This window comes from Haliotis cracherodii, unplaced genomic scaffold (genome assembly GCF_022045235.1).
Source record: "Haliotis cracherodii isolate W230 unplaced genomic scaffold, xgHalCrac1.p SCAF_17, whole genome shotgun sequence".
Taxonomy (NCBI): domain Eukaryota; kingdom Metazoa; phylum Mollusca; class Gastropoda; order Lepetellida; family Haliotidae; genus Haliotis; species Haliotis cracherodii.
Genome location: NW_027266272.1, coordinates 4,984,286 through 5,246,416, shown reverse-complemented (window position 1 = coordinate 5,246,416; position 262,131 = coordinate 4,984,286). Strand labels below are relative to the sequence as shown.

General features: G+C 40.9%; 6 protein-coding genes and 1 pseudogene across 18 annotated transcripts; 2 read left to right on the top strand and 5 right to left on the bottom strand.

The window, feature by feature from the left end:
* Positions 1-15,469: 15,469 nt before the first annotated feature.
* On the bottom strand, positions 15,470-31,357 carry LOC139465129 (sodium- and chloride-dependent GABA transporter 3-like). The gene is made up of 13 exons (XM_071246818.1): positions 31,243-31,357; positions 30,709-30,840; positions 30,032-30,311; positions 28,297-28,429; positions 27,082-27,216; positions 21,939-22,042; positions 21,234-21,358; positions 20,598-20,710; positions 19,589-19,717; positions 18,640-18,739; positions 18,154-18,254; positions 16,230-16,400; positions 15,470-15,595 (listed from the first exon to the last, which is right to left on the bottom strand). Exons 1-13 carry the CDS (start codon positions 31,355-31,357, stop codon positions 15,470-15,472), a joined length of 1,764 nt encoding a protein of 587 aa, XP_071102919.1.
* LOC139464790 (uncharacterized) lies at positions 23,268-24,321 on the bottom strand (annotated as a pseudogene).
* Positions 31,358-52,293: 20,936 nt separating the features above from the next.
* Positions 52,294-62,659, top strand: LOC139464850 (4-trimethylaminobutyraldehyde dehydrogenase-like). Of its 2 annotated transcripts, none has more exons than XM_071246401.1 (10): positions 52,294-52,332; positions 53,454-53,632; positions 54,136-54,281; positions 54,745-54,874; positions 55,875-56,119; positions 59,759-59,866; positions 60,462-60,581; positions 61,256-61,444; positions 61,931-62,160; positions 62,321-62,659. In XM_071246401.1, the coding sequence occupies exons 2-10, from the start codon at positions 53,461-53,463 to the stop codon at positions 62,526-62,528; spliced, it is 1,548 nt and encodes a 515-aa protein (XP_071102502.1). In that variant the 5' UTR covers positions 52,294-52,332; positions 53,454-53,460; the 3' UTR covers positions 62,529-62,659. The 2 variants fall into 2 exon arrangements, with proteins under 2 accessions (XP_071102502.1, XP_071102503.1); XM_071246402.1 differs by lacking the exon at positions 52,294-52,332 and adding an exon at positions 52,825-52,890.
* A 14,455-nt stretch (positions 62,660-77,114) lies between these two features.
* Positions 77,115-163,021, bottom strand: LOC139464849 (formin-like protein). Of its 12 annotated transcripts, none has more exons than XM_071246388.1 (31): positions 162,819-163,021; positions 152,954-153,119; positions 139,013-139,096; positions 114,477-114,563; positions 113,111-113,167; positions 107,149-107,169; positions 99,710-99,789; positions 99,059-99,142; positions 97,384-97,582; positions 96,500-96,576; positions 94,978-95,071; positions 94,106-94,183; positions 93,547-93,657; positions 92,589-92,738; positions 92,249-92,297; positions 91,878-91,930; positions 91,207-91,345; positions 90,663-90,958; positions 89,945-90,095; positions 89,355-89,412; positions 87,804-87,873; positions 87,101-87,178; positions 86,150-86,236; positions 85,874-85,942; positions 84,989-85,069; positions 84,712-84,841; positions 83,203-83,375; positions 82,508-82,609; positions 81,833-81,937; positions 78,759-78,864; positions 77,115-78,498 (listed from the first exon to the last, which is right to left on the bottom strand). In XM_071246388.1, exons 1-31 carry the CDS (start codon positions 162,881-162,883, stop codon positions 78,392-78,394), a joined length of 3,207 nt encoding a protein of 1,068 aa, XP_071102489.1. In that variant the 5' UTR covers positions 162,884-163,021; the 3' UTR covers positions 77,115-78,391. The 12 variants fall into 12 exon arrangements, with proteins under 12 accessions (XP_071102489.1, XP_071102490.1, XP_071102491.1 ...); XM_071246389.1 differs by having other exon boundaries at positions 99,710-99,786; positions 162,819-163,020; XM_071246390.1 differs by lacking the exon at positions 162,819-163,021 and adding an exon at positions 155,622-155,954.
* An 11,440-nt stretch (positions 163,022-174,461) lies between these two features.
* Positions 174,462-177,362, top strand: LOC139465128 (uncharacterized). Its single transcript, XM_071246817.1, has 2 exons — positions 174,462-174,596; positions 176,118-177,362. Exons 1-2 carry the CDS (start codon positions 174,462-174,464, stop codon positions 177,360-177,362), a joined length of 1,380 nt encoding a protein of 459 aa, XP_071102918.1.
* A 2,425-nt stretch (positions 177,363-179,787) lies between these two features.
* On the bottom strand, positions 179,788-199,122 carry LOC139464266 (lanC-like protein 2). The gene is made up of 9 exons (XM_071245789.1): positions 199,033-199,122; positions 196,780-196,888; positions 193,724-193,940; positions 191,458-191,602; positions 191,018-191,158; positions 187,829-188,014; positions 186,980-187,156; positions 184,678-184,750; positions 179,788-182,521 (listed from the first exon to the last, which is right to left on the bottom strand). Exons 1-9 carry the CDS (start codon positions 199,102-199,104, stop codon positions 182,445-182,447), a joined length of 1,197 nt encoding a protein of 398 aa, XP_071101890.1. The 5' UTR covers positions 199,105-199,122; the 3' UTR covers positions 179,788-182,444.
* A 36,404-nt stretch (positions 199,123-235,526) lies between these two features.
* Positions 235,527-241,692, bottom strand: LOC139464282 (uncharacterized). Its single transcript, XM_071245803.1, has 3 exons — positions 241,623-241,692; positions 237,167-237,601; positions 235,527-236,254 (listed from the first exon to the last, which is right to left on the bottom strand). Exons 1-3 carry the CDS (start codon positions 241,690-241,692, stop codon positions 235,527-235,529), a joined length of 1,233 nt encoding a protein of 410 aa, XP_071101904.1.
* Positions 241,693-262,131: the final 20,439 nt, after the last annotated feature.

The following is a 262,131-nucleotide window of genomic DNA, read 5'->3' as shown; positions in this document are numbered from 1 at the left end:
ATAATCAATCATAGCATGCTAATTGGACTTGTCACAAAAGTCACAGAGGCTGGAAAAACATTTTATTATAACATATAGTAGTACCAAGGAATTCCGTCTGTCCGTCCACCTTCCGAGGACATTTGTGCGACCTACAATTTGAAAACAACGACATATTGTATACCAATAGGAGAGGTGTTGTGCGAAGTTTTATTTCAATATTTGGATTTCTGAAAGCATACAGTTATTACTACATGTATTTTTTTTTACATAGAATTACTTCTAACCTAAAGCCTATAACTTGAAAACAACTCCATGGATTTTTTCAAATATAGGGAAAAGTTTTCAAATCAATAGAAGAGGTGCAGTGCAAAGTTTATTTTCTGAAAAAAATATGCTTTTCATGTTTTTAACTTTGATATCTTTTTTAATTCAACATTTGTGCGACCTGTAACTTCGTCCTCTAATTTAACGACTTTTGGTAAGACGCGGCCAGGGATCGAACCCACGACATTCCGCTCTCCGGGCAGACACTCTATCCACTAGACCACGGAGGCGGTCGCGACACGAGAGAGATCCTATATGAGTATACAACGTATAAGAACAACGAAACCGTCTGCATAACGACCAGCATTATTTATATAATGATATAATGTATGTATACATCGTCGATTTTGATATTTTACGAGCGCTTCACCATTTGTCCATTTCACAGTTTTGCGATCGTTCTAAAATAATTTTCTTAACCTGTCAGGACGGTTTTACTTGTTTGTTGTTCAACGCTGCATTCATAAATATGACGGTGGCCTGTAAATAATCGAGTATCAACCAGACAATGAGATGACTAATATTGTCAGCAACGACCGACGCCGTCGGGGTACAATGCCACGCTATCAGCCATGTCACCGAGCCTGACTACCCCATCCATTTGGCCGCCTCTTACGACCGGCATAGCTTGCTGGAGACTTATTCTTGCGCTAAAACTCTTAAGAAGGAGTCCCCGTGCTGATTCCGGATGAGGAACTTCGTCCACAGTTGTGGTCAATACACATTACACGGTGACCGGTGGCCACAATGTTTGGGTCAGTGTACCGGTTCCTAGGTTGCTGGAGAAATATTCTAACCTGGTATCACCAAGAGGGATCGTGACAGTGACAGGTCATATATAATTTGATTATATGTTTCAGGGCCGTTGTCACACGGCGTTGATACACTTTTAAAATGTATCGATCGTGGTATCAATTACTGGACTATTTCCTAATATACAATGTCCACAGCTTTGATGAAAGTGGAGTTGTAAATGACCGTAGGTGAGTAGTATGTGAATGTTGTTTACCGCCGCATTCAGCATTATTCCGTCTATATCATGGCGACCTGGAAATAATCAGACCACCTCCGTGGTCCAGTGGATAGAGCGTCTGCCCGGAGAGCATGGTATCTCGGTAAACCCGACATTATATTTTGTCCGGACCAGTACAAGCAGCCACAGACGCGCGTGCATATCAGACATCTTTCAGTCCTTGTTTTAGCCCACTAGTGCCGAGCACAAGGCAGGTTAATAAGAAGTACTATCTTTCAACGTCTCTTCGTGGGACGCGACCTGGGACGGATCCTTTTTTCACACAGTATGACATGTCACTGCCCTACATGTGCCGGCGTGTTTAACACAGCATGACATATCATGCCCTACATGTGCCGGCGTGTTTAACACAGCATGACATGTCACTGCCCTACAAGTGCCGGCGTGTTTAACACAAGATGACATGTCACTGCCCTACATGTGTCGGCGTGTTTAACACAAGATGACATGTCACTGCCCTACAAGTGCCGGCGTGTTTAACACAAGATGACATGTCACTGCCCTACAAGTGCCGGCGTGTTTAACACAATATGACATGTCACTGCCCTACATGTGCCGGCGTGTTTAACACAATATGACATGTCACTGCCCTACATGTGCCGGCGTGTTTAACACAGTATGACATGTCACTGCCCTGCATGTGCCGGCGTGTTTAACACAGTATGACATGTCACTGCCCTACATGTGCCGGCGTGTTTAACACAGCATGACATGTCAATGCCCTACATGTGCCGGCGTGTTTAACACAGTATGACATGTCACTGCCCTACAAGTGCCGGCGTGTTTAACACAGTATGACATGTCACTGCCCTACATGTGCCGGCGTGTTTAACACAGCATGACATGTCACTGCCCTACATGTGCCGGCGTGTTTAACACAGCATGACATGTCACTGCCCTACATGTGCCGGCGTGTTTAACACAATATGACATGTCACTGCCGTAAAGACCAAATTAAATATATATTTATGTAGACATTTTAAGGTTGTGATTCACATTTTGCATATGCATGTTCATGCATGGAGCACAATTTGGATGTTTGTGTGTTTGCAGGGAGCATGATACTCAGACACGAGATGTTTTAATGTGAACACCACACAATGATTGTTTAGCTATCAGGTGCTCATAAAAACCTACCATCAAATGTCTCACATGACTTCACTAGACATTTGATAGTGAACCCAGAAGAACGGATGAAGTTGATGTCTTCTAAGTGCATAGAACTTCGTCTAATTTTCTGAAAAGTATATTTTTGAAAACTGGCGTGACTTCCTGAATCGTTAAGAGATTAGCTGAAGCATTGATGAATAGAATGTGAAACCTTCCCAGGAATAACATTGTGATTGATCAATTTACAGGTCTTACATGTGGCGTCATTTATTTCCCTTAAAAACACCGAAATGAGTCTTAGCTTCTTTTCAAGAAAGACACTTTACCGAAATTTTGAATCTATCAGATATAGATGGAATTATATGTGATCAATAAATGGACAATCAATTCACAGGGCCAAACAACTTTGCATTTGTGCATGGCTTCCTGGTATAATACATATCAAGATAGAACAGTGTTCTATGGTAATATTGGTCCAAAGGTTGCTTATTTGGACTAACTTTGCTCGCCATGAAATTATGAATAAAAGCAATAATTTTTATGTGTATCAAAACATAAGATGATCGTAACCACAAATTGTATACAAAACAAATTATTTTACAGTATAAAATTGATCTAAACACATCATATATCTGTTCTCCTAACACTAATACCATACTATCTTTGGTGTAGCGAAATGAACAAAAGATGGAAGGAGAGATAACTGTGTGAATACCTGTCATCCATCAGACACTTCAAGGTGTCATAGGTACCCATAATGGTTGTTCATACTACAGATAACTTTATGTGCTACGTCAGTTAAAGTGTTTCCTGGAGTCCGCCAAACTGCCCAGATGAAGAGGGCAGGCAAGGGAACAATGGAGGCACAGGATATCATCCAGCCGACGGCAGTGTTTGTTTGTTGTTTAACGCCGCACTCAGCAATATTCCAGCTACATGACGGCGGTCTGTAAATAATAGAGACTGGATAAGACAATCCAGTGATTAATGTCATGAGCATCGATCCAAGCAATTGGGATCGATGACATGCATCAACCAAGTCAGCGAACCAGACCACCCGATCCCGTTAGTCGCCTTTTACGACAAGCATAGTCACCTTTTACGGCAAGCATGGGTTGCTGAAGACCTATTCTATCCCGGAATATTCACGGCTCGACTGAACATGGGGAAAGCATCCAATTTGTGATAGATTTCACAGGATAACATTCAACGGGGGGGGGGGGGGGGGGGGGGGGGTGTTGTGTGGCTAGAAAGGGGGGGTGTGTGCTTTCTCACACGCCTTAGGGACGCAACAAACGACAGGGCCAACAGTGATCACCTCCTTTAGGACAGCCTTACTGCATTAGGATTTGCAGCAATGTATTGTTACGTGTTGATTCCCAAAATAAAACACAGGTTAATCCAGAATTCGGGTGGAACCAACAAAGTTGTAACCACACCATGGTCGGTTTTATTTTACCCCCCGTTTTATTTCGAAAAAATTCTTGATTTCTGTATGAATTACCACCAAAGACAATAAATAGATCTTAATTGTGCATACAATATCAATGAACAACCAACTGATTATATTGAAAGGGACAGGATGAGGTTTACAACCACACAACTGGATCAAGTTTTCTCCAAAATACTTATACAGTACGAGCGCTTCAATCAGTTTGCTTACAATCAACACTACACTAGAGGAGACATCTGGAATCGATGATGATGAGGCCAGGAGAAATGACCCACGAGCTTTTCAAAGATTTGACAAGTTGTTTATTGACAGATGTGTGTACACCTATGATATTGACAAGGGCGAGGTTGTTATTTTAAATCAGGCTGTCAACGGGCCAGGAACTTCACGTGCAGACTCACAACCCCATGTCAATTTCAACGCCAGTCAACACAGACAGGAGTGCGGCCCGGCCTTGCGTGAAAATGAAATTGACAACTGTCTGTCATGTGTTGGAACGTGAAAGGTTTGAAAAATAAGCTAAATAATGAGAGTTTCAAGTATTATTGCACGGATCACAGTATTTTTGGTCTTGTAGAGGTATGGAACAACAGCACCAAGGAAAGTATAGAGACTATGTTCCCCGTGTACAGTGTCAACACGAACTACAGAGAGTATAACTACCGAGGGGGGCGTGTCTGTGTGTGTTCACACTTGGTCTGAACCAAGTGGTCTGCGCCGTGTTATTACTGACTACACAGACATGATATTTCTATTAATTGATAAGAGCATATTTAATCTCAAACGTAATTTACTTATTGGTTTTGTAGAAGAAGAAGAAGAAGAAGAAGAAGAAGAAGAATATTTTATTATAGTGTCACCCGCTGTACATATAAAATGACAAGGCAAGAATGTAAAAATTCAGCGGCCGGCCAAAATGGCCTACGAGACACTAAAAGACTCATAAAAACACTATTTTATATATGTACACACCACATTTAATAGCAGTTATGAAAATAACATTCATAATATTATCCCCCATACAAACATCCTATATACACACAACCACATCCATTCCCACATCCAGGTCTTCACTCACAGCAGCTTACGCAAACCACGCAAACACACCCGCACATTCAGACACACCCAAACCCTCATTGACATCACTTCAATCACATCCGAACCCTCGCTCGAACCCTCACCGTCACACATCACTCTCACACACACCCTATTTCTTAAACACACCCTCACCTGTATCCGTTCCCGCATCCACACCAACTCCCTCATCCGCACCCATCAACCACGTCCTCACTCGCATCCACATCCCTCCCCGTCTCCACAAAAAAGAAGCACCAACCACGCACAAAGACACCAACAAAGTAACAATCTACCGCCGCATACACACACTCCCTCCCAACGACCCCCCCCCCCCCACACACACACACACACCCACACCCACACCCACACCCGCGACAACATGAAACAAGCACCCATCACAACCCCTCGGGCCAGCCACCCATCACAACCCCTCGGGCCAGCCACCCATCACAACCCCTCGGGCCAGCCACCCATCACAACCCACAGCACCCCCACACATCAACCCTACAACACAGCAAAACATGATAGATGATAAGAATTATCACACGCACACAACTACCCAGTTTATTGTTTTATATATTTTCTTCTCCGATACATTGTGAAGATTAATGCAGCAAGTGGTTTAACCAGTTCGTCGCACTTTATTGCCTGTAGTATGGCCAGTGTCATTCCAAACTCCACGCAACCAGTTTTCTCTGTCAAGTTCTATCAGTTTTGATTTCAAAATTTGGAAATCTATATTACCAATATTATAGAGATCCAAAAATGGTAGATCAAAAGAACCAAACATTCTTACAACTCTGCTGTCCCAGGACTTTCGGTATGACAGAGACCAATTTCTGATACGAGCTATAATTCTCTGCGGGGGAGCTGAATTCAACTTCTTCCAGAAACGCACAACTTCGATTTTATGTTTAGTGATAATCGATGACCAACCCATCTCCCCTCTTACAGCCAAATTAGGAGTAGTTTTTCCTACACCCAAGAAAAAGCGACACGCTCTATTTTGGATGGCATTTATGCAACTAAATTCTCTGGTTCCCCAAATTGCTGCACCATACGTTAAGATAGGTTGTACAAGATTGTCATACAAAGTACTGAAAACATCATAGGTCATTCCTCCAACTAATTTAAATTTACTAATAATTACACTGAGGGCTCTTCCGGCAGATTTAGCAATTTGTTTAGCTGTGAAATTTAAATCTAGGTGTTCCTGGAGCCAAAGTCCCAAATATTTATATGCATTACAAATTTCAATATTCTCTCCTCCACAGTGAAAACTGACACTGGAACGCGTAACAGACTGCTGTCTATAATGGACAATTTTAGTTTTTTTGGTATTAATTTGAAGACGCCATCGTCTGCACCAATTATCAACGCAATTTAACATTCGTTGTAATGAGTGCTCGTCGCCGGCTATAAGAGCAATATCATCGGCGTATAAGAGTAAACTAAGCATAGAATCATCGCCGAAGTCAACACCACAGTGCAGGTCATTAATTTCCTCAACCAAGTCGTTAATGAACACGGAAAAAAGTGTCGGTGATAACACACAGCCCTGCTTCACTCCACTGTACACAGGGAAATCCTCTGTCAAGTATCCGTTAAGGGACACACAGGATCGAGTGCCATCATATAACGACTTCACTGCAGAAAAATATTTTCCGTTAACACCAAGTTTAAGTAATTTGTACCAGAGACAATCCCTGTTTACTCTGTCAAACGCCTTCATTGCGTCTATATAGCATACAAATGTAGAGCGTTTTTGAGATTTCCTATTATTAATAACAGAATATAAAGAGTATATATGTTCTACAGTGTTCCGCTTTCTACGGAATCCATTCTGCTCATCGGCCAAAATAGTATTACGTTCAAGCCACTTTGTAAACCGTGTGTTTAAAATGTCAGAATAGACTTTACAAGGTACTGATATTAAGGAGATCCCACGGTATCCAAGTGGGTCTCGGGGATCGGCATCTGGTTTCAGGATTGGTGAAATAATACTATGGCGCCAAACATCAGGACAGGTATTATATTCAAAACAAAAAGTAAAAAGCCTCAGTAAAATGTCCACACAGGAACTATTTTTGAGCGCTTCTGCAGGTATAAGATCGGATCCCGCCGCTTTGCCGCATTTAACACGGGCGAGTGCATTTACAACCTCTTCACGAGATATTGGTACATTTAGGTGACTAGCATCGAAGGGGGGATATTCTACTGTGTCACTGTTAATTTCAGATTTAATTTTCTGAAAATGAGCATCATCAAAGGTATTTAATGGATCAGCATTATATAAACTGCTGTACTTTAAATTCCAAATATTAAGAACATCCTCCTTGTTTGTGATCACACTTCCGTCACGAATTACCTCCCATGGGATAGAGTTTCGCCTATCACTAGCAATACCTATTTTGCCAATAACTTTCCAAAATTCGCGGCTATCATGATGTTTATATTTGTCAAGCAAGCGCTGTTGTTCTTGTAACTGGTACGAGCGTTTATAGTTACGATGCAGTTTATCAAAATCTTTCCGTTCAGACACAAACTTCTGTTTTAACATTTTCTTTCTTAAAGAAGATTTACTTTTCAACCAATCCTGCTCGGATAAACAAACAGAATCCCATTTGGATTGGAGGGCCTCACACCAATAAGGTTTATACATGGATTTAACTTTTGTTTTACTGATATTGCTGTGAGAGACAACATCAACATTCCTGTCCAGTTCAGAATATAAGCATGACAAAAACTCAGTAAAAGCAGCATTTACATCCCGCTGAACAGACAACTGTGTCTCTATCTTATGTATTGTCTCTGTTACCATGGCTAAAGCCTCCTCACTCTGGAGAAAATAACTGGTAATGTCACGTTGTTTATAACGTTTATGTTTGGGGGCTCCAATCACACAGCCAGAATCATCCGTATGGCTAACTAGTCTGGGAGCTAATATATCACATACAAGCACGGAGTGGTCGGGGATGGCGTCTGGTGCATTATAACCATTCACAAGAGATGACATTTTGATCACATTAAAATCTTTAAAGCAAGATAAGTTTTCATGTGTTGTTACAATATAATCTACCACTGAACAGCCGTTTTTGATGTAAGTAAAGTCATGATGCCCCACACGGCCGTTCAACATACACATATATATCCATCCTGTAAATACTCCAGTAATGACAGACACTAGATTCCATAAGGGTATAGAGTACTTAGATAAAAGCTTGTCTGCTGTGTTATATGAACATCCAGATTGCGAAATTATTCTTCCTGGTGACTATAATGCACTGTGTGGTAATCTGAAAGATTTTATTATCGACGACAACAACATATTTATTACATGTTTAGAAGACACGGAGTATGTATCGGACGTATTTGACGTTCTCCGCTGTACCAGAGATGATGTGTGTAATACATACAGAAGGGATGTGGTAGACTTTTGTTGTACGTTTTCTGTCCATATTATTAATGGACGATTTGCTGGGGATAAGGACGGATCATATACTTGTTTTAAGGAGGGTGGCGCTAGTTTGGATGATTATATACTATGCTCAACTACTTTGTTTGACAACATTTCCGACTTAAGCATACATACTCGCTGTGAATCAGATCACTTTCCTATCATACTTACCCTCCGTTGATGTGATAGACAGGTCGATGATGTTAATGAAATACATGTAAATAATATTCCAAGATATACATGGAGAAATGAAATATGTGATACCTTTAAACATAATATTTCCGAGTCATTGTCTGCACTTCACATGGATGAGTGTATGTATTTAATGTCTTTTAATAATGATTTAGCTGTTGAAGCTTTGACCAGTGATGTACATAATGGCTCTATTTCATGCGGATTACTTTCCAGAGCTGGAAAATCAAAACGTACATCTGGAGATAAATGGTACGATAAAGACTGAGGATATGAAGACCAAAAGGTTTAATGTATTGGATAAGTTTAAAGTTACTGGTGATAAGGAGATTCTTTCTAAATATTCTACATTAAGGAATAGTTACAGGTCTTTATGCAGGAAGAAAAGATTAGAATACGAAGAGACTTGTGTTCGTGAACTTGTAGACAGGAGTGGAGATAGTAAACATTCTGGAAAAAGATAAGTGCATTGACAAACACGACAAGTTGTAGTACTGTTTCCAACAAGATTTGCCAAGAAGATTGGTTTGATTATTTTAAGAACATTTTAAACCATACTGATGTACTTGTGGACTCGGATATTATTGAGCAGGTAGATTATGTTATAAATAACTATAATGAACAATTGTGTGATTTCTGTACTGATGATGATGTAAATAATATTCTTAATGGTGATATTACACAGGAGGAGATCGAATAAATAAAATAAAAGATCTGAAGCTGGGTAAAGCTGCAGGACCAGATGGTATTAAGGCTGAGATGATCCAATGTTGCAGTTCTGTTTTAATTCCATATTTGTTAGTTATGTATAATAATATTTTGCCAACGGGCAATTTTCCATCCGAATGGGCTAAGAGTGTTATTGTACCACCCCATAAAAAAGGAAGCTTTGACTGTGTTAATAATGATAGAGGCATATCTTTGATGGATATTTTTGGGAGATTATTCTCATCTATTCTAAATTCGCGTCTTAAACATTTTTTTCTGATCACTTTAACAGTATACCTGAGGCCCAGGCAGGATTTAGGAAAGGTTATTGCACAACGGATAATATTTTCACTTTGCAATGTCTCGTACAAAAGTAATTTTCTAAAAGTGGCGGAAGTATTTACTGTATTTATGAAGACTTCAAGAAAGAATTTGATGCTGTTAATAGGAAATTACTTTTGTATTCAATAATGAATAATGGCGTTATGTTAAAATATTCTCTGTACTGACAAATATGTATTCAAATATATAAGCAGCTGTAAGAGTATCCAACACTACTATTAATGATTATTTTGATAGTTTAAGTGTGGAGTCAGACAAGGTTGTGTTGTCAGCCCGATGTTACTTGCAATGTTAATTTCAGAAAATCAATCCATGAATGAAGATGCAGATATGAGAGGTATATTCATAGGTGTAGAATATTTGGAACTACTGTTATTATTGTATGCTGATGATTTATGTATTTTTGATGGCAGTGTTTTTGGTTTGCAAAGAAAGATTGACATTTTATGTAAATATTGTAAATCATTGGGCTTACAGATAAATATGGATAAGACAGAAATATTAGTTTTTCGAAATGGTGGTTATTTGCGACATGATAAGAAGTGGCTATTTTGATGAAGAGCTACTAAAGACATAACTTATTTTAATTATTTAGGTATTATGTTTTCTACTAGGTTGTCATGGACAATGTGTACAAAAACTCTTGTTTCAAAAGCAATTAAGCAATTACAGGATAAATACCCAAATATTCCCGAAATATGTTATTTAAGTTGTTTGATTGTGAAATAAAACCTATTTTGTTATATTGGGCGGATGTGTGGGGCTTCCATGAAAGAGTTGTTATTGAAAGATTTCATAATTATTTTTGTAAATATGCATTGGGTGTTGGTAAACATGTATCGAGTAGTGCAGCTTTAGGCGACTGCAGCAGACATGGACTTTATATACATTACTACCAAAAATGTGTAAAATACTGGTGTAAATTGTAAAGCATATCGGATGATTGTTATCCCAGACAAAGTTAGATTCAGCAGGAAGGAAGACATGGACATCCTGTATAAGGTTGTTGTTATACACGTATGGGTTCGGATATGCATATCTCAAGATATTGGAGATATTTCATATTTTGTGTCGATGTTCAGACAGAGATCAAAAGATTGTGTAGTATTATCAATGATTCAAAACGACTTGCACATTATAAGAATATTAAGTCATTGCTGACTGTTAAATATTATGTTACAAACATCAATGTTAGGGAATTAAGAAGATATATATGTTTGATGAGATTGCATGAACTGCCGCTGCGTTGTAATATCAGATGTAAAGAAGCTATAACTGTTAACCGAATTTGTAGGATGTGTAATACTAATGACATTGAAGATGAACTACATTTCATATTTGTTTGCGAGGCATATGTATTATTGAGAAATACGTACATATGGAATATTTCATCAAACATTTGTAAATTTCATACATTTCTGACTTCTAATGATGTGTCAATCCTTAACAAATGTGCTAAGTTCGTTAAAGAAGCTCTAAAATGTAAATATGCTCTTGATAGTAAGTATATTGTCCATCTACCGCCCAATTGCCATATATATATATATATATGTATGTATGTATGTATGTATGTATGTATGTATGTATGTATGTATACTTATATGATATTGTTGCATCAACTGTGTGCATGGGCCAATGGCCTACCAATAGGAAACAGGCATGAAATACTCATATCTCCCGCCAATATGACTTGTGCGGTTGTGTGCAATGCATTAGCTCCTGTGAACTATGTTCACTAGACCTTTTTGTTAATGGCCTAATTGTAGCACTAAAAAAGTTATTACTGGTGTTGTTTTGCCATTTGCAGTTTATGAAAGAATATGTAACTGTATTTGTAATGAGTAAGGATGAGACATACATGTATAGACGAACAGCTTCTTTATTACAATTAGGAGCGATGGTTTCGGTGTAGGGTCTAACACCGTTATCAATTAAGTACAGAGTATGGTTGACAAGAATATATACGTGATAGGAGGCAGTGTTTATACAGTTGAGTAGTTTTAAGATCAGTTACACTGTTGTATTTGTAATGAGTTGTGTTATTACTTAAATAAAAATTAGATAAGTAAGGGAGTTCTTACTTTACTTAGAGATCATTGAGAGCAGGGGTCACAATGAGGTGTACTGAGAAGTACGGCACCTGAAGTTTCTGCATGAAGTTAGTCAGTGAATCTAACAACCGTGTCCATGACACTTTTGGAGGAACATACACACAAGCAATGCAGAACTTGACAACAAGAAAGGAAATGACATTATATGCCAAGTTTGGTGAAGAAATATGGTACGTTTTTCAAGATCTGCTCCGGAAACGAGGACTACTGCCATTTTCAGTCTAAATCAAAGTCGTTGCCATGGAAACTCGAAAAATATATACTTTTTAAATCCCAAACTATCAAAAGGCACCAGTTCCCCACTAGACCTATCTATGTGCCAAGATTGGTTAAGATATCTCTCATGGTTTTTGAGTTCTGCTCCGGAAACGAAATGTGACGGACGGACGGATGGACGGAAAGACGGACGGACGTCGCCCATTCCTTCCACTTCGTGGCGGGGGATAATAAACTTACTAAACCTGAAAGTGGATCCCTGAAAAGAAAGAAGGATAATTTCTGATTTCATCACGTGATCTTACTTATGCCACAAGTGGCAATTATGGAGGACAGGAGGCAAAAACCATGACCTTAGATTTTATGTTTATGACAGAATATTCAAAACACAATGTATTTCTCTGAAAGAAGAAGCCAAACTTTTTGTACCCACAACACTTTATTTTTCAGTAAATCAGTGATTGATTAATGTGTTTGGTTGAACAAATTATTGTTTCATGCATTTTGTAGAACCAAAAATCAGACAGAATTCAAGATGCGTAAATACAGGTGAGATGAGGTGAAATTGGGTTTAACGTCGCGTCAAAGATCATTGCACTTATACAGTGACGTGCATGCACGTGTGTGTGTGGCTACTTGTTCTTGTCCGGACTGATGCCGATTTAAAGTGCTAGCCCAATGAGATGCCATGCCGCAGTTTAACATGAATACCCCACTCAGACACAGTATACTGACTCCGAGCCGACTAGTCCTTGCTTTAGCCCCTTAATGCCAGACAGGGTAACAACAAGTACCATATTTTAACGTCTTTTGGTATGACGCGGCCGGGGGGCGTAAATACACTTTAAGCTAACACAAAGACCATTTTCATGTCTTTCCAAGTCATTTCATGATTGAATTAGGATGTAGGTTTCAACACCCGGACACTATTAGTAATGTCATTGATAAGGCAATGAAATAATGCCAGGAGTATTCTCGAAGCATGGCATCACTTTGAACTAATACCGTCACGATGGGCCACGTCAGAACGACCTTTCATCATGATTTTAATGAGATTGACAGTGTCATTGTCCAAGTGTTTGACTTCAGTGAGTTGCAAAATATCATCAGTTTAGCGAAACAGATATAGAACTTTATATATTTCCCCTTTGTTTAAATGAAGAAATATAATGAAGATATTAAACCCAAATCACTAATGCTATATATACACCGTGTGCTCCCTACTACGAAGATAAGGAGTTCGTGTTTCACGCACTTGTTGAGTTTGAGATACATCATGAAGGGATGAGGAAGACAAGCGGAGTGGATATCATTAGCAAAAGTAAGTGAGTGAGTAAGTTAAAATTAAGCCACAGTAGCAGGTTGGAGGTAAACACTTGTCGAGAGAAAGGACAGTAAAATAAGAAACAACAACAAAACCAACGTACATGTATGTTGCAACAGAACAATATATTGATGTCCTTGAAACATGAATTCATCATGACAGAGACAACACAACGTCACCTCTGGCTGAAAGTGGCGTGTGACCAATTGTTAAGAGAACATTCCTGGTAAAATCTTCTTGGCTGCTACCCCACGTAGGGTTTGATAAATTTATATGATGACTTTTTGTTTATATACTAACGGAAATAATTAACTGTGCTTCATATTAAGTTCAATAAAAATATATATATTCTGAGATTAAATAATGCATATATGATCATGAGGACATCTTCTCGACTTACAGGTCTTGATTCAAAATTTGCACATGCATGTTAATGCATGGCGCACAATTTGGATGTCTGTGTGTTTCGTGGGTGCATGTACTCACATACGTAGTTCTTCAATGTGAACAAAATACAAAGAATGTTCAGCTGTCAGATGTTTATAACACCACTTTTGTCTGACCATAAATATCGTTTGGGCAATGCCACGGCTTGCTGAAAATACATGTGTGTGCATTGTCGGTATTCTGCGAACAGAAATGGCCCAAAACAAAGTTGCGAGACATTTTAATGTTCATCAAAACACAATATCGTCTCTTTGGAGACTTTATCTCCATCAGGGCGTATGACTTGTCACGGGGCTGGTCGTCCACGTATGACGTCACGTCAGCAAGACAACCATATTCGGTTTTGTGCATCAGCGGAATCGATACCAAACTGCCACATTAACAGCTCGGACGATTCCTGGGTTGAGACCAACCAGTGGCAGTAATGTATGCAATCAGTTGCGGGACACATCCTCTGGCTCCGACGTCTAACAATAGGTGCAATTTTGCTTCCACTTCACCGTCAGGCAAAACTAGTTTCGTGTACACAGCATCTGAGGTTCAGAAGACAAGACTTGGACAGTATACGGTTCACAGATGAGTCCAGGTTTCATCTGGACAGCTCCGATGGTTAATGGCAATTAGAATGGCGTACGCTCCCGGAACTGTTGTACCCTTTGTGCAAATGCAGGGACGTAACGTCATGTTTACATAGAACATGTCTGGAATGACCGACGCCTACGACAGGAGTAATTCAGTTGGCCCAATCATTCTGGATGACATTTGGAACACCATCCGCCAGGCTTCAATCACCTGACGTCTTCAATACGCTGCACTTGCCTCGCCTGCAGCAATGAAAATGCTGGTCACAGCCAGTATTTACAATGTTCAGTCAGTTGTTACACCAAACCTCTTTTACCGCGTGTCTCGTATTACCAGGATACAACATTGATCAGACGAATGACTAAATAATAGGTTGTTATTTTCATTAACATTTACTTCACGTCATATAAAGCACAGTTACATTTTTCGGTTAATATACAAAACTCTTGCAAAATATGGATTTAATGCCAACTTTATTGATGTTTTCTCTAATGTGTATGATGTATGGTTACATCAGGTGATTAGGGTATCATTTAAGGATTTTAATATCATACAGAAAAGGAGATAGTCGTCACGTTTTTACAACTTTGCGTGCATTTGCGTATTCATCAGGATCTGATGGTATGCTATCGAAAGAAAATTATTTTTATAACTGTCAAAACGTCTTAAACCAAGAACAGAAATGCTACTATCAGTTAATGTTCTCTGAGCCACCAAACTAACAATTCTGAATAAACATACTCGTCTTTCTGGCTGGCTGTGCTGAATTGTGCATACACATACTGCATGGAAATTAAAAACGTCAATGCCAGAGAATTATTGGTCTTAAATAGTTGCTGAAACAAATTTGCGTAGAAGACAAAAGAGCAATAAGTCTTTTATGAATGGATCGATGAAATTCAGTGAGACGCCCAGATAAGCATGTTCTCCTCTTTTGGCAGCACCCTTATTCGCACAATTGTGATTCAAATAAGTGCCATTGAGTAAGAAGGTCTAAAGGTCATAGCATTGGACATCAAGCAATTGGAGAAGCAATGTGCCACATTTAATATATTCCTCTGAATGTCGACCATTATATGTCTGGCATGACTTCACTCGGTCTTTGATGAATCTATAGACCTTTTGTTATTCGGATGGATGAAGTTGATGTCTTCAAAGTGCATGGAACTTCTTCGGCCGTTTCATCTAGAGCTTGCTTTCCCCATTGTTTATTTGGTTGCAGCGACTGTCTGATTTTCTGAAAAGTATAGTTTGTAAAAACTAGCATGACTTTCTGAACCGTCAAGAGATTAATTGAAGCATCATAAAATGATATGTAAAACATTCCCAGGAATAACACTGTGATTAATCAATTAACAGCTCTTGAATGTGATATGTTTTACTGTAAAACACTGAAATTTCTCTAAGCTTCTTTTGATCAAGAATAGCACAGTGTTCCATCGTAATATTTCGACAAAGTGTGCTCACCATGAAGCTATGAATAAAAAGTATAATTTGGAAATGTATCAAAACATAAGACTATCATAACCATGAATTGTGCACGTAACAAATTGATCTGAATGCATAATTATATCTGCTCTCCAAATAATAAACTAAAAAATGGTTGTGTATTTAATATTCTATAACAACAAACAAAGGTTGGCACAACCAATCCTGATGGTTGAGTTTAAAACTTTGAGCCAACACTGTGAGGTACATTTACAACCACTCACCACAGCCGGTGCAGCTTTGCCATACTACCTTTGGTGTAGCGAAATGAACAAAATACGGAAGGAGAGCTAACCGTGTGAATGCTTGTCATCCATCTGACACTTCAGGGTGTCATAGGTACCTATAATGGTTGTTCATACTACCGATGCTGTATGTGTTACCTCAGTGACAGTGTTTCCTGGAGTCCGCCAAACTGCCCAGATGAAGAGGGCAGGCAAGGGAGCAATGGAGGCACAGGATATCATCCAGCCGACGGCAGTGGCCCAGGCAGGATAGATGTAGTCCTCGTACTTAGGAGGTCGGTAGGAGTAGAGGGAGTAGCCGAAGGTGATCTGGATGAAAAGACGACAAGGACCCTGGGGTGTGCCATTCTTTGCATTTCGTATTCTTGAGAGGAGAGACAGAGATATATTCCTAATAATAATGTGAGTGTTGGAGGGAATGCCGAATTGAAGCAGTTCTCAGACGTTTACCACTTTGGTGCAACGCACGAGAACGGGTATGGTGTTTTACATTCTGTGGCATGGCGAGTGAGTGAGTGAATGCTGTTTAACGATAGTCAGCAATAGTCCAGTTATCAGTTGGACCTGTAAGTAATGCAACCGGAACCAGAAAAGCCAGTGACTGTGACCAGCGCATTTATCTATACTCCATTGAGAAACGGACACGATCCCAGATATGTGCCACTCTGATGAAACCATGAGCATTTTGCTGACAAAGGTAGAATTATAATCAGTGTGAATGTGGGATCGAGAAAGGGACACACAGAGACTGATACCTTAGACAGCTGGGTCTCACGTGCCTCCTCTTGATCCCGTGATCATAAGATTCTGGTACGACTAAGGGAAGGACAGAGACTGATACCTTAGACAGATGGATGGGAGACAGCAAAAAGAATGAATTGCAAAAACAATTTAAATATTCATTTTTGAGACAGGGAATTTGCAGAGACCAATGTTGCCCTTTATTACCTATTCCTTTAGTCACTCAACGAAATTGACTAAATTTGCTCAAATTGATATCGTGCTATATTCTATGATGACTTTCCTGGTCATGCCACGAAAATGGTTGAAAGTGTTCCTCTGGTGTTATGTGTGGATCCCCCATTTGTTTTGTTGTAGCACTGTTGATGTTATTAAGTATCACTTACCCTTATATTTAACCTACAAGGAAAAACTAAATGTTTAAAAAACAATTTCGGGAGAAAATAAATAAAACCTAAATTTTAAACACCATCTAATGAACATGAATCCTTAAACAAAGTAATTATAGCGTTGGGACATTCAATCTGCCAGATAAACTGCATTCTTAAATAAAGAGACAAAACCCTTTCCATAATCCTTGGTCCAGGAGGTTAATGTAGAGTACAAATATTGTCGCCCTGTGTGACACATAATCCTATCATAATCGATGTTACTATCATCAACCAGTGTTTTCAAGCTAACTCATTGCTGACAAGTATTATGCACAACCACCAGTAGCTTAAGTAATGACCTAAATCCTGCTGGGGTAACATGCAGTAAGCCGAGGTACTGTAAGTCCCCTAGATTTGGTTACTGGTGGCCTATAGCCCGTGTTTTATGACTGTATTATATTGTTATGCTCAAATATGTTTAAAAAATTGTTTTTAACTATAATATGCATGCTCAAGTGTGTTTCATGTATTGGTTTTAAAGATTACTTTGCATAAATGACTCAATTGTTAACATATTAAACTTGGTTTCGTCGCTATATGGCTGAAATAATGCCGATGTGACTTTAAATCTTAACTCACTCACTCACTCACTCACTCACTCACTCACCCATAATCCTTGGTGCAATGCACATAACACATAACATTATCAAACCAAAACATTAAAAGATTCCTAAGATATTATAGATTTTAAGAAGTCTTCTCACTGCTTGAATTCAAACACAAAACAAAGAATGTGCAATGAAAGAAATGTTCTTTTCTTTTTAGGTGTGGAGGTGATCAATTGCCGTGAAATGCCTTATAATATCAGATGAATTATGGTGTCTTGGATATAAATAATAACATTGATAGAAGAATCAGTTGAATCAAATTGGAAGTTAAAACTGTCCTACCACAAGGAGTAATGGAGATGCAAACTTGATTAACATGATGAAAAGCTTAGGGATCCTCTTCCCCCACATCAACTGGACGTCCGCTTGAAGTCTCGTTGTGCCTTAACGGTATAACCATTGCAATGACCACCTGAGTTCAATATACAGTGAACATAGTTCTTAATATTAACTCTCTTGTGTTTGTCCTGACTGGACTATCAAAGTACGAAGACTTAAGCCCCACAAAACACAACAGATTGTAACTTCATTTTGGGTAGGAACATGCACGCACAATAGACGGTGATGAATGAGCATACCCTCTGTGACACCAGCCTTCCTTTTTTTACGATGATGTAATACTCTTCAAACATAAAATGTATAAAAGGTTCTCTACAATAAGATATTTATCATTAAGATCTGAAACAATATGAAGGCAAAATGACGTTATGGAGGTGAATTAAATGTAATATGCAATATAAGTGTTGCAGCATCAGTCAGGCTTCTTACCGTAGAGCCACCCCATCACCATGCATTCCGACAAGGCAAAGAGCGCTGTGGAAGGGAAATAAGCGTACCATTCCACTAGTGTCAGCATGTATATCCCACCCTGGAAATGGACATTAATAGTAAGGTGAGGTGAAATGGGGATTAACGTCGCGGTTTAACGATTACTGCATTTATATAGCGACGTGCATGTACTCGTGTGTGTTTGTGTGGCTGCTTGTCCGGACTGTTGCCGATTTATACTGCTAGGTCACTGAGATACCACGCCGCAGTTTAACATGAATACCCCACTCAGACACAGTATACTGGCTCCGAGCTGAGCTGAGCTGAGCTGAGCTGACTCCAGTCCTTGTTTTAGTCCCTTTATGCCGAGCGCCAGACAGGGTAACAACAAGTACCATCTTTTAACGTCTTTTGGTGTGACGTGGCCGCGGATCGAACCCCGGACCTTCCACTCTCCGGGCGGACGCTCTACCACTAGACCACGTAGGCGGTGATTTATTCCCACCACTTAATTTGAATGGGATTTATCGGGGCGACAATATTAAAGGCCTAGGTGAAACTTTCAAAGTGTATTTTGTAGACGTGTGATGAACATTGGTAAATTTCTTCTTAGGTGAGCAATTGACTTCCCTTTGTATGTATTTGTGACGGTGCCATCACCTTTTTGCAAACACCTGGTATCATCACTGTTTTATAATGCCTTTTGCCACAAATACATGCTTATTATACAGCCGCATTCGTACTATGGGCTCTGCTTATGGCAGATATTTTAAGGGTTATAAAAATGGTTCAGTCACTATTATTTATATAAGTATATCTGTTTTGGGCTTCAGTCAGTTCTATCTGGACCATGACAGTCAGTAGGAAAGAGGTAGTCCTGTCAAAAATACATTCATTAGTCACTGAGATAATTTTTTGAGAGTATATTTTGAACCAAAAACGTTTTTACCTGTAAAAGATAGATGATGGCAAAAGGGAAACTGCTTAAGAGGATCACAGCTGTTGGAAGCCACCGTCGCTTCCGTAGACTTGGGAACATATCTTCAAATGCTGATGATATGACTTCAATGGCTGGCAACTGTAAAATGTAAGATTAAATGTCAGCATGAAAGCACATGTTACTTGCAGCAAGAGACAGCTCACTGGACAAGTTCCCACACATCGGTTTCTTTCTGACAGTGTTCTTGTAACTAGAAATGGGGCCTAACGAGTGTAGCTGTTTCATTACTCTCGTAAACGTCTCACGTGTTGCTGTATGACTTAGCAATTATTTTGATAACATTAACAAAGCAAATATAACCGACAAAAGGTAGCTGATGGATTGGTGGTGAAACTTAATATGCAGTTTTACGGCCTCCTGCTGCAAGACACAGTATGTCATCAACTAACATTTTTACATTTAAATAGGTGTTGATGTCATCTCTAAAGAACAAACCTGTATTCGTCTGGTTTAGAATATCTGTTGATTCATTGGCACATGCTCCTGTTATCATCAGAACCGTACAACGGACTAGTTTGTTTTAGCAGAGATGACTTATAAACATGAAAATACCGTAATTTGTCGCGTTTATGTAATAAGGTGGTTTTTCGTCACACACAATGAATTTTCTAAATGGAAGCTTATTTAAGGGTCACCGTGAATGAGTACAGTGAATTTCACATCACAGGGGATGCACTATGGAGGGCTTCTGCTTTCATATGATATCCGTCAGAATCACGAATGTGACAATGCAATGAATGCTACATAGCATGTCTATATTGTCAACCAAAGTAAGTATAACCAATGTTTGGTTTAAAGTCAGGGGTGTCTGTTCAGTTCGTTCCACCTCTTGTGCGTCAAAAATATTGCTACTGGCAAATCATCATCTCAAATTAATTTTAGTTTTCTTGAACATTTTATACAGGGAGTGTTACCTTATGACACACTCATTAACACCTATTCTTCTTTTATATACTACCTGACAATCTATTTCCAGCGTCATCAGCATGATAAATGTCAAAGTTGACCATAACTGTGGCAGGGGCAGATAAGTCAGGACTTGCGGATACACAATAAATGCAAGGTTGAAGCCTGAAAGAGACGATGGTCAAGGTATAAAAGTCAAATAAATTAAAAACATCCATATGGCTTGGGATGCCACATCACAGACAGAAACACACTAACAACCATCGAGCGAAACCAAAACACTGGAAGACTTTATGTAACACGGGACCTAAATATGCCACAATGGGGTTTTCGATCTGCACAGAACACCAATGTTTTAACCACAACACATATGTGCAGAAAAGACATAGTGATGATAAATACAATATCATAATGTACGTATTTCTCGACCTGCCAGCTTGATGTGGGAGGAAATCCCGAAGTACTCCAACCCAAGATCCTAGTTTTCTGGCACGATTACAATAACGAAGGAATACATACCCGAATATTTGCAAATCATTTAGACTCTTGTGTATGTATGTCAGTAAGTAATGTATGTAAGGCGGTTCTTGGGCCACCTTGGTACTGTTGTACCAGCCTCAGTATTAACCTCCCGTCATTAGAGTCACCGAGCTACATGCACTCCATGACTAAAGCAGCGCTAACTAACCCGATGACGCAAAAGCCTCCACTGTCACTCCACGTTGGTAGGCAACGTGACCGATGATTGAAAAGAAGGAAAATCCAACCAAGATAGTAGCAAGCATATCCACGATACAAACCCAAACTGCGTCTCTAAAATGGAAATGGATATTCACTGAAATCGAGATAGATCTGTTCATAGTAATGGATGATGGTATTCTTATAGGGTATGCAAGTTGATGATGTTATACCTTCCATGACAGGTGATGTTGTTATAATTACCATTGAAGGTGATGGTGTTACAATTACATTTACAGTCGATGGTGTTATACGTTCTATTACAGATAAGTATGTGATAATTACCATTGTAGGCGATAATGTAACAATTACCATTGCTGGTAGTGTAACAATTACCTTTGCAGGTCAATATGTTTTAATAACTATTGACAGTGATGATGTTACAGTAACCATTTCAGGTGATGATACATTTACCATTGACAGTGATGATGTTGTGATTACCATTGCGGGCCATGATGTCAAAACTACCATTATATGTGATGACGTTTAAAAAGTAATAATGTTACAATTGCATGTCTTGATGTTATAAATACAGATAATTACATATCACAACACAATTGATGTAGTAGAGTTTAAAATTATATGTTTGGTTTCATTTCAAAATGCAAATTGTTTTCCAATCTGGTAGCATGGTCATTGTGACAAAGATACCTACCTTAAACAGTTATTGTTGACCTTGTTGTATCTCGACAAGGTTAAATTAAATCCCATGCCAACATTCAAGGAAAATAAAGCGTAACCGCATGCTTCAATCCATATCTGGTGAAAAACAATGACTCTTGTCTGCAGTTGTAAATAAACAGAGGATGAACATATACATACCTCTAAGTTGATATTTATAATGTTCAATTTCCAATTCAAAATATCTTAAGTTACACTATATTTAAAACATGAACTGCACTGGCGCTAAGTCAGCATTTTAAAACTTTGACAACTTTTTAAACATTTTTTCGTATCACAAACAACTGCTATCGGGTATCTGAGACAATGTACCGCAGATTTACAACATTTCAAATACCTGGTTGAAAATTCATTCCTTACCCCAGGATTCATTGAACCAATTTATGTTTATGTTTATGTTTGTGCAAACTGTTGCAGGAATCGGTGATGGTTAACTTGACATAATCAAATTTAACAACAGTTGTTTCATTTTTCGACTACATAAAATCAAACTCGGTGTTCTTCCCGTTGCCCTACCTTGTAGCCTGTGAGATTACCGGGAATACAGAGATTTAAGCCCTACCTTGTAGCCTCTGAGATTACCGGGAATACAGAGATTTAAGCCCTACCTTGTAGCCTGTGGGATTACTGGGAATACAGAGATTTAAGCCCTGCCTTGTAGCCTGTGAGATTACCGGGAATACAGAGATTTAAGCCCTGCCTTGTAGCCTGTGGGATTACCGGGAATACAGTGATTTAAGCCCTACCTTGTAGCCTGTGAGATTACCGGGAATACAGTGATTTAAGCCCTACCTTGTAGCCTGTGAGATTACCGGGAATACAGTGATTTAAGCCCTACCTTGTAGCCTGTGAGATTACCGGGAATACAGTGATTTAAGCCCTACCTTGTAGCCTGTGGGATTACCGGGAATACAGAGATTTAAGCCCTGCCTTGTAGCCTGTGAGATTACCGGGAATACAGTGATTTAAGCCCTACCTTGTAGCCTGTGAGATTACCGGGAATACAGTGATTTAAGCCCTGCCTTGTAGCCTGTAGGATTACCGGGAATACAGTGATTTAAGCCCTACCTTGTAGCCTGTGAGATTACCGGGAATACAGATATTTAAGCCCTACCTTGTAGCCTGTGGGATTACCGGGAATACAGATATTTAAGCCCTGCCTTGTAGCCTGTGGGATTACCAGGAATACAGTGATTTAAGCCCTACCTTGTGAATGAATGAATGATGTTTATTCTCGTAAATCACGCCAGTGATACAGAGACGTAATTAGATACAGGAATTAGATACAATAGGAGAAAACACGTCAGTGGAACATTTCCATACATGATCTTATATAACTTGCCAGTTTTAAAAGTATTGGCTTATAAGTAATGGACATCAAATGAGAGAATTTTACGGCAGAAGGATACATTCAGTAGTATTGAGGCAAAAACCTGTTTCTAATTTCTGAGAGTTTTGGACGTTCTTATAAAAAGTGCATTTCATCACATATCAAATTTTTACACAATGAACATTTTCTTTCCTCTCTCACAATGTTATACCATCTTCCTGTTTCAATGGGTAATCTATGATTTACTCTTCTAATACGAGCAGGAGGTGATTGGTAGTTCTAGTAAATAAGGTTCTAGGGATGGTAACACTTTAAACATGTTATAATAGTAACCTTTAGATGAATTTTCCTTTGATTCTCGCCATCTTTGCAAAAAATTATCAATGAGAACATGTTTCACATTTTGTTTCAACCATGCGGCACAAATAAAGGTTTGAGACAACCAAATGTAATTAAAGCCTATATTTTGAAAAATGCATTTTACTTCTTTTAATAGTGGGAAATGGTAATCTGGATTTGCAATGGACATTTGAAACATAAGTTTATATACTATACTAGAAAGGCTAGTTTGTGATGATGTTAGCTTGCACCAATTTGAAATCATTCTTATCTTGATGAAAATGCTGAGAGGATACCTCCCTAGTTCACCAAACACCATGTAATCGGGTACTGACTGTTTTAACTTGAGAATATATTTACAAAATTTAAGATGTACACGTTCAATGACAACAGCATTTTCAAAACCCCACATCTCAGATCCATATAACAATACTGGCTGAACAAGTTGATCAAATAATTTCAATTGACAGTCAATAGGAATTTCTAATATTCTAATTTTACGAAATACAGTGTACATTGCTCTAGATGCCTGATCTGTCACTCGTTTTAGTGCCTTACAAAATCAACCAGTGTTTGTAAATAAAATACCAAGGTAAACATATTCTTTAACAACATGAAGAATCGAGCCATTTAACATAAAACTGAAGACTCTATTTGTGGAGCGCTTGGCAAAAATAACAACTTTCGTTTTGTCAACATTGACTTTAAGTTTCCAGATAGTACAATATTCTTCAAATATAGTGAGACACTTTCTTAAATCTTCCGGGCTTTCGGCCATTAAAACAGTATCATCGGCATACAAATGAGAAAAAGTTTTATGTACAGTTCAAGTGAATCTATTAAAAGGTTATTTACATTATACAGTCCTTCAAAGTCATTTTCAGATAAAAATTGTTCAAGGTCATAAAGGTACAAAGCAAACAGGAAAGGTGACAAATTTTCACCTGGTCTTACACCAATTTGACATGGGAAGAAACCTGACACCTTGTTATTATGTGAAACACAAGATTTGATATTTTGATACTTATATATGACATTAAAACATTTTCCTTTGATATTAGACTTTATCATTTTTGTCCACAGACCACACCTCCATACTGTATGGAAAGCTTTGCTAAAATCGACGAAAACACAATACAACTTCTTATTAAGATTTCTATAGATATCAATGAGATCTTTAAGAATAAACTTATTGTCAATTGTTGAGTACTTTTTTCTAAATCCTGCTTGCGCTTCGCTTTTAGATTAGTCTGAACTGAGTAAGCTTGTAAACGATTATTCAATAGTGTAGTGAACAATTTACCTAAACAGCTTAGGATAGAAATACCTCTGTAATTGTCTGGGTCAGCTTGGTTTCCTTTGTCTTTGTGGATTGGTTTTATTTTGCCAACAAGCCAAGCTTCAGGTAAACCTCCAGTGTCAAAAACTAGGTTAAAAAGCTTTACGTAAACCGGCACCATAAAATGAATAGAGCTTTTAATGTACTCATTGTAAATACCATCCAACCCACAAGCCTTATCGTTCTTCAATGTACGGACCGCTGACATAATTTCTTCTTCTGTAATCCTACAACCTAAGATATCATCATGATTATCATAATTTGTTATTGGCAAAAACATCGTCATTATCATCAGAACTTTGATTAAGATCTTTAAAAAAATTTAAAAAATTGTCCATACTGATTTTTTCTGCTGTTTTCTTTGGTTCAAATGATTTTAAAATTTCCCACAAAATCTTAGGGTTACTATCCTTACATTCCCTCAGTTGTTGGACACATTTGTTTTGATATGTCTTAAATGCCTTCTATAGGGTTTTACTATAAGCTCTATTTGCTGAATTGTACATAGCTTTGCTATTACTATTATTGTAACCTGTGGGATTACCGGCGGGAATACAGTGATTTAAGCCCTGCCTTGTAGCCTGTGGGATTACCACAGACGGATAAAATGTTTCAAGCCCATGGCTTATATTGAATTAGAATATTGGGTGACCGGATATGTTCCAATACGAATAATAACAGTTTAGTTAATAATTTAGTATAAACTAGCCTTTTGAAAAAAAATGTATATTGAGTTAATTTTCAGATAAAACAAAACTGATGTACCCATATTGCGTATTGATTTTGCAAATGTTCACGGTGAGAAATCGAAAGTATAAGCACACTGTCAAATAGAAAATGTTCCAAATAATATATAGTGTAGCTTCAAGCGTCACATGCCACTGACAAATCTATAAAACACGCTTTTGCTTTTGAAAACTAAATCATGAAGGTAGATTTCCTTCAGAAATACAAGTGCCTTTTAATCTGATTAAAAAGATGCAAGGAGGCCCCATTGTAATATTTACAAAAGGAATGTCTCACCTTTTCGCGAGCAACTGGTGCCATCACTATTTAATAGTGATTTATAAACACAGGCTCATGTTATGGTCAGAATCGTGCAATGGACTCCTCTTTCAGCAGAGACTTCTTATGAATATGGAATGAATATTTTCTAAGTGTGAAATGTAGGATAGTGGTATCCAATCAAATTAAATTAGGTGCCTTTCTAGGACTGCAAATATTCAAGCACTTCTTTGGAGTTTTGGGAATTCACATGGTATTTATTTCATTTTTCTCTCAGATACTTTCTCTGAATATAAAGATAATGCTGTTTTGATTGTATTAAACATAATGGTTGTGACAAGGATTTGGTGGCACATTTGCTGGAGCCCTCAATATTTCACTCTTTGTACGGATTCCGAAGGAGCTTTGGAAGCCAGTACAACAAAGGAATGAATATGTCTTCTGGTTTTAGGTTCAGGGTGAGGTGAGGTGAAATGGTGTTTATCGTCGCGTTCAAGGATATTGCACTTATATAACGACGTACATGCACGTGTGTGACGCTGCTTGTACTAGTTGGGTATAATGCCGATTTTATTGAGCTAGCGCACTTAGATACCATGCCACAGTTTAACGTGCATTTCCCACTCTGACATTGTATACTGACTACGAGCCGACCAGTCCTTGTTTTAGCCAATTAATCCCGAGCACCAGGCAGGGTAACAACAAGTACCATTTTTTCACGTGTTTTAGTATGACGCGCCCGGGGATCGAACCCCCGACCTTCTGTTCTCTGTGCAGACGCTCTACCTCTGGATCAAAGAGGCAGTCTTTAGAGTCAAGACAAAAGTTGATGCTCCTGATCTTTGGGTTTGGCTGTTTTTTTCTAGTTAGCATATTTTTATATTTTACTTATACCAGGTTCTTTGCTTAGTTATGCTTACATATAATGGTTATGTTGTTTAAGTCCTTGTCAGTGGTTCTTAGTTCTTTCATATACTATTTTCAGAATGACCCCTAGATGAATGAAATATAATCAAGCTTAGAGAGAACACAGTATCTAACCACAAACATTATATGTAGAGCAGTTAGACTTTGGACGGCAGCGGTCAACACATGTGTACCTACCCCTGGTTCTGTAAGCCTATCGAAGTTGGGTTTGATGAAATAATACATTCCTTCTGCGGACCCCGGCAGTAGACATCCCCTGACGAGGAAGACGATGATCAGGACAAACGGAACGCCAACAGTGACGTACACAAGCTGCAACAGGCATCACAGTTACCTTAGGCGTACGACATGGAAACAAACAACAACGATATCAGTAAGGCAATCGTATTTATTACATACTTTAATGTGAAACGCTGGGGTTTCCGAAGTTGAGAAAAGTGATATTATCATTGCAGTGAACATAGGATATACCATGTGTCGAGTGAAATATCATATTCAAATGTATATTTTCACGAGTGGCGTAGCCACGTCAACATTTATGAAATAAATATTAAATCAATCGACATGATATCGAAGGAAACATGTGATATGACAAACAAAAATATCTGATGATTGCACAATCAATATTTGGAATACGATTGACACAGTATTTTAGTAAGGTTTCATATCTAGAGTAAGGATCTCAGCACCAAGGTGGAGCTTACATTTAACAAAAGTAGCTCAGATCAAGTACAATAAAGGGTCAAAAGTGAAATGAAGATCAGACTATGTATAGATGGTTGGCACCACAAGGTACAACACAGCAGTTAACATGGTTGGATCCTTTTCAACCGATTAAGGCTTGCATGTCAAATTTCCGCTTCTTTTGTCTTGTAGATTCAGAAGAGAATATTTCATCACTTACAGACCAGGAGGATGTGACACATGGCGAATGAGTACAATTTCTTCTGATAAATTCATTGGACTCATTAGGACAACTTAGAGTTCAAAGATTTTTTATAACATGACCAAAATACCATCACTAGCACTGCATATATTCAAAAGCATTACAATATTTGAATGATATTTGAAGCAACTTGTATCAATATTTTGTGTTTGAAAACTTGATTTGGAGTAATCTATGTGAATAATATAAAGTATTTCTGCGACAAGTCAATCCCTGCATATTTGACTCTACCATCACAGTTAATACACCAATTATTGACTTGCCTTTGCATGTGTTTGTGACGGGTGCCACCAGTGGGGATAGATACGATAACCTTTCCGCGAACACCTGGCACCATCATTATTTGATAGTGATTCACAGACACATGCTCATGACATGACAGAATCGTACAATCGACTCGGTGATATTTTTTATGAATATCGAAAGTGTTTTTCCCTTTTATTTACCTTTCCAGTCACCTTGATTCCTCGACACTGGCAAACAAACAAAATCAAGTATGTTATGGCCAGACACAGAACCAGAGGCCACCTTACTCCACCCATGTCATGTAAACCATCAGTCAACTGCAACACCTGCAATCTGACATTATTCCAATTGTCAGCTTCATGTGGGAGGAATGATCACATCTTATCGTCACTGAGTTTCAGTGATCCATTCATATCATTGTCACCTTCACTGTACCGTTTACGCCAAATGGAACCTGTTTAAGTGGATAATCGAGACTGGTTGATGCTGAGCCAGTTAGCAACTACTTGTTAATCAATGTTAAATCTTGTATGAATCTATGCTCGTTCATGTGTGGAGAATTCTGTGTAGTTTACAGGGGCCCATGAATTTCCAAGGCTGAACGCTTTTATATACCCCATAGTTAAACCGTCGGGCAAAAGAAAGTATACACTTGAAAATTGGAAGTGACCCAAAAATTACAAAGGTTATCAGAAACTTACTAAGCTAAAATCAGTCGCTGAAACACTGCAAACGTTATGTCCAAAACACAACCATTATGCCCGTATCAAATACATCACTACTGAATAAACATGTCTTGTTTGTTTCCATTTTAGCCACCATCAAACACGGGTGTATACGTTCTCTTGCCCGGCAGTGTATTTCTGACTGCCTCCGGCTTGGGTCAAGGCCCAGTTTCACCATGATCCTTCATCAAGTTCTGTCAGCAGCATTCTGCACAATGTAGTTTCCCCAAGAGGGGAAACGTCACAAAGCGTCTCCCCGGTGTGAGGAAGCGCGGGGTTACGATCCCCGACCGCGTCTAACAAAAGATGTTATAAGATGGTACTTATTGTTACCCTGCCTGGCGCTCGGCATTTAACAAGGCCTTTGGTTCTAAGTCTATATACTGTGTCCGAGTGGGGTGTCCATGTTAAGCTGCGGCACTGTGTCTCAGTGGGCTAGCATAATAAAGCCGACATTTGTCCAGACTAGTACAAGGACAGGTTACATACAACCCATTTCACCTCACCTGTCCCGTCCAACATTATGCTATGATAATACTGATCCTGAAATACTCGTATATTCTAGCTATTCTAGCTATATTACGGCGGTCTTTAAATAATCGGGACCAGACAATCCAGTGATTGACTTCCCGAGCATCGATCTACGCAGTTCGGATACGATAACATGCATGAAGCAAGCCACTGAGCCTGATCACACCATCCAGTTAGTCGCCTCATACGGGAAGCAATCCTAACCCGAATCTTCACGGTTTGCTTCTCTCCGCTGACATTATGCCATAATATAACTGAATTACTCCTCCAATCGTCATTAACTCGCTCAGAACTCATATATTACGGGGCCTGTCAATCAGGACACTGTACCTGACTTTTTTTCGTTAACACGTGCTGTCGTAACTAAATTTCATTCATATAATTTCCTTCTTTCTCCCTATGGAATTTGTTCTGAAAGATATTCGAGACTGGTTATTCTCTGTTTCATGTAGAGTAGAAACATTTAATAACGGATCATAAAGTGTGGTGACTGATAGGAATGAAAATATATTCTCTGTAAATGATAGTTGGTTGTTTCATCGATTGGATCTGATAACAAATGAATTCGAAAACAAAGCACATTCTTCAGAAGGATAAACCTACGAGCCATGCCTTTGCTCTAAAACTGGAAACTGTAAAACAAAGTTCTTTTCATGGGATGAAATCAACGCTTACGTACCTCCAAAACTCCTCTGCAGCTGTTCTACAAGCATACGCTCCTCCAGTGACGTTTACCTGATGACTGTAGGCGGTGCAGTTTGTAACTTCCGTGTGGTTCATAAACGTCTTATTGATGCCACTGTCAGATATACACGTGGGGGTGTTCCAGTCGTTGTCGCAATTGGCCCAGGGTAGGGTGGACGAAAACGAGTAGTAGAAGAAGTAGGCAAACCAGGAAAATATGGCATTGTAAAGTGACAAGACCATCCACAGCAGAATCAAGATCCCAACACCAATTCCTGAAAAAGTAAGTATAATAAGGTCATCAAACATTTCAAAGTCCATGCATACACATCCGTGTGATAGCGAATATAAACAACTCACAAGAAGTTAAAGAACTTCCGAATATTTCATATTATTATAGTTAATATGTCATGCGATGGCAATCACGAAAATGTGAATGCAAGGACATTGAAATGTTAAGGAAACCTTATCCAAATTTATTCCCGCGACCATGCACATCTGGTCACTCTTCTGGGTCAGTAATATTTATATTTACGCACGAGAACACTGAACCAAATAATGAAAGGTACTGCCTACACAAATCTTGATTGAACACAAAAAATCAGTTTTCTTCAGTGACTTTTTAAAAATGTTTTACAACCAAAGAATGGCGACAATATAAGCATACTGTACCTTTGAAAGGTGGACACATATTCCAGGCGTTGATTGGTCCACTCTGGGAGAACTGACCAATCACCATATCCAGGAACACACAAGGTATGACGGCGATTATGGTGAACAGTGCGAAAGGTATCAGAAACGCCCCTGGACGATAATGAAATAAACATTGGAAAACCCTTAGCTGAACTAGGATTAATTGGAATTCAAACCTGTATGTATAGCAAGGCATGTTTGCACGTTATGCAGTTAGAGAACAGAAAAAAAGGAGACAGCCACACGAGGATATGACAAAAACGTGGGTGCAATAATCTCATATGATATATGACATATATATGCGTTTGCACAGCAGTTATTTCGTGTTGCATGATACATTGTTGGCCCGAGGTACTCTGGCGTTGCATGGTGCGTTTTTACATGTAATACAAACACTTTTCAGAACGTTTTGTGCGTTTTTTCCAGCAATCGCTGTATGAAAGACCAAGTGAAATGTGCTTCTTAAGGTTTGAGGATGTGCTGTACATAAATGTTGTAGTAACAAAGTCTCACCTCCACCGTTACGCATACACAAATATGGGAACTTTATAAATGCCCCTGATCCAATACTGGAACCCAACAGGGTGATGATGTAGTCCATATGATGCCGCCATCTTTCTCCTGCCATGCCTGTGTTACAAACAGATACATGTTCGAGTTTAACCTTCAACAAAATTCATATCTATAATACTGCAGCATTAAAAACGTCATTTAGTCAAATAAGGCTAGTAAATTATACAATAGCACTGTAAGTTATTTAATCATATATGCGCATATAGAATGGTCTGAATATAGGTGCTTATTATTTGTACTCCGAGCAAGAGGTAGGCTTAATATACACCCCAGTGTCACCCAGCGGGTATGGAGACTATTGTTGTATGTTACCTATTTCATTATGTTGGACGCATGTTACTCCATTATATGCATGAAATATGTCAGAGCATTTATCCCAACTTGTGGGAAGGGCGATTTCAATCTCATTAAAATCAGATCCTAGTTCTCGCTATCGCTAAACAAAGATCTGAGGACACCCCACATGTCCTCAGATCTTTGTTTAGCGGCAGCGAGAACTTAGATCTGATTTTAATGAGATTGGGACGATTTATGCATATGCATAATGTTTGTACTTATTTCCAGTCGCTTGTAACACATGCTTTTAAATTTTCAAATTTCTGACAGCTGATGAGATTGGTGGTCAAGGTTATTATACTAAAAAGACGTATACCATTCTTATTGGGGTAGCTGAGGCATGTTTTATAGTTGCATTTAATTTTACATGTTACAGTACGGGTCACGTCAGGATGACCTTTCATCCGACCAATCAAAGCGTCGCTTACCAGATCATGAAAGTGTTTTCTAATCATGCAGCCTCGAAAACGTTAACACGGGGTATTCCGAACGACAGTTACAAAATTTAATCGAGAACTGTGTCAACATATTTTTCAAGCGTAGTCTGAAATGGAAGTCGCCAGGTTGAAACGAGTGTTGTAAAGCTCGTGAAAACTGCTTTTCTTGTAACAGTGGTCGGTCAAAGTTCGCGAACGGTCTTCTGACGTGACCCGTAATGCGATGTCTTTGTTTAGCGGCAGCGAGAACTTAGATCAGATTTTAATTAGATTGGGGCGATTTATGCATATGCATTATGTTTGTACTTGTACGTGGTTTTAAATTTTCAAATTTCTGACAGCTGATGGTGAGATTGGTGGTCAATGTTATTAGACTGAAAAGACGTATATCATTCTTATTGGGGCAGCTGAGGCATAACTTTCTGTTTTATAGTTGTATTTAATTTTACATGTACTTTTCCTGGACCCGCTGTATTCGTTCCCCCCGATACATATGGTATCGGCTACAAACACAGGCACCGGCGGGTTGAACAAACAAGGGAACATATCGTCATTGTGAAAAAAGGCAATTGCATCGGTCATTACATGGATCAGGAATGCGTCCAATTCAACCATGAATTTTGAAATTACTCGATTCTGATTGGTCTGTCAGGGGTTATCAAACAACAATATACACTTTTGAATGAAATAGCCGATTTGACGGAAGCTAATATTCATAGAATAGACCTACGTTTTAAGTCATTGTAGCAGGCATGTTTAAATGCCTCTATGCCCAATTATAGTTTGTGGTAACTACAATATTTTGAGCAAAAAACACGATAGAAATATCAAAATAAAATTATTGCAAGTTTGGAGGACAACAAGGAGCATGACATCTGGCTTTTCTTTAAGAATGTGACGTCATACCTTTTGCGTCACAATGAGCGATATGAAATCATTTTGGGGGTTCCACTTCATGTTTGCTTTTGGAGTTGTGCTGCATGATTTCAATGCATGGCATATGTTCTACGGTGTTTTACGGTGTAAAAAAAAAATGTTGTCAGTGATTCCGTAATTCAGATCGAAAACCCACTCATAACATTGGCCTTAACGTATGTCGCTTCACTCAAAGTATTTGCTGACACCACAGAATTCACGTTATATTTAGTCATGGCAGTATAGAGATAAACATACTGTTGTCAATGGAGAGATAGAATACATTTCGTTTTAACTGCGCCAAATGTACCATTTAGAACCTCACGCTGTGCGTTCGCTTAAGCTGCTGAATTGTTTTGAAGTTTCTTACCCTTGTCTGCTGGATTAATTAAGGCGCTGTAAAGAGGGTGGGTGATTTCAAAGAGTCCATGCTTTATTAACCATGGTACGAATGAATAAATATTTCACACATTATTCCTGATAGAAAAACACATTTACGTATACTTTATCCTGACATTTTCAAACATACAGAGGTTAAGACCAAAGCGGACATAAAATTGTAAAAACAAATTAACTTACCGAAATTATTTTAATGAAGGTAGAATGCGTTTCATGTCAACCTGTTTAGACCGTTACTTTTGTGCAAATTTATTTCATGAATCATATGTCCGAAATGATTATTTTAACTGAGTATAAATACGCATTTTCGGATCGGCAAACAACAGCGCGACGGTAAATTATGAGTTATTTCAGTCTATATATTATGCAAAAGTTAGAGAGAAAAGAATAATTTTCGCAGTCTTCATGTCAGTTTATTATTCAAATTTACATGATACAATTTGCGACTTTTATATATTCACCAATCCTTATTTCAAGTGTTGTTTTTTTAAATATTTTCTACATACTAAAATACAAATCACGTGTCGTAATACTATCAGACCTCTCTTGACTTCAGTGTAACTTATTGCTATTGTCACAAGTAGTTAAGGGCCGTACTCTGGTATCCGGAAGTGGTTCTGCGTATACGCGAAAAGGGCATGCTGGGTAAAACGTGCGCATCCAAGATGGTGGCACTTCTGGTTCCGAGAGGCGTGCGCCTACAAGAGGGCGTCATATCCGGTTCCGATGAGGAGGACACAAGAAGCGCTCATAAATGAAAAAAAAAATGAAAAAAGAAGGGCGGGAGGATGAGAGGAGGAGGGGTGTTTTTGTGGTTGTGGTTGGTAGGTAAAGCAATGATGAAAGCGTTCTTTCGGGAGAGTTGGGTGGCCCTGAAAAGGGCCGTTGGAAACAAACTGGAAACTGGAAACGTACATCATTAGTATAGGTGCCACGTGAACCATCACCAGAGTCTGTTAGTAACGTGCATCACTGGTCTAGATGCCACGTGAACCATGTACACCCATGTAAGACTGACTGTGCATCCCTTAAGACTGTCTATACACCCATATAAGACTAACTGTACAGCCCCTTTAGAGTGATTGTACACCCATATAAGACTGACTGTGCATCCCTTAAGACTGACTGTACAACCATGTGAGGCTGACTGTACACCCATGTAAGACTGTCTGTACACCCATATAAGACTGACTGTACATCTCTTTAGAGTGATTGTACACCCATATAAGACTGACTGTGCATACCCGTATGGCTGACTGTACACCCATGTAAGGCTGTCTGTACACCCAAATAAGACTGTACACATCTTAAGACTGACTGTACACCCCTTAAGACTCTCTGTACAACCCTGTAGGCCTGACTGTACAGCTCTGTAAGACTGACTGTACACCCTTGTAAGACTGACTGTACAACCCTTAAGACTGAATTACATCCCTGTTTGTACACCCCTGTAAGGCTAGCTGTACACCCATATAAGACTGACTGTACACACCCCTGTAAGACTGACTGTACACCCATATAAGACTGACTTAGATCCCTGTAAGGCTGACTGTACACCCATGTAAGGGTGACTGTACACCCATGTAAGATTGACTGTACAACTCTTAAGACTGACTTACATCCCTTTTTCCCTTTTTTAAAAAAGGGGAGGATTTTCGGTGCGCTTCTGTTCCTTTTTTTTCATTTACGAGCGCTTCTTATGTCCTCCTCGGAACCGGAAGTGCCGCCATATTGGATGTGCGCGCCTCTCGGAACCGGAAGTGACGCCATCTTGGATGCGCACGCCCTCTCGGAACCGGACGCATTACCCAGCATGCCCTCTTCGCGCATGTGCAGAACAACTTCCGAATACCAGGGTACGGCCCTTAACACTGTCACAGTTTTACGACACAGCTAATATTTGTTCTCGGAGATGTCAAACATGCAGTTTTACGATGCACCAAATTGCTGTCCCAGAAGATGTCACACATGCAGTTTTACGATGCATCTATAAGCTGTCCCAGAGGATGTCACATGCAGTTTTAAGATGCACCTATTAGCTGTCCCAGAAGATGTCAAACATGCACTTTAAAGATGCACCTATTAGCTGTCCCAGAAGATGTGACACATGCAGTTTTACGATGCACCTATTAGCTGTCCCAGAGGATGTTACACATGCAGTTTTAAGATGCACCTATTAGCTGTCCCAGAGGATGTTACACATGCAGTTTTAAGATGCACCTATTAGCTGTCCCAGAGGATGTCACACATGCAGTTTTACGATGCACCTAATAGCTGTCCCAGAGGATGTTACACATGCAGTTTTAAGATGCACCTATTAGCTGTCCCAGAAGATGTCACACATGCAGTTTTACGATGCACCTAATAGCTGTCCCAGAGGATGTTACACATGCAGTTTTACGATGCACCTATTAGCTGTCCTAAAGGATGTCACACATGCAGTTTTACGATGCACCTATTAGCTGTCCCAGAAGATGTCAAACATGCAGTTTTACGATGCACCTATTAGCTGTCCCAGAGGATGTCACACATGCAGTTTTACGATGCACCTATTAGCTGTCCCAGAGGATGTCACACATGCATTTTTACAATGCACCTATAAGCTGTCCCAGAGGGTGTCACACATGCAGTTTTACGATGCGCCTATTAGCTGTCCCAGAAGATGTTACACATGCAGTTTTACGATGCGCCTATAAGCTGTCCCAGAGGGTGTCACACATGCAGTTTTACAATGCACCTATAAGCTGTCCCAGAAGATGTCACACATGCAGTTTTACGATGCACCTATTAGCTGTCCCAGAAGATGTTACACATGCAGTTTTACGATGCGCCTATTAGCTGTCCCAGAAGATGTTACACATGCAGTTTTACGATGCGCCTATTAGCTGTCCCAGAAGATGTTACACATGCAGTTTTACGATGCACCTATTAGCTGTCCCAGAAGATGTTACACATGCAGTTTTACGATGCGCCTATTAGCTGTCCCAGAAGATGTTACACATGCAGTTTTACGATGCACCTATTAGCTGTCCCAGAGGATGTCAAACATGCAGTTTTACGATGCACCTTATAGCTGTCCCAGAGGATGTCACACATGCAGTTTTACGATGCACCTTATAGCTGTCCCAGAGGATGTTACACGTGCAGTTTTACGACAAAGATAATAGTTGTCCCATAAGTTGTGGAACACACAGCTTGACGATGGAACTGATAATTGTCCTAGAAGATGTGGAGTTTTAATATACACCTAATAGTTATCCAAGAATACTATGGGGAACATAGTCATCGCCTCTGTACACCATTCCACACCGAGACCTGTGATCCTTAAACCCGAATCAGCGCCCTTCCGCATCGCCCTCCCGTTCATAGGAAAAGCCTCCCACGTCATCAGCCGCCTCCTCAAACAGCAAGCCAACATCGATACCCACTTCACCAGCTCCAACTCACTCCCTCAACACTCTTCCAAGTCTTCCAAATTTATGTAATTTTATAATGTCATGTTATAAACACCTCTCCCATGTGTTGAAATGATAGAACTAACTCGCGTGACAACACGTGGAACCTGTTCAATCTCATTTCAGTATATATCATTTGAAATTCCTGATTTTGATATCATAGAAGTTAGATCAACATCTTGAAGTTTGTGGTGAAGATAGCAAATGTTATTATTCAATCAAATTTATATCAGCCCAATATACATCATGGAATTCAACAGTCCAAGCTCTGGCGTTTCCATGATTTTCAATTGCTCGGTTAAAAGGCGTTCATACTTCAGTAAACCACCAACATGTGAAATTGTTTCTTAATCATAATGCAGAGGCAGGGCTTATCGCATTAATTTCTTGACATTTTTAGGAAAGTGGTTGACTCTTGCATTAAACAACTAAGATTAAACTGATGTATGAAGAAGGCATAAAACTTAATTACATTTGCTGTTTAAATATCAAAGTTTGCGGCCCATTTCTAGTATCATGCTTATCACAATATCATGCTTTGTACAATATCATGCTTGGTACAATATCATGCTTGGTACAATATCATGCTTGGTACAATATCATGCCTGGTACAATATCATGCCTGGTACAATATCATGCTTGGTACAATATCATGCTTGGTACAATATCATGCCTGGTACAATATCATGCTTTGTACAATATCATGCCTGGTACAATATCATGCTTTGTACAATATCATGCTTGGTACAATATCATGCTTGGTACAATATCATGCTTTGTACAATATCATGCTTGGTTCAATATCATGCCTGGTACAATATCATGCCTGGTACAATATCATGCCTGGTACAATATCATGCTTGGTACAATATCATGCTTGGTACAATATCATGCCTGGTACAATATCATGCTTTGTACAATGTCATGCCTGTTCAATATCATGCTTGGTACAATATCATGCTTGGTACAATATCATGCTTGGTACAATATCATGCCTGGTACAGTATCATGCTTTGTACAATATCATGCTTTGTACAATATCATGCTTGGTACAATATCATGCTTTGTACAATATCATGCCTGGTACAATATCATGCCTGGTACAATATCATGCCTGGTACAATATCATGCTTGGTACAATATCATGCTTTGTACAATATCATGCTTGGTACAATATCATGCTTTGTACAATATCATGCTTTGTACAATATCATGCTTTGTACAATATCATGTTTTGTACAACATCATGCCTGGTACAATATCATGCTTTGTACAATATCATGCTTTGTACAATATCATGCTTGGTACAATATCATGCTTGGTACAATATCATGCCTGGTCAATATCATGCTTGGTACAATATCATGCTTTGTACAATATCATGCTTGGTACAATATCATGTTTGGTACAATATCATGCTTGGTACAATATCATGCCTGGTCAATATCATGCTTGGTACAATATCATGCTTGATACAATATCATGCCTGGTACAATATCAGGCATGGTACAAAATCATGCCTGGTACAATATCATGCTTGGTACAATATCATGCTTGGTACAATATCGTGCTTGGTACAATATCATGCCTGGTACAATATCATGCTTGGTACAATATCATGCTTGGTACAATATCATGCCTGGTACAATAGAGCTGGTGAGAGACGACCTTCCCTTAAGTATATGGCGTTTTGTAGAGACAGGTTTAGCACGGATGGTTGGAGAACAGCAGGGTCGTAACTCCGGCGATTTTATCTTGCACGGTTCAAAGCGTTCATTCTCCAGTAAACCACATTCATTTGACATTCTTTTCTTATACATTTTTTGAAGTCTAAGGGATGCCATTTAAGGTTATGTACATTTTAGATGATTTATACTACCGGCGACATTGGAATGCAGTAACCAATTCGCGGATGTATTCTTCAAACTTACACAAAACAAAGTAGTTCCAATTCCAAAAAATAAAAAAACCGCAACTATATTGTTAATCAACGAGAGTTACTTTTATTTGAAAAATACGTGATGTAATAGCCTAATAGGACTGGGCGTCTCATAACCGGCATACGTGAACGTGATTTTGTAAACTCTGTCCAATATGACGGAAAGCGCCGTGAATGGTGATTTAGCAATGTGTCAAAAAATAGTTTTACGATTTAGATGATACGATGTTCCTAATTTCTAGAGGTCATTTTCAGTAATTGTCCTTTGCCAAATGAGATTGGATGATATCACAGAACAGGGGATTACCCATGGGATTGAAAACCTTAGAGCACTTGTGTGCGTCGTGTATTTTGAATATTGTACGATGCAACTGGTAGGTGTCCCAGAAGATGTTACACATGCAGTTTTACGATACACCTATTAGTTGTCCTATAAGGTGTGGTACATACATTTCCAATGTACATTTTATAGTTTTCCACGAAGATGTGCTACATACAGAATTGTGTTTGGATGAGTTGGTCCAGAAAATACTGGTAGTTGTGGTTCATTGTGGTTTAATCATGTGCTTTAGTATTTGTCATTGTATTCACTTTAAGAACGATGCACACTGACAATAAATATATTAATTAACACAGTTAATTTATCACATTAAAAGAAACTGGAGAAGTGATAACGAAATTTTGAAATCTCACCTATAACAGTTTTCCTTGGTTTGTCTTGGCACTTCAAATGGTAAAGGTCAATCCCTGATATCAAACAGCAGGCATCTGGAGCAAGTGTGGGCTGACACTAAATTGAGCTGAAAAGGAGACGAGTACAAGCGCTGAACGATGTCGTTTAGTGGGAAATTCGCTGTTACACCTATGAGAAATATAGTGGCCCGCACTGCGTAACGAATTCGCGTAAGATGCAATTACCTGTTTTTGTCTATTTTGAGTAGACCTAGGAGTTGTGTCGTTGACGATGGCCCTGACCGTCAACTTCAGTGGTTGTGCAAGCAGGCATAACTACATATCGAGATTGTCGCCTGGGTTCATATCTTTTGTAAATAACGCTGTCAGCCTGAACAACTTTTTTGGCAGGGATGGATAGCGACGAGTAAGGGACGTAAGTAAATCTCATCGAGGTTGAAGTTCGGGGTGAAAGTCAGTCAGTCGTAACATGTATAACTGTTGAGGAATTATTTCAAACCAACTGCTACATAAGTACAAAATAACTAAAATAACTAAAATCCGGTATTTGATAAAGTTTCACTATTTCTACAAACAGTGCAAATGTGCAACAGGTTGCGATAAAATTGAAAAATGTATCTTTGGAGGATTATTTGACTGTTTCTTTTGTGGTTGAACTTGTCAAGACTGTGAATATTTTAATCTTGAACTTTGGTAACATTTGTGACATTTATAACTACCTGTGACCCCTTTCAGGAAAGTTCGATGATAGCAGACCTTTGAACCATTACCGGTTCCTAGACGACACCGTTTTCAAAGCGCTTTTGCCGTCATGGTAGAATAGCGGTATCTAATCTACCGCTGATCTGATCACTGAAAAGGGATGGAGACCCCAGGTGTTCGTCAAAATATTACAGTCAACAGAAGGACAATATCATCAACGTGTATGTCTAAATACAATTAATAAATGGCCATTTGAGAAATGTTCAAATAAATAAAGCGACAAAACCCTTTCCATATCCAATAGAAATATCTCCATAAAGCAGAGTCAATTGCACAATTGCGACTATAAAATGAGGATGTGTTTATGAATCACTATCAAATAGTTATGGTACCAGGTGTTCGCGAAAAGGGGAGCGTATCCTGCCCCACCGGTGGCACCCGTCAAAAACACATGCAAAGACAAGTCAATTGTACGCCTGAAAAAATATGGGAATATAGGGTATAAGTCAAAATAGGGAATTCCATCGGACCTCCATTTTTCACCGATGCGTCAGATTTGGAAATGTCCTGCACAAGTCTCCCATAAAACCTTTTTGAAAGCTTACTGAGGCCTTGAATGTTGTAACCTTGATCAAACAACTTCTGAGCAAGAGTCGTATGACGCTCTTTGAAATATTGATAGAAAGAGCATGTTTGATTGTATCTCAAAAGTTGCGAAATGTAAACACCAAAGGCTGGAATATTGCTCGACATAAAAGGAAAGTTGACTATCGGAAAGTTGAAGTCATCCCTCTTATCATACAGTCTTGTGGAGATAGGTTTAGTCACTCTGGCTCTTTAGGCATAGATCTAAATTTGAAACAGGTGAGGCGGCCTCACTGGTCTCCTTTATTTCTAGTTCAGGTAGGTAAATCAGTGAAAGGGAATTGGCTAATTGATTGTTATTGAACGATATTCGATAATCGATATACCTGAAGCTTAAGTTAAACTTCTTGGCCAAATTACCTTGTTTTTGATTTTGAACAGAAATTCCGATCCATATGCATAAAGAAACAGACCCGCATGCAGGGAAGCTCAATCGGTGCCCATGGGGATGCCTACTTTTTGCCTAAACGTCTTACCCCCAAATTTTACGTAGATGTTATCAATGAAGAAGTCTAGCATTTCACATATTTCCTCAGTAACCTTCAGATGGCATTTGCTTTCTTTTTTTACAAGACCGCCTCCGTGGTCTAGTGCTAGAGCGTCCGCCCGGAGAGCGGAAGGTCTGGGGTTCGATCACCGACCGCGTCATACCCAAAGACGTTAAAAGATGGTACTTGTTGTGACCCTGTCTGGCGCTCAGCATTAAGGGGCTAAAACAAGGACTGGTCGGCTCGGAGTCAGTATACTGTGTCTGAGTGGGGTATTCATGTTAAACTGCGGCATGGTATCTCAGTGAGCTAGCACTATAAATCGGCATCAGTCAGGACTAGTACAAGCAGCCACACACACACACGTACATGCACGTCGCTATATAAGTGCAATAATCTTTGACGCGACATTAAACCCCATTTCACCTCACCTCACCTTTTTTCACAAATTGCCCTGAGCCTCTGAATATAGATACGTAACTGTGTCTGTGTACACCACGTTTGTAACAAAAGCCCAGTGATCAAGGAATGAAGTTTTCCCTTAAGTTTGACATGTGGGATAGTGGTGTACAAAGTTTAAAAATCAAATATTTTGACAGAATGGAAATTGGTTCTTTTCTGAGTTTTTGAGAATCTAAATGGCATTTGTTCCATGTGTCTCAAATACTAAAGCAAACATAGATTATTCTAATCATTCTGGAAATGAAAGGCTTCCACTGGAAAAGAAATGTCATTTCTCTGCATTTAACTTGGATCTTGATGTTTGCTTCTACTGTGTGAGGATATTTATTCTTTGATGTGGTGAATGTATTTACATTATGGCGTCACACTAGGTTACCTCTGTAGGCAAAATATTAGACAATGATCTGTATATGCAGAAAACACATTTAAGCACGTGACGGTGTATTAGTTTTTTTGTGACCCCTTTTTTACTGCATCGGGTGTGTTACTAGCAAAACCGCTGTGACACCTTGTACAATGTATCTGTTGTACCATAGATACGTTACTATGGATACTGGGAAAGGATTATCTGGTTGTACTTGGACGTTCTGTTAACTCAAATACGACAATGTAGTGTGAAACAGGCATATCGGGTAACTTCATTGGATTGTCTGGTCCAGACTCGACTATTTACAGAGAGCCGTCATATATGAATACACAATGCCATTTAGAAAGTGGTCAAATGTAACTAATGTTATATTTGGGATAACACTTTCTTAGTAAAGTACAGATTCTAGTACTTTTTTGGGTTGAGTCCCGTCCGGGATTCGAACCCACACATGCCAGGGTGAGGCACCTAATCGCCAGCACACAAAGTCAGCGATCTAACCCACTCAGCCACCGAGGCTTCCGAGAATCTGTACTTTACTAAGAAAGTGTTATCCCAAATATAACATTAGTTACAGACGTCATATAGCTGGAATATTGCTGAATGCGGAGTTAACAAGAAACACACAAACAAACATAATTAAGGTATTGCTGTTATCAACATACAACAATCAGTGTATCCTATAGGAGGGTGTAACAGAAGCATCTCTATTGCTGTTATCAACATACAACAATCAGTGTATCCTATAGGAGGGTGTAACAGAAGCATCTCTATTGCTGTTATCAACATACAACAATCAGTGTATCCTATAGGAGGGTGTAACAGAAGCATCTCTATTGCTGTTATCAACATACAACAATCAGTGTATCCTATAGGAGGGTGTAACAGAAGCATCTCTATTGCTGTTATCAACATACAACAATCAGTGTATCCTAAAGGAGGGTGTAACAGAAGCATCTCTATTGCTGTTATCAACATACAACAATCAGTGTATCCTAAAGGAGGGTGTAACAGAAGCATCTCTATTGCTGTTATCAACATACAACAATCAGTGTATCCTAAAGGAGGGTGTAACAGAAGCATCTCTATTGCTGTTATCAACATACAACAATCAGTGTATCCTAAAGGAGGGTGTAACAGAAGCATCTCTATTGCTGTTATCAACATACAACAATCAGTGTATCCTAAAGGAGGGTGTAACAGAAGCATCTCTATTGCTGTTATCAACATACAACAATCAGTGTATCCTAAAGGAGGGTGTAACAGAAGCATCTCTATTGTTGTTATCAACATACAACAATCAGTGTATCCTAAAGGAGGGTGTAACAGAAGCATCTCTATTGCTGTTATCAACATACAACAATCAGTGTATCCTAAAGGAGGGTGTAACAGAAGCATCTCTATTGTTGTTATCAACATACAACAATCAGTGTATCCTAAAGGAGGGTGTAACAGAAGCATCTCTATTGCTGTTATCAACATACAACAATCAGTGTATCCTAAAGGAGGGTGTAACAGAAGCATCTCTATTGCTGTTTTCAACATACAACAATCAGTGTATCCTAAAGGAGGGTGTAACAGAAGCATCTCTATTGCTGTTATCAACATACAACAATCAGTGTATCCTAAAGGAGGGTGTAACAGAAGCATCTCTATTGCTGTTATCAACATACAACAATCAGTGTATCCTAAAGGAGGGTGTAACAGAAGCATCTCTATTGCTGTTATCAACATACAACAATCAGTGTATCCTAAAGGAGGGTGTAACAGAAGCATCTCTATTGCTGTTTTCAACATACAACAATCAGTGTATCCTAAAGGAGGGTGTAACAGAAGCATCTCTATTGCTGTTATCAACATACAACAATCAGTGTATCCTAAAGGAGGGTGTAACAGAAGCATCTCTATTGCTGTTATCAACATACAACAATCAGTGTATCCTAAAGGAGGGTGTAACAGAAGCATCTCTATTGCTGTTATCAACATACAACAATCAGTGTATCCTAAAGGAGGGTGTAACAGAAGCATCTCTATTGCTGTTATCAACATACAACAATCAGTGTATCCTAAAGGAGGGTGTAACAGAAGCATCTCTATTGCTGTTATCAACATACAACAATCAGTGTATCCTAAAGGAGGGTGTAACAGAAGCATCTCTATTGCTGTTATCAACATACAACAATCAGTGTATCCTAAAGGAGGGTGTAACAGAAGCATCTCTATTGCTGTTATCAACATACAACAATCAGTGTATCCTAAAGGAGGGTGTAACAGAAGCATCTCGTTAAACACACATTCGTTTATTTTAATGTCAAATCCACGTTCGGCGGGTGAATATGAAATATTAACTTTGCAGATGCTTCCAGGTCAGTCGAAATGTTTATCGGAAGCGTTAAAAGATGCACCCGAAAGTAGAAAGTACGGGTATCTTATCATAGGTCCCTCGGCATACTCTACCCTGTGTCTGGATATATTGTGTGACAATGACGTGCCATATTGCGTTAAACACGTGACTAGATGTGTGGCAATGACACGCCATATTGCGTGAAACACGTGACCACATGTATGACAATGACACGCCATATTGCGTTAAACACGTGACTAGATGTGTGGCAATGACACGCCATATTGCGTGAAACACGTGACCACATGTATGACAATGACACGCCATATTGCGTTAAACACGTGACTAGATGTGTGACAATGACTAGCCATATTGCGTTAAACACGTGACCATATATGTGGCAATGACTAGCCATATTGCGTTAAACACGTGACCACATGTATGACAATGACATGCCATATCGCGTTGAACACGTGACTATATGTGTGGCAATGACTAGCCATATTGCGTTAAACACGTGGCCACATATATGACAAGGACACGCCATATTGCGTTAAACATGCAATAGGTGGGTACCATGTACATTTGACATCAATCCACTGCGCATGCGTATGAATGCGTTGGTGTCTGTTGCTCACATAGTTGTTCTTGAACATTCACAAACCATAACTTTGAACTTCTACAACATGAACAGGTCTCTAGTCTGATAAAATCTTTGGTCCTTAGCTAATGTTGAGTGGTATATATTACGTGGAAAAATACCTTTGTCACGCTACGTTAAAAAGCGTTCGCATCGCTACCAATTTGTCTTTCGTGCTCCCGTTCGTTCGTTCGTTCGTTCGTCTGTCCGTCCGTTCGCTAGCTCTCTCGTCCGTTCGTTCGTTCGTCCGTCCCTTCCTTCCTTCCTTCCTTCGTCCGTCCGTCTGTCCGTCCGTTCGTTCGTTCGTTCGTTCGCTAGCTCTCTCGTTCGTTCGTTCGTCCGTTCCTTCCTTCCTTCGTCCGTCCGTTCGTTCGTTCGCTAGCTCTCTCGTTCGTCCGTTCGTTCGTCCGTTCGTTCGTTGGTCCGTCCGTCCGTTCGTTCCTTCGTTCGTTCCTTCGTTCGCTTGTTCGAGCTTGTGCCCGGAGAGCGGATGGTCGGTTGTTTGATTCCCTGTCGCGTCATACTAAGAGACGTTGAAAGATGTTTCTTGTTGCCTTGCACTGAGATACACTGCTGCAGTTTAACATGGATACCCCATTCAAGCAAATTATACTGACTCCGAGCCGGCCAATGCTTGTTTTATCCCTTTTAATGTCGAGCGCCAGGCAGAGATACAATATAAGTTGTAGCAGGATCACGAGCAGTACATGGGGTTTTACGCGTCAAGCGTGAGGTTTTATACCACGAGCCAGAGACTTGTGCTATGTCACGTGACTTTCATTGACTCATTTATTCGCCCGCCCGCCCGCGGGATAAATCGTATTTTATCAAGGTCACGTGAATCAATCAGATCATGGAGGTATGTTGACGTCTTTTAGTATAATGCTTTGTTTGTTTCGTGTTTAACGCCGTATTCAGCAATGGTCCAGCAAAATGACGGCGGTCTGAAAATAATCGAGTCTGGACCAGAGAATCCAGTGATTGAAATAATGAGCATCGATCAACGCCATTGGGATACGATGACATGCATCAACCATGTCAAGACCGCCTCCGTGGTCCAGTGGTAGAGCGTCCGCCCGGAGAGCGGAAGGTCCGGAGTTTGATCCCCGGCCGCGTCATACCAAAAGACGTTAAAAGATGTTACTTGTTGTTACCCTGTCTGGCGCTCGGCTTTAAGGGGCTAAAACAAGGACTGGTCGGCTCGGAGTCAGTAGACTGTGTCTGAGTGGGGTATTCATGTTAAACTGCGGCATGGTATCTCAGTGAGCTAGCACTATAAATCGGCATCAGTCCGGCCTAGTACAAGCAGCCACAAACATACATACACGTGCATGCACGTCGCTATATAAGTGCAATAACCTTGGACGCGACGTTAAACCCCATTTCACCTCACCTCAACTCAACCACCCGATCCCGTTAGTCGCATCTTACCAGAAGTGAGCATGGGTTGCTGAATAACTATTCTTGTCCGGTTTGGTATAATGCGGGTTGGAGTCGAGCCACCTATGCTCTCCGGGCAGACGCTCTATCCACTGGACCATGGAGGCAGTCTGATTATTTCCAGGCTGCCATGACATAGACGGAATAATGCTGAATGCGGCGGTAAACAACATGCATACGACTCCACTTTCATCAACATGGTAGAATAATGTGGAGTCAACTATTGGAAAACCGGTCAATGATCGATAGCAAGATCGATACATTATAAAAATCAATCAACGCCGAGTGGCAATAAAGTGTCCCTATTATACATCATTAAACATTATATCACTTGAACAAGGGAGAGTTCTATGTATATACAACTTCTTAATGACAATGACAGCGACATTTTTGGTGTAGATACTAGCACTGTTATCAAGCAAGCGTTGTTGTTGTTTGTTGATTTGTTGTTTAACGCCGCATACATCAATATTCCAGCTATATGACGGCGGTCTGTAAATAATGGAGTCTGGACCAGACAATCCAGTAATTGATATCATGAACATCGATCTACGCCATTGGGATACGATGACATGCATTAACCAAGACAGCGAGTCTGACCACCCGATCCCATTAGTCGCCTCTTATGACAAGTAGAGTCGCCTCTTACGGCAAGCATGGGTTGCTGAAGACCTATTCTATCCCGGATCTTCACCGGTATCAAGCAAGTTATGTGGAAGGTTATGTACGTGTGTTTAATTGATGTTTATACAAGGTTGAATGACGAGCCATTATTAATCTAATTTCCATTGTCCATTATATATTTATCGCACTCCTTCTCGAATTAATACTGGCTATATGACGGCGGTGTGTCGAATCTGGACCAGGCAATCCTGTGATTGACATCATGAGAATCGATCTACGCAATTGGGATACGATGACATGCATCAACCAAGTCAGCGAGCCTGACCACCCGATCCCGTTAGTCGACTCTTACAAGAATTGTCGTCTTTAACAAGATGAAGACCTAGTTTAACGGGACGATCCCCGTAGTAATTTTGAGGATTAGAATACTGGTATTGCGTGGTCAGGTTAGGTGACTTGATTGATATCGTGTCATCGCTGTTCACAAAATATGTCACTTAATTGTTTTGTTCATACTCGATTATTTACAGACTACCGTCATATTTTAGGGGTGCATCGTTGAAAAACAAACAAAAAGATAAAAACCGAACTATCCCGACAATAAATTCATTCTGGAACAAGCGCAAAACTGTGAGGCACAAATGGCGAAGCGCTCACAAAATATCAATATGAGGGTCATCATGTACAACGCTGCCTTGTATTCTCTTATACGATGAATGGATAGCCGGTTAGGGTAAGAATTCTCAGTGGTGAGTTTAAGTGGGTCTCTGGTCTGTCTCTGTGTTCCTTCGTGTCTGTCGGAGACTCGTTCGTGTCACTACTGACCTAAGGATGGTGAAAATGGTAACGGCGTTTGAACGTAAATTTCAGAAATATCGTACGAGTTCATGATGTGTCCTTGAGAGTCTGTGATGAGTCTGTGTGAAACAGTTGTGTTAACGAGCCTATGACGCGACGATGAGTCTCTCTCTCTCTCTCTCTCTCTCTCTCTCTCTCTCTCTCTCTCTCTCTCTCTCTCTCTCTCTCTCTCTCTCTCTGTGCGTGCATGCGTGCGTGCGAGCGTGCGAGCGCGTATGAAGAGAAGGCCATATCCCGGCAGTGATTTTGCTGGAATATTGCCAAAAGCAGCATCAAAGCATACTCACTCACACACTACGCATTGTGTGAGGAGGGTCCCGTCTCATTTCGTATAATGAGACAAGGTCGTTTTGTTACCCGGAGTTTAATAAAGTATTATACATGTTAGTTCTTAACAGTTTTACAGATATACTAACATAAAAAATGGTACATAAATTTCTGAAGATTGGCGCCAAGCAAATTCAGTGCTTAACTGTGTTACTGAAACTAGCCGCTTCCACATCAGCGTGACAGGTACTGTTCTATTTTTTATTATGTTTAATGTTGCTATGATGTGAACCACTTGGTATATTCTAACCTGTAACAAACCAGGACACTACTTTATTGTGAGGTGCAAACGGAAATTCTTTTCCTTTGAAATAACGTATACTAAATTAATGGAGTCAAATCCATTTATATCATTGTCTCGTGAAGGATGGATACTAAATGTATACAAAACAGCCTGGTTACGAAACGACCTACTGGATACAAGACCAGCAGGTCCCGTGTTATTCCGGGACAAGCCGAGTTACGGAAAGGGTCGAGTGGTGACGAGTGGAATCATCAGGTTACGAAATGGCAAAAGGGATACGAATCATCCATTCGTGACCAACTCGTGTTATTCCGGGACAAGCCGAGTTACGGAAAGGGGCGAGTGGTGACGAATGGAATCATCAGGTTACGAAATGGCAAAAGGAATACGAAACTACTGGGTCACGAAACTCTCGAGGCACGAAATAACATTGGTAAAAATAGAGCTGAGGCAATCTAGACTATCGGGAACAAGTTTGTTTTTTTTTGTTTTTTTTGTTTTTTTTTTACATGTGGATGACAGTGCCAGTGTGCCTTCTTAATTCATTTTTGTGTTTCTCATCTCCCGCCGCTTGCAAAAATCCTCCCGATGAAAGATTTTTTTTTTTAATCCTGAATTATCCACCGTTTATCTGTACTTGTATGCGGCTTCTTGAAAAAAAGTATCACGTTTCAAAATGAAAACGTTTTTTTGAAAAGCACGGTCGTACATAGAAATGACAGTAAGCGTTCTTACCGTAAACTGTTGAAACTTGGAATAGAAGCAACTCTTGGTTACTGATATTTCTATGTTGCATATAGGATTCACCTCCGCTGTAGTTCATATATAAAGCGGGCGCTGTATTAATGTTTGAGAAAGTACATGGCAGGAAGACCTGCAACAATGGCAATCACACAGACTTAAGCCAACTGGAATCTATTTCTGCGTGTAATCAAGACTGTTTTTTCTCTTGCATTGACGTTTTATATTTACGCTTCAAGTTGGGAATCAATAGGTTACATTACATCCCCGCGAACCCTCATACTGTAAGGATCTTATAGAGGAGGGGTCACCGCCTGACGTCACTTAGGCGCACCAGAAACCTCTCCCGTTGGTTGGAATCCTGGTTCTCCCTGATTATGTTTCTAGGTTTGTTAGCATTATACCTATGCTAATGCGTTTCACCGAAATGCTCAATGTTTAAGACATGTATCATTTCGGGCTTTCATTCCTTGACCTGGAAATCAAAGCAATGTTAAACCCGTGAAGATCCGGGGTAGAATAGGTCTTCAAAGACCCATGCTTGCTGTAAAAGGCGTCTATGTTTGTCGTAAAAGGCCAATAACGGGATCGGGTGGTCAGTCTCTCTGGCCTGGTTGGTGCATGTCGTCGTATCCCAATTGCGTGGATCGATGCGCATGACGTCAATCACTGGATTGGCTGGTCCAGACTCGATTATTTACTGACCGCCGTCACATAGCTGGAATATTGCTGAGTGCGGCGTTAAACAACAAACAAACAAATAAACTCAACTCACTCTCTCTCTTTGTGGAGTGGTACTAATAACTCTGAAACCTTATACAGTTACCCTGTAAATCAAATGATCATTGTCAAAAGTAAGTGTTAACATGAGTTGGTTTACTAATGCAGACGGAACACACCCATCAATATCTGGGCGTGAAGTGCATATGTTAAAACAACATACTTTCTTCAAAGGATCAGCCGATAATACGTTGATTGATTGTTCATTGTTATCTAACATTATGGTTTTTTTAGAGAACCGTGGACATTATGAAAATAGTTGTCACGTAGGCTTTCTCAGCTGACCTTTGGGGGGTTATACATGAAACAAACGAAGTGATCTGTTGAGAAACGAACACAGGTTATAATATCCCGAAACGCTATATATATTTTAAAATGTTTGATTGTTACAGAGACGAATAAGCTTCTTTGTACAGCTGCAGACGTATATCTGTGGATATTCTCGGATACATTCCTCGAACAAGGTAGCTGTCTAAATGTATACATGTAACTTTGGTAGAATGTAATTATGATAATTGCATTTTGTTTTTATTCATTTGATGTTGCATTGAATAGAATAGTTCTTGTTCCTCTACGTTTTAGTTGGGAATTTATTCGGTGCGAGACAGACGTTGTTTTCACAAGCCTTTTCGTTTGTAGGGGGTATATGTTACAGTCAATGTGTAAAATGTGATTCACTCAGGCAATTTATAAAATGGCTAAATATTTCAGTAATGTACAAATTGATTGAAATATCTGTCTATTTATTTAACAGATTGACTAATAATTAATAAGAGGTTCATAAGGATTTAAAACATCACAATAGACGAATTATGCTAAAATTAGAAGCCAAAACTATAGAAATGTATTTTGAAGATTCGTTTTCTTTTAATCCTATCATTTTCAGTCACTGGGTGCTGAAATTAAAGCATAAACGTGTTTTGAATTCGTTATCATAATAACATAAATGGACAGATGTCTCAGTCTATTTGTAAAATAACTGAATATTTAGGCGTATAATAAATTGCCTAAATGAAAATGATCCACATTTTGACTATAAAATATACACATGATAACATAAGCAATGCTCAGGTGAAATATAAACTTAAAAGGTAACTTATCAAAACATCTTCATCATTACCGATGCCAAGATACCTGCATTTCCTTATTGTTTTCAAGACTAAAATGTATTTCAGTTAGGTCTTTGAAAGTCATTTAGAAGTGATACACATAAGGAAGAGAATTTATGGCTGTCAACTTCTTTGTTATGAGGAACACAATGTTTCGGAGTACATGCTTACTCCTTCATCGGGTGAATGAATGCCAGGAGGCAGAGAGCATATATATATATATATATACATGTAAGTGAGTGAGTGAGTTTTACGCCGCTTTTAGCAATATTCCAGCAATATCACGGCGGGGGACACCAGAAATGGGCTTCACACATTGTACCCATGTCGGGATTCGAACCCGGGTCTTCGGCGTGACGAGCGAACGCTTTAACCACTAGGCTACCCGACCGTCCTATACATGTAAGAACAACATACTTAATAAAATAACAAAAGTGGAAACTAACAAGGGAAGCCAACAGATAATTGGCGCTGATAGGTGATTAGCAACAGACAATGGAAGCCAACACTTTACAGTAATTAGCGCTGATAGTATGGAAGCCAGTACTTAAGTTATCATAGATTTATCCCCATAATAAAGAATTTGACATCCATAAAATTCTCTACTTTATGTGTTTCAGCTGTTGATCAATGTGACCATACCCCCTTACAATATCAATAAAAGCGACACATGCGCTTACGAATGGAACAGCACAGGTCGCGAACTCGTCAAGATTTCTGCTATATCATCCGGGTACTAACGTAGGAAAAACAATAACAAAGGCAACAGCCAGTCCCTGTAGATCAGTGCCCCTTTCAGCTGACACGCCGTTACATAACTGAGTAAAAGAAGCGCACATAAAATGGATTTCGCGTCCGTTATCTGATTCACGTTGACACTGATTGCTGCAAGTTATCTCCAAATAACAAGAAGATATAACGCTTTCGCGTACAACCATAATAAATTTTCGAGGACAGTTCGCGGATGAGGAAAATGGTATTGTTTTAGCGGTACGGAAGACAATACATGTTTATCATTACCTCCCTTTAAAAGTTGTCTGCTTTGGTCGGCGCTACTCTGCACGCTTAGGTTGCGTGTGTGTCAGGTTCGTGGATTTTGTTCAAGTTAAAATATTACTTATTGGGTTTTTTTGCCTGTCAATATTTTCGATTTTTGCAAAGCACCTGATATTTAAGCTCAGTACCAGCCTGACAATCGAGAACTGCCGTCAGGTCGTTACGTAAATAGTTTGTTTCGTAGTCCTGGGTCAATTTGGCCTAGAATCCCCTTTTCTTCAAGAGACAATATTGACAGTTATAAATGCATATGGCGTCATGTATTTAGTTCAAGGCTCTTTTCAAGAATACGAAGTTCCGTTAGCACGACCCGAGAGCCACGATAGGGTCTTGGCGGTAGAACCCCATCTCTACGCGGCTCTCGGCTACGTTAGCACCTGATAATACATTTTGACCTGGTTGGTAGCACAACGATAGAAACTGACAGTTTTAGTCCACTTGTCCTTATAATGATTCATACAGCAAAATCCTTATATAGGCCAATGTTCTACTAGTCCTTATGATACCTTTACTATTGGCAGTTTGGCAAGGACTACAGAACTAGTGCCAACTTCAAATGCCGAAGCAGTTTTCGTAGAATATACCAAGTAGGTCACGTAATATATGACAGTGCCTATCATGCCAAATTGCCAATGTTAAAGTGGATACTTTTAGTGACATACTTTAACACTTAACATTGGCTCCAGTCATAATAAATTTATATGTCATTTTTATTTAACTATGTCTGCAAAATTGTTAAAAACAAATATATTAGAAATCTGGGTAAAGAAGTAGAGAGTCAGAAAGTCATGAAATTACTGGTATATAAAACAAATAAGATATGAAATGACATGGAATCCCGTCCGGGATTCAAACCCACACTGCCAGAGTGAGGCACCTAATCGCCAGCACACAAAGTCAGCGATCTAACCCGGCTTAGACACCGAGGCTTCCGCAAAAATGAAAGTCCGACAACTGGTAATCTAGATCACATACTTTGTGTACCCCTCTGTCATGTGTAAACTGGCATGGCTCCCATGACCGAAAGCTATGAACACGAGTACGAGAATCTGTACTTTACTCAGAAAGTGTTATCCCAAATGTAACATTTGTTACATTTGACCACTTTCTAAATGGCATTGTGTGTTCACAATTATGTTTTTGTTATCAGATTCACCATGAGACTGAGAGTAAGTGCCCAGCTATGTACATGTTTGAGACGCAGATACACCACAGTCACAGGCACAGCCACACAGGTACAGCAGCCACTCAACTACGTCAATGGTCAGAGAAATCAACCTCCGGGACAAGACCCAGCCAACAGATTTGATCTCATAAATCCTGCAACAGGTGAAATTTTGCAATATGCAAGGTGTACCCTTACTTTGTAGATTGTGTATATAAAGTTTCTAATATACATAATATGGGGACAGGGGTTGAGATAAATTTTTTATTGACATTAACTGATTGTCATCCAAAATGTTGTAAAGATATGTTTCATGTTGGTAATGATATATAAGAATGTCAGACAAATTGCAAAAGTGTCAGAATGCAATTTTGCTACTCTTTGCGGTATGGCTGGTACTCATATCTTTACTTGCTACTGTGTAGAGATTATTAGCTGACTATGTTTTTGTATCATTAATATTATGTATTACTATTAGGAATAAATATGTATGATGGGAGACTTTTTGATACGCAAGCACACAAGTACACAATGAAGGAACGTCTTGACGTCGCTTGAGTTAGCTGCAATATTATTTGAATCTTGGGACCCCCCAAATCTTCAACTTTTGGGTCTCTGGGGTTATGATATGGACTCCTTGACTTTCTAAACATTGACATGTTCACAGGTGAAGTTCTGCGTCAGATACAGAACTCTGGAGTGGAGGAAGTAGATGGCGCTATCGATGTTGCTCTGCGGGCGTTTCCAGCCTGGTCTCAAAAGGCAGGGTTCGACAGGGGTCAGGTCCTAAGGAAAGCAGCCCAGCTGATCAGGGTACATACACTGGGGGTGTGGGTGGGCGTTGGTCCAAGGTAGAACTAACCACCGTGGTAAGCAGTAGCTAACATAGAAAAAGTCAATTCTATAAAACCTCTCAGTTAATATAGGTTGATTCTGTGGTGCAGCACATTTAGGACTAGTGGTTATGTAAAATAACTAAATATGGGATTAATACAACTAGCCCATCTAGATTGTTACTAGCCTTAGACTAACAGACTAGTGGCTGTGTCTATCACTGATGTATACTCAGGGACAGTATGTACACACATCAACTGTCTACATATTAGTTTTGTTGTTATGAAAACTTTGAAGTCCTGTAAAGATATTGGACTTTGAGTTAAATTTTAACGACACAATGACAATGAAAAGGTTAATTGTTGTGGTTTAGGGTAGAAATAGTGGGAATCTCTCCAAAGATGTGCCGGTACCAGTAATGCCATTTAAACCATGGTTACAGGAGAGGTGTGAAGAACTGGCCCGTACAGAGGTCCTAGACACAGGGAAGCCGATCTGGGAGGCTCGCTACGACATTCAGGGATGTGCCGACACCATCGACTACTATGGTGGCCTTGCAGCAGCAATAACAGGTATCATTATATCATGCAAAGATTTCCACCATATTCACTGGCCGAGAAGCGGTCACGTCATTTGACATTTAAGGGAAATATGCGTATTGACTCCCATGTCAGGTCTGATAATTTTGCAGTATTGACTTGACATGTATGAATTAATAATAAGAGAATGGAATTACCCAGAAGTGGTATCCCCAAACCAATCAGATGTCTCAGTTGGTTGGAACTCTCTTGTGTTATTGTAGTGAGTGAGTGAGTGAGTATGGTTTTACGCCGCTTTTAGCAATATTCCAGCAATATCACGGCGGGGGACACCAGAAATGGGCTTCACACATTGTACCCATGTCGGGAATCGAACCCAGGTCTTCGGCGTGACAAGCGAATGCTTTAACCACTAGGCTACCCGACCGCCCCTGTGGTATTGTAGCTCACATGGTTTGATCTGCTGAATCTGCTTTTGTCTCATCATTATATAATAGAACAAATATGGACTGCATCCTCAGTCAATGTTTCTTTTTTTTATCATAAAACAGGTCTATAACTGTATACTCATGTGCAAATCTGGGGGCTGTTGGTTGGCCCAGTGGTTAAAGCATTCGCTCATCACACGGGAGACCCGGGTTCGGTTCCCAACATGGGTACGATGTGTAAAGCCCATTTCTGGTGTCCCATGCTGTGATACTGCTGGAATATTGCTAAAAGCAGCGTAAAATCCAACTCACGTCATCTAGACCAGCAGTTCATTTTGCATCACTTTCCTTCAACATGGGGCATGTTTGGTCTTGTGGTATGTGGCGCCTCAATCCACTGTCAAAAGTAACATCCAAGTTATGATCCGATTTGGGAATTTTTACTGACAATTGTTGCAGACTTGGGTCTGAATACTAGCCTCTAAACAAGGTCTAGATAACATGTCTTCAGGGAACTCCACGATAGCATAGCAAGGGTAAAGCTTTACGTTGGCACAGGTTATGCACTTCTGTGTTTATAAGTAGTTACTGACTGATTCTTCCAGGCGACTTCACTCAGCTGGCAGGGGGGTCGTTTGCCTATACGATCCGGGAAGCCCTGGGTGTTGTTGGGGCAATAGGGGCGTGGAACTACCCCTTCCAGATGGCGGCCTGGAAGTCCTCACCTGCATTAGCATGCGGCAACACCATCGTTTTCAAGCCCTCACCCCTCACTCCGCTAACAGCCGTCATGTTAGGAGAGATATATACTGAAGCAGGGCTGCCGGACGGATGTTACAATGTTATTCAGGTGAGACATAGGGGCACCTGGTGGATGTTACAATGTTATTCAGGTGAGACATAGGGGCACCTGATAAATGTTACAATGTTATTCAGGTGAGACATAAGGGCACCTGGTGGATGTTACAATGTTATTCGGGCGAGACATAGGGGCACCTGGCGGATGTTCCATTATTCAGGTGAGACATAGGGGCACCTGGCGGATGTTCCATTATTCAGGTGAGACATAGGGGCACCTGGCGGATGTTTCATTATTCAGGTGAGACATAGGAGCACCTGATAGATGTTACAATGTTATTCAGGTGAGACATAGGGGCACCTGATAGATGTTTCAATGTTATTCAGGTGAGACATAGGGGCACCTGGTGGATGTTACATTATTCAGGTGAGACACAGGGGCACCTGGCGGATGCTACAATGTTATTCAGGTGAGACATAGGGGCACCTGATAGATGTTACAATGTTATTCAGGTGAGACATAGGGGCACCTGATAGATGTTTCAATGTTATTCAGGTGAGACATAGGGGCACCTGGTGGATGTTACATTATTCAGGTGAGACACAGGGGCACCTGGCGGATGTTACAATGTTATTCAGGTGAGACATAGGGGCACCTGGCGGATGTTACAATGTTATTCGGGCGAGACACAGGGGCACCTGGTGGATGCTACAATGTTATTCAGGTGAGACATAGGGGCACCTGGCGGATGTTACAATGTTATTCGGGGGAGACACAGGGGCACCTGGTGGATGTTACAATGTTATTCAGTTGAGACATAGGGGCACCTGATAAATGTTACAATGTTATTCAGGTGAGACATAAGGGCACCTGGTCGATGTTACAATGTTATTCGGGCGAGACATAGGGGCACCTGGCGGATGTTCCATTATTCAGGTGAGACATAGGGGCACCTGGTGGATGCTACAATGTTATTCAGGTGAGACATAGGGACACCTGATAGATGTTTCAATGTTACTCAGGTGAGACACAGGGGCACCTGGTGGATGTTACATTATTCAGAAGAGACATAGGGGCACCTGATAGATGTTACAATGGTATTCAGGTGAGACATAGGGGCACCTGACAGATGTTACAATGTTATTCAGGTGAGACACAGGGGCACCTGATGGATGTTACAATGTTATTCAGGTGAGACATAGGAGCACCTGGCGGATGTTACAATGTTATTCAGGTGAGACATAGGGGCACCTGATAGATGTTACAATGTTATTCAGGTGAGACATAGGGGCACCTGATAGATGTTTCAATGTTATTCAGGTGAGACACAGGGGCACCTGATGGATGTTACAATGTTATTCAGGCGAGACATAGGAGCACCTGGCGGATGTTACAATGTTATTCAGGTGAGACATAGGGGCACCTGATAGATGTTACAATGTTATTCAGGTGAGACATAGGGGCACCTGATAGATGTTTCAATGTTATTCAGGTGAGACACAGGGGCACCTGATAGATGTTACAATGTTATTCAGGTGAGACACAGGGGCACCTGATGGATGTTACAATGTTATTCAGGCGAGACATAGGAGCACCTGGCGGATGTTACAATGTTATTCAGGTGAGACATAGGGGCACCTGATAGATGTTACAATGTTATTCAGGTGAGACATAGGGGCACCTGATAGATGTTTCAATGTTATTCAGGTGAGACACAGGGGCACCTGGTGGATGCTACAATGTTATTCAGGTGAGACATAGGGGCACCTGATAGATGTTACGATGTTATTCAGGTGAGACATAGGGGCACCTGATAGATGTTACAATGTTATTCAGGTGAGACACAGGGGCACCTGATAGATGTTACAATGTTATTCAGGTGAGACACAGGGGCACCTGATGGATGTTACAATGTTATTCAGGTGAGATATAGGGGCACCTGGTGGATGCTACAATGTTATTCAGGTGAGACATAGGGGCACCTGATAGATGTTTCAATGTTATTCAGGTGAGACACAGGGGCACCTGGTGGATGTTACATTATTCAGGTGAGACATAGGGGCACCTGATAGATGTTACAATGTTATTCAGGTGAGACATAGGGGCACCTGATAGATGTTACAATGTTATTCAGGTGAGACACAGGGGCACCTGATGGATGTTACAATGTTATTCAGGTGAGACAAAGGGGCACCTGATGGATGTTACAATGTTATTCAGGTGAGACATAGGGGCACCTGATAGATGTTACAATGTTATTCAGGTGAGACATAGGGGCACCTGATAGATGTTTCAATGTTATTCAGGTGAGACACGGGGGCACCTGGTGGATGTTACAATGTTATTCAGGTGAGACATAGGGGCACCTGATAGATGTTACAATGTTATTCAGGTGAGACATAGGGGCACCTGATAAATGTTACAATGTTATTCAGGTGAGACATAGGGGCACCTGGGGGATGTTACAATGTTATTCAGGTGAGACATAGGGGCACCTGGCGGATGTTCCATTATTCAGGTGAGACATAGGGGCAACTGGCGGATGTTACAATGTTATTCGGGCGAGACATAGGGGTATCTGGTGGATGTTACATTATTCAGGTGAGACATAGGGGCACCTGGTGGATGTTCCATTATTCAAGGGAGACATAGGAGCACCTGGCGGATGTTACAATGTTATTCGGGCGAGACATAGGGGCACCTGGTGGATGTTACAATGTTATTCAGGTGAGACATAGGGGCACCTGATAGATGTTACAGTGTTATTCAGGTGAGACATAGGGGCACCTGATAGATGTTACAATGTTATTCAGGTGAGATATAGGGGCACCTGGCGGATGTTACAATGTTATTCAGGTGAGAGATAGGGGCACCTGGGGAATGTTATGTTATTTAGGTGAGACATAGGGGCACCTGAGGAATGTTACGTTATTTAGGTGAGACATAGGGGCACCTGGGGAGTGTTATGTTATTTAGGTGAGACATAGGGGCACCTGAGGAATGTTACGTTATTCAGGTGAGACATAGGGGCACCTGGGGAATGTTACATTATTCAGGTGAGACATAGGGGCACCTGGGGAATGTTACGTTATTCAGGTGAGACATAGAGGCACCTGGGGAATGTTACGTTATTCAGGTGAGACATAGGGGCACCTGGGGAATGTTACGTTATTTAGGTGAGACATAGAGGCACCTGGGGAATGTTACGTTATTCAGGTGAGACATAGAGGCACCTGGGGAATGTTACGTTATTCAGGTGAGACATAGGGGCACCTGGGGAATGTTACGTTATTCAGGTGAGACATAGGGGCACCTGGGGAATGTTACGTTATTCAGGTGAAACATAGGGGCACCTGGGGAATGTTACGTTATTCAGGTGAGACATAGGGGAACCTGGGGAATGTTACGTTATTCAGGTGAGACATAGGGGCACCTGGGGAATGTTACGTTATTTAGGTGAGACATAGGGGCACCTGGGGAATGTTACGTTATTTAGGTGAGACATAGCAGGACCTGGGGAATGTTATATTATTCAGGTGAGACATAGCAGCACCTGGGGAATGTTACGTTATTCAGATGAGCTGTTGGACCACCTGCTGGATGCTAGGAGCAGATTTTGATTTAACTCACTCACTCTGATGCAGCAATCCTTTAGTGCCTCATCACCCTTGTTATGCTTCGTGGTTGCAGGGCGAGGGGGAGACGGGGCAGTTGTTGTCTCGACACCCTGGAGTGGCTAAGATGTCCTTTACAGGGAGTGTCCCAACGGGGGCCCGCATTATGGAAGCATGTGCCCAGGTCAGTATCCATGGTAACCAAGTGAATCCCTAATCGGGGAGCGGTGGTCAGCCTCACTGACTTTGTTGATGCATGTCATCGTATCCCAATCACTGGTTTGTCTGGTCACATTGCATTATTTACAGACCCCTGTCATACAGATGAAATGTTGCTGAGTACAGCATTAAACAACAAACAAACAAAAAAATATCAGGGTTTTACCTTGACTTACAAAAGTAGGGGTCCAGAGGACCCCAAATAATGATTTTTAAGGTTCCTTGCAGGCTATATGAGGGTTCTGTAAAGTAATGAAATGGTGTGGTGTACTGTACATTCAGATAATTACTTAAGAGCCTAGAATGAATTAAGGATCATATGGATAGATTCTTTTCTTTTTCTGCTTCCATTCTCTACATTTGTACCTTCTGGACACACATTTGTGCATCGTGTAAACCAGGATATAATTAATTGACATGTATTAGCCATAAGTAGTATTCACATTCACATACACAGAAAATAGAAGTTTGTGCATGATTATTTGTTTTAAAATATTTGTTCGTTGAGAGTAGCAAGAAACCAGATTCCTTTGTTGCAATGATAATGAATGTTTTGCCAGGACATTAAGCACGTCACTCTGGAGCTGGGAGGCAAGTCACCACTCATCATATTCTCTGATGCGGACATGGACAACGCTGTGAAAGGGGCAATGTTAGCCAACTTCAGCAACCAAGGACAGGTACAGTGTTGCAGTGTTGGTCGATATTTACAGGTTTTGGTACAAACAGGCCATCAGACCAGAATGTAGTGATTCCTTCATTATCATCTCACTTCCTGCCTCACACACTTTATTGGGGGCGGTCGGGTAGCCTAGTGGTTAAAGCGTTCGCTCGTCACGCCGAAGACCCGGGTTCGATTCCCGACAATGGGTACAATGTGTGAAGCCCATTTCTGGTGTCCTCCGCCGTGATATTGCTGGAATATTGCTTAAAGCGGTGTAAATCTATACTCACTCACTCACTCACATACTTTATTGTCCCCAAAAGTACCTACAGATGTACTACAGATCGATTAATTGGGACCCCCTAAACCTTAGATGGTGAAGATCTGGGTTAGAAGAGGTCCTCAGTAACCCATGCTTGGCGTAAATGGTGACTATGCTTGTCGTAAGAGGGATCGGGTTCAGGTGGTCATGCTCGCTGACTTGATTGATGCATGTCATCATATCCCATTTGCGTGGATCAATCTAGATATTGATCATGATATCAGTCATGGGATTGTCTGGTTCAGATTCAATTATGTACAGACCGCCATCATATATTTGGAATATTAAGAGTGCAGCGTTCAAGAAATAAATCTGTGTGTTAGGCAGTCTTACTATCACACACTGAGGCTTTGGCTTCTATCACCCAGGTGTGCTCGAACGGAACACGAGTGTTTGTCCAGAAGGATGTGGTGAAAGAGTTCCTTAAGAAGCTCGTAGAGCGCACGCAAAAGATGAAGATTGGGGATCCGAATGTTGAAGACACAACTGTCGGTGCTACAATCAGCAGCAGCCAGGCAGACAAGGTGCTGGCATATGTTCAAAGGGCTAAGAAAGAGGTAAAATTTTGCTTTTTTTTTTTTTTGAAATATGTTCTACCTAAAATCTGGAGAGAAAAAAATTATATTACCTTTTCTTCAAATCTGAGGCTTGATACCTGTAAATTTCATTAGAAACTGTGAGGTTTCAGAGCTGAAACACATGCAGGTGTCATATCAGAACCTCTATATTAATATTTTCTTTTGTGGTCATCAACAAAATCATGGTCCAATATAGATTTGATACTGCTTGTGAACCAACTAGACGGTAGGATTCTTAAAGGTCTTGATAGAATTATCACTTCTCGTAATACTCGAAAAATCCTTTCTTTCCAAAAGACATTTTCTTTGGTACACACGTACTCAGGACTTTTCAGCTTTCAGCCACAGGGTAGAAAGTGTGAACATGTAATAATAAAAAAGTGACCACCAAAATTCAAATGCTGAAAAAGTCCAAAAGATCCTCTTCAATGTGAATGTTGAGAGTTTGCCTGTTTGTTTGTTCAGGGTGCTACTGTGGTGTATGGTGGAGAGAGGGTGTCTCAATCTGACCCCCGGCTCGCACACGGGCATTATCTGTCTCCCTGCATACTGGCAGACTGCCACGACCACATGACCGTTGTACGAGAGGAAGTGTTTGGTAGTGTCATGTCGGTGTTGACCTTTGACACGGAAGAGGAAGTGTTGAGGCGTGCCAACGAGACAGAGTTTGGCCTTGCAGGAGGTGTCTTTACCAGGTGAGGAGAGATCAGTTTCCAGGTGTTTCTCGCTGTCCAAAAGCCTCACACACTCACTCCATGATGTAACATAGAAACAATGATATGACAGGAATCTGCTTCCACTCATTATTTAGAGAGTATTGAAATTCCACATCACTCTTGGGATGATCACTTTCAGAGATCTGTGTCGGGCGCACCGTGTCGCAGCGGGGATGGAGGCAGGGTCACTCTATGTCAACAACTACAACATCTACCCTGTCGGGGTCCCCTTCGGGGGCTACAAGAAATCAGGAATCGGACGGGAAAATGGCAGGGACACCCTGGACTACTACAGTCAGATCAAGTCGGTGTATGTGGAGATGAATGATGTGGATTGTCCATACTGAGTATGTGGCCGGTTGGTCTTGAGGTCTAGCTGGTTGGTCTTGAGGTCTAGCTGGTTGGTCTTGAGGCCTAGCTGGTTGGACTTGAGATCTAGCTTGTTGGTCTTGAGGTCTAGTTGGTTGGTCTTGAGATCTAGGCTGTTGGTCTTGAGGTCTAGCTGGTTGGTCTTGAGGTCTAGCTGGTTGGTCTTCAGGGCTAGCCAGTGGGTCTTGAGGTCTAGTTGGTTGGTCTTGAGATCTAGGCTGTTGGTCTTGAGGTTTAGCTGGTTGGTCTTGAGGTCGAGCTGGCTGGTCTTGAGGTCTAGCTGGTTGGTCTTGAGATCTAGGCTGTTGGTCTTAATGTTGGTATTAAGCACTAATTCTCCATACATTGTTTTCTACAGTCTTTCTGATCTTATCACATAATATGTCTATGAAGGACTTTGTGTTCCCATTAGTGTGGAGCCTTTGAAGAAGTGTTGACAGGATCTATCTTGAGACAGATGTCTTCCTCACCAGGCCATGCAGGGCTTCAGTACACAAAATATTTGCATCCTACATGAAGGTTGCGAATGGATGCAAATAATTTGCACTACAAAAAAAGTCCCATGCAGATATACTACTCAAAAAAAGTTAAGGATCACCCAATTCTTTCATATTGGTAATGTTAATCTGTCATGGCATGAGAGATTAACTATTGTAATATGGAAGAATCAGGTGATCCTTAACTTCTTTTGAGTAGTATATTTTGTAATTCTGATGCATGTAGTGGTTTTATCATATGATACGTAGGACAGGTGGTGACATTCCTAGGACATCAGTGGCAGGTTACTGTGATCTGCTTTCAGTAACAAGTATGTGCCATTTGTTTTGGTTACTTTGAAGTCCACAGAGTTGTTTCATTGAATTCCACAAAGGGACATCATATTTGATTGTATTCTAGATAGCCCTTCCGAATGTTCTTGAAAAGCTGGTCAGTGATTCAAAGGTCAAATCTACTCTCAAGGTCATATACAAAAAACTGTGGTTATAACGAACTCAAAGGGACAACTAATTTTTGTTTGTTATAACCTTAGTTCATTATTAGCATATAGACAGGATATATATACAGCAAATACCCAGGACCAAAAAACAGTATGTTATAATTGTCAGTTCGCTATAAGCGTGTTAGTTATAAACGTAGTTTACTGTATTAAAACATGTACTGGTATGTGTGTGATAACTCAAGCAGTGTTCACCTTATTAGGATGAACTTTGGTACACGTCATCCTAAGGATGGCGCAATGAATTGGTATCTTTGAGTGACCTTCAAGGGTCAAGGTGGCTGGAATGATCATCAGGAAGTTCTGCTTCTTTGTGAACTGAACCAACCCTAAGTGTTTGTATGACATGTAAGAGCAAATTGAAATTGAGAGTCAAGGTAATTAAATCAAAAGTGCACAGGTCTTATAAAATTGTCTTGCATTAGTCATGACACTAAATGAGGTCATAAAGCCGGAAGTGGATATGATTTTTTTTATTAATGTTGTTACAGGCATAGGACTTTGTATTGCAGTTGTTTTGCATTCATAATAGGGCTTTGCTACCCGGGTACCCCACCCGCTATTGCTCCACCCTAACCGGGTACCCCATCCAGTATAGCTTGAGCGGGGTTGTTCAAACTAGTATGTAACCAAATAAACAGTTGTGTACAATCAACCAGGGAAAGGGCCTCCCTACATAAATGTATTCCTTGATGAATAAAACACTGGAATACAGTATTTGACTACCTTTGGACTTGGAATAATTAAGGACTTTTTAAAAAAAATTCAAATGGAAATAAAAATGAAATGTGTGGCAAACTTCATGATGATGCGGGCGGTGCCTGAGAACCAAGACTATTATTTTTTTAAGCCTTATACATGTTATTGAGGTAGCTAGAGGCACATCTTCAAGGCAGTCAGGAGAAGGTGGGGATGTGGCTGCTTCTATTCTGTTATGTTGTGCCAACAGCTTTCCAGTTGTTTATGAATTATTATTCAATTAAATAGAACCCCTCGAATATGAGGTATCATGGTTGAGAACATGTGTTACTTGTGTGCTGCTAATGTATGTGTGGTGAGTGGGATATGTTTAGAGACTGCAGAATATGTATGAATGACAATATATATTCAGACATTGTTGGAGATGCACTGGATGAGGATTACCATGATTTACATTTTATACAAATTATGTTTTTTTTATGTTCAGTTTTTGATTAGTTTAGTTCTGTCACAATTACACGGACATTATTAACATGTACACTGAACATTGGGAGTTCAGGTTCCAGAAAGGGTAAAGGGGACAGTTGGTAAAGATTGGCACCCTCTTTTTTGAGGGTTTGCAAAATGATCATTCCTTGTCAGGCTTTTTGTTCATACTTTAGAGGACAAGTGTCTCCTCATGTGAGAGACAGTATTTTCACACACACACCTTGGTTTAGAGAGGGATGGAATAATTTCAATAATTTGTAGAGGGAATTCTCAAAGTGTTTCAAGGGTTGCATGCAGCCGGCTGCTCTAAACCTGCAGCTAAGAAGTGCTTACCATTTTATCATGCCGAAAATGTTGAGCACATACTTTATATATCTTTATGAATGAATGTACATCTCTACACTGTAATAAAGTTGTTTTCAACATTACTTTTCGTGATCAATTTTTACATTACATCAGATGAGGAGAAATTGGTTTTATGTCACATTCAAGATGATTGCATATACATACCGACATTCGTGTGTGTGTCTGTGTGCTTGTACTAGTCCTGACCTGGGCCGGTCTTCTAGTGCTAGCTCACTAAGATACCATGCCACAGGTTCAAATGGATACCCCGCTCAGACACAGTATACAGACTCCAGGCCGACCCGTCCTTGTTTTAGCCGAGCACCAGTCAGGGTAGCAACGTCTCTTAACATCTTTTCGTATGATGCGGTCAGGGATCGAACCCCCACCTCCAGGCAGACGCTCTTTCCACTAGACCCCGGCAGCGGACACATTACATCAGCAATATTTTAGCATCATTTATACTTTGACAACTGAGGAAAACCAAGGGTGCACATTAAGTATATTAATACACTGTATACTACACAGGTTTTGATAATGATGTTCATCTTCCACGATCGACCTTAACATACTTACAAACCGCCTCTGTGGTCTAGTGGTAGAGCGTCCGCCCCAAGCGTGGAAGGTCCGGGGTTCGATCCCCGACTGTGTCATACCAAAAGGTGTTAAAAGATGGTACTTGATGTTACCCTGTCTGGCGCTCGGCATTAAGGGGCTAAAACAAGGACTGGTCGGCTCGGAGTCAGTATACTGAGGCTGAGTGGGGTATCCATGTTAAACCGCGGCATGGTATCTCAGTGAGCTAGCACTATAAATCGGCATCAGTCCCGACGAGAACAACCAGCCACACACACACATACACGTATGAGCACATCGCTATATAAGTGCAATAATCTTGGACGCGACGTTAAACCCAGTTTCACCTCACCTCACCTAATATACTTACAGGATACTAAACAAGCTTCCCATTTTATTTCGAATTTATATCCTGAGTGGAATATTATACTTGTCCCGAGCTTTAGTGAGGGTAGTGAAAAATTATTCACAATTTGAACTGACAACATATCCCAGTGATCTCTAGTACTGTGGCACTGTGTTTACTGTCACATATATTATACATCACATATTTACGAACGCAAAAAAACCCAATGAATAGGTGTTTGTTGGTGACACACAAGCTATGGTCGCGGTAACCATTGTAGCTTTCAAACTGTGCCTTCACTGTACCTCTCTATGCTGATGAGTCCCTGTAGTTTTGTTTAATGATGATATCCACAATATTCCAGCAATATAACAGCTTTGGTTGGTTGGTTGGTTTTACGCCGCACTCAGCAATATTCCAGCTATATGACGGCGGTCTGTAAATAATCGAGTCTGAACCAGATAATTCAGTGATTAATATCATGAGCATCAATCCACGCAATTGGGATCAATGACAAGTATCAACCAAGTCAGCGAGCCAGACCACCCAATCCCGTTAGTTGCCTTTTACGACAAGCATAGTCACCTTTTACGGCAAGAATGGGTTGCTGAAGACCTATTCTACCCCGGAATCTTCATGGGTCCAAATTAACATCAGGTGAAGAAACACCCACGTCTCCAGCAGGGCGACCCAACCCTTCGGTGCTACCCCACCACCCTCAAGCAGTGAGAGTGAGTTGGTGTAATGACGCTTGGCTTGATGTGGGCGACTGAATTGGATTTTACTCCGCGTTTAGCAATATTCCAGCATTATCATGTTGGGGGACACCAGAAATGGGCTTCACACATTGTACCCATGTAGGGAACGAAACCCAGGCCTTTGGCGGGATGAGTGAACACTTTAACCACCTTTTGAACCACTGATAAATACTTTATGTTCATGTCAATCCCTGTATCACTCTATAGGCTTCAGCACATACAACACACAGCTGCACTTATTGCAATGAGAACCTCAAAATAGACACCCAAAACTCCTGCTATGATGTCCCTGCATTAGTTGCCTCTCAAAGCTAAAACTGATTTTATACTGTTGACATTAGCCTACAAATGCTTCAGTGAATCAGCCCCACTGTATCTGATGAACTTTTAGCCTAAACATAAGCCATCTCAACAGCTCTGTTCTGAAAGAGAAGTTCCAGAAACCCGCTTGAAGACTTTTGATCATGGATCTTTCAAATACTGTGTTACAACACTTTGGAACAATCTACCAACAGAACCATCACTCCCATCATTCAAGGCACATCTGAAAACCTACCTTCTCAAGCAGCACTATTCAGTCTAACTTCCCTCACTCCCAGGACCGACTTGGCTCTTGCTGTAGCTTTAGCTGCTACAAGATGTAGCACCATGAGCATTAACCTCGTGAACTGAATCTGTCACATTATTAATGGACATATTATTATATTAGTGATATAAATATTTAGACTGTCTGGTCCACACTCGATTATTTACAGATGCTGTAATATAGTTTGTTTAATACCGCACTCAGCAATGTTCAAACTGATGAAACTAGAAACACAAAAACAACAATACAACACCATGATTTATAATGTTTAAGTATTTATTAATGATTTCAATGGCACATGTGGCTGTTAAAATCCAGTCCAGAGTTGATGAGCTATAATGTATATATTGTACAATATGATAGATCATTTTGACCCACATAGATTATTTCATATTGTCATAACAATTATTTCTGACAATGCAGTGTATGCAGTCATGCAATGACTGATCCTGAAAATCCTTTCATAACAGAAAACCTTACAATCCTACAGTATGTATTGTAAAATGACAGATCCAGTTGTGTCTCTGATATACTGATGGGAACAGAAAAGGGAACAGGAAGTCACGTGTCCTGTGTTTTGTGCTTCCTGTCGTCCAAATAGTGATTGGGTAGGGTTTTACGTTACTTCAAGCAAAATCATGTGGAAATCAAAACCGTGTCTTCAGCATGAAGCAACCACCTTAACCACAAGGCTACCCCACCACCCTTTATGGAAATAAGTCACTGTGACAACTGCCAACTTTCCTATTAAATTACAATTGATTTGTCGGGACACCAACATGACCAAAGCACTGCAATTATGCAAGACTACAGCACTTCTGATGACACTATCGGAGTGTCTCATTTGAACAGAGGCAACACCTGTAAGGTGAGTGTCTGACTGGTTTCATGCCACATTTAGCAGTATTCCAGCAATAACACAGCAGGGAACACCAGAAATGGGTTTCACACATTGAACCAGTGCAACGAATCGAACCCAACTCTTTGGCATGACGAGCAAATGCTTGAACCACAAGACTACCCCACCATTCCCATAATGTAAGGCTAAGGCTAAATAATGACATTCTCTTTCCAGGGAGACCCGTGAAGATTTCGGGGTAGAATAGGTCTTCAGCAATCCATGCTTGCCGTAAAAGGTGACTATGCTTGTCGTAAAAGGCGACTAACGGGATCGGGTGGTCAGGCTCGATGACTTGGTTGATGCATGTCATCGATCCCAATTGCGTGGATCAATGATCATGATATCAATCACTGGATTGTCTGGTCCAGACTTGATTATTTACAGACCGCCGTCATATAGCTGGAATATTGCTGAGTGCGGCGTTAAACAACAAACCAACCAACCAAACCAATCTTTCCAGGGATCTAGGACAATTTAGTCCTGGTGATATTTTTCGGAAGGTTGGCATACTCTTCGCATGAATTAAGGAAGAAATATTGTTCGTATCTTGGCTGCAAATTCATAACAAATATGAAAAATTCAGGACAGTTGGCAGCTATGACAAGTGACTTGAAATTTTAAAAACATGTGCATCCCCTGGCCATTCTTCTTGTTTTCCATCTGTATAGCATGACATGTGATGTCCATGCATGGTGCAATATTTCCCTCAAGCGTACACCAGTATTTAAAGCAAAAATGTCAGGTACTGTACAGTAATGTTTCTGCAAATAATTTCTGTTATTTTGCCTATTGTTTGGATTGTCAATGAAAAAGAGCAAGTCACCAATCAAAGATGGAAAGAATTCTGTTTCTATAAGCATTGTAACACGCAATGTCACACACTACATCTTCCTAAGAATGTGAAGAATTTCAGGCTGGAATCTGGTTGTAGAAATGTATGTAGTTTTGAAGCCACAGTGAGATGCTATTTCACAGTCTCACTGATATTATAGAGGCCACTGCTCCAAAGTATATCTGCTCACAAGTCTCTGTACAGCCTAGCATAAAACAGCATTCATAAAGTTCATCAATTCAAATAACAATCACATGAATCTAATTGAATAAAATAACCAAAGCACGTATAATTACAGTCAATTTACATGTGTAAAAAGAATCAGAGATTTCAACTCAAACTTGACTTTTCCACACATAACAGAACCCTGGCAACAACAACCACAGACTACAAAGTAACAATGTGAATCACTAGCCGTGTCTAGTCACAGGGAAAATGTGCCAGCCCTACAATCAAAAATATTTTGCCTGTTAACCTGGAAACAGTTTCTTACAAAATCACTTCAAAGTGAGCCCCAAAAGGCTCCTCAAACTCCACATTTATGTAACATCACCGCAGCGCTTGCAGAGTTAAGCTTTCTAAATCCAACACAACCCTTGTCTGTGCCAAAAAGGTTTGAGTCATCTGTCCCGAACAAGGCTCCAAGCATCATTTTCAGTAGAGTTTACAGTTATCATATGGACTATTATTAGCTGAGCTTACTAGACCAAACACAGGGATTTACCTAGTCCTACTCAGAGAATGATATTCACCGCCACGTCTGCGGCAAATAATAGTAAAAATTCCCAATTTGAATTGAATTGAAAAATAATCAAGTTTTGATGAATATCATGAAATTTTTTCCCAATTTTATTTGCCAAGAGTGCTAAGTTTGAAGTTCTAGATAAATCCCTGAAACAGAAGTGTACTGGACTCTGGCTTCGAACAAGTGGCTAAAGTTGCAGACTCAGCACAGATAATGTGGCAGAAGGTCTGAACATTTTCCCTGGTAACAAGCACTCTGAGTGTGGTCAGCTAGAAAACAACAAAATGGGGGAAAAACAGTGACAAAGGTCTTGACCAATAAGATATATAAAAAATCCACATAAAACTTTGCATCCTCTGACAACACAACAACATGAGTCTTTCTAGCTGCTCTTTTACAGTCTCAACGGCTACCTACTACAGCCTAGTCACAGGAAGCAAAGGCAAAGTCAGGCAAAGTCAAGCAAGCATCAGCTACCCAAATATCTTTACAATCAGCACAGGGAGGAGGGGATTAGACAAATCGCGGCAGTCAGGACGTCCTGGGACGTTCACATGCATCATATACCCAGGCCCCGTTCCACAAAGTGATCTTAGCGCTATGATCCTCTTAAGTCAATGTCAAAGTATGAGAGTAACCATCGTCTTAGTGCTACAATCGCTTTGTGGAACAGCACCCTGGGCTCACTTGCACCAAGCGATCTTAGCGCTAAGACTATTGTAAGCCTATGTTAAAGTATGGGAGTTACGATCATCTTAGCGCTAAGATCGCTTTGTGCAAGTGGGCCTTGGACCTTTGAACTGAAGCAATTGGAAGATCAGTAATTTGTAGCTTGATATTAATGGATTAATGTGCAAACGATAAAAAATTCTCATATTTTGGTAGAATAAAATAATGTCTGAACCCTTCCTCCTTCGATAAATACAAACACTCAGCAGTTGAACAGCAACTGAAGCAAGACTCGGTCTCATTCTGTGAGTTCTAAAGCTCACCCGACTCAGCGGCAACAGACATTAAGGATAACCCTATACAGATCTCAGTGTTCCGTTGAATCAGATTCTTGGGGTCCATAGATTGATTACTTTGCTTCGGCTGAGGGCCTTTAAGACCCAGGACCCCTGTAATTATCTATCACTTCTTAGTCTCGTTTCAGACAAATTGTGATGGAGGCCTATTAACTTGACCCTTCCTTTAGGATGCATCAAGGGTTTGAGGTATGTGGAATATCTATCTTAATGACATACTAATGTCTTTACTTGTTTAATTTCATCTTCACATGACCCCTTTCCAAGTAACAAGCATCATGTTATGTGTGAAAAAATTCAACAACCTTCACCTGTTCAAGTCTGAATTTTAAGATCACTAACTCACTAGCATTGTGATAAAGCTGCAGATTGATGTCCTTAAACCGAGTCTATCAATCAGATCGTTGAAGCAATGCTTGCAAAATCTATGGTTTCAAAAAAGGGAATTTCCTGGATAGAACATGTGGCTTGGAATTAACGAAAAGGTCATTTCTTTCAAGAACCATCCTAAAACCTTGCCAGTGAATGCCCTGGATGCCAGCCAGCGTCCACCACACTCACTCGGTGGCGGAATACAACTCAGTATTCATCACACAGATAAACTGGACAAGTTTGGATTTCTTTGAATGGTCTGTGAGAAATGTTCAGATCACTTCCCAACGGAAGCAATATTTACGAATGGATCCTGGGTATTTATATTTTTATGATATGATTTCAATTCATATCAGGTAAAGTAAAAATACACTGAACGACAACGGAAGCAGCCTATGTATATTCTAAACCAGGACAAAGTAACCTTACTTTTCCCTAGGGCACAAGAGACCTGCACAGCATGCTCTCTCAAAGCACTTAAAAAGTTTGTCACAAAAAACCTTGGCATCCCGTGTGTTCCCAAGCTGCTTCGCTATCCCCCACTTAAAGCATGTACCCCAAGAATTGGATCACTGAGAAGGCAAAATTCAAGCTAGTGTTTCCAACCTTTAAGACAGTAATGAAATATTATCTTCATGAATATTAGAGACAATTGTCTGATATGGAAGACTTAGTCATCAACTCAATTCAAAATATTTCTTTTAATATTTGATTACAAAAAGGTTACAAAACTAGCATCCCTACTTGCGACTACATCAAGGCATTACTTCCTGTAGATGTGCTTCGCGAAATGTACATCATTTAGCCTACTATACTGGTAACAGTCTCAAAATGAAATACTCTTGTTTTGGCAGTGCTTAAGTATCACACAGTAGAGTTGGACTTGCCCTTTGCAAACCTGCCCCTCACACAAGCAAAGAGGGGCCATCAGTGAGAATATAGACTGACAAAACATGTGTCCGGACAAAGTCCGTAAATACAACTGATCAGGAAATAATATTGTCCACCTTAAATGTACACCAATGTTAAAGGCACATTGTCATTTCATTGATGGACTTCTACTTAAGAAAATTTCCATATATTAATAGGTGAGGCTTCTTTGCAATCGGTTTACAGATTCTGTTGAAAAATGTCGACAATAATAAATCTGAACAAGAAATTCAGACAAATGCAAACTTGTGTCTTGCCCACACCAAACAGTGTGCACGTGGTAGCTTAAACTGTAAAGCTAACAAGAAAAGCCTTACCAACAATGCACACATGGCAACATATTCACGTTACTATATAAAGAAGAAAAATAACAGTAATTTCAAACGTCTTAGTTTATTTTTTCCATCTTAAAAGCAAACATTTCCACCCAGAAATCTGAAAACCCAAAAAGGTCTAATTGGTGCTCTTAAAAACTTTATATTTCTTTCGTTCGGTCGACTGTTTCCCTTTAATAACGTTCTTGGACTAGGAAGTTGTAGAAGTGACAGGTAACGTGAAACAATGTGCCTTTAAACTCTGCTTACCGTGACATGCAGACCCAAGACACGGAATAAATAGTTAGAAGCAGACCACCACTTCATCTCCATAGTTCAAAGTAGGACACTGAGCAAAGAGATGTCGGCAACTTCAGTCACGTATACGGCCTAATTTTTAATCATTTGATTTCCAACATGTTCGGCCCAAAATGCCATTTAGGTGGCCAAATTTTACTTCTTAAATGTCAATTTCCAAATAAACCTACAGTTGAATGAAAATCAAACAAGTAATTCCTTTAAGGACATTGAGTTTGTCAGCAGTTTGATGTTGTATTCACCCCAAACTATTTGAAAAATCAACTAGTTTGTCAAATCATGGTTTTGTTTATTGATTCCAAATTAGTAAATAAATGGAAATGGTAAACAAACAAACAAACAAAAAGGCCTAACTTATAAACCAGACAAATGTTTCTATACATTGTTGTAATACTAGGTGTGTGTGCATGTGTCTCCACGTGTGTGTCTGCATGCATGTCTCCGTGTGTGTCTGCATGCATGTGTCTCCGTGTGTGTCTGCATGCATGTGTCTCCGTGTGTGTCTGCATGCATGTGTCTCCGTGTGTGTCTGAATGCATGTGTCTCCGTGTGTGTCTGCATGCATGTGTCTCCGTGTGTGTCTGCATGCATGTGTCCGAGTGTGTCTGCATGCATGTGTCTCCGTGTGTGTCTGCATGCATGTGTCCGAGTGTGTCTGCATGCATGTGTCTCCGTGTGTGTGTCTGCATGCATGTGTCCGAGTGTGTCTGCATGCATATGTCTCCGTGTGTGTGTCTCCATGCATGTGATAGAAAATCAGCACCAATACTATGAAAACCAACATGTGCCCTATATCACTTTCTGTTAGGACACAAGTGACCGTTGAGACTAGGATATATTTGTCTATATACGTGTCTATCACATGGCAAGTAAATACAACACTTACCTTCAAGGAAATGCATTACGTGTTACAATGATTTTAACCCAGTTACAGAGCTCTACATATGTACATGTACATGTCCAGAGAAAAACAAGAATATATTGAACTGAAACAATGATCCATGAGAGGTGACGTGTAGCATTGAGCACTATCTTCGCCTGAGCTATAAAAAGTCTATCATGCATCAGGAATAAACTGGTTTTGAGATGGTCCCCAAGTAATGCGTTTGACGCAGAGTTTTCATTTGCGAAATTAAAACTTTCGGCAACAATCACATGTAATTCAATGCAACAAATCTATTCGCCTTTCAGGCCAATCTTGTCAATGACCTATCTAAATTGAAATAATTTCGTTTTTACATGCAACAAGAAAAAACACAAGCTGTGTAGAAATTCATGTTGGGATTTCTTACCTAGCACTGATAAATGTTAGTTTGTTCCAAAGGTTCAGTTATTGCTTGTAAGAGACTACAAATATTACGTCTTTTCCAAAAACAAAAAGTATCTTTTTCTATCATTATTCTTCATCACAAATTCCACAAATGAAACTGTCTGGTTTTTCATGATGATGATAATGCGTTCTTGTATAATGATGTATTGATCTATTGAACAGCGTAACAGTAACAATGGGAGGTGTAACCCTTTTCGCCACAATCTATGATGGTACCTACAATCAGTCACAGCACTGAGCGTAATCAATCAATCAATATGAACCCTTTATCATCACAAATGGAAATAATCTAGACATTTACCCTCTTCGATGTAATAAGCGCCCAGGTGGCTCTCAAAATTAGAAATAGGGGGGCTCTTATTAGAATATTATTTTGGTGAAAAAAACCAGAGATGAAAGACAAATTTTGTGGTTTATGCGGACAGCCTGTAATGTTTATATACGACAGATATATTTTTCCAGAATTTAATTGCCCATTATTAAGGGTGCATATAACACATGAGTGCGTTATATACGTGAATAAATAAGTCTTGTGTACATTGATTAATCGGAAGGGGTGCTAATTGGGATTTTCACTTGCCAATACATTAACAAATATCGCCGTGGGCGCTTATTAGTGCGGGGGGCTTATTACGTCGAATACAGTAAACAAAGAAGTTCATCAACAAATGATTCTTTGAATTTCTTTGTATGTTTTAACCATGCTGTTCTCTCCATAACCACTTACCTATGACATTTAATTAAAACACCAAATGCCAATTCTTTTACGTCATAATTCTTTCAGAACCACATAATTCACTACAAAACTATGTGTGTTTGTGAAGGTATAAATGCATGTCTTGTGTGTATAACATGTGATTGATTTCTTGCGTATATATACCAATCTAGCCCTTGCATCAAAGTGACATGATTGATGGAAATAGACGACAGATACATTACATTGCACATTACAAAATCGTATTCCATGATTGATGACTATGGAGGTGAAATGGTCAAGCGGTTACCATGGAAACTACGACAGCAAGTTTTTAAAGCCAGCGACACGCACACTACATCAACAGTCCTGGATTATGAAACGTCTACTTTTACTATCGGTGAAATGTCGTGAATACATACAAATGTACAATAAATCGGTAAATCTAGACGTCTATGTACATATTTATAAAATACATTGTATACAGAGTGGGGAATACGAGAGGTTTGGGTGGCGACTTGCTTCGTAAAATACACAAATAAAAGCTATAAAAAATAAAACATAAATAGCTACACATAGGAAAAAAAAGCAAGTTTATGAACTTGTTGCTTGTGTTTATCACATTGTGGAGACCATGACGCTAGAAGGCAGAATCAGAGAAACTTCTTTTTTATAGATTAACAAAACAGGTGAATCCTGATGACAAAATAATATAAAGAAAGAACAGAAACTGGATTTGTCATTATTTTAAATAATTTGTTGAAATTAAATGCGACATCATACAACAATGGGTAAACTGTCAGGAACAGACTTGTATCCTATAAATTCAATCACTAACAATCCATTATTCATTTCAATGTTTTCATTTCTTTTTAACAAAAAGACATCGCATTATGTTATTATTAATAGAAGTACCTAATAAATAATATCTTTTTTTCAATTCTGCCATTAATATTGAGTCAGCATAATTCCATCCAGTCTTAAAGCTCTTTCTAGTATTTTCCTGATTCTCACCTTCTTGACAAATATGCATGGATTTTCAAGCACTAGAGAACATATCGACTGTTGAGTATATATGGTGAACACAGCAGCACTCATGTCTCACATACCATATGCTCCTACACTTATACAAGACCAAAATTGATGAGTATCCATGGTAGGGGCTATGTTAAGTTGTCCATCAGCCCTCATTATGGACACGAATTAGTTGAAATTGTCCTACACCACTCAACACTTGCTAAGGACCCCACACCTTTGACTAAAGATGACTGATGGTCCTGAACTTGTTGAGTAGCATATATCCATTGTCGGGCAATACAATAAACTCCCATTGTTTGATATGGATACTGATGAATATGAAAAATATTTATCCATGGTTATAGCTACATTCATGTGACTTCCAGCCCTAATCATGGATATTTACCAACATGCAGCCTTCTGATCTTCTGTGTAGTAAAGATACTGTTCCATTATATAAGCATATAGGAACTAAACTATTACCATTCATATCTAACGATGGCAATACAATGATCATGCATAATAAACACATAAGTGAAACGGAAAAAAAAAAAGACACGGAAAATTGCACTTTGTGGCATAGAGACATGCCCGCTGGGTAGTATGTAAATGAGGTCACATGATGGGGACACCACAAGGCAACCAATCGACAGAGGTGAGGCTTACGTAAAGTGCAGAGTCGTAACATTGCTTCAAAATTCAAAAGTAATTCAAAAGTGAATCACAAATGTAATTGGGAATGATCTAGGAATATCTGCTGGTGTTTGGAGGTGAACTGACGATCAGGGCCCCGTTTCACTCAGCGATCAGAGCACTCAGACTGTTTGAAGTTTGTGAAGAGTTACAATAGTGGCAGTGTTACAATTGCTTTGTGAAACTGGGCCTAGGGCGTCATTCCACACAACCATCTTAGCCTTACGTTTGTTATAAGTCCATGTTAATGAATGGGAGTTAGATTGTCGTAGCGCTACATCTTTTATAAGTCCATGTTAATGAATGGGAGTTAGATTGTCGTAGCGCCAGATTGCTTTATGGAACATGGTCCTCCACCATACGCTGTGAGACATGGGGCTTATGAGTTGACATCCAGACACAACACGGCCCACTACGTTGCTGCAACTTTGTGCGGAAATGTCATGTGAGTTGGTATGAAGGTTGGATCAATCGACTTATGTTGGAATCAAACCAGGACTACACCATGGTAACGTGACACACTACCTGATATTTATCCATATTTTGAGCAATCCAATAACTACATGCATCACTTCTGGATATTACCTGTTCGAAGCATCAACAATATTTTGATTGTCACTTTCAATTATTCTTGTTCGACACTAATTCAGACTATACAGATAGGAGACATGAACTCACGCCTCTGTCAATTGAGCCTAATACACAAGAAGAACCACTTCAATTTCTCAGTAATACACACATTTTGTTGGAAGACAGTTTAAGCAAATGAAGATGAATATCACATGAAGGACATGGCAAACTGTTACATTCAAAAACAAGTCAGGACCAAACATTAACTACCTTCAACGAAGAATTCCAACCCTGTGCAGGAGGGTAAGAAGTGATCAACAGGTGATTGGAGATTAGATCGAAATGGCAGATGGCCTGTAGACTTGGTATGGAATCTTGTTATTTTCAGTGTACTTTTCACCACTGTTGTCAATGGTTTTTCACTTCAGTATTCAGACAGTATAGACCATGACCATCTGGGATGGAAATTAACAAAGAACACCTACTAGCCCGAATAATGACCTATGTAGCAATATCTTCCAAAATGTTTGAAATTCTACCAGTCCTTAGTCCAGCTTCAACAAAAGCCTAGCAGGCTAGTGCTATAGCGGGCTAGTGCTAATTTCCTCCCTGACCATTGGTGTAACAGTTTCATGTTGAACAACAACGAATACACATTTTGTAGCACAGGACTAAAGGCAGAGCGGATATATATCCACCACTGGCTCATCTAGAGCGATCCTGAATATCAAGTGATTTCTCCATCTCTGTAATCTCTCTCCATCCGCCAGTGTTTTATGTAACAGGGAAAGTAGCAATAGCATTATGCAGTCAATGGCTTCAGTTACTTACACACATAACAACAAACATGAGCAAGCCGCCGCCTGCTCGCAACATCTCCGTTAGAAAGACTGCATGGATTATCTCCCCTTGACACATCCTCTGCATCCAATCCTCTTCTGTGACCCCAACCATGGGAACACAAAACCTTTGTCTTGTGTCTTCCTGTGATCCAGAGCAGGTCTGTCCATCTCTACCAGCATCTACACTCACTCTGGAGATCACATACACACACTGTAAATTCTGCAGCCTAGAACCTCCATGATCTCTTAAAAGTACCTGGCTATCCTGGAAGTGTTCCATACACATTATGGGAAGATAACCCAAGCTGACAATTCATTTAATGTCCAACTCGGATAAAAGACATATTGAACTGTTTAAAATATCTGATCTCCCTCTGATCACCTGATGTTTTCAACACGAGATGGTGATTTCCAACAAGGGGGACAACCCTGGTGTGACAACTATCTCATAGTGATAAAAGTTTAAAATATCTCGCTCCTTCCTGTAGGGACCTGCATGATATTCTCCACGCGCCTTCTCTGACTTCGTCTCACGGCATCAGCTCTTCGATAGGGCTCGTTCTTCAAATCTGGAAAATGATAAAAAAAATTGTAAATACTTTTTAAAGGCTACTTGCATAGAGGTTTGTACATAGCCATTATCAACATAGCTGGAATATATGCCATGCTTTTATGAAACCTCAAGTGAATAGTTACAGGTGATCCAGAAGGATCTTTGTTCCTCAGAAGCAGTTACTGAGGATAGGTATAACATAGCATACAACTGTTATAAGGAATACGGTGAAGATAGTAATCTACAAGGAATGTGAACACAGAATGCTCCTCCTACCCAGCAGGATGTCCTCCAGGGCCCCGTGGTACACCTCGTCCTTGTTCAGGAGCTTCTTCTCCCGAATGTTCCTGTTCCTGCTCTTCAGTTCGGACACCATCTCAGCCTGCAAACCAGAAACAACTATTATTACTGCTCAAACTTGGGGAACAATCTTTTGCAGTAAGTAATTACTTGGGGAACACTCTCTTACAGTGACTGATACTTGGGGAACGCTCTCTTACAGTGGGTGGATACTTGGGGAATGCGCTCTTACAGTGACTGATACTTGGGGAATGCGCTCTTACAGTGGGTGGATACTTGGGGAACGCTCTCTTACAATGGGTGGATATTTGGGGAACACTCTCTTACGGTGGGTGGATATTTGGGGAACGCTCTTTTACAGTGGGTAGATATTTGGGGAACACTCTCTTACAGTGGGTGGATATTTAGGGAACGCTCTCTTACAGTGGGTGGATATTTAGGGAACGCTCTCTTACAGTGGGTGGATATTTAGGGAACGCTCTCTTACAGTGGGTAGATATTTGGGGAACACTCTCTTACAGTGGGTGGATATTTGGGGAACACTCTCTTACAGTGGGTGGATATTTGGGGAACGCTCTCTTACAGTGGGTGGATACTTGGGGAACGCTCTCTTACAATGGGTGGATATTTGGGGAACACTCTCTTACGGTGGGTGGATATTTGGGGAACGCTCTTTTACAGTGGGTAGATATTTGGGGAACACTCTCTTACAGTGGGTGGATATTTAGGGAACGCTCTCTTACAGTGGGTGGATATTTAGGGAACGCTCTCTTACAGTGGGTGGATATTTAGGGAACGCTCTCTTACAGTGGGTAGATATTTGGGGAACACTCTCTTACAGTGGGTGGATATTTGGGGAACACTCTCTTACAGTGGGTGGATATTTGGGGAACGCTCTCTTACAGTGGGTGGATATTTGGGGAACGCTCTCTTACAGTGGGTGGATATTTGGGGAAAGCTCTCTTACAGTGGGTGGATATTTGGGGAACACTCTCTTACAGTGGGTGTGTGAATATTGATGACTTATCCATGTGCTCAATGTTATAGGATTGATATAACAGTATGTAAATTATGAAGCCTGGACCACACAAACCACAGTTTTGATACAATATATAAGGCAATCTTAAAGATGTGCAGTAAATCTGTAAGGTGCTTGTACAGGGATGCTAGATATCATCAACTGTGGCTCCAGGTAGTACCTTGCTCCTTCAAGAAGTTCAAACAAAATAGGCCACATTGCATCAATTTCTTTTGGGGAAGAAATCCAACATAATCAGTGTTCAATGTTTCTGCTGTGAAAAGTGACCCTTCTTTCAAAAGCAATCAGTTACACAAAATCAGTCTGATTTCACCATGCATTGATACAACAGAGAGTCGACAGCAGTCCAAGTGCTTCAACAAATCCATTAAAGCCAGCGCCAGCCTTTCAATCATCACTGATTACTATACATCTGCATGTTCCCATGCTCTGTGCGTGGCAGCCATGTCAAATATGCATCCTATTGTGCAACATCAGCACATTCCACAAGAGAAGCAGCCTTAGGGTCAAGGAAGAGAATTTATATCCAGTTTAATCCTTTGTGAAATCCATATATCTTTAAAAGTTTCAAGTGTTCCTACACATTACAAAGTGAGTGAGGGAGTTGGCAGCAGCTCTGAACAGTGTTTCAGTCACATCACTGCATGATTTCTAACACAGGAGGATTTTTGTTTTGTTGGTTTGTTGTTTTACGCCACACACAGCAATATTCCAGCTATATGACGGCGGTCTGTAAATAATCGAGTCCGGACCAGACAATCCAGTGATTAATATCATGAGCATCGATCCACGCAATTGGGATCGATGACATGTATCAACCACGTCAGCGAGCCTGACCACCCGATCCATCAGTCGCCTTTTACGACAAGCAAAGTCACTTTTTACGGCAAGAATGGGTTGCTGAAGACCTATTCTATCCCGGAATCTTCACGGGTCTATCACAGGTTACGCAGGTAACCAACATTCTTTCTTGAAACCTCAAGACACAGGTACAGTGCTTACAAACCAAGGATCATAATCAGGGCAAATCATAAATTCAAACCCATAATTAGTGGATCCTACCATAACTAAGGGACATAATTCTGCACAGAAAATAGCATCATCTAAGACGACAGGGTCACCAGGGATCCCCACAAACTACTGCATGTTACACCTAAATATTATATTTAGCTTTCACAATAGTAATCTAATCTGATTAAGTGTCTACAATTTCAAAAAAGTACGAGTGTGCTACAACTCTCTGCCCATCTACTATGGCCCCCGCACGTCCAGCAACCAGCTCCCACTATCTTGTATCCATGCATTCAACACAGCAGCCAGTCCTCGTGACAGAAGCATGGCTACGTACCTGACCTCCTGATGCTCTTAACAACGTTTCATGACCAGCTGTGAAGCAATATCCAGACATTCAACATACTACCTGTGTGACAACTGTCTACATGCATCACGTCCATCAACACAGCATGAACACAATGAACAGTGTTAAGTTCACGAGGAAGGGCCTGGTGCTGACAAACCTAGAAATTTAATTGGGGTGAACCGGGATTCGATCCCACTATCATAGGGTCACACCACAGCACAACAAATTGCGACGACTTGGACACCCGTGCCCAAATGATGGTTAGCCTTTCTGTTTTTCAGCTTAAAAAAATAACAAACAAATCTTCTTTTGAACTTAAATTACATGCAACAATAGATTGCTTCATGCCTGGTGGAGTGAGTGAGTTTGGTTTTGCCTCGCTTTTAACTGTATTCCAGTTATATCTCAGCATTCTTTGTTTGTTTGCCGCACTCATCAATATTCCAGATATAATACCATTCACCAGATATAATAGCATTCACCCCTGTTGAAAACCGTTATACTGGAAATTGGTAATTTTATGCAGAGATATAAGATCAAATGTGGCGCAAATACTCAACCAACAAGCTTCTAAAACTAAAGCTCATTATACACCACTAGACACACATCTCGTTTGTGTTGACGCAATCCTTGCAGGGTGGGGCTACATACCTGGGTGGCCTTCTTGTCCTTCTTCTTGTTGGCCATGGGGGTGTTGGGTTCCATCATACTCGCACACTCCAGCTTCTTCCTCCGCTCATTGTCCAAAATACTTTGCTGTGAAGATATAGCAGAGGGAGTGAGTGAGTTGGGTTTAACGTTGCTGGGAACAGTTGTCCTGTTCTATGACAGAATGTCAGCTTGATGTGGGAGTGAGTGAGTGAATGAGGTTTTACGCCGCTTATGGCAATATTCTAGCAATATCATGGCGGGGGACACCAGAAAAATGGGCTTCACACATTGTACCCATGTCGGGAATCGAACACGGGTCATCGGCGTGACGAACGAACGCTTTAACCACTAGGCTACCCGACCGCCCCGCTTGATGTGGGAGAACAGCCAAGAGCAGTGCTGGTCTCTGACGCTGACCACTTTTGTGAAACCCACAAGCATGGGTATGATGCTGACAAACTTATAAAAAACCATCATAGTTGTCTATTACTTCAAAATATCACAAGAACTAGGTATAGTCAATTTCTTCTTATATCAGGTATGTTTTCAAAATGATATGGATAGTGTAATATTGGATATGTGTAATTTCACTACAAGAACAACATAAAATTGATCACTGAATTCATAGTAACACTTTTCACAGGAGAATTGGCAGACACATAACACTGAACTCACCTTGAAAGCGTTAACAAATCTGACAAATTGAGCAAAGAAGGTTGATGGGGCAGCAGTCCTTGGACTCTCACCGAAATACTCCACTACACGTTTGTAGGCATCCTGAAACAAGACAAATAATAATAATAATAATAATAATAATAATAATAATAATAGAGGCGTTTCAGGATGGGACAGTTTTTACACGGCAGGCTGTACAAGAGCGGCAACAGGGGGATTTGAGGGGGGGGGGAGAAGAGGACCTTATTTGCATCTTTTCTTCTTGCCATGTGCTTAACGCTGCATTAATTCCAGCTTCCAACACTATTCTCTATTCAGGAATGGAGACAGGCCTGTTTCAAAACATTCGACAGTGACAATTCTGGATATTCTTGAATGCACTGACATATCACAGGGCCTGTTACTTACTGCTGTTTCATTTGACCCACCTACATTTGTTTGTTTCAACATAGTTTGTTGATTATTCATTGCTTGTTAACTGATTTCACAATTTAGTTCTGTGAATACAAATGTCTGGGTTAGCCAGCACTGTTTGGAAATCACCTTGCACCCAGCTTATTTGATGGGTTTATTGCACTGATAGCACCAGCCATTATATATGGTTACTTTTGACCTTGTGTACCATCATACCAATACCACACGGCAACTTTACCCTTGAGTGCATTTAACCACCACGGACACCCTGACATACTCACCTGTGCAGTTTTAACATCAGCCAACAATTTCTTAAAGCGATCTTCTGAGTTGGAGAGGAAATCTTTGAGTATTGTTGGCGAGTCTTTTTCCTTTCTTAATGTAGCTTCACGCTTTGTCAGATCAAAACCCTTTTCTAGTTCATGAATATCTGTGGTGATGTTCTCCATCGAAACTGAAAAATAAACAGGAACATAAAGTCAGTGTGTTGTGACCAACTTCTACAGGATAAGTCTCCATAGGAGCTTCAGGCCACCACACAAATGTTGATTGGCAGCTGGTATTTATGTCATGCATGTTTCAATATTATGTATATCCTTTTTCCCATGAATGTGAATGCATTACAAATATTTGTTAAATGAAAAACATATATTTCAAAACAACATACAATTACACTTGTTTTTTGAAACTCTGCAGACTTTTCAACTACAGGTGTAAGAATTTCAACATATTCAGAGCTTCAAACACCCCAACCTGTCTCTCCCACCAAGGACATGCTCTGCTTTGACAAACCCCAACCTGTCTCTCCCACCAAGGATATACTCTGCTTTGACAAACCCCAACCTGTCTCTCCCACCAAGGACATGCTCTGCATTTACAAACCCCAACCTGTCTCTCCCACCAAGTATATGCTCTGCATTTACAAACCCCAACCTGTCTCTCCCACCAAGTACATGCTCTGCATTTACAAACCCCAACCTGTCTCTCCCACCAAGTATATGCTCTGCTTTGACAACACCCCAACCTGTCTCTCCCACCAAGGACATGCTCTGCATTTACAAACCCCGAACCTGTCTCTCCCACCAAGTACATGCTCTGCATTTACAAACCCCAACCTGTCTCTCCCACCAAGTATATGCTCTGCTTTGACAACACCCCAACCTGTCTCTCCCACCAAGGACATGCTCTGCTTTGACAAACCCCGAACCTGTCTCTCCCACCAAGGACATGCTCTGCATTTACAAACCCCAACCTGTCTCTCCCACCAAGTATATGCTCTGCTTTGACAACACCCCAACCTGTCTCTCCCACCAAGGACATGCTCTGCATTTACAAACCCCAACCTGTCTCTCCCACCAAGGATATACTGTGCTAAAAAAAAACAAGTGCAAAAGTGAGCGTGGCTCACTAATACCCCCGACCCGCCTAGTGTGTCAGTAGTTTCAAATTAAATAGCTAGGATAGGGTTAGGGTTTGAAAAATTCAGTCTTTCTAAAACTTTTGTTTGAGATGAATCCACTGAATAGTTTAAAAGAAATCGCGGGGACAAATTTTTCGGACGGACGGACGGACGGAACCTTGGTATAACTATATGTCGGGGGCATAAAAAAAACTCTTTCTCCCACAAAGCATATGCTTTTCTCAGACAAACCCCCAACCTGTCTGTCCCACCAAAGATATGGCCTGCTCAGACAAACCCTCAACCTGTCTCTCCCTACATGGATATGCTTTGCCTGGATTACATGTCAGTCTCACCAAGGTACTTGCTGCCAACTACAGGTCAGTCTTACCTACGGCTGCCTTGTCTATGAACCTTAGCTCGGTGTCGAAGTTCATGAGATCCGGGAACTTCTCCTGTATTGTCATCACAAGGAAGTGCATGAGAGTCACCTTCTTGTCCCCGGACTTGGTGTCCACCAACTGCCAACACAAACACAGCAATAGCAGAACGGAGAGTTACACAGACCTAACACTGGATCTAAGAATTTCTGGTCATAGAAGAATATATTCTCTCATATTTCAAGAATATTCTCTCCATTGTAAAAGATTGCAAAAACAAAAACTCACCATATCCAGACTCTGCAACTTGAAACCATAGGCTGCTCCACGTTTTGAACTGTTCATGTAGTTACCAAAAGCAAGGATCACCTGAATAATAATAATAATAATAATAATAATAATAATAATAATAATAATATTATTATAATAGGCCATTTATGTTGCGCATATTTCCACACCACACAGGGGCATGTTCAAAGCGCTATTATTACCCCGGTCAATGGATCAGTTTGCACTTAACAATCATTCTCTGCTCCCTTGGAAGTATACAATCCATGCTGCCTGTTAGGCACTGGAAATAGTGTTAGACACCACATGGCCATCTCATCCTTCTGGGTACCCATTCACTGCTGGGTGAACAGAGGCAATTTTGAACAAAGTCACTTGCCCATGGAGATACCACGAGTCTCATGTGCTTCAGTGTGAGACAGAACTAAAGCCCTGGAAACTGTCAGGAGCCAAACTGCCCAATTGTTGTCACCATCCAAGGACTCTCCGGCGTTGCTTAACTTCACCTGATTGGTGACCTGTGCACTGTGCACAGGACCACGTGCCACCACATTCTTTCAAAGGCTTTCAAGAAAATATCATTGTTTTACTGTCGCACAGTGAACTTGAAGACTGTTGCACTCATATAGGGATGAGCCATCGACCAAGTCACCGAGCCTGATTGCCTGATCCATTAAGTCCCCTCTTCCGAACAGCAAATGTTGCTTGGAGCATTTCTAATCCGGCATCCCCACAGGGATTCAGTCTCCGAACAAACATGAGGTGATGAGAACTTCCTCTGCACATCGTGTGTGTGTGAGAGCATCATCGAATCTACTGCCAGTGTACCCCATGGCAGTGACTCCCATTGTCAGCATCATTCTACACAACCCAAGCAAATCTTACCTCCATCAGTTTCCGCACTTTCTGTGAACTTCTTACAGACATAGAGGCAGCGATGATAGCATTTACTTGCTGGAAACACAGGGTAATAACATGATACACATTATATACAACTCCTTCTTTGAATTTTTACTTACAATAGAGATTCTTACACCTCATTAAAATTATCTTCCTTAACTTTTTGTGCCTGAATTTTGGCTGAGTTGGTTGATCCATACGAAAGAGGGTTTTACAAGAACTCGCGGCAGGAATATGCACATAATTCCAGGAAACACTCACCGGCTGGAGATGATGCAAGTTATCGTAGAAGTTTCCGATAAAACTCATGATTGTCAGTCGATGAACAAGACGCTCTACCTTGCACAACTGAAAAGAAGGATATTGTTTATCAAGCAATATGACACTTATGTTTCGCTTGTTTAAAAACACAATGGAGGCAACTCACAACACATAAAATAGCAATATCCCAGCTTTATAACAGCAGTTCGCAAAATCAAGTCTGGACCAGACAATCCAGTGATAAACATCATTGATCTACGCAAATGGGATACGGTGGCACCAATGAAGTCAGCAAGCCTGTCCAACCTATCCCTTTACTCGTCCCTTACGACAAGCAGGGCTGCTGAAGACTGATTCTAACCTGGATCGTCACGGGTGACACTAATGAAAAGTGAAACCCAATTGTTAGCAAATCACCCACATCACCAGAAATCTATACTACTGAAACAATTTTCCATTAGCAAATACATCACAATGATACCAAGGTAGCCGTAGAAACTAACACTTTTAGTCCACTAGTCCTCATAGTGATAACATATACCTATACAAAACCCTTAAAAAGGGCAAATTTCTACTAGTCCTGATGATACCTTAACTATAGGCCAGTTTGGCAAAGACTACAGGACTAGTGCCAATTTCTAACACTGCAAGGTGTTACTTTCTTGCTATGTTAAGAAATAACCATGGTAGATGCAGACAATGCCACCATGCTGCTGATGCTAATCCATCCTGGTTCTGTGTCAGTAAGAAGATCCCCGGCTGAACACTCAGTTCACATCTTACAGAGATGATCAAGGATATGAAGTGATGTGTTCCATTTTACTGCTGTCCGTTTCCAAAGTTCAATTAACAAACCAGATTGCAAGTTTCATGATGAAGTAATGAAACCATCATTAACTAAACTAAATCTCATTTCAGCCCACCTTCTTGGTGTGCTGGTGAAGGACTTACCTGCATCATGAATTTATCCTCGTCAGTCAGGTTGTCGACTGGCTTCTTCTCGCGCTCATACATCTTGTATGACTTGGCCTGGAATTGAATTTTGCTCATAAATACATTAGTGTTAGAAATGAAAGTCAAGGGGTTCTTGACAAACCCTACTGTTAAAAGACTTAACTTAGTGGGTCCCAAGATTCAATCAAATTTAACAGGAGCAAACATCAGGAACCCAACACTTGATTTGAACATTGCATCAGCACTAGAATCAGCCACAACATCATCCAGTATTTGAAATTCATGCTTGTCTGCTAGCCCAAGACTACTATATTGTGCTCAGGACAATCAATTGATGGTAGTCATCATTAACTGGTAACACTAAGCACTTTAACTTTTCACCAGTTCTCATTACTTTCATTTTGATACAATTTATTCTGGCTGGATTAGCTACAAACTCAGTATGACTTGTTTCAAATTTCATGTCACTGGGTCATATTTTTCCATGTTCAAATATTTTTACATGTAAATGCTCTTTTTCATATGTGCTTGGATGGCTAAGGCCCTCGGTCAAATATGTAACAATGTTGTTATTTTGATACATGCTACTAATCATTGTATATCTTTAAATATTCGCAAGCGAGGGCCCAAAATCAGTTGCTGTTTCCAACAATGCTAATTTATCAGTAGACAGAAGACCACTTGTTGACCAGCCACTTACTTCCTGTTCGTTGGGAAGGATGGTGAGGAGGATGTCCACCATATCCAAGGACAGTCTCTTCAAGTCCAGGCTGAAATGTAACACACACACATAAAGGCAACAACACATACTCTGGCAGGTATCTTGTATCTACCCGCGTACCCGACACCCTATTACCCGACCCTATGTGGGTACCTACTGTAGGTCTCAAGAGCTAGGTACAAAATATAGTATTCAGATCCGTATACGATTATCTGATCATGCATACACTGAGGTTGACTGAAGCTTTATCTTCATTCAAAGGGGGCACGGGTGGCCCAGTCGTCTAAGGCACCGCGATTCGCTGTGCAGAGTTGCGTCCCTTGGGCACGCCAGAAACCTATGATTGTGGGTTCGAATCCTGGTTCGCCCCGGTTATGTTTCTAGGTTTGTCAGCACCATACCCGTGCTTGTGGGTTTCACCGAAGTGATAAACGTCTAGGATCTGCTTCACTTCGGGCTTTCCTCCCACATCAAGCTGACACACCACGATATAACTGGAATATTGTTCAAAGTGGCGTTAAACCCAACTCACTCACTCACTCTTCATTCAAACATATGGGAGGTAGAAGGAAAGCGGACATGAGTGACATGGAGTGTAACCATGGAATTATCATGATGTGATGTTTGTCATCCAGCAATTTATCTTGTGATATAGTCCTACTTAGTACACAATGACCCAAGGACCCGAGTTACCCATCCCAGGCCTAATGTCTTCAACTTTCACATCACAGCATCACTGCAGCTGTAGAGACTAACAGTTTCAGTCCACTAGTCCTTATAATGATACCATATAGCAAAACCTTTAAAATGTCAAAATTCTACTAGTCCTTAGGATACCTTTACTATTGGGAAGTTTGGCAAGGACTATAGGACTAGTGCCAATTTCTAACCCTAATCAGGAGTGAATGGAAAGACATGTAACTTTTATAACTTTGTAACTTTTTTGAAACTTTGTTGTTTGAAACAGAGTGGAGAAACCTTGATACAACCATGTCTCATCTGTTCACAATCTAGCCAGTGGATCTAGAGAGTGAGTTGGTTTAACGTCGCTTTGAACACAACTACAGTTACGTCACCGCTTGTCAGGTGGTGGTGGGAGTTATGTCCACAGCGATGCACGTCTTACACTTTTACCCTGGCATGCAGTGGGTCCTTGACTCAGATGTATAAGATTAAAACTTAGAGGGTTACCAGATTCAAATACCATAGGAGAAAACACCATGGACTCCACGGGTAGAACGCACTGGCAAATCCAACTAGTCTACAGCTCATTTGAGGCAAGTAGTTTATGTAATATGGCTAGATTTTGTGAGAAATCAACTAGTCTCCTGATTTCAGGAATCTATGAAAAAATGGACTATTGGACCCCTCTTAATGTCTCACTGGGTATGGCCCTGAAGAACCAGGAATCAATCATAGGATTCTGGCACACCTGAGGGATGCAACACCGCAGTGGCCTGCAGCACATCAGACAACTGGACATTTCCCCCCTGGAATCTACTTCACAGGACATAGCTACACAATACTCACGACATGATGGCCTTGACTATTTCTTCATTTGTCATATCCATCTTCCTTCTTGTGATGGCTGAAAACAAAATTTCACATCAAGAATTCTTTATAGGATTGGTTCATTGTTTAGCGACGCACTCAGCTTTCTTCCAGCTATGATGTCGGCCTGTAAATAATAGAGTCTGGACTGATTGTACTGTCAGCCTCGATCCACGCCATCGGGATACGAGCACCCGACCACCCGATTCATTTGGTAGCCCCTAACGACCAGCATAGGTTGCCAGAGACCTAGTCTAACCTGAAATCTCCACAGGGGGTCTTACTAGAACGTTTGCTGATTTACTGGATGCTATTTGTGTAGATCTGTTAACTTTCTTGTGAACCTCAGGAAGTCGTCGGTCTACTAGATCAGCGACAACAATGAGTGCCATAGTCACTGTCAGGATAGATCCTTCAATGCAGTGACTGAAGGTTGTTAATGCAGTGGTAAGCAACATTCTAGCAGTATCCAGTAGATAATCAATTGAGCAGGTATTTGAGTTGCAAATTCGAAACAAATATGAAATCGAGAGGACAGTTAGGCATTATGTTCAGGTTTATCTACTGACCAACATTCCTGAGTCTGTTTGCCTCCATCAGGGAAATACTTTCTGGTTTCTTGTTCTTCCTCAACAACTTCGGCGTGCCTGTCGATGATTGACGCATTGGACCAGCTGGACCCAGACGAAATGTTTCCTCGAAGTCCTCGAAGTCTATTACCTGCAGTGGGAACAAGTGAACAATGGTCAGTTTCTTGTCACTTCTGCTTCATATGCTAACAGGACTTGTTCAGTTACCTAGGGATTTAACTACGATTCCCAACTAACACCTTTCCCAAATTCAGAGGCATTTTAACATCAAATTTAAAAATTGCATAAATATTTGCCAAAACTACATAAGCATCCTGTTGACACAAACCATATAGAAACAACATAGGCTGGTGCTTCCATTGTTATCAATGTGAAAATGTCTTCGAGTTATCTCCCTTTTGTTCATGTCGCACTACAGTGAGTGAGTGAGTGAGTGAGTGAGTGAGTGAGGTTTTACGCCGCTTTTAGCAATATTCCAGCAATATCACGGCGGGGGACACCAGAAATGGGCTTGACACATTGTACCCATGTTTGGGAATCGAACCCTGGTCTTTGGCGTGACGAGTGAACGCTGTAACCACTAGGCTACCTAACTGCCCTTGTCACACTACAATGTTGGTAGCAACGGATAGATATTTCATCACAGATCAATATTGAATGAAAATCGTTCTCGTCACGAAGTGTGACAATGACCTACCGCGTATAGCTTCTCGTCATCCAGATCGGAGAAAATGGTCCCCTTGACCTGCTGTGGTTTGAGTGGAGTCCAGTTGAGTATTGGCAACCTGTACTTGGTCTGTATCTTCCTCTTGATGGTCATGGCAGACATGTTGGGGATGGCCGCCCCCGGGGGTGGTGGAGGGGGAGGAGGACCAGTGCCTGGGGGTGGAGGAGGTGGGGGAGGGGGTGGAGGTGGAGGAGGAGGTGCAGGAGCACTGACTGGGGCAATTGGAGGAGGGGGAGGGGGCAGTCCGTTGGGCATGGCTGGCTCAGCTGAAAACAAAATATCCCAATGTACTGCATGTGTAACATGATCTGGAACCAGGGTCTTGAAACATTGGTGTGAAATGAATGTGTTTTAATATTCACATTTCCACACCTACACAAAAATTAATCTAACACACTTACATGACCTACTGAAGAAGCTCATTGATTGAGGGGGCTGCCATATATTAATAACAACACACATCAACACTGCCACAACATCAACACATTCTATACGGAATAATTCTGGGACTAACTTCCAACTTGGTTCTTGAGGACCTCCAACTCCTGCAGCTTGGCGTCCAGCATCGACTGCCGTTTCCGTGACTCTTCATCCTTCTCGTTCACCGTCTTCCGTAACGTGTTCATTTCGCTCTCCTTTTCACGCAAATCCTCCTGGTAAACAAACAGCCAGTATGAGTCAACAGATTCTCCCTCTCATACAACTTGTTTCACCTTAACAACTACTGAAAACCTACTGAATATATCATATCTTAAACTCTCCTAATCGAAAGTAAAGTAATTCATCTTTACCAAACACAACTGCACAGAAGGGGAGGTGAAATGGGGTTTATTGTCACGTCCACGATCATTGCACTTATGACCTGACCTTTCGCCCTCCAGGCAGACGTTCTACCATTAGACCATGGAGGCGGTCCAATTGCACGGAAAGCTGGTGAGTACCAGGTCTTAACCAGACAACCAATGTAAGAATAGAGTCCCATTTTACAAAGACCATCTTAGCGAATGGCTATACTGTCCCCATTGTACAATGCAATATTAGTACCATAGATATCAGGGCCACACTCTGAGTGATCTTGGTGAGTAAGGGGATCTCACTCCCCAAAGTGATCTTAGTCACAGCTATCAGGGCCCCGTGTGGGAGGGTGAATGTTGTTTTGTATTCACCTTTGTATGATCAACTCACCTTGATTTCTTCTAATTCTGTTGTTGCTTCAGATAACTGTTTCTCTAACTCCACTGCAAAATACAGATACAAATATTCAATTTGAGTGAATACTGCAAAATAACTGAATCATAAACAAACTGACTATTCCAGATTCAACTTGGATTTTGTCATACATTAATTGTTTCCAAAAAGGCCAAGATACTAAATCAGGGAACCTTTACAAATTGTATTTGCAAAGATGAGATTTTCTCACAATGTGCATGACTGTGATCAACCACTGGCAAGGGCTTCATAACAGAGAATCACAAAAGATACAAATAGAGTATAGATCGATTATCGCCTGTACATGTACTGACTGAGTTGTACGACTACAAGTGTGGGTGACTCACCTGTTTTCACCATAGCTTCCTCTTCCACCTCCTGTAGCCTCTCATTTACCTAGAAAATACACAAATACTGTAAGTTGTAAACCGTGTACACAAAGAGAGATAAACAGTTCATACTTGTGCCCAATGAGTATCAGTATTAAGTCCAATCCAACACTGTTGGGCACCTACACTTTAGGATTGACAATAAAGACTCCAGGCGTTTGTGGTGTGTTGCACACCAACATGAAACATGTCTCTTTAGATGAAGATTTGCTATAGCAACTTTTACAAAAATAGTAATGTCCAAAAGAACAAGACCATTGGTCAATATTTTCATCACCGTTGAATTTTTTTTTTTTACCTGAGACAGATCGTCTTCCAGCTCAGCAACTTTCTCCAAAGCTTCTGTCTTTGTTTCTGAATCTTCCAGCAGTTGGGCCACATCGATCATATTGTCTAGGTACGCATGTACCTGAACAGCTAGTCGATCACTCTCTGTGTTCCGAAGTTTCTACAACAATATAGAAGATGACGGTAATGTTGACGATGATCAACTACCGCAGATATTCATGACAACGTTCCGTAACACATATAGGATTGAGATGATACACAGTGTGATATGGATCCCGATAGTGAGGTCCTAATACAGAAAGGATCACGCAGGGAGTGACATTGAGACTTTCATTTGCATATATAGCCCCCATGCTGCAAACAGCTAAAACAAATTGTGTTACTGACAAAATATTGTGGAAATACAGTGATGCAATTAGATCTACTGGGCACAGTCAGAATATATTTATAACATACTAGGTTGGTTGGTTGGTTTGTTGTTAAAATCCGCACTCAGCAATATTCCAGATATATGACGGCGGTCTGTAAATAATCGAGTCTGGACAAGACAATCCAGTGATTGATATCATGAGCATCGATCCACGCAACTGGGATCGATGACATGCATCAACCAAGTCAGCGAGCCTGACCACCCGATCCCATTAGTCGCCTTTTACGACAAGCATAGTTGCCTTTTACGGCAAGCATGGGTTGCTGAAGACCTATTCTACCCCGGATCTTCATGGGTCTTCTTACATACTAGGACGACATTTTAAACAATTATGTTTCTCTGGCTTATTTTTCTCAAAAGTGAGAGAGGTAGGACTTTTATAAAAAAGTAACTGTGAAAAAATGTGATGAGGGAAGAACATTTTTTGTTTTTTTCTCCTCTGAGAATACCCTTTCTTCTCTCTGGGCAGATGCTGTATCCACTGGACCATGGAGGCAATATTATGCTGCACCGAGTACAGAACTAAAATACTCCTCACCTCCAGATAGTCATCCAGTCCTATTTCTGTGAACTCATGTTGTAAATGCACTCTGAAGTTCATGTTTTCCACGGAGTGGACCACTATGTTGATGAACTGCATACACGCAACCTGCAAACACAGCCTTCTATGAAACATGCCGAGACCACATGGACAACCAACAAACATGGATACAGACTAATTTTGAAGATCATTTGGCAATTTATGTTTGTTTGCTGTTTAAAGCCGCACTCAGCAATATTCCAGCTATATGACAGCTGTCTGAAAATAATCAGGTTTGGACCAGACAATCCAGTGACTGACATTATGAGCATAAATCTATGCAATTGGGACACGATGACATGCATCGTCAAAGTCAGTAAACCTGACCACCCGAAAGCCGCCTCTTACGACAAGCAAGTTTTGGTGAAGACTAATTCTAACCTAGATCCTCACGGAGCTACCAGCATCTGAAACGTTTGGGGGATTAAAAACTCATTACTCATTTTGTCGTCATTTAAATGTCTTAAATTCTATAAATGTTTGTCGTAATATTGTGAACTACTACAACTTGACGTACCATGAAGTCTATATGAAATTCTTCATAATTTTTAAAGTAATCCATCAGTGTCTCAAACCGGTGTCCTTCATCACAGACCTGGAAACACAAACACAACATCAGCATAAACATGCTTCATCAAAATAATGTAACTTCTCATTCACGTAACAAATGCCATAGCGTTCCACCATGTCACATACCCATGACACTCACACAGACAAGACATCAAACTGTGTACTGTGTTTCTGTAAAGTTTTTTAAATTATTGGGTCCTGGGGTCCTTGAGGTTTGTGCTAATACTATTTGAATGTGAAGACCCCTTGAATATCTACCTTTCAACATTAGGGCTATGACAAGAATGCCTTGTCTTTCATGTTTTAGATAGACAGACAGAGCTGAACGCACTCACATATAATAGCATTATTTTGCATTAGACTTTTATTTGTATGTTTCCTGCCTGAGAGTTCAATTTTATAAACTTTGTGTAGAGGTGAGGTGAGGTGAGGTGAGGTGAGGTGAGGTGAGGTGAGGTGAGGTGAGGTGAAATGGAGCTTAATGTCGATTTCAAGATTATTGCACTTTTATAGCGACGTGCATGCAGAAGTGTTTGGTTGTTTGTACTAGTCTGGACTAATGCAGATTTTATAGTGCTAGCCCACTGAGATACCATGCCACAGTATACTGACTCCGAGCCGACCAGTCCTTGTTTCAACCCCTTAAATGCCAAGTGCCAGGCAGGGTAACAACAAGTACCATTTTTTAACGTCTTTTGGTATGTGTATGTGTATAATCATGTCAGAAACATGTCATGATGGCATAAGACACTAATTGCAACATCTAATGAAGTGAACAAAGGAACAGAGTTCCTTTTTAAAGAAACATTTTGCACTCACCTCTTTAAAATTATCAAATGCAGAGAGAATGATCTCATGACCCCCACTGACTAGGCAGACAGCAGCTAACAGCTCGAGCACCAGAGCCTTTGTCCTGCAACAGTCACACAACATCAGTCCTGTCCGTGAGCCCTCCAACCAGGGGTCCGGAAAATTTAAAATCCCAATTGGACATTTGCATTTAGGCCACGCCCCCTGCAAATAGCTTATTTTTGTACGACTTTTCACACACATTACAAGTTGTTACGTACAGTGTTCCCTCGTTATTGCGCCCTTCGGTTATAACGCACGGCAAAGCATAGCTCCCAAAATTGGAGGCTTCAACCATCAACAAAACATACCTACACCTGTACAAGGAGTGACTTCGGTTTAAAACCACTTTGAACTGTATCAGTTATATCACAGTGTTTCAGCTTAATGTCAGGGGAAGGCCTGAAGTGACGCAGGTCTCTGCCTTTACCATTCTAATGAAACCCACGAGCACGGGTATGGTGAACAAAAATAATCAGGGCAAATCGGGATTTGAAACCACAGCCAAAGATTTCTGCACCGAGAATTGTGCATCTTAGACTGGGCCACCTGTACCCCCAAGTGTACAAGGAAGAAAACTATCATTTCATTGTTTTTACTGTGCACAAAATCAATATTGTAAAAAAAGAATTAATCACAGTTCGCCTGAATGATGTATGGTTTAGATAATAAAACAAAACATCTCTATCACGCAAACTCCTCAAAATCGTTAACCCTTCCTTGACAAGCTAAACAAGTGATTATTAATTGATTATTAATTTGTTGTGACAAAACCTGCAGATAGTCAATACAGTCAAAATAACTGGACATGTTTGACAAAATTTGTAAAACATTCCTATTAATCATATCGGCAGAATTTGGTAAAATCAACTGCAATGATTCAGACAAAACTCTAATGGTGGCCATCTCTGTGGAGCCTGCTTACAATTCTCCATGACAAAACTTTGCTAAATGTTTCATGTGTTCTTGCAATCACAACATTGAGACTACCATATTCGACGCAATAAGCGCCCATGGCGGTCTCAAAATTAGAAATAGGGGCTCTTATTAGAACATAATTTTGGAGATAAAAAACAGAGTTGAAAGATCGTAAATTTCGTGGTTTATGCTGACAGCCTGAAATGATACAAAAGAAAAGTCTGTGTGTATCATACGACAGTTATATTTTCCAGAATTTAATTGCCCATAATCAAGGGTTGATATAACACATGAATAAATCTTGTGTACATTGATCAATTGGAAGGGTTGCTAATTGGGATTGTTCACTAGCCAATATATTAGCAAATATCGCCCTGGGCGCTCATTACATCGAATACGGTATTAGAACACTGCTTGTACATTTGCATTAAAATACATCCATTCACTAAGATGAATCTGATCACCAGGCAGACCATCGCTGATGAACAAGAACAAGCTGATGATGATGCTCCTGACAGGCAGAGTAAGGACAACAGTGCTGTACAGTAGGGAGCTAGCACTACTGGGTACCCACCTGAGGCTCCGGTGGTTAAGACTGAGCGCTATACAGTTGATGGCGTGCTTGTGAGCTATCACCAGGTTGAAACCATACTGAAACACAGGGCACGGCACTGTAGAAAATCATTTAGACAAATATTTATTCAATTTCAAACTCATTCTGCTTCAATTATGTCAGTGTGTTTCTATTTCACAGTAGATAGTCTTGGACCTGTTTTAATTCTCTCTGATTCTCTACCCCGACTTACAATAGAAACCCCAGAACCTATGATCATTGTAAGAGGGGGACAAAATTGAGCTGACAGGCTTGCTGATGTGATTCCATGTCATTGTACTCTGACAGAGTAAGGCATCAGTAAATGTAAATAATTAAGTTAGGACCAGATAAACCAGTGGCTGATATTATGAGCAACATTCCACGTCATCGAGTACCTTGTCAAGCAATCTGTTGGGTAGCCTATATACTGTGACAAACCAAATCCAAATCAAGTGGCCCTGAGATAAAGCATCCAACCTTTATACTGACTGATTGACTGAGTATGGTTTTACGCCGCTTTTAGCAATATTCCAGCAATATCGCGGCGGGGGACACCAGAAATGGGCTTCACACATTGTACCCATGTCGGGAATCGAACCCGGATCTTTGGCGTGACAAGCAAACACTTTAACCACTAGGCTACCCGACCGCCCCTCCAACTTTAGTAACTGACTTCACAATCTCATGTACCGTAGCTACTATTAGCTAAGCTTCCTCAACCGTCGTTTTCAGACGAGTGGTTAAAGTCACAAATTGTAATCGTGGACCATGACTGCAAACAAGGCCCTGAATTATTATTAGGCCCAAAACTTGGAAATGTCACAATAACTCTAACTTTCTGTCATCACAGGTGTGCTTCCTACCTGGTGGTTCATGATTGCCCTCAAGCACATTATGCAGACATGCACATCGTCCCTCGCCTCCCCCATGTTAAGTTTACTCGAGTATTTTATAGACCGCGGTGAGCCCAGTGTGTTGGAGCGCCGCAACCTCCGGCCAGGACTCCGACTCAACCCCGACTCCAGGCTGGACGTCTTCTCCTTGTTCAACAACTGTTCTCGTCTGGAACAAACACAACATGGGAGGAGTGAGTATGGGGGGTGAGGTGAAATGGGGTTTAATGTCACGTCCATGATTATTGCATTTAAATAGTGGTATGCATGCTTGTGAGTAACAGCCTGTACTAGTCTGGACCTTGGCCGGTTTTAAAGTGCTAATCCACTGAGATACCATGCCACAGTTTAACATGGATAACCCACTAAGACACAGTATACTGACTCCGAGCTGATCAGTCCTTGTTTTATCCCCTTAATGCCAAGCGTCAGATAGGGTAACAAGGACCATCAGTTAATGACTCCAACAGGGGATCGGATCTAACAACTGACCTTTTGGTCTCTGGGCAGAAAGTGAGTATATTTTGTTTGTTTGTTGTTGTTTAAACCCGCACTTAGCAATATTCAAGCTATATGACAGCAGTCTGTAAATAATCGAGTCTGGACAAGACAATCCAGTGCTTGACATCATGAACATCAATCCACGCAATTAGGATACGATGACATGCATCAACCAAGTCAGCGAGCCTGACCACCCAATCCTGATGGTCGCCTTTTATGACAAGCATGGCTTGCTGAAGACCTATTCTACCCTGGATCAGGTTGAGTATGTAGGGGTTCTAACCACATGATGCTGTCAGAGTATGTAGATGTATCTGACAGCATCATGGGGTTAGAATCTTGAACACTTCCTCCTAACATATTGTAGGTGTAAGGCCCTATCTGACTCTGTCCAGCATTAACAGGGATTATGCCTACCCAATGAAGACATGTCACCAACAGATGCTGTACCCACCTCCTGACAATTTGAATTAGAAGAAAGATGTTTGCATTAATGCAAATACAGGAGCAGCACCATTCCCACCTTTTCCTGAATACCCTAAACCTATCCCACCAGAATCAGGTATCCAAAAATTTGTCAAACAAATTTCCCAGTGCTATAATGGAGATATGCATGACATGATATCACTAAGCTGTCCAAGCACTGCATGTTTCATTGGTCTGACATCTATGACAGACGGTGCATCCACCATGACAACTTGAGAGAATGACACCTGTGACTTATAATTTAAACACCTCATGACAACTTGAGAGAATGACACTTGTGATGGAAAATTTACCCACCTCATGACAACTTGAAATGACACTTGTGACGGAAAATTTACCCACCTCATGACGACTTGAGAGAATGACACCTGTGACAGATAATTTAAACACCTCATGACAACTTGAGTGAGTACGGTTTTACGCCGCTTTTAGCAATATTCCAGCAATATCACGGCGGGGAACACCAGAAATGGGCTTCACACATTGTACCCATGTCGAGAATCGAACCCAGGTCTTCGGCGTGACGAGCGAACGCTTTAACCACTTGGCTACCTGACCGCCCCATATGACAACTTGAGAGAATGACACCTGTGACTTCTAATTTACCCACCTCATGACAACTTGAGTGAATGACACCTGTGACTTCTAATTTACCCACCTCATGACAACTTGAGTGAATGACAGGTAGTCCACCAGGACATCCAATCCCTGGTTTTCTTCACTGAGGAACTCACGCACCCATCTGGAGACAAATCAAATTATTTGTAATTGTGAACATTATGCATGTATCATGTATATATCTGTAAGCTGGAAATATCAGTTGTGAACATCAATGATGAAGACCTTGATTCAATGTCAACTGATCAATGAAGTGTCTCTTTTTTTACCACAAAAAACCCAAAATAATTCATTGTGAAACACACAAAACAAATTATCATTCTCTGATAAAATATTGAGAGAGCTTTAGGCTTCTTTAGTTTGTTTGGTGTTTAACGCTGCCATATTCCAACTGTATGACTAGATGCGTAAATAATTGTGTCTGGACCACACAATCCAGTGGCTGATATCATGAGCACTGACCCATGCAATTGGGATACGATAACATGCATCAACCAAGTCAGAGAGCCTGACCAATTCTGTTAGTCGCCCCTAACGACAAGCAAAGTTGCGTTTTACGGCAAAGGGACACAACTCAACACAGCAAACTGTATCACCTTTTACCCCTTCCTCCAATAATGATACGAGGATGGTGAAGCGAGTATCATATACAGTCCTCATGTTACCATAGTTACATTCAAACAGTACTCACTCTATGTGGTTAGTACGGAGTGAGATCTCGAGGTCACGTAATACTTGAGTGGAGGTTGAATCACCCAGGATTTTTCGCTTCTGAAAGAAATGAGAACTTACAGACAACACCAACACAACGTGAAAGTCTAATAGACTGAATCAATCAGCAGGTGGTTGCATTTTCCCTCAGCACATTGTTTGGTAAGTATGCATTTTACCAGATTCCTGCTGCCATTTTGGTGCGAGATAGGCACAAGCTCCTCCCTCAGCGACAGTTTCTAACTGTCTCAGCTGCCATTTGTAGCCGCCTCACTTGAACAAAACAAGGATGTTTTGGGGTGGGGATGCCCCACATAACAGCTAATAAGAAATCGTTTCTATCCCCTTACTTCGAGCTGCATATATTTTAATAAAGACACTTTGTCGCATGCTGCTATATTAGCAGCACAAACAACCATGACAGACAGGTATCCAGTAAAATGCATGTGTACCCATTCCTTGATGAATCAAAATAGGCCTTTAATTACTGAGTGATCAATATCAAAGGAATTGATGAAAAGTCTACAATGGCTGGTGTTCCCTTAGAGGTCTCATGAATTTATTTTGTATATACATCCATCTATTTCTGTTGGCGTATGTACTTATAACAAACAGCAGAATGTAGTTTCATTACGAAGACATATTGTCCGATATGTCCACACATGTACAACAAACAGGATATTTGATATCATGTCTACATTTCCATTTCTTATATCCCTAGAGTTGTAATTCTATATCATGGCCAAAATCTGATCAACATGGGCCTTTATGTAATACTTACCAGCCCTAAACCAGCACTCAAATATTGATCACACTGGGCATTGGTATCACAAACTATCTACGAAGCCGTCATTCAAGGTAGGCAACCATGCAAGACTTAACGTTCATCCATAGTGTTTTGAGGGTTTTTTTAACTTGGAATCTTGCCAAAACAAATTTTAAAATTCTGTAATGACAATTTATAAGTTTATAAGTGTATTAAACAATCAAAGTTTTTCTGCACTCATCCTCAAATGAAAATACTATTTTCAAAATTATTTATTATCAAATTCTGGACATCAATACAGCATGGTAATGATTTTTTACTCAAACATTCCACAAAATGCTTGGCATTATTTTGATGTCTTGAAATGTAATCTCTGGGATTAGTCTGATATTTCCTTGAAAATATAGTTGATTAGTTAATACTTGTTTAATTATTACAAACTATTACACACATGCAACTCTGACAATCACACAGATGAAGCAGCTATGTCCTAGTTAACTGTTATAAATGACGAGGTCTACGCCAGATCAAGACAATCTGCTCATCTATACATGCTCTTCCTAAAAGCCAAATATAACATGGGCACCTTGGTATACAAATTATATCAAGCTGTGATGATAATAATAATAATAATAATAATAATAATAATAATAATAATTGCTTACAAACCCCTGATAAACCAGGTGTGCATTTATATCATTGGGAAAAGATGTCAAGAGACACCTAAAACCAATTTTCATATTTTGCCACAAGGAAACAATATTCTTTTTAGATTTATGATTGGTTCTCTTAAAAACCGACATTGGTGTGTTTGAAAAACAAGGCAGCTTTCAGAATTCCACGTGTAATGTTAAGTACAACACATCTGACACAAATTAATGAGAACTAGCAGATCTACTGACAACAACAATGTCACAACACTCTCTGGGATTTGATGATGAGGTGCTGAAGATTTTACAAGTGCTTCAAAAGGAGTAGATTTTACACTTAGGTCTGTGATTGTGTGAGTGTTGTTCGGAGAGATGGATTGTGTGAGTGTTGTTCGGAGAGATGGATTGTGTGAGTGTTGTTCGGATAGATGGATTGTGTGAGTGTTGTTTGGAGAGATGGATTGTGTGAGTGTTGTTCGGAGAGATGGATTGTGTGAGTGTTGTTCGGAGAGATGGATTGTATGAGTGTTGTTCGGAGAGATGGATTGTGTGAGTGTTGTTTGGAGAGATGGATTGTGTGAGTGTTGTTCGGAGAGATGGATTGTATGAGTGTTGTTCGGAGAGATGGATTGTGTGAGTGTTGTTTGGAGAGATGGATTGTATGAGTGTTGTTCGGAGAGATGGATTGTGTGAGTGTTGTTTGGAGAGATGGATTGTGTGAGTGTTGTTCGGAGAGATGGATTGTATGAGTGTTGTTCGGAGAGATGGATTGTGTGAGTGTTGTTCGGAGAGATGGATTGTATGAGTGTTGTTCGGAGAGATGGATTGTATGAGTGTTGTTCGGAGAGATGGATTGTGTGAGTGTTGTTCGGAGAGATGGATTGTATGAGTGTTGTTCGGAGAGATGGATTGTGTGAGTGTTGTTTGGAGAGATGGATTGTATGAGTGTTGTTCGGAGAGATGGATTGTGTGAGTGTTGTTTGGAGAGATGGATTGTGTGAGTGTTGTTCGGAGAGATGGATTGTATGAGTGTTGTTCGGAGAGATGGATTGTGTGAGTGTTGTTTGGAGAGATGGATTGTATGAGTGTTGTTCGGAGAGATGGATTGTGTGAGTGTTGTTTGGAGAGATGGATTGTGTGAGTGTTGTTCGGAGAGATGGATTGTGTGAGTGTTGTTTGGAGAGATGCCTGCTGTTTTGTTGTTCGGAGCTTAACACTGTTCTCAGTAATAGTCCATGCATCAACCAAGTCAGTATGCCTGACCATCTAATCTTGTTAGTCATTTCTTACAACAAGCATGGGTTGCTGAAGACCAATTCTACCCCGGGTAAGACAGGATGTCTGTGTGATGTATCAAGATGTGTGTGTCAATGTTGTTCAGAGAAATGTAGGCTGTAACAAGACAGGATAACCATGTGACAATGTGGGACGCAACAGAGTACCTTTGTCTGATCATTTGCCTAACGACACACAAGAACAATGATGTACTGTTTCAATCTGACCATCAACTATCACTACATGAAATTACCACAGTAAATAGACGTCATACATCCCTTTGTGAACCTACAACAGACACTAGTCAACAGCCTGTTTAACCTGAAGTGCCAAATTAACGCTTATCAGGAAATATCAAACAGTGAATTGTAAGGCACAGCCACAAGTCACATCCTGACAAATGCCTGTCTCCCCGCCCACAACGGAGTACTTTGAAAGGCCTTATTACCATAACGGACAATCCTCACATCGTGGCAATCAATATTCATCCAACAAGCCCAAACAGAAACATCACACCAATACCCAAGGAATACAAGTTCCTCCATTTATTCATAATTGCAGTTCATTGATTGTAACGAGCTGATTACTAGGGCTCTGTCACCATACTTGATTTCATGTTTGTGCCCCATCGATTAGGTCATACTGGACTGCATGGTTTGTGTTTAAAACTGACTTTCCTCAGCATGATCTGAGCTACATATCGGCATAGAAAAAATACACAAACATCAATCTACTGCTACACAAAGAAAGAGGGTACATGTAGTTCCCAATAATATTTTATTATGTAACTATACTTGCTAACTTATCTCTGTGGTCAGGATCCTCTCCCTTTTATTTAAACATACAATTTGTATAATTCAAATGCCACCTGCAACCATCCTTCACCTCCATCATAACAACCCCCAGAAACCCCCTCAACTTATAAACAGCCCCTCCACCCCTCACCTCCCTAACAACCCCATCACAGCCCTCATAACACTCCATCCCTCACAGCACCCCCTCTCCTCACCATCTGCGTAACACCCCATCAACTAAACTCACTGCACAAAACCCCCACTTAAACCTCACCTCCCTATTACATCCCCATCTTGATGATAACACTGCCACATTTTGCTGAAAACACTGCCACATCTTGCTGATAACACTGCCACAACTCACCTCCCTAATAAAAATCCCTTACCTCATCTTGCTGATAACACCCCACACACACCCCCACCCCCACCTTCTGTATAACTTTCCACCCTCACCTCACTACAGCTCAAGTGTACTACAGCCAGTTCCTGAAACAACCCAATTCCCCTCCCATTTTTATCCCCTAAAACTATCTGAAGACAAATGTTTATCCTTATTCAACCAAAACCCCCTCCCATCCCTCAACCCCCTCCCTTCCCCCAAATCTCCCCTCCCTCATCATCACATCACAGTAATCGCTGCCATCTCTGACAGACAGACGTACTCTATCCCCTTCAGACCAGATCAAATACTGACCAACTCTCAATCCTACAATTCTATCCACCAGCATGAACACAAGTCTCCAGACCAATTCTTTCTGTAGATCATATGTTTGCAGAAGAAACATTTCACATCCCATTGGGTGGGGAGTTTTCTCTATAAAACGAAGGCAGATAACATTCAAGCAGGAGAAAACCAATCTTTGTTCCAGATGTGCCTCAGTCAGCAGCCTGTCTGTACAGAACTGTGAAGAGCTTCATGGGTTTGCCTGATGGATTCTCCTGGCCAGGAGACAGTGAATGAGAGAGAGAACAAAACAGAATGAAAGAGTGAATGAGCATGAAAATGACTGTGATTGAGAGCTAGGCCAAAACTGAGGCAAGTCTGCTAGTCCGAGACAAATAAAATTCATGAAGGTCTAGTGATATTTCTTTGTTGATGACCACTTTCACCAATACAGTGATTTTGACACAAAAAGCTGTATACAGGTCAATGACTTGGACCCAAGAAATGTAATAAGTCAGTGGCAAAAGTCAGTAAGTCACTTAAACAAAGATGCCGGATGCAGTAAAATTTCGAAGTTAAATCAGTACTTTTAAAAAGTCGGGCATAGCTTCCGCACACCCAGCTACCCGCCATCCCCCAGACACAAGGACAACTGAGTCTCGATTGGCACTATACTTTATGAGAGCATTAAAATCGATGGCTACAAAATAATCCTTAGTAATTACTATTTAATCATGAAATTATGACACGTGTGATGCCTTGCTTAGCATTTCTATCGGTCAAAAGTCCGACAACTTAAACAAACCATCAGTCAAATAGAAAGTTTATCGGTCTATGACCGGTGACCGAGGGCCATCTGAAACCCTGCAATAGTTATATGACAACTCTGTAGATGATCATTTTTGTGGACAAGCGAGAATGAAAATTAATTTCTAACCCTGGAGGGAGAGAATAAATCAGAATGAAAGAGTGATGATGAAAGGGGCAGCAGGAATGAGGAAAGATAGAACAAAACAGAATGAGGAGTGGAGGAGTATGGAAGTGATGGGGAACGAGAGTCAATGGTTGGGTTTGTTTGTTGCTTGACACCGCTAAAGAGAATGAAAGAAAAGATAAGTATGGATGAGAAAATGACAGGGTAAAAATTTTGTTTGTCTTTTGTTCAAGTCGCACTCAGCAATGTTCCAACAACAAGGTGGCAGCCTGTAAAATATTTCGACAAGACAAATCTGTGACCGATATAAAAGGCAACAATTCATGATGTTAGGGCACAATGACCCATCATCAACTATGTCACCGAGCCTGACTACCTGATCCTGCCACAGGAATTACACACCACAGCAGCAAACCTCAAGACCAGGAACCCCCGTAATCATGAAAACTCGCTGAGGATGAAAATACACACTTCTAATCCACACAAAGCTGTCATATTCGATAAACTGTACAATATATCTGGTTCCAGCAACCCTAGCTGTAGTTACAGTCTGCCAAATGCTCAATATTGATTCCTGCTGCTTGTGCACTAACAAAATGGGAATTTCAATGAATACTCGATTATTTTTCACTCTAGGAACCTAAGATCTTCTGAGATAGGTCTGTTCCTCTTCCCCTTGCACAACAGGATAAGCTGCACCAATTATTACAGTGATAGGCGCCAGCCAATGTCAGTAAAAAGACGTTGCTCAAATAGTGACAAAATATTTCCCTTGAGAAGGATGTACCACAACTAAAATTATGCATTTCCACTACAACTTAGAATCAAATAATCTTATCAATGAAGCTCTGTGGAGTACATTTTGTCAAGTTCTTTCTCCATCACCATGGTCACTGCCAGTACAGCAAGACCACAGCATGACAATATCACATATTGTCACTGTAGTAGTAGTAAGATTGCCCCAAATCCACTGGTACTGAAAGCATGTGCAAGAGAGAAGAGTAATGTCCCCTTGAAATACCCTTTTCAACTGTTTGTACAGTTATGTCCCTTTAATGAGTTTTCATAACAATTACAGAGTTGTGGCCCTTTTGTAAGATGAAGATTGTGTGGGAGACGCTGAATCTCGCATTTCAAAATATATGGCTGTATCTCGCTTTATCATTATTCAAGCAATAGCACCAACAAATGGCTTCACATATTGCTCCGAACCTAACCCTAGTCTTTTTTGCGGCAAGCAAACACCATAACCACAAGGGTACCAGGTGAAATGTAGGATGTGTGAATGAAGATGTTATGATGAAGAATTAATAGGACATGTAAAGATATCATCAATCTGTTGTAAGGATGTTGAAAAATATGTTTCATGCAACCACACACAGAGACAGACATGGACTGTTTGAAATCCTTCAACATAAACCACCAGAGCAGTCCATGTTGCATAATATCTGGCATCTGAAGACTCCTGGAAGGTGAGAACTCGTACTGGAAGACAATGGATTCTAAACAGTGATCATGCAGACAACAACCAAGCCATGGGACACCAACACAACACACAAGATGACACAACACAAAAAACATCAAGATGACACAACACGTAAAGACATCGAATGACACACCAAATAATGATATCAAGATGGCATAACACACAATGATCACTATCAAGATGACACACCATGTAATGATATCAAGATGACATGCCATGTAATGATATCAAGATGGCATAACACACAATGATCACTATCAAGATGATAAAACATGTAATGATATCAAGATGGTATAACACACAATGATCTCTATCAAGATGACACACCATGTAATGATATCAAGAAGGTATAACACACAATGATCACTATCGAGATGACACGCCATGTAATGATATCAAGACGGCATAACACACAACGATCACTATCAAGATGATAGACATGTATTGATATCAAGATGGCATAACACACAATGATCACTATCAAGATGACACGCCATGCAATGAGTGTGGGAGACTGAGTTGGGTTTAAGGATCCTTTGAACAGCTTTTCAGTTACATGATGGCATGTCAACTTGATGTGGGAGGGAGCCCGAAGTGATGCAGGTCACCACTTTGGCAAATCCCACAAGCCAATGGTGTGGTGCTGAGAAACCTAACATAATCTGGGATTCCAATCGGGGGTCGTTAAAACCTGGCATGACTAAGGGGTGCAACTCTGCACAGCGAACTGCAAGGCCTTAGGCAACTATTTCATGATGCTAAGATGACACATGTAATGATACTAGGATAATGGTAAAAGTGCTAAATATTGACAACATGGAGAGATATGTGCAAGATCCTGAGTACTCACTAGATACGGAGGAACAGGAATCTACATGGGCGGCAAATGAATAGAAATAAAAGCATTAAAAGGAGATGAGATATATGATGAAAATCATACATCGAACATATGTACGACAGAGGAACATTTCGTAGTACATCTTCAACATTTCAAAACTGTTTAACTCTGCAGTCAGCAATATTCCAGCTACTTCAGCATTAGAAATTGGCACTAGTCCTATAGTCCTTGCTAAGGACTAGTAGAAATTAGCTTTTTTTAAGGGGTTTGCAACCTATTATGGTTATAAGGAGAAGTGGGCAAAAACTGTTAGTTTCTATCCCTGTACTTGATGGCAGCTTGTAAATAATCCAAGTCTGGACCAGACAAGCCAGTGATTGATATTGTGAGCAACAGTCAACTTGGTATGATGACATGCAGTCAACCCAGGTTGCCAAGGGCCTATTGTAACCCAGAATCCCCATAGAGTTTAAAATCTGAACAAATGACATAACACATAATTCATGATAAGAATGCAATGCTTTGTGATGAAATAATTATTCATCCTGAATAAGGAAAACAGGTTAGAATGCTACAACTACATTACATCAAACTTTGGGAACTTGGAGCAAATTCTAAGCAATATTCTACATCATAAAGTGTTAAAATGGGAGTCTGAGAAAGCATCACACTTCAATGATATCAACCATTTCAGATAGATCTACCATTCATTGAAGCTTGAGGAGAAAGATGTGGGGTTGCACAAGGTTTTAGTTTAGGGATCATATTCATAGGGTTCTAAGTGTTATGGACTAGAAAGCAGCAGTTAGGAGTTATCTCCCCTACATGAACGCGTCTGTAACATTTACAGTTGAAACAAGGGTCATTGACCAAGCAGGGACATACATCTGACATCTGGGCCCTATGGTGATGAGGATGGCTTGAAATGTGGTTTCTGCAGCTACTGAGATATACTAGTCCTGCACCATGACTGTGGAATTTACATTTTTTAGGTTTTTTATTTTATTTAGGTTGAGGCAAGTCTAGACCAAACTAACCAAGTTTAGTTTGCTTGATTCCACAAACAGCAGAAGAGGAAAGGTTCTTTCGAGGAAATTTATAAAAATCATTTTAAAGACATTTTTTCATTGACTAAGTGTTAGTCTAGACATATACATGAGAACAATGTTACAGTCAGCCATGTTTAAGCCATGTGACCTAAGTCCTGGTCAGGAAAACACACGCACACACAATAATGAGTGAGTGATTGAGTGAGCTAGTTTACCCCAAACAATAGTTTGTTAAATTACTCCTGGCAAAGAAAACTCATTTTCTTATATCATAACGATAGCATTTTTAAACAGGGAGAATTATCAATTTTGAAAATTTAAGTATACCCCTTTAATTTTTCAAATGCATGTGTGTGTGTTTGTTGTTCGATGCCGCACTCAGCAATATTCCAGCTATATGATGACAGACTGTAAATAATTGAGGCTGGATCAGGCAAACCTGTGGTTAATATTGTGAACAACGATCCATGCAGTCTGGGTACCATGATACAATGAACCATGTCACCAAGCCTGACCACCCAATCCCTAGGTCGCCTATTACTCCCAGCATAGGTTGTTGGGGAGCAATTCAAACCAGGCACCCCCATGAGGACAAAAAAAAAAGAAATCAACTCAAACATATGTCACACATGTAGACGGTAGTGAGGAGGTGAATGAAAATCATTCTACTTCAACACTGTTTCAGCTATATGTGTCAATACCATGTCATAAGTGGTCACATACGCAATATCCACTTGACACTATTGTCACAGGACAAGCACACAAAATACAGCAGACCTCTACAGCATATTGATTGCCATTGACATCTGACAGGAGCTGTCAACAGCTGTAACTATGATGTCACTTCGCTTACAGAGGAATGTCACCTCACTTGCATGGCCAATAACCATGATAACAACAGGCCTAATTCATCAAATTCAAACATCCATATCCTGCTATGGACATCCTTTAGCCTTGATTAAGAGCTTCCTTTGAAACTGGAATAGTGTAAGTCTACTGAAGGCCGAATGTGAAGTAGTTCTGCCATGAGAAACATGATAAAAATGCTTAAGGTTAAGTATTATATATCCATTAAATATATTAATCTCTTACTCAAGAGAGAATGAATCAGTCGGCGGATATTTATGGGTATTCTAGGTTTCATGAAATTGGGAGGTATTTGCATAAATATCTGTGGTATTAGGGTTATGTATTAAATAGGTATGTCATTACCCAAGGCGAATAATACTTTGATTAAAAATATTCCCAGGTGCTTGTTCTTTATAAATTGTGGGGAAATTAGAAAATGTCATGCATCAGATTGAAATTAATATTAGTACAAAATATCCTCATCAAGAAGCTCACAGAAATGAATCAATCCAATATAATAAAATAATTACGAAAATGTATGTGAAAGTTAAAAAAAATTAATTTGACCCTTAAACAGTTAAATAACATCATTGTTCTCAGTTCAACTCCATCTTAATATCAGCACAGTATGACACACTGAAATGTCACATCAGTCATCAATCTTTTACAGGAAATAGTTCAGTTTATACCCTGCGACCTCCTTTTTTCACAACCACAATACATGACTTTAAAAGGGTATCTAAAATGACACAATATACAGAGTTACAATCCCAAAAGCTGACATAATGCTGCTGGGTAAACGTTCTGAAATTGTGGGCAATTCCAGACAGAGGGACAATGGCCACTTATGGGAGTGTTGTAATGTAAAACTGGGTGTGTTACTAAATGACAATGACAAAAATTATCTCCCTGTCACACACCATGTTGCACGCTGTATAGCATGTGCCCGACAGCTGGGAAGCAGATACATAAATAAAGTCTCTAAAGTAGGGAAAACTGGCTGTCTAGCGATCTTAAAATCATACATTAAGATTTAGTGGGTTTTTTTTGAGAGTTTGAGAGTGGAATGTTTAACAGGTCTCCTACTTTCATAATTATGAACTCGTACAATTTACAACATTAGAAGACTGAAGTGAATAGGCAGACAAAATAAACTAGGAAGAATTTCCCTCATTACAAATACAAAGACATCTATTCTTAACAAAGACGTTTAATCATGATAATGTTTGACACCTGTGTCAATATCTTTATAAAACTGTTGCTATTGTAGAACATTCTTTACTGTTTTTTATCCAAGTTCATAAGATCCATTGAACAGATAGCATATATGTCTCAAATACATTAAATATGTATTATATCAACATGCATAAATATTTCTGACAAACATATGTTACAACATGAGAAACTGTGTCACAATATACCCAATATATAGAGTAGAATAACTGATAAACATTCAAGTAACCATGGGAACTAATATCATACATATTTATCATTCTAAGTTTAAAAAAAAAAGAAGTTTTACAGAAAACAAAATATTTTGTAGATGAGGCCATTAAGATGTTCTTTTCCCTCCTGTTTGGCTCAATACAATAAGCATGTAAATTTCCTATTTCAATAACATGAACAAAATACCATCAACATTATTCACAGGCCCCATCAAAGAAGCTGTGACAGTATTACAATGTGGATAGGAGAACCACTGAACAAAATGATAGCAGAAAATAACTAAGATTACAAGAGCTGAGAAAAATATTTCAATGTATGAAAAGACGGAAATCAATTCTGGCAATCTATCACACAGCCGCCAGGATTGCCATGTTTCAGTTGCCTCAGAAATAAACCATTCATCTCTGGTAGACACAGAGGAGAGAAACGTATTAAATGATTACACCAACATTGTGAGAATGACAACATGGAGTGCTAACTCCCAGAATGCATCAGTGCAGAGGTCACATGACCAAGATCACAACACGGCAGTAAGGCCGATATGGACTCTCCAGGCTAGAACAAAGAAGATCACTACACAAAAATAAGCAACCAAAAATTCAAGCTTTTCTCAGGCTGAGGAAACAAATGGAACTCATCGTAGGGTATATTTGCTTATACGCGGTCTCACTGTCTGAGGGTGTGAGTGTCATGCTTGCATGCCTGGGGAGGGGATGGCAGCTCACGGAGGAGGAGGGGCATGTTCTACTCTTGGGGAGGGGGGGGCACAGCTTGAGAAGCTCCCGGAGGAGGGGTATGGGCTATTCTTGGGGAGGGGAGTAGGGCTTTGGGTGTCAAGAACAAGAATGCCTTTTCCTTATCCTGAAGGAGTAACTATCTTACAGAAGCCAAGTGACTTGTTCTCCTGGCATGTCTTGGGAGTTGCACCACTCACACTGATACCGGATTACAAGTTTCTCTTTATCTTAAACTGTGGATAATTTGAATTCAAAACTTGAAAACGACTAATTCCAAATGGATGAAGAAGACACCAGTCAGTACCTTAAACCAAAAATCTACTGGCCCGAACTGGTATCTTGTCATTTTTTTAAGATATTAGTTTAGGATATTAAGTAGTAATCAACTGACTTATAACTAGACTCAGACTAAGTAACTTAAGTTGAAGGCTGACTGACACACTGATACTAAACACGCTGATGTCCATATCCTGTGACTTTTCAAGTTTTAAAAGTTACTTCATTCATTCAATGTTACTCACAAAAAGTTTATAGACACAATCACATGATTGAAGTTACACAACATTATCTTCAAGCCATCTTGTTTAATGAGTCAATGTTTTTTCAATGTTATTTCTAATCTGAATTGCAAGTCTTAATAAACGACAGATCATCTTAGCTGATCTGGCTTTGATCCATACAGTGTATGTAAACTGCATGGCGTGTACCTATTGCTTCTACTGGGATGTGAAGGAGTCATCTGCACGGATGGAGAACAGACCTGTGCACTGACTTGACAATCAACTGTCTGAATCTGCAACGTAACAGCTGCCTGGCTGGAGACAGATCATCCTTTGTTTCACAGGCTCTCCTAATCAGTGTTATTAATCACTGCAAATGCAATCAATGGCTGTTTGCCTGGTTACCAAAGAGTTCTTTGTGGAACAGATTTTATTAAAATAGTTGACAATCATTCTGTTAACTTGAATTATGAAAGCAGAATTAACTGATAAGAAAACTGTAGACGTATTTCAGTTAACGTTTTACATTACCTTTCCTGTAATAATTTCTATCAAATCTGTAGGGTGTATGGTAATAGAAAAAGAAAAGAAATATATATTCTGAAAAAATTTGCAACTTTTTATATGACTGAGCCATAAAATAAAAAGTATTACAATGTTTCAGAACATTTTTCTTAATACTGATAGAGCTATTTAGCCAGTAGACCGAAAACCAAGTCTAGTAATTTACAGAAGGTCCAAAGGTAGTTGTTTTGAAAATCTATTTATTCAGCAATTAGTGTTTTGGAATCAGTAGTGGTGAAAAGTTGCCTTGCATGTATTTGTTACTGCTGTGAGTCGTGACATCCATGGCAGTCCAAAAAGTCACTGTAACTACTACACAGTGCTCAGCGTTAGAAATTGGCACTTGTCCTATAGTCCTTGCCAAACTGCCCAATGTTAAAGGTATTATAAGGATTTGTAAGGGTTTTGCTATACGTTATCATTATTTGGACTAGTTGACGAAAACTGTTAGTTTCTAACCCTGGTGCTAGATATTTAAGATTTGTACTGGCAGTATCAGAATGAGTGAGCATTCTGCCTGTTTCACAAACAATCGTAGTGCTAAGAGGACTGTAAGTCTATAGACTTAAGACAGTTGTGGCGTAACAACATTACTCCACAAGGGATCAGGGAGCCGGGAGCCAGGACTGAACAGAGCCTGGGGAGGGTGTCGGGGACAGAACAATGAGGGTGTGTGATGGTTGGGAGGGGGTCAGCACCGGGGATGAGGGGAAAGTCTCAGGGACAAGACCATGAGGGTACACCAATCCGTGAGCCACCATTCTTCCCTACACTGAAAGCCTTAAATATACTGATGATCTGGATTGTGATGTAACAACTTATCACGTACACTTTCTGTACACTGAGGGAACGTTACCATGGTGTGGAGAGCGATACACATTCGCTGCTGAAAAGGACAAGGGACAAACACATTTAGTCATGTAGTAGCGCAAAGGTCATGTGTACACGCAAGTCGTGGAAAACTGGGCGTGGTCAAATTTGGTTACAGCAGTGCAATAACTTTCACAACAGCGCTAGCAGTAACACGATACCATTATACTTCTCAATGCAGTGCTGTAACCTGGCATCACGTGACATGTTGGCTAGCTATCTCTAAACTCACATGCAATCATGTGTACTTTATAAAATCTCTGTAACATGGGCAAAAATATTTTATAATGTCTCAATATTCAAGATATGAATTTATAGAACAGAGTCATGCATTGACCAATTTGATTTGGATTTTGAGACAAAAGTACCAGGGAGGTTAGTCAACCATGGCAGATGTTAACTTGAAGTGTTTCTTCACAAGATTTCTGTACACAGATTATAAACTCTTTCAATCAACTAGGGCTATCGTAACAGGTGCCCCAATGGGGATGAGAGTCCAACTGATGCATGTATGGTACGACCATGAAATGAACCTGGTATTACCAGTACATCTGTGCCATGTCAGAATGAGCCAATACCTGTCATTGAGGCTGACAATAAGAGGATTAAGCTGCAAAGGAGTTTTGCTGGCTAAACAGCCACAGCTTAAGCACACTGGCCAGCAATTCAAAAGCATACGGTACAGTGAAGACCCTGAAATGATTTCAGCCTGAAGTTGCATCTGATTTATCAATTTACCTCAGATGCTCACTTTGTCCTAAAAACCATCTTATTATCAATATAACATTAACAGAAAACATTATGAACAAATGCCAATAAATATCGAAGAAACCTTCTTTTAATCATTCCTTCTCTAAAACCAGCGTTGTGAAAATCAACTTTAATAAAAAAAAAATTAAAAAATGTTTGAATCAGGCACCTTTTGGAAACATTATGAAAATTTGTATTAAAAAAATAATCCTGTACTTCATATTTAGAATAATTGGACAAAATTTTCTTGACTAAGAACCCAAATTTAAAATCGTCCAATTAATATAGTCAGAATGACAAGAGGAAGTTAGACATCTGCAGATGGCCGAGAGCAACATTTGAAATTAATTACATCCTAAATGACAAAATATGTCTCCGAAAAAAACGTGTGTGGCATTATTAATTGCATGAATGGAAGTGTGCCTTACGACTGGGAGACTATATGCTAAGGACTTTACGTACAATAGGCTAAAACAAATACTGACAAGTTGAGACACTGACATTAGCTGCTGCTGATGCTGCTGCTACATCCAGATGTAAAAATACAAGTAAGCATGAAGGTGAAGGGCACTTACTCTGGAGCTGCGTGTGGCTCTTGGATCAAGGTACGTCCGCAGCTTGTCCAGGTAGACATGTGGCGGGTCCTTAGCGTGGACTCTCTCCTGAAACCACAAGTTCAAATTGTTAACACAAACAAGTTGAGTTGAATTCATTACATGACAAACCAACTACTTATTATTATCTGTTCGTTTCCCTGAATTCGCTGAAGGGATACGACGTAATTTTCTTTTCTGCGGAAGACAAACACGTTTTTATTGCAAATGAAGGGATTGTGTATGCGCAGGTGACGTGTTTCATTCCGATTCACTTTATAGACGGGATATATGAATTAACATCGATTTTAAAGGCTTATACATGGGGTTCGTCCTATACATGGGGTCGCATTTTAGACGGCGATGTACGGTAATGATGGACAACACATGTCATTCATTCCATAAGCATGATAACTTACAGAGGCAGATTCATCATTTGGATAAATGGGTGGGTGGGTGCACATTGATACCCATGAATTGACTTGGCCGACAGTGCAGTTGACATGCAAGATGTCAGAAACCAACATGGCTGTGTGTGCACCCCAGGCATCACACCCTTGAAATCGGCCAGCGAGTTGCAAGGTGTACGGATGATAGTGAAGGAAAAGTTAATAATTTGCACAGCTGTCATAAACATGAAGTCACCTTCTGATGTGAGACTATTGTCAATCATGGATTCAGAACATATTCTGCATCATAATATATTCGGCTGTAAGTTAGATGCAGCAATTAGCATCAGTTAAAGTGAGGTACAGTACAGGTATCCTGAGGGCTAGTGGAACAGTAACTATCTTATATATCATCAATAATTTACTCTCCTTCAAATAGTTCCAGATCCTGGGATTGAAGTATACTCCATGGCATTTCAACACTGATTCCGAGCTCATTCCAAATCGGCCACAGAGGACTTACCAAAGGAAAAGTTCTTGAACTGTTGAGGTCATATTTTGGAAATACCAGAAATTATTACTTGAAATATGTTGTTTTTTCGTTCTTATAAATTGATCAATAACTGAAATGTTTGGTGCAATCGCATCTGAATGATTTCATAAAAATTCTAATTGTTTTCAACACATGATATATGGAGCAGCACTCTCATTGTCAAGAGAAACGTGCTTAATGTTAGAAATTGACTAAGCATTAGTCAAGTCCGTTTTAGTATATCGGGGCAAACCTGCCAATATTTTTGCTCCTTATTTGTCAATTTATTTCCAGATATATTGATCATTATTTTTGGTGTCTAATCTGGATATGACATTCCTCCTCAGTAATGCTTAGTCCTGTAAAAAAGCGAGGGGCGAGAGCTTCTGTCCTTACTCGACTTTCTTCCCTAGGGATTTACAATCCCAAGGAGTACCTCGGCATGTTTTATCCAACACATATAGACATGTAGATCATATCTTAACAGATTAGATGTTCCTGGCCTTGTGTATTATCTGAGTTGGAATCATCTAACAAAAGGATCTACCTAAAAAAATAAATATTTTTTTTAATTCTGCATTTGTGGGTCTTATTTTCCATTTAACAATTCATTCTCATAATTCTAGTTTTACACTAGACTAACATCTAGTCTCTGAAAAGAACATATCTTACAGAAAAAGACAACAGTTGTGGAACATGTTAAATTATCTTAACAAAAATATAACAAAAAGGAGCCCAGAAACCCTTCATTTTCAGATACTGCCGTAATCTAGACTTGCCAAACATTATAGACTTGCATGGGCTGTATTGGATTTATTTGTATTCTGGGTCTGTATAACAGACTAGTTCTATGCACTGTTGCTTTGTTATACTGATGCGACCCGTGAAGATCTGGGGTAGAATAGGTCTTCAGCAACCCATGCTTGCTGCAAAAGGCAACTATGCTTGTCGTATGAGGCGACTTACGAGATCGGGTGGTCAGACTCGCTGACTTGGTTGATGCATGTCATCGTATCCCAATTGTGTGGATCGATGCTCATGATGTCAATCACTGGATTGTCTGGTCCAGAGTCGATTATTTACAGACCACCGTCATATAGCTGGAATATTGCTGAGTGCGGCGTTAAGCAACAAATAATACAATTTATACTGATGCTCACACAAAGCATATCACTGACAATATACCAGCTGAAGAAGGCAGCATATTTAATCCTAGCCGCCCAGAGCATCTTGTATCAGTCTGTATGTAAACACTGGAAGGTGAGCCAACCTACACTCAGCCCTCTCCCCTGAGGCCAGGGCTTCTCCCAGCCTTATGCTGGACAGGCTATATATACACGCAGATGTGTCTGCCTCAAGAACAACATTAACATCATCACTTCCTGAACAGCTGCCCCACACAGCAGAGATGCTGGGGAACTGCTGGGGTAAGGAAGACCTGCTGTGGGTTAAGGGTATATTGCTCGGGTGAGAAGTCAAGTGCTGTGGGTGAGTTCTGCTGGAGTGAGGGGTGAGCAGATGGGGGTGGGGGTCAACTGCAGGTATGGGGGGTGAACTGGTGGGGTGAAGGGTGAACTGCAGGAAGTGACTACAACTGAGGTACTTTATGACTCATGTTTCAGCATTTTGATGTCACTGATCTCATTACTATTTTAAACTCTACAGTAAACTATCTTCCAATATCATCACTTCCGTGATAATCATTGAATATATTAAACATAATCTGCAGTTCTGACAAAAACAACAGTGCCTTCTCAATGACCAATGCAATATCCGGAGCCACCCTTATTAATCCTTTATTTTCTCCTGTGCTGGAGTGGTTGTCGTACACAACAACAAACTGAGTTCAGTGCCCAACTCAACACTATCTAAGAAATCCATTACTTTGTCCATCTTGTGTGAGACCCTACTACTGACAAGCAGCAAAATCAGTTTGATGTAACATCTCTCCATATATAACACAAAAGTTACAATTGTTGGAAACTGGGAGAGGAGAGCAGGGTCTTTTAATCTAAAATCTTAACTTAATTCATCCCTTGATTTTCATTCTTCATTTCAACCGCTGACGTTAAATACAATATTTGACATTACTACACTACTCACTTCTAAGCTCAAACCATATTGTTGCAGACCACCACCCCCTGGATCCCCTACAACATTCCACAAGCAGTTCATAGCATTCTACCAATTTCCTACATCAAATTGTCCACATATCCTTGTTCCTCTGACGCTCTTCCTTTAACCCTCCCCACTCCATCATCTTGTACAATATCAATTTGTCCACCATCTTCCACTAAACATAATTCCTCTTATCCTTAATATAATATTTTCACATCATACAACACAGGTGATCAGGAGATACAAATCGAACAACAACCTGTACCAATATCCAGAAGCTTGATCATAATTTTTCCAGAGAGTTTGAAAGCTGAAAGGGTTAACCAACACATGTGACTTGTTAGCGGACAGCTTGCCTCCTCTAAGATACTTTTAATAGTCAGAAAATTACAGCGTCATACATGTGTATCATGTTAGAGAGCAGCACAAGGTTTGGTTGTCTGTCAAACAAACAGAGAGTATACAGAGGCCCCGAGGAAGCACCTGCTCCAGCTGGGATATGTACATGATTCAGATATTGACGCATGTCAATCATTGGCGCAAAGAGTTCCAGCAGAGTTATAATGATATCTCCAGACAAGCATGGAAAATACAGGTTTCTGAGCCAGGGGGATTGGCTCCATCTAACTACTGAACTGATGAGGGAACAGAAACATATCTACCACAGTCAGACCAATAACAATACCAGGCAACATATGCAGAAAAAATTATTCTTGTAATCAAAGACACACAGGCACACAGGCACATGAACACACACACACTCAACAAACCCTAGGCTAACACATAGTCTAAGAAAGCTTTTATTACACAATAAATGTCTCTGTTTAACAAATAAATCAAATAGCTAGCTAGATTTGTCTATTTTTACCATCACAGCTATGTTTGATTAGATAAAATGCAGTCCTGATGCAAGATTCCAGTGACCCATACTTTTCAAAGTAAGTTATAAAATGAAATTTAGGAGTGTTTGATGGCACAAAAATAGTTTATTTTTGTCTAGAGACTATTTTTGAGGCAACTACCTGAGCATGAAAAGGTCAATTGATCTAGAGTATTTAAATAAATCAGTCGGCCCAGTCGTCTAATGCGTTGGCACGCCAGAAACCTATGATTGTGGGTTTGAATCATGGTTCGCCCCAATTATTTTTCTAGGTTTGTCAGCACCATACCCGTGCTCGTGGGTTTCACTGAAGTGGTAAACATCTGAGACCTGCATCACTTTGTGCTTTCCTCCTACATTAAGCTGACACGCCGTTATATAACTGGAATACTGTTAAAAGCGGTGTTAAACCCAACTCATTCACTCACTGAAAGGAAATCCTCAAAAGTAGAGGAAAATCTTCGTCAGATTGGACATGCAAGTTGTTATCCTCACATGTTCTATTGCTTGTTTGTTACTTTATGCCACTCTCTAGCAATAAGATGGTGGCATGTCAATAATAGATAAGTCTGAACCACACAAACCAGTGACTGATATAATGAACAACGTTCCACGCCATCAACTCGATGACACACAATCAAGTGGCCAAGCCTGACCACACAATCCATTCAGATGCGTCTAATGAGCATAAGTTCCTGAAGATCAACTCTATCCCCGAATCCCGACATGACCAACACAAATTCCTCCAAAATGAAGAGAATTTTCCCATTCTCTAAACAGGATCTGCTCACATTGAACAAGCCCATTTGGCATCCCCCAGTCTGAAATCAACATCACTTTTCAAGCTCAAGCACATTAATCTTAATTTTTAACATTGTGACAAAAAGTATTAGAGGTCCTTTCATATACTCCCCATTGAGCTGAGAAATACATCCAGGAGCACACTTAAAAAGGCCTTACGTTTGGTGGCTCATGTATTTTTGTTAAATGTGTACCACAAGAGCACACTGATCCACTGACCAGGGCAATAACGATGTAGCACTATGAGTATACCAGGGGGCATGGAATTCGTCCAATTTGGCGCTATAGAAATGTACCTTTATTATTATATAAAGCTATTGAAATCTGAAACTGTTCCTACACCTTGAATACTGAGTGGGACCTCGACGACAGACAGGGTGACAGCAGCTATTCTTCCTCCAAAGAGGAAATACCCCCAGTGTATTCATGTGGAAGTTCCACCTATGTGTGTGTACAAATACCTTTTCCAACCTGACCCATACAATCCTGCCATCTACCACCTAAGGGGCCAACTCAAAAGTTTGATGTTGGATAATAAATTTATTCCTTGAGTTTTAAGACATGCCACCAACCACCCAAAACGTTAAGTTGGATTCCTGGCCACTGAGGCCTCTTTGTGTCACACATTCTTGTGTTTTGTCCTGCTTTTTTACTGAGTTGAAAATATCCTTTGTAAGATTTATAGATCAAATCTGCCATTCTATATTACTCACTGCACTGAAAGGACTTACCGCTAGTGCCAACGATGACAAAACACTACCTCATGGAAAGACCGGATGAACTTAATGACAACCAACAGCATATGAATCAAAATAGGATTGATGAAACAGGATCACAGTTTTCCCTCAGTATATTTACTACATAAAACATCGAGATAATGAGAAATCAGGTAAGTTGATTTTGTTGGATGGAAACACACCGCTCTCACCCCTCAAACTTAAGGAAACCATCGTATCATCGTATGTCAACATATCCCAACTGTGTAGTTCTATGTTATCAATGGATTGTCTTATCTAGGCTTGATAAGTGAGTGAGTGAGTGAGTGAGTGAGTAGGGTTTAATGCTGCCAGTTACATCCCAGCGTGACAGCATGGGAGGAAAGCCTGAAATAATACAGGTCTCCAGCGTTTACCACTTTGGTGAAACCTACACGCACGGGCATGGTGCTGACAAACCTAGAAACATAACATGTTTGAACCAGCACCTTAGACAACGGGTCCCTGCATGCCCCCCTATTATCTACAGACCGCTGTTAAATCGATGGAGTATTACTGGATGGCCATTAGCAACAAACAAACAAACTTAAGGAATTAATATTTTTAATCCAACATAGAACCTTTGAACTGGTCCCTAACCAGCCTGTTACTATCGCCTCATTGATCTCCAAGTTGATATGCCAACACCCTTCATACACAATACGTAAGTACACACATATCTCCGATCTACCATTACATGCCCCTGTGAGCATAAAAACATTTAATAGCCAGTAGTTTGCTGTGATGGACTACAAAGGGAGGCAATGTTCCTGTATTGTGTCTACAGCTTTGCTCTACAATGCATCAGGTAAACAGCCTGAATGGCTTTGTTTGTTGTACGCCAAGTCAAGTGTATATACAAAGAATAACTCTTCTGTACACCATGAATACTGTGGTCCATATTGCGGTGCATACGGTGGTCCATACTGTGGTGCATACTGTGGTGCATACTATGGTCCATACTGTGGTGCATACTGTGGTGCATACTGTGGTGCATACTGTGGTCCATACTGTGGTGCATACTGTGGTCCATACTGTGGCGCATACTGTGGTGAATACTGTGGTGCATACTGTGGTCCATACTGTGGTGCATACTGTGGTCCATACTGTGGTACATACTGTGGTGCATACTGTGGAGCATACTGTGGTCCATACTGTGGTCTATACTGTGGTCCATACTGTGGTGCATACTGCGGTCTATACTGTGGTGCATACTGCGGTGCATACTGTGGTGCATACTGTGGTCCTTACTGTGGTGCATACTGTGGTGGATACACTGGTCCATACTGTGGTGCATACTGTGGTCCATACTGTGGTGCATACTGTGGTCCATATTGTGGAGCATAATGTGGTGCATACTGTGGTGCATACTGTGGTCCATACTGTGGTGCATACTGTGGTGCATACTGTGGTGCATACTGTGGTCTATACTGTGGTCCATACCGTTGTGCATACTGTGATGCATACTGCGGTCTATACTGTGGTGCATACTGTGGTCCATACTGTGGTGCATACTGTGGTGCATACTGTGGTCCATACTGTTGTGCATACTGTGGTACATACTGTGGTGCATACTGTGGTCCATACTGTGGAGCATACTGTGGTACATACTGTGGTGCATACTGTGGTACATACTGTGGTGCATACTGTGGTACATACTGTTGTGCATACTGTGGTACATACTGTGGTACATACTGTGGTACATACTGTGGTACATACTGTGGTACATACTGTGGTGCATACTGTGGTCCATACTGTTGTGCATACTGTGGTACATACTGTTGTGCATACTGTGGTACATACTGTGGTACATACTGTGGTACATACTGTGGTGCATACTGTGGTGCATACTGTGGTCCATACTGTTGTGCATACTGCGGGGCACAATGTGTGACATGGACCACGCTGCTGTACATCTCTTGAAGTTTTTACAATTTTGTCTTGACATACACAATATTCAGGGTTTCAGATCGGTTCACTTTTGAGACACTGACTTACTGTCAGTGTCATACAAAATGTCATAAAGATACAGCGATAGAAACAAACTGTTAAGTCCCCTTAAGTCCTTAAAATGACAACATATAGCAAAACCCTTGATAATGGCAAATATCTACTGATGCTTATGATACCTTAACTATTTGTCTCTTGCAAATCACTGTTTATTACACAATTTCCTACATGTTCTAAATAAAATAAACACATAAACACTTTTTCTCCTTAAGGATTCATTTTATCATGTTTATCATTTGGTTTGTTGCTTTGTTGTTTAACTCTGAAACTCAGCAATATTCCAGCTATATGACGGCGGTCTGTAAATAATCAAGTCTAGACCAGACAATCCAGTGATTGATATCATGAGCATCGATCCACACAATAGGGATTGATGACATGCATCAACCAAGTCAGCGAGCCTGACCACCCAATCCCGTTAGTCGCCTTTTACGACAAGCATAGTCGCTTTTTACGGCAAGCATAGGTTGCTGAAGACCTATTCTACCCCGGATCTTCGTGGGTCTCATGTTTATCAAAGTTGCATGTATGAATAATGGACATAGATAGCTGTAGGGTGTGTTATTGATGAAAATCAAATTAAACTTTTACCAAGTGATCATAAAAAGGAAACACAATGTCTGAGTTATTGGCAAGACTTCAGGGAGGTGGAACCCAGTTATTTAAATAAAAGTGAAGAAAAAAATATCCCCAATAAAAGATGAAAGCCAAGATTACACAAAGAATAATTCTCTTTGTCAATTGATAAAAATTTCTTGCAAGAAGAGTAAATCAGGCATGTGGATCACTTCATCTTAAACACTGTAATATTGTATCGCCAAAGATCTTTAGTACAAGGTGCTTTCGAGTGGCGGACTCTTTCAATTTGGACCGTGGCAAAGCAATTGCCAAGTTGTTTGGCTTTTCAGAGATTTATCTAGACCTGCTCAGCAAATGTCAGTAAATATTCCTAAATTGGAATCACAAATTTTCCAATTCCTGTTATATAGACATAACTAATCATGCTAATGTCATGGCTCTGTGGAGGTGTCTTCCATTTCACTAACCAATCTGAACAAGATTACAATTTTTTTCTCAAAATTGCCTGCCAAGGGTATTTAGTTTGGAATCTGGGATAAATCCCTGCTTCCATACCTAAACTAAGCCAAGAAACCAGAATAAAACCCCCAACATGCTCAATGCTGAACAGATTCAGTCAATGATAAATCATCTGAGAATGTCATAACAATATAACTGTTGAGTTTTAAGTCCTTATCTCATACACTTCACTTACTCATGGAAATGGCGATGTATAGTGACAACACCCTTTTTGTACAGATCCCAGGACTTCGGACACCTCTGCCTTCTGTTGGGAACTTGTATACATGGGGACATTATTCCGTAACTATGATTTGTTTTTCTGGAAATTTGTTAATCCTGATGATCATATGGGAACTGTACTGTCTGGGTTAATACAGTTCACTGTACCACATCACAAGCACCCAATGAGCCCCCAAGGAGCCCCCAAGGAGCCAAGAACTGATAACATGTAGTAGTGATCTGTATATCAACTTTCTACACCACCACCCACATGTTGGTATGAAGTGATACACCATACCTAGTTACAAGTCACAAACAGGCCTCTATGTAGCAGAGGAACTCCCAACAACATCAAGTAACCTTACATTAAGCAGGATGCATTTACGTTGCGTCCAAGATTATTTCACTTATATAGCGACATGCATGCATGTGTGTGTGTGGCTGCTTGTACTAGTCCAGACTAATGCCAATTTCATAGTGCTAGCTCACTGAGATAGTATGCAGCAGTTTAACATGAATACCCCACTGACTCCGAGCCAGGCAGGGTAACAACAATTACCATCTTTTAACTTTAATTGGTATGACGTGGCCCACTAGACCACGGAGGCATTCCATCTCACAGTAGCTATATTACGATATCCTGCATGTGAGCACTATATTAGTAAGTTCATATGAAAACGATGACATGTATGCACACTATATCCCTGTGTTCCTGACAACAAAAAAAGAAAAAGAAATAAAAATAATGATTGATTGAGTACGGTTTTACGCCGCTTTTAACTATATTCCAGCAATATCATGGCTGGGGACACCAGAAATGAGCTTTACACATTGTACCAATGTCGGGATTCAAACCCCGGTCTTCATCGTGACGAGGACGAGCAAACGCTTTAACCACTGGACCACCCCCCTCCCCCCACCACCACCACAAAAAAAAAAACATGAAATAAATCTCATTCTCCATGCTTAGAATGGGACTTCAACACCATGGACCACCTTACATTATGCTTGATATCATCCCACAGAAGCTATACTACAATATCCTGTCACCAGTTGTCAGGAATTATCTGTAGATTAAATGCCATCGTTTCCCCATGTTGATTCAGTGCTATCTTCATTGAGAGGCCTGCCCAAGGATGTGTACCATCATGAATGTCAGGAGTTATCTAACTAGACTGCATTCAGTCTTGACAACGGGACCGGATAGTCAGACTGGGTGATGTTGTTGATGCATATCATCTTATTCCAATTGCGTTGGTCGATGTTCATGATGTCAATCACTGGACTGTCAGGTCCAGACTGGACTATTTGCAGACTGCCATATATTTGGAATAATGCTGAGTGCGCATGACACAACAATACAAAATGACTTGTCATTTCCCTTCAGTGCAGGTGTTTTCATTTTTGGGTATCTATCATCTCTCATCATAGGGACAAGCAACCGATGGCCAGTAAATTTAAAGGTGTGAAACTTCCTAAAATATCACCAGAAACAACATTAGATTTAAAAACTTACATGACTTTGTCACATGGTTGTCCATTGTGTTAAAGAACTATTCTAGGCGTGGAAAATGAGATATTTAAATTGATTTTTTCCTCCTATTTCTTATTCTTTCTCTGCAGGTACAGAATTATATGGTTAACATACATGTCATCATTCTCACATGAACTCACAAATATCGTGCCACATACAATGAATAAATTTACACAGAGTGAAATACATTTTACATGCTTACAATCATCATTATATATGTTCACAGGTATCTTGTACCTTGTAGTGATAAATTAAAACTTATATTGGTTTGAAGAATTTTGTTGTATATCACATGTAAATATTTCCGCCAGGATGTTCATGTCATGAAAGTTCCATCCTAGGCCACTTTGTAGTTATGGATAGTGAGATTACAGCTATGTCTTTCTGCATGACTGTTCATGTTAAATCTTCTGTCATTTTAAATGATGGATAGTGAGATTAGAGTGATTATTTCTTCCAAGCTGTCCATGTTAATCAAAAATGATGAGCTGATGTGATGAACATTCACTCAATCCATCACCACCAAAAACCCAACTCACAAAAAGTACCAAAGGAGACTGGATCTAGTCCTTTCCACTTCACCGTGGACCAATTAAAAGGAGGTTTTAACATTTTGGTGAGACATTCTCCATCTAGTTATACCCTGTTGGAGTTGATGGGGCGGAATGCCACCTGTCGGGCTTGACTGATTGACTTGATAAGGTAATTCTCCATCTCCTCGTCACTGTGCTCGGACCCTGATAAGTCACACAACCACTGGGTAACTAACTGCTAGACCAACACTTAGTCTCTGAGAATATATTATCTACATAGAAACGACTAACTCTTATATTGAAAAGGTGAAAAAGTGAGATGGGAAATGCAGCGTCTTTGGAAATGTAGACTTGCTTTATGTAGAATAGCATTACAGGAAGTGGTGGGTAAATAATATGGTTCATGGACAGTGAGACAGACTGTGGGTTGAGTTGGAAGGAGAACAGCTCGGTAAAGTGGGACATTCTAAGTGGTACAGAGGATGGCGTATAACAGTGCTCTGGAGATGACTGAACTTACATTACAATGACTCGGTGGCTTACATTGCTGTATTCCACAGTAATGTCAGTTGTATAGTGTCAGACCACTGAATTACCATGACACATTCAAACATGGATACCCCTCTCAGACACATTAAGCTGACGCAGAGCCGGACATTCCAACCAAATCCTAAACAACCAATCTGACTCTTGTTTCAATGGTTCAATCCGCAACATAGTTATCTCTCCAGAACTGCAATAGCCAATGAATACATCAAAGGAGCTGCATGTATATAAATAGATCACATACAGATAACAACTTCTGGCATCTAGAGTATCTTTGAGAAGTTTTCATGGTTCTGTCCGACGCTTTCATTACTAAATAGTTCTAAAAAATGCCACACTTTTATAGACAATTTTCATTTTGAAACAGTCTCCTTTTAATTCCTGATAACAAATGTTTGTTTATCTATCGTTTAAACACAGACAATTATTACAGATATATGATGGCTGCCTGTAAATTGATCTTACTCCATTCAAACCAGTGACTGACATAACGAGCAGTGACCAGTCGCTGTATGATTGCAAGAACTCAACCAAGTTTCCCCACACAATCCATATAGTTGCCTTGCAAGACCAGCATTGTTTGCTGGGCACCGGTTCTACCCCGGAATCCCCACTGAGGACTACAAATGTAGGGGCTACAAGTTACATGTTTGGATCTGTCCTGTTTAGACAATCTTAATTTTGTAAACGAAACAAATAACTATTGAAACTTCCGACTATGGATCAGAGTGTAATTAGAAATGTCTGTTTTTCAAATTTCTTCATTAATGACAGTATCCCACCGACAGAGAAATCTGACTTGACAAAATGCAAATTCATCTTCTATAACTCAAATTTGCAAGGGAGACTGAGAGAAGTCTACCTTAGATTGATCAGCTGATTACCAATCATGCTTATAACCATGATAACTTTAATGGATGCCACATGCTCTTGTGAGGGAACAGTTTCAATCTTCAATACAATCTTCAATACAATCTTTAAGTACAAGTTAAGATCATATAGTAGTCCTGCACCATGACCGTGGAATATATTTATTTTATGAAAATAAATATTCTAGAAATGCATACAAAGCAAGTCTAGCCAGCTCTGAAATCAGCATAGGTAATTTTTTTTTTTTTAATTTTAAGAGTCAAGAAGGATATTGTGTAATATAAGATTTCAGAGACTAAATGTTAGTCTAATCATATAGCTTCCTTGAGCATAACCTTCCACAGGAGACCAGTGTCAGTCTAGACACCACATGGTGTCACCATAAAGCACAAGATACGATCAAGCAGCACACGCGGGGATGGGATTGACATATCAGCCACTATAATAGGATTAGGATGGCCTCTTTATATTGCTCTGCCAATAATGCTAGTGTATGAATAGAGGGTTTACATATCTTGATTGAATACCGGCTTTTGTAAACTGCGTCTTAGCCGTTTACTGTGTGCTGAGGATGAGAGGGACAATACTTAGTGTCTCTCTCTCTCATCGTTGGTGGTAGGAGGTAGATTCTTGCCCAGTGTCACATCGTGAAGGCCGGTATTAAAACCAGTGTTCCTGGGGTCCTTCAGGTCTTTGGTATTTCAATCAAGGGAACCCTCAATCTTTACCTTTCAACATTAGGGTTATGACAAGAACCCTTAAGTTCCATTCTTAATTTCGAACAGTTTTTATAGGATATAAAATTAGATTTGAAAATTTACAATCAACACCATCAAGGGCCCCCTAATTTTTCAACTTCCAGCATTAGGGTCATGATAAGGACCCCTTGATTTTTATGCTTAATTTCGAACACTGAAAACTATTATCATCCCCTTCGAACTCCAGCCACAAGATGTCATCTACAATACTTCAGTGTTGAAGCATGCGATGGGGCCAATGACATATCGACTCACAGTCCCGGAACCATATTATTTCTTCCCAGAACATACTGTAATGCTATAGCCCTAAATAAAGCAAGTCTAGATTTTCCACAGGATCAGGGTCTGTGATCATCCACAAGAAAACTGAACCTCCCATCTCACTGGGACTCCTTTTCAAATGCTTGTAATTTTCAGGAAATCTATAACAGACCATTTCTTAACCGATAAACAGAACACTCCTTGCTACAGGATTAATGAGATCAAAGGTGAATGTAACCAATTTAAAAAATTCACCTCGTTTTAACCCCACTTCAAGCAGGTTTCAAAATTATTTAGGTCCAGGGCTCCATTCCACAAAACAATCTTAGCACCAAGGTGCTCTTATTTCCCATGCTTTAAAATAGACTTACGATCGTTGTAGCGCTAAAACCGCTTTGTGGAACAGGTCCATGGAGTGCTTCATAATTGCTGCTACAGTATCAGAATCGCGGGACCCCTAAATCCATAACTTGTAACAAACTGATTCTGTCAAAGACTCAAGGACTTTCAGGCCTAATTTTGGACACTCCCATGTCTACATGTTCTTCAGGAATTTATTATTTCCATATTTGACCTAACCTCTGCTGGAATGACTGCTGCACAGTCGGTGGACTGACTCCACACACAGACAGAGTGGAATATGATAGTCTTCTGTTGGAGTGCAGGTCAGTCTGACAGTAGCGCTGACACTGCCGCCAGCACATACAACTGTTTTATTCATTCATTGCCTGGTACTGAGTGAAGTAGCAGCACTTGGTATTCAACTCTTCCTGTTTGGACATATCCTTCCCTAGTCATCCATCCTGTACTTGCCATGCTTACTCATTACATTTCCTTTACATGCGCAAAGTGATGGTGACTTTACCATATTTACTAGACATTTGCGTTTTTATTTTGTGAGAAATTCCTTTACTCATTGCCACACTTTCACACATATCATATCATGCATATTCAGGGCCTATCACCTTACCATTTTTTGCTTGTTTGTTTGTTTGTTTGTTGTTTAAAGCCACATTCAGCAAATTCTAACTATATGACGGCAGACTGTACATAATCGAATCTGGACCAGATTGTTTTTTCTTTGTTGTTTAACGCTGCACTCAGAAATATTCCAGCTATATAACTAATCAAGTGTGGGCCAGACAAACCAATGATTCATATTATGACCAACAGCCCACCTCCTTGGGGCCCAGTGTTTTGTTTTTTGTTGTTTAATCCCGGACTTAACAATATTCCAGCTATATGAAGGTGGTCTGTAAATAATCGAGTCTGGACCAGACAATCCAGTGTTAGACATCATGAGCATCGATCCATGCAATTGAGATACGATGACACACATCAACCAAGTCAGCAAGCCTGACCACCCAATCCCATTAGTCGCCGCATACGACAAGCATAGTCGCCTTTTAAGGCAAGCATGGGTTGCTGAAGACCTATTCTGCCCCAGATCTTCACGGGTCGAGTCTGGACCAGACAATCCAGTGATTGATATTGTGAACAACAATCCATGCTGTAGGGGCATAATGACATGCAATGACCCAGTTATAACAAGGCTTAAGTTATTCCGGGTTAGAATAGGTCCAAACCAACCTATGGTGGTCTCCCCGTGGGGATTCAGGGGTAGAATAACTCCCCATCAACCAATGCTGGTCGCAAGATGCAACTTAATGAATTGGGTGGTCAGGCTCAGTGACTTTATTGATTACGTGGTTGGCAGGGATCATTGCTCACATTATCGATCACTGTGTTGCCTGGTCCAGAATTGATTATTCACAGGCCTCCGTCATATAGCTGGAATATTGCTGTGGCGTTTAACAACAACAAACTCCCATCAGTGACAAAACGTCCCCATCATATGATGTAATATGACACACGGGGACACAGGGTTCACACGGGAATACCCAAGTCCTACACTTCATCAGCGGTCTCTCTTCAATACAGCCCCAACTGACAGCCAGGACTGAAGCAGGTCAAGTTAGGAAGTGCCTCCATCTCACCAACACATGAAAGGCCAGTCCCTGGATTCATCCAATGTGTTTTGCTTTCTGCATCTCCAACCAGCTGCCGTACCCAACTCCTGCTTCTCATTAAAGGACAAGTTTATTACTGTTCAGGTGTGGCAGTGCCCTCAGGAAGCTTACAAACCTATGTTCTCATTCACTTAGGGGGCGTTCTATTTATCAGAGCCTGAATCGAAAACCTGGATCAGGCAAAAAATATATTTGCAACGATAGAAACTAACATTTTTAGTCCCCTACTCCTTATAATGATGGCAATGTTTTGGCAAGGACTGTATGACTAGCGTCAATTTCTAACAACCTGATTATATTAGTAACACAGATTACATTAGGTGCGACCTAAAAGTTTTCATCACATCTGATCTTCAGTGAGTGAGTGAGTGAGTGAGTGAGTGAGTGAGAGTGAGTGAGTGGTCGAGCGGCTGTTGCCAACCGGACAGGCAGGCGAGCGGGCGGGCGAGTGAGTGAGTTAACACCAAGGATAGCCTGTTATGCTGCTGACTGAGAGGGTGAGCGAGTGAGCGAGGGAAGGAGGGAGAATGCACATCACAAGATGCACCAAGAATGGGATTAACACATTGTCCTCATGTGGGGAATCAAAACATGGACTTCGCCATGATGAATCTATCGATTTAACCAGACTACCCAAATAACCATCCAACTGAAATGAATAAATTTGGGTGGGGTTCCCAGGAAATTCTGGACAAAACTTTACTTTCCATTTCCTGGTGTTATCGGAGTCACTATTTCAGAAATAGCTGCAAACTGACAATAAATGTGAGGACGAGGAAGCTGCTATGTGAACATTAATGGGGAAGGTTTCTTCTTTGAAATAAAACCTACACAAAGAGCCAACAATACAGTTTAGTCACACAAGGAAACTGAACTGTGTCAATATATATATCAACTTAACCATTCAACATACCCACTTCTTCGGGCGTTTACACTTCACGGATATTAGTCTTTATTTTATTTGGTTTAAATTCTTAAACTGAAAGTTAATGGGTGAAAAATGTAAATAAATATTATAATTTAAAAAAAATAATTTTTTAGCACTGCCCACGAAAAACGTTTTGTAATAGAATAAAAAAGTGTATTTCTAGAATATTGCAACACTGAGACTGCTTTGCCATCAAATTACACAGAAGGATTCGCTTCTGCAATATGTTATGTGACAATCAGTGTTGATAGTAGCAAGGGTACTCCTGCAACATCTAAGATTCTTGTCATAACACATTTTTTTTTTTTCTCCCTACCAAATTGAATTTTGGGGGTGAACCAACTAAAAAAAGGCCTCACTGAGTGAATAACTTTCAGCAACATTCCCGCAAAACCAAGACCTTCAGTGTGACATACACACGCCTTAACCACAAGGCCTCCAACTTTCCATAACAAACACATCCTCTCTGCCACATCAACAATTATCTATATTTCAACACATGAGTGCCAGTGGGTATTGAAACCAATCATAAATGGATCGGACACTCCCCTGTATTGACAAAATCACAAGGTCTGCCATACACGATACAATCTCCAGTACATCCCAATATGTCCACCAAACACAGCACTTCTGTGAAGCAGGATGTTTAATATGTGAGATATGTGTAAACAGGGGTAGATTAACAACAAATTTGTATGTAGCCTGCAGGGATTGGTCCTTATAAAAGATACTGCTCCTTCTCCAAGCTACCTGGCCTACAGCTATAGGGGTGGAGGCCACTAAGTGAGTGAACCTGACGTCGAGTACCAACCTAACGGGCTCTGAAAATTATAAAACTTCTCACCCCTAAAACACTTTTTCCTGCACACTGAGACTAAATCTTGGCTTCAATTTGCCTCATTTTAAGACGTTTTATGAGCAAAAAAAGTTAATGTACACAACATTACAAAATGGCTGCCAGTTGTCATTCTACCGAGATGATCGACATACATGTATATCTTTCTTTGAGTTAACCATTCACACAACCTTTTCTCATAAAAATTACATGATTCACCAGTAGTGTCCAAATAAAAAAAATAAACTTGTATGAAGCACGGGAGAAATTTTGACTAGCCAGACTGGCCATCTACTTTCTACAAGCCCTTTGTAATTGTAACTGGCCATGGACCAACAGGCCAGCAGTTAAATCTACCCCTGGTGTAAACATGTTTCATGAAAATAACCATAGACTTTGTGCTGTGTATAAATCTGTCATCACCTGCAACATGTGCAAAGGTCAGTGCCTTATCTAACAAGTTGACAATATTATTATCATGTCAACAAATGTCTTGATACTCTTCATCACGTAATGAGGAACTCGTCCCTGAGGATAATGGGCTTAAAAATAGGATGTTTCAGCAGTTTATCTTGTCACGATCCTAATTTGACCACATATGCAACGCAGGAAGTTTATTCAGAAAAAATAGAGGATTCCTGGTGGGGATTGGGGCATAATTTGATTGTTTGTTTGTTGTTTAGCACTGCACTAAGCAGGAGTCCATCATATGATGGACCAGACAATCCAGTTATCGATGTTGTGAGCAACAATCCATGCTGTTTGGGTACAATGACACTCACTCAACATAGTCACTGAGCCTGACCACTTGATCCATTTTGTTTCCTTTTACAACCAGCTTATGTTGCGGGGCACCAATTCAACGACGTCTATAGCACAAGAATCTGGGCCCATGAACTAAGTCCAAAGGAAGACCAGGAATGAGTGACAATGTCAGAGTGCTAGGGAACTTGTCTAAGCTTGGTCCCCAATGCATACTTTATGTTCCAGGCACAACAGCATCAACACACTGTTCTTTGTTGACCAAAGGTCAAATCTGTTTTCCTCATCTACAATGGAACATATCACAACAGTAAATCCATGTCAAGCCCTGAAAAACACATAATGTGACCTTCCTTCCTGTTTTCTAAGTTTCACTCTCTGGTCCTATTCTCCCAATCCATGCTTCTCAACAAAACTAGAAAGCTTCATCAAGTTGTTTACAATGCATTTACAAGACTTACAAAATTGAGAGAGCCCCAAACATTGTGCTATCCTCCTTAATGGTTCATGGACAAAGCTGGTCAGACAACACCCTAATGAATACAACAGAATCTGGCCAGACAATACCCTAATGAATACAACAGAACCTGGCCAGACAACACCCTAATGAATACAACAGAACCTGGCCAGACAATACCCTAATGAACACAACAGAACCTGGTCAGACAATACCCTAATGAACACAACAGAACCTGGTCAGACAACACCCTAATGAACGCAAGAGAACCTGGTCAGACAATACCCTAATGAACACAACAGAACCTGGCCAGACAACACCCTAATGAACGCAAGAGAACCTGGTCAGACAATACCCTAATGAACACAACAGAACCTGGTCAGACAATACCCTAATGAATACAACAGAACCTGGTCAGATAAACCTTTCCTTGAATAGTCATCATCATCACCATCCAAATAATAAGATTTATATTATACATAATCATATAATGATATTAAAGAGCCTACAGAAACCATCATTGGAATAACCATCTACACAATAATCATCACTGACATCTCCATCTGAATCTAATTAATATAAATAATATCTATAAGTCCAATATGTGTTATCGTTGCAGAAAGGCTTAATGTTCAACAAAAACAATTCTTGATACTGGGCTAAATTAAAATTCCACCCAAATTCTTTTTCAAACCATAAAACCTGTAAACTTCAAGACTGTGAATACCAGGAAAGTGAAGTCATGCATAGGATGAAGATTAAATCCATGGACAATAAACTATTCCAATGACTTTAGTCGTCATCAGCATGCAAATTGGAAATGATTGATCTGCATTGTGTCATCTGCTTCAATCAACACATCAGACAGAGCCAGGGGTCATAAAGGATGCTCTGCTGCCATTGTGGGGCCATGCATGGCTGGCTGCTCATCCCCCTGTCTAGACAAGCACAGTGAGGCCGGAGACAGGCACTGGAACATTGTCTACTTGACATCCAGTGTTGGCCATATAACACATTATGATGCATAGCACCAGTAGGCAAGATGCTATTTTCTTGCAAACTGATAAAGGACAGTTGATGGTGAGGGAGACTATTGTTGGAGATCTGAAGATTTTTTCATGTGATGACAACAAAATTATGGGAATTATTTAAAATAAGCTCTGAGTCTGTAAGTGAGGCAAGTGTATGACAAACAATTGGTTTAATAAACAAACTGACATAAAATCTGATTTTTTTAAAGAAATATAATGTTAACTTGAATTTTGTTAATATTTCTTTTCGACCACATGCATCAGATTGTGGGCCAATCAATTTGTAATCCAACTAACAAAAAAAAAGTTTCAAGAGTACTTAAGGTGAAAATTCCTCAAATAAAAACAATTTTACATTCTGATTATGACAACAATCTCCTGACTTTCAACTCTTAATTTCAATTCAAGGCATCAGATTGTCAGTGTGCTTGGGTCATGGAACATGGAAAACTTCATTTTGGAGTAGAGGGTCTACTGGTGTAATATATATCTGACACCAGGTTATCGATTACATGACACAGATAATACATCCTCTCTCAACATCTGTAGTGTATTGTTTGATAGGCATTACTTAGAAGTTGACGGATGACAAAGTAGACACAATTTATGGTTAACAACTTCTTTAATACTGTAAAGGCGACGTTTCAGTATAAATCCTTTACAGATACAGGTGAAATACTTAGCATATTAGCAGCTGTTCATTGTTTGTGAAGAGGACCATAGCAGCATGAAATCAGCAGGGTAAGACCTCGGTGTCACAAATATCTGATGATATTCATTATGTCATAATTGTAAGGGTGTATGGACATAAGCCCTAATGGACAAAAAGCCCTAATGGACAAAGGACCTCTGGGACCTAACCCCCGAGGACAAAAGCCCTATAAGCTTCATTAGTAAAGAAACAGAAGATATAAGTCCCACTCAGTGTTGTTCCGAGAATAACTCTGCATCATAAGGCCTTCATACAGCTGCACTCCCATTTCATGTAAGTCTTTCCTGTAGCAAATAAACCATTTAGACATTTAATGTTGTTTGTAGGACATTTACTTATATTAATGGCAAAATAATAGCTGACAGCTCAGGTAGGGTTTTTTACCCATCTGTCAAATAAGGGCTTCTGCCCTAAGGGGACTTTGTCCCAGGGGTTTTGTCCACAGGGATGATGTCCATGTGGGCTCTTGTCCTACAATGATTTTAAGTGACATCAATAGAGTAACTGAGCTGATTTCACCATTTGATAACAGGACACACACATATTTCTACATTCTCTCAGAAAAAGACTTTGAGTAATATAAAAAGCAGCTAAATCACATCTCGGAATCCGTGTCGGAAATAACTGCCTGCCCACCTGCCCGTGACTGGTAACTTTTCTGTCGGACTGCAAGAAAATTTCCTCCACCTGCCCCACTATCTGGCAGATAATTTTAAGACTACTTACGTAATCAGTTCTATTATGACTTCTTGTAGATTCTCAAGTAATTGTTTGCATTATTTCAACTAAATCAGTCAGTTTTTTGCAATTTTTCAATAATAATAATGTCTGAATGCAGGCAGGTAACTTTGAAGATGGCAAGCAACACTTATGTGTCACCTGCTCGACTGTCTTGTTGGGTTTTAAAATTATTTCGAAGACTGCTAGGAATTACAGATAATTTGTCCCCCCCCCCCCCCCCCCCCCCCCCCCCCCGTGATTCCTGCCAAAGCTCGGAACTTCCAAAATTAATTCACTGTGGCACTGATGGAGATGCCACATGAATACCCAGTGGGATATTGTTTTGACATCAGAGGCAATTTCAGGACATACGCAACATCCCCTGCTGTCAGGGTATGATGACACTCCATCAACCCAGCCACTAAGCGTGACCATACCATCCAATGTAGTCATCTCTTACTATAAGAAATTGTAGTGGGGACCTATTCTTCCCCAGGGCCACACGGTCAGAGAACAAAGAGGTTAACACTTCTGTTTCAGCCAGTGCCAAAGCCAAACATTATAGTCTATAGAAATAATGATAGTCATCAGTAAAATTAGAGCGATCAGGGCTAAATCATCACGTCATTAGGTCACATGAATTGGGAATTGGGAATTCCCATTTGGGAATTTTAACTGACATTGTTGCAGATTGAAGACTGAATATCAGCCTCTGAATGAGTGCAGATAATTCACTGGAAGGAAAAGACAGATCAAAAGATATTTTCCTGAAGACAAGCCGCAGACTAGTGACTAAAGTTACAGACTGCCATCAAAGGACAGTTAAAAATATTCACCAGTCCCTCGTTTCAAACACAACATGTCCAAAGGTCAATGACATGAACCACGTGAACACTGGAGACAAACATCTACATCACACACGTCACAAACGGATGGAGCTATTCCATTTCCCAGTGTAAACCTGTAGAGGGCTGATGCTTGAGGACAGGACTATCAACTCAAGTACACTATCCACTACACACATAACTCCCCTGACTGACAGACATGAAACAAGACAAGACACCAATTAGCATAATGCCTCAAGGCAATCTCTTGCAATTAGGGCTATCTTTAGGCTTCTACCACAGGACAGATTAACATTTTTTGTTTTGTTTGTTAATATTCCATAAAATATTCCAGCTGTATGACTGTAGTTTGTAAATAACTGAGTCTTGACCAGACTAGCCAGTGATTGACATCATGAGCATCGATCTACACAACTGGGATAAGAAGACATATATCACTATCAAATAAGTCCCTCTGATGGGTATTCACGGGTATCAGATTAACAATTATCTGGATTACGAAGATGTATTGAGTAAGTATTGTTAAGTATCACGTTCAGCAATATTCCAGCTATATAGTGGTGGCATATAAATAATAGAGTTTTCCCAGACAAGCCAGTGGTTAATATCATGAGCAATGTCCTGCATCATAAGGAAAAGATCACATACAATCAACCAATAAACGAGCCTGGCCATATGCACAGCCTTACAAGCCATCCTCCTTCCGTTATAGATCTGCACAGGTGCCCCATAGACATGGAGCCTACCCCTTGTATCAGGTCAGACTGTGTGGTCAAGCCTTCTGTATCAGGTCAGGCTGTGTGATCAGCCCTGTATGTCAGGTCAGACTGTGTGATCAGCCCTGTATGTCAGGTCAGAGTGTGTAGTAAAGCCCTGTATGTCAGGTCAGACTGTGTGGTCAAGCCCTGTATGTCAGGTCAGACTGTGTGGTCAAGCCCTCTGTATCAGGTCAGACTGTGTAGTCAAGCCCTCTGTATCAGGTCAGACTGTGTGGTCAGGCCCTCTGTATCAGATCAGACTGTGTAGTCAAGCTCTCTGTATCAGATCAGACTGTGTAGTCAAGCCCTGTATGTCAGGTCAGACTGTGTGGTCAAGCCCTGTATGTCAGGTCAGACTGTGTGGTCAAGCCCTCTGTATCAGGTCAGACTGTGTAGTCAAGCCCTCTGTATCAGGTCAGACTGTGTGGTCAGGCCCTCTGTATCAGATCAGACTGTGTAGTCAAGCTCTCTGTATCAGATCAGACTGTGTAGTCAAGCCCTGTATGTCAGGTCAGACTGTGTGGTCAAGCCCTGTATGTCAGGTCAGACTGTGTGGTCAAGCCCTCTGTATCAGGTCAGACTGTGTAGTCAAGCCCTCTGTATCAGGTCAGACTGTGTGGTCAGGCCCTCTGTATCAGGTCAGCCTGTGTGGTCAGGCCCTCTGTATCAGGTCAGACTGTGTGGTCAGGCTCTCTGTATCAGATCAGACTGAGTAGTCAAGCTCTCTGTATCAGATCAGACTGTGTAGTCAAGCCCTGTATGTCAGGTCAGACTGTGTGGTCAAGCCCTCTGTATCAGGTCAGCCTGTGTGGTCAAGCCCTGTATGTCAGGTCAGCCTGTGTAGTCAAGCCCTGTATGTCAGGTCAGACTGTGTGGTCAAGCCCTCTGTATCAGGTCAGACTGTGTGGTCAGGCCCTCTGTATCAGGTCAGCCTGTGTGGTCAGGCCCTCTGTATCAGGTCAGACTGTGTGGTCAGGCCCTCTGTATCAGGTCAGACTGTGTGGTCAGGCTCTCTGTATCAGATCAGACTGTGTAGTCAAGCTCTCTGTATCAGATCAGACTGTGTAGTCAAGCCCTGTATGTCAGGTCAGACTGTGTGGTCAAGCCCTCTGTATCAGGTCAGCCTGTGTGGTCAAGCCCTCTGTATCAGGTCAGCCTGTGTGGTCAAGTTATTCTCATTCAATACCAACACATAGCCTCACGGTGAGACTCACACACATGGAGCTAGCCCTCTGTATCAGTACAGCCCCTGTGGCCAAGCCCTGTGTGGTCAAGCCGCCATAGTGCACTGCACAATCTTCACTGTGTTGGGTCAAACCCACTCCCAGATTCATCAAGGTCAAGACAGTTATTTTGGAAGCACTCTCAGTGAAACCGTAGCAGGTAAACCATCCAGCTCGGAGACCTCCATCACCATGCTTACTGCTCCTTCAAATCAATACATTTTTTGGCACCAGAACACTGCTGCATCTTGTGCAGTGCAATTTGTCTGCAAGAGCAACTCCTTCCACAGCATCGAGCCTTATTGTCAGCATAAACACGACATGTTTAATAGGAGAGGTACAAACCGTTTGGCTCTCCAGCCCTCAGAAGCAGTTGTGACTGCCTGATTAGATTTAGCTTCAATCAAACCCATCAGTTTGCTGCTATTTCTCCACAAGCAATTTCCCACCAAAGCAGCCATATTAGACTTGCACAAGTCTCAATAATTATTAACTTAAATCATGATTTCTAGACTTTGAAAATAATTAAAAACCAGCTGTCCCTGCAGGAGATTGGAGCACTGTCCACATATCTAGACTTGTCTATTGGGAGGATAGAATTACTACACATTCATCGGCTCATCTTTTTCAAGTACAGCCATGGAGCAAGGCTACAGCCATGTGATCAACATTCTCTAAAACATTCAAGAACTGAAAATCAATAAAATTACATTTTGAGAGTATTGAAAGCCTCTTTTCTTTTCTCTTTTCTTAACATGAATAAAGGTCACGTCATAACATAAGAATCAATAGAGGATTACTAAAATCCTGAAAAGCAAGAGTATAGGGACAATATTTTTCCAACAAAGTCAATGGACAAGAAACAGATTAACCACTGGACTGGTTGTTCCTGCTGAAACCATGTAATGATTATGATAAAAGGGCCACATACCTGATCGCAAATTAAATCCCATTTCTTCTCATCATCATAGTTTTTAAGTACTTTAGCTTTGTCAGGAGGTAAGTCCATGGAATTCTGAAAAATGAAGTCATTTCATCAGAACATCTCAAATAATAGCAATCAGTGTAAACTGAAAACAAACATTTGCAAAAGCAGGATTCACATTTTGTACACAAAGCTGCATCTAGTGATGTCATGGTATCTCAAAACATTGATATAATATATTTGAATAACAAAATAAAATTTACATAAACTTCTGTTGCAGAATCGTATATATTACTTCAGATTACCGGTACCAATTACGATTGTTAAGATGCTCATTGACACAGGCAGACAAAATCCAATCTTAAACATCTAATGGATCAGTCTAGATCGTATTTAGCATTAATTTTATTTACTGCAGATCTGTAGGCATTTTTTACCTATACACATACAGAGCAATAAATTTGATTATTAATTGATATACCGACATATCATGATGCTTTTAAGATGGTATACGCAGGCATCTACCAGGGATTCCAAACTAAGTGCCCTGCAGGCAAATTGGGAAAATATTTGTGACATTGTTCAAAATTGGATTTTTTTATTGTTATATTTTCTTTTATTCCAAAGAATTGGGAAATGATCAATTCAAATCGGGCGTTCCACTGTCATTTGCTGCAGACTTTGGGCTGAATATCTCTACTAAAAACTTCAAATCAATGTCACACCTATTCATGCGAGTTGTATCCATATAAATCAAACTTAGGCTTTAAAACTTAATAACTATTGCTAGTCTATTCCACCAATCCCCTGGGTGTACAATGGTATAGTTTGTTGGAAGTTGTTAGGGGGTTAAAGGAGGTCAGCCTTCTCTGGTAACCTGTTAATTAACTGATTTTACCAGTCATTCCAACCCTACTACATCAGCAACAACATCTTTCACATAGTAAAAAGATCCTCCACACTCAGTAAAACAATCTAAAACACTTGACAGAAAGTGTGACTGTTGCTGGCAGTTAGTAACCAGAGTACTACATACCATGTAGGTCTCAGGTTACCAATAGTCATTAACACCAGTGGTCCGTGAAAGTAGGGATTACAGCAACAAGCCTATCTCCCAACTTGTGGAGGTTTATGTACTGAGCTAGTCAGTACAGCAGACCCTTGGAAATCTGTGGGTAGGGAGTGACCGACGGTAGTGCTCTGTGGGTAGGGCATGAGTACAGTAGCCTCAGTGCTCTGTGGGTGGGGAGTTGGTACAACAGCCCTAGTGCTCTGTGGGTTGGGAGTCGGTACAACAGCCCTAGTGCTCTGTGGGTGGGGTGTCGGTACAACAGCCCTAGTGCTCTGTGGGTGGGGTGTCGGTACAACAGCCCTAGTGCTCTGTGGGTGGGGTGTCGGTACAACAGCCCTAGTGCTCTGTGGGTGGGGTGTCGGTACAACAGCCCTAGTGCTCTGTGGGTGGGGTGTCGGTACAACAGCTCTAGTGCTCTGTGGGTGGGGTGTTGGTACAACAGCCCTAGTGCTCTGTGGGTGGGGTGTTGGTACAACAGCCCTAGTGCTCTGTGGGTGGGGTGTCGGTACAACAGCCCTAGTGCTCTGTGGGTGGGGTGTCGGTACAACAGCTCTAGTGCTCTGTGGGTTGGGAGTTGGTACAACAGCTCTAGTGCTCTGTGGGTTGGGAGTTGGTACAACAGCCCTAGTACTCTGTGGGTGGGGAGTTGGTACAACAGCCCTAGTGCTCTGTGGGTGGGGTGTTGGTACAACAGCCCTAGTGCTCTGTGGGTGGGGTGTCGGTACAACAGCTCTAGTGCTCTGTGGGTGGGGTGTCGGTACAACAGCCCTAGTGCTCTGTGGGTGGGGAGTTGGTACAACAGCCCTAGTGCTCTGTGGGTGGGGTGTTGGTACAACAGCCCTAGTGCTCTGTGGGTGGGGTGTCAGTACAACAGCCCTAGTGCTCTGTGGGTGGGGTGTCGGTACAACAGCTCTAGTGCTCTGAGGGTGGGGTGTTGGTACAACAGCCCTAGTGCTCTGTGGGTGGGGTGTTGGTACAACAGCCCTAGTACTCTGTGGGTTGGGAGTCGGTACAACAGCCCTAGTGCTCTGTGGGTGGGGTGTCGGTACAACAGCCCTAGTACTCTGTGGGTGGGGTGTCGGTACAACAGCCCTAGTGCTCTGTGGGTGGGGTGTCGGTACAACAGCCCTAGGACTCTGTGGGTGGGGTGTCGGTACAACAGCCCTAGTACTCTGTGGGTGGGGTGTCGGTACAACAGCCCTAGTGCTCTGTGGGTGGGGAGTTGGTACAACAGCCTTAGTGCTCTGTGGGTGGGGTGTTGGTACAACAGCCCTAGTGCTCTGTGGGTGGGGTGTCGGTACAACAGCCCTAGTGCTCTGTGGGTGGGGTGTCGGTACAACAGCTCTAGTGCTCTGTGGGTTGGGAGTTGGTACAACAGCTCTAGTGCTCTGTGGGTTGGGAGTTGGTACAACAGCCCTAGTACTCTGTGGGTGGGGAGTTGGTACAACAGCCCTAGTGCTCTGTGGGTGGGGTGTTGGTACAACAGCCCTAGTGCTCTGTGGGTGGGGTGTCGGTACAACAGCTCTAGTGCTCTGTGGGTGGGGTGTCGGTACAACAGCCCTAGTGCTCTGTGGGTGGGGAGTTGGTACAACAGCCCTAGTGCTCTGTGGGTGGGGTGTCGGTACAACAGCCCTAGTGCTCTGTGGGTGGGGTGTCGGTACAACAGCTCTAGTGCTCTGAGGGTGGGGTGTCGGTACAACAGCCCTAGTGCTCTGTGGGTGGGGTGTTGGTACAACAGCCCTAGTACTCTGTGGGTTGGGAGTCGGTACAACAGCCCTAGTGCTCTGTGGGTGGGGTGTCGGTACAACAGCCCTAGTACTCTGTGGGTGGGGTGTCGGTACAACAGCCCTAGTGCTCTGTGGGTGGGGTGTCGGTACAACAGCCCTAGTGCTCTGTGGGTGGGGTGTCGGTACAACAGCCCTAGGACTCTGTGGGTGGGGTGTCGGTACAACAGCCCTAGTGCTCTGTGGGTGGGGAGTTGGTACAACAGCCTTAGTGCTCTGTGGGTGGGGTGTTGGTACAACAGCCCTAGTGCTCTGTGGGTGGGGTGTCGGTACAACAGCCCTAGTGCTCTGTGGGTGGGGTGTCGGTACAACAGCCCTAGTACTCTGTGGGTAGGGTGTAGGTACAACAGCCCTAGTGCTCTGTGGGTGGGGAGTTGGTACAACAGCCTTAGTGCTCTGTGGGTGGGGTGTCGGTACAACAGCCCTAGTGCTCTGTGGGTGGGGTGTCGGTACAACAGCTCTAGTGCTCTGTGGGTGGGGAGTTGGTACAACAGCCTTAGTGCTCTGTGGGTGGGGTGTCGGTACAACAGCCCTAGTGCTCTGTGGGTGGGGTGTCGGTACAACAGCCCTAGTGCTCTGTGGGTGGGGAGTTGGTACAACAGCCCTAGTGCTCTGTGGGTGGGGTGTCGGTACAACAGCTCTAGTGCTCTGTGGGTGGGGAGTTGGTACAACAGCCCTAGTGCTCTGTGGGTGGGGTGTTGGTACAACAGCCCTAGTGCTCTGTGGGTGGGGATTTGGTACAACAGTCCTAGTGCTCTGTGGGTTGGGCATTGGTACAACAGCCCTAGTGCTCTGTGGGTGGGGAGTTGGTACAACAGTTCTAGTGCTCTGTGGGTGGGGAGTTGGTACAACAGCCCTAGTGCTCTGTGGGTGGGGAGTTGGTACAACAGTTCTAGTGCTCTGTGGGTGGGGAGTTGGTACAACAGCTCTTTGTGGGTGGGGAGTTGGTACAACAGCCCTAGTGCTCTGTGGGTGGGGAGTTGGTACAACGGCTCTAGTGCTCTGTGGGTGGGGAGTTGGTACAACAGTTCTAGTGCTCTGTGGGTGGGGAGTTGGTACAACAGCCCTAGTGCTCTGTGGGTGGGGAGTTGGTACAACAGTTCTAGTGCTCTGTGGGTGGGGAGTTGGTACAACAGCTCTTTGTGGGTGGGGAGTTGGTACAACAGCCCTAGTGCTCTGTGGGTGGGGAGTTGGTACAACGGCTCTAGTGCTCTGTGGGTGGGGAGTTGGTACAACAGCTCTAGTGCTCTGTGGGTTGGGTGTCAGTACAATAGCTCTAGTGCTCTGTGGGTGGGGAGTTGGTACAACAGCCCTAGTGCTCTGTGGGTGGGGAGTTGGTACAACAGCTCTCTGCGGGTGGGGAGTTGGTACAACAGCTCTCTGTGGGTGGGGAGTTGGTACAACAGCTCTCTGTGGGTGGCGAGTTGGTACAACAGCTCTCTGTGGGTGGGGAGTTGGTACAACAGCTCTAGTGCTCTGTGGGTGGGGAGTTGGTAGGCCATCACTGATGTTATCCCTGGCCACTTAGCTGCTGCAGCCATAGTAGATAGTATTACATACTAGCGCTGAGTGGAACTAATTGATTGGCTGACCTGTCCAGTGGATCAAGTGCATGTTTCTCACCATGGGTGGTCAGTGGTCACAATACCTGTGACCTGCTGGACTGTTGGAAATTTCAGTATCGATTTACTAACGCAACAGTATCACAATATAATGATTACGGTAATTTCAAAATGGCTTATTCTGAATGGGGATAGAAAAAATTCTACCTGGACCCGCAATTAATGAACTTATAGCAAAATATGACTTGGCAAATTTGATTTGTTTGTTTGCTTGTTGTTTAACGCCGCACTCAGCAATATTCCAGCTATATGACGGTGGTCTGAAAAATAATCGAGTCGGGACCAGACAATCCAGTGATTGACATCATGAGCATCGATCCACACAATTGGGAACAATGACCTATATCAACCAAGTCAATGAGCCCCTGCCTTCATATTGCTGGAATATTGCTAAAAGCGGCATAAAAGCATACTCATTCACTCACTCTACTCCTGTCCAATGGACTCACTCTGAACCTCCCTGCAGCAACATGTGGTGAGTACAGGGGATAGGCTGCTGATCACTTGGGACATTATATCTAATATCACCCGATAGGAAGCTAGATAGAAACACAAAAAACTCCACATAAACTGAAAAAAAGCCCAAATGAGGTGCCTGAACCTGTTGAAAATCTAGACTTGCATTATGTAGGGCTATAGCATTACAGTAAGGGCTTGACGGAAGGGGAAATAGTAAGGTCAGGGACTGTGAGACAGGCTGTATATAGAAATGGTGCAATCAGCAGTAATTCATGATTCTGGTGCCAAAGGACAAAAAATAACAAGTACCTTTCTAGCAACCGACAATGACAGATCTAAATTGGTAGGTAGGGCCCTTTGTTATTTTTTAAGATGGAAAACATTTTACAGATACTGACGACCAAATTCTTCAGTGTCACTCAGTTTGCTCAGGTTAGGCCAGTTATAAAGCTTGTCCTGTTCATCATTACTTTGTTCAACATTGACTTGGTAGGTATGTGTAGTTTATGGCTTCAGTAGGTTACAAATCTTACAAGTAAATTTCTTATGAATCCAGTGACCTTTTGGTGATGCTCCCTTGCCATTCAACCAGCATAATGGGATTCAAATTTGAGTTGAAAATATATTTGTTGACAGGCAATCATGAGAAACAAGAAATATATTTTACCGATAACCATGACAACAAGCCTTATGGGACAGTTCACAGATTAGTGTGTTCGCTGAATAATCATGTCATAAAGCATGTATACTGCAGAGCTGTGACCAAAATTAAGACTAAAAGTCAAGAGGTCCTTCTAATTACCGTACAAATGTTAAAATTCAAGATCAAGGAGGTTCCTAGGACCCCTTCACAATCAGCAATGACACATCATTTATTGGTGATGGAAGAGCGTACAGTGAACTAATGGTCAGACTTGGTTGATTGTTGGGTAGGTGAGGTCAATCACTGGACAGTCTGGTCCAGACAAGATTACTTACAGACTGTCACACAGCTGGAATGTTGCTGAGTGCAGAATAAACAAACACACAAACAAAAACCTAAGCCCAAAGCGTTATGACGACACGGGTGAAATATTTTTGATTATCACTGAGCATGCTTAGCACTGAGTTAGTCAAAATGAAAACATAAATACTTTTTAGAAGCACAATATTTGGCATGAAGTTGTTACTGTTGGCATTTTTACTGTATAATGATCAGGAACTTGCTTTCAAGTAGGCTTGTTTCGTTTGCATTATTGGGGTACAAGGAAAGTGTTCCACATATAGCTAAGGTTCATCGGTGTAGTACTGGCTCAGTGAGGCAGATTAAGTCATGAAAGCTCCGATTTGCTATACATGTTGTAATCTGACACTATTTTCTGTGGCTGCAACCTTTCACAAAACAAGGTGTGACTGAGTTTAATAAGCCTCAGTGGGTGTGTACGGGTTCAAGTTCCACAACAATTTCAAAGGGATTACACCAGTTCCAACTACACAGGGATAGGCGCGGACACTAGTTCGAGACTAGTGAATATCTTAAGTAACTAATCGTGAGTTAGTTGGGTTTGATACTGCTTTGAGCAGTATTCCAGTCATATCACAGTGTGTAAACTTAATGTTGGAGGAAAGCCAAAAGTGATGCAGGTCTCAGACGTTTACCACTTTAGTAAAACCTACAAGCATGGGTATGGTATGAGACAATCGTGCAAACACATTTAGGGAGACACGGGATTCGAACCATGATCATAGGTTTCTGGTGTGTCCAAGGGGCGAACTCTGCACAGCAAACTGTGACGCCTTGGACGACTGAACAACCCGTGATCACATATAAGATATTTTTCAAAACAATGCCAAATATTTCTTAAACATGACAGAGATTACTTCAGGTGACAGTAGGATATTTTTCCTGAACTAGATACATCTTTGCTTAAATACCAATATCTTTTGCTTGCTGAATATGTTATATTGATACAACTGAGACACCAGGGATTTACTAAATTGTTTGATAGGCATTACTTAGAAGTTGACGGATGACAAGATAGACGCAATTTTATGGATAACAACTTCTTTAATACTGTGAAAAGTATTGCTTGACAACGGTATAAGATCTATACCGAAACGTCGCTTTACACTGTATTAAAGAAGTTGTTATCCATAAAATTGTGTCTATCCAGGGATTTACTACCTGGGTAATTTATTCTGTGGTCCGGCAGACTCAAAGCCTTTAAGAGTTTAGGTTCTAGATTAAAAAATGGGGCTCCCAAGCTACAAAATGGGGACGATTATTGACTAAAAGAAATACCTGCTGTGGGATTTGTCCTGTAAATACAGCAAATCCAAATAATCATCCTCTGTATCTTAAGAGCTGTGGGGGAATCCAAGCACCATCAACCTGCTTCACCATCAACATGATCAAGACAAAGTAACTAACGCCAACTGTCAGACCAATGAATCAGTAGTCAGTTGTAGCCACAAAGATGTTTCGCTCACAGGTACAAACATGATCTGTTTACTCAGGTAGTTTAATGCTTAGATGTATTTTTCTAATCCCCAGTAATTATACTGTTTATTCAGGGCCATCAACATACAATACCAAGTTAGTGTTGAGCGACTTGAATACACATGGACTTACGTATATCCCTCTGTTTATCATTGAAAATCATCATGTACCTCACTGTCTGTCAAAACATGTTTGAAGTATGGTTTGATTGCATCATATGAATCACATCAGTGATAATATTAATCATTACAAAACCATTTGTAAATGGGTCCCAAATGGTCCCAAATTTGTCATATGTTTGTCATAAAAGGCGACTAACGAGATCGGGTGGTCAGACTCGCTGACTTGGTTGATGCATGTCATTGCTCCAAATTGCGTGGATCGATGCGCATGACATCAATCACTGGACTGACTGGTCCAGATTTGATTATTTACAGACCACTGTCATATTGCTGAGTGCAGCATAAATCAACAAACAAACCAAATCATATGTTTCAATTATATTTATTCCCATATGTAGATAGTTTGTACACTGCCCAATGAGGGTGTTCTGTACAATAAAAATTCTTGATGCTTGATTCTGTGTCGACTATAAATAGATCACATGAAATGACCCTTAACTTGATCAATAGCATGCCTACATACCCTGACAGTATGTATTGTTGCTCATAACGTTAGTCACCAGTTCACCTATTTCAGACTAGATTATTTACATGCCTCTGTAAATAGTTGGAATATGTATGTAAATATGAAAACAAAGCAATTTTGACCTTGACAATAGATGTGATTGGACAACTGGGAATTTGTCTGAAATTGACCAAGAGGTAGAAACTGATAGCTTAATAAGGAAACGATATAATTGATTGGTTAATATTGTTGTGTAAGTCTGTTAACATGGTCATTTGGCCCTCCTGATCAACCTTCGATTCTTTAAATTAACTAAAGCACTACTAATGTCTGTATCCTTGGTTACTTAACTCTTCATCATCTTTTGGTTATACTCTCGGGAATTGTGCAAACAGTGATGCAGGTCCTAGATCATACAGGGTTAGAAATTAACTCACTCGCTTACCCCGAGCTAGTAAAAAGTTGTGTGTGTTTATGCAAATTTCCTCATTGCATTAACATTTCAAGGGCATTTCATCTTTACCTTGGCTAGTAGGGCTTTTGAGTTCTAACCCTGTAGTTGTTTACCACTTGTTAAATCCACATGAGTATGGTGCTGACAAACCAAGAAACATAATTAGAGAGTAAGATTCAAACCCACGATCATAGGATTCTGGTGTATCTAAGGGACACAATTCTGTTCAGAACATTACAGTACCTTAGTCAACTGGGCCACCCACACTCCACTCAGATATGAAAACTGAAAAGTACATCGCCTGTACCAGAACAGAAAATAACAACTACTTTAGATAAGGACCCAAGTTGTTCTACCAGCTGGGGCACTGGCAGATTGATGTCCATCGGCTCCTGAGACAACAAATATTGAGCCAGGTAAGAATCAGTGGTTTCAGCTCCTCTAAGCAAGTTTGTTCTACAGTGATAAACTCACAGCTGTCTGGTGATATGGCGGACGCCTCTTTGTGACAGGGTTTGCCCGAGACAACACATAAACAATCAACATCAGGGCTGCTGCATCCACAACAACAATGACCATGCTTCACAAAGCTGATGTACTGTCATTGGATTTTGGCACATAATTTCGCAGGAGTATGAGGGAGTGAGCAGGGTGAGGCACATTGTGCCCCTTTGGGGAATGGAATCAGTGTCTTCAGTGTGAAGAATCAACTCTTTAACTACTTCCATGCTACCACTGCACAAAAGCAGGCATACAAGCTTGAATACCATGAAGATTTCTGGTTGGAATTGGTCTTTAGCAACTCATGCTGGTCATCTTGGTGGCTTGGTCAACTGTCATTGTTTCCAAATTGCTTAGATCAAAGCTCATGATGTCAATCACTGGAGTGTCTGTTCCAGACTTGATTACTTACAGACAACTGTCATATATGGATGATTATTGATTGCAGCACTGAACAACAAACAGGATGGACTAGTCAAAATTCAATCTAAAAAAACATCTGATCTGTTACGTCTAGGATCGATCTGATAAACCACGAAGAGGAGGTATCATATGTAGTCTTAGTGAACTTATGCTGCAAAATCTAAATAAAGGACCCCTGGATTTTAAGACAATCAGGTATCTTTTTACCATTTTTACAAAAGCCACAGAGACACCTTAGTCATTTTCCATTTGGAACTGCCTGTATATTTTTGTTTTCAGATACCGAAATCAGAATGGGAATTTAGCAGGTCTGAACCCTGATGGCTGATTAGAGTGAGTGAAGTTTGATTTTACGCCGCTTTTAGCAATGTTCCAGCAATATCACGGTGGGGCACACCAGAAATGGGGTTCACACATTGTACCCATGTCGGGAATCGAACCCAGGTCTTCGTCATGACGAGCGAACGCTTTAACCCCTAGACTACCCTGATGGCTGATTAGAAATGTTCATGATAAATCAGAGATTTTCAGAGACGCAAGTATTAGGTTTATTAATAGTAAACTAATATTCACAAAGTGAAGCTGTCAACACTCACTGAAATCCGCCTTCTGTCAAAACTTGGTTCTAACTTAAGCAAATTAAACTCTGAGAGACAAATTTAAATAGCTGTGTTAATATACCAAACTGAAATGACATGACCAACAAAATTTGCCAACGTCAAGAAATTTTCCGGTCCCTTTGAGTCTTTAATGTCAGGCAGATATAGAATCCCACTAACACCACTGCTATTCAGTAGGTAATGACCCTGTGCTTCTGTTTGTCCAAGTGAACATGCTACCCCCATGTTAACCAGACTCACATGGTTGTTCAAAGTGCCATCTAATCTATGTATTGTGGCCCCTGTTGGAACTATCTTCAGATGAAGTTGCTATGTACACCTGTACACAAACAGCCTGTCAAAACATACAGTCAATGCTTTAGGTGGTACTACTGCTTTCTTATAGACAAATGAGTGGGCTTTAACATCACTGAACAGGGTTTCAGATGGCCGTCGGTCACCGGTCATAGACCGATAAAATATCAGATGGTTTGTTTAAGTTGCCGGACTTCTGACCGATAGAAATGCTAAGCAAGGTGTCAAATGTTTCATAATTTCATGATTAAAAAGTTAATAGTAAGGATTATTCCTACATACAGTATGCTCCCAGACCCGGTGGGTAGGCAGGTACACAGAAGAATTTCGAAATCTTACTGAATCTGCCAATTTTGTTCACTTGACTTAATTGACTTATTACATTTCTCGGGTCCATGTCATTGACCTACATTTAGCCTTTTGTGTCAAAATCACTGCATAATGAAATAGTCCATGAAATAGTTCGTTGTTTAACGCAGCACTCAGCTATAGTCCAGCTATATGACAGCAACCTGTAAATAATGGAGTCTTGGCCAGACAATCCAGTGACTGATATTGTGGACAATGATTCACTCTGGGGTATGAGAACAAGCTATCGCCCAAGTCACCAAGTCTGAACACCTGATATATTTTGTTGTCCCTTATAACCAGGGAGATCAATCTTAAACTGGAATCTCCAGGGGGTACGATTTTATTTGACTACTTAGAAAGGGACAATAAACCGATGTCAGAGGTTTAATCTAGATCTGCTCATAGGCCGCAAGTCTGCAGAAATAAAAGTAAAAATTCCCAAATTTGAATTGCAAATTTCCCAACTCATGTAATAACTAATGCAATGGCTTTATAGAGATTGAATTTCACTGACCAATTTATGAAAAGAAATTGTTTCACATATTGCCAGCCAAAGGCTCTTAGTTTGGAATTCTAGATAAATCCCTGCATTATAACACATTATATTATGGCCTCATTAGAAATTGTTTTTGTCCCTGTTTCAGCAACTTAGACCTGACCGTGATGTGACTACTGGTAGCCTAAACGTGAGGTTGACACTGTTCCATGTCAACACATACTGATGTTTATATGGAGACACTGATCCCAATTTGTGACACCTAGTTAACCCAGACTCTCTGCCCTCATCACAGTCACTGTAACTCCTGGCAATTCTAGGTCAGGCTCCATGAAATTTAGGGGCCAACAATATAGAATACAGGGATTATTGTGAAAAACAAAATAATTTTTGCTTTCAGTGTGTCACTATCTTTGAGAGATACAATTACTTTCTTCGATGACTGATTCATTCATTCTCCACAGACAACAGAATGGCACAAGGTTCATAACTGACAAACCAAGGCACACAATTACAGTGTACCATGAATTCAAACCCACGATCTGTCTGTGCCAAAAACATTTGAGTCTACTGACCTGAACTTGGCAAAAGCATAATTGTCTACAGATTTTAATGTTAATTTTATACTAGCTGAGCTAACTAGACCAAACAGAATGTTAACAGACTCAGACATTGGACAATGTGCTAAAGTCGCCGACTGTGCCCATTCAGCAAAGGAATGCAACTCTTTATAATGGTATGTCATACCTGAGACAAGAAATATTCATGTCATGTATTACCTGCTTACAGTGATTTGCTTGAGGTAAATGGCACAGAATGTTTCAAAGATTTAATCAATTATTGATCATATAGATGGAACACCCTTGAACATAATTAACAAATTGGAGAGAAGTACATTTTGGATAACAACCAATCTGTCCTAGAACTTAAACATGATGTGAAACATGATGTGAAACATGATTTATTTTAACTATACTGACTGTCTTTCTATAGCTGCATGGTATAGACCCAAGAAATGATATGAAACCTAGGATATCCAGTCAAGTTAGTAATGAGTAAGATCACATTTGTCATGTACATATTGACTGCTACACGGTCTAATCGCAAGAGCGTTCACCAATAAGGGGATAAAACAAGGACTTGGAGTCAATATGCTGTGTCTGAGTGGGTTATTAATGTTAAACTGTGGCATGGTATCTCAGTGGGCTAGCACTATAAAACTGGCATAAGTCCAGGCTAGTACAAGCAGCCACACATATGTATATACTTTGCTATTGGTGAAATAATCTTGAACCCTATTTCACCTCGCCACATGTACTTTTCTTATTTATCAAAATGATGATATTAGGATGATATTATTAAACTTATTTATCATTTTCAACTATTTACTTAAATTCATGTTCAACTTTTCATCCTTTAGATCTTATTAAATTTATGAATAACTAAAAGAAAACACATGTGTGTGTGTGTGTGTGTGTGTGTGTGTGTGTGTCACAAATGATGTTTCGGCTCACAAACGTGCACATAAAAGTAAGAAAAAAGAACACTGGTTTCTTTTATAAGAAACACAGTCATAATACTCCTGCAGCTTCGCTTTAGATCTTTAAATCCAATCTGGCCCTGACAACAGCATGAACAGACATTTGTTGAAAGGGTCACTATGTCCAATGTCTGTTTGATGTGGACAAGTGACAAGATAAGTGATGAAGGATATTACAAATAGCTGTGCTGCCAAGATGTTGCAATGTCAATTTCATTTCAATATAAGTGTTTAGCCCTTAACTGTAAATCTAGGTGTTTAAAAAATTGTCCCAAGAATGAAATATGCAAATGGTAATACATTAACATCACTTTCTGCAAGGACTTGGCACTCCAGTCAAATGTAAATACAGTCAGGGAAGCTGACTTCTCAACTAAATTGGCAATTTTCACTCACAAGGTCCAAAAATAGAAATCAGCCAGCTAAAACATTTCCTGTTTGGAGTTTCACATTCACAGGTCATTAAACTGAGAGCCCATTTTCAACACATGTCTAAAACGTCCATGTTCAAACTTCAAGTGATTCAGAAATGCTTGCACACACAATATGCACAAAGGAACCTTATTCAATAAAGCTTTGCATGAGATAATAATCATAATTGGTTACAGACTATAGCGTCTATATGAATGGCCAAGAGTAAGGTGTCTAGTTTCTCCATGCCCCCCATCTGTCGCTAGTGCATCCAACACAACCTCAAGAAGCACTTAACCAATCACCTTGAATTCAACATTCTGATTAAGCAGGCATCCTTCATGTTCTTCTGAATTTATAACACATGGCTCATTATTGGTGACAGTAGACATGGCAGAGGCATGAGATGGGGAAACGTAAGTTGTAAACAAAAGGATCAATCCACACATGCATAAAAACAAGCAATGAAGGAATGTCAGGTGGATTCTCACTCAAGGGGGTTGGGCCCCCATCAACTCATTGTACTTCCCAAACGAATTCCTTACGTTTGCCATCCAGCCTATCTAATTTTACCCCATAAAAACATTTTAATAAGGTGTTTGAGTACATTATCATGATCTGTCTTATGAAATATGCAGCAGCAGTAGCAGATGGGAGTGTTTTGCTTTCAACAGCACGAAAGACTGCCGGGCTTGGCATCTCCGCTGACCCAAATATGAGGTCACTTCGTTGAGATCAAAGCCACAACGATCATCTGGAGATTGTGGCGCAAACAAAGACAAGGAGAATTTGGCAGTTGCGATGTTTAACTTACCAAAACCTTTGTAAACCGTCTTTCTAACTCGTGAGCGTCCGGCATGGGGAGACGTATCGGCATGGACGTCTTTCGCTGTTCCAGCCCTCGATGGTCGTGGCTGTTAGATGAAGAATTCCCCATCTTGTGCATGGGGATTTGTGTTTCTGGCGATACCTCGATGTCCCTAGGAGGTAGATGAATAAATCCACATGATTATTATCCTGGTAGAAAGTAAATCCAATGGTCTCTCGACATTTTTCACGCTAATATTTTGACGATGTCTCAGGGCGGAAGAGGAGAAAGGATTCGTGAGTCATCGTAACATCTCGCGAGATTTTTCGCAATAACAGAAGGGAAGTAACTCCTGTGGTGTTTCATACCTTTGCCTAAGTTTCGAAACAAAATACAGATATATCTAGGATCTTTTTATATCACAACAATGATTTGAAAAAAAAGTTGAACAAATATTCATATTTTAACAAAACAACTCGCTTCGGTTTTATCCCCTAGCTAATTCTGTCAATTTTCAAGGTTTTTCAAGTGTGACAAATGTGAAAAGTACCGGACATGTTTGGCATTCCGTGTAATCACTGGTTATTGACGCCAACATTCTTCAGGATATCGTTTCCTTGATTTCCCGAATGACACATTTCATACGCAGTTACAGAGAGACATCTTGTGAGAATATGACCCCAGTGACATATTGATCATTATGATATATGATTTGAACCAAGGCTATACATAGCATAGAGGGGTTGGGGGGGGGGGGAGGGGGGGAGGGGGGGGGGGGGGGGGGGGGTATTAAATATAACTTACATCTTTGTAACAACAACACAAAGGAGGACTGGTCATTTATTGTGGGGGGGGGGGGGGGGGGGGGTGTCAAAAACAAATAGCCTAGTTTGTTGTTGTTTTTGTTGTTTTGTTGTATTTTTTATAGGGGCATGGCTCATCTATTTCAACAATATTTAGGAACTGCATGGTCATTTATTATAGGGAGTTGTACTGGGTCATGACCAAATGCTTTATAAAATAATGTGCCAAATATGACAAAGTCAAAAATTACACAGAACAAATTACAAACATTATATTTCATGCTCATGTTCCACAATTCCTATATTTGTATTTATTTGCAAATAATACCACAAATATAAAACTCATTAAAGCATAATGATGTCCTTCATCTGAACCTTTCAGATCAAGTTATTCGTAAATACATACATGGTGACAAACGAATCTGTAATATATTTTATGTTTTTTTCTGTAAAATTATGAATTGTTGACAGCTGGCAACCAATTGATTTTATTTACATACATCTGTATAGTCTATAGTCAGTCATTCAGACCCTGAAACATATTTATTCACTACAACCCTTACAAGTCTATATTAGTTGTCAAGTCTAGATAGCTGCACTGAAAATGATGAGTTTCTTGGCTCCTTTACATTATTTAGATATTTTAAGATGATTTAACAACTGTTTTTCCTGCAAAACATTTTCACACAGAAAATTGATGTTCGTCTAATTTTGCTGAAAATCTGAAAACAAACACTACAATGAACTAACTCATCTGAGTTATAAAGTAAACATCCCACAATTATTGGATTATGGACATTAAAGAATGAAATAATTATTCTAACCTTATCATTCAATAAAGTCGTATATATTATGTTCAAAAAAACATTAACAGCTTCAAACTATGTGTTTGATCAGATACATGCATCCACGGTTTAGCTTCCTATTTGATTCCAACCCAATTCAGTTCAACGCCCGTATATTGACCCAGGCAACAAAAAAGCCTCTAAGAGGTCAACTGGGAACCTAGCACATGCGTTGTATAACAGGTAACAAATTTGCGTGGCATTTGACTTTAGGCGGCGTCGTCTATACGAGTCAAATTCCTATCAGTTCAACTATATGTCTGTCCCACTCCGCTTTTCCTCGACAATACAGCCGCGACCCTATCAAAGTGTAGACAGGGTGTGTACTGAATAGTGAACATAGGATCTTGTGTGAAATGTAAAGTGTATATTTGTAAACATCTGATCTTGGCTATATTTGCGACGCGCCATTCAACAGTACATGCGATATAAGCAGTGACTGCACACCTACTTGGTGTGTTTGCTTAAACTGTATACATAGCATATATCATGATAGCATTGTATATTCAGAATATATTACTGACATGAACGTTACACATGCTGTAGACATGACCTACATATTAATTTTGTAAAAGTGTACATTTTGATTATAATCGATCAAAAGTTTAAAAGTTGATACACTCATATCGTCAAAGAGTTGAGACATTATTTCAAAATATTTTTGTAAAGTAGCCACCATTGCCTTTACAGATAATTTACTTAATGGTGGCTAAGTAAACAAAGGAGGTGTAAGATAGACGAGACTGACGCGACTCTTTTACTGAAAACCCGGGGCTACCCCGTATATATCTATCATATTAGACACAACTATTGAGGCATTCCTTCACAAGCATCTCTGGAAGGGTAACATGACACGCTAAGAATATTCCTAGGTTGATTTACAGTTTGGGAAATATATCGCTTCCTGCTCTGATATATGGCGAACATGTACCCGAACATGCCGAAGCCGGATAGAGGAAGTACTCAACATATACTCGCCCTGTCTACATAGTATGTATACTGATATAAAAGTAGCAAAATACCTACATATCGAACTGCATATCCGACCGCCCCGTCACGTTGTAGTCCCTGTACATGTTGCCGAATTCATCACTGTCGGATACAATGTGGGAGAAACTCCGACCTTTCCTCTGTGTTTGAGTAGGCCGGCCTATTTTGCATTTGGAGGCCTATTTGTGTTGTGAAGTTTTTAAAATGGGAACATAGCTGGCCGAAAACCTCCAAAATACTTCCCTTTCCCCTCGGCGTTGCCCTGCGCCCGCCGTCATGTATCGGCGTGAAAGAGGGCTTTATGTGTCGCCGGCAGCACACAAGCAGGGAACTTGTGAGTGCGCGTGGGGAGAGCCTCGCGAAACCCGACCCCTCGCGCATGTAGTATCTACGCCTCACTCATTTGTATGGAATCAACAGAATCTCATCTCGCGGACAAATCAACCGTCAGCGCTGTTAAAGGAGTATGACCTACATTTGACTTATATATGTGTGGTGTTTGGGGCTTTTGTAATAATATATATATATGGGTTAGGATACGTAATAAAATGCCTTTTTATTTCGGCCGTTTTGAGTTTGATTTTCATCACCCATTTGCATTATGGCCGTTTTAACTTGCTTCCGATGTAATGAGCGAGAATGGTTTTACACTACTACTACTACTACTGCTGCTGCTTCTGCTGCTACGTTTGCTACTACTACTGCTACTACTTCTGCTGCTACCGCTACTACTTATACTACTTATACTGATACTACTACCGTTTCTACTACTGCTGCTGCTACTACTACTGTTACGACCATTACCACTATTGCTGCTGCTAATACTACTACCGTTACTATGTGTAGACCGATGCTATTGCCATATGAGTGTGAACTGCTACACAATAAAATATTATTTCTACTCCTAATTTACGAGTATACAGTTACTGATCGTTACAACACTCTACATCTACAACTACAACTACAACAACTGGTGTTACTGTGCATGCTTGTTGTTAAACGCCGTATGATGTTTGACAGAATTAACATAATCTTGGTCCGTATCATTAACACATCCGCCGCAAGCACCGGAGTTGTCGATACGGTCACTGGTGGTTGCAGCAGTAGTAGCAGTGGTAGTGAGTGAGTGAGTGAGTTGGGTTGACACCGCCTTCAGAAATATTCCAGCTTTATCATGGCGTGGACATACTACTACTACTACTACTACTAGTAGTAGTAGTAGTAGCATTCCTTCAAAATATTACTTACACCCAAATGTCCATAAGTTTAACATTCTTTTATCTACAACCAACACAAAGCTGATTATTAATATCGCTAAATATCTGTATCACAGTAAAGAAGAAAGAACACGTATTTTATAATTGTGACTGTTGCCATAAACATGCCATGCATTTGTACAAAGGGCCTGTGGCCTGTACTGTACTGAATAAAGATTTGACATACTACTACTAGTAGTAGTAGTAGCAGCAGTAGCAGTAGTAGTAGTATTGTGTATGTTTGTTTTTGTTGTTGTTGTTGATGATGTTTAACGCCGCACTCATCAATATACCAGCTATATGACTGTGGTCTGTGAATAATCGAGTCTGGAACAGTGATTGACATCATAAGCATCGATCTATACGCAGTTGGGATACGATGACATGCATCAACCAAGTCAACGAGCCTGACCACCCCATCCCGTTTGTCGCCTCTTTCGACAGGTATGGGTTGCTGAAGACCCATTTTCTACCAGGATCTTCACGGGTCGACAATCCAGTAATCAATATGGAAGTGTTATAGCGAAGATAGAATGACACACTATATCACTGAAGTTTTGTCGTTGTCCACAATGGTGTCTCGGGTATATAAAGCAACAACGTTAACAACAACGTCAACAACAACGTTAACAACAGCAATGAACAGAGACCAAGGCTATTACATCCCGCCTGCTTACAATCACCTAGGTGCTAAATCCCTATGTCCATCCAATTAATCCACTGGCTTCCATCATCTCCATCTGTCTGCTTGTTTACTCTGTGTGCATCAGTCATCCACTGGCTTCCAATTATCTTAATCCGCTCTCTGTGTCCACCAATCATTTACTGTATAAACTTTGATGTTAATAACTATATATACCTATTTTGTTTAGCACTATCCATCACTTGCTTGATAAAGGTGTTAGGATCTACACCGAAAATTATTGGTCATCCATAGAACTCGTCTTACTTCATCACACCAACTTGTAAATGCCACTGAAAGAAGTAACACCATTGTGTATTGACGTATACCATGCAAACAAATTAACCGCTGATATCTACAATCTGTGTTCAAAGCATCACAACCCAGAACGATGATATCTTCAGAGACTATGACGCAGGTGGTGTTCTTACATACTTTGTCGTTATTGTCATTGTCTTTTCATGAATGAAATGGGTGAATGTTGTTTTACGCTACAATCGGCAATATTACAGCTATATCACACAGGCGTGTAAATCATGAAGTCTGGACCTGACATGCTTATGGTTGAAATGTGCGTCACCCACGTCGCCGAGGTGCGCTGACAGTCCGTCAATCACGCCACAGAGCCGGACCACCCGATCCATTTAGCCGCTCTTACGACGAGCAGGGATGTGCTAGGGACCTTGTCTAACCCTCACCCCGCAGTGACATCACTGGAGGCAAAGACAATGGCGAATCCCAGTAGCATCGTTCAAGCAGCCAGTGTTAACTTAGGAATCTCAGAATTCACAACTAATAATACTGAACTGGTGTGACAGGAGCCAGTGAACGTGTCCATCGGATGGACGCGCCCCTCTTACCAGCTAGAGTTCCGGAGACGTGCGGTGTATAACAATCTTGTTTCCATATGTTCCTCATGTACACATGGTACAGGCCACACCCACACAGCAACGGCACTGTCTACGTTACCTCCCCCCCCCCCCACCCCCCCCCCCCCACCCCCACCCCCTGCACAGAAACGCCACTCTCTACGTTACCCCCCCTCCCCACCCCCCTACACAGCAACGGCACTGTCTACGTTACCCCCCCCCCCCCCACCCCCAACCCCTGCACAGAAACGCCACTCTCTACGTTACCCCCCTCCCCACCCCCCCTACACAGCAACGGCACTGTCTACGTTACCCCCCTCCCCACCCCCCTACACAGCAACAGCACTGTCTATTTACTCCAAACCCCTACCCCCCAACACAGCAACGGCGCTGGCTACGTTACTCTACCCCACACACCCAAATGACTGGAGTTATATCACACCGACATATAATATAACAGAACTACCACTACCACTACCACTACCACTACCACTAGTACTGCTACTACTACTACTACTACTACTACTACTACTTTACCACTACTACTGCTGCTACCGCTACTGCTGATACTACTTCTACTGATACTACTACCGTTTCTACTACTGCTGCTGCTACTACTACTGTTACGACGATTACCACTATTGCTGCTGCTAATACTTCTACCGTTACTATGTGTAGACCGATGCTATTGTCATATGAGTGTGAACTGCTACACCATAAAATATTATTTCTACTCCTAATTTACGAGTATACAGTTACTGATCGTTACAACACTCTACATCTACATCTACAACTACAACTACAACAACTGGTGTTACTGTGCATGCTTGTTGTTAAACGCCGTATGATGTTTGACAGAAATAACATAATCTTGGTCCGTATCATTAACACATCCGCCGCAAGCACCGGAGTTGTCGATACGGTCACTGGGGAGCAGTAGTGGTTGCAGTAGTAGTAGCAGTGGTAGTGAGTGAGTGAGTGAGTGAGTTGGGTTGACACCGCCTTCAGAAATATTCCAGCTTTATCATGGCGTGGACATACTACTACTACTACTACTACTACTACTAGTAGTAGTAGTAGTAGTAGTACTAACAGTAGAAGTAGTAGTAGTAGTAGTAGTACTAGCAGTAGTAGTAGTAGAAGTAGTAGTGTTTGTTTTTGTTATTGTTGTTGTTGTTTAACGCTGCACTCATCAATATACCAGCTATATGACTGTGGTCTGTGAATAATGGAGTCTGGACCAGACAATCCAGTGATTGACATCATAAGCATCGACTACGACTATACGACTACTACTACTAATACTACCACTAATACTACCACAACTACCACTACTGCTACTACAACCGCTACTGCTACCACTTTGGGTTGCTGAAAAAAAATATCTAACCCGGATCTTCAATGACATGAATGCAATGGAAAATGATAGATGAGACTAAAAACGTCCTAACCTAATAATTTGTTTCTGTTGTCAATGCGTCAAAAAATGGACTGTCTCATTTAACTGAGATGTTGGTCAGCTTCCTTCAAGAATAGGAAGAATAAGCTGTAGGCAGAATGAGTGCAGGCAGAATTAGTGCCACTGTAAACAGAATGAGTGCCACTGTGAACAGAATGAGTGCCACTGTAGGCAGAATGAGTGCCACTGTAAGCAGAATGAGTGCCGCTGTAAGCAGAATGAATGCCACTGTAAGCAGAATGAGTGCCACTGTAGGCAGAATGAGTGCCACTGTAGGCAGAATGAGTGCCATTGTAGGCAGCATGAGTGCCACTGTAGGCAGAATGAGTGCCACTGTAGGCAGAATGAGTGCCACTGTAGGCAGAATGAGTGCCATTGTAGGCAGCATGAGTGCCACTGTAGGCAGCATGAGTGCCACCGTAGGCAGCATGAGTGCCACTGTGGGCAGAATGAGTGCCACTGTGAGCAGCATGAGTGCCACTGTAGGCAGAATGAGTGCCACTGTAGGCAGAATGAGTGCCACTGTAGGCAAAATGAGTGCCACTGTGGGCAGAATGAGTGCCACTGTAGGCAGAATGAGTGCCACTGTAGGCAGAATGAGTGCCACTGTAGGCAGATTGAGTGCCACTGTAGGCAGAATGAGTGCCACTGTGGGCAGAATGAGTGCCACTGTAGGCAGAATGAGTGCCACTGTAGGCAGAATGAGTGCCACTGTGAGCAGCATGAGTGCCACTGTGGGCAGAATGAGTGCCACTGTGAGCAGAATGAGTGCCACTGTAGGGAGAATGAGTGCCACTGTAGGGAGAATGAGTGCCACTGTAGGCAAAATGAGTGCCACTGTGGGCAGAATGAGTGCCACTGTAGGCAGAATGAGTGCCACTGTAGGCAGAATGAGTGCCACTGTAAGCAGAATGAGTGCCACTGTAGGCAGAATGAGTGCCACTGTAGGCAGAATGAGTGCCACTGTAAGCAGAATGAGTGCCACTGTAAGCAGAATGAGTGTCACTGTAGGCAGAATGAGTGCCACTGTAGGCAGAATGAGTGCCACTGTAAGCAGAATGAGTGTCACTGTAGGCAGAATGAGTGCCACTGTAGGCAGAATGAGTGCCACTGTAGGCAGAATGAGTGCCACTGTAGGCAGAATGAGTGCCACTGTAGGCAAAATGAGTGCCGCTGTAGGCAGAATGAGTGTCACTGTAAGAAGAATGAGTGCCACTGTGAGCAGAATGAGCGTCACTGTAGGCAGAATGAGTGCCGCTGTAGGCAGAATGGGTGCCGCTGTAGGCAGAATGAGCGTCACTGTAGGCAGAATGAGTGCCGCTGTAGGCAGAATGGGTGCCACTGTAGGCAGAATGAGTGCCGCTGTAGGCAGAATGAGTGCCGCTGTAGGCAGAATGAGTGCCGCTGTAGGCAGAATGAGTGCCGCTGTAGGCAGAATGGGTGCCACAGTAGGCAGAATGAGTGCCACTGTAGGCAGAATGAGTGCCACTGTAAGAAGAATGAGTGCCGCTGTAGGCAGAATGAGTGCCACTGTAGGCAGAATGAGTGCCGCTGTAGGCAGAATGAGTGCCGCTGTAGGCAGAATGAGTGCCGCTGTAGGCAGAATGAGTGCCGCTGTAAGAAGAATGAGTGCCGCTGTAGGCAGAATGAGTGCCACTGTAGGCAGAATGAGTGCCGCTGTAGGCAGAATGAGTGCCGCTGTAGGCAGAATGAGTGCCGCTGTAGGCAGAATGAGTGTCACTGTAGGCAGAATGAGTGCCACAGTAAGCAGAATGAGTGCCGCTGTAGGCAGAATGGGTGCCACTGTAGGCAGAATGAGTGCCACTGTAGGCAGAATGAGTGCCACAGTAAGCAGAATGAGTGCCACTGTGAGCAGAATGAGTGCCACAGTAAGCAGAATGAGTGCCACTGTAGACAGAATGGGTGCCACTGTAGGCAGAATGAGTGCCGCTGTAGGCAGAATGAGTGCCACAGTAAGCAGAATGAGTGCCGCTGTAGGCAGAATGGGTGCCGCTGTAGGCAGAATGAGTGCCACAGTAAGCAGAATGAGTGCCACTGTAGGCAGAATGGGTGCCACTGTAGGCAGAATGAGTGCCACTGTAGGCAGAATGAGTGCCACTGTGAGCAGAATGATTGCCACTGTAAGCGGAATGAGTGCCACTGTAGGCAGAATGAGTGCCACTGTAAGCAAAATGATTGCCACTGTAAGCGGAATGAGTGTCACTGTAGGCAGAATGAGTGCCACTGTAAGCAAAATGATTGCCACTGTAAGCGGAATGAGTGCCACTGTAGGCAGAATGAGTGCCACTGTAAGCAGAATGAGTGCCACTGTAGGCAGAATGAGTGCCACTGTAGGCAGAATGATTGCCACTGTAGGCAGAATGAGTGCCACTGTAGGCAGAATGAGTGCCACTGTAGGCAGAATGAGTGTCACTGTGAGCAGAATGAGTGCCACTGTAAGCGGAATGAGTGCCACTGTAGGCAGAATGAGTGCCACTGTAGGCAGAATGATTGCCACTGTAGGCAGAATGAGTGCCACTGTAGACAGAATGAGTGCCACTGTAAGCAGAATGAGAAGTCACTGATTCTCAATATGGGCACAAAACTATAACTACAAATACTACTGCTACTCAGTGTCAGCAACTCCGATATGTTTACAGTCCCCCCCTCATCCCCCCCCCCCCTCTCTCTCTCTCTCTCTCTCTCTGTATATATATATATCCTGCATGACTCACACGCACCTCAAATGGTCCCATTGAAATCGCAAGTCAACAAAGTCTTAACAGTCATGGTTGATCGAGGCTGTGACCTCCGATGCATAACAATCTAAAATGAAAAGAGTCCGTCTTTAAGAAGGGACTCTCCTTCCTTAAACACAACATACAGAGATCTCAGAATACCAGTGTCTTTTAGTATCCATCTTGTAAACACGAGTCGATAAACTCAGTGTGATTATCATTAACTCACCTTTTTCTGAAGCCAATTGCCTCGGCCATGTCAGGTGTTCGACGTCGACGGCAACAACACAACATCGCAAGTTATCCGCATGGAAATATCAAATTATAGGGTACTCGTAACAGTCTGTCTAGCAGTAAATCGCAAATGGCCACAAACTCGCCGGTTGCTTAGGTAGGGGTGGATCATACCAGAGTTCACAGGTAATGGTGTGGTGATATAGACATGTACGACCGTTGGCAACGAGCCAGTAACATTATATAACTGCTTATTTGCCAACTCGCCCGTTCGTCGTCTGTATGCCTGTTTACAACTCAACAATAATCGTCTCGACACTAAAGTTGGGTCTGTAAAGGTTGGGTCAATATGCATAAGTCTTGTTGAGTGGCCGAGCGGGTTGTTATATAGCTGTGCGTCAACACTTTGGGGATCATAAAACATTATTCCTACCAATTAGCAGCTTTTGTGAAGTGTGGGGATCACGGGGAAGAACTTGTGTTGTCGTTCATGCTTGGGTGATGGTGTCTGTCATAAACTGCACAGTGAGTGATGGATGGGGGAAAATGGGTTTATGGTCGCGTTCAGGATTATTTTACTTATATAGTGACGTGGATGCACGTGTGCGTGCGTGTCTGTAGTCCAGGCTAACAGATACCCCACCCACACACAGTATACTGACCCCGAGCCGACCAGTCCTTGTTTTAGCCCCTTAAAAAGGTGAGGTGAGGTGAAATGGGGTTTAACGTCGCGTCCAAGATTATTGCACTTATATAGCGACAGACAGGGTAACAACAAGTACCATCTTTTAACGTCTTTTGGTATGACGCGGCCGTGGATCGAACCCCGGACCTTCCGCTCTTGGGGCGGACCCTCTACCACTAGACCACGGAGGCGGCCCCCCTTAAAAAGTAATGCCGAGAGCCAAGCAAGGTAACAAGTACCATCGTTTGACGTCTTGCTGAATGACGCAGCTGGGGATCGAATCACAAAGCTTCCGCTCTCCGCCAGACGCTCTATCCGCTAGACCACGGAATTGGAGCCTGGAGTTAAGCAGGTCTAAGACGTTTACCACTCTGGTGAAACCCATGAACACAGTAATGAAGCCTAACAAACCTAGAAACATAAACAGGATGAACAACATTTAAAAAGCGATTAACTTTTGAAATATCTCGAGTGAGAGGGCATCTTCCCTAGGCAAGGGAGCTAACTGATAATTAAAGTCCGGTTTCACAGTCAGTTAACTCCCTTTGCCTTGGGAACATGGTGAGAGAGTGTGTTACAGATTTTATGCCGTCACCATCAAAGAGGGGTATATCAAGAATGGGTTTACACAATGTGCGCACGTAGAAATTCGAACCCTGATATCGGGTGTGACCCACCAACGATATAACCACAGGGTACCACCCCCTTAATCTTTAGTAAACATTCAAATACAATTTGGGCAAAATTCCACCACGTGGTACTTAACAAACTGTCAATGACAAACAATACAGATGCCATATTTAAGGTCAAGGAATCCGGTAGATCCAAACTGTTTTAGTTTTTGCCATTTGACTTTGGACCACAGTACTGACTGAACTGTCTAACTATCGAACACTTCACATACAAGATCCGTCTATGCTAACTGTATTGCTCCAAAACCATCAATCGCATCATCAAACAGATACCAGCATCTCAGCGTTATTATTGCATTTGATAACCCTTAACGGCCGTTAAACAAAGTATACACCAATGTTTGATTGTGGCTAATATGAAACAATCAAGAAAAGGTCATTCGACCGCGATGTATTTGATACGGGTGCCATTGCTGTGCGTGGGACCTTAAGAATACAGTGTTTCCGGCGAATGTTTTCAGCCTAGTTTTGATGACGTTTGTAAATCTTTTGTCAAATCCAATTTTCAAGCGTATTTACTTTTCCTGGAAACATAACCTGACCATGAAAAACTTCATAAATTGCTCTCTTAACGGAAAAATAAGAATCAGATGAGAAAAAGAAATGTTCTCGTATTCTGGCTATCAAAAGCTTTTCTGTCACTCTCTTTGGCTGAAGACCTGTGAGGATCCGGGGTAGAACAGATCTTCAGCAACCTATGCTTGCCGTAAAAGGCGACTAACGGGATCAGGTGGTCAGGCTCGCTGCTGTGGTTGATGCATGTCATCGATCCCAATTGCGTGGATCGATGTTCATGATGGATTGTCTGGTCCAGATTCTAAACTTTTCAGACCGCCGTCATTCAGCAGGAATATTGCTGATTGCGGCGTTGAGCAACAAACAAACAAACATTGGCTGAAAATTCATATCGTAAGAATATCGAAAAGAATATGTTCCTATCGTACTTTAGATATCATATCGTATCCGTCAACAACAAACTTATTTCTATGATACTAAAATTATTTCCTTGAACAAACTCTCGGTCTATGTTGTGGTCGACCTTAACCTCAGCATTCGTGTAACAGCAAGTCCCATTATGTCTATTGGATACAGGGAGATTCAGTCAAACTTTATAAATGTCGCGAAAGCCTAAAAAACTATGGCAACAAGTCTTCCCTCACGCATTTGTGATATACATTTGATGTTAACATACTATCTATTTGTCTGTGGACGTTTAGGAGATTTTAGTAGCTGTTATTTTTAATCTAGGAAAAAACAAATCGGCCTTTAAAAATATTGTTCACTGGACATGCTACAAGTACTGCGGAGTAACGCTTTGTCCCTGAAATTTATATATATATTCTTTATGAAACAAACAAGTCCTTTTAAACTGAAAACGAGACCCAGTGAGATGGGAGATTCCTGAACGTGTGGAAAATCTAGACTTGCTTCATTTAGGGATCTAGCATTACAGTAAGGGCAGGGTGGAAGGGAAAATACAATGGTTAAGGGACTGTGAGACAGGCTACATATCCGGAAACGTATTGTGGATTTAAAAACAGTCAGTTAAGAAAATAAGAAAAAGCATATTATCACTAACAAAACCGTCTAAAAAGGATGATGTTATCAAAAACGACAACCAGCATGAAGACGACACTCCTATTGAACTGGTTTGGTCTTGTCAGTGCCAGACAGACAAGCATGAAACGTGCACACGCACGCACGCACGCGCGACAGTATTTGCTTGCTGGTTACCTTGATATTTATCTAACGGTTGATACATTACACTGACTGTTGTCTAACGGTGCATGTACATGGATCTCGTGTGTATCAATGCTATGCAATAATACGAAAAACGTACAACTGCAGCAAATGTGCATACACGTAAATTTACACGTGCATTATGTAAATGTACACATATCTATATCCGCCAACATGCAAATTTACCTAATAAGCACATACACATTTAGCTTTCTTTGAGAAGCATTTAGAAGTTGGAGTACTAAGTGAGGGTAAGATGAAGGGTGAACAACTTCTTTATTACAATTAGGTTCTAACACCGTTAACAAACAAGTAATACATGGTATATATGTAGTCGACAGGCATACATGCAGGTATGAGGCAGTTGAGTAGATTGGGATGTAGTTACAACAGAGTGGAGAAGTCTGTTACATCGCTTGCTTGATAACAGTGTTAGAGTGAGTGAGTGAGTTGGGTTTAACGCCGCTTTTAACAGTATTCCAGTTATATCGTGGCGTGTCAGCTTGATGTGGGAGGAAAGCTCAGACGTTTACCACTTCGATGAAACTAACGAGCACGGGTATGGTGCTGACAAACCTAGAAACATAATCGGGGCGAACCAGGATTCGAACCCACAATCATAGGTTTCTGGCGTGCCCAAAGGACGCAACTCTGCACAGCGAATCGCGGCGCCTGGGCCACCCGTGCCCCCTAACAGTGTTAGAACCTACACTGAAACGTCGCTCTTTATTGTAATAAAGAAGTTGTACATCCATATATCTTATCCTCTACTTAATACAAATAGGCGCGAAAACCGTTTGTATGGCCTCTTGTGTATGCCTTGGCGAATACAGAAGTATGTGTACAATACACACACAAGTATGTTTGTTTGTTGTTTAACGCCGCACTCAACAATATTCCAGATATATGACGGCGGTCTGTAAATAATCGAGTCTGGACCAGACAAGCCAGTGATTGACATCTTGAGCATCGATTTACTCAGTTGGGATACGATGACATGCATCAATCAAGTTAGCGAGCCTGACCACCCGATCCCGTTAATCGCCTCTTACGACAAACATAGTTGACTGTCACGGCAATTATGGGTTGCTGAAGACCTATTTTAACCCGGATCTATACGGGTCCGCAAGTATGCAATATGTCCATCTAAGCAGGACGTATATACTATTATACACACAAGCTAACAGTTCGTTAAAATACCTGCAAGGAGGCACGACCCACGCAATACACTTCACAATATCGTTAGATCTGCGACGGGATTTCCTCTTTAAGTGTCGGAGTGCGACTCTTATTAATTCGCCGATGTAGTACTGATATATTATCATATAACACAGTGCTGATGGGCCGATAACATGCAAATTTAATTTCGAAACCGGAAACAGTTCCTCTGTCGGAAAGGGAACTTATAAGTAACATCACATCAGGCAATATTTCACTTTCGTTTCGTCACCCCGCGATGCTGTGTTTGTTATCCGCTCAGTTTACTCCGACTTTGAGTTTCACTTTTTGATGTAAACAGGAAGTGCCGCCATGTTTTTTACCCATATTTACACACGATGTTTTATTTGTCAATAAAGATAACGTTTACAATTGAATTAAAAGAGAAAAGCATAATTGCTTGAACAATTGGTTTAAATTGCACTGTACTCTAATTTACAGCGATGTAAGATGTGCAGGGAAAGGTACCACATATATACTCTGCAAAAAAGGAAACGCAAAAGCAGTAAAATCGTAAATATCCGTGTCACCGACATCCATACACAATTAAATCAAATAATACCAAACATGAATTTTTCATTTCTGCAAGAATTGGGATTGAATGAGGCACTGCACAACTCTGGCGAAAAGATTGAAAAATCGCAAAAAATACAACCACGTGAGAGCATGACGCCGAAACATATCAACATGACATGCACGTGCAACATCACTTGCTGGGCTATATAAACGTTGGGTTTTCATTTGCATACCATCACAATTTTACAAGCAAGTGAACAGCGAAAACATGCCACGACTGAAGGAATCCCAAAGCAAGAACGCTATCGGTTGACTGCAAATAGGAGAATCATCTTCAGCTTTAGCCAGTATTTTTCCACGTCGCCTGTATCAAGCACAATTACGCGCTAGACGACCAGTTCGGGATGTCATTTTGACGGACCTGCATCGTCGGCGGCGACGTCAATGGTGTCAAGGTCACAGAGTATCGCCACAACTGCGATGGAGACGATGTTGTGACGAGTCACGTTTGCCATTCGGGTGGGAGGCGTTATTTTAGGTGTCAAGAAACCGAATATGTACAGGAAGTTGACAGATTTGGTGGTGGTAGTGTGATGATGTGGGCGGATATCTCCTACACTGGTAGAACGGACTTGTCGCAAGTCCTTTGTAATTTAACGGCACAAAGTTACACAGATGAGATTCGGGCAGACGTCCTTCCAATTATCCAACAAGATGACCCAACAAGACAACGCCTGACCTCACACGGCAAGGCTGACAACAGTCGTTTTCAGGAATCACAACATCCAGGTCCTGCCATGGCCCTCCAGGTTTCCAGATTTAATCCCAATCGAACATTTATGGGATGCACTGGATCAACGACTGCGAGCCCGTTAGCAACAATCACAGAACCGCCGACAGTTGGCACAAACAATGCAGGCAGAGTGCGTGAACATTCGTGACTATAAAACGGCAAGCATAAGCCAATAATTCGTCATTCAATTGTCAACATTTTTCAAGTTCGAAAATGCCGAGACTGTTAGAAAATGCGCTGCCGATCGGTACATCGCCATAGGACGTATCCAAAGAGGGGAATCGCAGTCTTCTGTTGCACACCACTTCAACTTCCACCACAGCACCATTTGCCGCCTTTGTGACCGATACACGCAGTTCGATTCCACTGCAGACCGTCCCAGAACCGGCCGACCAAGAGTTACCACCCCTGCACAGGATCGCTAAATTCGACTGTTCTACCTACGGCATCGCAATGCCACAGCAACGGTGACTGCAGGACGCATCCCTGGTTTGAGGAGGATATCGGACCAGACTGTCAGGAACCATCTTCGCGAGGCTGGAATCTGACCAAGAATACTAGTTATCGTCCCTGTTTCGCAACAGAGCCATCGACAGTGACGCTTGCGTCGGTGCCATACCTTACAGTCTTGGAAGTTGAGATACTTGAGACGAGTGTGGTTTAGCGATGAATCACGATTTCCTCTTCACCGGCGAGATGAAAGACAACGTGTTTATCGTTGTCGAAATGAGCGTTTTGCCCCACATTGTGTACGTGAATTCGACAATTTCGGTGGCAGTAGTGTCACAGTGTGGGGTGCCATATCCTACACCACGAGATCTGACTTGGTTGTGGTTCAGGGATATTTGACAGCAAATCGCTACACGAGTCAAATTCTTCAACCTCACCTTCTTCTACCGCCAGAGGGAGCCAGAGGGAGCTGTTTCATCGGGACAACGCTCCACCGCACACAGCTCGTGTCCCGGTAGACTACCTTCATAATGCCAACATCAACGACTTGCCCTGGCCGTCGAGATCTCCAGATCTCAACCCAATCGAGCACCTCTGGGATGAACTCAATAGACGTTTACGTCAACGTCAGAACACGCCGCAGACACTCCCAAAACGGACCATAGCGTTACAAGCAGAATGGCGTAGAATTCCGCAGGACAAAATTCGTACACAGGACAGTTAGTGCAGAGCAGATTCAGAGCCGTGATTGCTGCCGAGGGCGGTCACACGAGATACTGAGTTCAGCGCAACCTTGTGGCCTTATGTGACATGACAATGAACAGTTTTCAATGCCTTTGTACACCGACAGCATGTTATTATCGAGCTCCAAAATTTCATATATCTGTATCTATGATATTGAATTAAATATATTAGGTCTTTATTAGGTTCAATAAATTTACTAAAATTCTATCTGTGCGTTTCTTTTTTTGAAGGGTGTATTTATAAAGTGAGCCGGTCGGGATGGGAGTAAAGGTTCCAGATATCGGTACATTCGAGATAACGGGGTTCGAAACAACCAGATTCGACGGTTTCTTATATATGTAAAGTTGAAGGTGAAGGTGAACATGTGATTAGATATCTTTTTGCGAGTCTTCATACATTTTATATAAGCTCTGTGGAAAGTGAAAATAATAGCTTACTTGTCCGTTTCACAACAAGAATACTCCTCTTCGAAGATTTAATGATCATCTATGTTTAAATACCATTCTTTCTATTATGTGTAACAGTAAAGTGGAAGCGCGGAGAGTGGGGGCATATGTATATGCTGAGGAAAGATATTAGGTAGGAAAAACATTAGAAGTAATTGCTTATTTCTTTGTGTCCTTATCGTATTTACAAGCAAAATGTGGATGTTGGTATGTTTTATAATATGTTATCGTTGTGTTATATGTGTACCGGTACACGAAAAAGGTGGCTGTGCAAGGAGGTAAAGTCTCGGAGTAAGCGATCGAGTAGAAATAATAGTCTAAGATACTGAAAATCAGAGTCTAACAGGGGCGTAGGTGTGGCAGTTTACAAATTTTGGCAACTCTGGAGATATAATTTGCGAAACTATTTAGCGAGGACACCAGCGGGATCAGTTTCCATATCTGTGCTTGTAGATCTATTCCCGCTGGTTTGGGTCGGGAATTGTCCGATATTGTCACCTTGTTTCATTTTGCCGCTGTGGTACATCTGACTGCACTTCATGACTTGAGGCAGACTCAAAACAAACGTGACCTCACATAGATCTACAAGTGGACTCGCGTAGCTTCCCTTTGATGAAGGGGAATTAGCGGGCGGACCTTTAATCATTATCCCAAACTGGTTCCCAAACGTGATATCGTTTCGGTGATGTCGCAACAATGAAAATGCACCACAATGCTTAGCAGACCAATGTGACATCATCGGGTATACCATGACGTCACAAGTAAATGACATCACTAAACACTCTGCCCCTGAAGCTGGGGTATGTTTTCGCGACTTGACCAAGGCAGTCGGCCATGAACTCTTGGGACCGAGTTTCGGCAGGTGCGACCTCGGCCGTGAAAACAAATTTCACATTGACAACAGCGCGAAATTCAAAACAACGTACATGTCGGAAGCAGTTGTTGTACTATACGTTTCAAGGATCACGCGGTCGTTTGACAGCAACGTTTTTACACACAAGACACTGGTCATCACTGTCTACAAACAGAAAGGATGAAACTATGTTGTTGTTTTTTATGATAACTAGAATATCACCTGAGTGTCTTTTGATAACAAATACCACCCGAGTGTCTTTTGATAAAAAAAATATGAACATTAAAACTCACCGGCAAGCCGAGAAATAACTTATAAATAATTTATTGCCATTACGCAAAGATGGCGCTGATGCAACCACATGTACAGTCAGAGTACTATTTCCGTGTGACAAGGAAACACTCTATTTGATCAAACACTGGAGGAAAAACTAGAATATTATGACTAAATACAGGTATCATTAAAATTGTACTTACGAACTAAAGCAAATATAAAACTTAGTATCTCCTTGACCAGTTGCCATTGTTGGTTCTTCGTGTTTACATGCTCACTGACAATATTACTGACACCATAAGTACACCGGCTGAAAGTCAGTCAGAGCTTAAGACTGAAAGAGTTGCCTCCCCTGTCCTATTTAGCATGGTCGGAATTCAACATACATGTGCTCATCGCTTTGTGGACACGGAAGTCCTACTTTGTGTTGTTTGTGACTTATATTGACAGAATACGTATCTGTTCACAGGGTACATGGGTCAGGTTTTGTGTGTGTGTGTGTGTGTGTGCGTGCGTGCGTGCGCGTGTGTGCGTATCTGTGTGTGTATGCGTGCGTGCTTGTGTGCGCGCGTGTGCGTGTTTGTGTGTGTGCGCGCGTGTGTGTGGCTATTATAAACATATCGGAGTTGCTGACACGATCACCGAGTAGCAGAAGCAGTTGTAGTGATAATTTTGTTTGTGTACTTGTTTGTTGTTTAACGCCACTCTCAGCAACATTCCAGCTATATGACGGCGGTCTGTAAATAATCGTGCCTGGACCAGGCAATCCAGTGATTGACGTCATGAACATCAAACTACACAAGTGAGGGGTAGTAGTGAGTGGGTGAGTGAGGCTGACACCGCCAATATTCCAGCAACAGCACGGCGTGGACACCAGTATTGGGCTTCACACATTAGTGAGTGAGTTAGGTTTTACGCCGCTTTTAGCAATATTCCAGCAATATCACGGCGGGGGACACCAGAAATGGGCTTCACACATTGTACCCATGTCGGGAATCGAACCCGGGTCTTCAGCGTGACGAGCCAACGCTTTAACCACTAGGCTACCCGACCGCCCCCTTCACACATTATAACCATATTGGTAATCGGCGTCTTCTCATTCTGCCTGCAGCTCATTGTGCCTATTCTGAAAAAAGCTGACCTACATCTCAATTGAATGAGACAGTCCATTTTTTGACGCATCGACAACAGAAAAAAATCATTAGGTTAGGAGGTTTTTAGGAGAGAGAGAAAGGGCGAGAGAGAGAATTAACGTAATCCTAATCAGCATTACTGAGTTGCTGACACGGAGTAGCAGTAGTCGTAATTTTGTACTGATAGTTTTGTTTCTGTGTTTATTTTTTAACGCTACACTCAGTTATTATGACGGCGGTCTGTACGTCATCGAGTCGAGTTACTGGACCAGTCAATCCAGTGATTGACATCATGAGCATCGATCCACGCAATTCGGATACGATGACATGCATCAAACAAGTCAGCGAGCCTGACCCCCCGATCCCGTTAGTCGCCTTTTACGGCAAGCATAGATTGCTGAAGATCTATTCTAACCCGGAACACCACGGGACGTACAGCTGCGTATTCCTGTGCTTTATATGCAGAATGCAGACCGTTAGGATGACGCATTCCCTATAAACAGATACCTTCCTCCGCTCAATGGTGGCGCTCTTTTCCAGTCTAGTTTTATGCCGCTTTTAGCAATATTCCATCAAATTCATCGCGGGGGACACAAGAAATGAGCTTCACACATTTTACCCATGTCGGGAATCGCACACGGGTCTTCGGCGTGACGAGAAACGCTTTAACCACTAGACTACCCGACTGGGCTGTCTAAACCGGACTCTGACTAATCCGTATCTCTCTGTCTATACCGAACCAAATTTACGGTCCTGTATTTACGACTTTCATTATCAACAAGTAAAATCTGCCTAATTCAGACTTCCTTCTCTCTGGATTCCGGACTAAAATTGTTGTAAAAAGAACTTGTGTATAATGTAAGTGGCGCTCTCTCAACCGGATTAAGTTTCAGTCGTCTCTACTTTACTTATTAGTTCCTTGAAATGTAAAATACTGAAACAGTATTGTGTAATTAGGGTAACCATTAATTGATGTATTGATATAACTTAGAAAAAATAGACTTAACATTTTGACAAAGTAATGTTAGAGGGTCTTGAATCAAATGTACTTGGACTCGAGCCTAGCTACCCTTAATGAGGCAATTTAGAACAAAGTGGCGCACCTAGGGATTTTTGTATGGATACCAGATGGTTAATTAAACTATGAGCCAAATTTCGTTCTTATAAAAAATACCATGCACCAATTTATTTTTTATGGCAGACAATTTCTTTCTTTTTCCGCCGTCTACAGCATAAATATTTGTTTGAAGAAGATCTTTTTTTCGATAAAGGTCTAAATTCCCTGCATCACACCACCCAGAAAGAGTGAGTGAGTATGGCTTTACGCCGCTTTTTCGAACCCGGGTCTTGACGAGCGAACGCTTTAACCACTAGGCTACCCGACCGCTCACCCAGAAAGAGGCTTGACACATTGTACCCATGTGAGGAATCGAACCCTGGTCTTTGGCGAGACGAGCGCCCAACCGCCCCACTAGTAAAACTCGCGAGCACAAGTGTGGTACTCATAATAGTATGAATCATAATCAGGGCGGATCTGTAATCAAACCCACAACCAGCGGATCCTTGCACAGCTAAGGGACTCAACTCCGTATACAGAGATACATCTTTGCACACCGGATAATCGAAGGCAGTTCGGGTTATGAAATGAACTTTCAGAAGTCTAAATTTCATCAAACCTGTTTATGAGTTATAATATTAGCAGATGTATAGGAAACGTAAATGTCAGAGACATGCTAACCACTAAGGCCATTTTACATAAAGGCCATTTTAAAGCAGGCGTGGGCGTGTCATTCCTGTCACTCACTGACTGCACTTGTCAAACAAAACATCTGCGACAAACTACACATTTACCGTATGTATTACATTTTTAACACAATTGGCTGGGTAACCCTTTTTCCATATGGCTGCCCCGTCAGTAAATATTCACTCAAATATATCAACACGAGTCGATAAAGTTTATAACTCCGTATTCCTCATCCAAAAATCGATCATTCTTTCCACTTTTGTAAACAGTAATGAGCAAAGTGTATGCGTTTATCCTACAACAAAATGTCACACGTTACACCCATCCAGCCCAGATCGAGCAATGTGTATCATGTTGGAAGGGGCGTACACACGTGCATCTCGTGCTTCACGTGCACATGCCCGTTTGTTGCGAGTGCCGTCTGGACACTTCCTGTGCCTTGCAGCCATGCGTTGTTGGAAGCCGGAGGCCAAAATCATGAAAGTCGTAAGTTGATATAACTGTTGTTTGTTCTCTGGCCTTCTGCAAATGAGGATTGATAAGAGCTTTTTTATGGCCCCCTCACATGCATACACCGTAAAAAATCGTATTAAGACGGACCCGTTCCCCTCCCCCGTCCCCCCAATGTGTTGCAAAACGAAAATATTTCTGTAACGTTTCCCTTTGCTTACAAGCGGCAGAATCTCTGCCCTTTTACGCAATAGAAGTAATCCAAGATTAACATCGCTTTTAGTTTCAACAAGATCAGTAAAGGCGGTCAACAAGATCAGTAAAGGCGGTCGTGTCACTGGATTGTCTGGTCAAGAATCGATTGTTTAGGAACTGTCGTTGTATGGCAGGAGTACTGCTGTGGGATGTCAGTCTATGACACTTACAGTGTTCAAGTTATTGACGGCATTTTTTCAGCCATATAATGACACGAGTTGGAACAGACTGTTTAAACGTGACCTCACCAGCCACTCACACAAGGTCGGCATAGAAAATGAAATTGATCCGGTGTAGCTGTGTCCCATTTGGTTTGATTAAGTTCGATTGATTCAGTATATATTTGTATGTAATTGGAAAATTCATTAATTAAACATGTGCGAGGCGGTGGGGTAGCCTAGTGGTTAAAGCGTTCCTCTGTCACACTCAATGCCCGGTTCGATTCCACACGTGGGTACAATGTGTGAAGCCAATTTCTGGTTGCCCCGCGTTGATATTGCTGAAATATTTCTAAAAGTGTAAAACCATACTCACTGATTAAACATGTGGGGTATACTTTTGTCGGATGTACTGTAATCATGAAATTAATGCGACAAAATTGCGAGTTGCCGACCACTGGTTCGCCCTCATTGTTTCTTGGTTTGTTAGCACCATATCCATGGATTCATCAAAGTGATAAATGTTTAACACATGCATCACTTCTGACTATCCTCCCACGTTAAGCTGACACAACGTGTATAACTGGAATACTGTTCAAAGTGGCGTGGGGCGGTTGGGTAGCCTAGTGGTAGCCTCCGTGGTCTAGTGGTAGAGCGTCCGCCCGGAGAGCGGAAGGTCCGGGGTTCGATTCCCGACCGCGTCATACCAAAAGACGTTAAAAGATGGTACTTGTTGTTACCCTGTCTGGCGCTCGGCATTAATGGGCTAAAACAAGGACTGGTCGGCTCGGAGTCAGTAGACTGTGTCTGACAGGGGTATTCATGTTAAACTGCGGCATGGTATCTCAGTGAGGTAGCACTATAAATCGGCATTAGTCCGGACTAGTACAAGCATCCACACAAACACACACGCGTACATGCACGTCGCTATGTAAGTGCAATAATCTTGGACGCGACGTTAAACCCTATTTCACCTCACCTCACCTAGTGGTTGAAGCGTTCGCTTGTCACGCCGATTCGATTCCCGACATGGGTACAATGTGTGAATCCCATTTCCGGTATCCCCTGCCGTGATATTGCTGGAATATTGCTAAAAGCGGCGTAAAAAACTCAACTCACTCACCTTTTACGTTTTCTTTTTCAGACGGAATTGCACCTTTTATGGTACCTGTGCGCTGTAGCATCACTGACCTACGTCTACCTCATCACTGTCGGCAGCCTCAGCATGCTTGCCAAACAGTACGGTCTTCCTTTACCGCCAAAGGTCAAGGCCAGTGGCGCAAAACAGTTTCAGCCGAATGGTGCATTGAAGCGACTCATCCAATACAACGCCGCATGGGACAGAGCCGACAGACAAGCATCTCCAATCCCCACGGCTTCCGGCATGACCATGACCTCCCACAATTCCAGTAGGAATGTGAAAGGTCAAGGTCGATCTGAGCAACGCGAGAAGTACCTCATATACCTCTGCCAGCGTGGGAAATACTGCGGAGGACTTACAGACAGGCTGATCGGTATCGTCACGGCTTACGTCGCTTCAGAGATAATGGGGAGGAGGTTTGGAATCAAGTTTGAGTCTCCCTGTTACCTTTCCACATTCCTTGAGCCAAACCTTATCGACTGGGAAATAAGCCCCATGGCACTGAGAAATAAAACCTGCAGGGAGAGAGTGCATTTGGGAAATGATGGGTTTGGCACTAAAATCAACAAACACGCCAAAAAATTATCCAAGATAGATATCATATATTATAGGGGCAACTTGGATATATTGGAGTCTTTAATGAAACAAAAATTAATAGGATCTGTGCAGTGGGCCAGAAATAAACCTCTCGTCAACGTCTACAAAACAGCCATAACCCGACTATTCAAACATTCAAAGCGTCTGAAAGAGCAGTATCAACTCTTTAAATCGAGCTTGAAACGTGGCCCCAGACAACTGATATGCGCGCACATGCGCATGGGAAAGAGCCAGACCTTAACAAGCGATTCCAACTTAACACTCTCCTTGCGACCTCGCCCGGACTCGGTGATCCGATTTGTAAAAAATCGCTTAAATTCCAGAAAAGCAGATTTTTTTCTTGCAACCGATTCTGAGGAAATTCGCCAAAGGTTCAAGAAAGAATTCCCGAATAATTTCCGCGAAGTACAAGGGCCGATAACTCACATAGACCAAGGTAGAGGGCGCTACAACTGCGAGGCAATGGGCAAGGTGATACTGGATCAGTATATTCTGTCGACTTGTAAAACTCTCATCATGTCGAATAGCGGATTTAGTCGACTTGCAGCTATCATGCGAGGAACTGACCTTGACCTTTACCTTGCCTTGCACAACGGGAAGATCATTCCCCAAAAGAGGACGAACCCTTCACTGTCATACCGCAGAGTTTAAGATGGCGTCTTCTGTGCGAAGCTTCTTGTTGTTTCTATGCTGTTACTCTTGCTGTTGTTTCTATACTGTTACTCTTGCTGTTATGTTATGTTATGTTTTATTTATTGTTATCGTTTACGACAATTAACTGTAAACGTTAATGTGTTCCTAGAAATTGTCAACACAGCCGAATGAACCTGAGAATTCCTTTCTGAGCAAAACATGTATTCTACATCCGAATTAGTAATCTACCGTCAGTAGCAACACCTTCTTCAAATAAAGTGGAAACGTCTCCGACCTTATTTTTGTTTTTCGTCATTTTAATGAAAGCCCATCTCCCCGAGGCAAGAGAGTTTACTGACTTTAAAGTCCAGTTTCCACCCTTGTCGAACTGAGCTGGAATCGTAGCGCCACCAGTGGTTATTACGAGTTATGTCCCTTCTAAGCCTCTCTTGTGGACCAATCAGTTTCCATCGTTTGCATTTGTTTCAAACAAAATGACGGCGCCCAGTCAAGGCGATCTGATCGATTATCAAGATCTATATTGTGATAAAACGGGTCTTACATTGCGAAGTGCATCAAATCACGCGAGCACTTTGATAAAAAACATGAAAGGGTGTGGAAAATATGTTGACAACGAGTTTGCGGTGCACATGCTTTGCAAATGCCCGACAGTTTACGAACCGGATTTCGATTTCGTTGCGCGATTTTGATCGACTCTGCATAGACTCGTTAGTCCAGCCAAAATGTAACTCCATAATACCAGCCAAGTTCGGCAAGGGTGGAAACTTTTATAGTCAGTTAACTCTCTTGCCTCGGGAAGATGATCGCATCTTGTGCAGGTACGGGTAGCATAGTCGTCCTCTTGGCGTCCTCCAGCGTCGAAATTCGTTCATCAGTTGCAATCTCACAATCCCACATGCAATCTGACACACACCAGGATGTGACTGGAATACTGACCAAAGCGGCGTCAAATCCAACTGGCTCATTGTAACGTGTTCCCTTCTCACATGGAAGCGGCAGGGGTGTAGCCAAATGTTTAAAGGGTTCGCTCGTCACGCCGACGACCCTGGTTAGATTCTCCACATTGGTACAATGTGTCAAGCCTCGTCAATGTGTGAAGCAGGACGTCACTAGGCCTTAGTGTGCGGTCTACGTTATATGGATTGCAGAATCATTTTAGGGATTTTCTTTTTTTTAACAAAGTGGGCACAAATTGCGGTTTTCTCACTGGATGTTATCGTAGTACAGAACTGAATGCGTGAAGATTCCGGGGTAGGTCTTCAGGAACCCATGCTTGCCGTAAAAGGTGACTATGCTTGTCGTAAGAGGCGACTGACGGGATCGGGTGGTCAGGCTCGCTGACTTGGTTGCTACATGTCATCGATTCCCAATTGCGTGGATCGATGTTCATGATATTAATCACTGGATTGTCTGGTCCAGACTCGATTATTTACAGACCGCAGTCATATAGCTGGAATATTGCTGAGTGCGGCGTTAAACAACAAATCAACCAATCAACCAACCCCTTATTCCTACAGGCTTGTCTCGGTCACATTGTAATCCCAGCAATTTTATTGCACTGACATGTATACTACTCAAAAGAAGTTCAAGAACACCCGATTCTTTCATTATAGTATAGTTAATCGGTCTTAACTTGTAATAATATGGCTGAATTATTCCGGATTTATACGATATGAAGCAAGCTTAATTCCCATACATCCAGGTCACGACCCGAGTTGGATATTCTTTCCTGATTTACAGAGAAAATTTAGATCTATTTCATGAGGAACGCAACTTAAGATTTGTATCCTACGTTTTACCACCAATCAACAAGAAGTTAGTTATCAACAAAATGAGGCCATGTCCATGTACCTTACAGTGAGAGCAAAATGCACGAGTATGCAACAGACGCAAACAGACCGCTGTATTTGGGAAATCAAAGCCAATATAACAAACTTTTGTCGCCTTTAGCTCTCTTTTTGCGATATATTCGTATTATATCTAACGTCGACGAAACAAGTTTACGTTGTAATGACTATAATAAGCTCGGCAAGCTGTTTCTGTCGCACTTGTAAGGCAATGTCACGATCGTATGCCATCGGCAAATCTCCCCCTTTTCCGTAACTGCAGCGGAAATGGCAGATCGTATTCAGATGGGGCCGTTTGTCCAAAGAGTGCGCAGGTTTGAAACGTCTTTACAAGAAGCCAATTCATACACCTGGGACCCCCCCCCCCCCCCCCCTCCCCCCCCAGCTATTTTAGCCATTAACCTGTGCGCTGGCCCCATATCTAGGCATGAGAAGATGTAACAATTTCCTGAGTAATTCGTATGTTCCGTTGGTTGCAATATCATAACGATAAAATGCAAAATAGATATAAATCAAAAAGCAACAATTCGTCTTAAATGGCATGAACGTTGTTTATTTGTCCATTCCAACTCGTCACCATAATTGCAAACATTGTCATGAAGTTGAGAAAATATTGTTTAACAAACTATCTTGTAATAGTTTGGTGTTTCAATACCTGTTGCTACAATGGGGTCTGTGCAATAAACATAACTGCCGAAGGGCACTGCAGAACACAGGGGTAGTCTCAAAACTTTCATAATCCCTCTCTTTTATGTTATAAAGCTTTAATTCCCGTCTCAAAAATGTCAGTGTACCCCCTCCTTCTTGCAAAAATCATGAACGTAAAATACCAAGGTTTTCAAATCACCATCTCTTCTTTAAGGCTATAAGTCGTTCGGACCTTGTTCATTTCTCTACTGTTGTCCTTGGACTTGTCTTGAAAGGCAAGGTCACAGCCTGGGAGAAAACCCTGACTTTAACAGCCAGCAAGTCTTTCACCTTTTCCCATTGGTAAACGTATATACTAACAAGCATATGGACCCGTGAAGAATGCAGGATAGAATAGGTCTTCAGCAACCAATGCTTGCCGTAAACGGCGACTAAAGGGGATCGGGTGGTCAGGCCCAATGACTTGGTTGATGCATGTCATCTATCCCAGTTGCGTGGATCGATGCTCATGATCTCAATCACTGAATTGTCTGGTCCAGACTCGATAATTTACAGACCGCCGTCATATAGCTGGAATATTGCTGAGTACAGCATTAAACAACAAACTAACAACAAACAAGTCTATGCATAGTCCAATCGAACTCACGTAACAAAATCACCATTCAGGTTTGTAAACTGCAGTGCAGATTTCGGTTGATTGCAAGATTTTAAAAGCATGTGTACCGACATCTTGGCGTTAACTGATATTTTCTAATTTTTTTCATGTTTTTAATCAAACTGCTCACATGATTTGATGCACTTTGCAAAATAAGTCCTGTCTTGATTTATGGGACATAGATTGTAATTAACACTGGTGACCCTACTATGATCCAACCCAGAAATGCCATCCTATTTCTGCAAGGGTGGAAACTGGAATTTTACAGTCAGATAACTCCCTTGCCTCAGGAAGATGACCCATGCTTCCACCAGGCTGGACTCAATATACTTCACTGTCCATGGCTGCCAATATAGTTGTTCATGGTGTCAGTCCTGTCAATAAATTGCATGAAGCCAGGGGGGACATTCACATTCACATTCTGTAGTCCTGTTCAACATCAACCTGATGATTTACTGGTGAAAATAAGACTGCTTGCACATGGCCGAACCACCCTGAAGTATGCCTGAATCTGGTCGTTTTTTGGAGTGAAAGACAAGCCTGCCTGTGCTGTTGTATGTGTTCTGAGATAGATTTCATCATGTTTGATAAGCTGTCCTGACCAAGTGTTTGAACAGGGCACCAGTGACAGGTGAGGTGAAATGCACTTACATGGAAATGTGTGCTTGCGCTAGTACCAGTTACACAAAATCTGACAACGTTCAATTATCGAACATATACAGTTCTAATCAGCAATTCTTTATATGTATTTAGGCCATTGATAAATCGACCTATTCACGTATTTCAAGTTTTTGTGTGAAAAGTGTTTTTTCGAGACTTCAAATGGGATTAGATGCCTGTTTTGAATTGTATTTGGCTCAATCAGAATTAAACATTCTTCAGTGTCAATATATATTTACTGCCAAGGGGCCAGTCTAGTGGCTATTTAATTTACACCAATGCGTAGACATTATTTAACAACAACTCTGCTTGAAATGCTGTTTCAGGTGACTTCTAATTTGTATCTTGTGTGCAGCCCCAAGTGTGGAACATGTCAGATAAACTCACATGAGCGATGTACATGGCTTGACATATGGATATATAAAATCCAATATACCCAATATATAGTCATCAACGATGGGACCCGTGAAGATTCCGGGGTAGAATAGGTCTTCAGCAACCCATACTTGCCGTAAAAGGTGACTATGCTTGTCGTAAAAGGCGACTAACGGGATCAGGTGGTCAGGCTCGCTGACTTGGTTGATGCATGTCATCGATCTCAATTGCATGGATCTATGCTCATAATAATAATCACTGGATTGTCTGGTCCAGACTCCATTATTTACAGACCGCAGTCATATAGCTGTAATATTGCTGAGTGCGGCGTTAAACAACAAAACAACAACAACAACATCAACGATGGCACACAGACAACCTAAAACAACCTCAAATGCAACTTTGTGAAAGCTGGATGTCGGCTGTAGCGTCCTTGGTGTGTTCCAGATGTCTTGCTCTCTGGTGATATTCACCTGTCTCTGAGGTATTGATCAACAATCACACATTTCTACAGTGTACACGCCCTGTGAAGATCCGGGGTAGAATAGGTCTTCTGCAACCCATGCGTGCCGTAGGAGGCGACTATGCTTCTTGTAAGAGACCACAAACGGGATCGGATTGTAAGACTTGGTTGATGCATGTCATTGTATCCAAATTGCGTGTATAGATGCTCATGACATCAATCACTAGATGTTTGGTGCAGACTTGATTATTTACAGACCGTTTTACTCTCAATGAGTAGCTCTACGGCTGTCTACATAGCTTCCAAACCTTCAACACTATACAAGCAAGTGAAAAGGGACTGCAGGCAATAGAAACGTCCGACTCCGTGTAGAAACAGATCGTGACTACACCAAACTATACATTATTAGGCCTTGACCGTATACTCCATCCTCAGAGTTCAAATGCAGGAAATCTGGCGCTGATTGGGTCCAGGAGATCGGAGAGGAAGTAGATGGTGCCAGACATTCCTGGAAGCAAGAGAACTCTACACATGGTCGGTGTCTTGGTGTGCAACCAGTGCCAACAGTTTTGTCATGTGAATGGAATTTCGTTTCATATATCTATAATTATATACTGTAAACAGCTTTATTTCTGCGCCGTTAAAATATTGCGAATACCACACCAAAGACAATACTGCGACGAGATATTTTTGCGAGTTGCCGTGTTGAGATGACACCTCGATTACCAAACAATAGACAGCTTCTCTCCGAAGCTAGTTAATCTGAGTTGGCCGGAAAGTTGACCAGTGTCATGAAACCGATTCACGCAAGATGGCTTGTTTCCTGTGTGGACAAAATTGCAAAGGACACTGACGCAATCAAGCGAGGTTGTAAGAAATGGAAGAGGTGACACTAATTGGTCTGTTTACACTGCCATTTGTGATGTATTGTGTGACCATTCTGCATTCATTTGTGTTTTTAACTTATGGAGAAACTTGTGGTTCTGGTTGATTATTTCAACATTTGATGACGTGTTGCAATGAATAAAGTATGTATGTATTATTTATACTTATTTTTGCGTTTTTAATTTTTGCGATTGAGTCTCGTTCGCAAAACTCGCAATAATAAAACGGTCGCAAAAAATTCCCTGTTTACAGTACATGCTACGCCAGTCATGATTTGATACTTCTAAAGAATACATTTGAAACCTCACTGGACAATTTGGATTCAAGTCCAAATGAGAGGTATCACTGAGTGAGCGAGTGAGTGCCGCTGGGAACAGTATTCCAGTTATATCACGGCGTGTCAGCTAAATTTGGGAGGAAAGCCTGAAGTGATGCAGGTCTCAGACATTTACTGCTTTGGTGAAACGAACAGAGGTATGGTGCTGATAAACCTAGAACATAATCAGGGTGAACCGGGATTCAAACCCACAATCATGGGTTACTGGCGTAACAAAGTGACGCAACTCTTGCACTGTGATAGTTTAACTAATACATTGTTACAGCTCGGGGTTTTCTGTATCCAAATCTGGGAGCACGTGTGGTCCTGTCACAGCAATTCACTACACAGAGTTGAGTTCCTTCATCATTTCATAATTGGGTGAGTATAAAATTAATGTCGCATCTGCCTTATTTCAGCCATATAGTGACTTCCAGAACTGGTTTGAATCCCAGAATGTTAGTAGATTCGTCAGCACCATACCCGAGTTTCACATTAACCAAACATGATGTCACTGAACTGAAGTACTGACCATTTTTAATATATACTTCAGTGTTCTCAGAAGTTAAGAAAAATGATATTTTCATTGCAGTGAACATAACATTTGATAGTTTACTGTAGTGAACATAACACTTGATATTTCACTGCTGTGAATATAACACTTTGACGGAACTAGTGTCATAAAAGAGTGACCTCCCCTCAAAGTGTCTCCCTTTATCGTATGTGTCTGGCGCATTCACAAACTGTTAACTTCCATTTTATGTTAGTTCCACATTGACAAGGCAAAATAATGACGGATGGTAATTAATGGAGTTAATATTACTTCATGGCATTTGTTATTCTCTTGAAAATGTTCCGCTATAAACTGTAAATTTCTCATTTAACTCGTCAATCGAGACCGACTGTTTAGCAAAGCGCCATTTTTGTTACTTGAGCAGCAGGTCTAAAAGTTTTCAAGAATATGTTTTATTAAAGTTGATTTTGTATATAATCATATCTGTATGTACAATGCAGAATTTTTGCAACCCTAAATATTTTTTTTTACTTTTGTTTATATTTTGTATGATTTTGCAAACACAAAACTACTTTTTTAGTCGCAAATACATGGGGTGGCGATCTGTTCCTGTGTGTTAATGAAATAAATTAATTTTCCAGGAGACAACAACACAAAAAGTATATAATAAATAGGATATTCCATGTGTCTCGTGAAATATCATAATTCTCTCATCTTGTGATGGGGGAAAAGGAGATATTTTCACTCGTGTAAATATCCCCCCCTTCCCCACCCCCTTCACTCGATCAGAGAAACATGATATTTCACTGGACACATTAAATATCCTCTACATATATATATGCTTGGTTGTTGGGAGCCAACATTCTGTCAGCAGTACCCTAAAATTTCTAATTTCCAATCCAAACCAGTCCAAGTGCAGTACAACTGACATGGCAGTAAACAGACTCACCTTCGAACAGAGAGTATGGCCGGTCTGGGGTCCCACACCTGTGTGTACCGTAGTCACAGCACCAGTCGGCAAACTGCAACCAACAGCAACCTGATTCATCATCTGACAAACCTGAACTTTAGTTGTCTGTGGTGGTACCATTAGTAGATGTTCATCCCCCCCCCTCCCCCCCCGCCTCACTGCCACCCCCCTTGCCTCACTACCACCCCTCCCTGCCTCACTACCCCCCCCTCACTACCACTCTCTCTGCCTCACTACCACCACACACCCCCTCACTACCACCACACACCCCCTCACTACCACTCTCTCTGCCTCACTACCTTCCCCCCCCCCCCCGCCTCACTACCAACCCCCCAACCCCTCACTACCACCCTTTCCTGCCTCACTATCCCCCCCTCACTACCACTCTCTCTGCCTCACTACCACCCCCCCCGCCTCACTACCAACCCCCCAACCCCTCACTACCACTCTCTCCGCCTCACTACCACACACCCCGCCTCACTAACACCCCCCCCCCCCACTCTGCCTCACTACCACAACCCCTTGCCTCACTACCAAACACCCCCCCCCCCCCCCCTCACTACCACTCTCTCTGCCTCACTACAACCCCCCCCCCCCCTCACTACCACTCTCTCCGCCTCACTACCACACACCCTGCCTCACGTCATTTTATTGTCTCAAAGTACCTGCTACAGATCAAAGTACAAATGAAGACAATCAATGTGTCCACCCTCTTTCTGTACTTGAAGAAAGACTAATAAAACATAGTCAGATGAAATATTCCTACTTCACACTGGACTGCCTCCATGGTATAGTAGTCACGCGTCATACCAAAAGATGTTAAAATATGGTACTTCTTGTTACCCTGTCAGGCGCTTGGCTTTAAGGCCTAAAAAACTGGACTGTTCAGCTCGGAGTCAGTGTACTGTGTCTGAGTGGGGTATTCATGTTAAACTGCGGCATGGTATCTCAGTGGGCAAGCACTATAAATTGGCATCAATCTGGACTAGTACATGCACACGCACGCACTAGTCAGGACGGGTAACTTGGGTACCCGGGTCCGGTGGGTACTGAGTAGGACCCGGGTACCCACATGACTACCCGGATCCGTGGCTAGTCACGTGATATATTGTTTAATGACAAAAATTGTCAAGAACTCTATGTTAACACTAAAGTCACTAATGTTCGCATTTCTTTCTGACTATGCACCCATTCCTTCTGATTTTTCATATGGTTGAATAAAGATATAACTTAATTCAACTTCAGTGTATGGATGACCAAACTGTTTAATACATATATCTAAATATGTTTTGCCAGGGCTATGCTAAAAATGTTCCCAATCGGACATTTTGAGACATCTCCTGAGACCTACTGTGGGTACCCGGGTAGGGTCGGGTAGTAGGGTGGTGGGTACCCGGGTAGTAAATTTGGAGACTCGTCTCAGCCCTAGCATGCACACATATATAGGTGCAATGATCTTGGACGCGATGTTAAGCCCAATTTCACCTTACTTCACACTGTTCCATTTCTAGTTTTACCGACTTTGACAGGGAGTATTATATTGGATAAGAACTTCTTTATCCTACCCACATGGGTACAATGTGTGAAGCATCCTTCTGGTGTCCCCCGCTGTGATATTGATGGAATACTGCTAAAAGCAGCTTAAAACCATTTCTTTTTGCCCCTTTATCAGGTGAGAGATCCATAACTGATTCGCCTCAAGGGACAAGAAGTATCTCTGAAACATTGTGGATGTATGATAAAGAAGTTGTTATTCATAATAATACTCCTTATCTCACCTTACATTGAAATACTAGCTTCTGATTGGTAAAGGATTGGGCAATTATTTTCCATGTAATCCGCTCACATACCCCCAGAGAAATCAATTGGAACACACCTTAGGTAACTTGCTGATCTCACATAAGTATCTTTGAATGAAATGAACCGATGTTTATCTGAATGCACTGGGCAAAGGGCAGTAACTCAGTTTGCTTGCGTCATCTGCCAGCTGTCAAAATGGCTGAATCAAAGCTTTTAACTCAGTGAAACTTCGGACACATATTCCAGGTCTGTATGAATAAATGTTGGTGAGATAAATAAGTTGTCAACTGATCTCAGGGGTATATAATGTGATATACCATGTGTGAGAGCCTTTGTACCCTGAGCCTGTGTGTTCACATCCGACTTCTAAATGCCTATAAAGACTCATACAAATTTGTGTGTGTGAAAAATCCGGTTCAATCGGTATAATACCAAACTCACAAAGTCAAATATTTGAAACTACTATATGTCCAACCCTCACCTTGCAGGCCCAGTACAAGTATTTCTGGTCCTTGGTAAGTTTAAACATTGCCAGGAACGAGTAGGCATTTCCGGCTGTTCCGTGACAGATCCCGTATCCTTTCTTGAGCAGACCTCGCTTCCAGATGACATCAGCACAGTCCTGGGCCGCCTCCAGGTACCGCTCATCCCCGAATGTCTGGATCAACATATCCACAGATGATGTTATTGACAGAATGTGTTAATCATTTACACAGACACCCCATCAGCTGCTTTATCGATGGTTTGTATTATTTGTTGTTTAACGCTGCACTCAGGAATATTCAGCTGTATGATAGCGGGCTGAAAATAATCGAGTCTGTACCAGACAATCCAGTGATTGACATCATGAGCATCAATCCACTAATTTGGTGGGATACCATGACATGCAATGAACCAAGTCACCGAGTCCAACTAGTAAACGTTTACAACAAGCATAGGTTGCTGGGGATCTATGTTCTTTCCTGAAACGTTCAGTCTTTATAGGAATATCAATATATGTCTAAAGGCACATTGCGCCAAGGCCAAACCCACGATGACATCCATCAACCAAGTCAGTGAGTCTGACTACCTGATCCCATTAGCCGTCGTTACGACAAGCACGTGTTGCTGAAGACCAATTCAAGGCTACAACAGGAAACCATCAGAGAGCAACCAGACTATGGACTATGTACACACTTTAAATAGAAACAGCCACACACATTACAAACAAGACACAATCCCCATACAGTTTGCATTGCAATGAGAAGAACTCAGCACATTTTCAGGGGAGACCATGCACAATAATCTGAGTTTGCAAACTGCAAACACACTGTTTTCAGTCTAAATGTACCTTGTAAGCAAGTAAAAACATGTGAATCCATCCGGGGGCTCCGTGACACCAGTGGACTAGTTTGTCGCCGGAACTACTTCCGATTGAGGAGGGACAGTTTCCGGATGGGAAGCGAAGTGTCAGCATGTATTCGATGCTGGGTTTAACCAGTGTCGTCAGGGCACTGCTCATACTGGCATCTTTCACCTGCAGACGAAGGGGCAAGGCTGAGGGAGGTGAAGGGAGGGCCTTCACTTGTAAGTGACTCAAATCTAATTCTGAATTGGAGCGAACATTATCAGAAAAATTATGCATAAAAGTTTGAAGCATTTTGCTCAATTCTTGAATTAGGTTGGTTGGTTTGTTGTTTAACGCCGCACCCAGCAATATTCCAGCTATATGACGGCGATCTGTAAATAATCGAGTCTGGACCAGACAATCCAGTGATTGACATCATGAGCATCGATCCAAGCAATTGGGATCGATGACATGTATCAACCAAGTCAGTGAGTCTGACCACCCGATCCCATTAGTCCCCTATTACAACAAGCATAGTCGCCTTTTACGGCAAGCATGGGTTGCTGAAGACCTATTCTACCCTGGAATCTTCATGGGTCTCTTAAATTAGGAGATCCTGCAGACCAGGAAGGGCCCTTATCTTACCTTGTCCTTTTGATGATGTTTAAAACATCCTTCTTTTGTTTGTTTGTTGTTCAACGCTGCGCTCAGCAATATTTCAGCTAAATGATGGCTGCCTGTAACAAATAGAGTCTAGACCAGACAATCCAGTGATTGACAACACGAGTATCAATCCACAGAAGTAGGATAGATGACATGCAATCAACCAAGTCACCGAGTCCATCTTGCAAACGGTCATAGGTTGCTGGGGACCTAAATTCTTACCTGGAATCCACATGGGTCATGTTAACATGGTGGACAACTTGCCTATTTTCTTTCTGGATGTCTGGCCTGATCAAGTACGCACATAAAGCACCCTTACACTGGAGATGGGTGAAACATCAACGCTGATCATATACTGGGGGTCAAAGGAAACTTTACCAAAGGTTTAAAAACCACAAAAGATAGATGCATGAAGTAAAATGTATTGCAAAGATCAAAATCTCAATGAATATGTAGCAGGACGTGGAGTCATCCCACAGATGACATCCTTACCTTGTCAGCTTGCTGACGGGGTTAACCTCTTTGGTCATGTGGACAAGGCGTCCGACCCCGGATCAGAAGGTCCGTGGTTCGAATACCACGATAATGGGACTCGAAAACTTTATGGCCGCTATAAAATCAACATTTAAAATGACAGTCATACAGCATCCCATATTGGCATGACAGTTGCCTGAATTGAGTTGGGGTAGCAAAAACAACGTTTCAACGAAATGGACAATGAGCACACACATTTAAAATTGTTCAAGTTCAATGACTTGGCACACTAATAGTGCGTTTAACCAACCCCTGCTACAAGACACGAAAAAACTCTCCGCACACAGAAAAAGTTAGTCATCTGATGACGTCACGTGGGATACGTTGCCATTGTTCTTGGGAGGGCCTGGTGGGAGATCCATAACTGATTCACCTCATAAAAGGGACAAGAAGTAGCCCTGAAACATTGGGGTGGACCGATTGTGCTGTGGTTGCTGTTAACACGATCCATGACATCCCAGAGGTGTTCTATGGGGGAGATGTCAGGGAGCGTGCAGGCCACGGCAACATGTTGACGGTGTTGGTTGCAAGGGAGTTGTGGGCGAATCTGGCTGTATGAGGTCTGGCATTGTCATGCTGATATAGGACACTGAGTATCAGCTGTTGTAGAAATGGTTGGACAATCGGACGAAATGAGTGAGTGAGTATGGTTTTACGCCGCTTTCAGCAACATTCTTGCAATATCATGGTGAAGGACACCAGAAATGGGCTTCACACATCGTACCCATGTCAGGAATCGAACCCGGGTCTTCAGCTTGACGAGCGAACGCTTTAACCACAAGGCTACCCGACCGCCCCCACTCGGATGAAGGGTGTCAGCCATATAACGGGCAGCTGTCAAATTAATGATGACCAGTGGTGTTCTCCCTTGCCCACAAATTCCTCCCAACACCATACTCCCCCTACACCACATGGCAAGAACTCTGAATGCAACACGGTGTCATTCATTGTCCTCTTTGGTGGAAAACACGCCTTCTTCCATCAGCTCAAACAGAACCGGCTTTCATCAGTGAAGACGACCCTCTGCCAGTCACATTGTTGCCATGACGTACAGTTGTGGCCCATCTCAATCTTGATGTTGTGCTGTCAATAACTGTCCTCTGTAAGGTCTCTCAGCCCTAACTCCTTGAGTCCTAAGTCGCCTGGCCACTGTCTGTCGACTAACCATGTCGCCTAAGCAGGGACTGATGCAACGGGATGTCCTCAGATCTTTGTTTAGCTGTAGCGGTAGTGAAAACTAAGATCTTATTTTAATGAGACTGTTCTGGGTTTTGTCGATGTATTTTGCATTCATTTAGTTTGAACTTGTGTTTCAAAATTTTCGTAATTTCATTTTTGAAGTGGTAGAGTTTCTTTTGGCTGTCAGTATATGTGCATGAGCATGAGACCACCTCCATGGAGTAGTGGATGGAGTGTCTGCCCGGGGAACTGGTCGCTTGTGAATCCTAAACTGTGCCATACCCCAGACAGCACTTATTATCACCTTGCCCGGTGCTCGACATTATGCAGACAACATCAAGGACTGGGTCGGTTTGCAGTCAGTATATTGTACATGAGTGGGGTATCCAAAAACTGCTGCATGGTATCTCAGTGGGTAAGCACTATAAAGCTGTCATTTTTCCCAGACCAGTACAACCAGCTACACATGTGCATGCACGTCGCTTTATACCATATTCGACGTAACAATTGCCCTGCTCTTATAAGCGCCCACGGCAATATTTGCTATTATAATGGCTAGTGAACAATACCAATTAGCACCCCTTCCGATTGATCAATGTACACAAGACTTATTTATTCGTGAAAAATATATCTACCGTATATAAAGATTTCAGGCTGTCAGCATAAACCATGAAATTTGCGATCATTCAACTCCTTTTTTTTTTTCACCAAAGTAATTTTCTAATAAGAGCCTCTTGTTTCTAATTTTGAGAGTACCCTGGGCGCCTATTACGTCAAATACGGTAAGTGCGTCTTGAACACGTCGTTTCACATCACCTGCATGAGCATGTAGAATATTCCGGCCAAGCCATGGGCAGATCCCAGATAGTGCTTGTCATGCCAGGCGTACATCAAGGGGTGAGACCAACCCTGATCCTTGGACATCCTCTGACCCGAGTCCAGCACTGCTTGGACGACCTGTGGGTTACATACATTGAAAGTAACAACTTCTTTCTGATAACTGCACAGTGTGCCAGGATAGAATTGTGTGTTTGTTGGGTAATTCTGCACCTGGCAATATAACGGCTTTCTGACAATGGCTGTAAGTATAATCCAGTCTGGACCAGACAAACCAGTGATTGATATTATGAGCATCTATCCATGCAGGCAGGGTTTATCGACAACTTTTGAGAAGACTTTACATGAGATTAACACAAAAATTACAAATTATTACAACTCTCGCTACATCTTCTAGGATGCATCGGGTATAATCTCACCTTGGAAATAATCTCTGAGTTGACAAAGTCCGGCCCCAACTCTCTTCTGATGAGCAACAAAGCATAGAGGTATCCGGTGCGACCAAACAGCATTTCATCTGGCATGGATGCATCATTTAGCACCTTGCTGTGGAGAAACTCCAATCTGTGACAGAGGTAATATGTTCTCATTTGACTATGGATGTCATCGTATGTTATGACACCTCTATATTGTACTAGGAATGTCATCATATGTTATGACACCTCTACATTGTACTAGGGATGTCACTGTATAGTGTGACACCTCTTCATTGTACTAGGGATGTCACTGTATAGTGTGACACCTCTACATTGTACTAGGGATGTCACTGTATAGTGTGACACCTCTACATTGTACTAGGGATGTCACTGTATAGTGTGACACCTCTACATTGTACTAGGGATGTCACTGTATAGTGTGACACCTCTACATTGTACTAGGGATGTCACTGTATAGTGTGACATCTCTACATTGTACTAGGGATGTCACTTTATAGTGTGACACCTCTACATTGTACTAGGGATGTCACTGTATAGTGTGACACCTCTATATTGTACTAGGGATGTCATCATATGTTATGACACCTCTACATTGTACTAGGGATGTCATCGTATGTTATGACACCTCTACATTGTACTAGGGATGTCATCGTATGTTATGACACCTCTACATTGCAGGAGGGATGTCATCGTATGTTATGACACCTCTATATTGTACTAGGGATATCATCGTATGTTATGACACCTCTACATTGTACTAGGGATGTCATCGTATGTTATGACACCTCTACATTGCAGGAGGGATGTCATCGTATGTTATGACACCTCTACATTGTACTAGGGATGTCATCGTATGTTATGACACCTCTACATTGCAGGAGGGATGTCATCGTATGTTATGACACCTCTATATTGTACTAGGGATGTCATTGTATAGTGTGACACCTCTAATGGCTCAATAATGTACTAGGACGTATCATATATTGTGACACGTCTACATTATAGTTGGAGTCCTGGAATAGAGTATTTCTGAATACTCATGAGTTGATACATACCCAGAGCACAGGTACAGAAGCTCACCTTCATTCAGTAATATTAAACCTCAGTGTTGACGGTGTGCCCAACAAGTGAGTGAGTGAGTTGGGTTTAACGCCGCATTTAACAGTATTCCAGTTATATCACGGCGTGTCAGTTTAATGTGGGAGGAAAGCCCGAAGTGATGCAGGTCTCAGACATTTACCACTTCGGTGAAACCCACGAGCACAGGTATGGTGCTGACAAACCTAGAAACATAATCGGGGCAAACCGGGATTCAAACCCACAATCATAGGTTTCTGGTGTGCCCAATGGACGCAACTTTGCAAATGAATCGCAGCGCCTTAGAGGACTGGGCCACCCGTGACCCCCCCCAACAAGCTGTTTTGTCTTTACACCATAGTTGCAAATGACACAATACGTTTCTTGGTATTTTGTAATATGTCATAAGTTATTTGAACATTTTGTGACAGTTTGTTTCAGTTCTCTGGGATATCTGAACAGATGGATCTGACTATGCAAATATTACTGATCACGATGGTGAATCCAATTTGCTATAACATTTATTGATGATTTTGATTATTAATCCACCTAGCAGCATTAGAATAAAGCAGTTGGACATAGAAGAAAAACATATGTCACACAAAGCACATGTGATGCCAGCATTTTTATGAACGGCCTTGAGATGATTTCACCTCACCTCCCCTCCCCTCACCCTACTTCATGCTTAGTGTTTGAAATACAAAAAACAACGCCCGGCTGCAATCTGGCCCCCAGACTTTAGAAACTGCAGGCAAATACTTAATTCTTCAGGCCCTCATTTCAGGAACTTCAGATTATTGTGATAAAAAATCGACACGTAAATTTGCTGTAGGTCAAAAGGATCCATACAGATTTGTAACTATGTTCTGACATGAGATGGCATGGGCAGGCACTATTTTCAAACACTGCCCCAGTTGCAGTGCTTCATATTGTTGACAGACTGACTTAAAGTCATCTTCCCGAGGCAAGAGAGTTAACTGACTTTAAAAGTCCAGTTTCCACCCTTGCCGAACTATTGAGCTATTGGATATATGTTCAATATTGGGTAAAAATTCACAAGATAAAAAATCAATTGGGTGAGGGGGATTTCGTTTGCATACTTAACACAGACACCCAGTTCATCTGAAGCACTGATCATCATCATCATCATCATCATCATCATCATCATCACCTCTCTAAACACTCTTGACTCTTCTTAGCCTGGCCTAGTTTACTGTACGTTATAGCACCAAGGGCCAGTGGACCTGCATCACCACACAGGAAGGAGAGTTTCCTCCCCTTGAGGGAAGACAGGGGGCGCTGTAGGTTGGCAAGAGCCTTCTGGAGGTATTCCTCTCCCTTCCCATCACCAACCGTTGTGTGCAGGTGGAGGTATAGAGCTGCCCTACCTGCAAAGACAGTTACTGATTCCTACTGTCTACACATCCAACAGGTATGTACGAGGGCTGGGACGGGTAGCTCAGGTACCGGGGTCGGGTTGTTACTGAGTAGAACCCAGGTACCCACAGGACTACCCGGACCCGTGGTTAGTCACGTGATAAACTGTTTAAGGAGAAAAAAATCAGTACTAAAACTCCATTGTTACCTACAAATCGCTAATGTTAGGATATCTTTCGGACAACAGGTACATTCCTTCAGACTTTATTATGTTTTGAGTAAAGATACAGCTTCAGTCAAATTCAGTGTTGGAAGACCAGATCATTTTATGGGGGTCGGGTACCCGGGTAGTAAATTTTGACTCGTCCCAGCCCTTGTCTGCATTATAATGTTACTCCAGTAACTTAAAGGAAATCATGGAGTGATACCTCTTGGCTAGAAGACTTAAAGTAGCGTGTGACCAGGAATACCCTTCTTGTACAGCAAAGTAGCAGTAGTCTCAACATGCAAGGCCACAGCAGTGTTTGAAATTAACAAGGCCTCTGATCTGAGATTAGTCAACACCCTATTTCTAACATGTGCAGCAGTTTTAAAAAGAAAATTGACAACCTTGCTTTCGAAGGTGCAATGTCCAGTTTCCACTCTGTAATGTCATATACTGAATTGAATAAAAAATATTAAAAAAAGAAGAAAAAAAGTCCAGTTTCCACCCATGCCAAACTAGGCTGGAATGTCTGGGCTTGATCTTAGCGCCACCAGTGGCTATTACCAGTGATGTCCCTTCTATGTCCCCCCTATTGACCAATCAGATTCCACCTCTCATATCACTTGCATTTGCTTCAAGCAAAATGGCATCACCCAGTCAAGATGATCTGACCGATATTCAAGATCTATAATGTGATAAAACGGGTCTTACTCCGTGAAGTGCATCAAATCACTTAAGCACCTTGATTAAAAACATGAAAAGATTTAAAAAAGAATTTGTTTATGCCGAGTTGACAGTACACATGCTTGTCAAAACCTGCAATCAACTAAAATCTGTACACACCGGATGTCGATTTTGTTACGCAATTTTAATTGGACTATGCATAGCCTCGTTAGTCAAGCCAAAACATCACTCCGTAATTGCAACCTAGCTCGGCAAGGGTGGAAACTGGAGTTGTATTAAACATAGGGTAAAATATAGGTGTCGAGTAACCTAAGCTTGTTGTAACTAAATGGATCAGGTGGTCAGACTCATTGACTGATCTTCAAGGTTTTCAGGAATCATTTAAACATGAACAAGTCTTTGCTCCATGGTGATTATCATAGGAAATGTTTGTCTGTTGTTTGACACCACACTCAGCAATATTCCAGCTATATGATGGCAGTCAGTAAATAATAACGTCTGGATCAGACAATCCAGGGATTGTTATCATGAGTATCGATCCACACAATTGGGATACGATGACATGCATCAACCAAGTCAGCGAGTCTGACCACCCGATCTCTTTAGTCACCTCTTACGACAAGCATAGTCACCTTTTACGACAAGCATAGTCACCTTTTACGGCATGCATGGGTTGCTGAAGACCTTTTCTACCCCGGGATCTTCACGGGTCTCATAAGAACTGTAGATAACAGTACAAGCATTGGGTAAAGTTACTCATAGATCACAAACTTAGTTTCCATTAGAAGTTGGGCTGGGATGAGTCCAAATTTACTACCCGGGTACCCATCCCCCTATTACCCCACCCTACCCGGGTATCCGCTTTGGTCTCAAGAAATAGGTTCAAATGTCCAATTGGGAATAGTTTCACCGTAGGCCTGGCAAAATGTATTTAAATACTCGTATAAAACGATCTGGTACTGCATACTGAAGTTGACTGAAGTTTTATCTCTATTCAAACATATACAGTCAGAAGGAATGTGTGCAGAGTCAGAAAGAAATGCAAACATTAGTCACTTATAGTGTAACTGTGGAAGTTCTAGATAATGTTGCCATTAAACAATATATCATATGACTAACTACAGGTCCGGGTAGTCCTGTGAGTATCTGGGTCCTACGCAGGAACCACCAGACCCGAGTACCCAAGTTACCCGCCCCAGCCCTAATTTGAAGTTTTGAAAAATCAGGGTTTTTTCACTCATCTTAGCCATGCATATGTATTTGACCATGTCAGAAGACCAAAGCATCATGTAAAAGGAAGAACGCGTTTTAGCAACTTTAAGATTTGACATTTTAAAATTGGCCTTATCCCAGCTCTTCCTTTGAAGTTAAGTCGCCTGATGGTTCGTGTACGAGCAGAGATAGACATGAAGGCTGCTTGTTTCATCAAAAGAAGATGCTGTTTGAGTAAAGATAAAGCTTCAGTCAACTTAAGTGTACGGATGATCAGGTTCGTTTATATGTGTATCAAAATAATTTGTTGCCAGGGCACCGGTAAAACAATCCCAAATCAGAATTATTTTTACCCAATTATTGAGACCTTTCGTGGGTAAACTGGTAGTGCTTGGTAACAGGGGATTTGGTGTCCAGGTACTGCAAGTAGGGATCAAACTGACTCCATACCACATAAAGTATAATACTCGCAATAATAATAAATGCATATATGATGCTGAAAGCTCTGATCAAAAACAGGACAATCCCCGATGGTTGTCTGTTTTTTTAGAGTATTTTTTTAAAATCTTTGATTATATTTTTACAAGGACTACTGTTTTAAAAAACTTGATTTTCCGCGTTTCTTACGAGATTTGCTGCATCGCTGCATATCATGACACTTAGCGACTTTATGACAAATCAAGGTTACCAAACATTTGGATGCATTGATGATTCGTTTAATAAATATTACAAACTGACGGTACTGTTACCTGCTCCCCCAACGTAGACACTGTCCTCCTCCTCGGGCCCTGCAGCCTCCACACGTGAGAGCAGCTCGTCAATCTTGCCCCTCACCTGCTTCAAGAAGGACTCAGGTAGCTGGAACAAGTCACATTTTTTATTACTGTTTCGGTTCCGTTCTGGTTACGTTCTACTGACATCAAATTTCACAACAGCAGAATAAAATGAAAATCATAAGCACTATCCTCCTCCATGGGTTATTTATTTTTGGGTCCCAGGGCCTGTTATTGTGGCCTTTGCAGGTAAAAAATCGTGGTCCCAGATAAATGTCAAATATTGAATATTACAATGTCAAATTCAAATATTCAAAGCTAATTAACACTTTCTATACTTATAGGAGAGGTGCAGTGCAAAGCTTGATTTTGGTATGTGGATTTTCTGAGAAAATATTGCTTCTTTTATGTTTTGAACTAAGAAATATGATGGAGTCGAGGTTGGGGTATCAGTGAGCCAATTCAATGTTAAAAGCTTGCCCTTTGCCTTGTCTTTTTATTATATTTGTGTCATTGTTTTATTCAGTTACCAAGGCATAAGGAGAGACCATGGATACAGTTGAAGATCATCCCTGTGATAAGGTCTTCTGACTTCATTTGAGGACTGAAAAGGCTCCTCAGCCACTCAGCCCAAGTTCTGACTTATCATTTAACAAATAAATAAAGGTCACCTCAACCAGAATTCTATTGTCATTTCGTTGCTGTCATCATATTTTTTAGTGTATCAAGGAAATAGATCATAGGACATCAGATGCATAGGCCATGTTGACTATTCTGCTTGTCTCAGTGTTATTCTCAATGCTGAATGTATGGGGTAAGGCCAAGAAAATCTAAATGTTTCAATTTGTCCAGGGCTTATTGTCTGATGGCTTTTATTTTGCAAATTCAAGGGAAAATCAAATATCTTTAAATTGTGTTGAAACATTGTGAACAAGTTGCATATAGCCTTGAAAATTGTTTTGGAAAATAAATATTACATGACCAATTTGTACAAGTAATTCAAAACATTTTGGTTTTTTTCTTGGCCATATTTCAAACTATGCCTAGGTACTCTGCCAAAAGAGAGTGCATTTCATTGACTAGCTGTTACATGGATAGGGTTCTAAAAGTGAATTCAGTTTTCAGAAAGTATTGCTCAGTACCTGATAGGGCTGGGACAGGTAACTCAGGTACTCGGGTCGGGTGGGTCCTGAGTAGGACCCGGGTACCCACAGTACTACCGAACCTGTCGTTAGTCACGTGATATATTGTTTAATGACAAAAACTCACTATAGCGCAGTGGTTACACTACAAATCCCTTATTTTCACATTTCTTTCTGACCATGCACGCATTCCTTTTGACTTGTATATGTTTGAGTAAAGTCAACTTCAGTGAACGCATGATCTGATTGGATGTAGTGTCACCCATATGTATGCCAGACATACGTTGTCGCAATGATTTCGTTAAACGCTGTAACAATGTAAAATAGACGTTGTGACATCTTGATTTGGTTGTATTTAGGGTTACGCACAACGTTGTAGCAACCAATCTTGGAGTCTACAGTAACATCACAACGTAGCAACGAAAAGTCAACGTTGTCACAACGTAGAATTGTTTGCTGGGTGGACGCTGCTACAAATTATTGGTGCTTGCATGCATACTGAGTGTTCATCACCCGTGTGTTTACAAATATGTGCACTTGTGTAGTAGCCACATTATTCTATACATCAAAAGAGGTGAGATAGCTAACACTATCACAATGAAACATGTATCGTAAAGGCCTGTTGTTTTGGTTGGTTTGTTGTTTAACGCCGCACTCAGCAATAGTTCAGGTATATGACGTCGGTCTGTAAATAGTAGAGCCTGCACCAGACTATCCAGTGATTAATATCATGAGCATCAATCCAAGCAATTGGCCAGACCAAACGATCCCATTAGTCGCTCTAACGACAAGCATAGTTGCCTTTTACAGCAAGCATGGGTTGCTGAAGACCTATTCTACACCGGATCTTCACTGGTCGTAAAGGCCTGTCAAGCACCATTATCGTGAAGGGGTACGTGCTTGATCGGGAAGGGGCCCACGGGCTAAGGGTTGAGTTGGAGGTTAGCTACCCTAACACACCTAACTCCAAGGATCGAAGAGACACGATAATGTAGCTGGGGCCTCGTCAAATGCTGTACGTGTGGTCGCTAAATTATATGGCTATCTCTATTATCAGCTGATTATGAGCTGGTTGTTATGTCGTCACCTTTCCCTCCTCAGTCAGGACACTCTCTCCGTCGTAATCCGGGAAGGGGTTGCGAAAGGCTCTGTCTGACATCGCCCGGAACGTGTTGTCAGCTGGATCTGTTGACATTTGACAGCACGTGTCCGGCAAAACATCCGGTGGGTGATACTAAAAGCTATTCTTAATACATACGGAATCGAATTACATGCGATTAAGTGAAATGAAAAATACAAATAAAATTGAACTTCCTGAAACATAAGAAACGAAATATCATAAAGCTGGTCATGCAGATCTAGATCTCCAAATGCTTTAGGTTTAAAGAAGAAACATGACGTGAATATAAAAGTGAAACTAACGAATTAGGCTTTGGAAAAACTAATTAGATCAACTTCAATTTAATCTGAATGGTCTCTCTGGATCTTATTTTAAAAGAAAAAAATCAAAACAATAATTGGATCTGTTTTATAAAAAAACACCCAGAAAACAACAACCATCAAACAATTACTGCATGGAGTGAATTTGTGTTGATGGATTAACCTAAATTACAAACCCACCCCACCCCCACCCCCCAAAATCAGATTAAGAGAAAATCGTATAAATGTTTACAGCCGTTTCAACATTATCTCTCATAATAATTTATAGAAGATATAATATGTTTGTAGTGTAAGAACGCTGAAGCGAAAACTCAGGTCACTTGGTCTTCGTCGACGCAGTCCACTAACAATATTTCTGTGAAACATATATTTGTTATTTTATACAATGGCATTATATACTTATAGTTTAAATGAATTTATGTTTATGATGGAGTATCGTTAGGTTATTCCAGGATAAAACATAACAGAGAGTTAGTAATTTATTCAACTGTGCACAGTACTTTTACTTTCGATGTTGTGCGGACATAATAACGATTATATCATTTTAATAAACCACTTTCACGTCACAGTAGTAATAATGTTTTACTGTGAAAATATAATGTAATCGTCACTAGTCAACGCTCACATAATAAATAAATGCAATGCCGTCTACAGTTTGCTTATGGCATTAAGAGGTTGCCAATGCGATAGTTTTCGTTCAAGACGAAATGCAATCAAACGTCAATTTGATAGAACACAGAAAAAATTATAATGTAGTGAAGTACCATATTTATCAAGTTATGTAAGAAGTTATGCCAGTGAAAATATCAGACAAGGCATGGTATATATATATATATATATATATCTCTCTCTTTATATATATATATATATACCATGCCTTGTCTGATATTTTCACTGGCATAACTCTCTCTCTCTCTTTATATATATATATATATATATATATATATATATAAGAGAGAGAGAGAGAGAGAGAGAGAGAGAGAGAGAGAGAGAGAGAGAGAGAGAGAGAGAGAGAGAGAGAGAGAGAGAGAGAGAGAGAGAGAGAGAGAGAGAGATAAAAACTCTGAAGATAAAACTGAAAAATGTAGGAGATATGAGAGCCGTGTATTTATTTTGTGATTTTTTTTTTATGTGAGAGGAGAGTATATGAGTATAAATATCCTCTTTTCCTCTTACAGAGAATGCCTTAGGTTCTGCTTCACTGAGTTGATTCAGTGTGAACTTGACAAGATTTCAACAGAATGGAATCAACACTCAGTAAGACGAACAGCAGATAGTTCGGGCGGAAAACCCGATATCCTGTATTTTCTACCGGAGAGACATGGTATTGTATTTATTTATTATAGTTTTGACGTTCAAGTGATTTCACGCTTTTTAATTGGACGGCGAGTTTAGTCCCTTGATCATACATTTTCAAAAGTGTATACGATATTCGTAAGAGGTGCATGTACATTACCTATGTTTGTCACTCTAGCATGTAAACACGTACATTTGTACTTCGAATCTGACATTCATTTATTTAGAGCGCAAACGTTGCCAGAGAGAGGACCAGGCCTATGTATGGGCGTCCTCGTAACTGCAAGTTCCGATGTTCTCTTAGTTCTCATATTTGCCTTTACTTCTTGTCTCAAGAGTAAATTGGGGGCGGTCGGGTAGCCTAGTGGTTAAAGCGTTCGCTCGTCACGCCGAAGACCCGGGTTCGATTCCTACATGGGTACAATGTGTGAAGCCCATCTCTATTGTCCCACGCCGTGATATTGCTAAAATCGCCGTAAAACCATATTCACTCACTCACTCGACTGAATGGTTATAATGTGTGTTACAGTCAGATCGTGAAGTAACTGAAACTTTCAGTCATGATATGGAGCTCTATTATGAAATGACTGAATTACAAGTGTCTGCTATATTACCTTACTCATACCATTCAGTTAAATAATGTAATTGGGTAACCATTGTGTCAGAAGTGCCAGGTGAATAGGAACGACCTATGGCGAAAGATGTGGTGGTGATGCTTATCGTTGTTGATGCCTCTCATGGGTGTCTAGACTTCGTACTGAAACCACCTGACACCATATATTCAACCAATTCCATCTACCTAGTAAACAATCGATGCGATGCCATACCAACGCTGTATTCAGTAACTTCATCTGATCGCATAACATTGCCTTCCCCCATCCCGTGCCACTGCAACGTCATGTACCCACATCTTATACCTTATCATTAAAGTTAATTAAAGGAATCCTTTTGTCATGTTTATTTGGTTATTTCCCTAAATGATTCGTTTCACCTACTTATAGAGAGAATGGTCAATTTAAGGTCTGAAGTTGTGTTTTTACACTTGTATCACAGAGGTTTATATAAATTACAATGGAACACAAAATAATACCCTTGAGAGTGAAAAATGTCTCCTCGGTAGCGCGTATAAAGGGAAAGTTGAAAATTGCTCGACATAAAGGGAAAGGTATCCCTCTTGTTATACAGTCTTGTGGAGAGTAACCGTCTCTCTGAATAGTTATGCATAGATCTAAAAATGAAACTTTAGGCGGTGTCAAGTTTCTCCTTAATTTCTAGTTCAGGTGGGTTAGTCAGTGGAACGGAACTGGTTATTTGATGTTCATTGAAGGATCTCAGAAAGAATGCCCGAAGCAAGTGGTTCCGCTGAAACACTAATCACTGTTCCAGTTCCGGAAGTGTGTTGGCTGTATACCTGCTGCAATCCGACATCCGGTTTAGCCCCAAACATGTTCAATAGGAGTCATATCCGTTAAGAATGCCATCGATACGCCACCACAACCTAGCTGCATGAGGGAACAACCGCAGTTGGGGCTTCACAACAAACAATTGAATAACATCAAACGGATAGACTATTTCAAAGAGACAACTTGACGCCCCCGAGGCGTCGTCGAATCGTGACTGCTGATACTGCTTCCCTTGGCCCCTACAGCTGCAGTTCTTGTTGCTGCTTGTACTGTTCCTGAGCTGAGTGACCCATGAGTGCAGGTATTGTAACTCGGCCACAAGGTGGTCGATCAGCAACTGACCCAGTTTGAGTCCTGTAATACTGGTGGGGTATTATAACCTAATGTGCGGAGTTACTGACCTGGAATCACACAAAAGGTCATTCCTCTGTGTACGTGTCAGTCTATGTATCGTTGACTTCAACTGCAGGCCTTCTGGCGTGATAATTGAACCGGTGTTTGGCATACACCTTGATAAAGTATACATTAGAGTAAAAACGCATGTGCTTTTACCTCGGATCATGTCTGCGCGTGCAAAATTCATGGTGGTTTTGGTTCATTGTGGCTGTGTTTATGTCATTGTATGGAATGACTAGCATATCGCATGGCAACAGTTCATCTGTCACCATTTCAGCATTTCCCAATCATTTCAGACAAAATGTAATGGTTACGGTTATAAAATTTCAAAATATTGGAACCTGCGTTCCTTTAGCTGTTCAGTGGAGCGGTGATGTAGTCTAGCGTTCGCTCGTGAAGCCGAAAATTCGGTTTCGATTCCCGACATGGGGACCATGTGTGAAGCCCATTTCTGGTGTCCCCCGCCGTGATATTGCTGGAACATTGCTAAAAGCTGCGTTAAACCATATTTCTCCACTCACTTATCTGTTCGGTATATACATGTGCATTACAGTCGTCGAGTTTATTTAACTAACACTATAAATGATCATGAACCTTCTTAATTTGGACAGTTATATCTTTATTTGCTTTGACCGCCTCAAAGTCCTGGTGTCTGATAATAGGTTGTGAAAACAGGAATGCGTTACAGGAAACTAGAACTATCAAACATTTATATTATCACTTGGTCTAATGCACAACAGTAGTAGCTGTAATTGAATACAAATGATGAAACCATCTTTAAATAACTGGTCTTTACCTTAATTCACCATTCGACAATCATACTCTCCCCTACCCATAGATAGAAGAGTCGTTTAGGAAGTCAAAGAACAAATGGTAGAATGACACAGTTGTATTACCAACAGAAAGATTCAACAGTAGTTTGAAAAAAACAATGTGTTAAATTATTTAACAGGAAAATATGCTATGCGCTATTATCCATCGCTATATCAAAGTCAGTGAAAATTCGGTCAGAATAAGCAATGCTATACAAATATCATTTCACTAGTGGTCCTGTTATGTCCATATACGTCTGACCAAATCTAATAAAAGGATGCAGCCAAACTCCCGTCTAACCAAATCTAATAAAAGGATGCAGCCAAACTCCCGTCTAATCATAACTAATAAAAGGGTGCAGCCAAACTCCCGTCTAATCATAACTAATAAAAGGATGCAGCCAAATTCCCGTCTAACCATAACTAATAAAAGGATGCAGTCAAACTCCCGTCTAACCAAATCTAATAAAAGGATGCAGTCAAACTCTCGTCTAACCAACCCTAATAAAAGGATGCTGTCAAGCTCCCGTCTAACCAAATCTAATAAAAGGATGCAGCCAAACTCCCGTCTAACCATAACTAATAAGGGATGCAGTTAAACTCCCGTCTGACCAAATCTAATAAAGGGATGCAGCCAAACTCCCGCCTAATCATAACTAATAAAAGGATGCAGCCACATTCCCATCTTACCATAACAAATAAAAGGATGCAGTCAAACTCTCGTCTAACCAAATCTAATAAAAGGATGCAGTCAAGCTCCCGTCTAACCAAATCTAATAAAAGGATGCAGTCAAGCTTCCGTCTAACCAAATCTAATAAAAGGATGCAGCCAAACTCCCGTCTAACCATAACTAATAAAAGGATGCAGCCAAACTCCCGTCTAACCATAACTAACAAAAGGATACAGCCAAACTCCCGTCTAATCGTAACTAATAAAAGGATGCAGCCAAACTCCCGTCTAACCATAACTAATAAAAGGATGCAGTCAAGCTCCCGTCTAACCAAATCTAATAAAAGGATGCAGTCAAACTCTCGTCTAACTAAATCTAATAAAAGGATGCAGCCAATCTAACGTCATACCATATCAAATAAAAGGATGCAGTTAAACTCCCGTCTAACCAAATCTAATAAAAGGATGCAGCAAAAGTCCCGTCTAACCAAATCTCATAAAAGGATGCAGCCAAACTCCCGTCTAACCAAATCTCATAAAAGGATGTAGTTAAACTCCCGTCTAACCAAATCTAATAAAAGGATGCAGCCAAACTCCCATCTAATCATATCTAATAAAAGGATGCATCCAAACTCAAGTCTAATCATAACTTATAAAAGGATGCAGCCAAATTCCCGTCTAACCAAATCTAATAAAAGGATGCAGTCAAACTCTCGTCTAAACAAATCTAATAAAAGGATGCAGTCAAACTCTCGTCTAACTAAATCTAATAAAAGGATGCAGCCAATCTAACGTCATACCATATCAAATAAAAGGATGCAGTTAAACTCCCGTCTAACCAAATCTAATAAAAGGATGCAGCAAAAGTCCCGTCTAACCAAATCTCATAAAAGGATGCAGCCAAACTCCCGTCTAACCAAATCTCATAAAAGGATGTAGTTAAACTCCCGTCTAACCAAATGTAATAAAAGGATGCAGCCAAACTCCCATCTAATCATATCTAATAAAAGGATGCATCCAAACTCAAGTCTAATCATAACTTATAAAAGGATGCAGCCAAATTCCCGTCTAACCAAATCTAATAAAAGGATGCAGTCAAACTCTCGTCTAAACAAATCTAATAAAAGGATGCAGTCAAGCTCCCGTCTAACCAAATCTCATAAAAGGATGCAGCCAAACTCCCGTCTAACCAAATCTCATAAAAGGATGCAGCCAAACTCCCGTCTAATCATATCTAATAAAAGGATGCATCCAAACTCCCGTCTAATCATAACTAATAAAAGGATGTAGCCAAATTCCCGTCTAACCAAATCTAATAAAAGGATGCAGTCAAACTCTCGTCTAACCAAATCTAATAAAAGGATGCAGTCAAACTCTCGTCTAACCAAATCTAATAAAATGATGCAGCCAAACTCCCGTCTAACCATAACTAACAAAAGGATGCATCCAAACTCCCGTCTAATCATATCTAATAAAAGGATGCATCCAAACTCCCGTCTAATCATATCTAATAAAAGGATGCATCCAAACTCCCGTCTAATCATATCTAATAAAAGGATGCAGCCAAATTCCCGTCTAACCAAATCTAATGAAAGGATGCAGTCAAACTCTCGTCTAAACAAATCTAATAAAAGAATGCAGTCAAACTCTCGTCTAATCAAAACTAATAAACGGATGCAGTCAATCTAATGTCATACCATATCAAATAAAAGGATGCACATGAACTCAAGCCTCCCTGGTAAGATGACACAGAATAGTACCTGGGTACATGTTTCAATTTGAACAACAGAAATCATACAGCGTTAAGGTCTTTGTAAATAATTATGTCTGTAATAATTGAGTTGTTATTCAGCTGCAAATTGTGTGATTTGAATTCTTTTTAAAGAGCTCATAATCAGCAATCATCGGGAGAGAGAGACTGTTTGCACATGTATTAGCAAAAGGAAGATTTTGCTTGTCTTCAGGAGACTCGGTTGCAGCCTGTTGGAAGAGCAGCCTTGGAGAGGGGTGGAATCCTAAAGGCGGTATTTCGTCTGCGCCGGTGACGAAAACCAATAGATCCTTGATAAATATATAAACATAATGATTTTTGTCTAAAAATGTCAATGTTGTTTGAATGTAAGATGTCGACATATTAAGAGTTGAAGATTTTGTAATGAGTTACTAAGGGAGCATATTTATATATTTAGGGATAATATGCTAATGTTAATGTGATTGCATTTACGCTCTCCTTAGACTGTAAACTATCTCTATTGTCAGCTTTGCAAGACAAGACGTACGAACTGGTCGGACAGATGATGGCATACTCTATTGTGCACAGTGGACCCCTGCCCAGTTTCCTCCACCCTCAACTGTATGATGGTATGGTCCATGGCATAGACAACGTTCAGCCTACAACTGACCACATAATGGACCACGATTACAGGGATCAGGTCATTAAGGTATAATGGGTTAATGGCGTAGATATCTTATAATGACTGAGACAAACCAACAAAATTCGGTATGCTACGGAAAAATATGTCCCGAGTGGAAACAGTGTTCAAAGTTGCGAGCTGAATAAACAAGTTGTTTTTGTTTTTATAAACTGTAGAGAAATGAAAAAGTGGATTTATTAATAAGTAAAAGCGACAAGACCATTTCTCTCAGAAATAATAGTTAATACTTATCCTACGCATATATTTTACCTGGGTAGTTAAGGTCGATCATTTTGGAATGTTCCGGTCCGCAAAAGATTGTTAGACTGACGAGCTCCGACATGAGTAGTCTGAGGAATTCCCTCGTTGGAACACCTTCGTCAATGCCACATTCATCGGCAAACTTAACAGAGAGCCGACTCCTTGGATTAAAAGATTTTCGCCTGAACGCCCTAGTGGCTCCCTGAAGAACAGCATATCGTGACACATTCACAATATTCGATGTTTCCTCATTTGTCCTTGCCGCTAGTCTTTGAAGTATGCAATTCAAACTTTCCTCTGCAACTCTAAAACAACATTTTTACTGTTCAGTATATGTGATATATGCATTATTGAGGTATATAATGGCAATATGGTTAACTTATCCAAATTAACTTGCCTTTTGAAAGAGTTATAAGTTGAAAAAATACATTTGGCAAAGAGTACGGCTCCGTTATTGCATTTCAGTATAATAGTCTATTTAAATATATGCGCTATGCATTTACCGATAATCATGTCATACTTGCTGTCTAAGAGTAATATCGCCATAACTACGAAATTATAAACCCAATACCATGAACTATCTTCACGTACATAGAGGTATGCTACCAGGGATGTCATCTGTAACAGTTTTACTTTTCCTGTTTTCATGAAATGATGGCTTTTTCGAGTATAGGGGTTCAAGAAAACCTATATAACTGTAAACGGATTTCATGAACGGCAATTGTCATTAGCTTTTAATTGCTGGTCATTGGACATAATACACTTTAGTGTTGGTATACTCAAAGAGCTCAAATTCCTCCATGTTGAGTTATTCTAAGGGAGTTTAAATGGGATGTGAGTAAGTCTTAAGGGAAAGCGTACATTGTGTCTGGCTGTGGAAGGTCTTCCACGATGTCCTTGTCAATGCTGTCTACAAACGCACTACTGTGCTGTTGAAGTCCTTCACCACCTGTTTGATCATCGAGTTCACTCTAAAATAGAAAATAAGTAACGTCATTCACGAAATTCAAAGACATTTTTGCTTCATTTGACTGAAAGTAGTAATATTTGTTGCAATACATCATAGAGCTCTTTTCTTCATTCAACAAGAAACATTTATTACACATTGAATAATAAAATTATTTCGTTAGTTATGATTCTGCTGTTTTGTCTTTACTCTTACTTGTCTATTACTTGTTTCTTTTTTGGACTGTTTAAGCAGTATACTTTGATAGCTGAATATGTCATCATATAGATCTATATAATAAAAACATGTTTTAATTGACATGACATTTTGCCTTGTTATATAAAGAGGTTGAAGACATATATGACACCTGAAAGCGACCCCCGATGTTGAAGATGACGGTTGGCGTCCCACTGAATATTCCGGGCAGTTCACCATCATTGTCGTCATCCAGGACATGTGAAATCTAATTAAAAGTGGAAAAGATACACAATTGAAATGAATTACAATACCGATTTCTTTTTGAATGTATACCACTTTCAATATAGGACACTTAAATAATGGAGTCAGTTGTATTTCTTCATTTCACATATAACAAACACAATGCCTACATTTTCGAAGTTATCTTAACGCTGCCACAAATAAAATGTACCTGGCTTTTAACTGTCGCAGCGCTGAGAGCTCAAAATATAAGCCTAACAATACCTGATGGTCACCACAATTTGGTTCAATGGTTGTCATTTGTTGACTGGCGCCAATTGCAGCTCCGTCGACAGCCTGTGGAAATAGAAATAGTTTAACCTATAAATGCAACACTTCTTTCAATGCAGATCATCAAAGATGGAGTCAATGCTATTCGTTCATTTCAGAGATGTTAATTATAAGGACAATTAAATATACCTCTGGGTCATCAGCGTTAGGGGTATTACCCGTCTCTTGACCGGCAACAGTGGCAGCTCCGTCGACAGCCTGAGGAAATACACACACACACACACACACACACACACACACACACACACACACACACACATATATATATATATATATATATATATATATATGAGATTAATATATTGTCTTGTTCATAATCACATTAATGACACCTTATCTGAACCGTAATATATATGAGATTAATATTTTGTCTTGTTCATAATCACATTAATGACACCTTTTCTGAACTGTAATATTATCAAACAAGTGATGAACGCAATTGCAAATGAGTGTATGTGATAAGCGAGTATATAAACAGAAATAGCGATAAATATTACATGGGAGACGGAAGTGTGGAAGTGAAGTGACCTACTGAGTGTGAAGCCTAGGCAATTTCGGCTGACCTGTCCCTCATTGGGACTCCTATGTGTGAGTAGGTTACACATATCTGTTGTGGGTGTGTTCACATAATTTCTGTTTCTGTATTGATATGATTTCTATTTTCTTATATTGATAATATTTCGTTTCTATCCTTGGCTGCTCTGTTTATATACGTTCGAGAAGCTGTCCATCTCTCAGAAATAGAGTTATTTTGGCCTTCGCTATTGCATCTCTTGGCTTTAGGAGATCTATGACAGATAGCGGATCTAACTGCAATTCTTATTTTAACCTAGCCCGGGCTGGGACATGATCTTGACATTCTAGTAACACGTGAGCAATGGTTTCAGCCTGATTGCAAGATGAACAAACCTTGTCATAGTACTTTTTGTGACCAAGTCTGAGGCGTGAGATAGCAATTTCAATTTTCCTTTCATTTGAGTATGAGTTTGGCTTTTGTATAGCCATCTGCCGATCTTACTTCCGTCCCATTGGGCTTGCCATCTTTCTGCTATGGAGGCTTTGATTTTGCTTTTTATCTCTAGTTTACTATAGGGAATAGGCTGTATATCCGCCTTGTCTAGAGCTAGCTTCGCCAGTGAGTCTGCTTTTTCATTTCCATGAATATCTATGTGAGAGGGGATCCAACACAGATCCACCTGTTGCCCTTGGTCCGATAGTTTTGTATATTCGTATAGAATATTGTTGACTGTGTTTGGCCTGGAGTTTGAGTTTCTGCCACTGATGGCCTGAAGTGCACTTAGCGAGTCTGATAGGACGACTGCCTTTGATTCCGGAAGTTCCGGTATGGGTTTGAGTGCGTGATGAATTGCCTCCAATTCAGCATAGTGGGGCGGTTAAGGCTGGATGTTAGTCATAATTGTGCACTTTGGGTTAAAAGCACCAAACTTATACACTTATGCATTGAAACATTCCGAACATTTCTGGATATGGATCCACCTCAGCAGCACCACCTGGTAGTAGAAAATCCAAGATGGCCGCCAAAATGGTTAAAATCTCTTATGACATAAATTTATATTCAATATATCGATAATCATTATTTTTTCAGTTTTAGTCATTTATATAAAATTAGTTGAGTCGATGTAGTATATAATTCAAATCTAATATGCAGCGCCCACTGGTGGCGAAGGAAATCCAAGATGGCCGCCCAAATGACTTAATCTTAAAAAAATGTCAAATGTTTGTCAACAATATCCTTATCATTAGCCCATTGCAATCATTTCAATCAAATATGGCTTCAAAACAATTCAAAGTAATGCTTTACTGATTGTATAAGGTTTTGGTACTGAAATTCATTCATTTGAAGCAAGATTTGTATTCCGTAAGGCAGATCCGGGGAATATATTGGACTGCATGAACTTGGTTAAAATTCGGTACCTGGACATGAAATGCGATAACAGTATTGGACCAGCACTGAAACATGCCTTTTTGATTCTGAATCATTAAAGCTAACTAAACGAGCAACACTTATCCACAGACGTGATTTAAGGTTGAGACATTCTTTCAGAGGAACATTTCCTTCTGACTGCCATAAACAGTATGTACCTGCCTCTTTGAAAGCTCTAGTCTGTATGAAATTTGTAGGACTACGGTAAACTACAGTTATAACGAACTCAAAGGGACCACTAATTTTAGTTCGTTGTAACCGTAGTTCGTTATAAACATATATACACCATATATACAGCAAATGGCCTAGACCAAAAAACCAGTTCAGCCAGTTTGTTATAAGCGTGTTCATTGTAAACATGGTTTACTGTATCTCAGAACATCTTGTCTTCAAAGTGTGAAATCTCGGTGCACCAGCTCATCAACACAATGGCACCACTGAGACCGAGAAATACAAATCCCAGTTTACTTGGAATTAAACAAGAAAACGTGATCTTGTTGACACATTTCAAAATATGGTGTATTTGAACAGATATAGCACAGTTTGTCGTGTTTATGAAGACGAAGGTGTGGTATACCCACCAACATTCTCAAAAAATTACATCTATCATAATCCCTGCTCTACAACAGCAACATAGCCACTTCATGGTACCAACATTTCACTATTGCAGCAGCGTTCATAAGCTGAAGAGGAAGGAACATCACATGTTGTTCTTTTGGATGAAGAATGCACACAAACAAGGAAAACCATTTCCAAACAGCCCACAGTATATACTAATGTACCCCCCTCCTGTTTTAGCAAGATGGGTAATTATGTGCCTCAATTAAAATTACCAGGCTGTAGATAGTGTTAACACAATGCCTGACCATGAGTAAAACTGGTCTTATCACATGAAGGAAGTATTGGGAAAATAAGACAAACATAGCCTCCAAAAACAATTGCCCATATGCCAATGTTCTAGAATGTGCACACTCTGTTGCTATGATACAGCATTCAATTAATGTGGTACAAAATGGGTATTGAGCATTTGAATCCTGGTCAGATGCATGTGCTTGCTTTGGGTGAACGCAGATTTCCCAAAGTTTGCAGCATCACTTGTCATATTAATGGCTTGCGTTTCACAGATATGTCCCTCTTACAGTAAAGCACGAGCACCGCTGTACCTCGAATATTGTTCCCGTGGATTCGTGACACACTAAACTAAAGACTAAACGGATATTCTCTGGTGTGGCACAAGGTCAGACACATGAACAATTCAATAGCCGTATGAAAGGAGATGGAGGTGCAGTTGGATTGACTGAAACAGCCGAGAGTTTTCTTCTAGAGGCCCACGGAATTCGAAGACATTGTCACTAGTTCTTGACATCACCGGTTCATATGCATGGGTTACGTGTCAAGTATTTCCTGAAGTCACCAATGCTTTCCCTTCATCAGCAGATATCTCTGACAACACAATGCAGATTCTTGAACGGTTTGTCGTTCTCACTGGTTTATTTGAAAGGTCAATGAAAGGCAAATTCTCTGTTCATGAAGATCTCAGACATCTGACATTTCAACCCAAAGAGGAAGCTCTGAGACAGCACCAATGCATATTTGGGGATAGGTGCTTGAGAAACGTCCTACGCTACAGAATCTTGTAGCCAGGGGTTGGGAGAGAACATGCAGTAACATATAGATACCCAAGTGGACAACACTTGGTCAGGCACAAAGAAGTGTTATAAACTAACACTACACCTGCAAGAAATCTTGCAAACCTTAGTAAACTTTACACTGCCTGTCTGTACAGTGCTATGTGATACTTGGAAGGAAAAAGTTCACTGTAAGTGAATTATAGAAACGTAAACACATACATTGAACCGATATTCCTGGTCCTACTTAAGTAGGAAGTAAGTCAATGTCATAGGTTCATGGCAATAATGTCAATAATACCTTTACATACATTCTTGTTTTTAAGATATGAATCCATTCCCAGATGAATGATTTTGGGGTGATCTAATATAAACTGGGTGGAACCTTTCTCAGTAGACCATTTATGAATTAATATGCCGAGAATAGATCATGGACAATACATATTAATTGATACAATGTCATTTAAAATGTTTCATCATATCAAAACTTATCAACTTATCCTTAGTCCAAAGATATCAAATGATATCTATATCTGCTGTAGAAATAGACAATTTCTGAAAACTAAAACATATTGGAGGCCATCTTGGATTTTCGTCATCACCAGGGGGCGCTGCATACCATATTTGAATTATATACAGGATTGTTGTGATTACTCCTAAATACATTACAATGATAATTTGTATAAATTGGCCAGATAACTACGATGTGTTGAGTACAGATTGATGTCATTAGAGATTTCAGCCATGCTGACGGCCATCTTGGATTTTAAACCACCAGGGGGCGCTGCAAACTATATTCGAATTATATACAGCTCTGCTGCAATTCATTCCGCATGCATTAGTATGGATATATGTATAAATGGATCAGATAAGTATGATATATTGAGTATATATTGATACCATTAGAGAGTTCAGCCATGTTGGCGGCCATCTTAGACTTTCATCACCGCCAGGGGGTGCTGCATACTAGGTTTGAATTATATACAGGATTGTTGTGATTACTCCTAAATACATTACAATGATAATTTGTATAAATTGGCCAGATAACTACGATGTGTTGAGTACAGATTGATATCATTAGAGATTTCAGCCATGCTGGCGGCCATCTTGGATTTTCTACCACCAGGGGGCGCTGCAAACTATATTTGAATTATATACAAATCTGCTGCAATTCATTCCGCACGCAGTAGTATGGATATATGTATAAATGGATCAGATAAGTATGATATATTGAGTATATATTGAAACCATTAGAGAGTTCAGCCATGTTGGCGGCCATCTTGGATTTTCTACCACCAGGGGGCTCTGCTGCGGTGGATCCATATCCAAAAATAAGTGTGCCAAGTTTGGTGCTTTTAACCCAAAGTGCACAATTTTAGCCTTAACCGCCCCACTAGCAGTGGATACTGGTAGACCACCAGGCAGGCGGGCCGAATGTGCTTGGGGTTTGGAGCTGTGGATATGGATCCCGTAACCAGCACTGTTGTTGATAGGATTCTTGGATCCATCAGTGTATATATGGGCCCAGCTGTCCCAGGTACATGTAGTTTGAATTTTAGTGATAGCTACTGATCGTAGTAGGGTTGGGTTTTCTTTTTTAGTGACTTCTGACTGTTAAAGCAGTGTCAACTTTGGGAGTTTTTAAAGTCCAGGGAGGGTGTAACCCTTTGTAGTGACTTCGAATGAGTTCACGTACTAATATCCCAGATGGCTTTAGTGAGGTATTTGTTCGAGCTAGGGCTTCATCTCGAGTGTTTTTGTCTTGCCATATCTTTTTAACCAAAGGGTTTGATGTTCGTCCCCAGAACGATAATATTGCCTGCTCTCTTCTTAGTTTCAATGGGAGTTCTCCCGTTTCTACTTGTAGTGCTTCTAGTGAGGTGCCTGTGGCCAGCATTAGGGCTTTGTATTGCATTCTGTCTAGGCGCCTCAAGACAGTATTTGATGCTGAATGAAAAGCCTCACAACCATAGACAATTTTTGATCTGATAAGAGATTTGTAGAGGTCCAGCTGAGTGTCCCTCGATGTGTCCCTCGATGTGCCCCAGGACGTGCCTGAAATTGCCCGTAATACGTTCGGGTCTTTTTGACAACTGTTTTCCACATATTCTATACGTTTGCGCCAAGTAAGGTGTTGATCAAGGATCACCCCAAGAAATATTGCAGATTTTTCGAATTTGATAGGTTTGCCTTTTATGGAGACACGGGGTATCATTGCATCTTTCCCCCGGCGTTTGAATAGAACTCCAACAGTTTTTTCATTTGGAAGGGTGAATCCCCATTTATTGCACCATTGATCTACTCCGTCCAGGGCTGACTGGTGTTTTTTCTGATTTGTGAAAGTTTACTCTCTGTCTATACTTTAAACCTGTTCACATAGGTTAGAAGTTTGGGTAGGAGAGTTGACATGGTCAAAAAGATCATTGATTATGATATTAAACAGGGTTGGGCTTATAATGCTGCCTTGTGGCGTGCCATTGTCCAGGGCCATAGGATTAGATCGATTGTTCCCTATTTTAACTGACAGCAACCTGTCTTGCAGGAAGCTGTCTATGAAGTTTGCCATGTTCCCTTCTACTCCATTTTGTGCTAGTTTTGAGAGGAGTCCGGCATGCCATACCATGTCGAAGGCTTTGCTGAAGTCCAGAAATCCTGCGGCTAGGTTGGTTGGTTGGTTTGTTGTTTTACGCCGCACTCAGCAATAGTCCAGCTATATGACGGCGGTCTGTAAATAATCGAGTCTGGATCAGACAATCCAGTGATTGACATCATGAACATCGATCCACGTAGTTGGGATCGATGACATGCATCAACCAAGTCAGCGAGCCTGACCACCCGATCCCGTTAGTCGCCTTTTACGACAAGCATAGTCGCCTTTTATGGCAAGCATGGGTGGCTGGAGACCTATTTTACCCAGGAATCTTCACGGGTATTGTCTGTTTCATTGAGCTTTTTTTATTTCATTTTCCAGCCTTAGAATATGATCTAGACACGAGTGTCCCTTCCTGAAGCCACTTAGGTCAGGTTCTATGTGGTTGCCAGTTTCAAGGTGATGCATGAGCCTTTTCGTAACCATGGCTTCCATGGCTTTGCACATGTTTGAGGTGAGTGAGATCGGTGGATAAGAGTTTGGTAGGGCTTCGTCTTTCCCTTGCTTTAGCAGCGGGATAACTGCAGCATGTTTCCATACTTTAGGGACTTCTCCTTTGGACCATGTCGTGTTATACAACTCAGTTAGTAAGCCTTTGGTTTGATCAGGTAGGTTTTTTAATATCTCGTAGCTGGTTGAGTCAAGACCAGGTGCTGTGCCTATGTTGTATCGCATCATCAAACTCTGTCACAGTAAATGGTATAGTGTATACCAGATGCTTGCTTTGCGGCCGTTTTGAGACCTTAAGCATAAGCATTTTTTCCTGTTTGAATTCTTCACTGCAATTTGTGTTGCTGCTGACAGATGAGAAGTGCTCAGCTAGAATGTTGGCCTTTTCTTTGACTGTATGGGCGTTGGCTAACTTGGAGATTTTTGTGGGTTTACGCTTACCCCTGATTGCGTGTATTTTGCTCCAGACTGTTTTAGCATTTGTTTTCTCATTGAGGGATTTGCAGAAGGTCTGCCATGACTCATTTTTAGAATCGTCTATGAGTTGTCTTACTTTTGTCCTGTTCGGACTTAGGCGAAGGCTGATTTATCCCTTTTTTACCTATTTAGGGCTTTCTTTCTCACTCTCCTAGCTTTTGCTATTTCCCTCTTCCACCAAGGTACCGGAGTTTTGCCAGTTTTGTGGTCTTTTTTTTAAATTGATTTTTCAGCTGCGGCAATAATTGCTGAGGTGAGATTTTGGCAAAAAAAGATCAGGATTATCCGAGGCAACTCCTGAGGACTTGAATGATATACATTCCTTCCAGAATTTAGGCCAATCAGCCTTTGCATAGTCCCATGTGGGCTGAGGATTGGGCTGTTCCTCAAGGGAGTTCTGATGCATAAATAATGTTCACCACCGTGCTTGCAGATTTTTCCTTGGAGTTGGCGCGAAAACCCCTAACCTAGCTGTGAGAGGCGAACTGGGATGGTATTCATGCCTCACCCTACAACAGATTGAAGTAATCAGACTTTGGAAAAGGATCAATCGTCTTGACCCAAATAGAACGCCTAGAGTGGTCCTAGCTTGGTCTCTTCGATACAGGAAAGGATGGGCAAACACAGTGATTACTCTGCTTCAAAGACTGAACTTGAATATGCAGGATATACACAACATGAACGAATTTGAATTCAACTGTGTCAAATCAAAACTGTTAGAACTTGACAAAGAAAAGTGGCTTACAAGTCTCCATGATGACAGTGGACAGAGTAATGGAAACAAGTTACGGACGTATAGGATTTTCAAGACATACCTGACAACATAAACCTATGTAAACAAGATAATGCCAAGATCACACAGAAGTATCGTAGCTAAGTTTCGCTGTGGAACTCTCCCTTTAGAAATAGAGACCGGTAGAATATGTAGGCCATCTGTACCGCTGCAAAATAGAGTCTGTAAATTCTGTCACCATTCATGTGTCGAGGACGAAATGCACTTCCTTTTAAAATGCCCCTTTTATTCTGATTTTAGAATCTTACTGCTCGAAAAAGCAAATCTGGCCAACGCGACCGTACATGATGTAGATAAACTTAAGCTCTTGATGAACAACCCACATATACAAAGTGTTTTAGCTACAACAATTGTAAAAATGTTTCGCAGGAGGACGCAGACTAAAGACGTGCTTGTCTGAGATGTAAAGTCACTTTCCCTGAAAAGTAACGGTCTTCATATTATTAGATATCTACACATCGACAACAGTCTAAAACTATGTCTTTTGAAATTAACATTTGGTATTCTTACTAGAAGATATTCCTTAACATTTAAAACTTGCACATAGGTACTAATCAAATGGTTTAACCATACTGGTCTTAACATACACCTAAATAGGTGTTTTGATGGTTATTTTTCCATTATTTTGTACTAAAAATAGTCAGCCATTTGGTAACTTACGATCTTAATAAGCACATATAACGTTAAAATATGGTGTCCAACAAAATTGACAGTTCCTTGGCTGCTGGGATAAGAAAGGATGATGTTACAATGTTTTACTTAGATACTTTTATACATGTTTTAATGTACATACGATGTCTCATAAGCCTGTAAAGGCTGGGTGCAATAATGTTGATAATTGTTTATATTGTATATGTTATTTGAACGTGACATCTTAATAAAATATTTTCTCTCTCTCTCTCTAATTGTGGTGGGCTACCTATGTAGGTGAGTATAGGAAGGTGATCGCTTCCCCAAGTATCGTCATGGACTTGCCATTGGCAATGTAAGGCGAGGTTTTTGGTGGCAATTGTGAGATCAATTGAACTCCCCGTGTTGTGGACTTGGTCATAACGTGTGTGACTGCCGTTGTTCAGAGTTATGAGATTGTCGTCCTCAACCCATTTCTCTACCATTTTGCTGTATTTGCATTAATCATTCCTGTCTTCCCAAAGAGGGCTGTGGGCATTAAAGTCACCAAGGATTATCCCATTTTTGCCTACTATTTGAGCTAGTCTTGTTAGCTCTTCCATGTTCGTTTCATGGGTAACCCTGTGATATATGTTAGCTATGCGTAATTCGTTGCCATTTGCCAGTTTTAGGGAGATTACTTGGGTTTCAAGGTTTCCTACGTTTGGTTCGATATTTTTGGAGGTACAGCTGTCGTGGACAAGGGTCATTAGTCCTCCCTTGTTACCAGGCATAAGTCTTTTTCTGTCTTTTCTATATTGGGTGTTCCAAGGTAGTGTGAATTTGGCTTTTTCACTGAGTTAAGTCTCCTGTATTAGAATGACATGAGGCTTCATCACCTGTTTTTTGACGAGTGCAGTCAGTTCATTGCCGTGGCTCTTAAGGCCATTTGCGTTCCACTGTAGTTAAGCAAGTCCATGATTGTTTATAGATGACCGCTAATTGAGTTTTAGGGCATACCCTATTTGGGAACTGTTTCTTTGTTCCTTTGTATTTTATCATTTTGGAAGTCAGTTTGAGGATGCAGGTGGCTTTGGCTTTGACACTAATTTTTCTACTTGTAATTTGGATCAATGCCGTGGCAATGAACTACAACTTTGTTTGTGTTCTGATCCTTTTGTTTACCATGAGCTGGTGTTTTCTTTGCCTGACTGATTCGTTTGCTGTGTTCCTCAGTTTGAGAATTAGAAGGCATGGGGTTTGATTGGGGACCTTGGGTCTTTTTCCCCTTGCGTTTTGCAGTGGCTTTGTGTCTGTGGGCAGGCGGGTCAGTGCTCACTGATTCGATTGTTTGCTCAGTGCTCACAGATTCCATTGTTTGCTCAGTAGAGTGATTTGTAGTCGCTTGGGTTTTTCGACCTCAGTGGGTTGATTAGATTTGGATTCAGATTGCTGAGTAGGTATTTTATTTATACGTTTGCTGATGAGCAAGCGTTTGGGACATTTCGGCGCCAAGGATGAATGACCCTCTTTCCTCCAGTTTGTATACCATGTGTTGCAGTTTTCTTTGCAAGAAACTCGGGAGCAGTTTTTGCACTTGAGTGACTGGTTACATGATGTTTTTGTATGTCCATAGAGCATACAGTTTGTGCATTGGGTTGGCCTTTTCCTGTATGGCATAGTTTCTATGTCCTTACCACCTAGAATAAGGTGGCTCGGGACTGACTGACCAAGTAATGTGAGTATTACTACTCGTGTGTTTTTTGTGCCCATTGATTTGATCCTGAATGCCGACAGAATTGTAGGTTGAGTGACTTTCTTTTGGGCTTGACAGACAATTTGATAAAGCTCGTCGTCATTAATTGTTTTGTCTAGATGTACCGCACATCTGACATTGCTAAGCCACTTTGAGGTATCTCATTTTAGTTTGATCCCGTTTATGCTTTTGGGCATATCAATTGACTCTGTGAGGTTGTCCCCGACAACAACATACCCTCTTCCACACTTATTTATTCGAATAATATTTTTATGCTTCAGCTCTTTGGCAATATCTTGAGCTGTTAGAATCTTATTAAGATCTTGGGAGAAGTCTGCGCTAAAGACTACTTTTTCCCATTTGGTTTGTGGTCTTCTATTTTGTTGTGTCTTTGATTCTGATGAGACCATTCTTTGTCTTTGTCTCTGTACAATTTTAGCCTTAGGTGGGCTAGATTGAGGCGTTTCAGCATGCCTTGAGCCCATAGGTCACTATAATCGATATTTTCTTTGTTTTTAGTTCCCGAGAACGTGAATCTGTCCTGAAAACGGTCAGGGACATTTAGCGCGGCTTGACTATAAGTCAAGTTGGTTGTTTTTTTGGCAGTTTTTCTGGTGACCAGAGTGAAGGGATTCCCTTCATTTGGGTTGGGCTGACCCTTTCGAGAACTGGGCTGGTTCTCTTGAGAGTTGGGCGACCTCTCAACAATTGTAATTTTTGGACATAAGTTCGCCATCTCCATTTCCAAGTTCATATTTGTCAGTCCCAGGGCCCCGGGTGATTGACAACCGTGCAGTTTAAGCTGGTGAGCGAACCGAGCTTGGTAGGCGCGGAGGGTTGTGTACAGTACGGGACCTGTGACACAACTGAAACTTTGTTGTTGTTGCATTAAGTGTTTTAGAGATCGCCTTCTGCCTAGGCAATTTCGGCTGACCTGTCCCTCTTTGGGACTCCTGTGTGTGAGAAGGGTACACATATCTTTTGGGAGTTTGGTGTTCACATAATTTCTGTTTTTGTATTGATATGATTTCTATTTTCTTATATTGATATGATTTCATTTTTATCCTTGGTTGCTCTGTTTATATACGTTCGAGTAGCTGTCCATCTCTCAGAAATAGAGGAGCAGTGAATTGTTGTTGTTGTTGCATTAAGTGTTTAAGAGGTCGCCTCTGCCTAGGCAATTTCGGCTGACCTGTCCCTCTTTGGGACTCCTGTGTGTGAGAAGGGTACACATATCTATTGTGAATTCCGTTTTTCGAATAATTTCTGTTTTTGCATTGATATGATTTCTATTTTCTTATATTGATATGATTTCATTTTTATCCTTGGCGGCTCTGTTTATATACGTTCGAGTAGCTGTCCATCTCTCAGAAATAGAGTTAGTTTGGCCTTCGCTATTGCATCTCTTGGCTTTAGGAGATTTATGACAGATAGCGGATCTAACTGCAATTCTTATCTTAACCTAGCCCGGGCTGGGACATGATCTTGACATTCTAGAAAGACGTGGTCAATGGTTTCAGCCTGATTGCAAGATGAACAAACCTTGTCATAGCGCTTTTTGTGACCAAGTCTGAGGCGTGAGATAGCAATTTCAATTTTCCTTTCATTTGAGTATGAGTTTGGCTTTTGTTGGACCTTGGGTTGAATTTTGTATAGTCATCTGCCGATCTTACTTCCGCCCCATTGGGCTTGCCATCTTTCTGCTATGGAGGCTTTGATTTTGCTTTTTATCTTTTGTTTACTAAAGGGAATAGGCTTTATGTCCGCTTTGTCTAGAGCTAGCTTCGCCAGTGAGTCCGCTTTTTCATTTCAAAGAATATCTATGTGAGAGGGGATCCAACACAGATCCACCTGTTGCCCTTGGTCCGATAGTTTTGTATATTTGTATAGAATATTTGGCTGTATTTGGCCTGGAGTTTGAGTTTCTGCCACTGATGGCCTGAAGTGCACTTAGCGAGTCTGATAGGACGACTGCCTTTGCTTCCGGGAGTTCCAGCACTTGTTGATAGGATTCTTGGGTCCATCAGTGTATATATGGGCCCAGCTGTCCCAGGTAGTTCGAATTTTAGTGATAGCTACTGATCGTAGTAGGGTTGGGTTTTCTCTTTTAATGACTTCTGATGTTAAAGCAGTGTCAACTTTGGGAGTTTTTAAAGTCCAGGGAGGGTGTAACCCTTTGTGGTGACTTTCTGGTGGCTGAATGTCATTGCAATTGTGACTTCGAATGAGTTCACGTACTAATATCCCAGATGGCTTTAGTGAGGGATTTTTTCGAGCTAGGGCTTCATCTCGAGTGTTTTTGTCTTGCCATATCTTTTTAACCAAAGGGTTTGATGTTCGTCCCCAGAACGATAATATTGCCTGCTCTCTCCTTAGTTTCAATGGGAGTTCTCCCGTTTCTCCTTGTATTGCTTCTAGTGAGGTGCCTGTTGCTGCGCCTGTGGCCAGCATTAGGGCTTTGTATTGTATTCTGTCTAGGCGCCTCAAGACAGTATTTGATGCTGAATCAAAAGCCTCACAACCATAGTCAATTTGTGATCTGATAAGAGATTTGTAGAGGTCCAGCTGAGTGTCTCTCGATGTGCCCCACGATGTGCCTGAAATTGCCCGTAATACGTTCGGGTCTTTTTGACATCTGTTTTCCACATATTCTATAAGCTTGCGCCAAGTGAGGTGTTGATCAAGGATCACCCCAACAAATATTGCAGATTTTTCGAATTTGATAGGTTTGCCTTTCATGGAGACACGGGGTATCATAGCATCTTTCCTCCGGCCTTTGAATAGAACTCCAACAGGTTTTTTTCACTTGAAAGGGTGAATCCCCATTGATCCACTCCGTCCAGGGCTGACTGGAGTTTTTTTTCTGATTTGTGAAAGTTTACTCTCTGTCTATACTTTAAACCTGTTCACACGTCTCGCATGTGTGGAGGTACACCCTAATCGGGTGAGATTTCCTTTGTTTGCAGAACAAATCTACAGTGAAGGGCTCTCCATTTATGTTCTCTGGTAGTGGTGCGCCACTGAAATTAGCAAGATAAACACGTAGGTTTGACAGCATCAAGTTCTGACTTTGATTATACCCGTCCGTGAAATATAAGTCACAAACTCTCTTTTGCAGTTGGGGTAGAGAGAAGTCCTTTTCTACATCGATATCCTGAGCACCCCCACCCTTGCTGGCGGGTATGAGATTAAAGGACCCACGGATTCGGTGTTTCCACCCTAATTTCTTTTTCCGTGTCGTTGATCTTGATCTAAAGGTTCCATTGTCTGCCCGCCAGGATCCCTAGAAGGAAACGATAACACAACAGTGAAACTGATACATTCATAGGGTCTTGAACAATCAATATACATACATGAATACAGATGGTCAACATAAAAGTGGCAATAAATTATAGCTGGTTTTATATAATAATTATTCATGATTTCACTGACATACGCCAGTGACATACAAAATCGTATCCAAAGTTTGAGTTAATAAAAATCGTTTGTTCCTTAAAAATTATCACTATTAATTTCGCATTTCTACATTTCTACATACCCAGCTAAGCCGATATATGAATTTTACTTTCATTAGACTGTGTCTTATGGGACATATAAACATGTTACTGGTAAAAAGTAAGAGAGAACAGTTATTCCCTATATGCCTGACAACAAGGAAAAATATGCTTGTATAAATACTTGTCGTCGCCGCTTTGATTGAAACATTTTAACACGTTGGACTATTGGTGACTGTTATTGATTCTGCAGATGAAATAACATAAATTTGCTTATCATTTTTTTAAATGTGAACTTATTGATCAATTTATTAAGCTATATAAAGCTACCTACTATATCATTCCATTTTGCACTTATTAACTCGTTCCTGGTATTATTTCATTATTTTCGATCAATTCTCGCTGTATTTTGTGAACAAACAACCATATCATACGTTTTACATTATACGATGTAATAGTTTTCAAATGGTAGAATTTTACCACAGATCAAATCTTTGCATCGTTGTCTCAGTTTAGCTCTTTCTCCAATTGTTTCAATCCCAAGTGTTTTAAATTCTTCGTTCGTCAGCGAAAGAACTTCTGTTGGACCAGCCTTACGTGAAAAAATGCATTGAATGAAATACATGTAAAGTAATCATTTGGATCATTTTATGAGACGAGATAAAGCTACATATAAAAAATAACTGCACTGACCATCTTTAGTAAACCTTACAAATATAGTTGATAATGTTGATACTATTGATATCACGCATCGGGAATACAACCTTACCAACTCGTATGAATACGATTTCTTTCAAGTGCAGTGCAAATATATATTTAGGTCTACTAGGCTTCCTTAAGGAACTTAACGTTCAGTGATCATACAAAAATATATCGCTCTGGCCGTTCAACCGTTCATCTGTCCGTTGAAAACCCTTCAGTATATGGAATTAGGTATATATATTAATCATGTAGGTTTTGCTATTTGGCAATTTTTAGAATATACAATTGTGTTCAATTTCAAAAGATGTAACTGGGACTGAGACGCATTAACACGGCGGGCTTCGTTTCCGTAACGAAACTATTATAAACGAGATATACTCATATATGCATTGTCGAGTCATATGTTGAATTTAATGATTAGGATTTAGATTACATCTAATATTGTTACTTGAAATGTGGAATTTGTGTATTATTGATGTGCGAGGATGGGAGTGGGATGGGTGGGGGCGTATTGTTGGGGTTGAGGGGGCCATGTAAAATACTTCTTCCCAATTCGCCGGAATGGCACCAGTGTTATAGGTATTATGTTGAAAGTAACTGTATCAATTGTAAAAAATTGTTCACGCAACAAACCTTTTAAAAACAATAATCTATCTTAATGCAAAAACACATTGTATCTGGAATTCGCTTATTAATAGTGAATGCACGAGTTTTGTTTGATTGTTTGATCACGCCACACTCGGCAATATTCCAGCTATATGATGACGGTCTGTATAAAAATCGAGTCTGGACCAGACACTCCAGTGATTGATATCATAAGCATACCAAGTCAGCGACCCTGACCACCCCATCCCGTTAGTCGCCTCTTGTGACAAGCATGGGTTGTTGAAGACCATTTCTAATCCGGAATCTTCACAGGTCGTATACAGGAGTAAAAGGGTAGATTACAAACAAGCCATACAGTTAGGAAAGTATATGTCATGTCTTTCGATACGAATAAAAGTACATACGTGCAAAAAAACAGAAATGTATAGTCAAACCTCACCTTCTTATCATTAAACTGTGTCGTCAAATGACCTAGGTCCAAACTTTCCAGTATTGATTCCATGTTGCAAATGGCGACTGAGCCTCGTTTTTTGCCAAATCATGCTGAGGTTGCACGGAATGATGGTAAATATCGCTCTATCATTTTCTCGCTCTCTCTCTCTCCCTCTCTCTCTCTCTCTCTCTATCTCTCTCTCTCTCTCTCTCTCTCTCTCTCTCTCTCTCTCTCGACTGATTAACCAAAGTCATATGATGCATTTATGTCTCAGAAATGACTGTTGATAAGACGGCCTCATTGAACACTTTGAATAGCGGAAATACCAACTTGAATATAAAACCAATCAACTATCTATATACAAATGTTGAAGTAAAAACTATTTGTTATAAGTTCACAACATGCAGTCATTATACTTTTTCTGAAATCTCTTTTGCTCTGCACCTCTTCCACTTGTATGGAGACTGTTTCCTAAAGTTGAAAAAAGAATCCATGCAGTAGTTTTTCAAGTTATAGGTCGCACAAATGTTTAAGTAAAAACATGAAAAAAGCTGTATTTTTTCACACGTGTTCACCAAGCTTGAAAAACAATCTATGTAGTAGTTTTCAAGTTATAGGTCACACACACACAAAATGTCCCCAAAAGGACGGACGGACGGACGCACGCACGGAAGGAAGGAATTCCTTGGTATAACTATATACCCCTTTTCGATCGGGGGTATAATAATTATTGATGATTATGTTAAAACTCTTAATTTTAAACAATTCGATATATGAACATAAAGTCCTGGAACTAAATAATTAATAATTAGGGGGCACGGGTGGCCCAGTCGTCTAAGGCTCCGCGATTCGCTGTGCAGAGTTGCGTCCCTTGGACACGCCAGAAACCTATGATTGTGGGTTCGAATCCCGGTTCACCCCGATTATGTTTCTAGGTTTGACAGTACCACACCCGTGCACGTGGGTTTCACCGAAGTGGTAAACGACTGAGACCTGCATCACTTCGGGCTTTCCTCCCACATTAAGTTGACACGCCGTGATATAACTGGAATACTGTTAAAAGCGGCGTTACGCCCAAGTCACTCACTCACTATTAATAATTAAAACTTCATAAATCATGATTGACAATGATATAGTCCTTAGCCTTCATGACCTATTGGGTTTAAAATAATTACAGCTCACACCCACAGTGCTCTCTCCGTGTCGTACTGGGTTCGTTTTTAGGTTTCATATAAGATATAGGGGCAGTCGTCTATGGCGACGCAATTCGTTGTACGGAGTTGTGTCCTTTGGACACGCCAGAATCCCAGTCGCTGTGACTAAGTTTGTCGGAACCATCGTGTTCTCACCAAAGTGGCCTGGACCTGCATCACTTCGGCCTTTTTTCCCATATTTAGCTGACACGGCGTGATATAAATTGAATAATGTTCAAGGCGGCATTAAACCCAACTCACTCACGCATATCATATGTATCAGGCAGACAAATAGAGCTATAACTGACTGGCCTCGATACCTGTTTCCACAGTTGTTCAAGTTGGTTATTGCGGGCATGGAAAAAAAAATAGTAGTAGACGCTCAAATTAGGCAAAGTTTAATATCCTTTGGATATCAACACAACCATATCGTGGATAAATGGAGATAGCGGTCAACAGCTTCGTAGGATAAGAAAGACCCCAACCCCACACACAATAGGGGGTGTAAGAGTGAGTAAGTGTGGTTTTACGCCGCTTTTAGCAATATTCCAGCAATATCACGGCGGGGGACACCAGAAATGGGCTTCAAACAATGTACCCTTGTCGGGAATCGAACCCGGGTCTCCGGCGTGACGAGCGAACGCTTTAACCACTGGGCTACCCGACCGCCCCAGGGGATGTAAGAGACACAATCAAAATTTCAGAGTAAATATAAAAAATAAAGGTGCAACACTAATGGCTGCTAAAACAGATGCCGTAAGTTTGTTTGTTGTTTTACGCCACACTCAGCAATATTCCAGATATATGACGGCGGTCTGTAAATAATCGCATCTGGACCAGACAATCCAGTGACTGACCTAAGAGCGAGCCTGACCACCCGATCTCGTTAGTAGCCTCTTACGACAAGCATATGGGTTGTTGAAGACCTATTCTTACACGGATCTTGACAGGTCTGATGTAATTGAAGATCCCCCGAGGACTGCATACTTGAAGTACAAGTAAAATGTGAACCAACTGCAAAACATTGAGAGCCTATAGCCATGACATTGGTACTGTAGAAATGATACCGTGGACACAGGATACAGAAATCAGTACACAATCTGACACAATCGGCTCTGCTCTCCCTTACACGCCATCTCTCTCGCAACCGTCCTCCCCAAAACTAACCCCCCCACTCAGCAGTGCCGTAGCCCCCCCTGGATTTTTTTTTTTTTTTTATAGAAAACAGTTTTATTTGAATCAATTTGGGGGCAAGTAATACTTGTACAAATATTTGCCCCAAAAAGTTAACTGCGGCCTTGCTCAGTCACACAATTACATCACAATCTCATAGAATCTATATACATAAACAATAAAGAATGAAAGGAACCCCAAGATACTAACAAACCAGTAGATAGAAAGTAATACCTTCCGGACAAAAGCATTCCTGTGGAGCGTGGAGTACCAACAAAAGCATTCCTGTGGAGCATAGAATTTCAACAAATTCCTGTGGAGCATGGAATTTCCATCAAAAGCATTCCTGTGGAGCGTGGAATTTCTAACAAAAGCATTTCTGTGGAGCGTAGAGTAAAGAAACAAACAAAAGCATTCCTATGGAGCGTAGAGTAAAGAAACAAACAAAAGCATTCCTATGGAGCGTAGAGTAAAGAAACAAACACAAGCATTCTTGTGGAGCATACCACAGAGGCCAGTCAAATCACACAATAGAAGCAAATTTTGTTAAAGGAGACTAGCAGTAAGGCTGGCTCTGTATATATTCGCTCTGTTCAAACATGTAACTATGTCACCGCACATTAGTATCAATACACTAGGGGTAGCTCTCTCTCACCCACTCTTTACACGCAAGAGTGAATCTATTCGTGTGTGGGTTTTAGCCGCTGAACCTGTTAACCCTTTCACCAATGTCAATTCATTTATAAACATTTTTCTCTACTTCATTCACGTTTCACTAAGTGTTAAAATATTATGTTATTGTTCATAGCGGTATTCATTAACCTATATCTATTAACCTTTATCTATTAACATTTCTATGACTCTTTAACTTTTTATCTGTTTCAGTGTGCTAACGTAACATTAAGGTTTAAATGTTGCTTTTAGACGATCACCAACTAGATAATATCGCTGTTACTTGTTTTCGCCATTATGTGGGAACTTGAGTAGAAAGTATACATTATACCCATCTGCAGATGTGTAATTCGTATGTTTTCTGCTTTATGACACATAACTAATTGATGTAATAGTAATAATGAAAATAAGTGAACTTACCTTATGACTGTACAACACTGTTTCATTAATCATTCCTCCATATATTCCGTTTGAAGTAACCATTCTCTCAGTTCATATTTGGTTTAATCATTTTTATGCCATCAATTGTACATGGCTGGATTTAATTTCTTCTTATATATCATCATGCAGTAAACTTAGCTGGAAAAACAACGGTCAGACCGGTCGGCTACACCAGATACCTGAAGACGAACGGCTTACCGGTGTAAGGGTGTGACGAGTGTATTACTCAATACTTTGATCGTGCAGTGAATGAGCTGCCCCTTCATACCATCTTGGAAAAAGCAAAGCAACAGAGGGTAAACCTTGGGCTAGAGTTTCAGGACCAGCACACTGTGCGTTACAATGACTCTGATTATATGCATAGGCATTTCTTCTATGATGACAGAAAAGAAAGACTTGAGATGCAGCTCAGAGTCCTGATGAACATGGAAGATAGTAATAATTAAAGACGCATGTGTTAGTATTATTTTATTGCTTTACAATCAGAAAGTTACATAGAATACATGTCATGAATTCAATGTGCATGTACAGTTAGAAAGACTCTAGTTTTCTTAATTTTGCAGTAGTGTTAGCACCGGGCACACCATGTTGTGCTTGTCGTTTTAGATATAAAGATGATTTTGCCTTCTTTCTTTTGTCGTTCTTTTTCTTTGCATCTGGCTTATACAAAAGCCGCTTTGGTACATGGAGAATTTTTAAAAGTTTGAGAAAGTCACGGTAGCCTGTAGGAACAGCCCCACGATGCATCACAGTAAAACGAATGAGGTCAATAACGTTAGTTCCGATCCACACATTCTCATTATCTAACACAATTTCTAACTGATCATTCAGTCTGAAGTGAGCGTTTCTGATCTGATCCCTGATAAAGTACCATAGTTTGGTGAGTTTGCCAATCGTTTTAGTTAATGATACCTCCTTAAGAAGTAGATCCAGAATCAAGTTCGTATTCGCTTTAATCTGTGCTTCATCATGGGTGATTTCTTCAGGGGTCTCATTCAGTCTCAGAGGACTCGTCTCCCGATCCGGAGTCACTGTCATTATCTGTTGTTGTTGTTGTTCCTGAGTCGATGTCTTCTCCTTTTCCTGGTTGTCTATCAGGCGTTGGTATGTGTATATGTTCAGGAGAACCATAGGTCTGCTCATGATGTAGGTAATCTAACAGTGCAGCAATGCAAATAGGCAAGATCGAATGATGTCTTATCAACACCTCCTTTTTAATCCGATTGGGAAAACCTTCTTTGGCAGCCAATGTTCTAATGTGAAACCTATGACGGTGCAAGCAAGTTTTATCCATCAGTGAGAACGGAATATTCCCTTTCAAAATGTTTAACATGATGCTATTAAGAGCATGCATTTGTTCGCATGACACATATTGAAGTAAAGCTTTTCTCTGCTTTACATTAGTCTGCACCCATATTGATGTGAAGAGATCACGATGTGAAATGATCCAACTAGGTTATTGTGACTTTTATATATGTATGCTAAGACCCTAATATTCCCCATACACCATAGCCGATGTCTCTCATTCGGTATTAGAAGCTATCATGTTTATGTAACTACACTGAGGTGATAACCTGAAATGTTCAGTTAGTGGTTCATCTTCTGGTATCCATTTATGTACATGCAATCGACACATGAAACAGTAGACTTTATCTGATTGACCCGTGTAAATGAATCCTGCTTGTGCCATAGTCTTCAGAGACTGTTTTATTTGCACGGGCCAACTGGTGAAGGACTTTAATCTCTCACAAAAGCTATCCCCATACACTTCAGCATTGGTTGAAATCACTGAACAATCGTTAGCAATATCTTCAAATCGCCCGCAAACATCCATGATGACCTCAGTAAGCAGCTGATCTGTTCATTGGGAAGACGGACAACTGGTGGGTATAACTTACAGCAGTAGCTTTTATTTGGGTTGGTACACAATACATACTTCATCTGGACAGACACCACTGCGCAGACGCCCATACTGAGGATCGGAATAGGGTGATACGTCAATCATTAAATATTGAAATTTCTTTCCCTCCGCTGCGTCACGAAATGATTCAGTAAAATATTTGGCTTGTCCTGGAAATATTTGAGATGCCAAGATTTTATATTCATGTGCAGAACGTGGGTTAGATAGCAAAATGAAGTAGTGTGTATTCAAGGAAATAGTTCGGTTACAATCCCCCTTAGGATAAGCAAACTGTTGAATATTTATAACACTGATTCCCCAAAGATGAGGCAATGTAGTGAAGAGTTTTAACATCAGTGGACTTTTACATATATCCATCATCATGTCATCCATGACCAACACCATGTTCTTTTCAGAATGCTCAGACCACATTTTCAAATCATTCTCAGTTGGAAGGGAATCCATAAAAAGAATGTTAGAAATGTTTTGCTGCATGTCACTGTAGATGTCTTGCCATACGGCATAGCAGTACACAATAAGGTTGGGAGGTTTGTCAAACATCAGATTAGCTTGCTCTAACAACCTTTTCACCCAAACTGTTTTCCCTGAGGAAGATCCACCAATCACAGATATGGTGGTAGGTGTTTGTATTGGTAAGAGACACTTCCGTTCCATGATCTCACTCTGAGCACAATAATTCAACTGTGACAATACAGCTGAGTTACTTATATTTATAGAACAAACTCGAATGACTACACTAATTTTTTTATTTCATTTTTTAATGGGTTACACAAGTACAGTAGTATGTTACATGAAACAGGTATGACAAGATAACAAACAATATCTAAAATAATTACAGATAAACTTTGACACATGCTCATCATTGTTAAAACGGACTTGCACATCAAATATCTGCACAAGGGTTTGAAGGGTAAGTTCTGTTTTGCATTTATACAACAAATAATATAAACAATAATGACCACAAAGGTTGGATGATGAGGACCGTAACTGTCTTTTGTTGTGCTGGTATTGATTGACATAGGTTTTTAAGTACAAGTCAAAAACGGAATTCACTGGCTCACCCAGACTGTCAAACAGTTCCCCTGTATTTCCTTTGAAGTACATAGCCACCCAGTGACGACCCGGTCTTTCAGATGGTTCAGTATTGACAATGAGACCCACTCCACGTGCAAGCATGACTCTAGTTAGCACAGGTAAAGTATCTTTGGCAAACACACCTAAGACATGGTACTTTAAGATGGAGTCGCTTTGATTAGCACATGCAAGGTCAGAGGCTTTCATGTTTTTTTAATTCACAAACACATTCCTGGTCTTGTCAATTTCGATGAGGGAATTTCTTTCACTCAGAACAACACAACTGAGTGTTTCGGTGAGGGCGGATTTGAACTCGATTTCTAGTCGGGTGCTACCGGATTTCAACAGATTCAGATAGTCGGATTCACTGCATACTTTATCAATGTTGAAGACGAACAGGGCACTCCCGAGCAAAAAGTCGCTCCGAGTGATTCCGTTTCCTGTTTTTTCTTCCCACAGACAAATCCCATCGAACATCTGCACATAGGACTCAACGTCATCTGCCTGCATGGGACGTCCGGGGACACTGGCACCATTGATGTACAGGCTGATGTTTTTCACCATACTAGATTGGAAGTTGTAGGGGTTACCAGTGTAAGATCCATTCAAGCTGTTGCTGAGTACAAAGCCTACGATGTAACGATTAGAAATAGGATTTCGACAGATTGTCAATGGTATGTGTCAGTTGAGTGGTGGGGATGCTTGTCACCTTGACCTCACTTTTGGTGTAAGGATACAAAGCATTGCTGTCTTGAAACAAGGTGTTGTGTGCCAAAATAAGAGCTGAATTGACTTTCAGTTTACACACCTTCAGGTAGGTATCCAGAATTTCCGCCTTGTAATCTTGACCTGTTTTGCCACTCATCAAACAGAACTGGGGCGAGGAGCGGTACAGCTTCACTGTCAAATCCACTCCATCGACCAAATGTCTGTTCATGTGAAAGATATCTTCATACAATGGCCCCGACATGGTCAAGACTTTACTAGTATTAATGAAACCGCCACGAGATTGCACTCCTGTATTGAGACCAGTGTAGGGATCAGTCGATTCCACATCATTGTTGGATTCAGACACATCTTTGTAGAAGAGTTGAGATGACAGCTGTGAAGTTTTAGCTTCTGTTCCATAGTTGAGTAGAGTTTTCATCATGCTCTTGTGAGCATAATGGTTGTTTGTAGAAGATACCAACTGATTCTGCAGGTACACTGACACCTGGGGAAAAGAGGGCCTGCAGAAACAAATTGACAGGGACAATATGTTCCTTGTCAACAAGATCACTGCCATCTGCATGTTTCACCTTGAGCTTCACAGCATTCGTTACTTGAAATTCCAATGGTGAAGAATCATTGATTTGGCTGAGTGGTAGCACTTCATCAAAATAATGTTGATGGATGCTGGTCTGGTATGGGGGTAAAATAAACAGATTGAGAGAGGGCGGTATCAGTTCCTCAAAGTCTTTATCATTCAATAGTGACATGATTAACTGAAAATGTCATTTTCTCGAACAGGGGTACACTGGAGAACCTTAGCAGTCTAGGATGGAATGTTATCTGTCTGACGGATCTTCTTTGAAGTGGTGATTCGATCACCTGCAGCTCGTTTTAAAGATTTCCGTCGCTTTTCTTTGGCATTGGCTCTCTCAACAATATTCTACATCTCTGATGTCACTTCCAGTTTGATCTTGGGTTCTTCGGTCTTCACTTGAAGTTGTGCCGGGATCACTTTCACCTGTGCTTTACCATTCACTAAGGCAGATGTTCCTTTCATGTGATTCTTGAAATAGTGGGTCCATTTGACATAATTGGGAACATACAAAGGTGTGGACTCCATGGTTAATCAACGAAGGGATACCGTCTCAAGTGCAGTGTCACATATGTCACTTCCTTTAGAAATGAGGGTGACATGCTGTTACTGGCCTTTATACGCACCTCTATGTGTGGAGATTCTTTGACTTTAATCGGAATATTGTATTCATGGGCAAAGCTATAGTAAGGACCTTGTCTGAGATCAAGCCGTCTCAATAAAGGCAACTGCTGTTCACCTGCCAAAGAACTATCACACAGATTGCATAACACGTCCACATATGGATCATTCATGTGGGTGATGTCAAGTTTACCAAAATTAATCTCCGTTAAAGACACAAACCAGAATCCATCAAAATTCAACCTTTGATTTAGTTTGACACGAAAATGATAAGGCGTATTCTCGTTAAAATAAGATTGTTTGGAGTCTGAGCTTTTGAGAAATATGAAATATAAGCATAATTTATGTTTTATTCATAGTATGGACATTACTAAAGTACACACACAGACATTTCATTTGGTACTGATAGAATAATATGACATGGAAACAGTCTACAAGCGTTTTTGCAACTTCAACATTTTTACAACGCATTGCTTCAAACCATTCACCCATTCGGGTGATTTGAATGTATTGTCACGATAGTCCTTACACTGGTAAGGTACTAAATGGAAAGCAGGCATTGTGCACAGATCTGGATCATCAGTCACAAGTTTCATCCATTTTCCTATTACCAGTTTATTGTCCGCATCCTCTCTTTGATAATGACTCTCTTTGTTGTCTTGCATTCGTCTTTAAATTTTCTCTTTGCATCTTTCGCGCATTCTTCCCTATCTTGAAACCACTCAGGCGATCTTGCTCATTTAGAGTGTGTGGCATCCGCATGACCTGCTTCCACGAGTAGAATGTAGTTTTCTTGCCTCTGTTCAAAATAGCAAATTACATCACTGTAACACATTTAAAGTCATAAGTTTTCACTTGGCTCTGTGTTCATTATTTCATTTCTGACCATCATTAAGATATGACTAAGTCTATTACTGCCTTTCCATTTAGATGGATTAAGAATATTAGGGTCATGCAGTGACAGACCCACACCCCACACACGATCATATGGACTCGCTTCTACCAAGATCTTGGGAAAAATGTCTAACAGTTGTTTCTTCAGAAAAAACAGACTGTGTGAATTTAGCTGAAGATGCTGCATACACCACATTGGAACTCACAGCATCCCATTGGCGTTGATTAAAACATCTCACACTTCTACCTAAACGTTTTTGTTCGGTGGCAGAAACACATTTTAAAATCTTATGCGCAGTTTCCCAATCTCTGAACATACAAGCCTTTTTATACATGTAATACTGCTCAGCACAGTTAAATACTATTCCTTCGATAACAATCTCAGTAGAAAAATGTTGACTAAACACTGAAGTTCTGGTGTAAAAAAATACATACTTGTCAGTTGTTCGGGTTCCCATGATCAGATTCAAGATGTATACTGGCGTGAAGATTTCGTCTTGTTGACAAGATCGCTGTTTAAGCTCGAATGAAAGCTTCAACAGTTAAACACTGCTTAACTTCTATAAAGTTGAATTTCATTAGTGTACTTTGACTTCCTTTAGCGTTTCATTGGTTACTGAGTATTCGTTGCACCATACATTCTATTAGTGGTTGAAACGTTGATCTTGGAATGTTATTGTTAACTTCTATTGTGTGAAAGGTATTGACTGGCCTCTGTGGTATGCTTCACAAGAATGCGTTTGTTTGTTTCTTTACTCTACGCTCCATAGGAATGCTGCTCCACAGGAATGCTTTTGTTGGAAATTCGACGCTCCACAGGAATGCTTTTGTTGGAAATTCGACGCTCCACAGGAATGCTTTTGTTGGAAATTCGACGCTCCACAGGAATGCTTTTGTTGGAAATTTCAGGCTCCACAGGACTGCTTTTGTCCGGAAGGTAACAAGAATGCTTTTGTTGGAAATTCTATGCTCCCCATGAATACCGGAAGGTATTACTTTCTATCTACTCAAACCCAATCTCATTAAAATCAGATCTCGCTACCGCTAAAGAAAGATCTGAGGACATCCCATTACGGGTCACGTGAGACCGACCTTGCGCGAACTTTGACAGACCAATGGAATGACTAATCAGAAGGCAGCTTTCTCGTGCTTTACGGCATAAATTTCAAATTGGCAACTATGCTTCAAAGCATATTTTGACAAATTCTCGATTACAAATTTGAAACCCGAACAAAAAACATTCTGGAATGACAAATAGATGGTCTAGATTGTAAGGATTCAGTCGTTAAACTCGTAACTATCATTCAGAAAACCCCATGTTAAAGTTTTCGAGATTGTATGATTAGAAATCACATTCGGACTGTCACTTTCATAATCTGGTAAGCGACGCACTGATTGGTCGGATGAAAGGTCGTTCTGACGTGACCCCTACTGGGATGTCTTCAGATCTTTGTTTAGCGGTAGCGAGAACTTAGGTCTGATTTTATTGAGATTGTAACAAACCTCGAGCGTCAAACCGGAAGTAATATCGTGTAGTAGTATAGACGAAGGGGGTTCTGTCGCAACCCACCCTGGGCCAGACCTATACCCTAAGAAAGCATTCATGGGAATCTTAAGTTTATACGGATAATGTGATGACAATCCATGCTATATTTTGCTAACCAAATTTTAGTTACTGCTTGACATAATTTAGCAACTGCTTTGCAAAATATAGCATGGAATTCGTAATTGCATAACGTGTATGCCAGAAATAGGTCAAAATATAACTTTACAGTAATCCATATGTGATATAAGGCAATAACCGTACCAGTTAACCAGTAATGCTACTGGGAGAGGTGGTTGGGTGGGTGTATTAGCGAAATTATGCCGTGCCGCCATGCAAGTTGTGAGATGAGATAGAGACTTGGTGTTATACGAAGTTGAAAGATTGAAGTGGAACGAAAGATAACATATAACGGACCTGGACTTTGCAACAAAAACATTTTTACACGAAAATGTATATTTTGGACAGCTTTCTTTACAAATCACATGAATGTATCTTTTTTCTGCTTACAACTGGTTTACAGAACACATTGAAGAAAAATATATTTTAACTCTGCAGCCAGGTAAGCTTCCCTCCGGTAAGAAACCAACCAAACTGACGACGGGACCTGCCCCGGGGGGAGGCACAGAACTCAACAAAGAATCGCAGACGCACCAACTAAAGTCCACTCTATGTGAGTCTGCGAGAGCCACAGGATGGTCAGAAATACCAAGAATAGACGGCAAAACATTGAGGGATCACTGGGACAAGGCCTTGCCTCCAAGTAAACTGTTGCAATAATATAATACAACAATATGTTAACGCTTTGTCATTAAGCAACAAAACAAGTTCTGTACGTCTAACAAAACCACTATTGCAACTGGAATCACGACCAGAAAGATAGCACCTGACCCAATGCCCACAGACGAGGGTCGTCCATCCGACATGGTCTTCCGCTTCCTTAACGAGGAGGATAAGTTGTATTTGGGAATAGACAGTTCTTTGACGATTGCATTCACAACGTCTTTGAATTCCTCGGATGTAAGACTCAATGAAGATCGACATCGGCATCTACAGAGGTTACTGCTGTTGGATTGTGTCCCAGTGGACGTGGTGTCCATGGAAGGAAGGGTCATTCCCATCGTTGTTTGTAAAATGGAGGCTGTTTCATTCAGTGTCATATGTGTTGAGACAAGCGAGGTTACTCCGGGTAGAGATGATGTCGGGGAGATATCTTCAAGTGATGAAATAAGGGAGGTAATTCCATTCGCAGTTGAAACAAGGGATGGCACTCCAAATGATGATGAAAGAGAGGTAACTGTGAGAAACGTGTATGTATCCACGAAAGTCAATGTATGGAGTAGCGAAGATGATACTTCAGATGGCAAAGGAGATTGGATTTCAGTCGAGGAATAGACAGTCAATGGCGATGTTTGTGATGTGTAGTCACTTGATATTGTATCTTCCAAATAACTGCTGGCGAGCATGGTGTTCAGCCTCTGAATGGTCGACGACGTCAAGAGACTGGAACTGAAATGTTCCTCCTCTGTAAAAGAGAAAAAAATATAAATAACTGAAACACAACCTTTTAGGCATTAGGAGACGAACGCAAAATACCTCTTGAAACCGATCCGATAACACATCGCAATACCCACGAAACAACGTACCAGTTACCTGTCGACTGTCACACACCCAGGCTATCTCTACTTGATATCACAACTACCTACCAAACATCCAGTCTCATGCAGACTGTCACACACCCAGGCTATCTCTACTTGATATCACAACTACCTACCAAACATCCAGTCTCATGCACACTGTCACACACACAGGCTATCTCTACTTGATATCACAACTACCTACCAAACATCCAGTCTCATGTAGACTGTCACACACACAGGCTATCTCTACTTGATATCACAACTACCTACCAAACACCCAGTCTCCTACTGTCACACACACAGGCTATCTCTACTTGATATCACAACTGCCTACCAAACACCCAGTCTCCTACTGTCACACACACAGGCTATCTCTACTTGATATCACAACTGCCTACCAAACATCCAGTCTCCTGTAGACTGATCACACCCAGGCTATCTCTACTTGATATCACAACTATCTACCAAACACCAAATCCCCTGTAGACTGTCACCCACACAGGCTATCTCTACTTGATATCACAACTCCCTACCAAACACCCAATCTCCTGTAGAATGTCACCCACACAGGCTATCTCTGCTTGATATCACAACTCCCTACCAAACACCCAGTCTCCTACTGCCACACACCCAGGCTATCTCTACTTGATATCACAACTATCTACCAAACATCCAATCTCCTGTAGACTGTCACACACTTAGGCTATCTCTACTTGATATCACAACTACCTACCAAACACCCAGTCTCCTACTTTCACACACCCAGGCTATCTCTACTTGATATCACAACTACCTACCAAACACCCAGTCTCCCGTGGAACCCCAACCTGTTGTCACTGCAATAGATGTCACGTGATGAGTGGTATCTGCGAGCTGCATGAAAGTGCTAACTCCAACCTCGGTTCCAGTTCCGACTTTAATGACCCCTGATGACCAGCTGACCCAGAAGGGTTTGGCTCTTGAAGAATCCAGCGGTGTGTGGTTTATAGAATCTTTAATTGACCCTTGCTGACGTATCCTAATGACAGACTTGGTGTTTCCCCAACCGCCAATCACAATTTCGTAGATGTCCTGGGGAACAGTTCCATTTTCTGGAGTATACAGCCCAATATGGGCATCGTTGGCGGCGGTGAGGTTAAACCGGACAGAAGTTCGCAGATACACAGTGACACCTAGTGGGGAGAGGGGCAGGTAACTTTGCTGGCTTGGTGTATGCACGGGTACGCTTGCATCTGTAAAGACAGCCATGGTAAAAGAAAATATGAAATATACCTAAAACCAATTTATCATCATCATCAAAGATGAAGGCTGTGCCGCTTTTTCAATAAGGTCTCTACCATCCGTTAGCAGGACAACTGCCACCCGGAAATTCCCACCTAGGAAAATAATCACCAGTGCACCCACACCCCTGAAAATGAACTTTGATTCCACACCCTTTCTGACTTTACAAATTCTGCTTGTTATCCATGCCTGTGAACAATGCATTTCCATCATGCCAGTTAGGATACGGATTGGAATAGATCTTCAGGAACCCATGCAACGATGTTTGTCGTAAGAAGCGAAAAACTTGTCTATCATGTTGTTGTTATTTTAAGTGTTCACGACGTCGCCTTCATTGTATGACTATGGCAATTTTGTGATTTAGAGTTGAATTTTGTATAGCAAACTGCCGATCTTACTTGCGTCCCATTGGGCTTGCATTATTTCGGCTATGGAGGCTATGATTTTGCTTTTTATCTTTGGTTTGATGGAGTGTTTTTTTTATCTCATATGTTGTGTTCATACATGTGAACGTATGTGAGGTTGGCTGTGTTCTGCCATGTTTATGTGTTTGAGGTGGTTGTGTTCGGCCATGTGAATGTATGTGAAGGTGTTTGTGTTCGGCCATGTTTATGTGTGTGAGGTGGTTGTGTTCGGACACGTTTATGTCAGTGAGGTTGGTTGTGTTCGGCAATGTGAATGAATGTAAGGTTGGTTGTGTTCGGCCACGTTTATGTATGTAAGGTTGGCTGTGTTCGGCCATGTTCATGTGTATGAGGTTGGGTGTGTTCACCCATGTTCATGTGTATGAGGTTGGTTGTGTTCGGGCATGTAAATGAATTTGAGGTTGGTTGTGTTCCGCCACGTTTATGTCTGTAAGGTTGGATGTGTTCGGCCATGTGAATGTATGTGAGGTTGGCTGTGTTCGGCCACGTTTATGTCTGTAAGGGTGGGATGTCTTCGGTCATGTTTATGTCTGTAAGGTTGGATGTGTTCGGCCATGTTTATGTATGTAAGGTTAGTTGTGTGAATGTATATGAAGGTGGTTGTGTTCGGCCATGTTTATGTCAGTGAGGTTGGTTGTGTTCGGCCACGTTTATGTATGTAAGGTTAGTTGTGTGAATGTATGTGAAGGTGGTTGTGTTCTGCCATGTTTATATGTGTGAGGTGGTTGTGTTCGGCCATGTTTATGTCAGTGAGGTTGGTTGTGTTCGGCCATATGAATGAATGTAAGGTTGGTATTGTTCGGCCACGTTTATGTATGTAAGGTTAGTTGTGTGAATGTATGTGAAGGTGGTTGTGTTCTGCCATGTTTATGTGTGTGAGGTTGGCTGTGTTCGGCCATAGTTGTGTCTGTGAGGTTAGTTGTGTTCACCCATGTTCATGTGTATGAGGTTGGTTGTGTTCGGCCACGTTTATGTCTGTAAGGTTGGATGTGTTCGGCCACGTTTATGTCTGTAAGGTTGGATGTGTTCGGCCATGTTCATGTGTATGAGGTTGGTTGTGTTCGGCCACGTTTATGTCTGTAAGGTTGGATGTGTTCGGCCATGTTCATGTGTATGAGGTTGGATGTGTTCGGCCACGGTTATGTCTTTAAGGTTGGATGTGTTCGGCCATGTGAACGAATGTTAGGTTGATTGTGTTCGACCACGTTTATGTGTGTTAGGTTGATTGTGTTCGACCACGTTTATGTTTGTTAGGTTGGTTGTGTTCGACCACGTTTATGTGTGTTAGGTTGGTTGTGTTCGGCCTCGTTTATGTGTGTTAGGTTGGTTGTGTTCGGCCACGTTTATGTCAGCGAGGGAGGTTGTGTTCGGCCATGTTTATGTGTGTGAGGTTGGTTGTAGGTCGGCCATGTGAATGTATTTGAGGATGACTACCATTCCAGACTACGCTTTGAAAATTGTCGAATATAGATTTAATAACTGAACTATCAACCCAGGTATGTGTAACCGATAGTTGGTTTAATTTCAGGTAATTTAGCAATACCTACTTCCTTTGCATTAGATCTCGGACAAAAATATGTAATCACAGGCTTGTAATCACTGTATACAATAAGAAGTGATGTCACAAGAACTGCACAAGAAAATGGATTAGAAGTGAATTTGTTTAGTTTTGTTTGCTTGTTGTTTAACGCCGAACTAAACAGTATTCCAGCTATATAACGGCGGTCTGTAAATTATCGACCAGACAATCCAGTGATTGGCATCGGGACCATCGATCCACACAATTGGGATATGATGACATGTATGAACAATATAGCGAGCCTGACCACCCGATCCAGTTAGTCGCATCTTACGACAAGCATAGTCACCTTTTGTGTCAAGCATGGGTTGCTGAAGGCCTATTGTACCCCGGATCTTTACATGAAAATTAAATTTATTTTGTGGTAGTGGCAAGGGATTAACGGTATACTGAACCATTGTTTGGTTTTAGCTGTAGTTTTGTTAGACAAACAGAGATAGTTTATTAAAGTCTAAAACTAGGTACAGCTATATTACAAACAGGTTAAATATATAGAAATGTACACAGCCGCTATCTAGCTGAAATAATGCCGAGGCGACCTTAAATTTTAATCACGCACTCACTTCACAGCCAGAGACTAGTATATCAAGTATAACATAATACCTTTCCTCATACGAAAGCTTAAAATATTTAAATGAAAGCTTATCTGTTTAAAATGCTCGTATCACAACACATCACCTAAAAGGTACTATATACATTTCCATCAATAATACATTAAACCGTTTAGACACATTATATTTGCAATTAGAAAGCCATATTTCTGTAAATTAGTTGAAAGACAGTATTTGTAAAAGAAGATAAATATTCGTGACAAGAAGATGGCATGTATATACTTTTGTAAACGATAACAATGCTTGAATGAACAGTTGTTTCTGCGCTTCTCGGTGACAAAAAGCGACTTTGTTGTTAGCGACTGAAGCCCGTACGTGCGGAAGTTATAAAAATCTGCCGCTCAGCGCATGCAAATCAAGAACAGATAAACATGTTTCTAAGTAGACATGGAGACATGTTTTCTATGTTGCCAAGTTTGATGTAAGCAGTAAAACAGCATTTTCAGATCACACTTTTTAAATGTCACATTGAGTAAAAACGATGGCGTGGTGGAAAGAATACATAGTAACAGTTAAGAAGGTAAATATTATAGATAGAGGAATACAAAGTCAGCGGAGGCTTTTGTTTCTTAATATATACATGTATGAGTCAGTTTCCGCTGTTGTCAATTATATCATGTATTTTGGGTATTGTTCCATGCAGAATAAATGGTATTGCTGGTGACAACACGCGACTAAATTTGATCAGATGGTTTTATGGCGTTTCCCCTTACATCAATGGCGCCGATGTTACGTTTTCTTACTCTGGTTAACCTAGCCCAATGCTGAATATATACTAGTATAACCTCGAACGTGCTGTCACTGGACTACTGCTTACGGAGGCATGGCACAACACTTACATTTACATCTACCATCTACATCCCGAATATCAGTGAGTCTGTCACAAGATCTCCATTCAAACCCAATGCCAGTTTGACCGTCGTGAGTCTTAAAGCAACCTTTCCATCGCCGTCTCCATCTTAACCATCGCCCATACATCTAAATATACTGGCTCAATGTCACCAAATTCACAATACATCACAACGACATTCACAATCTATTTTCTTTCATCCTCGGCTAGGGGGCGGTCGGGTAGCCTTGTGGTTAAAGCGTTCGCCCGTCACGCCGAAGACCCGGGTTCGATTCCCGACATGGGTACAATGTGTGAAGCCCATTTCTGGTGTCCCCCGCCGTGATATTGCTGGAATATTGCTAAAAGCGGCATAAAACAATACTCACTCACTCACCCTCGGCTAAATATTCATAAACTCATTATACCTTTACCTTATAACGTTGTACCGTTCAGATTTTGGATCTGTTTGCAAAACGTTATAAGTATTCAAATTAACGGCGCTGAAAATATAAGTTTCAGACTCACCCACATCACGAAGATTTTCAGCTCCCAGAATAAAGATGAGCACAACAGAGAGTATCTCCATCTTCACCATTCGCTCACGCAGCCAGCGAAGCTTCTCGCCGGGTGTCACATATGTATAATGATGTTATGCCTTGACGACAGTCTGCCGACACGGTTCTTCTCGATCGATAAAACGCATACATAGAGCCGGCTTGTATATACAGTTCCAGCCAGACACGGGGCGGTCGGGTAGCCTGGTGGTTAAAGCGTTCGCTCGTCACGCCGAAAACCCGGGTTCGATTCCCGACATGGGTACAATGTGTGAAGCCCATTTCTGGTGTCCCCCGCCGTGATATTGCTTGAATATTGCTAAAAGCGGCGTAAAACCATATTCACTCACTCACTCCAACCAGACACAGTATCCTGTTTTAAGCATATCATATATAATAGCATGTCTTCAGTAGCTGACAGCATGGAATTGTGCACGTGCAATGTATGGCATTCTTTGCCTGTACAAATTAGAAGGTGTTTACAACTACATATAGAAATTCGCTTTATTATACAGCTTGCTAGTGTATATCATATTTAGACTTGCCGAATAATGGAAATGTCATCGTTCTCAAATAAGATCGGTTGAGACGAAGTTTTGAAGCAGTGCCGACAGTTGAGCATGGTTCCAAAACTTAATCGCAAATTGCCAAAGACTTGGGTATCCCTTTAAACACACTGTCAACCTGGATTAAAAAGTCGGCAACGATTAAGGAGGATTTTCTTCAATCGTCATTCTCTCCGTTTCATAAGAGAATGCGTACCGCTTAAATATTTTAATATGATTAGGGACTTCAACATTCCTATCTCTGGAGGTATGATCATGGCCAAAGCAGAAGAGTTAGCCAGGTGAGACTTCACAAGCACCAGTGGCTTGTTATATCGATTTAGGGCTTGACATGAACTTGTCTTCAAACGCGTTTACGGTGAGGAGAATGCGCAAAACACGCAGACTGATGACTTAGTTTACAATACAATGAGAAGGGATTGTTTTACAGACTGTCGCCTGATGAAAAATAAAGACTTTATTGCTGGTAAATATCATTGCCGTAAGAAACAACTATGCTTGTCGAAAGAGGCGTAAAAGGAATTTGGTGGTCAGGCTAGCTGACTTAGTTGATGATTGTCATCATATCATTATTGCGCAGATCGATGCTCATGATTTCAATCACTGGATTTTCCGGTACAGACGCGATTATTTACAGACCACTGTCATATAGTTTGAATATTGCTGAGTACGGCGTTAAACAACAAACATTCAAACAAAATCTTGTTCGGTCGTCGTTCTCGTTCGTTCTAATTTCCCTTAAGGAAGGCCTTCGGGAGAACTGTTTCAATCATGCTGGGTTCCACATCACCGCTGATAACCCCGAAGATGACTTTGAAGATGAACCTCCCGCTGTCTCATCTCATCAGCGTCATCATCACCCTTGCCGACTTTGCCAGCGCTGACGACAGGCTATTTCACCTGCAGTCCTGTATCCGATGACGATATTGTGGAAGGGGCAGCTGCTACCTGACGTCCATTCACGCCAGACGTCAATCACCAACACACGTCGGACATTATTCAATTCACTCAAATGACTCAGATGATATAATTCCAATTTCGCTCAATGTTATGTTTACTTTTATATAAGCCCACAATTCGGAGGTGGAAAATGTGAGCTTTTTTATTTCTCACGTGTATGTTCATAAGAGTAATGTTGGACATGTATTTTAATTTTTCGTTATTTGTTTGCCGCATACGTGTCTTGTTATTTATTCCTCCTGTAAATTGGTAAATGTATGCCAAGCATATTTATCGATTGTGTCTGTCGAAGCTCGGATTACTCAAAGTATTTTTGGAGGTCCTTCGCCTTCAACACAACGGTGTTTGACTGAATTTGAGATAGAACCTTGTCCAGAATCTGTAACTCTACAGTTACCCGTGGATGTGATATACGGCGGGCCCCGTGTTTTTTATCATGAGAAAGACTATTTTGGTAATTTGTTTCTTGGGTGTCGATTGAGCAAAAATCATTGAAGAAAAGTGCACTGTAACAAAACAGCAAGGGGTTTGTGTTTGCAAATTTGTAATGCTGGACCTCCCTACTGATAATATCTATGTAAAGTGTTGGGGAAAGACATTTAAGCAAGATTGATTGATTTATTGATTGTTGTTTAACGCCGCACTCAGCAATATTCCAGCTATATGACGGCGGTCTGTAAATAATCGAGTCTGGACCAGACAATCCAGTGATTGATATCATGAGCATCGATCCATGCAATTGGGATCGATGACATGCATCAACCAAGTCAGCGAGCCTGACCACCCGATCCCGTTAGTCGCCTTTTACGACAAGCATAGTCGCCTTTTGCGGCAAGCATGGGTTGCTGAAGACCTATTCTACCCCGGATCTTCACGGGTCCATTTTAGCAAGAAGTAGGAATCCCCATGAGCACCAATTGTGCTCCCCTTTATGCTGATCTGTATCTTGTTCAAATGAATCTACTCGGATTGGAAAAGTCAAAACAAGGTAATTTGGCCAACAAGTTTAACTTAAGCTTCAGGCATATCCATAATTTGAAAACGTTCATCTAAAAGCCAATTCCCTTCCTCTGACGTACCCAGCTTAACTAGAAATAAAGGGAAAACAGTGAGAACCCGTGTGAATCATATTTAGACCTCCCCCTCCACCCTGTGGACATGGCGTAGAATGTATCCCCAGAACCCCATTGCTGGTCGAAAGAGGCGACCGAATTGGGCAACCAGTTTTCCGTGGGTTGCACCCCCGTGTTGGTGGAGGACGGGATTCTTGTGGTTATGGGCACTGGAGCAAAGGCCAAGGTGTTCCCTTCACAAAACACACCACTTCGACCCTTACTTCACCTGGACGGGTTGTAGATTGGCCCCGATTCTACCAATCGGCTGGTCACGCCATGCCCTGTGCATGGACATTTGAAGTTCAAAACATTTTCAGTTATGAAATATTTTGATGTTATTATATTGCCTAGAGTCCTATGCCAATCTGTTTATATAGCCCTCATGGGCCGAATCAGTCTGGCACGTCTTCTTTAAAATATTATGGTCTTTCATGTCCGTATTACAATTTTGTAGACCTGGTGTTGCAGGTTGGCTTTCTGCTGCAACATCGTCCTTGATGACACTCGATGGCGGATGGGGAGTAGGATGTTGAATTTTATTACCCAAAAGCGAAATGATAGAAATAGAAAAAACAAACACTTAGTTGTTCCTCTTTGATCTGCAAAACTTCCAAAGTCTCTCAAAAAGCTATATTAACATCAGAGTGGAATCCACTCCGATGCTTCTAGTGTCAACAATTTTGCCATGGTTCTAGGTTCTGCACTCCCAACCCTGTGTCCATCCTGTGTGATGGAGCTTATGTGAGCTGTGACTACACGAAGGCCTCCATCAATTGTGCAAACTGCGAAGGTTCACCATGCTGCTTCATCCAAAGTATGCACAATTTATCTCCATGAATCTTAACTTCCCAACACCTCAAATATATGAACTACTGCTGCTAAAACATATTCTACTACATTATCTTCTCCAGCGCCTATCAACAAAGTTCCTACCGTTTCAGCGTGTTTCCAGACAATCTTATCTTGTGTGACAGACAAGAAGATCGCCCTGGGAGATATTCCTAGAAAAGGTCAGGCTGAGTCACAAATCTCAACGTCTGCTGAACAGACCATGATTACACATTCTTCTGAGTAAGAACAATGAAAAGAAAATGAAAGAGTCCCGGGCCATACCAACTTGACTAAGAAAGAAAACAAATGATCAGGAGAAGGACCAGGGGCCTCCTACATTTGGAGGTGCCTTCTTCTTTTGCATCCCCTGTGAAGGTGCACAATCCGTTTGGACCTCTTGAGAAGGAGGTAACGCCTTCACCTCGTTCAGGATCACCAGTTGAGCAACCATGAGCTCCTGTAATAAACTTCAGTGGAAGTGCAGAGGAATTAAGACTAATTTCACTGACCTACAGGTATCAATACAAGATATTAAGCCGTCAGCATTTTGTATTCAGGAAATATATCTGAAAAGTTCCAATCATTTCAGTTTTAGTGAGGTGAGTGCTATTCTTCTAATTACTCAACTTCAAGCTGTTGCTGTTCGTGTAACAACTTTGTGCTCACTCTTTTGTTCCTCCATTTTCTAATCTCCATCATTTCAGGGGTTTTGCTGAGGAAGGTGTCATCCAGAGTCCTATTCTTCTAATTACTCAACTTCAAGCTGTTGCTGTTCGTGTAACAGCTTTGTGCACACTCTATGTTCCTCCATTTTCTAATCTCCATCAAAACTGACCTTGAGGCGCTGTACGCACAGCTCCCCACGCCCTGTATCATTTTGCGCGACTTTAATGGGCTTTGGGGTAGTGCCAATTCAAACAGTAAATGGGAGATATTAGAATATTTATGTATTTGTAATGATAATTCTAAAACCTATTTACTTTCTGGAACAGGTGCCCACTCATATCTTGATTTAATTCTTGCAGACTCTGATCTTCTTAACGAATTCGGATGGTCGGTCCACGATGACCTCTGTGGAAGTGACCATTTCCCGATGATATTAAAACCTGTTACCCAATCTGACGAGTCTCATTGAACAAGAAGCCACTTTTCCAAAGCTAACTGGCCATTATTTCAAATACGCTCATGCAAACAAATTAACACCTGTTCTTTTTACTGACGTTCTGATCCAATACAAGCATTCTCTGATGAAATGAATAAAATAGCTGATGCATGTGTTCCTAAGTCCTCTGCAAATCCTCACATCTGTAAACCATGGTTTAACAATGACTGCAAAGAAGTAGGGAGGCAAGGAAAAAGGCTGAGAACTATTTCCGTCGCCATCCTATGGTGCATTATTTGAATAAAATTAAAATCTTAGAGAAAAAAACCGCACATCTTGGCAATATTATGTTTCAAAAATATCTTCACGTACACCCATGTCCAGAGTGTGGAAGCCGATTCAGAAAATTGAAGGTAAGGATTCTATATCTAGCATCCTTCATCTTAAGAATGGGGACGAACTATTAACTGATAAATCGGATATTGCCAATAAACTTGGAGAACCATCGCTAAAGATTCATCTTCCTTAAACTATGTCAATAAGTTCCAAAAGTACCAAAACAGGTCCAGAAACGTAACCTATAAAGTTTAAATCAGACAATGGGGAAGATAATCTTTTCAATACATGAGCTTCAAACTGCACTTGAACAAGCTAGTGATTCTGCTACGGGAGCTGACAATATACATCAACTCTTGAAGCATTAACCAGAACCATGTTTAGAAACCCTTCTGCTAATTGCTCATGAAATATGGACAACGTGTGAGTTTCCTTCTTCATGGCATGATGCCACAGTTGAACCAGTTCTTAAGCCTGTATTCATAGTAATCCCTCGGATTATCTACCCATTTAATTGACTAGCAGCGTTTACAAAACCATGGAATGCATGTTCAAGGATAATTGACGTCGTACTTAGAATTAAATAATTTAAACACACTCACACCTCACAATCTACTAACATACGTTTTCATTTAGTTATCAGTTTTGAAAAAGAAATTGACCTTACTGATAAGTTTTGATATACATAGTTGTGTCTTAAGTTGGTTGTGTCCAACTATGAACTGAGGTTTAAGGCTGTGCCCTCGTCAGGAATTAAAATACTGTCAAATTATTGTCCCCATTAAGAGGGTATCGTTAGTCCATGTCATTCAAGGTACCTTATTCAAACTTTTAATCATAGAATGTGTGTTCTTTTAAAGTTTGTCTAAATTTGCCAATAATCACCAACACCTGAAGGGATGCTGGAAGTCCTGCTGGGGTCCCCCCTTTCAGAAGCGGACAAAAGGAAGGTGACGAACAGACGTTCTTAAATTCCTCGCTCCACTTCCTGGCGGGGGACAATAACGATTACCGCAGATGCTAGCTATTCAACCACAAACTCTTTGTGTGTGTGTGTGTGTGTGTGTGTGTGTGTGTGTGTGTGTGTGTGTGTGTGTGTGAACCACCATTCCAAGATGTTTCTAGAAAAGAAATAGAATATTGTAATATAGCTGTATTGTAATATATAATAATATTATTGTAATAATAAACGTAAAGATATAAACTTTTTCTAATTGCTTCGTAGCATTCATGATGGGATCAGACGCAACATCAACTGTCAACTATTATATTCATGATCTTTCCCAGTGTTGTGTTCATGTCTATTTAGATCTGAAAATCAATATCATGACATTTGTATACGGTTTACGTTGTAAAAGACACCAAAAGGCCTTGAGACTATCGTTGTCACAAAGAAGTATTCTTTCCACGGCTTATAGGTAACATGTTATTGTTGGATGATATCATTTATTCATCTGGAATATATTAGTAAATGGCGCATTGTAAACGAGAATTGAATTACGCTACCCTTTAGTGGAAACGTTTTACAAAATAAATCATTTGAAGCCTATGCCTAGAAATTGTCAATGCTGATGTTCTCTCCGCTGTTAAGTTGTCATGTCCGTTTGGTTAAACAACAATACTTTGTTATCAGTGGCGTTGTTTGTCATAGGTTTATTTGTGTGCCGAGGGTGGCTTTGTCGTACAATCGTTCGCTAAGAACGCCACAGAATCGAGTTTCATTCCACATGTAGATCTCACGTTTGACTGTTTGTTTGTTTGTTGTTTAACGCCGCACTCAGCAACATTCCAGCTTTATGACGGCGGTCTGTAAATAATCGAGTCTGGGCCAGACAATCCAGATATCATCAGCATCGATCCACACAACTGTGATACGATGACAAGCATGAACCAAGTCAGCGAGCCTGACCACCCAATCCCGTAAGTCGCCTCTTACGTGGATATATGGCCATGATGTCAATCACTGGATTGTCATATTGCAGGAATATTGCGGCGTTAAACAAAAAACCAATACCAAACAAACTAGTAACGTTATCTGCTAAACATTTACCATATAAACAAATTTCGCATGTTGCTTTAGTGTGTTCCATAATAAAATTAACAACATACTTATCAAACATCTTATCTCTGTCTTCACTCATTGAAGGGTAAATATTTCTTGTTGACATTTGGCGTCCAGAGCGTCGTCGCACATTGGCGTCATGTGTGTGCTTGTATCGGGCCCACAATTAGCTGATGACAGACAGAAAAACATGAAGCGTTTGGGCAACAATGTGCCCACCCGCAACCTGCCTATGCCTAAACGTTCAGTTCGCATGATCAATGGTGTTGTTTACTTATTGATTAAATGTGTGTAAGAAAGTGTCTTGTGGATTTGGTTCGAAGAATACAATATGCTATAATTGATTTCATCGGAAGTGTTCTTGCCACATACAACTCTTACATTGCATGACATTGGTGTATTTCCATGTAATTTCATCTCAAACAAAATGTCTCCCCTACTAGTTTGCATGGTATGGTACTGTGCATTACGTGCGAACATTCAGTCATCGAAGCGTTTCACAAATCACAGTGCGCGGAAATTCCATGTCCAAAGAATTACGATAGCGCAGTACCTTCTACGGACATCATGCAGATTACTGGGCGCATAAAAAAATCAGTCAATTCAAACGTCATTTTATATACCGTATTTGCACTGTCAAGCATACGTTGTAGGGAAAATAAAGCGAACTGTGTAATGTCAACAGAGATGAACTGAACATTTTCCATTTTCCATTTACCATTATTGTATTTCATCGTAGTCCAATTACGTGGATTGATGCCCATGATGTGATTCACTGGATTGTTTGGTACACACGCGGTTATTTACAGACCAACGTCATATAGCTCGAATATGGCGGCGGCGTTAAACAGCAAGCTAACCCTTGTTTCGCCAAAATTCCATTTTTTCTCATGGTTTTACACCGTCTACGTGATGTATAATTGTTTCACGTTCTAGGCTAAATTTCTAATTATCAGCGTATATGCAGGTTAATAAAAAAACTATCTGTGACGCGTAGAGGCTAATACACAGGCCAGTAGGAAGAAATTTAATAGTGTACAATCTATTTGTTTGTTTGTTTTTTAACGCCGCACTCAGCTAATATTAACAGCTACATGATGGCGATCGGTAAACAAATCCAATAATTGAGATCATGAGCGTCGATAAAACACGCAATTGGGATTCGGTGACATGCAACAACCACGTCAGCGAGCATGACCTCCCGATCCGGTTATAGTCGCCACTTACGGCAAGCACGGGTTGCTGAAGACCTATTCTAACCCGGATCTTCACGTGTTTGTATAATCTGATTATACCAGTAATGCAACAGCGCACGGATGGTATGTATCTGTACTTACAATCGAATTCAGGTGAGATCTTGTTTCTTGTTCTGTGTCTTCTTGCTCGTGCTGCCTCGGAGAGTCACGTGACCCCGTATCAGGCGGCTCTCACAACGCCATTTTAGTTTTCACTCAATTTATGGTGTGCTATTTCCCAATCAATTTATTGTACGATAAAAGTCTATCGATTTGTTGAAAGTGTCGTATGTGTAACACTTGCACATAACCAGAAAACGTATTTCCATATCGTTAATCTTGGAGGCCGAGATTGCATAAACAGACAGAAAACAGAAAACAGAGACTTGCACATGAATATTTACATATCAGAAACGATCTATCAAACGTCAAGTTCGATAAAAGTGAACTTGGTGGTACTTGGTGATTACAGTTTCTTAAAAGTGAAATGAAATGGGTTTTAACGTCGCGTATAAGATTATTGGAGGTTTTTTAGTACTATCGCACTGAGATACCATGCTGTAGTTCGTGATGGTTACCCCACTCAGCGTGAGAGTCTGGCGCCGATAGACACCAACATGACATGCACGTTCATTTGCATGCTATCACGTTCTTGCAGCAAGTGAACAGCGAAAACATGTCACGACTGACAGAAGCCCAACGCAACAACGCCATCGGACAACTGCAGACAGGAGACTGCAGGCCAGGTTTTCCCATGTAGTATCAAGCACCATTAAGAATATGGAACCGTTATCAGACAAACGGGACAAACTCTGACCTTCCCAGATCCGGTCGACCACATGTGACTACAAGAGTGAGTGAGTATGATTTTACGCCGCTTTTAGCAATATTCCAGCAATATCACGGCGGGGGACACCAGAAATGGGCTTCACACATTGTTCCCATGTCGGGAATCGTACCCGGGTCTTCGGCGTGACGCGCGAACGCTTTAACCACTAGGCTACCCGACCGCCCCTGTGACTACTAGGGCACAGGACAGATTCATATGGCTACGTCACTTACGCGAAAGTTCCACCACAGCCCTCTCTACAACTACAGCAATAGTAGGATTGTGTAGAATATCGGCCCAGACAGTGTGGTACCGTTTACGTTTTGAAGGTATTCGCACTAGACACCTGCATCGTCTTCTGCGACGTCAATGGTGTCAAAGTCCAAGAGTATGGCAAGGAGAAGGAGACACGTTTGGTTAAGTGATGAGTCACGTTTTATGCTTCGCCGAGTGGATGGGACCCGTCGTGTTAAAAGGCGTCGCGGTGATCGTAATGCCCAAATCTGCATACAGGAAGGGTACAGATTTGGCAGTGGCAGTGTGATAATGTGGGCAGCCATCTCCTACAGAGAACAGACTTGGTACAAGTTCAAGGGAATTTAACAGCACAATTATGGAACCAGAGAACGTCTTTTTACAACAAGACAACGCCCGACCTCACACAGCAAGACTGACAACTGCCTTTTTCAGCAACATCCAGGTCCTGTCATTGCCATTTAGGTCGCCAGATGTAAACCCAATCGAACATGTATTGGCTGCAATGGATCAACGAGGCCATAATTCAGGATCTGATAGCTTCCAATATATTGATTCCTGCCTGTCTATGACATATCATGTTAACTACTTATGTCAAAGTTGCTATTATCATTTGAGAAACATGGGAACCATACGTTACTTCTGACAGAGAATGCCACAGCAGCACTAGTTCGATCACTAGTCTTTTCTAGTGTAGACTACTGCTGCTAAGTAACATTCCAGAATGACATTAACATGCTCCGGAAGATCCAAAACACTTAAAGTCACGTCTAAGAACACACTTTTCCCCTGTGATGCGATCCCTTCTTTGGCTGCCTATTGACTTCAAGTTTCCTACTCTTACGTACACGTGTGTAAATGGAACAGCTCCATCTCATCTCAACGACGCTGTCCGTGTATACCCGCCATCAGGAAATTTGTAGTCTGGCGACAAACTTCAGCTGGTCACTCATACATGGAAACTTGCATCCTTTGGTTGGTTGGTTTGTTTGTTGTTTAACGCCGCACTTAGCAATATCCAGCTATATGACGGCGTTCTGTACATAATCGAGTCTGATATAAAGAGCATCGATCCGCGCAATTGGGATACGAAGACATGCATCAACCAAGTCAGCGAGCCTGACCACCCGATCCCGTTAGTCGCCTCTTACAACAAGCATAGTTGCCTTCTAAGGCAAGCATGGGTTCCTGAAGACCTAATCTAACCCGGATCTTCACGGCTCTAAACTTTGGTGTCCGAACTTTTCAAGTACGGTAAATCTTGAAATTAATGCGTCTTTAAATTATTACGACAGCTGTCCCCTAGCCCAAAATGCGACTCCTCCTACCCCATCTCCAGTAGAATGATACATATCCTTACCTTAATCCAACCTTGAATTAATCCAATCAAACACAAATAGCTGAGTAGAGCACTTCCGTAAAAACAATAAACAGTATTTTCCTGAATACACCACACAGTTTATATGTTTATCCTGTCGACTGGCATTAAGGGAGTTCAAAGACAATACAATAATTGAACCAACAACAGTTGTCTACTGCCAAAGAAATGGAATGTTCTTCCAATTGCCCTGAGAACATCCCAATCACTTGATATTTTCAAGTCAAGATTTAAACATTTTTGTTGATAACTTTTGTTCACATATGTATGTGTGTTGTCAGCGCCTTGAGCATGCTTTGTTGCGTGGAATTCCTCTTCTTCTCCTTCTTCTTCTTATCATTGTTATTATTCCATGGTACGACGATGCCAATCAGTTTTGGACTCTAAAGGTAGCCATACAAGATATTGAGCACATATGGCCTTCACCTTCAAACCCTACTTTCCATGTGTGTAATATGGAACCTGGCTCAGTGGGAATGATGTGTGCAAATTTTGAACAATCGAGTACCCCTGTATATTATTTATATGATATATAAAATAAAACTTCTAAAATCACTTATGCGTTTTTCTTGTAGCAGCGTGTATTTTATCTAAGATTTCAAACTTCTTTGTTGAAGTATTTAAGATCACCTTTAATGTTATACACTCTTGATTGGAATGAGACTTCTACAATAAGGCGTCGAGTGTCTTCAACTTTTTAAGGGCGAGATGGTATTCCCGAATGCTTATTTTACAATTTTATAATGTATTTTATTCCTTTCATGATGTTTGTTTGTCTGTGTGTGTGTGTGTGTGTGTGTGTGCGTGCGTGCGTGCGTGCGTGCGTGTACTTGTCAAATATCTACAGTGTATGACATTGGTGATTGCTAACTCATAAGGGAGGACATAAGTAAATAAAACAGAACTCATTTCATACTCATAAGACATTTCTTCCGTAAGCGACGTCCAATGCATGGTTCAGGCTGTACCATTTGTTTATGAATCTCCATCAAACTGATGATACCAGGTGTTCGTGTAAAGGTGAGCGAGTTAAACACATAAACATCTATAGGTGAGGCTTATATAAAACTTATACGTTATCTGAGTTGTATTTAACAAGTTTAATTTATTCTGTTAAGTGTTGATCAAAACAACCCCAGCATTTACCAATGTCATATCGATATGAAACAGAAAACTACTTCCGTGGCACTGAAATTAACAACACTCTATTTGATAGCAATGCAGACAACATTGAATATCATTTTGACTTTATCACAGGTTCTCTACATGCTTTTGCCGTCAGTAGTATTCCGTCCACACGCTTTAGACCCTATCGCAAAAAGGAATGGAAGAAAGATGGTCGTAATAATCTACATTAAAAAAGTCTTACTCAGTGGCTTACTTATGGTAAAATGAGTGATAAAAACGATGATGCCTATGCAAATAAAAAGAAAATAAACTTCTCTTTCGTTAGAAACACGGCAAAGCACCAGTTATCTAAAAAGAGATTTAACGAAATCTACGAGGCATCAGAGAACAAAAAACAAATCGTTACAAACGCTGCAAGGGTAATATTGTAAAGCCTGTCTATGGCTCCCAAACTTGTTACGAGGGAGAGGATATTTGCAGTCTGTTTGGACTTTATTTTCATACACTAGCTCCTCCATGCCCTGATGTAAAATGTACATGCTCAGATTGTTAAAGAGGGAGTATTGAAACAATGGATGATATAGATAACGACATCAGGTCGCTTGTATTGTCCATTCACTGAAGATGAGGAAATCCATTGTACAGTAAACGACTTAGAGTACGAATGTCGACTGGTCGTGGCGGTATTGTAAATGAACGCTTAAAGAAAGCTGGTAGATTTCTGCTATATCATATTGCCTTACTATTCAATGCCAATATTAACTTGGAAAATACATTCCTAAATAACTTTCTACAGGTCAAATTCATCAAATGCACAAAGTTCTCATCAACACTGATCATTATAATGTTTTTGTTTGTTTGAATCCTATATCTGCAGCACATAACTGGAAGGGGATAATCTTATCACGTGGCCTCTATGGATCTGGCGTATGGGATGAAGTTCCTCTTAAACATCCTTAAGAAAGGTGATGATGTTATTCTTGCGTTTGTATTTTGTGAGTGTGTATTATGGAATTAGAAAGAGATGTGTGGGCAGAAGAAATCATAACTGTAAGCCACTTTATAAGAAAATGGCGATACCCTCAGAATAGTTGTACGTTTATGACGTGCTTAAATATACCCCCAATTCATGTTAAATGCGTAACTTAATTATCTGTGCGTATTGTAACCTTCATTCACTCGGAGGAAATATTGTATATCTATCTATCATGCGTATAAACAAAAACGTCCACGCAAGAGAAGAACCAGTCTCGATTATGCGACGAAACAGATTGAACTGGAAGGTAAATCCCACGAGTAAGAAAGTCGACACATATCCAGAGTACACATGGGACCGAGTCAACTCAAACAAAGTAAATCGTTGTTGTGTTTCAACTGTGAAAAGCAGATTTGCTGACGGCAAAAATCGTAAACATTATGCCACGCAAATATGAAAATCTGCAATTGCGTGCAATTGGAAGTTTTGAAACCGGAATTGTATAAATCGTTGTTTTTAGCGTTTACATGATCATCGTTACACCACACTTCCTTGGCTAAGGCCCGATTAATGCAAAGACGGTGAGGAATCAATTACGAGAGCATAACACGACGTCCAGCTGTGCATCCATTTTTTTCTGCCACGTCATCGAACTGGGCGCATGGCTTGGTCAAGACAACATCTGAGATTCACGTTAAAGGACTGGAGGTTAGTCCTCTTCACAGAAGACTCAATGTTTCATCTTGACAGCACTGATGGCTCATCAACCTGTGTATCGACGTTGGATGGAAAGTTATGCTGACTTGTGTGTTGTCCTACGTTCTGCTATCGGTAGTGGTAGCGTAATAGTGTGAAAAGGAATCTCTGCACTTCACAGGACCCCTCTAGCCATCAGCGATGGTAATTGACGTCTATGGTACCGTGATTAAGTTATCCATCCTCACATTCCCCCCGTTCTTTCAGATCCATGGACGTCACATCACCTTACAGCAGGACAATGTACAAAGTTCATTGGAAAACTGAACATTCTCACACTAAATTGTCCTTGTTTCAGCAGATCTGTCACCCACCGAATATGTGTGGAAAGAAATGAAACGTCGTTTACGCCGTTTCAAACCAGCTGATGACGTTGGCCCAGATGCGACGGGCCTAGATCTGGAGTCACTGCCTTCCTCAAACGTCTTGTGTCGTCAACGAGACTCCGTTGGGAAGCTTGTGTCAAAGCTAATGGTGTCACTGACATGTGAACAGATAATTGACCCCACGCCACTTTCAGCCTGATATGACTCTTACAGAGGAGATGGGTTGACACTGTCATGATGAATTCATGTTTCATGGACATGATTCTATTTTTCTGTTGAACAATCGTTCTTTGTGTGCGGTTATCTGTCATTTCCCATGATAGTAACTGCTGCACAGGAATGTTTTCCGCGTGTACACTTCAATAGACTAATTTCAAATATTAAAAAAAACCACAATTTTAGTTACAAATAAAAGTCATCATGGAATGTGGCTTGGATGCCAGTATATTTACGCTGTTGACTGAAACCGACGTACAGAAACCTTTCGGAACATATTAGTTCACATTTGTTTTACATAATAATCAATAATAATGTACTATTCTGACGATATCATAAACATAGGTGTTTGATAAAAGGTGAACGTATCCTGTCCTGTTGGAGTCACCAGTCACAAAAATATGTAGAGTCAAGAACTTTATTCACATGAACGGGAAGGTATGGTACAAGTAAAAAAAGGGACTTGCATCGCCCTTAACACGATACGTCAACTTTGGAAATGCTTTCCGCATGTTAAACATAAACTTTTTAAAGTCTCCGCTGAAGCCTTGAATGTTGTAACATTGATCAAAAAATATTTGGGTCGTATGACAACCTTTTTTTTCATCACATAAGTCACCAACTACACCTCCTTGACCGAATAGACATCGAGCTAAATTCACAAGGCATAACAAAGACAGTTTCTTTCACCCTCGTCGACATATTCACAAATTCTTTGTGGTGAGGGTTTACTGTTTTACTGTTCATTACAATTTTAAAAATATTTTATGTCACACTAAAACGTGTAGAAATTCAGATCTGAATGCAAAACTGAAACTATGAAATTAAGTACCCTCGATATTTACCCATACACTGAATCTGAATAAGTCAGTAATTAATCTCACAAACAGAGCAAATAAAGCTCTGTTACAAGACCACTCTGTTATGTCTTAGCTTGGAGTTATTTCACCAAAAATGTATTTTAAATTATTTGATTCTCAAATACAACCTATTTTTACTATACGGGTCTGAGATATGGGGCTGTAAAGAGCTCTATAAAATTGAAAAGGTTCATCTCCTCGCTTGTAAAAAGTTTTTGAAAGTTGGCATGTCAACTCCAATATGGTTTATGGAGAATGCGGGAGATTTCCATTGTGCATTGGGTCTTACACGCTTTGTTTAAGTGAGTGAGTGAGTGAGTATGTTTTTCGCCGCTTTTAGCAATATTCCAGCGATATCACGGCGGGGGACACCAGAAATGGGCTTCACACATTGTACCCATGTCGGGAATCGAACCCGGGTCTTCGGCGTGATGAGCGAACGCTTTAACCACTAGGCTACCCGACCGCCCCCGCGTTGTTTGAAGTATTGGTGTAAAACATTAATAATGCCTGAACACCGTTTACCTAAGAAAGCCTACAACATGCTCGTACACCTCGACAGTCTTGGAAAGAACACATGGGCTTCTTGTATTCGTACATTGCTTTTTACATATGGCTTTGGTTTCATTTGGCTGTCCCAGACAATTGGTAATGCAAATGTTTTCATTAAGTACTTTCGCTTGCGTGCCATTGATATGTTTCATCAGAAATGGCATTCAGATATTTATGAAAGTTCAAGATATGATACTTATCTCCAATTCAAGTCATTGCTTGAACCAGAATCTTATTTATCAAATTTACAGTACAGGAATTCTCTTAACACCCTTATTCGTTTTAGACTTGGCCTGAATGATCTAAAAATTAACACTATCTATTCTATTGAGAAATTGATACGATTATGCGCATTTTGTGACATTGTTGTCGAAGATGAATACCATTTTATGTTTATTTGCCCTATGAACGAAAATCTAAGAAACAAGTACTTACCGCAGTGGTCTTTTTCTCATTTTAATGCTATAAGATTGTCTTCATTACTGTCTTGCAAGGATCTTATAACACAACATCAACTGGCTTTGTACATACATAATACTTTTTTGTTACGAAGTGAATTGTTACCTTGACTTTGTATTTGATAAAATATGTTATGTAACTCCGTTGTATTTGGGCCTGTGGCCTTTCATAATATAAAGAATTGAATTGAATTGAATTGAATTGATAATATATATTTTCGACTCTCCCACATCACACAGATTTTCAGCTCGCAGAAAAAAGATGAGCACAAGTATCAAGTATCACATGAGGGAGTATCTCCATCTTCACCACTCGCTCTCGCAGCCAGTGAAGCTTCAGTTCTGTTGTAAAATATGTGTAAGGATACAAACTCTACCTTGACGACATTCTGCCAATACTTTGTCAGAAGCGCAAAGGCTCTGCTCCCGGTCAATGAGACGCGCACAGAGAGCCAGTCTGCGCATTATTCCAATCAGATAAGTATACCAGTTTAAGATGCGTTGTTCAATAGGGTATCCTCAGCATCAGATAGCCTGGAATGGTGTACACATAGATCTTCCTACTTGTCAAATACGTTCAGAGTATAGTGAGTGAGTGAGTATGGTTCTACGCCGCTTTCAGCAATATTCCAGCAATATCACGGCGGGGGACACCAGAAATGGGCTTCACACATTGTACCCATCTGGGGAATCGAACCCGGGTCTTCGGCGTGACGAGCGAACGCTTTAACCACTAGGCTACCCGACCGCCCCTTCAGTGTATAGATGTTGGTGATAAGTTGAACAATAGCGACTTACTTAGTGGTGAAGTGAAGTAATAGTGCAAAGTTAAGTGAAGTGCTTTGTAACATAAAACAGTGTTCCAATATATCCTTGACGACTACCCTAGTCAACGTCAGTTTATTGCCATGGTGACACACTATCTACTTGTCACCGAGCCTTACCTCCCGATCCATTAAGTCGCCTTTCTAGACCCGCATCGACTGATGGGAATCTTTTCTTACTAGGAATTCCTATGGGAGCATAAACGAAACTCTGATAGTTGGTCTATTGGGTAACTCTGCTGCCATGAACTCGACTGATTCCACTGAATGACATTGTTCGTTAAAGTAACCATTCAAGTTAAACGAGAGCATGATCAGCCGAAAACTCGTGAATTAACTACAAACAAGAGGTCTGTAAACATAAGGTTAATGCAAAGTATAAGTACAGTTTCATGTAAGTGGTTATTATACTTTACAAATATTATACACCTGGTGAAGAAATGTTAAATATAGACTTATCATGATAAATATTCATGTTTGTTTTACCTTCCTTGTCACCTTTGACTTGATCATTCGCCATTTTAATTATCTATCTTTTTGTATTGAGGGAATAGATTTTAATGATGCTTTTGATCTCTGAAATATAATGTATAAATGTAAATGAAATTCATACATGTATTTTCGAAGCGTTCTTCTGTTAATACTATCCAATATGACGTAGTTACCTAAATTGATGGAGAAACTCCAGATGGATTATTAGTGTTGAAGTAAAATAGGTTCCTTACGCTTATATTCTCAGAGAATTGTCTGATATTGATTTCAAGACAAATGTTAGACACTTGTGGAGAAATCTAAGAATTTACTCGCATCCAACACCAAAAAGGAACATATTTACAAATTGGAATATGAGTTTACATAATTAACAATATCTGACGACAGGTAGTATGAAGAAGCTCCATAAATGTGTTTATGGTGACATCGTTTCAACTCATGTTAAGAAAACGCCCTTTGCATGTTTGTCGAGAAATTTACAATAACATTAATATAGACATGGTGAATTATGAAGTGTAAATGTGTTAATTTACGGTACATTATCACTATGTTGCACGTCTATTAGAAATTGCTGTCGTCATGTTCCATATGCCCATAAAGTCAAAGAAACATTGAGGTTAATCTACAAATAAAACTCGTCTAAATTGAAATTTCAATACTCTATTGCCTTCCACGCGTACCCGTGAACAGAGCTGAACAGTTACTGCTGTGAACTCGAAATGTTTAATACAATAAAACAATACAATAAAACAATCATATCGACTATATACCGAAACAGATTCCATTTGGCGCAAATAAATCAAAACAGCAGTGAAAATTACATGAATACAAGTGTGTTGTAGACAGTATGATGTATTGATCTTGACAATAATTAGAATTAAACAACAACTACAACGGTGTCTGTTGAAAAGAAACGATATTGAACATCAAACGTTAGGATGGTAATCAATACAGACTTCGCTTCAAGCCTAATATAGCAATGTCTTTTGTTTTTGTAAAATATTTATAAGCCTAACAAAGGCTTAAGTTACTCCTGTGACGCTCACGAGTCGAGTGTTGTCGCAGGGGATTGTTAAGGGCCTCTGCCCGGATTGGGGAGTGATTGTTTGAGTTTATTCTCGTCACATCACTATTTCCCTTAATATTTGGGCTGTCCTGATTGAAAATGGGATACAATCATGGAAGCATACCAATCTGGCTTCAATCTGCAAGATGAGAAGGAAACTACGACTTGATTGTCACGGAATTTCCCCAAAACAGCAGCTGTTTTTTTTCTCCAACATTCTAGATAAGACCCTGTAGCATATGAATGGCAATGCTGAGCGAATCAGGAGTATTACCAGGAATATATCAAAATCGTCATCACTAGTGAGTGAGTTAAGATTTAAAGTTACATCGGCAGTATATCAGCAGCTATTTCGTGACAATAACAAGTAATTCCCTGAGACTATATAAAATCTGTTAACAAAATACAATAAAAAAAGTAGATTTATCACAGAGTATATTGAAACTAGTAGATAACCATAAATATATATCACAATACAACAATGAAGTATAAAACCTGGCTATAGATCACCATCAACTGAAGGTAGATCACCATGCTAGGGTCCATGGGGACTTACAGTACGTTTGCTACCTGCATGGACCCAAGCAAGATCTACATCGTCCCTTCCGGTGTTGGTGATTATTGGCAAGTTAAGCCAAAGTTTATAAGAACACATAATCTACGATTAAAACTATGACATGAATAACATACGACATGAACTAACAATACTCTCTCAGGGGGACGGGGCGGTCGGGTAGCCTGGTGGTTAAAGCGTTCGCTCGTCACGCCGAAGACCCGTGTTCGATTCCCAACATGGGTACAATGTGTGAAGCCCATTTCTGGTGTCCCCCGTCGTGATATTGCTTGAATATTGCTAAAAGCGGCGTAAAACCATACTCACTCACTCACTCACTCTCAGGGGGACAATATTTTTACAGTACTTTAACCCCCGTCGAGGGTAGAGCCACAAACAATCTCGAGTCATAATTAGACAGTACCAATTTAAGAAACAAGTATGTACATCCAAATTTATCAATAAGGTCAATTGTACACACAATGTCATTTAGAAAATGGTCAAATGTGACAAAGATTATATTTTGGATAATACTTTCTGAGTAAATCTGTACTTTACACAGAAAATGTTTTCTCAAATATTTGTTACATTTGACCACTTTATAGATGGCATTGTGTGTTAATAGCTTTCCGCCATGGGAGCCGTGCCAATTTACACATGACAGAAAAGTGCACAAAGTACGTGATCTAGACTACCAGTTGACGGACTTTCATTTTTGTGGAAGCCTCGGTGGCTGAGTGGATGAGATCGCTGACTTTGTGTGCTGGCGATTAGGTGCCACACTCTGGGATCGATTTCCGGACGGGACTCAACCCAAAAAAGTACGAGAATCTATACTTTATTCAGAAAGTGTTATCCAAAATATAACATTTGTTATAAAGGTCAATTTCTTTTAAAAGACTGATAATTAAAGGAAAGCTTACGTTAGTAAAAACGATTGTGCGTGATATAAGTGTAACTGCCAAGCCAAAGATATCACGCGGGCAGCACTATGTTAGTGATGATGATTTCACATTCCTCCCCTAAAACTAACATTGGCCTGATCCTTAACCTTCCACAGGCGATGATGTGTCCAGTGATCCTGCATTGTGTGAAGTGTGAAGCGCGGCGACAGTTTTCCTTTCTCGGAGGCGCATCCTAATGGTTCAACTCATGCTTGATGGGAGCGCAGTTCAGTGGTTTAAATCCATTACGGATGATGGCAAGAAATCAACATTTCATAACCACTTTGAGAGCGCCCAGCAATCCGGATCTGGGAGAAGCAAACCTTTTGAAAAGATGATTGGGGGCACGAAGGGTTTGAGAATTATATTTCTGAAACAGAAGATAAATTCCAAGAAAGATGCCTGAAGATGAGGGGTATTGTTTGACATCTTCTCCCTCATATCCGCACATTTGTCATGCAACAACACCCCAAAACATGCCAAGAAATCCAGAAAGAATCATCCAGACTCAGACCCAGACCCAGACAAGGTATCTGCTGTTGAACCATTCCTCGGACAGATCTGGTATTTCTGGTGCAGACTCTACTCTTTAGACTCTGTGAAATATGTATTGTTTGGATATATATGCACACATACACCAGAGGAGGATGCTCCAGTATA

Coding starts and splice junctions, on each gene's coding strand:
- LOC139465129 (XM_071246818.1), bottom strand. CDS start 31,357: ATGGCAGGAGAAAGATGGCGGCATCATATGGACTACATCATCACCCTG. Junction 21,359..21,938: donor GTCAACAATAACTGTTTAAG/GTAGGTATCTTT, acceptor TTTCCATTTTAG/AGACGCAGTTTGGGTTTGTA. Junction 16,401..18,153: donor CATCTCCATTACTCCTTGTG/GTAGGACAGTTT, acceptor CTTTTCATCCAG/ATCACCTTCGGCTACTCCCT.
- LOC139464282 (XM_071245803.1), bottom strand. CDS start 241,692: ATGGTGAAGATGGAGATACTCTCTGTTGTGCTCATCTTTATTCTGGGA. Junction 237,602..241,622: donor TGAAAATCTTCGTGATGTGG/GTGAGTCTGAAA, acceptor CTGTCTTTACAG/ATGCAAGCGTACCCGTGCAT. Junction 236,255..237,166: donor CACGGGAGACTGGGTGTTTG/GTAGGTAGTTGT, acceptor TCTCTTTTACAG/AGGAGGAACATTTCAGTTCC.
- LOC139464850 (XM_071246401.1), top strand. CDS start 53,461: ATGAGACTGAGAGTAAGTGCCCAGCTATGTACATGTTTGAGACGCAGA. Junction 53,633..54,135: donor TCTCATAAATCCTGCAACAG/GTGAAATTTTGC, acceptor ACATGTTCACAG/GTGAAGTTCTGCGTCAGATA. Junction 59,867..60,461: donor TTATGGAAGCATGTGCCCAG/GTCAGTATCCAT, acceptor ATGTTTTGCCAG/GACATTAAGCACGTCACTCT.
- LOC139465128 (XM_071246817.1), top strand. CDS start 174,462: ATGTTGGAAGGGGCGTACACACGTGCATCTCGTGCTTCACGTGCACAT. Junction 174,597..176,117: donor AGGCCAAAATCATGAAAGTC/GTAAGTTGATAT, acceptor TTTCTTTTTCAG/ACGGAATTGCACCTTTTATG.
- LOC139464849 (XM_071246388.1), bottom strand. CDS start 162,883: ATGTTGTGTTGTTGCCGTCGACGTCGAACACCTGACATGGCCGAGGCA. Junction 107,170..113,110: donor TCCCTCAGTGTACAGAAAGT/GTACGTGATAAG, acceptor CCGCCCATGTAG/ATTCCTGTTCCTCCGTATCT. Junction 95,072..96,499: donor CTTAACCACCGGAGCCTCAG/GTGGGTACCCAG, acceptor TGACTGTTGCAG/GACAAAGGCTCTGGTGCTCG.
- LOC139464266 (XM_071245789.1), bottom strand. CDS start 199,104: ATGTCAGACAGAGCCTTTCGCAACCCCTTCCCGGATTACGACGGAGAG. Junction 187,157..187,828: donor TGTTTTTACTTGCTTACAAG/GTACATTTAGAC, acceptor ATGTTGATCCAG/ACATTCGGGGATGAGCGGTA. Junction 184,751..186,979: donor ACTTGTACTGGGCCTGCAAG/GTGAGGGTTGGA, acceptor TGTTGGTTGCAG/TTTGCCGACTGGTGCTGTGA.